General features: G+C 44.4%; 1 protein-coding gene and 1 pseudogene across 3 annotated transcripts; both read right to left on the bottom strand.

The window, feature by feature from the left end:
- Nucleotides 1-37,348: 37,348 nt before the first annotated feature.
- CDK19 (cyclin dependent kinase 19) lies at nt 37,349-227,014 on the bottom strand. Of its 3 annotated transcripts, XM_062186609.1 has the most exons (14): nt 226,808-226,893; nt 191,743-191,804; nt 174,620-174,695; nt 102,170-102,280; nt 98,920-99,060; nt 73,244-73,301; nt 66,132-66,263; nt 59,682-59,825; nt 59,495-59,564; nt 49,871-49,943; nt 49,129-49,226; nt 47,990-48,068; nt 47,068-47,334; nt 37,349-41,603 (listed from the first exon to the last, which is right to left on the bottom strand). In XM_062186609.1, the coding sequence occupies exons 3-14, from the start codon at nt 174,641-174,643 to the stop codon at nt 41,472-41,474; spliced, it is 1,329 nt and encodes a 442-aa protein (XP_062042593.1). In that variant the 5' UTR covers nt 174,644-174,695; nt 191,743-191,804; nt 226,808-226,893; the 3' UTR covers nt 37,349-41,471. The 3 variants fall into 3 exon arrangements, with proteins under 3 accessions (XP_062042593.1, XP_062042592.1, XP_062042594.1); XM_062186608.1 differs by lacking the exon at nt 191,743-191,804 and having other exon boundaries at nt 226,808-227,014; XM_062186610.1 differs by lacking the exons at nt 174,620-174,695; nt 191,743-191,804; nt 226,808-226,893 and adding an exon at nt 142,951-143,047.
- Nucleotides 134,599-141,700, bottom strand: LOC133756356 (large ribosomal subunit protein eL21-like; annotated as a pseudogene).
- Nucleotides 227,015-263,162: the final 36,148 nt, after the last annotated feature.

The raw sequence follows: 263,162 nt of genomic DNA on the forward strand, positions 1-263,162 counted from the left end.
TTAAAGCTGTGCCTTTTGTGCCACGGACAAGCACGAACTGAGCCCAGCTTAGCACATGCTAGCCGATGAGGGAAATTGGCTATTACCTTTCCATGACAGATGATAAGCGCAAGGACTGAGTGCAGCAGCTCCCTGTTGGTTAGAAGGCTATTGAACTGCTGATGTAAATGCCAACTCACAAACACAGAGTGGAGACTCACGCACAGGATCACAGCTTTGTGACAATCGTGCAGATATAAAGCTAAGAAGCATGAAAGAGGGCCGGCACTGTGGTGTAGCAGATAAAGCCGCTGCCTGCAGCACCAGCATCCCATATGGGCGCTGGTTCTAGTCCCAGCTGTTCCTCTTCCGATCCAGCTCTCTGCTATGGCCTGGGAAAGCAGTAGAAGATGGCCCAAGTCCTTGGGGCCCTGCACATGCATGGGAGACCTGGAGGAAGCTCCTGGTTCCTGGCTTTGGATTGGCATAGCTCCAGCCATTGCGGCCCTCTGGGGAGTGAACCAGCAGGTAGAAGACCTCTCTCTGTGTCTCTACCTCTCTTTGTAAATCTGCCTTTCAAATAAATTTTTTAAAAAATCTAAAAAAAGAAATTTTTTTTCAATGGTGACCATATTTGAATCTGAACAGGAGACAGAGCCAGCAGCAATTCCCGTGGGGAAGTCAGCCGTACAGCACGAGCAGGGGATTGGCTAGAAGTGGTGAAGGGAGCTCTAGAGAATGCAGGAATTACGGGGGTGGAGGGCGGCGGGCCCCAGGGCTGAGCAGGACATTCTGAGATGAAGCCACCTCCTTCTCCTTCCTGGGCTGAGAGCAGACCTGGTGGCCGCAGGTGTAGGCAGGGGCTCTCCGGAGAGCTCAGCGAGCGCCCCCTGGTGACACTGCTCTCTCAAGCGCTGAGGAAGCCGTTCATCACTAAGTCATGCCAGGGGTGCCGGGGGAGGTGCCGGCTTTGGGCACGCCTCACCAGAGCTTCCTGCGGGTGTAGCAGGGGCCATTCTTTTTTTTTTTTTTTTTTTGACAGGCAGAGTGGATAGTGAGAGAGAGAGACAGAGAGAAAGGTCTTCCTTTTCCGTTGGTTCACACTCCAATGGCTGCTGTGGCCAGCGCACCGCGCTGATCCAAAGCCAGGAGCCAGGTGCTTCTCCTGGTCTCCCATGCGGGTGCAGGGCCCAAGCACTTGGGCCATCCTCCACTGCACTCCTGGGCCATAGCAGAGGGCTGGCCTGGAAGAGGGGCAACCAGGATAGAATCCGGCACCCCGACTGGGACTAGAACCCGGGGTGCTGGCACCGCAGGCAGAGGATTAGCCTATTGAGCCACGGCGCTGGCCAGCAGGGGTCATTCTTAGGGGCGTGCCAGGGCAGCTGCCTGCAGGAAAGCACCATGTGCTGCTGGCCACCGGACACTGCCCGCAGCTGGACACACTGCAGGAGCCAGCTGAAGCAAAAAGCCCACGGGAACGAGGAAGAGGAGCCCCTTCCCCTGCCAGGGATCCTCCAGGACCCTCTACCAACAAGCCTTAGCCTGCCCCAGCTGGCCAAGGAGAAACTGCTGGAAGGCTCCAGCCCACCATGGCAGAGTGAATCACGACACAGGCAAATCTGGAATTGAGAGGGCACCAACCCGGGGCTGCCACAGTGGCCTGAGCTTGGACATACGCATGTCCACTCTGGGCTGAGTGCCCCGGACTGCCCCACCAGGAAGCTTGAGCTGGTGATCGGCAGGCAAGCGCTTCTCTCCTGCCTTGGGGCCCATGTCTTTCTGGTCCTTGCCAGCACACGCCACGTCAGCCCACGACAGGATGGACCAGAGACAAACACCTCTTTCAGTTAACAAGGCTGCACAAATATAAGTAGCCAAATAAATGCAGTATCCTGATTTCAATGTCTCACGTTAGCAGCGTGGTAATCCAGCAGGAGCACGGACTGCCAGCTGCTCAGGGGCACCAGGGCCAGGCACAGCCACGGGATCGAGCCGTGCACCCCACGGTCATCAAGGCTGGACCAAACAGCCAAGCCCTCCCCCAGCCCTTACCCCCCAGATCCCCCATAACTGATCCCAGCAGCTCGGGGCCTGGCAGTGCCAGGGGACGCCTTGGAAAGAAAACAACCCAACACAACGCACAGGCTGGTCTTTGTCGCGGCTGAGCCAGGCACAGAAACAGCGCGGCTTTATGAGAAAATGCCTTTCTCTCCACGCAGTAATTGAAGCCAGTTGTGGAGCGAGGCTGCACGTTAATGGGGGCTGAGAAAGATCTGCCTCTCGGACACATCCACTCCAGCCAAGCAAACTTTAGTTGCTGCTCAATGGGACAATAAGGCATCCACAGAGCACTCAACCCTGTGCTACCCCCAAGAGCCATGCCCAGAACCCCCCAGGCTCATGACCCCTCGTCCAAGGCAACCCTCTGCATGCTGAATACTGACATGCAGCAGCTAGCATAGGGGCAGGGTTGGGCCAGGCGAATCTGTAGAACCCTCTAGACGGACCTGGGCTCCGTCCTGCCCCAAGCAAGCTCTCTCCCTCCGACTCCGACTAACAGCTTTCTCCTGCACATCTTTTTTTTCTCCCCCTAGAGAGACCTTTTATTTAAGAAGTATAAACTTCATAAGTACAACTTTAGGAATATAGAGATTCTTCCCACCATATCCACCCTCCCACCCCCACTCCCAGCCCACCTCCTCCTCCCTTACCCATTCCCAGTCCTATTCCCCACTAAGATTCATTTCCAATTAACTTTATACACAGAAGAACAACTCCATACTAAGTAAAGATTTCAACAACTTGCACACATACACAAACTGTTTGAGAACAAGTTTTACAGTTAATTCTCATAATACAACCCTTTGAGGACAGAGGTCCTGCATGGGGAGTTAGTGCACAGTGACTCCTGTTGTTAATTTAACAATTAACACTCTTATGTGTGACATCAGTGACCACCCGAGGCTCTTGACATGAGCTGCCTAGGCTGTGGAAGCCTTTTGAATCCACAAAATCCATCCGTATTTAGACAAGGCCATAAGCAAAGTGGAAGTTCTCTCCTCCCTTCAGAGCAAAGTACCTCCTTCTTTGATGGTCACTTCTTTCTGCTGGGGTCTCACTCACAGAGATCCTTCATATAGGACATTTTTTGCCACAGTGCCCTGGCTTTACATCCCTGAAATGCTCCCGTGGGCTTTTCAGCCAGACCAGAATGCCTTAAGGGCTGATTCTGAGGTCTGAGTGCTATTTAAAGGGATTGTCATTCTGAGTCTGCTGTGTGGACTGCTTCCCATGTTGGAACATTCTCTTTCTCTCTGTCTCTCGTTCACTGTCCACTCTGCCTGTCAAAAAAGAAGAAAAAGAAAGAAAGAAAAAAAGAAAAAAAGAAAAAAAAAAATTAGAGCCTGTGCCACGGCTCAATAGGTTAATCCCTCCGCCTGCAGCGCCGGCACTCCAGGTTCTAGTTCCGGTTGGGGCGCTGGATTCTGTCCCAGTTGCTCCTCTTCCAGGCCAGCTCTCTGCTGTGGCCTGGGAGTGCAGTGGAGGGTGGCCCAAGTCCTTGGGCCCTGCACCCGCATGGGAAACCAGGAGAAGCACCTGGCTCCTGGCTTCGGATCAGCTCAGTGCTGGCTGCAGCGGCCACTAGGGGATGAACCAACAGAAGGAAGACCTTTCTCTCTGTCTCTCTCTCACTGTCCACTCTGCCTGTTAAAAAAAAAAAAAAGGAACATTCTCCCCTTTTTAATTCTATCTATCTATTATTATCAGACACTTGATCTTGTTTTTATGACCCTTTTAACACTTATCCTATCTATATGATCACTTTAACACTTATGATGATCACTTTAATACTTAAGATGGCATTTTTACCACCCAGTTTGATGGGATTTGGTGTCCCATGGCAAGTTTTTAACTGTACCCTTAAAAGTAAGTCTGTAGGAATGTATCCTGCACACCTCTTAAGAGGAGAGAGCTTGGCCGTGGCTAGAACAGGGTATCTCAGAGTCAGGTTGGGTTACATCTTGTTTCATGCCACTGGCTGCTTGATGACCGCAGCCTTCACTCCCCATGCAACAAACGAGCCCCTCCTGGGGTGGCTGCCACCCTACACCACCCACTGGGGACCTGCCCTGGAACCCCACGGGGTGCAGTTAGGGGTCTCTGTCACAAGCTCTTCAGGACAGCAGACTCTTAAAAACATTTTAACTACTTTGGGACGCTTGCAGTGATGAAATGCACGTGGGAAGTGAGGTGGGCAGTTTTTTAAGAGTGGTGTTTCTGGGGCCGGCATGATGGGGTAGTATGTTAAGCCTCTGCTTGGGCGCTGGCATCCCATCTGGGCAGCAGTTCATGTCCCAGCTGTTCCTCTTCCAATCTAGCTCTCTGATGATAGCCTGGGAAAGCAGTGGAAGATGGTCCAAGTGCTTGGGCCCCTGCACCCACGTGGGAGACCCGGAAGAAGCTCCTGACTCCTGGTTTCGGATTGGCACAGATCTAACCATCGTGGCCATTTGGGGAGTGAACCAGCAGATGGAAGGCCTCTCCGTCTCTCCCTCTCTCTCTCTCTGACTCTGCCTGTCAAATAAATAAATAAAATCTTAAAAAATAAATAAATAAAAGAGGGACATTTCTTTTAGAGAAATAAAAGCAGAATAGGTCATCAGGCTGTGTGCATAGGACCAGCCCGTGTATGGAAGCTACAAAGGGTGTGCCCATCTCTCCTGCCCCAAGCACTGTGTCACTCTGTCCTCCAGCCTCTCCCTGGGGGAGGCTGTCCCCGACCTGTAGCGGGGCGCTGGGCAGGGAGCAGATGGCACATGCGAACACATGGAATTCAGTGCAGGGCTTGTGTGTGCAAAGGTGTGGGCGTGCTGTAGGGAAGCGGCAGAACTGCCTGTGTGAGGGGCTCGTAGCCCTGGGCACAGTTAGCACCCTAGCCTGAAGGTGAAGGAGATGAACAGTCACCAAATCCAGAGAATAAGGTCCCATGATGCAGCTGGCCCGGGGCCCGGGAATCCATGCCCTGCAGCTGCTGACCGAGATTCCTGCCATCAGGAGCCAGAGGGCAAGGGGCCTGCGGCTGGCACCAGGCAGGTCAGCCCCTCAGGGCCCACGCAGGGCAGAGAGCTATCTGGAAGAGCCGTAGGTGGCGCACACACACACACACACACGAAACCTGGAAGCTTCTAGAAGGCAATAACTAGGTTGTATTCATTTTTATATTCTGAGAACTGGTGTATAAATAGGTACAAAGGTGTCTTTTCTGGAAAGGACAGAGAGAGATGAAGAAAGGAGGGAGGGAGAAAGGGAAGGGAAGAGGAAAAAGGGAGGGGAGGGAAGGGAGCGGAGGGGAGGGGAAGAAGAATGAGTGCATACAGGGTATTTCAAAAAGTGCGTGGAAAATGGAATTAAAAGATAAGTTATTGAGGCTGGCGCTGTGGTGCAGCGGGTTAAAGCCCTGGCCTGAAGCCCTGGCATCCCATGTGGGAGCCAGTTCGAGTCCCAACTGCTCCACTTCCAATCCAGCTCTCTGCTATGGCCTGGGAAAGCAGTAGAAGGTGGGCCCTTGCACCCACGTGGGAGACCCAAAAGAAGCTCCTGGCTCCTGGTTTCGGATCAGCGCAGCTCCGGCCGTTGCAGCCAATTGGGGAGTAACCATCGGATGGGAAGACCTCTCTGTGTCTACTTCTCTTTTTAACTCTGTCTTTCAAAGAAATAAAATAAATTTTTAAAAACAAAAGATAAGTTATTTTATTTTTGGTGCAAAAAGACTGAAATCTATCCATAGTTTTTTTTTTTTTAATTTATTTATTTATTTATTTATTTGACAGGCAGAGTGGATAGTGAGAGAGAGAGACAGAGAGAAAGGTCTTCCTTTTGCCGTTGGTTCACCCTCCAATGGCCGCTGCGGCCAGCACATCGCACTGATCCGAAGCCAGGAGCCAGGTGCTTCTCCTGGTCTCCCATGCGGGTGCAGGGCCCAAGGACTTGGGCCATCCTCCACTGCCCTCCCGGGCCATAGCAGAGAGCTGGCCTGGAAGAGGGGCAACCAGGACAGAATCCGGCGCCCCGATCGGGACTAGAACCCGGTGTGCCGGCGCCGCAAGGCGGAGGATTAGCCTGTTAAGCCACGGCGCCGGCCTATCCATAGTTTTTTTTCATAATACACACAAGGCACGGACCTTTGGAAGACTGCTGGCCAGCAGGCTCACTCGGGTGAATGGTGAGTAGACACCAGTGACAGCACTGTGGCCCAGGAAACCGTCATAGCGAGGACTCTGCGGCCCGGGATAGGTGGAAAGGCTTCATGGAGAGAGCAGGAGGGCTGGGCGCCCAGGGCCTGCGGGGCACTGGCGAGCGGGCAAAGGAGCTGCAGGACAGGACTCTGGAGGCAAGAACCACCAGCCCGACGTGGCAGAGGGAGGTGTGTGCAGAGGTCGGAGGGGCCAGGGGGCCAGGCCACAAAGGACACTGTGGGGTGGCCCAGGCATCCCGGATGCACCTTGAGTGCGATGGACGGCACTGGGACATCAGAGGGACAGCTAGGGACGCCCTGGAAGAGACAACGGAGGGACAGGAAGTGCAGAAGCAGCAGGCACGTGGCGCCTTCTGAGAGGGGGCGGGGCTGGGAAATTACACTCCCCAGGGCCTCCCTGGCCACGGAGGAAGTCGGCAACCCAGCAGGTGGGAGGGGGACCCTGTCGGCCCACCCCTACACCTCCTTCATGCCTCACACAGAGCCCCAGCTCCGGCCTGGGGAGGAGGAGGTGCCGGGGGGGAGGGGCTGCCCACGGAGCAGGCAGTCCAGCAGCATCAGGCTGAAAAAGACCCGGGGGAGCCTCGTCCGAGACGTCCCGGTCAGTCCTGCGTCCCTGGGCGCTGGAAGCGACACCTGCCGGCCTTCAGAGGAAAAGCAGGCCGTCGCCACCCTGGTCTCTGCCTCTGGATTCCACAGCTCCCACGCCCGGGAGCTCCTTCCCCTGGCTTCCCTGAGCCCACCCCCTTGCAACCTGCGGTCCAGCTCTGTCACAGGCCCCCTTGTCACCAGGTCCGTCTGCCAGAGCAGGGAGGTGTAGCGCCCAGGGAAGAGTTCCCCCAGAAATCCCTGAGGCCACCCTGGCTCCCTGGCCACAGCCTCAAAGGTGGAAGAGAGACGGAGGAAGAAGATGTCAGGGCTGAAGTCTATGGATTTTCTGCTATCTAGTTGGAATGAGAAAAGAAAAAGTGTTATCTTTATCCTGTCCTGTTTCTTCAAACCTAAATTTCTTTTTTTTTTTTTCTTTGAGATTATTTGACAAGGCAGAGTTATATAGAGAGAGGGCGAGAGAGTGAGAACGAGAGAGAGAGAGAGAGAGAGAGATCTTCCATCTGCTTGCTCACTCCCTAAATGGCTACAATGACCAGGGCTGGGCCAGGCCAAAGCTAGGACCCTGGAATTCCATGCAGGTCTCCCATGTGGGTGGCAGGGTCCCAAGCACTTGGGCTATCTTCCTCTGTTTTCCTAGGTGCATTAGCAAGGAGCCGGCTCAGAGGTGGAACAGCCAGGGCTTGAACCAGCACCCACATGGGATGTGGTCTAACCTGTGGCGCCACAACACTGGCCCCTGAGCCCAGAGTCTCTACATTCAGTAACCGAGCAGGCCAGCTGCCTGGCATGGGGTGGGTATGGAGGGCTGGGAGGCCTGAGACACTGGGCCTCCGCCAGGCATTCCTTGGTTTGCAGCAGCAGCAGCCCAGTCTCTGCCTTTATCCGTGGACGGCCTCCTCCTCCTCTTCCTCTGTCTTCTGTCTCACATCCCATGCTTCCCCCCTCACCCATCCCCACTCAAAAAAAAATGGGTCTCATCACCTTCTCCAAGGGCCTCTGGCTTTTCTGCTGTGACACGCATAACCAGCTGAGAGTTACGCACCAAAAAGAAGGCCAAATTCCATACCCCAGAGTCACCCACCTCCGAGTTCCTATAACACCCCCCGATGATTCTTATCTGCCGGGGCTATAAGCCCGGCTTTGTCTGCCCAGGGAATTCACCCGCCTGGAGGGGAACCATCCCCCCTGGAAGACTCAAAAAACTCTGTCCAGGTGACTCACCTGCCGGACAAGCATCAACTTTCCCCTCCCCATTGCTGCAACAGAAGAGGCCCCTGTTCACAAGAAGGCAGCAAACGGATCCCTTCCCACTTGAAGTCTTGGGAGGCAGATTGCCAGGAAGTCAGACAGCACGGAAGGTGAGACCCGGAGAGCCACAGGCAGCCCCCGCCCGCAGAGCAAAGGCGAGGCACAGAGCGGCAGGCTCCGCCAGCTTCACTGCGAGTCTGTTTGTTTCTCACGCAGCTCAGCACCCGGGCCGGTGGCCTTGCCAGGAGGTGGCATCAGAAGGGTTTAGAGAAGCCCCAGCCCTCGGCAGCCCAGCCACAGCAGAAGGGAGGAAGCCTGCTGGGACGCACAGGCAAGGCCATCCCGGAAGTCGTCTGAACAGTCCCAAGTACTGGCTGTGTCCGTGCAGCAGCCGCAGCCTCAGACGCTTCTCTCGGGTCCTTGCTCCTTCACCCCAGAGCCATCGAGACGTCCACGAGCAGTCAGAGCTGCAGCTTCCACAGCAGCCGGGCGCCTTGAGCACGAAACGCCCTCAGAAAGTCGACCCAGTGCAAGTGTAGGGGGGTTGAGGTTTTCCTTAGCAGGCGAAGACACTCCGGGCTGTACCGCCCGGCCCTGACCTCCTGGCGGGAGCCACCAGGCCTGCCCCTCCGGGAAAGGTCTGTAACCCCTCTCAGCCTTATCTCTTCACCTGAGAAATAAGGGTGCTCCTTACTTGCAGAATTGCTGTGAGGATTAAAAATAAATAAATAAATAAATAAATAACAGCACACAAAGAGCTTGGCACAGGACCTGGCACTGAAAAGATTCCCAGTTAATAGTAAAAAAAAATTTTTTTTAAGATTTACTTTACTTATTTGAAAGGCAGAGAGAGAGAGAGAGAGAGAGAGAGAGAGAGAAAGGTGTCTTTCATCTGCTGGTTCACTCCCCAAAAGGCTGCAACAGGCGGGGCTGGGCCAGGCCAAAGCCGGGATCAGGAGCTTCATCTGGATCTACCACATGCGTGGCAGGGACCCAAGCACTTGAACCACCTTCCACTGCTTTCCATGGAGCACTAGGGAGAGCCGGGTCAGAAGCAGAGCGGCTGGGACTTGAACCGCGGTTCTGATGTGGGAGGCTGGTGTTGTAGATGACGGCTCAGTCTGCTGCACCACAACACTGACCCCCCACAACACCGTATTTTGTGGGTGAAAAGGAAGACTACATTGTCCTTCATTGAGAATCTTTCTGGGGCCCAGTGCTGTGGCGTAGCGGGTAAAGCCACTGCCTGCAGTGCCAGCATCCCATATGGGTGCCGGTTTGAGACTCACCTGCTCCACTTCCAATCCAGCTCTCTGCTATGGCCCGGGAAAGCAGTAAAGGATGGCCCAAGTCCTTGGGCCCCTGCACCCATGTGGGAGACCTGGAGGAAGCTCCTGGCTCCTGGCTTCGGATCGGCGTAGCTCCGGCTGTTGCGGCCAATTGGGGAGTGAACCAGTGGGTGAAAGACCTCTCTCTCTCTCTCTGCCTCTCCTTCTCTCTGTGCATAACTCTGCCTTTCAAATAAATAAATCTTTAATAATAAAAAAAAAAGTTTCCTGTGTTTATAAGATACATGAGGGATTTTTCTTTAAAGAAGAAAACCAAAACCCTATAGTATTATTTCAGTTGTTCAGTTAATGCATGCTCTCAGATTCATGTCCCAGGGACACACATTTGGAATACATTTTCTGTATTATTCTTTCCGGCCACTCCTTTGGTATATCTGACAACTATGACATTTAAGAGCAAATTAAGGCCGGCACCGCGGCGCACTAGGCTAATCCTCCAACTGCGGCGCCAGCACCCCAGGTTCTAGTCCCGGTTGGGGCGCTGGTTCTGTCCAAGTTGCTCCTCTTCCAGTCCAGCTCTCTGCTGTGGCCCCGGGAGTGCAGTGGAGGATGGCCCAAGTGCTTGGGCCCTGCACCCGCATGGGAGACCAGGAGGAAGCACCTAGCTCCTGGCTTTGGATCGGCACAGCGCTGGCCATAGCAGCCATTTGGGGGGTAAACCAACGGAAGGAAGATCTTTCTCTCTGTCCCTCTCTCACTGTCTAACTCTGCCTGTTAAAAAAAAAAAAGAAAGAAAGAAAAGAGCAAATTCAGTACATAGTGTATCTGTTGTATTCTACCCCACCACAGGCAGTGAGTGTCTCCCTACCCATCTTAGACAAAGGGACCAAGGGTATTCCCACTAGTCCCAGAACAGAGTTCGACTTCCAGCTAAGGATCCACCGACCTCTACTCTCAGTTCCCATGGCTGAGTGAGGCTTTGCCCCTCACTCCACACCTCCAGCAAGTGCCGCAGATAAGGTTGATCAGAGCATCGTATTCTCAGGTCGTGTCATTGGTTTGAAGATAAGCACGTGACTCACACTAATCCAATCAGAGTGTCCCAAGGGAATTGTGGGAGCCACTAGAAAAGACACCCACTCTTTCCCAAGGTACACAAATCTGAGAGGGGCTGAAGCTGGTGCTGCTGCAGCCACATTGTCACCACAGGGTCCCTGCCAGGAGGCTGGCACAAAGTCAGGCAGCCCGGGCAATGGAGGGGGGCTTTAGACCCCAACACCTGAGCACAGGAGGAAAGACATCCAGAGTTACTAGGGCAAAGGGGGAAGCTGATGAAGAAAGTAGAGGGCAAGATGGGGCCAGCGCAGTGGCACAGTGGGTAAAGCTGCTGCCTGTGCTGCCAGCATCCCTTATGGTCTCTGGTTCAACTCCCAGCTGCACCACTTCCAATCCAGCTCCTTGCTAATGCACCTGGGAAAGCAGCAGATGATGGTCAAAGTCCTTGGGTCCCTGCCACCCAAGTGGGAGACCTGGAAGAAGCTCCTGGCTCCTGGCTTTGGATAGGCCTAGCTCCAGCCATTGCAGTCATTTTGGGAATGAACCAGCAGATAGAAATGTTTTCTCTCTCTCTCTCTCTCTCTCTCTCTCTCTGTAACTCTGCCTTTCAAATAAATAAATAAATAAATCATTTTTCCCTAAAAGAATTAGAGAGTAAGAGAGGAGAAAGAGAAGGGAGGAGCCTGAGCAGGAAGGGATGAATTAAGCAGGTAAACCAAAGGAGCCAAAGGAAAAGAAACTTCTGGGGCCGGCGCTGGCATAGCAGGTAAAGCTACTGCCTGCAGTGCCAGCATTCCATATGGGCGCCAGTTCGAGTCCCAGCTGCTCCACTTCCAATCCAGCTCTCTGCTGTGGCCTGAGACAGCGGTGGAAGATGGTTCAAGTGCTTTGGGCCCCTGCATCCACGTGGGAGGCTGGAAGAGGCTCCTGGCTTCAGATGGGCGCAGCTCTGGCCGTTGTGGCCATCTGGGAAGTGAAACAGTAGATAGAAGACCCTCCTCCCTGCCTCTGCCTCTCTATAACTCTGCCTTTCAAATAAATAAATCTTAAAAAAAAAGAAAAGAAAAGAAGCTGCTGGAGCCTTTTGTGAGGCCAGCTCCTTCTCTGGCCCTGCTCCGCCCCCAAGTTCTCCCCCATGACCACCTGCTAGAAATTCAGCTGTGAGACCCACAACCCGGGCATCTTCCCCGGGACAGCTCCTTGGGGGAACTTACTTGACGCTAAGTATAAAGAACATGCACGAAGAATGCCAGAGCGTTCATTGCACCTGACTTATGATAACCCAACGTTGTAAGTGAGATAAATGTCCCATAGAATGTGTATGTGATGTTAACTCATTTTGTTTACGTCTGAAATGGAAATATGCAAACATAAATAGTGGCTGTTTGATGGTAAAATCATTGGATGTATTTATTTGCTTACTTGTATGTTCTAATTTCTTCTACAAAAAAAAAAAAAACAGAGTTTTGTATTACAGGGTTAAAAAAAAAAAGGAAATAAAATGACCAAGGGCCAAGGCCTCAACTGGGCAGAGCTCAGCTGCTGCTGACCATCGCCCCCCACAGGGGTTTCACCCTCTGAGAAGCACCAGAGGACCCCTGTGGAACAGCCAGGACTGCCAGCTAAGGTGTGGCCCCAGACCTGAGGGTGGGTCCTGAAACACTGCCCACTGACAAGGCACACGGCCCCATGGCGGGCTAGGACCTGAGCCCTGAGTGACTGGACTTCTGGTTCTGGGGCACCTGCTGCTCCCACTTTGTGTATTGTGAAATAGGGCAGGGAGGGGGCAGAGGGTCTTCATTAACTGGCCACTGCTGCCCCCTTCTCTGAAGCGGTGGCCAACTTGGGCTGGCTGTGTGGGAGAAAGGCACCCAGAGGCTGGCTTGCACCGGGGGATACATGTCGGTGCTCAGAAGGCCCCTGGGAAACAGGGTTTATGCACGATTGTAACCCCTGCCTGAACGTGGGCGTGGCCACCTCCACCCTCTGACCCTGGAACAGCCGTACAATTACGTCGTGTCCAGCTGCTCCGGACACACAGCGAGAGGTCACAGCATTTTTGTTTTATGGCCGTTTCTATTCTGGTTACACATGCTTCCTGTGATCATCTGTCGGGTATGCAGGCTGCCCTGTTCCCTCTCAACACGTAAGCCCCCCACTGACCCCCAGCTATCTGAACCTGCGTCTCCTAATTGCAACTCCTAAGACTTCAGATAAAGTCCCGCTTTACCCTCGCAGGTTCTGAGTGTGGGTTGATGAGCAGTGCTTTAGGGGACTCTCAGGGTCAGCGCCATCCACGCGCCCCGCCCGCTCCCATCACTGCGTGCATCCTCCAGATCCTTGGAGCTCAAGCTCCTTGAGAAACCCGGGCGAGAACCATCACTGCACGGGGATGGAACAAGCCCAACGACCTGAACTACCAGGAATGCACTTCCCGGCGCTGGCGAAGGGGTGAGTTCAGATGCCCCTGCAACCCGACTTGCTCCAAGCCCCTCCTCCGGTGCTAACGATGTACTAGCAAGCCAGCTGATCCTTTTCCTAATCGGATGTCCAGCTGGGAATGAATGATTCGTTTTTTTTTTTTGCAACCCGCTCACTAAGGAGAAAACTCAGTCACACACACACACACACACACAGACACCCCTGCCCTGCTCCCCAGGGACCCCTCAGCTTGCCTCTCTTGCTCCTTCCCCGGCTGACTGCTGACTTGGGGAGGGAGGGTGGAGACAGGGCCACATGTGTCACCTCCTTGCTCCTCCAGCTCCTGTGGCCGCTGACTCAGCAGTCTGATAGCCAATTCTAGGGCAACAGAAAGCACCCCACACTGGAGCCTGCACACGTATACAGTACCTCCAGTCCTGTTCCAGAGCTCTTCATTCCCTACGGTAGAGCCAGACGTGTGTTCGGCATCATCTTTCTCCTGCCTGAAGGGTTTTCTTTACCATTCCTTACAGGACGGCTCTGCGGGGGACTGATATTTCAGGGTTCCCATGTCTTTTGTAAGCCATTCTTTTGCATTTAGGTTTGACAGATTTTTTTTTTTTTAATCTTAGAGTCACAGATCGACAATCCAGGTCGAGCAGCCCTCATCTGAAAATCCAAACCCCGAGATGGTCCAGAATTGAAAATTGTGGAGCACTGACCTGATGCCACTAAGTGGAGAATTCCACACCTGACCTCTGTGACAGGTCAAGGTCAAAACACAGGTGCGCTGTGCATATTGCATAGCATTACCTTCAGGCTATGTGCATAAGGTACATAGGAAACTAGGGCGTGTCCTCAGGTTATATCATTAGGTATATGCAAACATTCGGAAAAAAAAATCCCAAATCTGTGCTGTTTCTGGGATTCGGAGGAGAGACACTCACCCTGCATTACTCTCCCAGCACTGGAAGGCTTCTCGTGCCTCTGGTTTGTTTCTCACGACATCTCGGCCGCCAGCCTGACCCTTGTGCCTCCACTCGTGACATAACTTGTTTTCCCCTGGGAAAGGACGAGTGCCTCTCTTCACCACTGGTTTCCAACAACAGTTGGATCGAGAGGCACCTTGTTATCACTTCCTGCATGTTTCGCTTTGCATCAGTTTTACTCATATTTTTAAAATCTTCTCAAGTGTTGTTCTGGGACTTGGGTGAGTTACTTGGAAATACTTTGGTCCTTGCAAGTGGTGCTGGTGCCAGGTAGGAAGGGGCCCGAGCAGCTGGAGCCAGAGGCTCATTGGGCTCCAGCACTGAGCCAGACACCCTTCTGAGCTCTCTACTCGGTGCCCTCTGAGTCACACAGCTTCCTGCTCTGCCGGTGGGAACAGGGACTTGCCCTGTCCTGTGTGAGTGCTGGGGACTGCTCCCTCCCATCCCAGGGCGGGGGATGGTGCCTTCCCCAGCCTCAACGTGCCCCCAGCACGTGCGGGCTGCCCAGTGCCCTGCTGAACCCTTGAGGATGACGCTCTGCGCAACACTCGCATCTTCAGTCCTCTGCCCTGTGAACCCTAAGTGCATTGGTCTCGCTGGGACCCCAGCCCCATCTCCTCTGCTGACACGGTGCTGTGCTCCACCGGAACCCACTTCCCTGTGCTGTGGCCTGGAAACTCCACAGGCGTTAAGCTGGGGACCAGCATAAGACTCACGCCACCCATCGCCACCCCCTTGGGAGCCACTGTCCCCTATTGCCTGTGGACGGATATCCGAACACTGTGGGATCCGATATTTTGTCTTCTGATTCCGAAGTCCTGGTCTGAGTGTGGAATCTCGGATACTAGGGAAAGGCTTTAGAGACCCACTGAGTGCAGCCATCCCACCTGCCAGGGAAGACCCGGAGGCAGAAGGGAGTTGGCCTGGCCTTGTGGCAGCCCCTGAAGGGGGCCAGGTCTCCACCCTTTGGACGGAAGCTGCTCTGAAACCAGGGAGCTCCTGGGGGAAAAGGAGGAGCTTGCGGACATCAGCAGGGTCAGCCGTTGCTTCGATCTCACTGTCTGCCTGCTTGACACGGGCTGCCTCTCGTGTCTCCTTCAGGGACGTGGGACCCCCTGCCTCGCTGTGTGTACTGACAGCGTGGGGACTCCATGGCTCCCTCTCCTCTTTGTGGTCTTCTGGGCAGCACTGGGAAGGAGGCCATGGCAGAGCTGTGTTTCGGCTGAAGCTCCAGGTCCTCCCAAGAGAGCCTGGAGTCCAGCAGAGTGCTCCGGTCATGCTACACACCAGGCCCCTGCCGCCCTGGCTGGCTCACTGGCTCCCCCGGCTGGGCTGAGGTCTTGGATTTGCTCGCCGAGGTCCAGCTCTGTTGTCTCTTAAGCAGGCAGCCCTTAGCCACCTGTGTTCTGAACATCCATTCTGCTGAATCCATCAGCTTGCAAGAGCTGTGCCCGTGCAGCGGCGGGGGTGCTCGGGATAGAAGCTGGCCCTGGTCTTGTCCATGTGATCCGAATACTTTCTGCCTCGCTTGTTTATCCACACGAGGGGTGAGAACTCCCACGAGGAGGAGCCTGGGGTCATTGCGAAAGGAAGTTTTCGGGAGAAAGGACAAATGTCAGCAAGGAGGAGGAAGAAGAAGCAAACAATGAAGGCACATTTCTCAAGCCATTGTAAAAGCCCCCGACTGGGGCCGGGCAGCAGATAAGTGTCCATTTCTCTTTGTTTGGGTTATTTTTGCAGGAACTCCCTCTCCCCACTTAACGCTGATACAATGCAGGGCAGGCACAGCTCAGCACGTAAAGAGGCAGGAGGCTGCTGGCGTCCATGTGGACGCCTTGTTGACCGCCCATCACAATAGGGCCTTTCACTGCAGGGCCTCACGGCTCCCTGCAACGTGACCTAAGGGCTGGCCGCCGCTCCAGGACAGCACAAAGGACCGGAACTCGGCTTCGTGCTGAGTGCACAAACCGGTGGACAGTGCTTGGGGTCACTCGGGAACGCACCTCCGTTCAGCGCTCAGACAGGGCTCTGAGCTCTTGCTGGCTCCTTGGTCTGCCTTGCCTGCACTGAGGTAGCCCAAAGGTGGCCAGGGCTGGGCTGGGCTCCCCCGGGCAGAAGGAGAAGGTAGGGGCTGGGGGCAGGCCACCTGGGGAAACACACAACATGTACATAAAAAGCAACTTGTTGTACATACTGTGGTGATTATTTTAACTTCTTTTAGGGACTTGTACACATTCAGAGAGAGTTGAATTAAACAGAGTCTGAAAGGGGAGAGCTTTCACAACAATAAAGGAGTAGAGATGTGAAATTGGGTCATCAGGAAGTCTCCCATAGCTAAATAGACTTTGCACTGAGCTAAAAATCCTGCTTTTGTTTTTTAAAGATTTATTTATTCTGAAGGCTAGCGTTAGAGAGAGGGAGAGACACAGAGAGATCTTCCACCTGCTGGTTCACTTCCCAAATGGCTGCACCAGTCTGGGCTGAGCCAGACGGAAGCCAAGAGCCAGGAGCTTCCTCCAGGTCTCCCATGTGGGAGCATCTTCCGCTGCTTTTCCCGGCACATTAGCAGGGAGCTGGATGGGAAAGAGCAGCCGGGACTCCACCCGTCGCCCCTATGGGATCTGGTGTCCCTTTACCTGCGGCACCACTAAGCCGGCGCCCCAGTCTAATCTTGAAGACAAACCTATTGGGTGTTCTCAGTGCACCTGACACTGACCCTACGGCAGGGAGTGGTGCCTTCAGGGATATTTTTATCTCAAGCCCTAGGAAAAACCTTCAGTTTGGATGAAGAGGGAGCAGGGGGGAGTGGGGCTGGAAGGATCTGTCTTCTGTGGGCAGGGGCGTGGCAAACAGGGCCTCATGAAAGTGGCACCCCCCCCCCCCAGCACTGCAGTCCAAACCATCACTGGTCCGCGGTGTCCCGCACGGTCTGAACACCGACTGCCTGTGCTGAGGGGACTCCGCTGGCCCCAGTACCACAGTGTCTAAGAACACCTATGGGACCGTGAGCATGCTGCTGGCAAGAATTACTGTCAGGGCCCGTGTTTTGGCACAGCACGCTAAGCCACCTGCTTGCCACACTGGGCATCCTGTGTTGGAGCGCCAGTTCGAATCCTGGCTGCTTTGATTCTGATCCAGCTCCCTGCTAATGTCCCTCCAAAGGCAGCAGGTGATGGCCCAAGTGCTTGGGCACCTGCCACCCACAAGAGAAGCCCCGGGTGGAGCTCCAGGCTGCTGGCTTTGGCCTGACCCAGCCCCAGCCATTGTGGCCATTGGAGAGTAGATGGAATATCTTTCTCTCTCATTCTGTATTTCAAATAGATAAAATAAATAAATCTTTTTTTTTTAATTAGTGACTGGCAATGTGGCGTAGTGGGTAAACCTGCTGCTTGTAATGCCAGCATCCCATATAGGTGCTGGTTCAAGTCCCGGCTGCTTCAGTTCTGATCCAGCTCCCTGCTAATGCGCCTGGGGAAGCAGCAGAAGGTGGCCCAAGTGCTTGGGCCCCTGCCTCCCATGTAGGAGACCCAGAAGAAGCTCCTGGTTCCTGGCTTCAGCCTGGCCCAGCACTGGCCTTTTTGGCTATCTGGGGAATGAGCCAATGGGTGGAAGATCTCTCTCTCTCTCTCTCTCTCTTTCTTTCTCTTTCTGTCTCTGCCTCTCTCTCTCTCTCTGTAACTTTGCCTTTCAAATAAATACATGTCCCTAAAGAAAATTAGAAAGAATTAACATTGAATTCTTACCATGTACGAGGCCCTCCACACACAGTCTCTCGTTCAGTGCTCCCAGCAGTCTCGCGAGGACGGGACTCAAATAGCCTCCATCTCACAAGCAAGGAGACAGCCTTGCAGAATTCCCTTCACCAGAGCCAACCCAGAGACCCTAGAGGAAGAAACCCTGCTCCAAACAAAGAAAGAGGAGGCGGGGGTGGTGCTGGCCCAGCGACAGTGACAGGCTGCGAGCCATTTCTGTTCTGTCTTCTTTCTCTGACTCCCCTAGCGACAGTTAAGTGATACCCATGTAATCCCAACCATGTACTCACATGCCCGCCCCGCCAGCCTTGGTGAACAGAAATGCGTGCTAATATCTGTTCTGCCATGCCCAGGGAACATCGCTGGGGTCTGCCCAGCAAAGAAGGACAAAAAGCAAACCAGAAAATGATTCCAGGGGCCAGTGCCGTGGTGCAGTGGGTTAAAGCCCTGGCCTGAAGCGCCAGCATACCATATGGATGCCAGTTTGAGACCCGTTTGCTCCTCTTCCAATCCAGCTCTCTGCTATGGCCTAGGAAAGCAGTGAAAGATGGCCCAAGTCCTTGGGCCCCTGCACCCACGTTGGGGACCCAGAGGAAGCTCCTTGCTCCTGGCGTTGGATCGGCGCACCATTGTGGCCATTTGGGGAGTGAACCAGCAGATGGAAGACCTCTCTCTGTGTGTCACTACATCCCTTTGTAACTCTTTCAAATAAATAAAATAAATCTTTCTTTTAAAAAAATGGTTCCATTTCAAGCTTGTGTGAGAACAAAGAGGAAAAAATAGGTGGCGAGTTCTTTTTGAAACATTAAGCTATGGCCGGCGCCGTGGCTTAACAGGCTAATCCTCCGCCTTGCGGCGCAGGCACACCAGGTTCTAGTCCCGGTCGGGGTGCCGGATTCTATCCCGGTTGCCCCTCTTCCAGGCCAGCTCTCTGCTATGGCCCGGGAAGGCAGTGGAGGATGGCCCAAGTGCTTGGGCCCTGCACCCGCATGGGAGACCAGGAGAAGCACCTGGCTCCTGGCTTCGGATCAGCGCGATGCGCCGGCCGCAGCGGCCATTGGAGGGTGACCCAACAGCAAAAAAGGAAGACCTTTCTCTCTGTCTCTCTCTCTCTCTCACTATCCACTCTGCCTGTCAAAAAAAAAAAAAAAAAAAAAAGCATTAAGCTACTAAGGAAACCCCAGCACTCACCAAGAACAGGCGAGGGCGGAGCTACAGCGCGAAGGCAGGGAGCGTGCAGCTGAGGCTGTCCTGCCACCGCACACTGCTGCCACCACAGTTTCCCGGAGGGTCTCTGAAAATATCTATCCTGAAAATACGTTTGCCTTATTGTCTGAGAGGTGTGTGCCTACAGCCTCTCACTCTGAGCGCACACAGGAGTCATGGACCCTCTCGTACCACGTGCCCATCATTTCTTTTTATTTATTTATTTGAGAAGTAGAGTTACGGACAGTGAGAGGGAGAGCCAGAGAGTGGTGTCTTCCATCTGCTGGTTCACTCTCCAAATAGCCAGGAGCTTCTTCCAGGTCTCCCACGCAGGTGCAGGGGCCCAAGGACTTGGGCCATCCTCCACTGCCTTCTCAGGCCACAGCAGAGAGCTGGACTGGAAGAGGAGCAGCCAGGACTAGAACCAGCGCCCATATGGGATGCGGGCAATGCAGGTGGAGGATTAACCTACTGCACCACAGCGCTGACCCCAGTCTACCATTTCTAACAAGGACGATCTGGAGGGTGAATTCTGCGAGCTGTTGAGCTCATTCTTGATTCTAACTGCAAATCTAGGGCTCCAGCCCGCCCCTACTGTTTCTTACATGCCTCCCCAAGGCAGGGAAGGGTGACCCCCAGCCCGGCTGCCTCAAATCCGCGATCCAGGCTGTGGCAACACACCCGAGGGACACGCCCTCACCGCCCATCATGAAAGCAAGCCAGATGTTTTTGCAAGATGCATGTAGGAGGATGACTCTGGTTTCGGCTTTGCCCTTTTTGTCCAATTATCCTTTCAGTAAATATTTTGAGATCATCCCTCTAAGACAAAGCGTGGACTGAAAGGTGGTGAGCAGTGACGAGCATTTCTTTCTCTGTAGCAAGAATCTTAGAATGGGGGATTGGCCATTCTAAGCCACCACTTGCTGACATCCTGGGCACTGGTTCGAGTCCCGGCTGTTCCACTTCCAATTTGGCTCCCTGCTAATGCGCCTGGGAAGGCAGCGGAAGATGGCCAAGTCTTTGGACCCCTGCATCCCTGTGGGAGACCTGGATGAAGCTCCTGGCTCCTGGCTTCAGCCTGCCCCTTCCCACCGAGACTGCACTCGCAGTAGCCGAACTGCCAATGTTCCTTCTCGGGTCCTTGCTGAGTTCTCTGCTTTTACTGAGAGCACCACGGGGCGTGGGTTGCACCTTCCACTGCACGTCAAGCCTAGTGCCCTGAGTCCTGACAGCAACCTGCTTCCTGCTTTCCACAGCCAGGGCTGCCTGGGCAGAGGCCGGACATACTCAGGCCACAGGCAAGGGGCCAGCTCTAGGCATAAGGGCCACAGACAATGAAAGTCTGAGCAGCCTTTTCTGCCTAAATGCTTCTCAATTTGTGTCCTTTTGGTTGACCTCCAAGGTCTCGGAGTTTATTTTTACAGTTTTGTCCCATTTTATACTGACTGGGGGCAATGAGAACTTCCCAATCTCTTCACCCTACCACAGCCAGGAGTTGCACCCTGTTATGTCTTTCAGAAATGTAATCAGGGAAGGGCATTTGGCCTAGGAGTTAAGACACCAACATCCCATATTGGAGCGTCTGGGTTTGAGTCCCAGCTCTGCCAGCACATGTGCACCCTGGAAGGCAGCAGGTGATGGCTCAAGTTCTTGGGCCCCTGCCACTCATGTGAGAGACCCAGAGTTCCAGGCTTCTTGCTTTGGCCTAGTCTAGACCCACAGTTGCTGGTATTTGAAGAGTGGACCAGCAGATAGGACACCTCTCCCTCTTTGTGTGTGTGTATGTGTATGTGTATGTGTGTGTGTGTGTCCATGCTTCTCAAACAAATAATTTTTGGAGAGTAATCATGTTGCACATCCCATCTTCTACACTGGAAAATCTAAATAGTCTAGACTTGGGGCTGGTGTTGTGGTGCAGTGGGTTAACTCCCTGGCTTGCAGGTCCGGCATCCCATATGGGCACCGGTTCTAGTCTCAGCGGCTCCTCTTCTGATCCAGCTCTCTGCTATGGCCTGGGAAAGCAGTGGAAGATGGCCCAAGTCCTTGGGTCCCTGCACCCACATGGGAGACCTGGAAGAAGCTCCTGGCTCCTGGCTTCGGATTGACATAGCTCTGGCTGTTGCGGCCAATAGGGGAGTGAACCAACAGATGGAGGACCTCTCTCTCTCTCTCTGCCTCTCCTCTCTCTGTGTAGCTCTTTCAAATAAATAAATAAATCTTTAGAAAAAATAAATAATCTAGATTTTATTTGACTTACGCATTTGATAACCTGGCTTCTTTTTTTTTTTTTTTTTTTTTGACAGGCAGAGTGGACAGTGAGAGACAGAGAGAAAGGTCTTCCTTTTTTTTGCCGTTGGTTCACCCTCCAATGGCCGCCGCGGTAGCGCGCTGCGGCTGGCGCACCGCGCTGTTCCCAAGCACTTGGGCCATCCTCCACTGCACTCCCTGGCCACAGCAGAGAGCTGGCCTGGAAGAGGGGCAACCGGGACAGGATCGGTGCCCCGACCGGGACTAGAACCCGGTGTGCCGGCGCCGCAAGGCGGAGGATTAGCCTGTTGAGCCACGGCGCCGGCCTAACCTGGCTTCTTTTAGTTAACTTTCTAAATTGGACTCAGGATTATTATTTCCTGTTCAATAAAATTTATAGGAGGCTATTGATTTGGACTGAGCTCCCACAGTAGGACCCAAGAAACCAAACCAAAACGGAGTCGTTTACACTCAAGTTCCATATCGCCAAGCAGAACTAAGTTGTGTATTTGACCTTCCAAACCATCAAGAGAGAAAGCTAACTGACCAGTTCCAGCAGTGACCAGGGTCGGTTCCTGGGGGTTCTTGTATTCATACAAGAAAGGATGCTGGCATGAGACAGAGTGGCAGTGAGCATGCCAGCAAAGCTTAACAGCGAGGAACAACGAGGAGAGTGCGCCCGGCAGAGAAGGCGGTGTCCCGATAAAGGGCTGAGAGCCCAGTCTGTGTTCAGACCGCAGTTTTCATGGATGTTGGGTGTGGGCCCTCTTTCTCTTCCTCCTACTCCCTTTCCGGAATACTGCTGGGTGGAGGCTTCCTGGGTGTGGAATCCCTCCCAGAACTTCATCCAATCTCCCTGGGTGGAGGGTAGAGGAGATGCGCCCAGGCTGCCCGCACCCAGCCAGGTTACTAAACAGTGGCCAGACCCTTGGTCTGCAAATGCTGCTTTGCTTCCCAGGCTTGCTTCCTGTTCCATCGCACAGAAATCCCCATTTTTCTTCTGCCCCTCGCACACACACACACACACAAGCTTCTGTCTACCCAGCTACCTTAACCCAGGGAACATGGCCTCGCTACTTTAACCCTGACAAGCACAATAACTTTGAGATGACCCATCGGCCCTTCGTCCTTGGCTTTTGCTTTCTGTTCCTTGCTCTCTCCAACCGTTTCCTCTTCATGAATACCCCTGCCCACCTTGCAGAGCTGAGTTTTTGGAACTTCCTGCTTCTCCTGAATCTCTTGGCTCAAGTAAACTCTGCTAAATTTTTGTCTAAAGCGTTCCCTGCTTTGACCCAAAATCCCTTTGAAAGCCTGCAGAAAGCTCCAACGATCCTGCAGTCGGAAGTCTCCTAACAGGGGAGCCGGAAATTCACACGATCAACAGAGGTGAGGCTGCTTAAACCACAAGGTCCTTTTTCTAAGATCGGCCTGGATTACTTCAACTCCATACGACTACTCTGATTGTCTTGTGCCACCAAGAGGGTTTTGTTGGTAGTTATAAATAGCCCTGATTAACAACAGTTGGGAGGGTCAGCCAATTATTACCTAATAAAGCAGTTCACTTAAAACATGGGTGTGGGTCCCAGAGAACAAAGTAACAATCACAGAGAACCTTGCAGATAAAATAGATGGAAACCTCTGATGTGACTCAGACCTCCCTGGGACAGAGGAGAGGAACGTGTAGCTGGTCAGCTGGTCAGGCTACAGAGCATCTCCGGGCAACTCCACGTACCCTTCCATCCCACAAACCACAGAGGACACAGCCACTCGGGGAAACTTTGCCCTCGGCTAATAGAATATGTAGCCCTGCAACATCTAACACGGATTGTGGGATTGTGATTGGAGTAGCAGGTGGCAAAAGAATTCATCATGGAAGTCACAGAGAATGAGCAAGGGAGCAGTGTGGTAGACAGAACAACTAGAAGGTGACCACCACGGCCACAAGCTATGTAATGTGGACTGTGTTCTAAGAGGTATACTTGCAACTGCAGTGCCTTCCCAGTGAGGGTGAGTTTTTCTTCCCATGACCCAACAGGTTTTCCCAGGTAGGTGATTTGCATTTCTGGGCAGAGCTGGGGAGCCTTTACCACCTTTAGCTTTAGGACTTATCCAGTGCTCTGGGGTGACCCTCCACAGGAAACTTCACATCTGTGCTGTCTAAAGTTGCAGCCATTAGCCAAATAGGGCTCTCAAGTCCTTAAAATATGGCGGGTGTGACAAAGGATCTAAATTTAAAGATTTTATTTATTTATTTGAAAGGCAGAGTTACAATTAGAGAGAGAGAGAGAAACAGAGAGAGAGAGAGAGAGAGGGAGAGAGAGAGAGAGAGAAAGAGGTCTTCCATCCACTGGCTCACTCCCTAATTGGCTGCAGTGGCCAGAGCTGTACCGATCTGAAGCCAGGAACCAGGAGCTTCTTCTGGGTCTCCCACATGGGTGTGGGGGCCCAAGCACTTGGGCCATCCTCCACTGCTTTCCCAGGCCATAGCAGAGAGCTGGATCAGAAGTGGAGCAGCCAGGACTTGAACTGCCCATATGGGATGTTGGCGCTGCAGGCGGCGGCTTTACCTGCTACGCCACAGCATCGGCCCCCAAAGGGTCCAGATTTAATTTCAGTATCACGCCTGGTGCTGAGGCTGACTTTGACAGTACTGTTATCACATCCATCTTCTCTCCACTACTGTCACTCCCTCAGCTGTCCAGATAAACACGGGCAGGGGAAGGGGACTCTGCAGTGTCTGTGATGAAAAGCGTATGCTTGGCCTGCTTCAGGCCGAACGAGCGCAACAGATTCTTCAAAAAGGTTGCTTGTGGGGGCTGAGGCGGGGCTTAGGCAGGATTTGGGAGGCTCAGGGCTGGGACCCGGAAGAGGGGAACCCTAAGTGCCTGCACCCAGGAAGACTCAGTGCAAATTTGGTGACTGCCAAGAGGAGAACAGCCTTGGTGCAGATAGGGGGCGCCAGCGTGCAGAGCGCGTGGAGAAGCCAGGGGCTGCCATGCGCTCTCCACCTCGCAGGGCCTTGGGTGGTTAACTGTGGGGCCTGTCACCGCGGCTAAGGGATATGAGTTGAATTTTCTAATTTAGAGACACTAAAAATGGTAATACTAGAGCCATTCATTTCAGTATAGATTGCAGATCCTGGATTTGTAATCAGCCGCTGCCTTTAACAATAAACATCTCCAAGCCGTGCTTTGAACGTGGTGCCCACAGCATTAGGAAGGCTTGGTTAGGCCCCCTGAGCTGGATGTTTTGATTGCTAATATCAGAAAAACCCAAAGGGGATTTTCTGAAAATAATAATAGTTGGTGTTTAAAGGAATTTATAATTTATAGTTCACAGTTTCCCAGAGAAGGAATCTGGGGGTGGGGCAGCTCCAGGGCTGATGAAATCGCTTGCTCCCTGTTGTTCTTCAAGGACTGGGCTCCTCGCACCTTCTCACAGCCTGTCAGCTGCTCCCTGCAGGATCCTACCGCGGCTGCTGCAGTCCCCTGCACAGATCGAGTCCCGAGGTAGACAAGGGAATGTTGGTGTGTTGGTTCTTTTTTTATTTTTATTTATTTATTTGTATTTATTTGAAAGGCAAACACAGGAAGAGACAGGCACGGGCAGAGAGAGAAAGATCTTCCATCTTCTGATTCACTCCCTAAATGCCTGCAGTAGCTCAGGCCCAGTCAGGAGCCAGAACTCAATCTGGGTCTCCGTGTGGGTGGCAGGGACCCAAGGACCTGAGCTGACACCGGCTGCCCCCCAGGGCGCGCATCAGTGGGCAGCTGGAGCTGGAAGCAGAGCTGGGACTTCAACCCTAGCGCTGGAATATGGGATGCAAGAGCCCCGGGCCGTCTTAACCACTGCACCAATGGCCTACCCTTTTGGTTGTCTTCTAAAGCTTGAAACAAATCCTCCTAGAAAAACTGCCAGATTTTTCTGACTTTGTTGGCCAGAGCCACATTGCACACCCAGGCTATTCAGTCAATAGCTTGGTAAGGAGAATGAGACTAATGTATTTGGTTTGGTCCAACCACCATCCATCTCAGGAGCTGAGAAAGACATGGCCCCGTAGGCAGAGGGAACAAAACAAGTGATGGCTGTGGAGGGTGAACAATGGCATCCATTGCAACCAGAAATTTCCAAATTGTGTCCATTGAGCATTCTTTGGAGCTGCAGAAAAAAAGAGGTTTTGGTCAAATAAGCTTAGGCAAGGTGCACTCTGTCAGCTTTCTGGAAATTCACAATGTTGTCAGCATATTAAAGGCTCTGGTGAGTCCTATACTTTGTGTTTAACCCAGAATTTTCCAGATGTATATGACTGTGCAAAGTTGTTTTTTTTTTTTTTTTAAGATGCATTCATCTATTTGAAAGGCAGAGTGATAGAAAGATCTATCAGCTGGTTCACTTCCCAAATGCCTGCGATGGCCAGGGCTGGGCCAGGCCAAAGCCAGGAGCCTACCATCCCATCCAGGTCTTCCACTTGGGTGGCAGGGGCCCAAGTACTTGAACCATCATCTGCTGCTTTCCAGGCACATTAACAGGGAGCTGGATTGGAAGTGGGGCAGCTGGGATTTAAACCAACGCTCATATGAGATGCTGGCATCTCAGGCAGCAGCTTAACTGGCTGCACTATGACACTAGCCCCTGCATAAACATTGGTTTGTGACAATCTATGAACAATTCAGTAGACACAGTGTTTCCTGAAACAGCTGCTGTGAGATACAGGATTGGGCATTGAAGATTTGCTTGGCTTTGCTTAATGGTTTAAAAAGTATTAGTAAATGTTATGTGCAGATACGTGTGTAAGGAGAATTTAGGTAGCTTTAACTTGAAATGTTTTGCTAGTTTTTCAAGCATCCAAAGTGATGCAGAGTTCATGTGCTGTGTCTCTGAATTAGACAGAGTGTGGTAGCCACGGTAGCCACGGTGGCTTTGTGCAAAGATCCAGATTCTAGATGCATCGCCTTTATTCCTTAGCCTTTAAGCAAACAAAAGCTCATTCTGTCGGGCTGCTGAGTTCCAAATAGGATGTGTAGCCTTTCCATTGTTTTGTTTTTCCAGACCACACAGGGGCAGAAACAATCCAGAGACCTACCAAAGCCCCGTGGTGTGTGAGCCACTCCCAGTGCAACCTGATGGTTAGTGGATCTCAACAGTGAGGTAAGGAGGCCTTGCTTAGCTCAGAAACCAGGCAGGAAAATGTCAGTGTAGGAAGTTCTTCCATATGCCATTCTTTCACAGCTCGCTTAACCAATGTAACAGAACATTTACTGTATGCACAAGGCCCTGGGGAGAGCCAAAGGTGAATACAAACAGAAATATGGTCTCTGTTCTACCAAGTGCACTGTTGAGTCAGTGTTAAGACACAAGCCTAAATGTTATTACAACAGCCAACCAATTTCATAAGTCACCAAGTAACATTAAGACTGCATGAGATACACACTGAATTTTTTTTAAAAAATGTTATTTATTTGAAAGGCAAGAGTTTGAGAGAGACAGAATCACACACACACACACACACACTTCTTCCATCTGCCTGGTTCATTCCCCAAATGGCTACAACATCTGGGGCTGGGTCAAGCAAAAGCTAGGAGCTAGGAACTCCACCTGAGGCCCCCACGTGGGTAGCAGGAGCCCAAGTACTTGGGTCATCTTTCACTGCTTTCCCAGGCACTCTAGTAGGGAGCTGTATCAGAAGTAGAGCAGCCGGCCTGAAACTAGTTCACTCCAATACGGGTGCCAGCATTGCGAGCTAACCTGCTACACCACAGCACTGGCCCCTATACTCTGAATTTCTGCTTAAAAATTTATTTTCTCCTGTCTAGTTCTTGCTAGAAACTAAGAACATGTTACAAAAAGTGCAAGAACTTTTTAAAAAAAGATTTATTTATTTATTTATTTGAAAGGCAGAGTTACAGAGGCAGAGAGAGAGTCTTCCATCCACTGGTTCACTCCCCAAATGGCCTCAATGGCAGGAGCTGAGCTGATCTGAAGCTGGGAGTCAGGAGCTTCTTCCAGGACTCCCATGTGGGCACAGGGGCCCAAGCACTTAGGCCATCTTCTTCTTTTTTTTTTTTTTTTTTTAGACAGGCAGAGTGGACAGTGAGAGAGAGAGACAGAGAGAAGAGTCTTCCTTTTGCTGTTGGTTCACCCTCCAATGGCCGCCGCAGTAGGCGCGCTGCGGCCAGCACACCGCGCTGATCCGATGGCAGGAGCCAGGTGCTTCTCCTGGTCTCCCATGGGGTGCAGGGCCCAAGTACTTGGGCCATCCTCCTCTGCACTCCCTGGCCACAGCAGAGAGCTGGCCTGGAAGAGGGGCAACCGGGACAGAATCCGGAGCCCCGACTGGGACTAGAACCCGGTGTGCCGGCGCCGCAAGGCGGAGGATTAGCCTGTTGAGCCACGGCGCCAGCCTTGGGCCATCTTCTACTGCTTTCGCAGAGAGCTAGATTGGAAGTAGAGCAGCCAGGACTCAAACCTGTGCCCATATGGGATGCTGGCACTGCAGGCGGCAGCTTTACCTGCTACCAGTATGAACTTTTCATATTCTTGTCGGAGCCTCCACTTAACCTGTAGTTGTCTTTTGGTTCATTGCCTTCATTTGAAAAGTTCCTACTGAGTCTGACACTGTGGTGCATTGGGTTAACTGTGGCCAGCAATGCCGGCATCAACATGTGCAGGATCGAGTCCTGTCTGCTCCTCTTCTGATCCAGCTCCCTGCTAGTGTGCCTGGGAAACCAGCAGAGGATGGCCTGAGTGATTGAGTTCCTGCACTCTTATGGGAGACCTGGATGCTCCTGGCTCCTGGCCTTAGACTGGCCTAGCTGGCATTGTGGCCATTTGGGAAGTGAACAAGTGGATGAAAGATATCTCTCTCTCTCTCTCTCTCTCTGTCTTTCATATTAAATTTTTTTTTAATTTTTTTTTTAATTGTTGACAGGCAGAGTGGACAGTAGAGGGAGACAGAGAGAAAGATCTTCCTTTGCCTTTGGTTCACTCTCCAATGGCCGCCGCGGTAGGCGCGCTGCAGCCAGCGCACCACGCTGATCCGATGGCAGGAGCCAGGTGCTTCTCCTGGTCTCCCATGGGGTGCAGGGCCCAAGCACTTGGGCCATCCTCCACTGCACTCCCTGGCCACAGCAGAGAGCTGGCCTGGAAGAGGGGCAACCGGGACAGGATCGGTGCCCCGACTGGGACTAGAACCCGGTGTGCTGGAGCCGCAAGGCGGAGGATTAGCCTACTGAACCGTGGCGCCGGCCTTTTTTTTTTTTTTTTTTTTTTGGACAGGCAGAGTGGATAGTGAGAGAGAGATAGAGACAGAGAGAAAGGTCTTCCTTTTTGCCGTTGGTTCACCCTCCAATGGCCACTGCAGCCGGCGCATCGCACTGATCCGAAGCCAGGAGCCAGGTACTTCTGGTCTCCCATGCGGGTGCAGGGCCCAAGCACTTGGGCCATCCTCCACTGCCTTCCCGGGCCATAGCAGAGAGCTGGACTGGAAGAGGGGCAACCGGGATAGAATCCGGCGCCCCAACCGGGACTAGAATCCGGTGTGCCGGCGCCGCAAGGTGGAGGATTAGCCTGTTAAGCCACAGCGCCGGCCTCATATTAAAATTTTTTTAAATGTTCCTATTAAGGAAATAATTATATGTGAAAATCTATACACTCATTATTATAATCGGCACTAAGCTCCTTGCTCAGGCCATGGTGTGGGTGAAGAAGCAAATACAAATCTATCCCTTGTTTAGCTGGAAAAATGCGTAGAATTTTTTAAAAAATTTATTCATTTATTTGAAAGGCAGAGTTATGGGGATGAGGGGATGGAGAGACAGAAAGAAAGGTCTTCCATCTGCTGGTTCCCTCCCCAGATGGCTACAAACGCCAGAGCTGAGCCGATCTGGACCCAGGAGCCAGGAGCTTCTTCTGGGTTTCCCACACAGGTGCAGGGGCCCAAGCACTTGGGCCATCTTCCACTGCTTTCCCTGGCCATAGCAGAGAGAGCCGGATTGGAAGTAGAGCAGGTAAGACTCGAACCCACACCCATATGGGATGTTGGCGCTGCAGGTGGTGGCTTTACCCGCTAAGCCACAGCACCAGCCCCTGTGCAACTGGAATTTTTAGGCCACTGGAAAATTGATAAAATATTTTTTAAAAGATATTCAGATAGGGGCTGGTGCTGTGGCATAGCAGGTAAAGCCGCTGCCTGCAGTGCCAGCATCCCAAGTGGGCACTAGTTCAAGTCCCAGCTGCTCCACTTCCAATGCAGCTCTCTGCTATGGCCTGGGAAAGCAGTAGAAGATGGCCCAAGTCCTTGGGCCCCTGCACCCATGTGGGAGACCTGGAAAAAGCTCCTGGCTCCTGGCTTTGGTTAGGCGCAGCTCCAGGCATTGCAGCCAATTGGAGAGTGAAGCAGCGGATGGAAGATCTCTCTCTTTGCTTCTCCTTCTCTCTCTGCAACTCTTGACTTTCAAATAAATAAATAATTCTAGTTTCTTGTTAATGATCACTCTGGGAGGCAGAAGATAATGGCTCGAGTGCTTGGGTCTCACACAGGAGACCCAGAGGGGATCTGGGCTTCAGCCTGGCCCAGCCCTGGCTGCTGTGGGCATTTCATGAGTGAACCAGAGGATAGACAATCTCTTTATGTCAGCGCTCACTCGTGCGCTCTGTGTCTCTCACTCTACCTTTCAAATCAAATGAAAATGAAAACAAAACATAAATAGTAAAGTGTTCTTAGAAAACTAACTCAAGTGGCCGGCGCCGCGGCTCACTAGGCTAATCCTCCGCCTTGTGGCGCCAGCACACTGGGTTCTAGTCCCGGTCGGGGCGCCGGTTCTGTCCCGGTTGCCCCTCTTCCAGGCCAGCTCTCTGCTGTGGCCAGGGAGTGCAGTGGAGGATGGCCCAAGTGCTTGGGCCCTGCATCCCATGGGAGACCAGGATAGGCACCTGGCTCCTGCCATTGGATCAGCGCGGTGCGCCGGCCGCAGCGCACCTACCGCGGCGGCCATTGGAGGGTGAACCAACGGCAAAGGAAGACCTTTCTCTCTGTCTCTCTCTCACTGTCCACTCTGCCTGTCAAAAAAAAAAAAAAAATCTAAAAAAAAAGGAAGAAATAATACAAACGTTGTAAAGACTCTCCCATATGAGAAAAGGATGTTTCCCAATTCGCGCATAACCCTGACACCAAACATTACAAGGAAACTGAAGACCAACATCCTTCATAAACTAGATACAAAAACCCTTGATAAATTATTCGCCAATGGCCCGGTGTTGTGGCGTAGTGGCTAAGGCTGCAGCCTGTAGTGCCAGCATCCCATATGGGCACCAGTTCAAGTCTTGGCTGCTCTACTTCTGATCCAGCTCTCTGCTATGGCCTGATAAAGCAGTTGAAGATGGCCCAAGTCCTTGGGCCCCTGCACCCACATGGGAGACCCAGAAGAAGCTCCTGGTTCCTGGCTTCAGATCAGCTCAGCTCACTCTCTCTCTCTCTCTGCCTCTGCCTCTGTAACTCTGCCTTTCAAATAAAATAAATCTAAAAATAATTATTAGCCGATCAAATTCAACAAATTAGAAAAATGATATTTTATGACCAAATTTGTGCTAGTTTTCTACGATTGCTATAACAAATTACAACAAACTTGGTAGCCCAAAAACAACAGAAGTTCATTCTCTCACAGTTCTGTGGGCCTGAAGCCTGAAATACAGGTGTTACAGGAGAACACTCCCGCTGGACGCTCTAAGGGAGAAGCTGTCTCTGGCCTCTTCCAACCTCTGGGGGCTGCTGGCATTCCTTGGCTTGCGGCCACATCAATCCCATCCGTGCCTCCATCACACCATTGCCTTCTTTGTGTTTATCCCAGTAATACAAGTTTGTTTTAGCATTCAAAAATCATCAGTATAATCCATTGTGTTATCAGCATAAAGGAGAAGAACCCTATGATCATCTCATATTCAGAAAAGGCATTTAATAAAAATCAGCATCTGTTCATGATGAAAGCTATTGTCAAACTAAGAATGGAAGGAAGCTCCTCAATTTGATAAACAGCATCTAAAAACCTTATCTGGGGGCTGTGCTGTGGCGTGGCAGGTAGTAGCTGCCTGCAACGCCGGCACCATATATGGGTGCCAGTTCAAGTCCCGGCTGCTCCACTTCTGCTCCAGCTCCCCATTAATGCGCCTGGGAAAGCATCGGAAGATGATCCAAGTCCCTGGGCCCCTGCACCCACATGGGAGACCTGGAAGAAGCTCCTGAATCTTGGCTTCAGACTGGCCCAGCTCTGGCCAATGTGGTCATTTGGGGAGTGAACCACTGGAAGGAAGCTCTCTCACTCTCTCTGTCTCTCCCTGTCTCTGTTAACTCTGCTTTTCAAATCCCATGTGGGATCTGTCCTTAATGTGTTGTCTAATGTGAAGTGATGCTATAACTAGTACTGAAACAGTATTTTTATACTTTGTGTTTCTGTGTGGGTACAAACTGATGAGGTCTTTACTAATTATATACTGAATTGATCTTCTGTATATAAAGATAATTGGAAATGAAAAAAAAAAAACAACCTGGTGTTAAATTGGAAATGGCATAGAAAATTAATTAATTTTAAAAAAATATTATGTAGGATCTCTGTCTTTAATGTGCTGTACACTGTTATTTAATGCTATAACTAGTACTCCAATGGTAGTTTTTTCACTTTGTGTTGCTATATGGGGCAAACTGTTGAAATCTTTACCTAATATATACTAAACTTATCTTCTGTATATAAAGAGAATTGAAAATGAATCTTGATGTGAATGGAAGGGGAGAGGGAGCGGGAAAGGGGAGGGTTGCGGGCGGGAGGGAAGTTATGGGAGGGGGAAGCCATTTTAACCCATAAGCTGTACTTTGGAAATTTATATTCATTAAATAAAAGTTTAATAAATGAAAAAAAAAAAAAACCCTTATCTGACACCATGTTTAGAGGTAACTATGGAACACTTTCCCTCTAAGGCTGAGAATATTGCCGGGTACTCACCGCACCTGTTCTATTTGACATTATATTAGAAGTGCTAGCCCATGCATTTAGGCAAGAAAAAAGTGATACAGACTAGAAAGGAAGGAATACACGGTCTTTTTTCACTGATGACATGACTGTGTATATAGAAAACATAAAGGAGGAGCCAGAGTTGTGAAGCAGGTTAAGCTGCGGCCTATGGCATCCAATATGGGTGCTGATTGGAGTCCAGGTTGCTCCTCTTCCAATCCCGCTCCCTGCACAAAAGCAGCAGAGAATGGCCCAAATACTTGGGCCCTGGTACCCATGAGAGGGACTCGAATGAAACTCCTGGCTTCAGATTGGCCTAGCCCTGGCTGTTGCAGCTATTTGGGGAGTGAACCAGAGAGGCCAGAGATGGAAGACCTTTCTCTTTGTAACTCTTTCAAATAAGTAAATAAATAATCTTTTTTTTTTTTTTTTTTTGCTAGGCAGAGTTAGTGAGAGAGACAGAAAGAAAGGTCTTCCTTCCGTTGGTTCACCCCCAAAATGGCTGCTACAGCCGGTGCACTGCACCGATCCGAAGCCAGGAGCCAGGTGCTTCCTCCTGGTCTCCCATGCGGGTGCAGGACCCAAGCGCTTGGGCCATCCTCCACTGCCCTCCCGGGCCACAGCAGAGAGCTGGACTGGAAGAGGAGCAACCGGGACAGAATCCAGCACCCCAACCAGGACTAGAACCCGGGGTGCCAGTGCCACAGGTGGAGGATTAGCCAAGTGAGCCACAGTGCCGGCCAATAAATCTCTCTTAAAAACAACAAAAAAAAAGAAAATATAAAGGAATCCTCCCTCATACGTACACACAACAGCTACTAGAATAGCAAATTTACCAAGGCTGTAAGATATAAAGGCAATATATAAAAATCAATCATATTTCAGCTGGCGCCGCGGCTCAATAGGCTAATCCTCCGCCTTGCGGCGCCGGCACACTGGGTTCTAGTCCCGGTCGGGGCGCCGATCCTGTCCCGGTTGCCCCTCTTCCAGGCCAGCTCTCTGCTGTGGCCAGGGAGTGCAGTGGAGGATGGCCCAAGTGCTTGGGCCCTGCACCCCATGGGAGACCAGGAGAAGCACCTGGCTCCTGCCATTGGATCAGCGCGGTGCGCCGGCAGCAGCGCGCCTACCGTGGCAGCCATTGGAGGGTAAACCAACGGCAAAAAGGAAGACCTTTCTCTCTCTCTCTCTCTCTCTCACTGTTCACTCTGCCTGTCAAAAAAAAAAAAATCAATCATATTTCTCTATATTGGCAACAAATAAGTAGAAATTGATATTTTTAAAGTGTCATATATAGTAATATCAACACTTAGGAATAAATTTAATAAAAGATCTATAGTCTTTTACACTGAAATTTGCAAAACATTACTGAGAAATATTAAAGAAAACCCAAAATGAAAGCTATATTATAGACCAGGAAACTCAATATTACTGAGATAACTCTCTCCAAATTGATTTACAGATTTAAGAAAATTCCAATCAAAATTCAGCAGAAGTTTTTGATATAAATTGACAACTTAATTTTAGAATTTATAAGGGAATGTTCAGAATCTATAGTAGTCAAAATAATCTTGAAATACGCACAAAGTTGTGGGGGCAGTATTAAGCCTAGCAGTTGAGAAGTCCATAGCCCATATCACAGTGTCTGGTTTCTGCTGTACTCTTGCTTCCAGCTCCCTGCTAGTGTAGACCCTGGGAGGCAGCAATGACAGCTCAAGTGTTTGAGTTCCTGCCACCCACCTGGGAGACCTGGATTGAGCCCTGGCTCCTGGTTTCAGCCCTAGCACAGGGCCATTACAGGCATTGGGGACTAAATCATCAGATGGAAACTCTCTCTCTCCCTCTCTATCAAATAAACAGACAAAATTGAAAGTGAACTCTAGGTGCCAGCAGTGGGGTGTAGAGGGTTGAGCAACAGCCTGCGATACTGGTATCTCATATAAGTGCCTGTTCAAGTCCCAGCTGCTCCACATCCCATCCAGCCCCATGCTAATGTGCCTGGGAAGGCAGAAGATGGCCAAGTGTTTGGACCCCTGCTTCCACACAGAAGACCCTTGGTTCTGGCCTGGACCAGCCTGGACATTGTGGCCATTTGGGGAGTGAACCAGCGGGTAGAAGACCTCTCTCTCTCTCTCTGTAAATCTGCCTTTCAAAATAAAAAATAAAATAAAAAACACAAATTTAAAAATAAAAAAAAAATTTAGGGGCTGGCACTGTGGCATAGCAGGTAAAGCTGCCACCTGCAGTGCTGCCATCCCATATGGGCACTGGTTCAAGTCCAGGCACTCCACTTCCAATTCAGCTCTCTGCTATGGCCTGGGAAGACAGTAGAAGATAGCCCTAGTCCTTGGGCCCTTGCACCCACATGGGAGACTGGGAAGAAGCTCCTGGCTCCTGGCTCCTGGCTTTGGATCAGCACAGCTCTGGCCGTTGTAGCCATCTGGAGAGTGAACCAGTGGATGGAGGACCTCTCTCTCTGCCTCTCTGTAACTCTCTGCCATTCAAATAAATAAATATATCCTTTAAAAAAATTTTTTTTAATCCAGGTGAAGTTCACCTAATATTCACCATTTTTTCTTTTTTTTTTCTTTTTTTTTAATATTTATTTGTTTGAAAGACAGTGTGACAGAGAGGTAGAGACAGGGAGAGAAGTCTTCCATCCACTGGTTCACTCCCCAGATGGCCGCAATAGCTGGAGTTATGCCTATCCGAAGCCAGGAGCCAGGAGCTTCTTCTGGGTCTCCCATGTGGCTGCAGGGGCCCAAGGACTTGGGCAATCTTCTACTGCCATCCCAGGGCATAGCAGAACACCACATACAAGGGCCTCATGCATCAGAAATCTGTTTTTGTAAGAGTTCTGGAGGCTGGGAACTCCAAGATCAAGGTCTGGCAATTTGAGCATCTGGTGAGGCCTCTTCCTGGCTTGTAGATGGATGCCTGCCTTCTTGCTGTGTCCTGGCTTGGAGTGGGAGCAGGGAGCAGGCTCTCTGGTACCTGTTCTCCTAAGGGCACCAATCATATGGACCAGGGCCATACCCTCATACCCTCACCCAACCTTCTGTGCTTTTGTAAAGGCCCTATCTCCAGATGCAGCCACCTTGGGATTAGGACTTGCACATCTGAACATTCAGCCAATCGCTCAGCAGCGCCGTTTGGAAGTTTGAGCAGTGAAAAGGGGATGTGCTGAGGAAACACACTCTGATGTTTTAAGTCAACATTTGCTTTCTTTTCCCATTTTATGTCCTCTCATTTAGATAAAAAGAACAAAATTTTGTTTCTGTTACTTGCCCTACTGCCTACTAGATAAACAAGACTCTGCAAGGATTTCAAACGCCTACCAGTAGGTGCTCAGAACAAAGATGCCAGGGCACTGTCGCACAGCGATGAGGCCACTGCCTGTGGCCCCAGCATCCCAAATGGGTGCCTGTTCGAGTCCTTGCTGCTCTGTTTCTGATCGAGCTCCCTGCCAATGCACTTGGAAAAGCAGCAGAAAATGGCTTATGTGTTTGGGCTTCTGCCACCCAGGTGGGGGACCCAGATGAAGTTCTGGGCTCCTCCTGGCTTCAGCTTGACCTAACCCCTGGCTGCTGTGGACATCTGGGGAGTGAACCAGCATACAAAAGATCTCTCTGTGTACCTCCTTCTCTGTAACCACTTTTCAAAATAAATAAAAGGAAAAAATGGCTTTGCCAAGTGCAGCTGATATTAATTCAAATGCCAAGTGGAATTGTTTGTACCTTTGGGGTAATATTGAATTTGCAGTCAAAACATAATAAATGAACCTGGTTTTTAACACTGATGCCTATTCTAGCAGCTTCAGTATTTATGGAACAAAGTTATGTTCATCCTGGTCCATATACAAATGTGGCATACGATCCAGCAACGTCGTGCAAGTGTACTTCCGCGATGCTCACTGCCTGCCATGTTAAGCAATTGCTCTGGGCTGCATGTTATGCCAACTGTTCAGAGCAGAGAGGGAAGAACACCCAGCCTTGTCCACAAAGAGCTTCCAGTCTGCTGGGGGGACGGACACATCTTTCACTTGTTTTCCCAGGAGTGGGTTTGTCCAGTCCACTTTGTCTTACCTGCCAGCTGGTTAGAAAAGCAGCTGTGTCAAAGAACAGTTTTCTGAGAGAAGCACTGAGTAGATAAACCCACACCAGCCAGAGCCACACCCCAGCTGGACACAGTGGTGTCTCCTTTAGAAACAGAAGTTTTTTATTTCTGTCACTTCAGCATTCTCTACTCCCTGAAGCCTTAAGTACTGGGGTAGCCATAGAAGGCACCTTGGGTATAACAGTATGCTCTTATACCAGGAGAAAATCCCAACCCAGTCCTGTACACAAAATGCTACTTCCTTTTTTTAAAAACATCATCCGGATTTTTATTTAAAAATCGTATTTCTCCTAGCGACATTTAAAGAATTTTTACTTTTGAGGTTTGTGCAGGCCTTGCTTGCCCCTGTGGTTTTGTGGCATGATAAGCATCCTGAACAAAATAACATCTTGTGATTCACAGGGAAAGCAGCTCTGCAGGACCAGTAGGATCATAAAGGCTCCAAGGCCTACAGACAAAATGTCAACACTAAAACCGATTACTATAGCTTCTCTACACTTCAAAAAAACACATACAAGGGCAGGTGTTCGGTCGAGTGGTATAGATCCTGCTTGGGATGGTCCCTATCCACATATCCATGCCTGGGGTTTAAGTCCTGACCCCACTCTTGATTCCAGTTTCCTGCTGATGTGTACACTGGGAGGCAGCAGGTGATGGTTCAATGTGGTGGAATGAGAAGGCCATGTCAAGATGGCTGCTGGCAAGCAACCTCAGTTACTCAAGAATGGCTTCGAAACCCACCTGGCAACAGAGCCTGCCTGGCAACAGGCTGTGATTGGATGGCTTTGGATACTGCCTGGCAATAGGCTGTGATTGGTTAGGGCATAAACTGCCCCTTGACCGGATTGGCTGCCTTGGCTATTTAAGCTGCTGTACCAACTGAAATAAAAGAGTCTGTGGGCTACTTGCCTCTGGCCCGCTTTCACCCGGCCCCCAGGGTCTGTGTGGTGACTCTGCACCTCTTTCCCCCACCACGCTCCTCCTCTCAGAATGAATCCACCGCAACAGTTCAAGTCCTTGGGTTTTCCATCACCGACGTGGGAGACTCGGACTAAGTTCTGGCTCCTGGCTTTGGCCTACCCATCTCTGGCTGTTGGCAGGCTTTTGAGGGGTGAACCAGTGTATGGAAGACCTCTGCCTCTCAAATAAATAAAATAAATAAACATCCACAGAGAAACAAAGTCAATTAAATTTTATTTCAACCAAGAATATAAAATAAATGCAATGTAATTTATTTTAGTTTTAACAGTCATTTCAAGAAGGAAGTCAGGACAACTCAAAGGTGGGAAACACTCAGCTCCACGTGGCAGCTTCTCCTGCACCCCACGGAGTGGGCCTCACTGGGGCGCAGTCAGCAAGCACACGGATTGCAGCCAAGTGGGGAGAGCTACGGTCTTCTCTATAATCATGTAAAGAGGGAAGCGTGCAGAAAATGACTGAAGAAAGACAAGGACGAGTACACTTCACAAACAGGAATTATAGAAAATACAAACCAGGCCGTTTAGAAAGGATACACTACGTAACATATATAAAAAGTTCTTTAAACTGTTGTTAAAAAGGACATCTTCGGTCCAGATTTTGTGTAATACTTTTAGTGTCTACACAGACAAATCTTTAAAAAAATTAAATAGTATTAATTTACTAAATATTTAGGAGATAACAGTGCATTAAGGATTTTTTTTTTCATATAATACATAGCACTCCTTCACAGGGATTAGCATAGAAGAGTAAGTATGGCCTTAGGTACGACACTTTTTTTTTTTTTAAAGTCCTAAAACAAGGAAATTTTTTTGAGATACTTATGAGTATTCTTCATGATTAGGGGAACCTAAATTGCTAGGTTTTATATAAAATATTACTTGTAGTTGAATCTTTCAAACCTCAGCTAGTCTGACTACCGTTCCACTGCCTCTCCCGTAACCCAGGAAGACACCACCGGGGCGCTTGGGATTTGCAACTTACATAGAATTCTTCTTTCCTTCATCGTAGTTTCTGCTACATCAGTGTACTCCCAGGCAGGTGGAGCTGCGTGTCCTACATGCCAACTACTTGTCCTTGACCTCTAGCAGAGGAAACGGCTTTGTTCCAGAGGCATGGAGAACGAGGAGCAGCTGCTTCGCCAGGAAGGGGGCAGTGAACGGCTAGGTTAACTGCTGTCCCTTTCCATTAAGTGTAAATCCTGTCTGTAAGAGCAAAGGAGCAGTGCGGAAGGCCGAAATTCTAAGTACTAAAGTCCAAAAACCACAGATATAAAAATATACATGTCCTTGGTTTCTGCATGTCACTACACGATCTACTTCACTACAAGGATTGTTTCTGCCTCACAGGGTCAGCCCTGTCCCCAACTACCTCGTCGTGGGCTCATCTGTCCAGAAACCCTCGATTTCTCCCGAACACATGCCTCACCGGCAAGCCACCTCTAACACGTATTTGTAACGTGCAGAGCGGAAACGCCTTCCCTTGGGTCCACCCCTTCCTTTCAGTAACCTCTCCTGGTTTTGCTGTCCCCACAGGCTAAGTAAGGGATGCCTTCCTGCAACCCTTGGGGACTTCATAGGATCTGACACGTTTTCAAAGAGGGACCCACAAAAATGAATTTTCCCCTCAAAAAGCTTCGCGGGTCCCCTTAGAGGTCCTGCGGTTTTAGGGCCCTTATGTGTGCTAAGGGCTCTGCTTCCCATTACGGAGCAGGGAAATTATGAAACACGATTATTTCAGAGGCTAGTGGGCACCAGTGGGCGTCTCCAACCCTGAGGCAAGAAAAGGAAGAGGGCCAGTGCAGTGCAGTGATAAGACCCCTGTTCGTGTGTGGAATGGGAGCTCTGCCTAGGTCCTGGTACTGACAGCAACTGCTGACGTCTCACCAAGAGTTCGCATCAGTTCTGCCAGTACAGTTCATTACACACGAGGGGAGCAGGGCGGTCCCGTGGCTGCACAAGCATGGGGTAGAAGAGCAAGATATCAAAGTGGCTTATAAAATACTAGCGGGCATGGCGTTTTGGTTTATGTACAGACTTGCATTGGGCTTCCTTTATTAAATGTGTGCTCTCCTTAAGGGCAGGAACAGAGTTTCTGTTCTCGCTATATTTTCCCAGAGCCACTCAGTAGAGCAGTTTCCGCCAGAAAGCCCCCAGACTGTGGCTGCTGTGACCATTATAAATAGACACAGGTGCCTCCTGTGATATTTAACCACTTTCTCGAGACAGACACGGAAACCCTTCTCCCACACTGCTGACTGCAGAACAGAATTTGAAATAATTACTGTCCAAGTGGGTTTAAGGAGTAAACAAAAGGACCCTCACAGTCTATTGATCACTTGGCATAGACATTCCAGGAGAGCTCACGGTGGTGGAATCCACCTTAGGCTCCTCACAGACGGGAATTGGGTCCTGCCCTCTGTGTGGGCACGTGGTGGGGGTGCAGTGAGCACCTGACGGCCGGCTGCTCAGAAGAGTGAGGTCTCCGTGCACGGGGCAGGGCTTCCACAGGGAGTGACACTAGGCAGTGGGCTGTTCACCTCCTATTTTGAAAAGTAGAAGGGGTACAAAGACCCTGGAGATGATCAGAAATTCCTTCCAATGGAGCATGTCACCTGTTTTGCCTTCAGTCTTCATGAGTGCCTTTATAGTCTTTATTATTGGTAATAAGCAATATTATGCTGAGATCAGTAAGGTCCTGGCTGGCTACAGTATCACATCAATAGTGCAAAATGTATACTGGCTTCTGTCTAAAATCTTATGTTACTTGTATATGGACCCAGAGTATCTTAACCAGGTAGATAAGTTCACAAAGAATAGTTTAAAAAAATGCATATAGCTTGCATATACCACAATCAGCTATTTCTTCTAGCTCAAGAGGACACGTACAACAAGGCTGGTGCTGCTAGGAGCATTGAGAGGAACACCAATGTCTTGCCCCTTACATTACAATGGGAGCCCTAAGTCTTCTCATTTCCCCTAAGAAACAACTCAGCCTGTAATTCATAGAGAATGGAAATGCAAATAGTCACCTTATCTAGTATAGTCTTATAGGATAGTCTTATAGTATCTGCCCATAGTTTTTAGGCACAATTATTAGGTTTTCTCCTAGGGGCAAACAAAAGCATTCAGTGCAATGGAAAGATTCTTGATAGAATTAAGTTGCAGTAACAACAGCAAAATGATGCATATATGATACGTCCTTAAACATGGATAAAACCTAAAATTTTAACATGCTTTAAAATATAGTCACTCTGTGTCGAATGCAAGTACGAATGGAGAACGCTGTTCTTTGTTTTAAAAGCAGGTTCATGTGCAGGCCTCTAGCTGAGTAGCCTTGATTATGTGCGAGAGTTACACAGACCCAGATGTGAAGACACCCTCAGTTCTTCAGAGAAGCCGGCTCTGTAGAACACACACTGAAAGACATCCTTCCAGGGGAGGAACGCATCCTCTGATCAACATCACTCCTCAGAGAGAGAAACCCTAGTGCAGCCAAGGTTCTCTCAGGCAGGCTTCCGGTGGGGGTCACCAGCAGACTGGATTTCATCAAAGCTCTTGAAACCCTTTTTAAAGTAGACTTGGCTACATGAAGGTTAAAAATTATAATTCTTCATTGCTGAATATTATTCAAAATAAAGGAAATTCTGGGAACTTAGTTCCAGATGAGTGATTATATAAAAATTACCACATCCTTCAGTTCTTCATAGCACAAAACACAGTCACTGCACAGATCCAGGCTGGTTTGGGTTGCAGGTCCTTCTGTCCCACCACTTGTCTTTCTCAGACCTTCCCTGAAACTAGATAAATAAGAATACCATAGGACAGTACTTTGGGACAGTAACAGCTTCTGCTTAAGACTTCCATGAGCAAAACACTTAAGAGTCTGTGAAAACAACGTGGCACTTTCACAGGTGCTTTCTCACCTGTGTTGCTAAGCCAGTTCACCAAGTACAAAACTATACACTGCTGGACTCTTGTTCCTGAAACATTAAAATCCTATTAAAAGAGCTCTGAAAGACAAATCATAGTGATTGCTATAGCATGAGAAAGGTGCACCAGGAAATCCTTCAAAACAGGGCCGAAGGGTACAGAAGTGCTGGGAGCCCATCAGCCACTTCATCGGAGAAGTCACAATGGATCGCATGCGGGCGAGGGTGCTGGGGAGACTTCACAGCGGTAAAGGGGAGCTGTCAGTCTGGCAACACGCTCAGAATACAAAGTTTTCTTCCCAAGAGTGTGAGTTTCAACTGGCATCGGAGTTGGCATTTGGGGTTCTTTTCGATGCAAATGTAGTATTGCTGGGACCTGTGCTCAGGCTGGTCAGTACCGGTGGGCCTGGTGCGAGGGGTGGTACTGTGCGCTCTGCTGAGACGACGAGGAGTAGCCTAGTGTGCTCTGGGCCTGGGAGGATCCCTGAACGTTGCTTTGGTAATTCAGGCGAGAGCTGGAGTGCTGAGAGAAGGAGACAGAAAAAGGGAATTACTGATGGAAGGAGAGAATGGCTCATGATGCTCAGAGATACAGGCCATTTTCATCATCAGACGCCTACTCAAATCCACAGTAGCTGATGGCCTACTTCCCTTGTTAATACCTTTTTCAGGGCCAGTGCTGTGGCATAGCAGGTGAAACACCACCTACAGCGCTGGCATCCCATATGGGCACAGGTTTGAGTGCTGGCTGCTCTGCTTCCGATCAGCTCTCTGTTAATGTGCCTGGGAAAGCTATAGAAGATAGACCAAGTCCTTGGCCCCTGTGCCCATGTGGGAGACCTGAAAAAAGCTCCTGGCTCCCGGCTTCAGATCAGCCCAGCTCCGGCTATTATGGCCATTTGGAGAGTGAACCAGCAGATGGAAGACCTCTCCCTCCCTCCCTCCCTCCCTCCCTCCCTCCCTCCCTCCCTCCCTCCCTCCCTTCCTCTCTCTCTGCCTCTGCTTCTTTGTAACTCTGACTTTCAAATAAATAAATCTTTAAAAAAAAAACAAAAAAAAACAGCCGGCGCCGCAGCTCAATAGGCTAATCCTCCGCCTTGCGGCACCGGCACACCGGGTTCTAGTCCCGGTAGGGGCGCCGATCCTGTCCCGGTTGCCCCTCTTCCAGGCCAGCTCTCTGCTGTGGCCAGGGAGTGCAATGGAGGATGGCCCAAGTGCTTGGGCCCTGCACCCCATGGGAGACCAGGAGAAGCAACTGGCTCCTGCCATCAGATCAGCGTGGTGCGCCGGCCACAGCGCGCTTACCGCGGCGGGCATTAGAGGGTGAACCAACAGCAAAAAGGAAGACCTTTCTGTCTGTCTCTCTCTCACTGTCCACTCTGCCTGTCAAAACAAACAAACAAACAAAAAACAAAACAAAACAAAAAAAACACCTTTTGCTTATCTGAAACCACCTTATGTATCCACATATTCTGGGGAGGCACAAATTTTGGCTTTTTTTTTTTTTTAAGATTTATTTATTTATTTGAAAGTCAGAGTTACACACAGAGAGAGGAGAAGCAGAGAAAGAGGTCTTTCATCCGATGGTTCACTCCCCCAAATGGCCACAACGGCCGGAGCTGCGCTGATCCAAAGCCAGGAGCTTCTTCCAGGTCTCCCACATGGGTGCAGGGGCCCAGGACTTGGGCCATCTTCTACTGCTTTTCCAGGCCATAGCAGATGGATGTGGAGCAGCTGGGTCTCAAACTGGCGCCTATATGGGATGTCGGCACTTCAGGCCAGGGTGTTAGCCCGCTGTGCCTCAGCGCCAGCCCCTTAGCTGTCTTTCTTTGGGAGACAAATGCCACTGGCAAAGATGGGCAGAGAGAAAACTTATACTGCCCCACTGCTCTCTGTACTGACTGATTCTGGGGTACAGCTGAACTCCGCATAACTGGGATTGGCAAGAATGATCAATTTGGCATATTGAAATCAGTGATTCATCACAGATACTGACATGGTGCTAATTTTCTCTATGCTGTGATTAAGAAACCATTATTTTAGTCCAAAACATTTTCAGAGGTGGAAGCTTGGGCCATCTGCAGCCCCATCATCAAGATGAAGCAAGTAACTGAGTCCCTGCCACCCACCTAGGAAACCTGAATTGAGTTCCAGGCCATGGCTTCGGCCTGCTCAAGCCCTGGCTGTTATGGCTCCTGAGAGAATCAGCAAATGAAATTCTTTGTCTTTGTCTCTGCCTTTCAAATAAAGTGAAGAAATAACATAAATGAAATGTAAGTAACTCTGAAGTGGTACTGGGGGTTTAAGAAAGGACAAACTAGCAAGATCCCCTGTGCTCAGTGTACAAAGGCCGCCGAGCACCATAGCCTGTGGTCCTGATACAGCAACACAGTAAGAAAGCTCAGCTTCGCTCCTTTCTAAGTTGTATAACTGATGGGTTGTGTTAATGAAAGAAGTCTTCAAAAATTCCAAAACATATTTTGAAGTTTATTATGAAAAAATGTCTTTCCACTCACAAGTCACTAGCAGCAATGTCATTAGCTAATGCTCCTAGCAGCTCAAAACCCTTTATCCTGACCCATTTCTTAGCTACTCAAGGCTTAGAAAGAACCTTGGTTTTTTTTGTTTATTTGTTTTAGAGATTTACTTATTTATTTGAAAGTCAGAGTTACAGAGAGAGGGAGAGACAGAGAAAGATAGATCTTCCATCTGTTGCATCACTCCCCATTTGGAGGCAACAACCAGGGCTGGGCCAGGCCAAAGCCAGGAGCCAGGAGCCAGGAACTTCATCTGGGTCTCCCATGTGGGTGGCAGGGACCAAAGCACCTTGGCCATCCTCCACTACTTCCCCAGGCCGTTAGCAGGGAGCTGGATGGGAAGTGGAGGACAAGCTGGTGCCCACAGGGAAGGCCAGCTTCACAGGCAGCGGCTTTACCCGCTATGCCGCAACGCAGGCCCAGCACCACGATTTTCAGTCATTTTTCAATTCTCTTCCGAGAGGAAGTACAATTGCCAGCTACTCTGAACTGGCCCAGACCCTCCAGTGAGAGCCAGGTCTTCATAGATGGGCCAAGAAGTGTCCAAAGGTCACGCTCTGCTTAATTTCAATGCTGAGATCTCAGCCCTAGGAGGAGCTAAAGTGTCGTTACCATAACAAGAAGTGGACTTGACAGCACATTTCCAAAAAGCCTGTGTGAGCTCCTGACAAAACTTCCCCTTTGGAATATTCAATCCCCTCCCCAAATAAGAAAACACTTGCTTTTCCTTGCTCAGGGAGCCACAGCTTTGGAAACGACTCCCTGTAGCCTTCTTATTTGTTGCAAATAAAAATTATTATGTGTGACAACTACTTCTGGATAAAGTTTTGATTTCCACTTTGGGTCGGTAACAGCAACTTGGTAAAATTAGTGTACACCTACAAGTATCTAATCTGCTGCATCATTTTTAAATGGCAAGTTTTTTTTTTCTTTTTAAGATAGGAAAATCCCCCATGTCCATCTTAAAATGCTAATCATACTTACTTGTAAAACATTGATGAAGCAGCCCTAAAACCTTACAGTCCTGATAATATAAGCTAGTGAAAAACAGGTCAAAAGTTCTCCTTAACAGAAAAGTTAAGCCTGGCCTTGAAAAACACTGAGATAAAAGCAACTCAGAGAGAACGGAATATAATACAATAAAATCTCCAATTGGTCATTCTTAGGCATTCTGGGAGACGGCTATTAATTTTTCATTTTAAAAGGTGTTCATGATGAAAGTGAACTCTAAGTACAAAGATGGGTTATTCCTGAGAAGTCCTAGGATGGGAAAGTGTAAGGAAAAGAGGCAGGCAGTCCCCAGGGCAGAGCCGACACGGCTGGGCCAGCTCCGACTACTCTCCAACTAGCAGATGAGACTCAGCACAGTAGCTCCTGGGTACTAAAGAAAGAACAAACATGTTATGTAAGAGTTGCAAATTACAGGCTGTGGGGCTCCCTGGCTCGACCTCATGCTAGTCTCTCCAACTCCACAGCTGAGAGAGCTATTCATTTCATAGATACATGAGGTAAGGCTTATTTTTAAGTAGACAGAACAATATGGACACAGAAGAGCATTCTGAACCATTTCTGGATCTGATAAGCAGGGGACTAAATACGGTCATCTCTCTATACTTAATCAGAATCAGATGACACAGGCTCTCTCCCCTGACCACTACTGCTCCTCCTGGTCCTCAGATTGCCCTTGGTCTTCCCTCTCTGTCCTTGTTCCCTTCCCTTAGAACAAGTTATTTAGCAAACCTCTCCTACCCTTGATATTTTATCCCCCTGGCCTGCCTTCAGCACTACTAGTCTTATCAATTTAGCCAGAAACTCTTTCCCTTTGATGCTTCTTCTTAGTAATTTTCCACCCGCGAACCACATCCTGCTCTTTGGTTAGAAATTTCCACCAGTTCTTGCTGGCACTGTGGTGGGGTCTGGCCTCTCCTGCTCTGGGAGACACTGTCCCAGCGGTCTCTGTATCTATCACGAGCCCCCTACCCCCAGTGCAAACCGGCTTTTTTTTTTTTTTTAAAGATTTATTTATTTGAAAGGCAGAGTGAGTGAGAGAGAGAGAGACAGAGATTTTTCCATCCACTGGTTCACTCCCCAAAAATGGCCACAATGGCCAGAGCTGGGCCAGTCTGAAGTCAAGAGCTTCCTCCGGGTCTCCCACGTGGGTGCAGGGGCCCAAGCACTTGGACCATCTTCTACTGCTTTCCCAGGCTCATTAACAGGGAGCTGGCTCGGAAGTAGAGTAGCCAGGACTCCAGCTATAGGGGATGCTGGCACTGGCTTTACAGGCCATGCCACAATGTCAGCCCCTGCTTTAACACAGGCTAAACGTAATTCAATCAGGGACACAAAGACAAATCAGTGTGCACTAAGATCAACACAAAGACATGCTGATCACTTAGTAGGAATAAAACTACTATGTCTGGGGGAGAACTGAATTCATACCAAAACTCAAATGGGCTCATGACCACTACCCAAATAGCCTGCAGTCTTTAGCAGATGACAGTGAGGCCTTGATGAGTTCAGTTGGAACCAAATGGAAGTATTATATTCTCCTCTGCTTATGGGGAATCTTGGAAAAGAAATCACTTTCAGGAAAGTGGTTTTTGTGAAAACTCATTAGTTCACGGAGATATTCACAATGCAGCAGAGCCAGGGTAGGCAATCTGTTGCCGGTTCTCTTTATTCCAGTTCCTTATCAGTGAGTTTATGGCTCTCATGCCAGTGGCTGTGTTTTCTATCATCTCCGTCTAAATGCTCCTCTGCTGGGAGGCCCCACAAGGGAAACACAGTATTAAACTTTTGTTTTTTTAAACCCTTCAAGTTTTCCTTTTCTACTTGGTCTTTTCTTAACTTGTTACTTGTCATTACTTGAAAATGTCTGTTTGCAAGATTCTCGAAGGTTATTACAGGGGATATTTTTTCTCTCTCCAAACAGACTTTTTGTAGTGAGTGTGTACAGTTATTCAAGAGGTCTCAGACTTAATCCCTTTCTCTTCTGTATCTCTATGACTACTTAACTGGTTATTTTCTTCCAGTGGGAGCCCATCTTTCTGAAGAATCCTAGGAATGCGTCTAACTTTGGGCACAGTTAGCGAACACCCCCTCCCTTTCCAGTGCTCATCTAGGTGTCCTGTTCTGATCCAAGGCTGACACACAGCCGTAAGGGTAAAATAAGAAATGTTTCTTTAAGGGGGTCGGGGCAGGGTATCTGCCTCCTACCTTCCCTCCTCAAGGTAGGTACGTGGGATGAAGAAGTCAAGAGACAAACTCGCTTGCAATGACATGAAATGAGATTTTAGGACAAATTTCACCTTTCTATAGCACTAGACACAGGATGGAACAGTTGACACAGTCATATGGCAAAGTGGAAAACTGCTCGCTCTAAAAGGACCTGTTTTAAATCGATTTCCCATTCCACAAGAGCACTCACAAGGGCAAAACTCAGGGGAGTACCTGATAATCCGCGGGCAGGCCAGGCCCACCGGAGCTGGCGCCCGAAGGCCCCAGCCTGGGCTTCTTGCTCGGAGGCACCTGGCTCAGGCTGGAGTCCTGGCTGTGCTGCAGCCCTGCTCCGGCACCGCCGACCCCGGCTGCAGCCCCTCCTGCAGTCCCATTAGTCTGGGTGCTGTTCTGCTGTGGTGGGGGCGCCTGTGGAGGGGCAGCTGCCTGCTGGGGAGGGGCTGTGGGCTGCTGATGCTGGTTCTGCTGCTGTTGCTGGTTCTTTAAAGGAAGAAAAGCAAGTCTGGTATGAGACCAAATTAACAGATATCTTTCCTTACCGGACAGGCACACATGATTGCTGGCACTAAAGAGATCAATGTGACTGCAGAGGGGAGCAGCCACAGGGTACAGCATTCCCAAAGGCCAGCAACCTGGGGCTCCAAACAGGACGCACCCTCTGGATTGCACAGCCGCCAAATCAGCTCAGGGTTCAGTGAAGGCTGTGAGGTACACAGGAAACAGTCATGCACTCGTTACAACAGCCATAAGAAGTCTCTTCGATTTTGCATAAGTAGGAGAGTGTGCGGTGGTGGAGAATAAATCCCGCTAATGCAAGAAAACAGTGATATCTGCAAAAGCCAACCTGCATGACACCATGTTAACGACAGCGAACAAACAAGCAAGAACTGGGGAATCAGGCAACAGAGCAGGCCCTGGAAAAACCAGCCCGTTCATTTATCTGGAAGACTGTATTTGTACCTTCAGGGTACATGTACAATCTTCACACCTACAAGCTTCTACAGCAAATACCAGAAACCTATCCTTAGTTTAGTAAAAGGCAGTTAAATATACAGGAATTATTAAGTTATACTTCCCTAAATTATCATTTTACCTCATTGCCTCTAGACATGAAAGCAAGCCATACCGTTCCTACCTTGTCACCTTTCTCTTCTGGTTCATCTTCATTAAGGAATTCACGTTTGGGGTATGGAATCTGGCAGCCAGCAAACACACTACAGGGGGAACAAACAAAAGACATATGATATGCCATGATCTAAAATGTACAATCTCATTACTGTGCTCATCTACAATTCCATGTTTTCTTCCTTAACTTACTCCCTACTCTCTGTCTGTTCATGGTGTTTGCAAATGCCTATGCTTCCCACATCACTTGCGGAAACAAGAACATGAGTTGTTCGAAAGTTTGCTCTCTGGGGCCAGCACCGTGGCTCACTAGGTTAATTCTCCGCCTGCGGTGCCAGCATCCCATATGGGCGCCAGGTTCTAGTCCCAGTTGCTCCTCTTCCAGGCCAGCTCTCTGCTGTGGCCTGGGAAGGCAGTGGAGGATGGCCCAAGTGCTTGGGCCCTGCACCCGCATGGGAGACCAGGAGGAAGCACCTGGCTCCTGGCTTCGGATCGGCACAGCACGCCGGCCATAGCGGCCATTTGGGGAGTGAATCAACGGAAGGAAGACCTCTCCCTCCCTCCCTCCCTCCCTCTCTCTCTCTCTCTCTCTCTGTCTAACTCTGCCTGTCAAAAAAAAAAAAGAGTTTGCTCTCACTGCCACTTTCACTTTCAAACCTGCACTGCAGCTAAACAACTATCATGTTATGACATGGAATGACACGGAAGTTCCCCCACGCTACCTTCTTCTCCACCAAAGGAAAAAGCCTGAGTTTATATCTGCTTCAACAAGAAAAAAAATTGCTTTTCTCAACAAAAAACGCACCTCACATAAGCACAAGCACAAAACGCACAGCTGTGCAGAACAAGGCCGCAGGCAGCGGATGTGCTCTGGGACACGAAACCGCGAATGCTCCGTTCCCTGCTCAGCTGCTCTCCGCTGACTCATCAGCCGTGAAACAGATCAATGGTCATCCCTAAAACTTCAGTTTTCATTTACACCTTTCTATAGCTTTGCCTGTTTCAAAATTCCAGAACTTTCTCTTCAGCAGTTTTTCTCTGGGCTCCAATTAATGGAGAGTTGAAGCTTCTGCAGCAAGCGCTTCCCTTGCTCTCAGCCGCCATCTGCCACCCTCAACCCGAGCCAGGGCCGCAGGGGTGGCCACGTACTCTAGTGTTGGCAATGGGTCCTCCTGGAAGTAGGGGTCCTGCAGTGCCTGCTCGGAGGTAATTCTCTTGGTTGGGTCCATGGTAAGCAGTTTCTGAAGCTGCAGGAACACAGAAGACATTGATATAGCACATGAAATGCTTATTCTCAAGGCAGCGATTTGACTTCTGCAGGCAGGCCCTTGAAAATGTTTATGGAAAATGGGATTAAAAAACTGAGCTGACTTCGGTGAAAAAAAAATTTTGAAATTCATATAGTTTTCTCATAAGATGCATTTTTCTACATACTGTGAAAAACATTGTTTTCACCAAAATCAGCTGATGCTTTTAAACTATTTTCCCACAAGTTTTGAAGTATCTTAATATTAATGCCTAAGAGCGCTAACATCAAATACATTTTGATAGCCCACTGCATAATTAGTACACAAATGCAGAAACTTCAAGAAGTTCATGGAAATGGACTAGAAGGTAAGTTAATCTTGGTGCAAAAAATTAAAATTCATGCAGTTTTCCCATAATAGCATTTTCCATGAACTTTAAGGTCTCTGAATTCATTTGAAATTGGTAGAAACTATCAGCACTAAAGCTCTTTTAAGATTTTTTTCTCCTACAATAAGTCATTGGGAAAAAAAATCAGACTAGAAGTCAAGGGTGACATCTCAACAAAAAAATAATTTTGTCCCAGCATCCCCTCAATTCCTCTCATCGGCAGGACCAGGCTTCGGCGCAGGAGAGGAGCACCCACCAACAGGAACACTTTGCTGTCTGGCTTGACCTTGTGTTTCTCCATGTACTTGATGAGGCTGCTGTTGGCGTACCTGTAAGAACACAGACAATCCCATGTCACTGTGAATACTCAACGCAATGTGTATTTGCTAATGAAAAGCTCCAAGGCTGGTTTTCCAATCAGGCATGTGTTTAATCCATTGTTTGCTCTGATTAAAAAGGAATATATTACCAAATACTAGCAAATGTGCAAAGCAACAGGAATTGTTACACATTACATCTGAGGGTTTATATTGTTATAATTACTTTGGATAATAATTGTGTGTTAAACTCCAGTCGAAGAGATGTTTTAGTACATGTATATCAAGATATATGATAAGAAAGTTTTCAGCAACAGTCTTATAATGGTAAAAATTATAAGCAATGCAGATGTCTATCAGCTGAAAAATGAGTAAATCATAATATATTCACAGCATGGAATGTTATGGTTAAGAATGAATACATGTGAGGCTGGTGCTGTGGTACAGCAGGTAAAGCTGCCGCATATGACGCTGGCATTCCATATGGGTGCTGGTACAGTTCTGGGCTTCCTGCTAATGCACCTGGGAAAGCAGCAGATGTAGACCCAGATGAAGCTCCTGCATCCGGGCTTTGGCCTGGCTCAGCACTGGTCATTGTGTCCATCTTAGGAGTGAACCACCAGATGTAAGATCTCTTTCTTTCTCTGTCTCTCCCTCTCTGTTCATAACTGTGACTTCCAAATAAATAAATCTTAAAAAATAAATAAATACATGAAGTTGAGAGGGGAAAAGGCATGTTGCAGAAGAAAACACTTAGACAAAGTACCAATACAAAGAAAACTGAACAATCAGATACTCACATGTGGAATAAAACTATAATGGAAAAGGTGGAAGATACACACGAATGCAGAAAAGCCCGAGCCTACCCTGTGGAACAGCTATAAACAGGGAGGGAGGGCACACAAAGTACTCTGGTAATCTTAGTAAATACACTATTTGTTAGGTTGAAAGGTAAGCTGAGGGGTACTCATTTATTATTCCAAATATACTATATATCATACTTTCATCACTTATATTTGCTCCTATATGTGAATTTCAAATTTAAAAGGTCTAAAATAAATAATTTGGTTATAGTAAAAAATTATAGAATACAGAAAAATCATGAAGAAAATTAAAATCACTCATTAAACTAAACTATTCAGTAATAACCACCCTTTGGCATTTTTCCTACACAGTCACACATATAAACAGCTGGATTCTTTGCTTTTATAAAACTAGAACCCTACAATTACAATCATAACTTTTTTCACTTAATAGTGTTTCATCACCATTTTCCCTTGGAAATGCCCCTAAAGCTTGGTGTTTTGAATGGCTGCATGGCTCCCCTGGCGTGGATACTGCTGCTTCACAACAGTGGTGAGATGTAGGTCCCTGCACGGAAATCTGGAGCACGTGGTAGGCAGAAAGTGCTGTGCTGCAGGTGGGAATCAGAGACCCACTCTGGACTCTGGCCTGGTCATTCACAGCTGTGTGACCTTGGACAAGTTAGTTAACCCCTGTGAAATCCTCTGCTTCCTCATCTACTCCATCGATTTACTGTGAAGATGACAGGAGAAAATGTGGGTAAAGGGCTTAGCAACATCTTGGCATGTAGTATTCAGCCATTTGTGGCAGCTCTGGTTAATGTCCACAGGATAAATTCCTAGGATGATCAAGTCAAAGGTCATGTACATTTCTAAGCCATATTTTTGTGTTCTTGAATTTCAATACACAAACAGGGCCCTCCTAGGTAGCAGCATGAGAATTACCTGAGAACCTGCATCAGAAATGCAGATTCTCAGGCCCCGGTCCTCAGGCCCCACTCTAGCTCCTGACTCAGAAATCACAATTTTAAACTATTTTATTAATTTTAGAATTTACTTAAAAGGTAGAGATAAAAACAAGACACACACACACACACACAGTCTTCTACATGCTGATTTACTCCCTAAATGCCCACAACACCTAGGGCTAAAGCAGACTGAAGCCAGGAGCCAGGAACTCCCCAAGGTCTCCCATCTGGGTGGCAGGAACCCAGGTACTTGGGTGATTACCTGCTGCCTTCCAGAGTACACATTAGCAGGAAGCTGGAATAGGACACAGAGCCAGTACTTGAACCCAGGCACTCTGATATGTGACACAGCATGCTAACTACTGTACCACATGACCACCCCAGAATCCACATTTTTGCTAAGTGTCAGGGTGATATGTAGGTACAGTAAAGTCTGAGGATGAAGCTCCCTTTCTCTCCAGCAGCATACAAGTATGACTGCCCCTTTTAGCACACCCTTGCCAGCTACAGATTTTCATTCAAAAATATATACAATATTTATATTAAATATAATTAAAATATATACATTTTTGTATGTATATACACACACATAATTATTTTAAATCCTTCAATGTCAGAATTTTTTTAAGGGCAAGGTAGCCACTGGGTTTGATAATGGGAAGAAACCTTAAAGTTTATGTAGAAATGGGCTGGTGCCACAGCTCACTTGGCTAATCCTCCGCCTGTGGCGCCAGCACCATGGATTCTAGTCCCGGTTGGGGCACTGGATTCTGTCCCGGTTGCTCCTCTTCCAGTCCAGCTCTCTGCTGTGGCCTGGGAAGGCAGTGGAGGATGGCCCAAGTGCTTGGGCCCTGTACCTGCATGGGAGACCAGCAGGAAGCACCTGGCTCCTGGCTTTGGATCGGCGCAGCTGCTGCGCCGGCCACAGCGGCCATTAGGGGAGTGAACAACAGAAGGAAGACCTTTCTCTCTGTCTCTCTCTCTAACTCTGCTTGTCAAAAAAAAAAAAAAAAAGTTTATGTAGAAATGGAGTCTGTCTACATGTCTTTGGTCTTTATGTTTTTGTTTTTAGATTTATTTATCTGAAAGGCAGAAGAATGACAGAGGGAGAGAGAGAGATCTTCCATCCATTGGGTTCACTTCCCAGATGCAAACAGCCAGGCTGGGCCAGGCCAAAGCTAGGGACCAGGAACTCTATTTGGGTCTCCCACGTGGGTGGCAGGAACTCAAGTACTTGAGCCACCTTCTGCTGCTTCCCAGGCATATTAGCAGGGAGCTGAACTGGAAGCAGAGTAGCTGGGGCTCGAACCAACAATCCAAATGGGGGGTGCAGGCTTCCCAAGTGGTAGCTTAACATGCTGCACCAGCAACACTTACTAACCCTAGGTCTTCATGTCGAATTCACTGTTGACCTGGGTTAATGCCACATGCTGGCTACTTGCTTCTGCCATAAAAGGTCTTGAATTTGCCATGTCCTAGTGCCCAGTTTTCACTATGGTTTCTTTTTCGCTTTCCCAGTATTAAAGTTAAGCTCAATGTTTGTCATTTTCTGAATTATCCTCTTCCAGGTTTGCTACAGTTTAGGAGCTGTACAAATTTCAAATTCATCCTCTTTTTATACTTCATAAATATTTTATCAGTATATGTTTATTTGAACATCCAATTTTATAAAGTCAACTAAATGATTTCTAATTCTATTTTCACCTTTTTTTTTTTTTTTGCCAGGCAGAGTTAGACAGTGAGAGAGAGTGACAGAGAGAAAGGTCTTCCTTCCATTGGTTCACTCCCCAAATGGCCGCTACGGCTGGAGCTACGCTGATCCGAAGCCAGGAGCCAGGTGCTTCCTCCTGGTCTCCCATGTGGGTGCAGGGACCCAAGCACTTGGGCCATCCTCCACTGCACTCCCGGGCCACAGCAGAGAGCTGGACTGGAAGAGGAGCAACCGGGACTAGTACCCAGCGCCCCAACCAGGACTAGAACCCAGGGTGCCAGCACCGCAGGCGGAGGATTAGCCAAGTGAGCTGTGGCGCTGGCCTTCACCTTGCTTTCTAATGAGGTGACACTTAAGAAATATTAAAGAAATTTCTTTTTTCAAAATTTTATTTATTTATTGAGAGGTAGAGTTACAGACAGAGAGAGGGAGAGACAGAAAGAAAGGTCTTACATCTGCTGGTTTACTCAACAAGTGGCTGCAACGGCCGGAGCTGGGCCCATCCGAAGCCAGGTGCCTCTTCCAGGTCTCCCACATGGGTGCAGGGGCCCGAGCACCTGGGCCATCTTTCACTGCTTTCCCAGGCCGTTAGCAGAGAGCCAGATGCGATGAGGAGCAGCTGGTATGAGAACCAGTGCCCATATGGGATGCCGAGCTGCTGCAGGCGGAGGCTTAGCCTACTACAACACAGTGCTGGCCCCCACATTACAGAAACTTCTATTATCATTCTTCCCAATTCAGTTTTCTTTAATATATTTTTTAATTTTTTTTTTTATTTGACAGGTAGAGTTATAGAGAAAAAGACAGAGAAAGGTCTTCCTTCTGTTGGTTCACTCCACAAATGGCTGCCACGGCCGGAACTACGCTGATCTGAAGCCAGGAGCCAGGTGCTTCTCCTGGTCTCCCATGCAGGTGGAGGGTCCAAGCACTTGGGCCATCCTCCACTGCACTCCCGGGCCACAGCAGAGAGCTGGACTGGAAGAGGAACAACTGGGACAAGAACCCGGACCCCCAACCGGGACTAGAACCTGGAGTGCCGGCGCTGCAGGTGGAGGATTAGCTAAGTGAGCCATGGTGCCGGCCCCAAGTTTTGTTTGTTTTAAGATTTATTTATTTATTTGAAAGGTAGAGTTAGAGAGGGAGAGAAAGACAAAGAGATCATCCTTGGGGCTGGTGTTGTGGTACAGCAGGTAAAGCTGCCACCTGTGATGTGGCATCCCATACAGGCACTGGTTTGAGCCCCAGCTGCTCCACTTCTGATCCAGTTCCCTGCTAATGCACCTGGGAAAAGCAGCAGAGGATAGCCCAAGTGAAGAAGCTCCTGGCTTCAGCCTGGCCCAACCCTGGCCACTGCAGTCATCTTGGAATGAACCAGCAGATGGAAGAGCTCTCTCTTTCTCTCTCTGACTTTCAAATAAATCTTTAAAAAAAAAAAAAAGAACAACAACCTTCCATCTACTGGTTCACTTTCAGAATGGCTGTGATAGAAGCCAGGAGCCAAGAACTCCATGGGTCTCCCACATGGGTACAAGGGCCCAAGCACTTTGGTCATCTGCTGCTGCTCTCCCAGGTGCATAGGCAGAAAGCTGGATCAGAAGTGGAGCAGCCAGGACTCGAACTGGCACTCACATAAGATGCCAGCATCACAGGTGGCGGCTTAATCCATTGCGCCACAATGCCCCCTCCTCTCTCCTTTTAAAAGATTTATTTATTTACTTAAAAGGCAGAGTTACATAGAGAGGGACAGATGCAGATGGAAAGAGTTCTCAATTCATTTGGAGAAAAATGTTATTGTTTTTGTTAACCTGATATAATAAAAACTAATTATTTTTCTTTTACTTTTTATCACTTGAAAAACACTCGCTAGAATATTTTTCTTCACATATTTTACTTGAGTGGCCTTTAAGTACTACACTAGATTTAGCTAATTTTTAATGAACCCCTCCTTGTTCTATGTATTAGCAGCCTGCTTCTATGTGGGTAGACTTATGTTTGCTTAGGAAGGATGAGCTCAGGGGCTGGCTCAGATAAAGCTGTGGGTGCCACGGCACCCACATGGGTGCCAGTTCAAGTCCTGGATGCTCCACTTCCAATTCAGTTCTCTGCCAATGTGCCTAGGAAAGCAGCGGTAGATGGCCCAGGTACCCAGGCCCCTGTACCCATGTGGGAGACCTGGAAGAAGCTTTTGGCTCCTGGCTTCAGTCTAGTCCAACCCTGGCCATGTGGCCATTTGAGCTCTCTCTCTCTCTCTCCTCCCCAACTCTGCCTTTCAAATAAATGAATAAATCTTTATTCAAAAAAAAGGATGGGCTTTTATCTCTGGACTTTTCTTACTACTTTCCTAACTAACTTACATTTTATTTTGGTTATTGTAAACACTATTGTTGCATGTAAAATCTCTCATTTGGTCTTTAACTACTAAGTTAAATGCTAAGTACCTTCATTAATTTTTCCACTTTTTATATTATTAGAGTGTCTTCTCTATTATTGAACCGTTTTCCTTCAGTATCTATTTGGTAAGTAATTAATGAACACATACTATGTGCCAGGACCCAAGGACACGTATATTGGTGGGTAAAGATGATCCACCCTATCGAGAGGGAAAGTCAGACAGAATTCAAACTCCAACTGCACTGTGGTGATCAGTACCCGGAGAAGCAGCAGGAGTGCAGGGGGTGCACCTACCTCCAACCTAGAAGGCCAGGGGAAACAAGACCCAGAGGTTACGCAGAAAGGAGTGGGAGGAGGGTGCTGCTGAAGGAACAGCGTGTGTGAAAGTCCAGAGGCCAAAGGAAGCTTAGGGTGTCTGAAGCACTCGCAGAAATGCACAGGATCAGTGTCTGGCACAGTGGCTAGGCCAACGGTTGGGGTGGGATGCCTGCATGCCATACTGTTGAGCCCCCGTTCAGCTTCCAATCCAGCTTCCTGTTAATGTGCACCCTGGGAGGCGGCAGGTGATGGCTCAGGTACAAATGGGAGACCTGAACTGTGTTCCAGGCTCCTGGCTACAGCCTGGCCCAGCCCTAGCAGTTGCAGGCATTTGGGAAGTGAACATAGTAGATGGAAGATTGAGCTCTCTGACACTCTGCCTTTCAAATAAATACATCTTTACAAAATAAATTAAAAGAAGAAATCCACAACACCAAGACTCCAGCAGCTAAAGTAGAGAATTTTTAGGAGACGGACCAATGTTGTAAGTCATAAGAAGAAGCTCAGAGCAACAGCAGATGAAGAGCAACTAGGAGAGTGACACGATCAAATTCGCTTCTGACAATGACTGCTCTGCAGAAAGCTGGAGTGGAGACTGAAGAAAGAAACAGCACCCAGGAGGCCATGGCAGGATTCTGGGGCAGATGACAGTGGTGGTGTGGACTGCAACTGGACAGAAGTAGAAAGATTAGGGGCTGGCACTGTGTCTTAGTGGATAAAGCCACCACCTGCAGTGCCGGCATCCCGTAGGGGCGCCGGTTAGAGTCTTGGCTGCTCCATTTCCGATCCAACTCTGCTATGGCCAGGGAAAACAGTGGAAGATGGCCCAAGTCCTTGGGCCCTTGCACTGGCATGGGAGACCCAGAAGAAGCTCCTGTCCGGACTTCTGACTTCATATCAGCGCAGCTCTGGCTGTTGCAGCCATTTGGGGAGTGAACCAGCAGATGGAAGCTCTCTTTCTCTCTTTGCCTCTCTGTAACTCTGCCCTTCAAATAAATAAATCTTAAGAAAGAAATCTTAAGAGAGAAAACTGAAAGAAAGATTGATTGATTCAAAGGACCTTCAGAAAAGAGTACTGATGAGATTGGCTCATTGTCTGGATGCTGAGGGTACAAGGGAGACACTGAAGAGGAGGACAGCTCAGGCTTTGGCTCCAGCAACAAAGTGAGTCAGAGTCATTTCCCAAGACCGGAAAGCCAGCAGGAAGAGAGGTCTTGGAGGACAGACTCCAGTTCAGTTTTAATTTCAAGCACTTACAGAATATTCAAGTTGGCATTCTATACAGCAATCAGATAAATGGGATATATAAATTGGGAGGTATCCGATTCTGTGGCCATCAAAATCATGGAGTCTGCCTGGAAAAAATATCTAGAGCGAGAAGAGAGCACAGGACAGATCCTGCTATCAGTGCTGAGTTTAAAGATGGACAGAGGCACAGAGGCACAGGTGCTGTGGCTTAGTGGGTAAAGCTGCTGCCTGCAGTGCTGGCATCCCACATGGGTGCTGGTTCAAGTCCCGGCTGCTCCACTTCTGATCCAGCTCTCTGCTATGGCCTGGGAAAGCAGTAGAAGATGACCCAAGTGCTTGGGACTCTGTACCCACGTGGGAGACCTGGAAAAAGCTCCTGGCTCCTGGCTTCAGATCGGCACAGCTCTGGTCATTGTGGCCATTTGGGGAGTGAACCAGTGGATGGAAGACCTCTCTCTCTCTCTCTCTGCCTCTTCTTCTCTCTCTGTGTAACTCTGACTTTCAAATAAATAAATAAATCTTAAAAAAAAATAAATAAATAAAAAGATGAACAGAGGTAAAGGCCCTCACCCTGGACTGGTGGAATGAGGGACCAGAAGGATCAGTGCCAGTCCTGAGGTCTTGGTACCAGGTCTGCTTTTGTTCCCACAAGCCATCCTGTCCTGACATCTTGCTGGCAGGCTAGCCCAGAAAACCTCTTCCAGTTCCCCATCTAGGTGTGCCTGTTTACAATGAGCTCCTCTCATTTCTCTTGGTGCCCATAACTCCTCCAGCATCTCCTCCTCAAACCTCAAGTCATGGGTGCTACCTTCTGCCATCCCTTCTGGTTTCCCAGTTCAGCCTTTCTGTCACCAGTTTACCTTTACTCAAAGATAAACCATAGGTGTGACCTTGAACCCTTATCATGCTAAAACAAAATAGGTATTTAAACAATCTATTTGCTATCAAATTCTTAAAACTTTTAAAATACTACAGCCTAAGCCTGGCATATATGTTAACAGTAGCTGGAATCTTGAAATCCTGGGCATAACTATGATACCACTAGAATCTAACTTCTGGTTTAAATCATAATCTACATCTCCTTTTTAAAAATTTATTGGTTTGAGAGACAGAGACAGAGAGAGATCCCACTTGCTGCTGGTTCATTCAATGTCTACAAAAGTCAGAGCATGACCAGGACAAAGCTCAAACCAGGTCTCCCACATGGGTGGTAGGGATCCAACTACTTGAACCATCACCTGTTGCCTCCCAGCATCCGTATTGGCAGAAAGCTGCAGTTAGGAGCCAGAACCAGCAACTGAACTGAGGTCTGGCGGTGCACATCATAACCAGTGTCTGCAGTGCTAAGTCAATTGCCCACCCCTACATTTGGATTTTAAAAAGATGTAGATATTCCCATGGAGGTTCCTACCTATAATTAACACATGCTGTGGTTTGTTTGTGTCCCTTCCAAAAGCCAAAGTGAAACGTAATATGCAATGCAATACTACTAGAAGACAGAGCTCAGGGAGGTGATCAGGTCACTCAGGAATGGGATTGGCTGGTTTCTCTTTGTTTTAAACAGGAGAGGTAAGCCGGCGCCATGGATTGCTAGGCTAATCCTCCACCTGCGGCGCCGACACCCCAGGTTCTAGTCCCAGTTGGGGCACTGGTTCTGTCCTGGTGGCTCCTCTTCCAGTCCAGCTCTCTGCTTGGGCCCTGCACCCGCATGGGAGACCAGGAGGAAGCACCTGGCTTCTGACTTCAGATTGGCGCAGCGCGTTGGCCATAGCGGCCATTTTGGGGGGTAAACCAATGGAAGGAAGACCTTTCTCGCTCTCTAACTCTGCCTGTCAAAAACAAAACAAAACAAAACAAAAACAAAAAAACCAAGAGAGGCTGTACACAGTGTCTGTTGCTTTTGCCCTTCTGCCTGTACCAGGCAAGTTTAGGAACAAAGAGTCAACTTGGAAGCAGACAGCAGCCCTCACCAGACACTGAAGCTGCTGGAGCTGCTGGAGCCTTGATCCCCCGCTTACCAGCCTCCAGAACTGTGAGAAATGATTTCAGCTGTTTATAAATTACCCAGTCTAATGGTATATTTATGGCAGCCCAAAGAGACTAAGACAATGTGGAATTACTTACGTTGTTCTTCTAAAGTCTTTTTGAAGTGTAGGGTATTCTGGCATCTTCCTAATATCTTCCCAGTCTTTATCTTAGAAAAAAAATTTGAATATTGTTAGAGGAAACTAATTATTTTAGTTTTAAAATATACTTAGGATGTTTTTGAAATATGACTCAAAATGTGATTTTGAAAAGGAAAATAAATTACCTGCAGGAAATCCCATGACACTAAATATCCGATCTAGTTGATCGTGATGAAAGGGATTGCTTGTTTTAATATCTTCCTGGCGACAGTGAAAAATAGGTTCTGAAGTCAACAATTCAGCAAATATGCAACCTATTGCCCATATGTCTATAAAGGAAGAAAAACAGATTTTTGTATACATTTCTGTATTTCCTTGATTATAATTCCAAGGTGTAATCTCTACCTACATAAGAAGATAATTTTCAGTAAAGCAATATACAAAGCACAATAATACATTAAGAAAACACAAACAGTGTATGTGATTTGAAATAGCTGTATCATCATGCAACAGACTGAAAGGCAAATAAAAAACATTTACTTTAAATTCCATCACTGAAGTATTCAATGCTTTGGTCTAATACACAGTGTAACACTCAGCTCAAGTAGACTCAAATAACATTATCTTCAGATATGGTCGTATAATTTCCTTTAGAGCAATCATAGAGCAGAATTTCTAAGTTCTGACCCAGTTAGTGCAGACCACAAAAAAGGATTTGGCAAAAGTCACCTTTTGCCTGAAAGACTACCACATTCAATAGTTCCTTCAACAAACTGCAAGGTCTAGAAGCTGATGAACAACACAATACACACAAGCATGGCGAGAAAGCAGTACACACAATGCTCACCCAAACCATGTCCACTAGCTGCCACCTGTCCCTCACTCCCAAACCCCGCATGAAGTCAGGCACCTTTAAACACTTCATGAATTCTTGAAAATCATCAGTTATAGATTATTCCATTGGATTTTACAAACCAAAAGACAGTAACATAGATGCTGAGAACACAATAGTATACTCACAATGCTTTGCTGAGTATATGAATGAATTAACTTATTTAAGATTTATTTTTTATTTATTTGAAAGGCAGAGTTAGAGTCAGAAAGAGATAAAGAAAGATCTTCCAGGAGCCAGGAGCTTCATCTGAGCCTCCCATGTGGGTGCAGGGACCCAAGCAATGGACCATCCTCCGCTGCTTTTCCCAGGCACATTAGCAGGGAGCTGGATAGGAAGTAGAACAGCCAGGTCTTGAACCAGTGTCCTTATGTGATGTCAGTGTCAGAGGTAGAGGCTTAACCTTGCTATGCCATGACAGTGGACTCACAAATGAATTAACTTTTGTGAGACAGATGAATATATTATGCTTGCCCACCCAAATGTTATTTAGTAAGTAATTTTTAAAAAATATTTCTGGCCGGCGCCGTGGCTCACTAGGCTAATCCTCTGCCTTGCGGCACTGGCACACCGGGTTCTAGTCCCGGTCGGGGCACCGATCCTGTCCCGGTTGCCCCTCTTCCAGGCCAGCTCTCTGCTGTGGCCAGGGAGTGCAGTGGAGGATGGCCCAAGTGCTTGGGTCCTGCACCCCATGGGAGACCAGGAGAAGCACCTGGCTCCTGCCATCGGATCGGCGCGGTGCGCCGGCCGCAGCGCGCCTACCGCGGCAGCCATTGGAGGGTGAACCAACGGCAAAAGGAAGACCTTTCTCTCTGTCTTTTCTCACTGTCCACTCTGTCTGTCAAAAAAATAAAAAAAAAATTAAAAAAAAATATTTCTTTATTGCTCTGAACTACAGGGTGGGGGGAGGTAGAGAGAAAGGTCTTCTATCCCTTGGTTCATTCCCCAAATGGCCACAACAGCCAGGGGTGGCCAAGCTGAAGCCAGGAACCTGGAGTTTCAACTGGGTCTCCTACATAGGTGCAGGGGCCCAAGCACTTGGGCCACCTTCTGCTTCTTTCCCAGGCCATTAGCAGTGAGCTGGATTGGAAGTGGAGCAACCGGGATGCTGGTATTGCAGGCGGCAGCTTTACCATTATGCTACGACATCAAGCCCAAGTATTTTATTTCTTTTTTCTTTTTTTAAGATTTTATTTATTTATTTTAGAGGTAGGGCCATCTTCCACTGCTTTCTTAGGCCATAAGCAGAGAGCTGGATTGGAAGAGGGGCAGCCAGGACTAGAACCAGTGCCCATATGGGATGCTGGTGCCTCAGGTGGAAGCTGAGCCTACTGTGCCAGCCCCCAAGTATTTTCTTAAAAAGAAAAAACAATAATGCAAGGACTATGGTGCAATCTTTATATATATATATATATATATGTATATATATATATATATATATATATATACCTAGTGTTTAATAGCCCATCAAATGAAGTAGATAAACTAAATAGGAAAAAAGTTTATCATATCCATTAGCTAGAATAAGCATCAGTACGCCATTTCATAAAACACATTGCTAAAGAGAAAAAAATCAGACAGTAATGTCTCACTTTTGTGACCCCCATCCAGGAATTGTTTCCTTTCATATAAACTGGCTTCAAGATAATGGGAACATAGGCTTTCAAAAGCCATATTATATTACACTGTGACCTGCCATCATCAGATGCCATGAACTGTAACCTAATCTTCCTTAGTGACACAGCACAGTTGTCATCATCATGACCATTCATCATGACAGAGTAGTCATAACATTCCGTGTCTACTTTTTGACTCTTTTCTTTCTTACACATCAAGTTGACTTTTGCTCTTGCCCCTCACTCACCTAGCTACCTCTCTCATGGTCCCATCTCTCTCACCCTGGATGCCTCCGCAGTACAGTCAACTGAGGCTTCTAATTTATGCTGCCGCTCATGCCAGTTCCTCAAATGTTCTATGTTTCAAAGGACAAGAGCCAGGATCTAGATTTCTCTGTGAATTGCTGAGATAAAGAACCTCAGAGTAGCAGGTAGCTTACATTCTAAGATGTCCTGCCTGATACTAGCCTGTAACTTTCAAGTTTAAACTATTTATTTTTATATGAAAGGCATGGCAACACACACACACAGAGAAAGAGACAGACAGATCTTCCATCTGCTAGTTCAATCCCTCAATGCCTGCAACATCATGGGTTCAGTCAGGTCAGAGCCAGAAGCCCAGAACTTCATCTGGGTCTCCCACATGGGTGGCAGGACCCAGGTACTTGAGCCATCACCTGCAGCCTCACAAGATGCACACTGGCAGGAAGCTGGACTAGAAGTGGAGGCAGGACGCAAACCCAGGCACTCTAATTTGGGATGTGGGCCTATACCCAAATACCCACCCCTAGCCCATGACTTTAAATGATTATCTGGCTCCCATACCACTTGCGTGTACCTTTCAGGTCTCTTTCCTCTACCACAACTTGTACTCCTGACACAGACATCCCAACCCTACAGGTGCCACCACTCCCACTCCCCGCTACTCCCCAAATGTCATAAACCTCCAATGATACCAGATTATCAAACTCTCCATTCTTCTATGCTCTGAATACAAACATCTCCTGGAGCAGGTGCTGTGGCATACACAGCGAGTTAAGCTGCCGCCTGCATCACTGACATCCCATATAGGTGCTGGCTTGAGTCCTGGCTGCTCCACTTCCAATCTGGGTCCCTGTTAATGCTCCTGGGAAAGTAGCAGAAGATGGCCCAAGTGTTTGGGACCCTGCATCTACATGGGAGACCTGGAAGAAGCTTCTGGCTTTGATCTGACCCAGCCTTGGTTGCAGCCATCTGGGGAGTGAACTAGCAGATGGAAGATCTCTCCCCCTCTCTGTGATTCTGCCTTTAAAATAAATAACTGCATTTTAGAAAGAAAAAAAGGAAATACTCATTTCTAACACAGGCCAGGTATGCATGAAGGTGAGGATGAGTTGATATTATTCTTTTTCCTCTCTCTTATCCTTTCTTCTAACTTCCATTCAGAACAGATAATTGGGACTTGTCTAAAATTTAAAATCCATGAGTATGTTTTTATCTTTACATGGTAACTCTCCTTTACTGAGCAAGTAAGTTGCAAGTTGATTAAAATTCAATTGCAGCTCTCCTTCCCCTGAGGAAATAAAAAATATAGTTGGTTTTTAATTCATACCCAATTAGCATTACTTCCCAAACAACTCATCTATTTTCATTCCAACAGCAGAAAAGTTCATCAGAAAATATTCACAGAACTCTTCTCAGATGTGAGGGTCACATACAACAGAATCCTTACAGGTGTACGTTATCATGGACCTGCTGTGGAAGATCCCTGAGGACGTGACAGGCTTTTGTGGGGAGTCATTTCATTCAGCAGAAGGCTTGGGCCAAACCTGCCTTTTCTTTATGGAAATAGCCCTTCTGGATCACAGACTGTACTAGTGGTTGGTGACAGTCCCAGACATATGAATATTTTTAACTTATTTTTTAATTCCATTTTTCACAAATCTTTATTTATTTGAGAAACAGAGAAAAAACATACCCCCCCATCTTCTGGTTCACTCCTCAAATGCCCACGACAGCTAGGGCTTGTCTAAGCCAAAGCTGGGAGCCAGGGACACAATCCAGGTCTCTGACATGGGTGGCAGGAGCACAATCCTTGAGCCATCACTACTGCCTTGCGGGGTCTGCATTAGCAGGAATGCTGGAGTCCGAAGCCAGGGCCAGGAATTGAACCTAGGTTCCTTGATGTGAGAAGTAGCTGTCTTAACCACTACACTAAACATCCACTCCCAGGCATGTGAGTTTCTATTGATAATGCGGCCTCTCCTTCTGCCCATGTGCCCTGAGTTCTCCACCGTCAAACCTGTTCTAAGGCCCCACCTGTGATCTGCCAGATATTCCTTCATCCCCTGGCTTAACTGTCACTCTCTTCCTATCCTCTGGTGCCTTCTGAGATCATCTCAGGGACCAGACTGTTCTCAACTGTGGGTAGGGACACCCAAATAACAGAAAAAGCAAACTTACAATTATAACAGTCTCAAAAATACAGCCCTACTGTGAGTTCACTTGTTGGGATATCAACACAGTTAGGCTCTGATGTTGGCGCCTCATTCTTGGGCTGCTTTTCATTTGTCTGTGGTTCTCCTTTCTACACCCTTCATGGGGAGCTGTCCCCAGTCACTGCCAACAGCATGGCCTTGGCAGCCTCCAAGCTTTGCTATGGGCCCAGCTGCCTGGGTGAGGGTCCGATGTCAGTCTCACGTTTCTCTACCACCCAACGCGTACTGGTTTTCCACACAGTCCTGAGACTGCCAGAGCTTTCCCACTAATTTAACAAAGCCATTCAGCAGTATTTATGAAATATTTACAATGCTGCAGCACTGTGCTAGAATCTCAGTCCCTAGGGAAAGCTACAAATGTTCTGTAGAAATCAGACCTCCTGATAAATGAGGACATTACTATATTTTTGTTTGCTTTTTTTTTTTTTTAATCCAAGAACAGACTATTGTTCCATCTAATCTTTCCAAATGTGAGAACTTCCTTTTCAGTTCTATGAGTACCACCTGGTGTTTCCTAAACTATTTAATTGGGGGGAGGGGGGCATCTTCTAACCACTGGTTCACTATCTAAATGCCTGCAATAGCTATGGGTGAGTCAGGTGGAAGCCAGGAGCACGTGGGTCATCATCTCCCAGGATGCATGAGTAGGAAGCTGGCTCAGAAGCACAGTAGCCAGGACTTCAACCCACACTCTGGATATGAGTGTGGGCATCCCAAACAGCAGCTTAACCTGTTAAGCCATAATGCCAGCTCCATACTTGTCTGTTTTTAGTGATTTTACACTCTTGGTGGTCTTATTAAATAGAATTCAACAAAAACAGTTAAACATAGTAAAAAGTATTATTAACTGAGTAAATAAAGCATTCAACAAAAGGAAAATTTAAAGAAATGTGCTTGGGAAATTCACGTACCTTATAGAACCAGCCTTATTCTAGCAACTACTATTTACTCTCCCTACACTTTCTTTTTATTCCTGTTAGAGAAATCTGAGACTTGAGGAGAGTGCTATCCTGCTGATTCCCTCAATTCACAGTTATGACCAGGCAGTAAAATCTCAGACCTGCTCTATAGCAGACCCGAGATCCCACAGAGAAGGGGTGTATCACATGCTTTCTGACTGAAGAGCATCGCTAACCACCCCAGACTCTGTTTCCTACCTTGATGGATAAACTGCCATTCTAGGAGCCGAAACAGCGAGAGAAAGATTAGTCGTACTGTTTCTTGCTTGGGAAAGGGTGTGACTAACTTTTGCCCAAATAGAAGGAGTCTTCTCTAATACTGCACTATTCTTTTTTTGTTTTCCTGTTTTTCTTTACAAAAATTCTAAATCTCTTTCCAATTCTTCCGATTAATAGCTAGGCAATCAAAAACATGAGATTTGCATGTTATTGTTTCCATAGCAACTCAACAGGATAAGCTAGATGTCTCTTATTCTCCCAAAGAAAATGTTTTTTTCTTTTAAAAGAGTTATATTTTCCTATAGGCTTCTAACTTCAAATCTGCCAGAATGTAAAATACATGAACACAGAAGACGATAGGACCTTTACAAAGACATATAAAGTGGTGTTTACCAAGTAGCTTCATTATTACAGCATTTGGTGTTTATGAAACTTCAAAGCCAAGATAGTAAATCATTTTACACTAACTTACCTATGGCTTTTGTATAATGCCTTGCACCAAGCAAAAGTTCTGGAGCACGATACCAAAATGTCACAACCACAGGATCCAAATCTGCTAGTGGCTTTAGTGGAGAATTGAATAATCTGGCAAAACCCATATCAGCTGAAAAATAAAGTACATGAATAGAAACTCAGTTTGACATGCAATTAGTACCATGCAAGGTTGACAACAGCCACTAACTTTTTAGTCTTTTTCTTACTTTTTAATCAAAGCTCCACACCAAGCACTGGATACAAATTACTTCATTTAACTTTAGTATCATAGATACTACTGTGGTACCTGTTTTCTTTTCTTTTTTTTTTTTTTTTTTTTTTTTTTTTTGACAGGCAGAGTGGACAGTGAGAGAGAGAGACAGAGAGAAAGGTCTTCCTTTTACTGTTGGTTCACCCTCCAATGGTCGCTGCGGCCGGCGCATTGCGCTGATCCGAAGCCAGGAGCCAGGTGCTTCTCCTGGTCTCCCATGGGATGCAGGGCCCAAGCACTTGGGCCATCCTCCACTGCCTTCCCGGGCCATAGCAGAGAGCTGGCCTGGAAGAGGGGCAACCGGGATAGAATCCGGTGCCACAACCGGGACTAGAACCCAGTGTGCCGGCGCCGCAAGGCGGAGGATTAGCCTGTTAAGCCACGGCGCCGGCCGGTACCTGTTTTCTTAACTTTAAAAATTGTTTCTCATTTATATATTTTTATTCACTTGAGAGAGAGAGAGAGAATATCTTCCATCTGCTCCCAAATGCCTGTAACAGCCAGTTCTGGGCCAGGACAAAGCCAGGAGTCAAGATCTCCATCCAGGTCTCCTACATAGGTGACAGGGACCCAAATACTTGCAGCTGTCATCTGCTGCTGCCCAGGGTGTGCATTAGCAGGAAGCTAGAACCATAAGCACAGAGGGCTCTTGAACCTAGACACTCTCATATGGGATGAGAGCGCTGTCTGAACTGCTGAACCAAATGTATGCCCCTATTTTTCCTGTTGTACTGATGAAGAAACTGAGCCTTAAATATATTCTGACTTGTCTAAGATCAAAGAGGTAGTAAGTATAGAGTTAGAATTAGAATTGGCTTCTGACTTCAGATTTCCTGGTTCTCAGACTCTACAGTAGCATTCTTAAATGTTTGTAAAAATCTAACATAGTCCAAAAGTCTTTATCCATTAATTATAACTTCTGTATGCTTATACATTTAAAAACTGACATATTTTATAGCTCATACAAACTATGAAGAGCTATTTTGTACACATCTCTTCCTAACTCTATGTTCAGTGGCAGTAGATTAGTGATTTGACCTTGGCTATGATGGGAGTATTAACATGGAATTAGAACCCCCAAGACAGACAGCTACTGAACAATAACCAGCACATCACATGCATGTTTCTGAGAACACATATAGACATATATAAGGACATATAGAAACCATTTGTTATAACAACTTAATACTTAAGGCCTAAACCAAAACTAACCAATTTAAATATTAAGGGTGTATAAAATTTGTAAAAAAGAGTATTTACCACTATAGTAAAGTCATTGAAACTATTTTCTTATATTTTATAATTACCTTTTATCTATAAAGCTTGTTATAGTTTACACATGACATTCACATATATCATATATCACCTTATTTAATCCTCATCAGAACACTAGTTAGGATTTTGGAAGCGAGCACTGTGGCACAGCAGGTTACGCTGCTACTTGGGTCTCCTGCATCCCACGCAGGAGTGTTGGTTCGACTACTAGCTACTCTGCGTCCTATCCAATTCCCTGCTAATGAGCCTGGAAAGCAGCAGAAGATGGCTCAAGTAGTTGAGTTCCTGCCATCCATATGGGAGACCCAGATGGAATTCCTGGCTCCTGGCTTTAGCCTGGCTCAATCCCAGCTGTTGTGGCCATTTGGGTAGTGAACCAGAGGATGGAAGCTGTGTGTGTGTGTGTGTGTGTCTATCACTCTGCCTTTGAAGTAAATAAATCTCTTTATTAAATAAGTATTTTGCTCCCTATTCTGAGATGAAGAGTCTAATAGAAGTTAAATGATGTTCCATGGTCACAGGTATAGTAAGCGAACATGCCAGTATTCAAACCAAACCATGTTAGAATTTAGGAGTTAGATTCTTAATCACTGATCTGACAGCCAATGAATTAAACATATGATACATACAAGTCACAAAGGCAGAGGCATACGAATTATAAAGCTTGGGGCTGGCACTGTGGCGTAGCAGGTAAAGCTGTCACCTCCAGTGCCAGCATCCCACGTGGGTACTGGCTCAAGTCCTGGCTGCTCCACTTCTGATCCAGCTCTCTGCTACGGCCTGGGAAAGCAGTAGAAGATGGCCCAAGCTCCAGCTGTTGCAGCCAATTGGAGAGTGAACCAGCGGATGGAAGACCTCTCCTTCTCTCTCTCTGTGCAACCCTGACTTTCAAATAAATAAATAAATCTTTTAAACAAGATAGAATTATAAAGCTCTATAATTTGAAATATACAGTATGGGGGCCAGCGCTGAGGGGTAGCAGGTAAAGCTGCCACCTATGGTGCCAGCATCCCATATGAGCACCAGTTCAAGTCTTGGCTGCTCCACTTCTGATCTAGCTTCCTGCTAATGTGCCTAGGAAAGCACAAGAAGATGGCCCAAGTGCTTGGGTTCCTGCACTCATGTAGGAGACCCAGAAGAAGCTCCTGGCTCCTGGCTCCTAGCTCCAACCTAGCCCAGCTCCAGCCATTGGGGGAATGAACCAGTGGATGGAAGATCTATCTCTCTCTCTCTCTCTCTCTCCCCCTAACTCTTTCAACTAAATAAAATAAATCTTGAAAAAATACACACTATGTTTTGATTGTATAAAGGGGCTGCAAAGAACAAAAAATGCAAAAATGCTCAAAAGTTATAATTAAGAAGTCAATCTAAAACTAATATGCTTTTTATATAGCATAGAGTAAAACTCTGATTTACAGTGATTTCATTTCTTTAGAGTTTAAGTAATGTACAATACTTTCTGAAAATGCTTTGGAGTATCTCAGTCTGAAAAAACAAAGCTATCCAAGAAAGCCTGTGCTGATGCCTACTTCTTTTAAACTAAATTTTCCCTTGGCAACCAAAAATATTCAAAATTACTCTGTCAACAGCACACCTACTGTCTTACAACAGTGCACAACATTCAAAGCAATGCTTTGTTTATTTATTAGATGTTGACTGCAAGTATGCCATCAAACAGATACAAATGACCTTGTATGGTTAATCCAATTAAACAATCAGATGTTGACTGTGGAAGGCAAAGTGTGATGGGATGCTGCTGTGTTCACTGAAAACCATTTCACAGGAAAGGCTAATGCCAGTATTTCTCTACTATTCCCTACTTCCTTAGTTTTTTCTAAGCTTCATCTTTTTTTTTTTTTTTTTAAGGTTTACTTATTTATTTGAAAGGCAAAGTTACCGAAAGGCAGAGGCAGAGGCAGAGGCAGAGGCAGAGGCCGAGAGAGAGAGAGAGAGAGAGAGAGAGAACTTCCATCCCTTGGTTCAATCCAAAAGCCAGGAGCCAGGAGCTTCTTCCTGGCCTCCCACACAGGTGCAGGGGTCCAAGCACATGGGCCATCCTCTACAGCTTTCCTAGAGCACAGCAGAGAGCTGGACTGGAAGAAGAGCAGCCGGAACCAGAACCAGCGCCCATATGGGATGCTGGTGCCGCAGGCAGAGGCCCAGCCCACTACACCACGGTGCCGGTCCCCTAAGCCTCATTTTTTTTACTGTCAGATGGAATTAAGGCAGAAGGAAACAATGAATAGTCTTAAAAACAATTCCTGTCTACTGGGGGATTTTTAAAGGAGTTTCTAATAATTATTATTAATTTAGACAAAAGGGAACTAGCCTAAACATTACTGAACACTTTGTTTTCCTAAAATTGAATATGGATGAAATTGCACCGTTTGATGTACAGTAGTAAAATCCTGGCCTGGGTGCTAATTAGGCAGACTCAAGTGACAGAAAGGTGACCACAGCAAGGAGCACACATGGCAAGATACAGAGGAGATGGAAGTAACAAAGGGTAAGCGCTGTGAGAATACAGGAAGCTGCCCCTGGTGTCTACCAGGTGTTAAGGCCCTTGCAGGGAGAGTCTGTGTCTCCTTCTGGTGTTATCTGGAACAATGTTTAATACACACTTGTAGAAATGGACCAATCTGAAAGTTGAACACGAGCTGGAGGCTGAAGGGTGAACCATACTGAATATAAAAGAGGAAGGCCTTAAGCATTTTAGGGAAGACCTGGGAAGTCTACAGGTTCCAGAGGAGGGAAAGGTTCAGATACAGCAAAGTATCCAGGGTGTTTCCCATTCAGCTACACTTTTCTTTCAAATCAAAACAGAATTGTATTAAAGTGTTGAGCACAGACATTGGCATTATTAATTTTAAAAAATAATGTACCACTAAAGTAAAATTTAAAAGCAATTCAATCAACTTGATTGCTTTGCTAGACCTTAATTATTAATCATTACTTACTTTCAGCCTTGGTTTTATCCCTAATCTTGGGTAGAATTACTATTCTAAAACTCCTAACAGCAAGGTAAGTAACTGGCCCAGGCAGTGTACAGAATCCTCCGTGGAGGACTAGTTAGGGGAGGACATCAGACATGGGTGAGTGGAACCAATGTGATGAATGGTGCAAACAGGAAGAGGACAATGAATTAGGCTGGGGGAAAGGGAGTACAGGTTGCAAGCAGGACATCCAAATGGAGAGAAATACTTCGGCTTGGGTGAGAGAATGTCTTTGGAGACTCAGATTTCTGAATCATTTTTACAGAATCCAAGATTCTGAGGCTACAACTTCTCCAAAGAAGTCACTGTAGAGGGAGGTCATGTTCCAGCCCAGTGCTCAGCTTATCCTGAAACAGGTTAACAGGAGTAAGAGGCAGCAGTGACTAAAATGCAGAATAGCAAAGTGGTGGGTGGAAAGCCAACATTCTATGATGTCACACAGACCAAAGGGAAAGACTGCCTCGAGGCCAGACTGATCAGAACAAATGGTTTGTGCGGTTAAGGGGACCAGTGACTAAGACAGGCCCCTTGGTCACAGGTGTCCTTTTAGGGAGCAGTTTTCTTAGACGGGTGGAATTTGAGGCAAGATTACAGAACAAATTAGGATAAGTGGAACCAAAGGGTGAATATCATGGTTTCAAAGGTAAAGGAACAAGAGGGGGAAAAAATAGAACAAATGCTAAAGCCAGATGGATGTAGGGGTTATTTTAAAATTGTAAAGAAGACTATGAATGCTTAAAGGTGTGAAACAGAAACTTGAAAAAAAGGAAGACAGCAATCCTGCAATCTGTGGAACTGAATTATGGTGGAAAGACATCAGAAGCTGGGAAGGGCACTAGCAGTAGGACTTAGGAAGGGAGGAAGGACCCCTCTTCCCGAGGCTGTTTCAGAGGCATAACTGTGCTGACCAAAGAGGAGGCCTGCAGGGGCCACCCCAGAGGGCCCCAGGGTAGGAGTCTCAGGACTCGGAATTCAAGCCCTAGCTTTGAAAGGCTGGGCAAGCTGCAGCCTCTCACCACCCAGCTTTCCTTATGTAGGACATCTACCTTTTGAGGGTAGCTGTATGAAACAAATGAGGTAGGGAATGAAAACACCTATCGCTCTATCATTCACAGTCTCTCCCAGGGAGAGATCATCCTCCCCACCTTTTCACCTGTTTCTGGCAAAAAAATAGGTACTCAATCATGTCTAAAAAAGAGAGAGGGTTAAATAAAAACAGAAACAGTGAGGAGTAGTGGAAAGGGGCCACGGAGGGAAGAGAGGAAAGCAGTTACCAAGATTTAATTAATATCAGTACTCTGTGAGTGAATCTGAATCTCAGTCAACTCAAAGTGGAAGTTTTAAGAAAGGGAAGGTAGTTTAGAGCAGCTTCTTCAGGAACTGGGTTAGGGAAATAATCAGAGAAATAGAAAAGTGAGCAGGGAATGGCGACTCCACCCTTCTGGGCTCCCAGTTTACTGTAAAACAAGCTACAAATCCCACCACCCTTTTGATGGCACTTCTTTTTCTATCATAAGCAAGCCAGACAGGGTAAATAAGATCACAAATCAGGACTTTTGAGATGGGTTTGTCCCCACCTTGTACTGACTGACAGTTTTACCCCCAAAATTGTGCTTAAAAACCCCACTACCACCAGCTCCTTTGGGAATTTCCTCTCTTGGAGGCCCCTCCAGGCCACTCTGGCTGGAGGTCTCTGACATATAAATCTTGCTTCTCGCTCTCTCTCTCGCTCTCTCTCTCTCTCTCTCTCAATAAAAAGAAAAGATAGAAAGAAAGCCAAGCAGCAGGACATCTCAAAGGAGGGTGGCATGAATGCACAGAGGGTTGACTTTGCACAAGTTTGTACCACCTCCAGCAAGGCACACTCCAAAGGCAGAGAAAGCAAGCTGAAGAAACAAGATGCATTAAAACCCTTCTAAAAAGCACTGAGTACCCATTAAATATAATTTCTAGTGAGAGAAACCAGAATAAAGCATTTGTTGGCTCATTTTTGTTCTAGGTATGTCATGGGTATAAATGATGCTGATTTCTTTTGGCACCTTTGGGGTTCCAAAGGCAATCTGAACACACACACAAGACTCCTGCCAGTGCCTCAATCTAGCAGGGCAGGTAAGAGAGGCCGTAAACATCCACACTGATTCAGGGCAGATCTGCCCGTGCCAGGCAAGGACACACAGCGTGGCAGAGTAGGGAGGCCTGCAGAGGATCTGTAAGCAGCAGGCAGGGGTGGGTGTGTGTTCGGGAAGAGAACACTCGGCCAGGCTGACATGAGAGTAAGATTGGGGGATTATGTGTAGGGTGACTGTGCAAGATAGTGCTGCTGATGTATGTGGAAATGACTGCTTTTCTGGGCTTGCTGGTCTGTTCTCAGTGCTGCCACAAGTCGGCTAGGATCTTACTGTGGAAAACACCTTTGCATTTCATAGCCTATCTACGGTTTCAGCATCTTTTCTAAAACTACTATGAGGAAGCAATTTCACACACAAAAAAACCTTAAATATGAATGTTAAAAAGGGAAACCATTTTTGCCATCACTTCAGTTTCTTAATTATTTTCAGAATAATTACCTACCTATTTTGACTCTCCCCCTCTCAGGACCTTCTCCCATTACTAGGATATTTGCTGGTTTCTAGAAATAAAAATAGAGCATTCAAATTACTGTTTTTATTCTTTTGACATGCTCTAAAATGGAACAACTTTTTTATAGTAGGAAATTATCATTTCTGTATTTTCATCAAAATTATAACCAAATAATAAGCACCCTCTACACAGTTAAAGCATTTGACATCCTTTAAGTTAATATTAACTTTATAAAAACATCCTTGCTACTTAAACATACCTTATTTTCAAAATCATACCATACGAATAACTGCAAATTAATCAGAGCTACCATTTCTATTTACCTCATAGAAAAAAAAGTAAAAATTTTAAAACCTGCACAAATGATTAACTGTTTACTGCCCACAACAGTTAATGTGGTTGAAAATTTTTATATAAAATTTCAAACCACAACAAAATTTATTTCACTTAAGTAAATCAAGCAGAATAGTCCTTGCCAAATATTTCTAAACTACCAGAGAAAAACACGATTAACATTCAACAGACTCCATTAAAATTCATAGTCAGCTATAGTATGTGCAAAAGTGAGAAATTCCAAATATAATTTCAAGATGTAGGAAAATTAAAAAAATGAAGGCTAATGCAGAGATATATAAAGAAAAGAGCAGGCTGCAAATGGATCCACCATCTTTTAAGTCATCCTCATCTGTAGACATGGAAACAGAAATTGTGGAGATAGGCTTCGGGGGAGGGAGGGGGAGTAAGCCTCCTTTGTAAACTCTTTGGAGAGAAAATTTACATTTTTATCTTACTAGATTCAAGTACTCAATCAGGGACTTTATTTGTCTTTTAGGGACAGAAAACCATGCTAAGCATCAAGGGGGAAAACAAAGGCACAGGAAACCAGGCTCCTGACCTGCAGGTGCTCACCACTATCCGCAGAAGGAACAACCAGGGGCTCTGTATCAAGGTCTAGGTTAGAGACCCCTTCCAATGTCCTGTCTTTTTTTTTTCTTTTTTTTAAGTTTCAGTGAAAACAATACACAGTTCAAAGGAGGATGTGATTCAGGAGAAATTTCAATGTGAAGGGAAGGGTTCACTGGGGCTTGGGGTCGGGGCAGTGTCCATTAGCCAGATCCTGAAAAACAGACAGGAAATAGCAGGGCAGAGTGGAGGAAGGACAAGCGCACTGCAGGAGACGAAAGGGCCAGAACAGGTAAGCCTGGACACAGTTAAAAGTCTGCCTTGACAGAAATCAGAGTGCCCGTGGCGGGGTTGGGAGAGCGAACACAGCTTCTGGCTAGTCGTGCCAGGTGAAGTAATGTGACCATGATACTGCCAACAGAGAGATAACAGGGCAGGGAGAAGTAACGGAACTGGGTATGAGGTGATGAGGGCTTTGTCAGCTACAATGGAGAGGGTGGTATAGAGCTGAGAAAGCATTTAGAGGAGAAAATTTATAGGGCTCTGTGGCTGGCTGAAGTCAAAAGATGAAGAGTGATAAAGATATCATCAGGTTCGGAGTTCACGTGACTGGAAGAAGGAAGACGCGGCCTGTGGAGACAGAAGTGAGGAGAGGTGCTGGCTTGGGCTGTGGAGCAGCACAGAGCAGATGACAACTTGAGTTTCAGTCACATTAGCCAGGGGAGTGGGGACAGGAAGCTTTGGATTTGAAACTTATTTTCACAAGAGGATGGCGACTGAAAACAGGAGACAAGATTAGTTACCACAGCAAAAGGAGAAAAACAGCATCAGGCGAAAACTAAACTTTCAAAATTCAAGTCTGATGACCACTTATCAAAGACCCATTATGTAAAAAATGTTCTGCTGCAGACATTCTGGAAACAAAGAAAAACAAAACAAGAAGACTTTGACTTTGGGGAGCTTGAATCTAGCAGGAAAAGACAAACAGCCTTTTAGAATACAAGCAGGTTGTGAAAAATACCAAAATGGGGGGAGGAGGGAATGCTGGGAAGGAATGATTCTTTTATAAACATCAGGATAGTCTTAAATAAGACTGACTAGGATTTTGATAGACAGGACTAAACAAAAGAATGAATTTTCAGGCTCATGGAACACTACAGGCACATTCACACAGAAACACCAACCTGCCATGATGAGAACCTATAAGTGTTTTGAGGTGACTACAGCATAAAATGTCCAATGTGTAAATAAAACTGAGAATCAAATGCCCCACATTAAAGAGACCAGAATTTATTCTATAGGCAAAGCCAAGACAGGGCAATGAGATCATCAGATCTGCTTTTGAAAAACACCTGGTAGCAATGTGAAGGATGCACCAGAAAGGATGGAGGACCCCAAAGTAGAGGTGGAGAGACCAGCAGGATGTGGGCACCCTGACCTGTGACAAGGGGCACAGAGGAACATAAGAGCATTTATGAAAGTCTGAGACTTGGCATCACTTCTGTGAACCACCTTCTCCTTGATTCCTTCAACAACTATTGATTGAGCATATGCTAAGACAGGCTGTGGTTTAGATGCTAGAGATACAGCAGAAAACAAAAATGGGAAAAATCCCTATCCTCATGGAACTTACATTCTGGTGGGAAGAGACAGACAAGAAATACAGAAGTATATGCTGCATATCAATAAGTACTGTGGAAAAAACAAAGCAGGAGAATACAAAAGAATAGCACAATTGGGATAATGCTGGCCAGACGGTCTGGGGGACCCTGCCCTCACAGAACAATCCCAGGCTGCAGGAGAAACATTCCTTGAAGCATTGCTGACCTCACAAGGGACAGCAACAGCAATCTTCACTTGTCCTCCACATGATGTGCCCCTGTGGCTGGACAGTGAAGGAAAGGCCACGTGAGCCTGAGGGCAGATGCCAACAATGCACTTCGAGGGGGACGCAGAACCCTGGGCCACCTGCACGATGAGGCTAAGTCTGCCACCCCACAAACACTGAGACCCTAGAAGAGGCTAGATGCTTCCAGTGGAAACAGAAGCAAATCCTTTCCCAACTTGGGCCTGAGGAATAAAAAAAAAACATTTTCCAGCTAAAGGACAGCATTTCCATATTGGATTAAAAACACAACCTATTCATATGTTACTGTCAAGAGGTCTACTTACGTAAACATAAGGACTATAAAAGTGGAAAGTAAAAGGCTGTTCAAAAACGAATAAAGCAAACTGCTGAAAGAAAGCTGAGTTAAACACAGTAACATCAGACAAAAAAGCTTATGGACAAAGCATTATCAAGTGGTCACTATATAATGAGACAATGTTCAATTCAGGAAGAGGCAACAATCCTAAACTTGACTCACACATACACACATCTGACCTAACTTCAGGAAGGAAAGAGACCAATGATAAAATAATTTTTCTAATTGTACTAATTGTAGTCACATCAAGCAGATAACAGATTAGTAAATCATAGACTCCTCAAAAGACACAACAAGGATAATCTAGTGCACACACACATTTTTAACCCCACCATTAGAGGATATAAATATTTCTTAAGCACACAGAGAACACTGACAGATACTAACTGAATACTAATAAATCTCAATAATTTCAAGAAAATGTTACCAAACAGACCCTGTCCTATGACCATGACACAAGTGAGTTAAAAGTCAATGACAGGGGTCAGCCCTGTGTCATACCAGCTAAAGCTGCCGTCTTCAGTGCCAACATCCCATATGGGCGCTGGTTCAAGTCCCTGCTACTCTACTTCAGATCCAGTTCCCTGCTAACGTGCCTGGGAAAGCAGTAGAAGATGGCCCAAGTCTTTGGGCCCTTGCACCCACGTGGGAGACCCAGAAGAAGCTCTGGCTCCTGGCTTCGGATTGGTTCAGCTCTGGCTGTTGCAGCCATCTGTGTAGTGAACCAGTGGATGGAAAATCAATCTCTCTCTCTCTCGCTCTCTCTAATTCTGCCTTTCAAACAAATAAATACATCTTTAAAAAAAGTCAATCACACATATGTATAAACCTCAAGCTTCTTACATTTGGGAATTTAAAAATACTTCTAAAATCACTCAGTGATGAAAGGAAAAACCATAAAGAAATTTAAAATATTCAATGCTACAGTAATGAAATTCCTTATCAAAACCCATGGAATGCAGCTAATGCAGTACTTATAAGGGAAATGTTCAGCCCTGAATATTTAAGGCAGGAAGGAAGAAGGGCTGAAAACAATGCATCATGTGCCCTCATTAAGAAGTTTCGAGAGAGAAAGAAGGGGGGAGGGGGAGATGAAGAGGAAAAAGCTCAACAGAATAAAAACACAGAAAGTAGAAGGAGAAAGATAAAGGTAAGGACAGAAATCAAAGAACCACAGATGATCCCTGAAGCCTCTGGAAAACTGCAGCATTACAAATGACAAAAGGAATATAAACACAAAACCAGCACAGGACAGAAAGATCAAAGAATCCTATGAAGACATTTATTAAGTGAAAATGTCTACAAAAGACAAAGTCAAGAACATGTGGGGCCGGCGCTGTGGTATAGCGGGTAAAGCCACCGCCTGCAGTTCCAGTCCTGGCTGCTCCACTTCTAATCCAGCTCCCTGCTATGGCCTGGGAAAGTAGTGGAAGAAGGCTGAAGTGCTTGGGCCCCTGCACCCGAATGGGTCCAGAAGAAGCTCCACCTGTTGCGGCCAGCTGGGGAGTGAACCAGTGGATGGAAGACTCCTCTCCCCCTCCTCCCCCAACCCCGCCTTTCCTTCTCTCTCTGTGTAACTCTTTCAAAGAAATAAATATTAAAAAAAGAAAAGAAAAGAAAAGAAAATGTAACCTACAAATTGACTCAAAATGAATTAGAAAACATGAAGAAATCAAGGGGTACTAAATAAGCTGAAAGTATAATTTAAAATCTTCCTACGGAGGAAACACCAACTCCAGATGATTTTAGCAGCAAGTTCTCCAAATTTTCAATGAACAGATTGTTTCAATATTATTCAAACATTGAGAAAACAGAAAAAACAAAAAAGGAATGTTCCAAACATTTTCTACAAGGCCAGTATAATCTTGATAGCAAACAAGACAAAGCATGGAAAACAAAATTTTCAGAACCCCCTCATTGATGATGACAGATGCAAAAATATTAAACAAAATGTGGTTGAACCAAACCCAGGAACAGGAATGTTAAAATGGCTTAGCATGAGAAAATTTATACATGTCCATCACCATATCGATAAACTAAAGAGAAAAAATGATTCTATCATCTTGATAGAAGCTGAAAAACTAGTTGATAAAATTTAATACCTAGGGCCGGCACTGTGACGTAGTACATTAGGCCTCTGACTGTGGCACTGGCATCCCATATCAGCTATGGTTCATGTCTGGCTGCTCCTCTTCCAATCCAGCTCTCTGCTAATGCCCTGGGAAGGCAGTAAAGAATGGCCCAAGTGCTTGGGCCCCTGCACCCAAATGGGAGACCGGGAAGAAGATCCTGGCTCTTGGCTTTGGATTGGCCTTGCTCCAGCCGTTGTGGCTATTTGGGGGAGTGAACCAGCAGTTGGAAGACCTCTCTCTGTTTCTCCCTTTATCTATAACTCTGCCTCTCAAATACATAAAATAAATCTTTAACAAAAATTTAACCTATTCACAACAAAAATTCTCAATAGGTTAGAATAGAAAAAACTTTCTTAACTTCATAATGGGTATTTAACAAAAACTAGGAAACATTGGAAGTAGTCCAATTAAAGAAAGCATTTCTTTAAAATCAGAAATAATGTAAGGATGCCCACTATCACCAGTTCTAAAATCAATCTTGTAAATTAAAGTAAATCAATGGTATAAAATAATAATAAAGGCATATAGATTGAAAAGGAAGAAACAAAACCACTGCTATTTGATGTAATCACCTACACAGAAAATATGAAGTATTTACAAATTAATAGTAAAAGTTTTAGCAAGATGTCTGGCTAATTGAATAATATGAAAAAGTCAGTGTACTTCTATATGTGAGCAAGAAAACCTGAGAAAACAAAAAATTTTAAGGGCAACACTTCTATAACAACTAAAACCTTACAGTACCTAGGAACAAATACATCAAAGGATGCATAAGGTATGTATGTAGAGCATGAAACCTTATCACAGATGACATTAAGAAGTCCTAAGTAAATTAGGATCCCAGGTTTAGAGATAAAGATGATACAATATAGTGAAGATATCAATTTTCCTCATACTTACCTGTAAGTTCAACATAAATTAGATCAAAATCTCATCATTTGTGTGTGTGTGTGTGTGTATGGAACTTACAAAAGCTCACTCAAAAATGTATGTGAAAGAACAAATAACTAAGAATCATCAAAATTATCATTAATTAGAATATCTTGGAGGTAAGGAATGTGAATAGAGATATAAAACAAAACAAGATATCAAAACAAGATATTAAGGCTTAGATTTAAAGCGATGGTATTTAAGACAGTGTGGTACTGGTACACCGAGAGACAAACTGATCAAGGGCACAGAACACAGAACCAACATGGATCCATGCTACAAAGAGAAAAAGGGCTTAAGATTAGTAAAGAAGGGAGAAACTATTCAATAAATGGTGTCCGCACACCAAGTAATCCAAACCCGGGAAAACGAAGTAAAATGAATTCTCACCTCACACCACACATACACCAATCTCTTGGATTGAAGCCTTAAACTGTGAAAAGCAAAACTTCAGAATTTTTGGAAAAAAATGTAAGAGAATAGTGTCTTCATCCTGAAGTAGGGAAGAATTTCTTAAGACATAAAAAACACAGATCATAAAAGGAAAGACTAATCAATCCGGCTACATTAAATACATATCCAAATCATCTAAAGAGATTTTTTTTAAAGCACAAACTGGAAGAAATATTTGCAACACATATAAACATCGAATTTAAATTTTGTATTCAGTAAAGAATTCCTGGGGCCAGCACTGTGACATAGGTTAAGCCTCTGCCTGCAGCACCGGGCACCCCAAATAGGTGCCGGTTGGAGTTCCGGCTGTTCCAGTTCCAGTCCAGCTCCCTGCTAATGGTCTGGGAAAGCAGAAGATGGCCCAAGTCCTTGGGCTCCTGTACCCACATGGGAGACCCGGCCCCTGGCCTCGGATTAGCCCAGCTTTGGCCATTTGGAGAGTGAACCAGAGGATGGAAGACCTCTCCCTCTGCCTCTCAAATAAATAAATCTTAAACAAAAAAAAAAAAAAAAAAGAAAAGAAAAAGAAAAAGAAAAGAAAAGAAGAATTCCTATGAGGGGCAAGTGTTGTAGCACAGCAGGTTAAGCCCACCACTTGGGACACAAGCCTTCCCTACCACAGTTTCTACTTAGAGTCCCAGCTACTCTGCCTCTAACCCAACTTCCTCCCAATAAACCCGAAAAAGCAGCAGATGATGGCTAAAGTACTTGTGTCCCTGCCACCTATGTGGAAGACCCCCATGGAGTTCCTGGCTCATGGCTTCAGCTTGCTGTTGTGGGCAGTTGGTAAGTGAACTACTGGAAGACCTTTTTCTCCGTTTCTCCCCCTTTCTTACTCTGCCTTTTAAACAAATAAAATCTTCAAAAAAAAAAAAATTCTCTAAGTCAACACGAAAAACAATCAAGTAGAAAACTGTCCAACTGACATTTAACTAAAGCAGAAACATATTTAACCAAGATGCATATGAAAAGATGTTCAACCTCACAGTGAGCTACCAAATAGCTCTACACCTACTAGATTGGTTAAACTTGTTGGGGCAGGCATTTGGCACAGTGGTTCTGTGATGCTGCCTGGAATACCTGCATCCCATGGGGGAGTGCCTAGGTTCAAGTCCTGGCTCCACTTCCAATGTCAGCTTCCTGCTAATGAGTACCCTGGGATGAAGCAGATGATAGCTCAAGTTGTTGGATCCCTAGCCACTCACATGGGAAATTTGGATGGAGCTCAAGGATCCTAGCTTTGGCTTGGCTCAGCTCTGGTCATTATACCAAACCAGTGGAGTATGGAAGATCTCTCTCTCTCTTTCAAATAAAACAAAATTTTAAAAAAAAAATTGTTGAATAAGAAGTAGGTCAGTGGAAACTCTGATACATTGCTGGTGTGAGAATAAATTAGTATATTTTGTCTGAAAAACAATTTGGCATCATCTTGAAAAACTGAACTGGGGCTAGCATTTTAGATTAAGTTACTGCTTCCAACACCAGTATCCTGTATCAGAGTACCAGTCCAAGTCCTGGTTGCTCCACTTCAGACCCAGCTCCCTGCTAATGTGCCTGACAAATCAGAGGAAGATGGCCCAAGTACCTGGCACTCTGTCACCCAGGTGGAAGAACAGGATAGGGTTCCTGGCTCCTGACTTTGGCCTGGCTCAGCTCTGGCTGTTGAGGCCATTTGGGAATGAACCTGCAGACAAAAGATCTCTGTCTCTGTCTCTCCTTCTCTCTCTGTGACAAGGCCTTTCTTTAAAAAGAAAAATTGAACTGCACACCCTTTGATTCAGTAATTCCATTTTTAGATATACTAGAGAATGTTCATAACAGTACAGCTCATAATTTTTTTAATTAATTTATTTGAAAGTCAGAGCTACACAGAGAGAGGAGAGAGACAAAGTATGAGATTTAAGAGCAAAAATTGCTTCATATAAGAAATGAAAATGAATTATGAGTTGCTGAATGTGAGAAATACAAGAAGCTGCTTTTAGTTAGATCACTTAGCTAACTCTTTTTAAAGTCTTTCTATGTTGAAACAGAAAACATGAGCACCAAAATGGAATATGAGAACAGAGGCTCTAGCTAGTTCTGCAGCTAGCGGAGATACCTCTGGCATAACACACTAGAAGCTCAGGGGTGGGGTCCCCGTGTACAGTCAGGGATGAGTGCAGAGGTGGTGACACGGCTCAGGGGAGCAGTGGCCTATGAGCTCTTCTGTATAGTCTGAGAAGAGAACTGACAGCCTGGGCAGTATCCACAGTGGAAGGCTCCTAAAGCCACGTTCAGACCTAGAATCTCAGACAGGGGTCACTTTTGAAGGTGCAGCGCTCTACTGGGTTTCCTGTCCCTTTTAGAACAAGTAAATAAATGTTAAGGACACAAGATAAGTTGATTTCAAAATAACAACAAAACAAACGATGTCATCAACATTAAAATGTATTTATTTTTCAAAGCATTTTCACATCAATCATTTCATTTTTTGTTGAAAGATTTATTTATTTGTTTGAAAGGCACAGTTACAGAGAGCGAGAGGCAGGGAAAGAGTGAGTGAGTGAGTGAGTGAGTGAGTGAGAGATAGAGAAAGATCTTCATCTGCTGGTTCACTCCCCAGACAGCTGCAAGGGCCAGGCCAAAGCCAGAAGCCAGGAGCCACATTCGGGTCTTCCCAAGTGGGTGCAAAGGCCCAAGCACTTGGGGCATCCTCCACTGTTTTCCCAGCCACATTAGCAGGGAGCTGGATCGGAAGTAGGGCAGCCAGGACTCTAATCGGTGCCCATATGGGATGCTGGTGTTCCCATTACAAGCTGGCCCCTAATTTTTTTTAATGGAAATTTTCAAGGATCTGCACAGGGCTGTGGGTGAGGCTCAAGAACTACATCCAGTCCTCAAGATTCCACAATGAAGCATGTTTTTAGAAGATAGGCTCAATTTCCAAAAGACTACCTCAATGGTGATTAATTTCAGGGAAAGGACAAGCTTGAGAGAAGAAGGGAAACTGCAGTCAGCACACACACACACTTGTGTCCACACAGGAGCCCGAGAGGAGGAAAAAAGGCTCCCAAAATTGTTCTGACCCAGTTACATCCCAATTAACACCGACTACGCTTTACCAAAACTCCTCTTCTTACTGCGAACACAAAATGCCAGCTGTGAACGAAAGTGATACTGCTGGGTTTGCACACTTTGGTTGCCATAGAAACAGCAGAAATGGCAGGAGTTGGATGCCTCACATTGAAGTTATCAGCAATAAAATCAGATACACAAATCAGTGCTTCAGGGTTCACTTTAGTTCAACTGTATTTTAAAGGCAAAGTTGGGGAAATAATGTGATTAATATGATTACTCTGAAGCTCTTCCGGAAGTATCTCTATCTTCGCAGAATTTAGTTAATTCTTGAATTTATATTCATGATGCCTTAATGTACTCCGGATTTGCTGTTTCCTTTTATAGAATCAATTTTTTTTCCACAGGGTTAAATTTGTTTCAGTTAACTTACACATCACAAATAGAACAGCCTGGAGATACACAATCTTTCCACCACATTTGCTTAGCACACTCCACCTCAGGATGTTTAGAACAAAAATATGGAACTCACAATATGCCTCTTATCAGCACCAATAAAGAAGACAGAAAACCCAAACACAATTGTCTACAATCTTGAACAATAGGAACAAAAACAATCAGAGTATCAGTCAGGCTAGTTTCTGAAACAATGAACAGTGCAGGCCTGGTGCTCATGGCTACAACTATCCTTCACTGAAACACAGGGCTGGCACAACTTACCCCACTTTTGATACAAAAGTGGGTTCCTACCAGAAAAGCCTCAGTTCCCACTGCTTTCTTTACACTGTTCTCAGTTCACTCAGAACATGTAAGATGCTGTGTGTTTTAACAAATGGGGCAAAAACGACCTAATAGTAAGACTCACGCATTTTTTTTTTTCTTAAAGCAAACACAAAGGCCATTTGCTAATGACACTACTCTATCATCAAACTGCCTGCCCTTTTAAACACCTCACTGATCAGATAGTAGAGGACTGAAAAGTATAGAGAATCTGACCACTGTGACTACAACTTCCTGTGGGACAGGGAAGATGGTTATGTCACCACTTCATGTATTTGCTGAAGTCCGGGCATGTAATACGTGATAGACAATTATCTGTTTAATGAGTGAACAAATCAACAAATGAACTAAACTGCCAATGGTTAGCGCTCACAATGTATCCAGCAATAATGGGGCAGGGCATGAGCATCCTTTGATAGACAAGTTCACAATTTTAAAATAGATTGCAGGAAAGCAGGGTGAGCACTTATCCTGAAATATGCCAAGCTCATTTCTGAATACAGGTTTTTAAAATTCTGATTCTAGTTTATTCCAGAGTTTCAAAAGTAACCCACATATTAATGATTCCCAAATCTAAACCCTTTCAAGTTCTTTAGCCTTCCAGATAACTTAAGAGATATGTTGGGGATAGCTCTGTGGTGTAGAAGGTTAAGCTGCCACCTGAAGTGCTGGCATCCCATACGGGCACCAGTTCAAGTCCTGGATGCTCTACTTCCAATCCAGCTCCCTGCTAATGCGCCTAGGAAAGTAGTGGAAGATGGCCCAAGTTCTTGTGCCCCTGGACCCATGTGGGAGACCCCCGAAGAAGCTCCTGGCTTCAGCCTGGCCCAGCCCTGGATGTGGGGGGCCATTTGGGGAGTGAACCAGAGGATGGAAGATCTCCATCTCTGGATCTCTCTCTCTCTCTCTCTATATATATATATATATCTGCTTTTCTTTCTTTTTTCTTTTCTTTTTTTTTTTTTTAAGATTTACTTATTTTACTTGAAAGTCAAGAGTTACACAGAGAGAGGAGAGGTAGAGAGAGAGAGAGGTCTTCCATCCACTCATTCACTCCCCAATTGGCCTCAACAGCTGGAGTTGCGCTGATCCAAAGCCAGGAGCCAGGAGCTTCTTCTGGGTCTCCCACACAGGTTCAGGGGCCCAAGGACTTGGGCCATCTTCTACTGCTTTCCCAGGCCATAGCAGAGAGCTTGATTGGAAGTGGAGCAGCCGGCACATGAACCAGCATCCATATGGGATGCTGGCACTGCAGGCGGTGGTCTTACTACACCACAGCGCCGGCTCCTCTCTGCTTTTCAAAACAATAAATAAATCTTTAGAGAGAGAGAGAGAGAGAGAGAGAGAGGTGTCAACTGTATGTTGATCATTTCCACAAACACCACAAACTCAACTTGTCCCAACAGAAGTTTCACCTTTCCCTGCCAAAACTACATCTTTTTTCTGGTATTTTCTCTTCAGTCAGTCAACAAAAGCAGAAGTCTAAGCACTACTCTCTCCTGTATATCTCAAATATAATCATTCCTCAGATCTGAGTACCTTCAGTCCCAAACGTTTCTCTCCTCTCTATTCTGGTCACCTCTGCCCTAGCTCAGGTTTTCATTGTCTCAAATCAGCTGACTACAATAACCTGATAAAATTCCTATCCCTGTATCCTCAGACCAAATCTCCACAGTCTGTCTTCACTGTCCATCTCAGGAAACCAGCCTCCCCACAGTCCACACTTCCCAGCAGGACAGTGAAGATCCACTCTCACCTGGTCACTACCTCTCTCTCTGCCTCTTCTTTTACCTCATCTTGCTGGGGATTCAGCCCCAAGAGAGGCCCTTAGCAAGGGGTTAGGAGTTCTCCTTCTGCATTCTCAATACCTCAGACTTCACTGTTCTTTGAATGTACCCTGTTTCTTTTTTAAACTGTCACTTTAGGATTTTTCCAATCATTGGCTCTTCCCCACCATGTCTACACTGAGGGAAAGGATTGTGATTTATTTATTTATATCTATAATTTAAAAGATTTATTTATTTATCTGAAAGTCGGAATTATGGGGCGGGGGGCGGGGGGGTGGGGAGAAATAGAGAAATCTTCCATCTGCTGGTTCACTTCCCAAATGGCCACAATGGCCAGGGCTGGGCCAGGCAGAAGGCAGGAGCCAGGAGTTTCATTCAGATCTCCTTTGTGAGTGCAAGGGCCCAAGCACTTAGGCCATCTCCCACTGCTTTCCCAGGCACATAAGCAAGGAGCTGGATTAGAAGTGCAGCAGCCGGGATGTGGGATGGCGGCAGCTTTACCAGCTAAGCCAGAGTGCTGGCCTCTGGACTGCATGTTATTAAACCCTACATTCGCAAGGCCACCCAGCAGAGTGTCTGGTACACAGCAAGAAGTCAAAATATCTTTGTAAACCAAATATTCTAAGTCTGTAAACCAGCATTTCTCACCATAAAAAATCCAATTATAAATAAAAACCAATTAGAAACAAGAGTTAGGGTCTATGATCCCATTAGTGTCATACTTTAGTTAAATCGTGGGTTAAACAGACCTTTGTCCACAGAGATCCTAACCACTGTGAAAATGCTGTTTCTCAGTGAAGATGCCTTCCCAGATGGAAATGACATGTTTACAGCTAAATGCAGGCTATCTGTAAATCAAGAGCAGCTTATAATATTGAATGCTGTGATAATTTCATTTCACCTTAAACCAGTCTAGCAGTGTCTGTAATACAACACCTGTGCTAACCAAACTTCGATGTTCATAGTAAACAACGCCAGCTGACCCAGCACTGCCAACAGCTAACAATGCACTTCTTTGTCTGCCTTTTAGAAGCAGTTACAAGCCTGTACGGCAGAGATAAGGCTTTCTTTTCTCTGACAAGAACCAATTAAAAGCAACCATTATAAAAGCTCAATGTAAGACAAATACATGTGTCTGGGAGGCTATGTACCTAACTTACTTAAGGTCACTAAGAGAGGATATATTCCACATTGACATCAATGATACAAAGGTATTCGGATTCTATCCAGTTCATTAAAGAGTACAATCCATCCTCCGCAAAGCAGCACTGGTGGGAAGTCACTTTCTATTTACATTTGTGACATCTGTACTCAAATAATTTGGTTTTGTTCTCATGAGAAATGAGGAGAATCAGAGAAAGAAATGATCAGACTGAGCCCTCTTATTTTGTTGATGAAGAAACACAGTCCCAGAGAGGAGAAAGATCCAGAATATCAACAAGTTCACTTTTCACAGTGTGAGACCTAGGTTAGAACCAGTCTCCCAGAGATACATTCCAGGCCAGGGCTGAGAGCGAAAAAGCAGATGGGAAAACGAATGATAGTTAACCAACCCAAAGCTTTCACCCTCAGAAGGCTCCTACCCACACGTGCACTTAGTTGAGACTATGATTCATGAAATAGCCAGCACATGTGATCTGGTAACTCTGAATGCAAGGTCTCCTCATTCTCAATAAAGGATATATACTGCTATTGAAATGGAAGTCTGCAGCAGCTTGCCAGGACAAACAGCGATCAAAACTCATCACTCTGTATTACAGTGGGTGCATCGTGTGGTGGGTATTTGGTCTAGTGGGTAAGATGCCGATTAACAGCACTCTGCATCAGAGTGCTTGGGTTCGACTCCCACCTCCTGCTCCTGATTCCAGTTTCCTGTGAATGCAGACCCTGGGAGGCGGCAGTGACGACTCAAACAAAGAGTTCCTGCCACCCACATGGGAGACCTGGACTGAGTTCCTGGCTCCCGGCTTCAGCTCCGATCCCCTGGCCATGGCAAGCAACTGGGAATGAAATACTGGATGAGAGCTCACTTGCTCACTCTCTCTCTCTGTCCTCAAAAAAAACTTTTTTGTTTTAAAAATGAATGCATGTTATTATATGTGGGAAAAATGTGCATTATAGTTTAATTCTATTTTTTCATGAACTTTTAAAAAAGATATATTTATTTATTTGAAAGGCAGAGTTACAGAGAGAGGTAGAGACAGAGAGAGATCTTCCATTCTTAAGTGCACTCCCCAAATGGCCACAATGGCTGTGGCTGGGCCAAGCAGAAGCCAGGAGCTTCATTCAGGTCTCCCATGTGGATGGCAGGGCCCAAATATCTGAGCCATCTTCCGCTGCCTTCCCAGGAGCACTAGCAGGGAGCTGGGTTGGAAGTGAAGAAGCTGGGACTCGAACCAGTGCTCATACGGGGCACTCATCACAGGTAGTGGCTTAACCTGCTGCACCACAACACTGGCTCACTCCATGAACTTCTTGATGTATACTCACTTATAAATTCTCAATTAAATTAAATTCTCAAAAGTAATCTCACAAAACAGCATGCCTGAATTGATTCTTCAGTTTTAGCCACAGGTCTCAATATACTGGGCTCCTGAGTGGGTTCCTAACCAGTGCATGCTATTGCTGTCACTGTGGGATATCTTGATTTTTCTCTTTAAGATTATTTATTTATTTGAAAGGCAGAGTTACAGACAGAGAAGGGGAGACACAGAGAGGTCTTCCATCCACTGGTTCACTCCCCAAATGGCTGCAACAGCCAGAGCTGAGCCCATCCAAAGCCAGGAGCCAGGAGCTTCTTCCAGATCTCCCACATGGGTACAGGGGCCCAAGAACTTAGGCCATCCTCCACTGCCTTCCGAGGTCATAGCAGCGATCTGGATCAGAAGAGGAACAGCCAAGACACGAATCAGTGCCTATATGGGATACCGGCACTACAGGCAGAGGTTTAGCCCACTGAACCAGAGCACCAGCCCCCTGTGGGATATATCCTGATTATCAGTCCTCTTGGTGACTGCTGTGGTTTCAATGTGTCCCCCAAAAAGCATGTGTTGGAAACTCCCAGAGCAACAGGGTTAAAAGGTGGGACCCCTCTGGGAGACGATCAGGCCAGGAGGGCTGACATGATGCTGATTATCCATGGGCTTAGGGCTAAGTTTGATCCCTCACTCTTTCTCACCCTCTCTGCCCTCCACTCTGCCCCAGGAAGATGCAGCCTGAGGCCTTCACCAGATGTGACCTCTCAATCTTGGATTTCCCAGGCTCCAGAACTGTGAGCCAAATAAACTTTTATTGTTTATAAATTACCCAATCTGTAGTGTTCTGTTACAGAAGAAAAAAAAAAAAAAAGACTAAGATAGTGACCCTGAAGTTACTTTGGCAAATGGCTTTCCTTCTAAACACATGTGTTTGTCAAATATTAAAGTCAGGAATCATCAAATGAACCCTGTCCCTGAGCTAAACCTAAGAGGCTTCATATGTCACTGTGAGTCAAACCATGTCCCCTATAAAGCTGGCCCTCCTAGAAGTGTGATTCTGAGTGTGTATTCTCTGCCTGTGGAACAGATGGCAGAGCTCTGTGCTCTAACTCAAACTGACAGATGCACAGGACTCTGTGCAAAGCTCCAGTTACTGGGCTCTGGGTGTAGATGATGGAAGAACTGTCAAGCCAAAAAAACCCCCACAGCTTGTGGTCTAGAAAACACCACAATGTCTTCTTATATACAGAAGGTGTGTGCCACAGTGCACAAAGCACTGTAAGAAGCATCTGCTCTGACCTCCGTAGAGGCAGAGGAGCAGGAGTCCCCTGTGTGTGTGAATGGCATCACTGCCAACGAAGGCCAGGTCTCCAGCTGCAGTCATGAACAGCTGAGACACCACTAGGGTCCTGCTCTAAGGAACGAGTTAGCAACCAAAGGTCACTGGCAAGATCTGTCATCTTCAGCAGGACAAGATTTATAACTGTCCAAAAATCACTTGAAATTGCAGGTTCCTAGACACTGAAGCCACACTTTGCTTTTTAATGCTAAGCTCTGAATTTTAAAACAAATCACAATGATTGAACCATATTAAAATAAATGCTTTTTCTGTCACAGCTCTCTTCTGAGCAGACTGGTAAGAAATCAAATTGAAAACACACAAGTAGGAAGTCATTGGACTAGCATGGAACTGTCAGCTCCAAAGACTTGGCTTAGTATTATCTCTTTCAGGGACAGGTGGCGGCACAGCAGTTAAGACACTTGAGCTGCCAGCATTCCATACCCAAGTGCCTGGGTTCCAGTCCCAGCTCAGCTTCTGACTTCAGCTTCCTGCCAATATATCCCCTAAGAGGCAGCAGGTGATGGCTTGAGTGCTTGGATCCCTGCTACCCACATGGGTGCACCAGACTGAGTTCTCAGCTTCTCCTGGCTCCTCCCTTACTGTTAAAAATTCAGTTCAGGAGTGGACATTTGGCCTAGCAGCTAAGTTGCTGGCTAAGATGCTCATATCCCACAGCTTAGTTTCTGATTAAGCATCCAGAATCAGTCCTGATTGCAGCATCCAGCCACAAAGGCCCTGGAAGGCAGCAGGTGATGACAGCTCAAGTACTCGGGCCCTGTGAGTGACACAGATTAAGTTCAGGGTTCCTGGCTCCACCCTGGCCCAGCCCGGGCTGTTGTAGGCATTTGGGGAGTGAATCAGCAGGTGGAAGATCTCTCTGTCTCTGTATCTTTCAAATAATTGAAAATAGGGACCAGCATGGTGGTATAGTGAGTAAAGCTGCCACCTGCGATGCTGGCATCCCATATCAACACCGGTTCAAGTCTTGGCTGATTCATTTTCAATCCAGCTCTCTGCTAATGGCTTGGGAAAAGCAACAGAAGATGGCCTAAGTGTTTGGGCCCCTGCCATCCATGAGGGAAATCCAAACAAAGCTTTTGGCTACTGGCTTTGGTCTGGCCCAGCCCTGGCCACTGCAGTCATCTGGGGAGTAAACCAGTGGGTAGAAAAATCTCTTTGTACCTCCTTCAAATAAATAAATAAATTTTTAATACCTCTTTTTAAAATTTTATTTATTTACTTGATAAGTAGAGTTACAGACAGAGAAAAAGAGGGAAAGATCTTCAATCTGCTAGTTCACTCCCCAAATGGCCGCAATAGCTGGAGCTGGGCCAATGTAAAGCCAGGAGCCAGGAGTTTCTTCTTCTGGGTCTCCCACGTGGGTGCAGGATCCCAACCACTTGGGCCATCTTCTGCTGCTTTTCCAGCCCATAGCAGAGAGCTGGATCAGAAGAAAAGCAGCCAGGACACAAATCAGCACCCATATGGGATGTTGGCACCACAGGCAGAGGCTTAAAACTGCCAGCTCCATAAATAAATCATTTTTAAAGAAGTATTTATTTATTTGAAAGTCAGAGTTACACAGAGAGAGGGAGGGAGGTCTTCCATCCAATGGTTCACTCCCCAATTGGCCACAACGGCCGGAGCTGCACTGATCTGGAGCCAGGAGCCAGGAGCTTCTTCTGGGTCTCCCACATGGATGCAGGGGCAAAAGGATGTGGGCCATCCTTTACTGCTTTCCCAGGCTATAGCAGAGAGTTGGATTGGAAGTGGAGCATCTAGGTCTCGAACCAGCGCCCAAATGGGATGCCAGCGTTTCAGGCCAGGGTGTTAACCCGCTGCGCCACAGCGCCAGCCCCCAATAAATCTTTAAAAACGAAAATAAAAATATTTTTAAAAGCCTATTCAAGAATAAAAGTCATTTAAAGTACTTACTAAATAATAATAATAAATAAAAATAAAAAGGAGGAAAAAAGAGAAAACAAAAATGTCTTAAGATTTCCATTTTTAAATATGAAGGCTTGGCATTATTTAAATATAAACATAATGAAACACAGTTTACTTTTTTTTTTTAACACCAAGAGGCACATTTCACATATCTGTACTAGGTCTCTGCTTTGTAGAGCAGAAAAAAGGCAAGAAAAGCATTCAGCTACAGGAATTCTGGGGACGCAAAAGTCACGCTGAAAGATTGGACATCTTCAGATTTTTGACAGAACCAAGAAAAGATTGTACAAAAGCATCTACAGAAGGAAAGTGAGGAAGAAATACAGGAATCCTGGCACTAGGATGGGGAGTCAACCACCACATATATCGCCAGTCACTAGCCCCATTTTGCAGATGAGTAAACTGAGGTTTGTGCATCAAGATTAGCCATCTCAGAAAGAAAAACTTAGTAAAGTACAGGATCTCAAAGCTATGTAAAAACTAAGAACTAAAGCAAGGCTAAAACTCTAAAACAATAATAAAAGGCATACAAATTGCTGGGATGATGGTTACGAGAGATTTCAGGATTTCTTCGAGGCTAAAATGGCCTCATCGGGCCCTGTTCAACAGAGACAATTAAAGACTTGATGTACCTCCTTGTGAGACGGGTGGGAGGAGAAGCCGAGCTGCACGGTGACCACAGAGAACTCATGTTAACCAGATCTCCACAAATGTGAACAGTGCAGCACCTGTGTTCTAGCTGGCTGAATACAGAAGCAGTCTCTGAAGTTCCTGTATTGGACTTCCATACAATGATGTTTTTTTAAAATGATCTCTTTAGCTAAAGGACTAGAGTATTTCATGATTCTACATGGTGCCTTTCACTGCCTGTCAGCTAGCTGGGACAGCTTGGCAGAATTACTGACCTTGGAAAACAACGTATGTGCCACTGCTTAAATTTTTCCTCTGCATTTTGCCTATGCTCTGCACAAAGGTGAGAACTATAAAAATATCAAAGCACTAACAGGAGTGATAAGCATAGGCCTCAGACGGCACAACAAAGACGGAAATCTCTAGCTATGTTCAAAGCCAAAAATCTTGGATCTCAGTTGAACACACCCTCTGATTTGAAGTAGATTAAACCTATGGTTCAACAGCAAGGAGAGGACTGAGGGGTGGGGGATATTAAAGAACATAAACTGATTCCTAGAAATAAATTGCTGAGCAGTGTTTCTAAAATGGAAGGGATGGTTGGTAAAATTACAGGGTTTTTGTTTTGTTTTGTTAAGTTCTTTAGAACCAGAACTGTGGGGCCAGTACCGTGGCACAATGGGTTGAGCCACCAGTTGCAGCTCCGGCATTCCATATGTGCTCCAGTTCGAGCCCCACTGATCCACTTCTGATCTAGCTCCTTGCCAATGCATCTGGGAAAGTAACAGAGGATGGCCCAAGGGCTTGGGCCCCTGCATCCACATGGGAGAGACACAAGAAGCTCCTGGCTAATGGCTTCAGCCTGGCTCAGCCCTGGTATTTGCAGCTACTTGGGGAGTAGAAACAGTGGATGGAAGATTCTCTGTGTCTCTCCTTCTAACTCTGACTTTCAAATAAATCTTAAAAAGTGTCTGGGGGTAGGGGGTTGGTTGGCATTGTGATGCAGTGGGTTAAGCCACCATATCCCATATGGGTGATGGTTCAAGACCTGACTGCTCCACTTCTGATTCAGTATTCCTGCTGAGGCACCTGGGGAAGCAGCATGGTGGATGGCCCAAGTGTTTGGGCCCATGCACCCACATGGGAGATCTAGAAGAAGTTCCTGGCTTCTGGCTTCAGCCTGGCCTACCCCTGGTTATTGCAGCCATTCGGGGAGCAAAGTAGCAGGTGAAGATCTCTTTCTCTCTCTCTGTAACTCTTTCAAATAAATAAATATTTAAAAAATAAATAAAAGAAAGATATCTACAGTCTTTGCTGTATTTCTACTAAATACAGACAACTTAAAAGACTCTTAGCCCCTGTCATAGGCAGTTTTGAGCATGATTTCCAAACCTCCCCACCTCCTGTTATGCACAGTATTGAGTAAGCTCCTCTGTTTTGTATACAGTGCAAAAGTAACGGGATGTCTCTCCCTCTCTGTCTGTAACTCTGCCTCTCAAACAAGTAAATAAAATCTTTTAAAAATAAATATGGCCAGTTTCTTGGGTTCTTGTTGCTGTTACTCCTAATATGGCAGACCTCTAACAGGATAAATAAGTCTTTAGGTCTACGACAGGAATGACTTTTTGACAATTCGAAAGTGTTAGTAGATATTAATTAACAATAAAATCCCAAATATTCCTGGACATGAAATTACTTCCTCCTTCTATTGGAGCTCACAAAATTTCCTTTTATCATATTTGCAGACCTTATAGTTATTTGTGCCTACAGACATCAAAAAGATTGCAAGTGTTTCCACTAATGTGAAAAATAATTATTATTCAAAGTCTAAGTTGAAATTTGGGATGAGATGTCCACAAATATTTTTGAAAAGACAGAGCTAAGTCATTCATTTATACCCTTCATTCAGTAAAGACATAGTACTCATCATGTGCTGATCCTGGGACATGGAAGTAGAAAAAGAAATTGTCTTATTGATAATTGAGTTCACATCACTGATATAGTAGCAATAGTAAGAAACTAAGGGGGCCCGTGCTGTGGCACAGCAGAGTAAAGCCATGACCTGTAGCACCAGCATCCCATATGGGCAGTGGTTCGAGTCCTGGCTTCTCCATTTCTGATCCAGCTCCCTGCTAATGCACCTGGGAGAGCAGCACAGGATGGTCCAAGTGCTTGGGCCCCTGCACCCATATTGGAGACCCAGATGAAGCTCCTGGCTCCTGGCTTCAGCCTGGCCCAGCCCTGGTTGTTGCAGCCATTTGGGAAGTGAACCAGGGGATGGAAGATGTCTCTCTCCCCTCTCTCTCTAATTCTGCCTTTCAAATAAATAAGTAAACCTTTAAAAAAAAAAAAAAGAAAAAAAGAATGAAAGAAAGAGAGAGAAATACAGAGAGAATGAAACTAAGAAGCCATAAATCCACTTAATACTACTATCATTCACTGGCATTTCTCTCTTTGCTAAAGAATCCTGTGAAATTGCCAGGTGTTTTGCTGAAACTCAATTCAGGTGCCTTACAAGCACAAACAAGAGGCCAACACTAGACTATGAACATTAGTGAGGCGATGAACCTTGCTCTCAAGAAACTCCTCATTTCACAAGAGATAAACTATCTGGCAATCCTCCAGTCTACCAGAATAGTAATCCCATAAAAATGAGTCATCCTATATTTCATCTTCTTACTCTTAGCTATATCCTGTTGTAAAATTAAGATACATCTTTTCTCCCATGGTGTTTACAAGTTTCAAATATTTATAGACTTATGTCTCTACTTCACTGCTCTCAGCCAAGATGAATATATTTAGCTCTCTTTCTCCTTTCCTTTTAAAGCAATTCCTCAACTTCAGTCATCTTTTTGGAGACTTTATTTAAATTCTCTATTTCTGTATTGAATTCTAGGATCTAAATGACAGAATCCAAACACTATTGTAGATATGAAATTAATCATAATGAAAAACATAAATCTTCTTGATGAAATAATGCTTTTGTGTGTGTGTGAAATCTTAAACACTAGCTGTATTTACTTTTTTTTTTTAAAGATTTATTTATTTGAAAGCAGCATTACAGAGAGGCAGAGGTGGGGGGGGAATCTTCCATCCACTGGTTCACCCCCAGTTGGCCACAACGGTCGGAGCTGTGCCAATCCGAAGCCAGGAGCCAGGAGCCTCCTCCAGGTCTCCCATGTGGGTGCAGGGGCCCAAGGACTTGGGCCATCTCCTATTGCTTTCCCAGGCCATAGCAGAGAGCTGGATCGGAAGTGGAGCAGCCAAGACACAAAGCAGTGCCCATATGGGATGCAGGCATTGTATTTATTTTTAATTTTTTTCCTTACATCATTACTCTACAAACTGATATTTACCCTAACACCTTTGATCAAATGGATTATCCAGTTTTCTCCCATCAAACGAAAGACTAACAAACAGCATAAGGGCAAATTTCTTTTTGTTTTTTAATTTAAGATTTTTCTTTTTAAATTTATTTGAATGGCAGAGTAAGAGAGAGAGAGAGGGACAGAGATGCTCCATCCACTGGTTCAGTCCCCAAATGGCGGCAATGGCCAGGACTAGTAGCAGGAGCCCAAGCACTTGGGCCATCTTCCACTGCCTTCCTAGGTGCATTAGCAGGAAGGTAGATTGGAAGTAGAGCAGCCAGGACTGGAATCAGTACTCTGATATGGGATGCACCCATCAACTTAACCCATTGCACCACAAAGCTGGCCCCAGGGCAGATTTCTTATAGCAGTAGGAAATTATCAAAAAAGAAAGCACTCACTAAACAGCAACTCTACCCTTAAACTCACAAACAAAAGGTAATTTTTAAATGTCTCCATGCTCTTTTTAAGGCCATATTCATATTGTATATGATTTATATTTTTCTATGTACTACAAAATACATAGTTTAAATCTTCTACCCCTGAAAATACTTTAGAAAAGCCATGACAACATGGTCCAGATACCAGGAATCATGAACAAGAAAAGGAACTGAAGACCCTGTGACAGACCAGACTCCCATCAATTCAAAGCTTTAAGCCTTGAATTAGAGTTACCTACCTGAGCACCGGCAGTATCCAGTAAATGTGTGAGTACAACAGAGACAAGTGCTGTACTAGGTCAGAGCCGCATTCAGAACACATCCAACACTGTGTTCATGCAGTAGACAAAGTAATAATAATAATCATCAGGGGTGGCTTCTTTAACAGGGAGAAAAATTTTCATTATGTTACTAAAAAACTCTCAGTATTTAAAAAAAACAAACAAATAAACAAACAAAACGACCTCCCTTCCCACCGCCCAAACTCACTGGCCTGAAAGGGCCTGCCTCAAACAGGCTCCAACCAGTATCTTTCTAGTCTTCCTTCACATTGCCTCGGTTCGTCTTATCCATACCATAGTTGAGCCAGGTGGAATGACACACATTTGCAGAAATAACTAAAGTGCTCTCGTACCTTGGAAGTTTTACACCCAACATCCCTTAGAATGCCCCCCTAAATCCTTATTTACATTCTACTCATCATCCAGCTCAAAGGCCGTCCATTCTCTGAAACTCCCCCCCAGACCCAGGTGGCATCGCTTGTGGCCTTGCACAGCACTGAGCCTCTGCCCCTCACACAGCCACAGCCACATTCTCTCTCATCAGTTTCCAGTGTGATCGTCTGTGATCATGTCACGAAGGTCTCTGATGCAGTTTCTTCCTACTTTATACATACAAGAAAGCAATAAACATTCACTAAGAACAGTCTATTCAAAAACAGATCCAAAAATAAATAAACAGAACCACTGCGACAATCAGCATCCTCACTACGGAAATATCTCCTCGGTACCTATGGTGTACAGGGGTAGTGGTGCACAGAAAGACTCACAGACCCTGCTCTCCCAAGAAAGTTGCAGTGTAGGAGATGAGGACGACACTCATGTAAGCTACTATAATCCTAATAAATCAATGCCCCATGAGAAGTAAAGACAAATGCAACAGGAGTCGATAAAAAGGATGGAAAATCTCTAAGTAGAGAAGGATACGAGGGTGAGTTCTAACACAGGTGCTGGGCCCTGTAGAGGCAGGAGTGAAGGGTGTGAGACGGGAAAGGCAGCCCTTGGAGCAGGACATCTTGGGAGGATACGGGGAATAATCAACAGTGTACCTGGAAGACGACAGGGACAGAGAAACCTTTCAAAGGTGGTCAGTGAGACGCTGACAGCCAAACAAGGAACTACAGCTTTAGCCTGTAAGTGATGGGGAACTGTTTCAAAGTTCCTGAGCGGGGGGCTGCGAAACAGTCAAAAGCACTAAAGCAGACTACAGTGGAAAAGACTGTGGACAGGCAGACAAGGGACTGGTACCAGTACACAAGAAACGGGTATTAAAGACCCGAACTGGAGACAGAGCATCAAAGAGGGAATGGCTGAACGGAAGGAATGGTTCAGAAGTGACACTGAAAGGACTTGGCAAGTTCTGGATGTCAAGTGCAAAGAAGTGTCTGCAAAGAGGTCAAAGAGTGTCTGGGCTAGGAGGAGGGTGGTGCCATGACCAAGATGGAGAACACCAAAGCAGCAGCCAGTCCGGATCCAGGGAGGAAACAGTGCTGAATTTCATTGGGGGACATAAAGGTGACAATATCACAAGTAATATACGTTCCACTGCCATGCGGAACAAAACACTCTTCTTTGTGAAATAAGAGAAGAACTCACATTAATTAATTCTCAATGAAAGATTTTGACCAATGATTCAGATATGACAGTTACCTCGAAACCATAACTCACATGGGTTACATCAAGTACACAGCAAATTAAAATCTGAAAGCCCATTTCTAGAAGGGGTCTTGTCATGGTCTGGAACAATCTTATCTAATCTAGAAGCATTTTAAAACATATTGATTAGCAGTAAGCGGATGGGTGGAAGTCTGAAAGAAACTTACTGTTAAAAATATTAAGGGGGCCATCGCCGTGGCTCACTTGGTTAATCCTCCGCCTGGGGCGCCAGCATCCCATATGGGTGCCGGGTTCTAGTCCTGGTTGCTCTTCTTCCAGTTCAGCTCTCTGCTGTGGCCCGGGAGTGCAGTGGAGGATGCCCCGGGTGCTTGGGCCCTGCACCCGCATGGGAGACCAGGAAGAAGCACCTGGCTCCTGGTTTCGGATTGGTGCAGCGCCGGCTATAGCGGCCATTTGGAGGGTGAACCAACAGAAGGAAGACCTTTCTCTCTCTCTCTCTCCCTCTCTCTCTCTCTATCTATATCTCTACCTGTCAAATAAAAAAAAAAAAAATCCTAAGGAGAAACACTTTTGTTAGAAAGGTAAATGAGCCTTTTGAGATCATGATCATGTGGCCCCAGTTCAATTATAACGCCACAAGAGGTGGCTGAGATAGATGATGGGGCCTGACTAAAAGGTACCAAGGGACACTAACTGGATCTTTCTAGGCATTCATTCCCTTTCTATAATAAACACTTCTCAATGAGCAAAGCTAGACTCTCCCTAGACTTATCTCCACCATATCCCTAGAATTCTCAAAAGCCTAGAAATAAATGATCATGAAGTCACTTTCAGAGAAAGGGGCAGAACAACCAAAGATAAGCTCATGAGGGTTATTACTATTCAGAAACCATATCTATTAAAATGAAAAAAATCTCACCAACATAAACTTCAAATGACAATAAGATGAATGTCTAGCACATAATGTAACATTAATGAATGTTCATTATATGGATGCCAAATAAAAAAGTAAAACCAAACATCTGAATTGTGGCTAAATTGCCTAAGAATATTAGATTTATTCATTTATGGATTAGAACAAATAATGACATTCTCACTAGACACAAAATCATTACTTCAATTTAGGTCCAAAGGGAAAAAATGAGAACTAAGTCTTTACTTATTAATGTTTTTACTAATGATGAGCAGCAGCACAAAGAACAAACTGGATTGGTGCATATTTGTTTCACATATGACTATCGCATTAAACATGACACACTGATCAATTACTTGTTTAATTGTACCAAAAAGAAAAGATGCTTTTTTAAAGAAGGAAACATACTTACCAAGTCTCTGTGAAGCACCCAGTTTGCATGGAGGTAATGGATACCATCAAGAATCTGATAAAGTAATGATTTAACCATGGATCTTGGCAACTGCATGGGCTTTTTATTTGCTTTTGATGCACGGTGAAACTTAATAATATGCTAAAAATTAAAAAAAATTACAATAAATACAGTTTTTACAAATACCTATGCCAATAAAATACAACCAAGGCTGTAATAAATACACTTCATTTACATATTTATTTATTTATCTACATTTGGAGAGGCAGAAAGACAGAGCTCCCACCTGCTGGCTCATTCCCCCAGTGCTGGCAATGGCTGGGACTGCGCTGGGAACTCAATCCACGTCTCCCATACGGATGGCAGGAACTCAATTACTTGAGCCATTACTGCTCCTCTTAAGGTAAGTATTGGTAAGATGTTGGAGTCAATAGCTGGGTATGGAACTCAGATACTCCACTGTAGGACAAGAGTATCTTACTCACTACATCAAATGCCTGCTCCAAACTACTCTATTATCTTTAAATCACTTAATAAAGACCAAAAATAATGCAAAAGAAGAATAATCTGAAAAATAACATCAACCAAACTGAATCTATTTTGGTGGTGGATATGACCATATTAATCTGGGGTTATAATGATTAAATTTACTGAAATCAGTAAGTTTTGCACCCAATAGAAGCAAAAGGTAAAAATGGTCGAAACTTAAATAGCTGCCTAAGAATAGTCTTAGTGTTATTCTTTATGAAAAAAATGAAAGATTTTTTTTTTTGACAGGCAGAGTGGACAGTGAGAGAGAGAGAGAGACAGAGAAAGGTGTTCCTTTTTGCCGTTGGTTCACCCTCCAATGGCCGCCGCAGTAGGCGCACTGCGGCCGGCGCACCGCGCTGATCCGATGGCAGGAGCCAGGTGCTTCTCCTGGTCTCCCATGGGGTGCAGGGCCCAAGGACTTGGGCCATCCTCCACTGCCCTCCCTGGCCACAGCAGAGAGCTGGCCTGGAAGAGGGGCAACTGGGACAGGATCGGTGCCCCGACCAGGACTAGAACCCGGTGTGCCGGTGCCGCAAGGCGGAGGATTAGCCTAGTGAGCCGCGGCGCCAGCCTAAATGAAAGATTTTTTAAAAAAGAAAAAAAAAACTGTAAAATTTCCACTGCTCTATAAAAAAAAAAATCAGCACTTAGTGCCTTTTTGTAAGATCACTCTTTTATACTTGAATTACAGGTAATTTCCACCTTGTTTTGGCACAAAATGAACCAGAATATATTCCTGGGAGTTAATGCCAAATAGGAAATCACTAGAAAGGGAGAAAAGAGAGACAAATAGAGAACTATATTCCACTGAAATAAATACAACAGGATCACCATATTTAAATATTTATATCCATATGTTATATTGTGGGTTATTAAAAAAAAAAAAAACCACACTGAAACGAAGAAATCCTACCAGCCTCCTGCTAACTCTCTACCTCCACCTCTTTCCCTATCCCACTCCAACCCACCTTCTCTAAAACATGCCAAAATGATGCTGAGAATCATTTAAAACCCTATTCAGAGGTGAGTATTTGGCCAAGTGGTTGAGATGCCCATATCCTGTATCAGAGTGACTGGGTTTAACACCGGGCTCCAACTCCTCACTTGAACTTCCTCTTAATGCATACCGTTGCGGGTAGCAATGACGGCTCAAGTAGTTGTTTTCCCCTACCTATAAGGAAGACACAGACTGTTTCCAGCTCCTGTTTTTGGTCTCTGCCCAACTCCAGCCTTTGTGGACATTTGGGGAGTGAGCCAACAGACAGGAGCTTTCTCTGTTTCTGTCTCTCTGCCTCTCAAGCAAATATAAATTTTATAAAATGAAAAATAAAACTCTATTCAAAAACCAATGAAGTTGTCAACAGTGCTCCACTAACTTTATAAATGACCAGATGGCGTGTAAAATTATTAAGCTATTTATACATCTTTCTTATTGTCTAAACTGCTCAATAACATTCACTTGGTTTTAAGAAATAGAAAACTAGAATTTAAACCATGGTAGTGATTTGCAATGGAAATACAATGGGAGACTCACTACCACACATAACTTTCAACAGCAACATTTTTAAGAGGAAACAGGTAAAATTAATGTGTGCATCCTATTAGACAGTACAGTTCTACAGGGTCTGATTGGTCCTGTGCCCAGCATCTTCCTTCACATCCCTGACGTGCAAAGGGAAGGACACACATTATCAATGAAGCCTTGCCAGAAACACAGGAGAATATAGAAGACTTGGGCACATACAATTCCTATCAATATCCACGAAAATAGTTGAGAGGTTCTTGTCAATATTGGCTATAATAGCATGAACACTCAAAGCTCCTTCAAGACCTATGAGCTTGTTAAAGCTATTCCTAAATGGACCTATAATTTATATAGAAGATAAACCACATATTTCAAATAAAAACTGTAATCCATAATTTTAACTTCCTGCCAAATTTAAGTACTTTTACTTTTTTCTCAAACAAAATGTTTAAATGCCATGATTTCTAATTTTAAAAGCTTGGAATTCTAACTTTTTCCTTCTTTCATATACTGATAAAACATCCTGAAGATGTGTAAAACCAAGCATTTATTTCTATTTGATACAGCCAATTTTAGGTGGCAAAATGATCTAACAGTTAGAACTGGTCACAAGTAGAAACCTGCTTTGGCCAGCGCCACGGCTCAATAGGCTAATCCGCCGCCTTGCAGTGCCAGCACCCCGGGTTCCAGTCCCGGCTGGGGCACCGGGTTCTGTCCTGGTTGCCCCTCTTCCAGGCCAGCTCTCTGCTGTGGCCCAGGGTGCAGTGGAGGATGGCCCAAGTGCCTGGGCCCTGCACCCCATGGGAGACCAGGATAAGCACCTGGCTCCTGGCTTCGGATCAGCACAGTGCGCCGGCCGCAGCGCGCCAGCCGTGGTGGCCATTGGACTACTGTATCAAAAGAGAAAGTAACTGTCACTATACACACTAGTAGACTTCCATTAATTATTTGCACAAAATTATAATCTCTCACTCTATTACAAGTTTCTGAAATGACATGTCTGATTATTGCAAATACCACCTTCTCCATGATTCATTAGTTTACTGCTCAAATCCCTTACAATCAAAATTCAGGTTTATTGTCTTTTGTACACGGTTAACAGAACTTTCCTTTCTACTCATTAGCAATATGGATCAGATACAAACAGGCTCCGTACCTATAAAAAATTATCCTAAGAACAGTGTGTAGACTTACCCACAAGTCATGCTCTGCATAATCAAAAAGCAGCCACACCTTCCTGTCACTGTGGGAAAGAAACACCTTCTGCAGCGCGATCACATTGGGGTGCTTCAGTTCCCGCAGAAGCTGAATCGCAGGAGAAAGAGAAGGGGAATGATGAATTTCTTACAACTTCAAAATCAAATTTTTGAAAATTCAGAAAAATCCAGATAGGCAAAATGAAAGACACCAATACCACCCAACATACGACTACATAGAAATAAGCTCTCACAACAGCAAGGTGCGTATCTACTGATCATTTTCTCATGTCTATGCTTTCATTTTGTAATATATTTTTTAATTGACACATGGTAAGTGTACCTATTTACGGGGTATTTCAATCCATGTATATAGTGTATACTGATCACATCAAGGTAACTTGCATAACTATCCTCCCAGACATACATCATTTCTTTGTGTTGGGAGTATTCAAAATCCTCTGTTAGCTATTTTACAATATATAATTAACTGCTAACATAGTTATCCTGCTGTGCTAGAGAACACTGGAAGAAGCTATTCTTCCCAACCAGCTGCACCCCGGACTCATTAACACCCTCTCTTTATTCCCCCTCCCCCCCATACCCTGGGCTCCAGTAGCCACTAATCTATTCTCTACTTCTTCGAGATCAACTTTTTAGCTTCTAAATGTAAGTGACAACAAGCAGTTTTGTCTTGCTCTCCTAATTTATTTCATTTAATGTAATTTCTTCAGATCCATCTATGCAGCTACAGTGACAGAACTTTGTTCATTTTTATGGTTGAATAATACTCCACTGTGGATATATTTTTGTGTGTGTGTTTTAAAAATGGGATCATGGGGTGGCCAATGTGGTTGAGACACCGGCATCTGATATCAGAGTGCCAGTTACAGTTCCAGCTACCCTGTTTACAATTCAGCTTTCTACTAATCCAGCACTGATGCCTGGAAGGCAGCAGATGAAGCCCTGAGTACTTAGGTACCTGCCACCCACTTAGGAGACCCAGATGCAGTTCTGGTTCCTGGCTTTGGCCTGGCTCAGCTCTTACTGCTGTGAGCATTTGGGGAACAAACCAGCAGATGGAAGGTCTTTCAAATAAAATGAAAATAAATACTTTTTAAAATGAAGAGGGGATATTTAACAATCCCCCTGCATTTATCCATCTGCTTGAGGCTTTTTAAAGCTGCTGACAACCATTAAGAGTAAAGCAGAGGTCCTCAGAAGAAAAGAATGGGCCTTCACAAAGAACAAGCTTATTGGGCTAGACTCTGACGAGGAGGAGGAAAGACCAGGAGATCAGCAAGTGAAAACTTAGCACTTGGCACAGAACGGACAGCTACTTGATAAAATATTTAGCAACAACGACATTAACTGCTCAAGGAAAAAGCTTTATAAATATGTCTGCCTCAGGCGTCCTTAGTCAGGGTACAGATTTACCAGGTAAAGAGAAGCATACTCAATTTGACAAATATTTTGTGTATTACGCCTTTTAAATGTGAAGATCTATGGAAGATACAAAAACAGAACTTCTGCTGAAAATTTTCTACATGCGAGATGATTATAGACAAATATTTTTCTCCCATTTGACCCTGGTGTCACTCTATGATGTGTGTACACAGACCCTGAGGTTCAGTGTGATAAAGATAACTTGGCCAATGTCAAACAGCCAGAAAGAGAAGTTCTGGGCTTAAACACATTCACCTAATTCCAAAGCCCACACTTCTTCCACTATAGCTGAAGTCCTTGTCGTGGATTCCCACAACATTTAGGAAGACAGACACATAAATGGACCACTGGAGAGAGAAAAGCAAATTGCCTGCACATTCTGTTAACTTTAAACGAGTCAAGTGTACTTTGAGTGCCTGTGCTGGAATCAAGGAACAACCACCTGAACTCCAGCTCTGGATTTTTACAGACCACTTCCCAGTTGTCGATTCTTTAACTATTTTCAGTGACACATTTCCTAGGTGTTTAGTGCTCTTGTTGTGCTCTGAACCTCAGCTCCATCTGTTCACTGACACCTTGATAGCCACGCTGAAGGTCCTCTACCACCTTTAAGTTGGGTGTGATTCTAGGATATGACTACTGGCTCCCGCCCCCAGCCCATATGCCCTGGACCACAGACAGCTAGGAGGTAAGAGCCTGGATGGGCTGGGCTCCTCTCACCCACCTCCCACTCCCCAAAGCCTGCCTCTGGGTCCAACCCATTTTTCCTGTAGAAAAGGAACTGGAAGGGAAATGACCAGGGAAGATAAACAGTTCTACTGGGTGAGGTGTGGGGAGGTGCTCAGCAGGGTCCTCTTCCGGTTCTCCCACATGGGTTCAGGGCCCCAAGGACTTGGGCCATCTTCTACTGCTTTCCCAGGCCATAGCAGAGAGCTGGATGGGAAGTAGAGCAGCCACCAGCGTCCATATGGGTTGCTGGCACTGCAGGCAGCAGCTTAACCCACTATGCCACAGCGCTGGCCCCAGCGCTGCATTGTTTTCAATGACCTCACTGCCACGGGCAGCCCAGAAGCAGCTGCTCAGAGGCTCGGAGGCTTCACCCCCAGACACAGTGACTCGTTTCCCTCTATCTCACTCCTTGGGATTAATGACCTTAAAGAGTTTGCCTTTACTAAGCCTCTACCAGAAATATGTTCTCTTTGCCACCTGATATAACTGAGAGTGAAACTCTGCTTCTGCATCTAAACCCAGCTACTGAAGCACCAAACACTAGGACAGACCCCCGAGACCTGGGCCTCACTTGTCTAGGAGGGGGATGTCACATGGAGCAATCTTTAATCAATACCTTAAAATCATATGCTCTGTGACTACAAATTATTGATCTCTCTACAGTAAATACATTTTAAATCCTATGTTAAAAAATTATTTTGAAAGTGAATATGTTTACATGGTTCAAAAGCCAAAGTATACCCAGGAATACATATTGAGATGTTTCATCACCACTCCTCTTGCCTCCTGGAGGTGACAGCTTTTATTAGCTGCTTATTAATCTTTCCATTCTTTATATAAATATAAGCAATTATGAATATATTTTTGTCCTCCCTTATTTATCTATCCAAAACACAGCATAATATACAGACTGCACTGCAACTTTTTTGTTTTCTTCTCACACTTTATCTTGAAAATTTTGTAATATCAGCATAGTATAATATATAGAAATTTTTCTTGCCTTTTTTTATAGCTACTTGGAATTTCTAGGTCATCCTTTTATTGTGGTAAACCATATATAACAAAAAGCTTACTGCACCTTTATTTTTTTTGCAAGTACTGTCACTATCAAACATACTACAGCTCTGTCCCCCTTACCTAAAATTCTAAAGAGCTCAGAAAATCAAAGCTTTCTAGTAACTCATGTAGGAAAAAGATATACTCTGATAGGGGAAAATGCATTGTCAAAAATACATCCTTTCAGTTATCTTATTCTGATTCTATGGGAGATATATTTCAATACTATACATTATGTAGCTACATATATACATGTGTGTACATATATAAATATATAATTATACACACACACACACAAAGAGACAGAGAGATCCATTGGTTCACTCTCCAAATGCCCAAAACAACTGAAGACTGAGCCAAACTGAAGTCAGGAGCCCAGAACTCAATCCAGGTTTCTCATGGATAGGAGGAACCCAACTGAGCCATCATCGCTGCCTCCCAGGGAGTACATTAGCAGGAAGCTGAAACTGGAACTGTAGCCAGGACTCAAATCCAGCACTCCAATATGGGCTGTTGGTGTCCAGAGCAGTGACTTCTCTGCTATACCATAACCCAACCCAGCACTGTACATTATACATAACTGACAGCAATGCAGAGTAACTCCTGGCTACCGGCACGCAAGTTCTCTGCTGTCCAACAGAGGTTTCCCTATCATACAGTATACTAGTTTTGCCTCAATTCATTTAGATAATCCTGACTTATAAGTGTGTCCATTCTATAGATTCTCTTTTGAGTGGGTTATGCTGTTAGCTTGGTTCCTTTACTTAATTAGAAAATGGTTTATTTTATATATGTATTATAGTCATAATTTTACCTGAAAACTATCATTAATTCTCATTATACATAAATACCCCACTTTAGGATGGCACAGCAGTTAAGACAACCCTTGTACCACCTGCATCCCATATCAGATTGCTTAGGTTCAAGTCCCAGCTGTGCTCCCAATCCTAGCTTCATGCTACTGTGTACCCTGGAAAGCAGCAAGTGATGCCTCAAACAGCTGAGTCACTGCCACCCACGTAGGAGACCTGGATTGTGTTCCCAGTTCCTGACTTTCACCTAGCCCAACCCCAGCTGTTGCAGACATCTAGGGAGTGAATCAGCAGATGAGAGATCGATTTCTTTCTCTCTCTCTCTCTCTCGCTGCCTTTCAAATAAAAAATTTTTTTAAATCTCACTTTAACTAACATGAAGCTGTTTATCTGCTATTTATGGTTTGCCTCTTTCAACATGTAAGCTCCATGAAGGCAAAGTTTTCTTAGTTTTATATCCCTAGTGTTCACAACAGTACCAGTACCTAACACATAATAAACAAGCAACAAAAACTTGTCAAGTGAATTAGATCTACTGAATTTACCTGGTTCTCGCTTACAAAATAAACCTGTAAATGGATAGTAACATTATAAAAATCTGCTACCCTCTCTTAAATTATCCCCTTTAAAAAGGCATTTTGAACGACTTTGCTTTTAACAGAGTAGACTATGTCTGAAACCGTTATTCAAGAATACTAAACCCTTCACAAGCTATGTTAGGTGCTGACTGAGGCCACATTTACTTTTGGGCCTTAGTCAGCACCCACTCTACTAGAAATGTAAGTGTGCTGGCTGAATGTAAGAAGCAGAAGCAGCCCTGAATATTTCAGGGTGGTATTTAGCCTGGTGCGTAACATGAAAAACAAAGGAGTGTGGTGGGAGGGTTTCCTGAAAGAGCTGTGAATGCAATAAAATTTTACAAAATCCTAAAGAAATGATGCATAGGAACCGAGAACAAAGTGGGACACAGCTGATGAATTCAATCTTACAACAAAAGCCTAGGCTACTGACAAATGCTAGGACCTAGGTAAGTATCACACAAGACCATAGTATTCACCATCCCTATTTATGGAAATAAGCAATGTGAACTCTGCTGTCTCTATGCACTAAAAGGAACAAATGAACAACAACAATAAGCAACCTAACTGTTCAGTAAGAAGAAAATGGAAGAGCTTCTGGTCAGCTGAGCAGAGAGATTCCCAGAGGAGGTGTCTGGAGAAGGCATGGACCTCCACATCCTCCTCCCATGCCTCCCTGTAGGCATCTTTTCATCTGTATCCTTTGTAACATCTGTCACAATAAGCCAGCAAACATGCCTCCCTGAGTTCTGTGAGCCGATCAAGCAAATGAACTGAACCCAAGGAGGGGACAGTGAGAACCCCGATGTACAGCTGGTTGCTCAGAAACAAGAGGAAAAACCAAAGCAACAACAACAACAAAAAAAACCCTGGGGCTTGCAACTGACATCTAAAGGCGGGGGGGGGGGGGGGGGGCAGGTGTTGTGGCACTGCAGGTTAGGCTGCTGCCACTTGGGACACCCGCATCCCTTACCGCAGTGCCTTGGAGGTAGCAGTGGAGGCTCCAGTACTTGGGTCCCTGAGACCCAGACGGGATATCTGGGTGGAGTTCCAGGCATTTAGCATGAACTGGTGGATGGAAGGTATCTCTGTCTCTCTGCTTTTCAAATAAAAAATAATAAACTTTAAAAAAAAAATCTCTAAAGAGTTGGGTGGGGTGGAGAAGGCAGTCCTGGGGATCTGACACTACCTCCAGGTGGACAGCAGCAGAACTGAATTGAGGTCACAGAAGCGATGTGTTGTGAGCATATAGTAGGAGAAACCGAGTATCGGTTTGAGTTGGTTTTTCTTTCTGTACCCACAGACTTGGCGTCAGTGAACTGGGATTTGCCAGAACAGCCCTAGCTCACAGACACATGTAATTTGGGAAGAAAGGATAACAGGGTTGGAGATGATCTTATGTGTCCTAGGTGGTCACCCAGGATATGGAACCGAAGCTGTGCTGCGATCAGTTACTGAAGGGAACAGAAGTTACCAGTGCAATGTAGAGATGCAGCCAACCCTCAGCAGCTGGTTCATTGGATACAAAAGAAATGCAAGCTTGTAAGAAAGCTAAAAAGAAGTATACAGTACACTCCTTGGGTTAGAACTATCTGTCACAGCCAAAATGAAAGCAAACGTGAATACTGGGTCAGGTCTTGGGTCTGGACCACGTTCAGATGTCTGTTTAAGCTCAGGCCACCAGCCCCAAAACTGCCCCCTGCTCCTGGAGGGACAGGGCAGTAAAAAGTTTCTCCAAGACTTTTGGTCCCCAAGAAGGCAGGTGATATAAGTGAAGGGCAAAACCAAAAAACTGTTGACACCCAGGGGTATCAAGTGAAGGGAATGCTTCACCTCACATATTAGGATGGTGGGCTCTCTGGCGGGAATAACGAATTTAGGAGCACTATTTTCAGTTTGAATGCTGCAGAGTGAAAGGGTATGTTTGGACTGATGCAGGACCCACAGCTCACCATGCAACAATCACAGATGGCTACAGGTGATGCAGACACACAGAAGGTTATTCCCAAGGGAATGGCCAGACTGGCAGACTGGATGAAAGCCATGATCCAGATCTGTTGACCCTGATTATCCAACTCACCTGTAAAGGCCAAGTGGAATACTTCAGATGAAGCAGCTGATTCACTTACTCATCATAAGTCACGTGGAACTGCTTTTATGGTGACCAGGATATTCACCTGCTAACTGTGCTTGTTACCTAGGTCATGGCAGATGCTGTGGGTGGGGCGGTTCCTTTGCATCGGTACCTCATGTAACCACTGCTGCATATAAGCAGCAGCTGAGTCCTCAACTTCACTTTTCAAACATGGAAGGATTAAAAAATCCTCACTATAATGCTAAATACTGAACATGGAATGCATGTAACAAACATGATAACTTAATGGACATACATGTCCACTGGCTTTTAAATATGCATAACCCTTCCTGGAACTTGCTCCAAATTATTGAGTACATACGACCTGGCTAAAAGTGAACTCTAGAGGCCAGCACTGGGGGGCAGAGGGTAGCCACCACCGCCTGCAATGCGGGCATCCCATATGAGTGTCTATTCGAGTTCCAGCTGCTCCACTTCTGATCCAGCCCCCTGCTAATGTGCCTGGACAGGCAGAAGATGGCCCAGGTGTTTGGACCCTTGCCTCCCAGATGAAGCTCCTGGTTCCTGGCTCCAGCTTGGACCAGTTTGACCACTGTGGCCATTTGGGGAGTGTGGCCATTTGCAGAGTGAATCATCAGATGGCAAAGCTCTCTGACTCTGCCTTTCAAATAAATAAATGAATCTTAAAAAAAAAATTTTAAAAAAAAAGTGAACTCTATACAAACTTAGGGAGCCTGGCACTGGATATTCAGACTACTTCACTCCTGGCTTACACGATTTGTTAAATTCCTTTCTGTTTACAGCTCCAACCACTGGCATACATACTAGACAAGAGCCCTCAGGTATTCTGCCCAATTACACTCTCCAAGGTTGAGTGGGTCACAGGGAACCTCTGCAGGATGGACCCCAACATTTAAAGGTGCCAAAGAAGTTCGCTGTATTTCCTCCAATTTGGAGAATGTCAGAAGTCAGAAGGCAGAGATTACAAAGAGAAATCTGATCTGAAATTGCCTGGGGCAACAGTCAGGCTGATTAATCAAGACAAAGATTCACAAAAGGGCCAGGGACCCCTGTCTCAACCCATTGCCCCACTGCTTAGGACACAAAACCTTTTGCACAACAGAGAGCCAAAAGGTCTGGGGTAGAAAGGAGGAGTTCTTGGGACTAGAAGATAAAAATGAAAGGTTGATAGGATAATGAAGTTGAAGTGTCTACCAGGCTTTGTGTGAAGAAGCTGTGACTGTAAGAATGGACATTGGATCTGACTGGGGAACTTTCCCCTATCTAGTACTGTAAAACAGAAGGCATGCAAATCCAGCCTTCAAGCAATTTTTAATGGACATGCTAAATAGCACCAGTAAGACTCCCAAGCCCACAGAGCACAGGTCTGGACAGATTCTGTGGGACAGCCCTATGCGCATCCTAGGCTGTGGCTAGGAAAAGAGCTTTGTAAGCACCTTCCTCCAGAGACTTTTGGGGCTTTGACTAGAAAAAATTTTTTTCCTTCTTTTTTTTTTTTAACTTTTATTTAATGAATATAAATTTCCAATGTACAGCTTATGGATTACAATGGCTTCCCCCTCCCATAACTTCCCTCCCACCCGCAACCCTCCCCTCTCCCGCTCCCTCTCCCCTTCCATTCACATCAAGATTCATTTTCAATTCTCTTTATATACAGAAGATCAATTTAGTATATATTAAGTAAAGATTTCAACAGTTTACACCCACATAGAAACACAAAGTGAAACACACTGTTTGAGTACTTGTTATAACATTAAATCACAATGTACAGCACATTAAGGACAGAGATCCCACATGAGGAGCAAGTGCACAGTGACTCCTGTTGTTGACCCAACAAATTGACACTCTAGTTTATGGCGCTAGTAACCACCCTAGGCTCTCATCATGAGTTGCCAAGGCTATGGAAGCCTTCCAAGTTTGCCGACTCTGATCATATTTAGACAAGGTCATAAAAAACAGGGTGAGGATAGTAACCAATGATCCTAAGAGTGGCATTAACCAGGTCTGAACAATTATACAGCATTAAGTGGGGAAGAGGACCATCAGTACACACAGGATGGGAGTAGAACCATTGGTGGTAGAGTAGAGGTTATGATTACAAAGGAATGAGGCCCAAGTGTGATAGACAGGGTCTAGAACAAAGGACAGAGTCATTATTAGAGGAGCTAAGAAAGGTGCTGTCTAAGCTACAATTAAGTTTTCTGATTGAGAGGCAAATAGAACCTGACAGAAGGGGCTTGATAATAATCTGGTGGGCTTTAGGCCTTGTAAGTTCAGAGGCCCAGACCTATCTATGTCTTCACATGGGGTATATCCTAAGGGTTGACCAGAAAATTTAAATGGTTCATACAAGAGTACTTCAAAAAGTTCATAGAAAATGGAATTGAATATTTATTTTGCTGTAAAAAGTTTTTGAAACCCAGGTATAGTTTCATTTTAAATTTCATTTGAAAGTGTGTGTGTGTGTGTGTGTGTTTGAGAGAGAGAGAGAGAGAGAGAAATATGAATGAATATGAATCTTCTGTCCACTGGTTCACTTCCCAAATGTCCATAACAGCCAGGGCCGGGCCGGTGGAAGCCAGAAGCCTAGAACTCTCCGATGTGGGTGGCAGGGACCTAAGTACAAGAGTTACCATCTGCTGCCACTCAGGATTCATTATTAGTGGATTCAGAGCAGTGGAGCAGGGCTCCGGCCCTCAGATAAGGGACAGAGGCATCCCAAGTGGTGAGAACTGCTGCACCAAAGGTCCACTCCTTCAGTGGCATTTTATGCCTCAGAGGGCATAAAAGGAACACATCCTGACTCAGCCTGTCTCTGCATTGCTACAGCTCCCCAATATCCACTTGTTGCACTGACCCAGGTGGCCACCTTAGGTGAGCACACAGGTATTTGCTTGTCAACTCCGGTAACCTTCCAAACCTCGACTCAGGGTACTCCTCAAGCTCCCCACTAAGACTATGCCCCACAAAAGCCCAAGTCACCATTGCTCTTCTGCCTGACCCAGTGGTTACCACCCAGGAGTCCTGGCTATTGTGGTTATTCAGGGAGTGAACCAGCAGATGGGGGTGGGGGGGGGAGGGGGCTGCCTTTCAAATAAAATGAAACACAATTTTTTTTAAGATGCTAATGAAGTCTGATTGACAGAGAAGGCCCTGAGCAGAGCAGGCTGGTGCCAAAGCCCTGCAGGGCTGCCACAAATGGGTCTTGACAGGAATAGACCTTGCCTGTGGACTGGGCTGTGCTGACTCTTAGAAGAGGCACATACTCAGTGCTGCTGAAATCCAGAAGAGGTGGTGTGACACGGACTGGGACAGCTGATCACCACTCCTGCAGACTTCTTCAGAGCAGGGACGCTGTGCAGCCCAGAACATCCAACAACAGCCAGAGGGATCCTCCTCAGTCTGACAGACAAGAGGCACAGGTTTTCTATAACTGGGGGGTGGGGTTGGCTCACACACCCCCATTAGTGTGTGCACAAGTGGAGCAATGAGTGTATTTTCAGCTGCAGCCCTGTTCCCATACTTGGGCTGCAGCTCCAAGCGCTGGGACTGCCAAGTGAGAACTGTAACTATGTATTTAAACCCATGTCAGAACTCCCAAAGGCCCACCAGGCAAAATTGGGATTAACAGAGAATGCAGCTCTCTAGCCTGGTGGTAAAGACTCTCATCCTGGGGCCCGCGCTGTGCCATGGCAAGTAAAGCTACCACCTGCAGTGCTGGCATCCCATATGGGCACTGGTTCGAGTCTCAACTGTTCTACTTCTGATACAGTTCCCTGCTAATGCACCTGGGAAAGCAGTAGAAGATGGCCCAAGTGCTTGGGCTCCTGCATCTACGTGGGAGACCTGGAGGAAGCTCCAGGCTCCTGGTTTCAGATCAGCACAGCTCCGGCCATTATGGCCATTTGGGGAATAAACCAGTGGATAGAAGACCTCTCTCTCTCTCTGTCTCTGCCTCTAACTCTCCTTTCAAATAAATAAATAAATCTTAAAACAAAACAAAAACTCTCAGCTCAATCAATAGCAGATGCCTGAAAGGGTGAAGACCACCCCCAACCCACACCCTGCCGTCCTGCTTTTCTTTTCTTAAAAAGATTTTATTTAAACCAGGGTTTCTTTTTTTTTTTTTTTTTTTTGGACAGGCAGAGTTAGTGTGAGAGAGAGAAGTCTTCCTTTTCCATTGGTTCACCCCCTAATGGCTGCGGCCGGCGAACCGCGCTGTTGCAAAGCCAGCAGCCAGGTGCTTCTCTGGGTATCCCACACAGAGACCATGGCGCCGCGGTTCACTAGGCTAATCCTCCGCTTTGCGGCGCCGGCACCCCGGGTTCCAGTCCCGGTTGGGGGCACTGGATTCTGTCCCAGTTGCCCCTCTTCCAGGCCAGCTCTCTGCTGTGGCCAGGGAGTGCACTGGAGGATGGCCCAAGTGCTTGGGCCCTGCACCCCATGGGAGACCAGGAGAAGCACCTGGCTCCTGCCTTCGGATCAGTGCGGTGCGCTGGCTGTGGCAGCCATTGGAGGGTGAACCAATGGCAAAGGAAGACCTTTCTCTCTGTCTCTCTCTCACTGTCTACTCTGCCTGTCAAAAAAAAAAAAAAAAAGTCTTATTTATTTATTTGAAAGGCAGAATCAGAGGGAGGGAGGGAGGGAGGGAAGGAGGGAGGGACAGAACCTGCTGGTTCCCTCCCCAAATGGCCCCAATGTCCAGGACTTGGCAGGCTGAAGCCAAGAGCCAGGAGCTTCTTCCAGGTCTCCCACGTGGCTGCATATTCTGCTGCTTTTCCTGGCCATTAGCAGGCAGCTGGATAGGAAGTGGAGCAGCCAGGACCCAAATGTTCACCCATATGGGGTGCCAGTGTTGCAGGCAGCAGCTTTACCCGCTCCACCACAGTGCGAAACTAGGACAGGAGGTCAAAAGACCCTTCTCGTTTCCCAGGGGACAAACCTCAATACTGGGAGGAAGGAATGCTGCAGAAGAGGCCAGGAAGAAATCAGAACAGATGGGCCTTGCTGGGCTTCCCTGAGGCTATCGGCAATGGCGCCTGTGCAGGAAAGCCTCTGTAAAAACTCAGAAGGGCAGAATTCATGGCCGGCACCGCAGCTCAATAGGCTAATCCTCCGCCTAGCGGCGCCGGCACCCCGGGTTCTAGTCCCGGTTGGGGCACCGGATTCTGTCCCAGTTGCCCCTCTTCCAGGCCAGCTCTCTGCTGTGGCCCGGGAGTGCAGTGGAGGATGGCCCAAGTGCTTGGGCCCTGCACCCGCATGGGAGACCAGGAGAAGCACCTGGCTCCTGCCATCGGATCAGCGCGGTGCGCCAGCTGCAGCGGCCATTGGAGGGTGAACCAACGGCAAAAGGAAGACCTTTCTCTCTGTCTCTCTCTCACTGTCCACTCTGCTTGTCAAAAAAAAAAAAGGGGGGGGGGGCAGAATTCAGAGGGCTTCTGGTGGCTCAACCTGTGGAGGTTCCTGCAGTCCTGGGAGACTCTGCTCCCATACCTCATGCCCCAGGCATCTTTCCTTCTGTACCCTTGTGATGCCCTTTAAGTAAACTGGCAAATGTAAACACGAATGAACACCGGTAAGTAAACTCTGTAGTCTCAAACGCATAAAGTTTTTAATTACATGAGGAAAAACTTACACTATAATGTAAGATAAAAAGACTGTAAAATACAAAATGGTACCTGAACTGCACCAAAACAACTAATAGTAAATTTTCTGGGTGTAAGACTATGTGATTTTTGCTTCTTTCTTTTTATTTTGCTGTTTTACAAATTTTCTACGATGCACATTACTCTTACAGTCACACACTCAGACACACATATCCCAAAAGACAGTTCTTTCTCTCCAGAAATCCACCTGCTAAAATAGGATACTTTCATTCTGTCTCAGCTTCTTCTTATGTGATTGTCTGAGATAGATCACAATGACAAGAGACAGTCATGTTTTTTCTGTCCCTAACTCTTGGAAAAACAGATTTTACTAATGGACTTTAAACTCTTGTTCTCACAAATATTTGTCCAACACGACATCATACAACTACAAATAGGCTGTAATCATGTTTAAATACAGCTAAGCAGGCTACAATTTTCCTGCGACCCACACTATATGATAATTTCTTCTGTGCCAGATACTCACAGACTGGGAACATGATCCCAATGGAACCTAAGAATGTTCACTGGGGGCCAGAGTTGGGGTGCAGCAGGTTAGGCCACCGCTTGCAATGCTGTCATCCTACATCAGAGTGCTGGTTAAAGTCCTGATGGCTCTGCTTCAGACCCAGGACCCTGCTAACACGTCTCAGAAGGCAGCAGAGGACGACCACTTGGACCCCTGTCATCCATGTGGGAGACCAGGGTGGAGTTCCTGGTTCCTGGCTCAAACTAGACAATCCCTGGCTGTTGTGGCCATTTGGAGAGTAAGTCAGCAGATGGAAGTTCTCTGTCTCTCCCTCTCTCTTTCTACCTCTCAGCCTTTTAAATAAGTATTTAAAAAAAATATTCAATGACGTGCCAGCATTTTAAAGGCATTTAAGGAACCATAAAAGGTATTCACTTTTCACTATCCCGAACATAATAATCTGAAGTTAGAATACTAAATGCTTTTCTCTAAAGCCTTATTTAGGATCCTAACTCAATTTGGGGAATCTTGTGCTAGGCTAAAAATTCCAGAATCCATTTGTATTTTTATCCACACATCTATCTTCTCTTTTCATTTTCTACCTCTATTCTCCAAGGCTCTGATGCCCCCATGGGTCCCAGATTTCCTTTAAGACTCTTCTGAATGGAAAGATTCTCTTCAATCACTTCAATAAGTCATTTATCTCAAAGTAAACCCAATCTTCTATTCATTTTTTATCTCTTTAAAGTAACAGTATGATTCATTTGACCATCAATCTTCCCCCTTCGTAAGAACAGTGTCAATGACTTTATTTTAGAAAGCACTGCGTCTATCATTTTTTAAAATGTAGAGTACTTCTACTTCCTCTGCCCTCCCAAAGAACTGGCTAATGAAGCAGTATATTTTATGGCAAATTAGAGGATATACTTAATTCCAAAATTCCCCTACATATTGCCTAAAACTGTAATGTAAGAATCAGCAGTTTGGAAGCGACACTTTCTCACCCATGACTTTTGGAAGCTGGTGTAGCAGATGCACTGTAACCTTCCAGCAGGTGGCACTCACAGTCTGAAGAGGGGTCCATGAAGCCCGTAACCCAGCCCTGGTTCAGAAAGTGCCCTTCCATTTACATTTTTTAGTTTATTGCTTTATTTTCTTTTAGTGACACTGTTCAGGTTAAAGTCAGATGCTCTAAGGATGGTAATGTTCCTCATTGCTACCCTGGAGAGATGATCATGAGCCAACAGATATAATGCAAAAAGGGGGGGGGGGGGCAACTTTTAGAATCATGTATAAGTTTGAGAACTGGCTTACTTACTAGCAGTATGACATAAAGCAAGTTGCTTAACCCTCATGTGCTTACAGATGAACAAAGAAATCTACTCATAAAATGTAAATTCTATAATGAATGAATGAAAATAAGGAGATTAAGCATCATGCTAGAATGCTTCAAACATACTAAACATAAGCATTTAACACATTACAATTATTACTCTTACTATAACCACCATTTGGTACCAGGACTAAATGAAATAATCCATGTAGAATGCTTAACATACAATAAGCTCTGGATAAATAGTAGCTGTTGCTGTTGTTGTAAGTGAAAACAGCTAACTGCTCAGAGACACTGGCAGTCTGAGGGACTTCCCAGTGAGAAATAGGCTGCATGGGAAATAATGGAGCATTCTGCAAAGCGCTTGAAACACTCTTTTACATGGAAGTTATTTTCTCCTTCCATTTTACAATAAGCACTGTGGTTTCTTTCTCTGACTTCAAGTTCTGCATGTACTTAGACTGGGAGCAACATATGAAAGCAACTGAGGTTGATGGTGTGAGCATCTGGTGCAGCAATTAAGTCGCCAATTGGGACAACTGCACCCCATACATGAATGCCTAGGTTCAAACCCCAGCTCCACTCTGATTCACCTTACTGCTAATACGCACCCTGGGAGGCCACAGATGATAGTCCTAGTTGATGAGCCCCTGTCACCTGTGTGGAAGGCCTGGATTGAGTTCCAAGATTGGCTGCAGCTTGGCCGAGCCCTGGCTGACGCAGGCATTTGGAGAGTGAACCAGCAGATGAAAGATCTCGCCCTCGGGGCTGGCACCGTGGCTCACTTGGTTAATCCTCCACCTGTGGTGCTGGGTTCTAGTCCCGGTTACTCCTCTTCTAGTCCAGCTCTCTGCAATGGCCCAGGAAGGCAGTGGAGGATGGCCCAAGTGCTTGGGCACCTACACCCATGTGGGAGACCAGAAAGAAGCACCTGGCTCCTGGCTTCGGATCGGCATAGCTCCAGCCATAGTAGCCATTTGAGGGGTGAACCAACGGAAGGAAGACCTTTCTCTCTGTCTCTCTCTTTCTCTCACTGTCTAACTCTGTCAAATAAAAAAAAAAAATCTCTCTTCTCTCTCTGCATTTTACATTAACTAATTAATTTCTTTTTAAAAAAGAAATTCATATGTTCTTCACTGTAATAGTATATATGCTCTTTTTAAAAATAAGAACATTTAATATTTTATGTACTACATTCCATATGAGAAAACTGAAAACATTTCTTATAAATCAATGGCACTCTGAATATACCAAGTTTAAATATGACAAAATGAAACAGATGCAAATCAAAATAAGGAATTTACCAAGTAAAATCTGGGTCCAGCATTGTAGCAAAGCAGATAAAAACACTGCCTGCAACACCACCATCCCATGTGGGCACAGGTTCAAGACCCAGCTACTCCACTTCTGATCTAGCTCTCTGCTAACATGCCTGGGAAAGCAGCAGAAGATGACCCAAGTGCTTGGCTCTTTCACCCATGTAGGAGATCTGGAAGAAGCTCCTGACTCCTGGCTTTGATCTGGCCAGCCCTAGCAGTTGTGGCCATTTGGAGAGTGAACCAGCAGATGGAAGATCTCTGTCTCTTCCTCTCTCTGTGAAACTCTTTCAAATAAATAAATACTTTTTTTTTTTTTGGACAGGCAGAGTGGATAGTGAGAGAGAGAGAGAGACAGAGAGAAAGGTCTTCCTTTTTGCCGTTGGTTCACCCTCCAATGGCCGCTGTGACCAGCGCATCTCGCTGATCTGAAGCCAGGAGCCAGGTGCTTCTCCTGGTCTCCCATGCTGGTGCAGGGCCCAAACCCTTGGGCCATCCTCCACTGCCTTCCCGGGCCATAGCAGAGAGCTGACCTGGAAGAGGGGCAACTGGGATAGAATCCGGCGCCCCAACCAGGACTAGAACCCGGTGTGCCGGTGCCGCAAGGCGGAGGATTAGCCTGTTAAGCCATGGTGCCGGCCAATAAATACATTTTTAAAATACATATATACATACATAAATGCTAAGTAAAATCTAACTGCTTGGAATTCTCAGGGGTGTTCTAACTCATTTTCTGATCCACTGAGGGGTAATTTAAAAATCTTTTCTTCCAACTCTCTTTGCTGAAAAGCACCCTACCTTCACAATTAATCCCAACCAAATTCATCTTTGACTCTGGGCATTCACGTAATACCTTGGATTTCAACAAATAAACTAAGAAATGCTTATTTCCCTCTCACTCATCCTTTTCTTTCCTTGAAGTAGAATGAGAAAGGGAGAAAAGCTAACTTAAAGTTCCTGATTTGGATCCCAGATTAAAAAGGAAAAAAAGTGCTGTTTTATTCTCCAACATTCTGCCCTGAGTCATTTTTCCTGCTCTATTCTGCAGTTTTTCTTGACATCTTACCCATGCACCTAAACTGTAGTTAACTGCTTCAGTGGAGAATCCCAACCTCCAGCTCTAGCATCACTCCTAAACTGCCATCAACTTCCAACTACGTACATACATAGCCACGTGAAAATCCCATTGTACCTCAAAATCCACAGCTCCTAAACTGAATGCCACTTGACCACCTGCACCTCCTTGGCCTGTTCACTACTCCTGCAATGACACCAGTCTTTCCCGATCATCAAGGCAGGTTCAAAACCTCATATTTAATCACTGTTCAGTCACCAAGAGCTATATATCCTGCCTCTGAAATATTACAAATTGTCACCTGGATAATTAAACCCTTTGCCAGTGTTCACACAAGTGCTCGTCTCGCTGCCTTTAAAGTTCTTCCTTACCCTCTCTGATTAATGCCCACTTGCTTCTTAGAAAGGACTCATTTATCACTTCTAAGAAGCCTTTCCTGAAACCTCTGGTAGGAAGTAGGTATCTCTCTCTTGTGTTGCCATCCATACTGCTTTTCCCTTAACACTGCAGACTAAGTCACAGTATATTTATCTATCTCCTCCTAAGCTATACAGTCCCACAGTGCAGGGATCATGTCCTTCATCTCTACATTGTATTATCTTGTCACAGCTACACACATGGTAGGTGTTCAAAAAATGTCGGCTAAACAAATGATGAGCATGGCCTGTCTCTTCTCATATCCTACGTGTTGACATCAAAATGTCCCCCTAAAATCTTAGTGTTAACTCTCCCACTCTAAAATCTTAAATGGCTTCCAACTTATAAGTCCTAAATAGAACATTCAAAACTATCGACCCCAAAGGTTAAAACTACTTTTACCTACAAATAATTTCTTATTTTAGAGGGTGTGAGACTCGAGATTTTAACCAAAAATAAGGCAAGTGGATAAAATCCAAATTTATAACCAGTGGGCTCTGCTAAAGGTGTATGAATGGTCTTCACCTTCAGGGTACTCCCCATGCAATCACCACAAATGCTCCCACACTCTCCCCAGCACCTCCCACAAATCCTTGCCCTGGAACATGAGGACGGGACAGAAGCTTGATGGAAAATACCCATCAGACAATAATGATTTTTTTTTAGATTTTTATTTATTTGAGAGGTAGAGTTACAGACAGTGAGAGGGAGAAACAGAGAGAAAGGTCTTCCTTCCGTTGGTTCACTCCCCAAATGGCCGCAAGGGCCGGAGCTGCACCAATGCCAATCCGAAGCCAGGAGCCAGGTGCTTCCTCCTGGTCTCCCACATGGGTGCAGGGGCCCAAGCACCTGGGCCATCCTCTACTGCTTTCCCAGGCCACACCAGAGAGCTGAATTGGAAGAGGAGCAGCTGGGACTAGAACTGGCGCTTATATGGGATGCTGGCGCCTCAGGCAGAGCATTAACCTACTGCACCATGGCACCAGCCCCAGTAATAATTTTTTTTAAAGTCTAAATTTGGGGCCAGCATTGCAGTATAATGGGTAAAAGCCACCAGCCCTCTGGGCACCAGTTCAAGCCCCAGCTCCTCCATTCTGATCCAGCTCCCTGCCAATGCCTAGGAAAAGCAGCAAAAATGGCCCGAGGGCTTGGGTCCCTATCACTGACATGGGAGACTGGAATGAAGCTCCTACCTTCAGCCTGGCCTAGCCCTGGCAGTGCAGTCATCTGGAGAGTGAACGAGCAAATGGAAGAGCGCTCTCTCTCTCTCTCTCTCCCTCCCTCCCTCTTTTGAACTCTGACTTGCAAATAAACAAATAAATATTTTAAAATAAATAAAAGGGTAAATTCATTAGTAAACATTTGAGTACCCAGCACATATGAGACACACAGAGCCTCAAAACATTTACAGCTTAATAGGGACTGAAAAGGAGACAGATACTGAACATAGATCTTAAGTAATTGTTAAATTACAGCTATGATGATGCTATCAGGAAGAAACACACAATGTGCATACAGAAAACCTCATATAAACTAGAACGTCAGAGGTGTTCTAATGAAGTGTGCCTTGTTGGAAAGAAGAAGAAACAGAATTACAGAGCATCAACCTGCAAAACCAGATACTAGCGGGTATTCTCATCATGTCGTCCATTCACAGATCCCAAGAACACCTTCACTCTTCGCCTTCTGGGAGCAAACTTGAAAACAAAATGCCTACTTTCCTCAAATTTGTTATCACAGACCTACATCATTGTGTGATAGGGCCCATCTCTTTTCTTTCCAGACAAGTAAATACTCATAAAATGACCTGGTACAAATCATAAACTCAACAAGTTTTGCTGAATGAGTAGATGAAAATGATAGTGCATGAATTGGTTTTCAAATATGTTGGTTAGACTTATTCCACAGTAAGAAAACACTATTTTTAAAACCGTTATTTTCGGCCGGCGCCTTGGCTTAACAGGCTAATCCTCCGCCTTGCGGCACCGGCACACCGGGTTCTAGTCCCGGTTGGGGCGCCGGATTCTATCCCGGTTGCCCCTCTTCCAGGCCAGCTCTCTCCTATGGCCTGGGAAGGCAGTGGAGGATGGCCCAAGGGCTTGGGCCCTGCACCCGCATGGGAGACCAGGAGAAGCACCTGGCTCCTGGCTTCGGATCAGCGAGATACGCCAGCCGCAGTGGCCACTGCGGGGTGAACCAACGGCAAAAAGGAAGACCTTTCTCTCTGTCTCTCTCTCTCTCACTATCTACTCTGCCTGTCAAAAAAACAAACAAACAAACAAACAAACAAAAAAATGTTATTTTCATCTTTCACCTGCAAGAAATTTCCAAACAAAATCAAATAAGATTTCTCAAGGGTCTAAGATCTGCTGGGGGAGAAGGAGCTTCAGCTCGCTATGAGACTTAGCTCATACATGCTGGTTGTTCACTTGTCACACCAGCCCCGGCACACAAGAAAACTGTACTAACACATATAAATCATACTTAAGGGGTTTGATTAACTATTAATTAATGGATAAATTACTAGTACCAAAGAGTCCATGTATTTCAGGTCACTTTGCTTATAAGAAGATAAACACAGTTAAGTCATGACTCAGACAAATTAATTATTTATTATTCCTTAAGGCCTTGCAGGAATTTTAACAGTAGTTATAAGGAAAGCAACTAAACAATTTGACCCAAATACTATCCAGGAGATGTGTACTGGACTGTCTCCATCAAACAAAAATCTGCCTCCTTCTTACTCTGCTAAGAAAGCTTTTGTATGGATTGTGAGAAAACGCAGAGAGGGTTGAGTTTCCAAACTAAAAGAAAAGATTTTGTTCATCCTAAGCATTTGCTAGATTTAATCAAATTCTTGGAAAAAAAAAAAAAAGAAAGATATTTCCACTGTTACTTTAATTTGAAAATGAACCCAGAAATCACTAAATCATAATACTGAAAAATGATTCATTACACTACAGCTTTCAGTACTTTCTTTTTTTAAGATTAATTTTATTTATTTGAAAGACACAGTTACAGAGAGAGGTAGAGAGAGAGAGAGGAGAGAGAGAGAGGTCTTCCATCCACTGGTTCATTCCCCAAATGGCCACAACGGCCAGAGTTGGGGTAGATTCAAAGCCAGGAGCTTCTTTCGGGTCTCTCAAGCAAGTGCAGGGGCCCAAGCACTTAGGCCATCTTCCACTGCTTTCCCAGGCCATAGTAGAGAGCTGGATTGGAAAAGGAGCAGCCGGGACTAGAACTGGTGCCCATATGGGATGCTGGCGCCACAGGCTGGGACTTTAACCCGCTGTGTCCCAGTGCAGGCCCCAGCTTTTGGTACGTTTGCATTTGGCAGTGTATACATGTAAAAATAATATTAAAGTAAGCCTTCTCTGGGTGATTTTTTTAAGCTTTGATATTCAAAGCTGCTTGAAAAAACTACATACACATAAATGTTAAATTTCACTAGACTCTCCTCTTTGAAATGCTTTTCTCCAACATAAGTTCTATTTACAGTTCTTGGTACATTTCTCTCTCTCTCTTTTTTTTTTTAAGATTTATTTTATTTATTTGAAGGGCAGAGTTGGGGGGAAGGGAAGAGGGAAAGAGAGAGAAGCTGGGGAGTGGGAGGGTTGGAATCTTCCATCTGCTGTTTCACTCCTCAAATGGCTGCAATGGCCGAGGGACACGGAGCAGCAGGGACTCAAAACTGCGCCCATATAGGATGCCAGTATTGCAGACAGCAGTTTTATTTTATTTTATTTTATTTGACAGGCAGAGTGGATAATGAGAGAGAGAGACAGAGAGAAAGGTCTTCCTTTTTACCGTTGGTTCACCCTCCAATGGCCGCTGCGGCCGGCTCATCGTGCTGATCTGAAGCCAGGAGCCAGGTGCTTCTCCTGGTCTCCCATGCGGGTGCAGGGCCCAAGCACTTGGGCCATCCTCCACTGCCTTCCCGGGCCATAGGAGAGAGCTGGCCTGGAAGAGAGGCAACCGGGATAGAATCCGGCGCCCCAACTGGGACTAGAACCCGGTGTGCCGGCGCCGCAAGGCGGAGGATTAGCCTGTTAAGCCACGGCACCGGCCAGCAGACAGCAGTTTTACAAGCTACACCACAGCACTAGCCCTCATCAGTACATTTCAAACAAACACACATCGGGTATGGGGAAGCTCCTTTTAAATAAAATACAGGGGCTGGCACTGTGGTGTAGCGGGTAAAAGCCGCCACCTGAAGTGCCAGCATCCCATATGGGCGCTGGTTCAAGTCCTGGCTGCTCCACTTTGGATACAGGTCCCTGCTATGGCCTGGGAAAGCAACAGAAGATAGCCCAAGTCATCGGGCCCCTGCACACACATGAGAGACCCGGAAGAAGCTCCAGGCTCCTTACTTTGGATGGACAAAGATCTGGCCATTGAAGCCATTTGGGGAGTGAACCAGTGGATGGATGACCTCTCTCTCTCTGCCTCTGCCTTTCTATAACTCTGCCTTTCAAATAAATAAAAAAACAATTTTAAATAAAACACACAGGGTAGAAGTTGATAAATTTGAATACAGAAGTATCTTGTACAGAAAATAAATTCCCAAATTCAAAAGGCCAATGACAAACTTGGGAACATGATCTAATCATAAGACAGCCAAGGGCAAGTTTGCTTGATTTATAAAGCTTATAAAAATTAATATGAGCCAGCACCACGACTCACTTGGCTAATCCTCCACCCGCGGCACATGCACCCCAGGTTCTAGTCCCGGTTGAGGCGCCGGATTCTGTCCCGGTTGCTCCTCTTCCAGTCCAGCTCTCTGCTATGGCCCAGGAAGGCAGTGAAGGATGGCCCAAGTGCTTGGGTCCTGCACCTGCATGGGAGACCAGGAGGAAGCACCTGGCTCCTGGCTTTGGATTGGCACAGAGTGCCGGCCTTAGAGGCCATTTGGGAGGTGAACCAATGGAAGGAAGACCTTTCTCTCTGTCTCTCTCTCTCTCTCTCACTGTCTAACTGCCTGTCAAAAAAAAATTAATATGAAAATATTCAATGGTACAATAGGAAGAGAATATGAAAAAGCATTGCATGAAAATAAATATAAAACAGCCAAAAACTATGTGATAATATGACTATTTCATTAAAAATTGCAAATTAAAGCAACAAAAATGTTTTTTCATATTTTTGGGTAAAATTTTGGGAAATTTTTAAAAACTCAGTAGTATCTAAGTAACAACAATAAGGAACAGTTGAGAAAATTAAGGTCCATCCTCATAATGGAATATAATATAACCATTAAAATGAATGCTGTAAGAATAGGATAGACCTGTGGCCAGTGCTGTAGGTATTTTAAGCTGCTGCCTGTAATGCCGGCATCTCATATGGGCACTAGTTCAAGTCCCAGCTACTCCACTTCTGATCCAGCTCCCTGCTAACATGCCTGGGAAAGAAGTGGAAGATGGCCCAAGTGCTTGGGCCCCTGCACCCACAAGAGAGACCCAGATGAAGCTCCTGGCTCCTGAGTTTGGAGCGATTTGGGAAGTGAAACAGTAGATCTCTCTCTGTGTCTCTCCTTTTCTGCCTTTCAAATTAATAAATAAATCTTTTTAAAAAAAAAAAAAAAGAACTGTACTGTTAATATGGAAAGACAAGTAAGAAACAAAATGAAGTGATAAAAAATGGAACAGAATATATAGTACATCTCTGATATTTATTAAAGATACATAGAGGGGCTAGTGCTTGGGGCACTGACATTCCATATGGGCACCAGTTAGAGTCCCAGCTGCTCTACTTCTTTTTTTATTTTTTTATTTTTTTTGACAGGCAGAGTTAGACAGTGAGAGAGAGAGAGGTCTTCCTTTTTCGTTGGTTCACCCCCCAAATGGCCGCTGCGGCTGGCACGCTGTGCCAATCCGAAGCCAGGAGCCAGGTGCTTCCTCCTGGTCTCCCACGTGGGTGCAGGGCCCAAGCAGTTGGGCCATCCTCCACTGCCTTCCTGGGCCATAGCAGAGAGCTAGACTGGAAGAGGGGCAACCAGGACAGAATCCAGCGTCCCAACAGGGACTAGAACCTGGGGTGCCGGCACCGCAGATGGAGAATTAGCCAAGTGAGCCGCAGCACCAGCCCCAGCTGCTCCACTTCTGATCTGGCTCCCTACTGGTAGCCTGGGAAAGCAGTACAAGATGGCCAAATGCTTGGCCCCTGCGAGGGAGGCCAGGGGAAGGTTCCTGGCTCCTGACTTCAGATCGGCCCAGCTCCGGCCATTGAGGCCATTTGGAGAAGCAAAGCAGCAGATGCAAGACCTTTCTCTCTGTCCCTTTCTGTAACTTTGTCTCTCAAATAAGTATTTTTTTTAAATAACTTTTAAAAATGATACATTTATCATGGTACATACATAAAAAAACTTTCCTGAGGCCATAAGAGGCCATTTATATGAGTAGCTATTGTGCAGGAGGGCCCAGATATGGCAATTTTTCAGCTCGCCTCTTTTGGTATTGCTTGAATATAACAATATAGAAACTGTTAAATTATTTTCAGTTCTTATTGTGCATACATTTCTTTTATATTTCTGAAATGTCAACAGGAGCAACCTGGAGGAATAAATCGTGAGTAAATCTGATTTGCAACCTTATACTGTTCTGCATTTTAAAAACAATTCTGTAAAATTCTAAGATTTTGTTTTTCAAACTGCACCTTATGACCCATTAGTGGATTATGAAATCAGTTTATAGGACTTGCAACCAGCATCTTCCCCTCAACTGAAATCACCTCACCTGGACTAGAACAGAAAAATAACTGAAACAGCAGCACACATCAAAGGTCATGAGTGACAACGTCAGAGCAGCGGTGGACAAACAGACGCAAAAGCTTGAAAACCATTGCTCTGAGACAGAATTTTAAATAGGATACTTGGGAAAAACCTTAATAACGTTATAATTTCCACTTCAAAACCAAGAACCACTTTATGTGAAATGGGGTTTTATATGTCAATTCTTTTTTTATAAAAAATTTATTTATTTGAAAGGTAGAGTTACAGAGAGGGAGAGAGATGGAGATATCTTCCATCCACTGGTTCACTTCCCAAATAGTTGCAACGGCCAGGGCTGAGCCAAGCCAAAGTCAGATGCCAAGAGCTTCTTTTGCCTCTCCCATGGGTGGCAGGGGCTCAGGAACTTGGGACATCCTCCACTGCTTTCCCAGGTGTATTAGCAGGGAAATGGATCAGAACGGGAACAGCTGCAACAAAAACTCTTGCCCATATGGGATGCTGGCATAGTAGGTGGTGGCTTAACCCACTGCACCAAGGCACTAACCTCCTGTCAGTTCTTAGTATGAACAACTTGAAAACACACTGTTAACTGACATGGTAATGGAGAAAATACCATTTCTGAAAATTGGGGGGGAGAAACTCTAAAAAGACAGCTATACAACATATATTAAGACTTGAATGAATTCTAAAAGCTGAACCTACACACAGACTTGGAAAACCCTCACACTGTAAATTACACTAGTGCCTTTGGAATTGTTAAGATTGAAATTAAAGAAGTGTAGAAGTATTAATCTATTAAGAGGTCACTGGGTCACTGAGATAATAGATTTTTTAAAATGCGCTATCTGAAAATTTCAGAATATTGACATAAGTCCACATCCTCAAACACACACACAACAGCTAATCCTGGCATATACTTTAAGTTAGGGTTCTGGGGTTTGGGGTTTTAGGAGTATTTTGAGAGGGCAGTATACAAGTACACATTTGTTCTGGTTACAAACAAAGCCTATTGCCCAATCACCTGTTTGATCAGGGAAGATAAATCTAAGACTACCAGCCAGGAATAGGAACATAGTTCAAACAATAAATTAAAATTAAAGGAATACAGGTGAATGAAATAAAAAGAATTAGTTTTTACTAACGTGGCAACCAAACCATATACACACCACACGGTCAGAGCATCCACAGAGAGCTTGTTAGTCTTTTTTTTTTTTTTTTTTTTTTTAACATTTTACTAACTCCATTTTCATGTGTCTTCACTACTTTTCCTCTCTTTTATCCAACTCTCCTCCTTTCCCCTCCACCAGCTCTTGCTGGCTTTTTACTTCTTTTGTTCTTTGCCATATATTAAGGCCTTTACCCTTAAGACCTCTAGCCCTTACCACACCTAACCTGGGAGTGTCATCTTTGACACACCCTCAACCCTGAGGAACCAAACCCAGCTCTCAGTCCACACTTATCTCAAGCCTCTAAGGCTCCACCGAAAGCAGACAGTCCACTTAATATAGAGCCATAGTGTTACAAGAAAAAACACCACAGTGAAGAAACCAAATATCTCCAACATGCCATACAACAAACGCAAAAACCGAGGTAACAAGAACAAGGAAGACATTATGATGCCCCCAAATGAAAAAGACACCCCAATTCAAGATTATGAAGATGATGAGATCGAAGAAATGCAAGAAGCGGATCTCAAAAAATTGATAAGAACATTTAGAAGTTCTCAGAAACAAATTCTTGAACTACAGAAATCCTTAATGGACAAGATAGAAAATCTCTCTCATGAAAATGAAATATTAAGGAGGAATCAAAATGAAATGAAACAACTAGTAGAACATGAAACTGTGATAGTGACAAAAAACCACAATGAAATGAAGAACTCAATAGATCAAATGACAAACACATTAGAGAGCCTTAAAAACAGAATGGGCAAAGCAGAAGAGAGAATATCAGACTTAGAAGACAGAGAACAGGAAAGGAAACAGGCAAACCAAAGAAAAGAAGAAGAAATTAGAAATCTAAAAAATATTGTCGGGAATCTACCGGATACTATTAAAAAACCTAATATTCGGGTTCTAGGAGTTCCTGAAGGCATGGAGAGGAAGAAAGGATTAGAAGGCATTTTCAGTGAGATACTAGCAGAAAATTTCCCAGGTTTGGAGAAGGACAGAGGCATCTTAGTACAGGAAGCTTATAGAACCCCTAATAAACATGACCAAAAGAGATCCTCACCACGACACATTGTAATCAAACTCACCACAGTGAAACATAAAGAAAAGATTCTAAAAGGTGCAAGAGAGAAACGTCAGATTACTCTTAGAGGATCTCCAATTAGACTCACAGCAGACTTCTCATCAGAAACCCTACAAGCTAGAAGGGAATGGCGAGATATAGCCCAGGTACTAAGAGAGAAAAACTGCCAGCCCAGAATATTATATCCTGCAAAGCTCTCATTTGTGAATGAAGGTGACATTAAGACTTTTCATAGCAAACAGAAACTGAAAGAATTTGTTGCCACTCAGCCTGCCCTGCAAAAGATGCTTAAAGATGTGTTACACACAGAAACACAGAAACATGGTCACCAATATGAAAGAAGGTAAAGGAAGGAAACCTTACAGCAAAAGATCACAGGAAGCTCAATTTCTCTTTGACACAGAATTAAACTCTGATGCTCTGTTAAAGCAATGTGTTAAAGTAATCTAAAAACAAAAAGCAATTCAAATCAATTGGCAATCTACAAAAAGAGTTAAAGATTTTAAAAGCTATTATTAAAATTGCTATATTGGTCTATTATGCTATGTTATATGTGTGTACATATTGTATGTCCACATAGGAAATTTTTTTAAGAGTTTTATTTTAAATGACTTATAGATAAGATTGTCCATAAATTTAAGCTGCTAAAATCAATCAAAGATACATTTTAATTTGTGTGACCTGAATCTGTGTATCATATGTTTTAAACTTGTTGGTAAAAAGAAACTAAAAACATTTTATATGGTTGTGCTTAAGTTTACTGGTTAAACAAACTACACCATGTTAGATATTTAAGAGGTGTTTCCAAATACATGATTCTTAAAATTTCTAGAAGGCATTGGACCTTCTGGTAAATGTCTTCTTAAGTTGTTATCTAATGGCTGAAACGGTTTGCTAAGTATTCATGTAATATTGCTATTGTCAGCAAGCGATCTAGGACTTGCTCCCTCATTTCTCTATTCTAAGCCCAACTTATTCTTTCATTTCTCTATTCTCTTCAAGGTAGGAAACTAATTCTATTATGAAGGAATCTGTAGGATGCACAATTTAATCTTTAGACCTTATAAAAGAGATGGCTAACATTTTTCTGTAATAGCATAGCCAAAATAAGAACTTAAATAATAATCTCATAGCTAGATTCACTTCGCCATCAGTGAAGTATACAGTAAGTAGAAAAAAACCTCCCTTTCAGAACAAAGGGAAAGAAAGTTTTAAAGTGAGAATATAATTTTCCTCATGGGCATTGTCTACCTTAGAAAAACTACTACAGAACATGCCTGTGACTATAGACTTGTAGTTCAGGCCACCGAAGATTAGAGATGGGATACGGGCACTCCCTTGACTTGCATCCTCTGGTCTGCTTTAACACAAACCAGGAGGAAAAGAAAGCTCGGCATCAGAAGCAATGGGTGGCAGGCCTATTAATGGCTGATCTGTACAGTGATCTGCCCTCAAGGAGACCCAACAGGCCAGTCCACTGCAGTGGCTTTCAATGTGGTAAGCCTGGGCTTCAGCAGAAGTCAGCTTGTGAAGAGCCCTGGCAGCTCTGCCAAGAGTTGGATCACTGGAAATGGACCTGCCCTGGAGTCGAAGGATGCCCAGGTCAGAGCCACAGATCTTATTGGCTCTAAGCTGAAAAGCCCTTCACTCAGCCCAACTTCCAAAGTGACCACTGCAGCTGAGGGTATGGTCAAGTAGGGTCAGCAACATTGCAGGCAAACTGTAAATTTCTTGTTAGAGATGCCACCTGCCTTTACCTGGCCAGCTCTCCTCCCAGGCCAGCCAAGTAATGAAAGTCAACAGAGTGCCTTCCCCTAGGAGGTTCACACCTCCCTTAGGATATACCCCATGTGAAGAGATAGATAGGTCTGGGCCTCTGAATTTACAAGGCCTAAAGCCCAACAGATTATTATCAAGCCTCTTCTATCAGGTTCTATTTGCCTCTCAATCAGAAAACTTAATTGTAGCTTAGACAGCACCTTTCTTAGCACATCTAATAATGACTCTGTCCTTTGTTCTAGACCCTGTCTAGCGTACTTGGGCCTCATTCCTTTGTAATCATAACCTCTACTCTACCACCAATGGCTCTACTCCCAACCTGTGTGTACTGATGGTCCTCTTCCCCACTTAATGCTGTATAATTGTTCAAACCTGGTAAATGCCACTCTTAGGATCATTGGTTACTATCCTCACTCTGTCTTTTATGACCTTGTCTAAATATGATCAGAGTCGGCAAACTTGGAAGGCTTCCATAGCCTTGGCAACTCATGACGACAGCCTAGGGTGGTTACTGGCGCCATAAACTAGAGTGTCAATTTGTTGGGTCAACAACAAGAGCCACTGTGCACTTGCTCCTCATGTGGGATCTCTGTCCTTAATGAGCTGTACATTTTGATTTAATGCTATAACTAGTACTCAAACAGTATGTTTCACTTTGTGTTTCTATGTGGGTGCAAACTGTTGAAATCTTTATACTAAATTGATCTTCTGTATATAAAGAGAATTGAAAATGAATCTTGATGTGAATGGAAGGAGAGAGGGAGAGGGGAGGGTTGTGGGTGGGAGGGAAGTTATGGGAGGGGGAAGCCATTGTAATCCATAAGCTGTACACTGGAAATTTATATTCATTAAATAAAAGTTTAAAATAAAATAAAATAAAATAAAAAAATGTAAAAGAAAAAAAAAAAAGACCTCTAGCCCTTCCAATTCCTATGGTGACTATTTATACCATTCATCCAGATCTAGTATTGTTTTATACATATCTTATTGTTTTATATATACATTTGCTGTATGGTCATTCCATATCACAAATGTAGTCAGTACCAACAAATCATTTTAATTATCTTTTTGTGCTTCCATATATCACAGAAGTCAAAAGTTGTTCAGCAAGTGGATTCCAACTAAATACATTCAAGTAATCAACATGTGTCTCAGGAACGTGAGACCAGGGGCTAAGGTTAATTATAGAAGAAATAAGGATAATACGTCTAAGAAAGAGAGAGTAAGAGGGAGAGAGAGGGGCCTGCGCTGTGGTACAGTGGGTTAAGCCACAGCTTAGTGTCCCAGCTGTTCCACTTTCAATCCAGTTCCCTGCCAATGTGCCTGGGAAAGCAGCAGAGGATGGCCCAAGTCCTTGGACCCTCGCACCTACATGGAAGACCCAGATAAAGCTCCTGGCTCCTGGCTCTGGCCTGGCCCAGCTCCAGTTGTGGAGGCCATTTGGGGAATGAATCAGTGAATGGAAGATCTCTGTCTTTCCTTCTCTCTCTCTGCAACTCTTTCAAATGAATAAATAAATCTTAAAAGAAAAAGTAAAGATTTATAGGAGGGAGAAAGAGAGTGTTGGATGAGAGGGAGAGAAGACAGTACTGACATGGACATGGCAACAAGGACAGAAGGGAGAGCGCGGATGAAGAGAGGGTAGGCAGAATCAACAGGAGTTTGCAACTGACAAGGTAAGAATGAAAGATTCAGAGCTGAGGCAAAGCAACTGCAGGTTTGCGGTGGGAAGGAATATTGTTTTAGCATCAGATAGGATGAGTTTGAGATGCTCGTGGGGGCACAGAGATGGTGGTCTTGGTCATCTGTATCTGAAGCACAACTGGAGGTATACAAACTTGGGAGTCATCGGCCCATTGGGGCATTTTACATGAGATAAGAAGGGCAATTACCAGAGCTCTTTGGGGAAATATAAACATGGAAGCACCTGAAAAGGAACATTTAAGAGAAATCATATCACACAGATTCAAAATATATGCTCAGTGATGTAGAAGCCCCCTCCTCTCAGGAGAGGAGACTGCCATGAAAACCAGGAAAAGCTTCCTTCCTTTCCCAAGGAAGAACACAGACCACTGAGCCACTGGATTTGCCCTCTCTTTCAAAAAACAAAGTCTTAAAAGAAGAAACTGTAAGTTCCACAAAGACAGATACCATACCTGTCTTCTTCATTGTTATTTATTGCAAGAACGAGGCCAGCACGTGTGGGAACTAAACTAAAAGAGGAAGCAAAGGCAGATTGCAACAAAAGCTGGGCTGCCCTTGATGGTTGATGGTGAACAGAAACTAACTGGCTATGAATGGACTGTATTGTCTTGTTTTGCTTTATTTTAACAACAGAAATCCAACATGTCAAAAATACAGAATCAGAAGAATCCATGGAGAAAAAAGAAAAAGTAAACATCTGCTCAGATTTCACATACAACCCTTCCCAGAATTATTTGCTAATTTTAGCCCAAATGAATATCTAGCTGGTTGAAGATAGGAATTTTTTTTTAAATGACTAAGAAAAAAAAACAAGCAATACAGGACTAGGATACAGAACAGAATGACCTCCTTATAAGCAAGTGAGTATGGTAAAACAGCTACTAAACTACTGTGTCTTTTCCCAGCTTCCTCCTTCCCTTTCATTATAGACTCTCAGATTCTTTAAAGGCGTGCCTATAGCAGTGGCAAAAAGACTCTGTGGAAGTCAGAAGTGGACAAAGGAAGGGAATGTGGGGGAAGCAGCAGCAGCAGTAAAGGGTCTTTCAGAAAGGCATTTCCTAAATCAGAGGCTACAGCATAGTTTCAGTTGTCAGTATGGTGAGATGGTAAGATCCACCTCATTAAAGAAAATAAACAATTGGGCAGGTGTAGTGGTGCACAGGTTAAGCTGCCACTTGGGACACCTATTTATCCCCTGTTGGAGTGCCAGGGTTCGAGTCCTGACACCTCTACTTCTGATCCAGCTTCCTGCTAATGCTCCTGGTAGACAGCAGATGATAGCTCAAGTACTTGGACCCCCACCACCTACACAGGAGACCCAGATGGAGTTCCTTGCTGTTGTGGGCATTTGGGACGTGAGCCAACAGAAGGAAGATCACATCCTCTCTGTCTCTCCCTACACCCTGCACGTTTGTGTGTCACACTCTGCCTTTCAAGCAGATGAAAAAAATAAATAAATAAACATTTTTTAAAATTTTAAAAAGAAACAAACGCCCATCGTCCAGAACACCTCATTTCTGAATCTACAGAATCTTACTAATATGAGCACTTCTTTAAAGTTATGATCAAACAAAATAGAATTGTGTCAGCAGTTTCTCTTATCCTAAAAATACTTCTCAAAGTATCAACACTAAAACTCCTTGACCTGATTCTCCAGCACTCTCCCAGGCCTGGTTCTGGCTTGCACCCAGCTGCGAGGACACCACCCCCTGCCTCATAACCATTGCCGCTTTGCTGCCAGGAAGACCTCTACCTTTACATCTGGTCCTCTGTGAAGCCTTTTGCTGACAGCCCCTGCCCACCACCATGCTCTCTCAAAACACAACTTCAGTGGGACCCACTGTGTGCACTGACTCCTATCACACATTTGCAACGTCCGGTGGTTTCAGTGGTCTGCTTGTCTCCCTGACTCACTGCCCTCTGAGGGCTGGGACCTCTTTTTTTTTTTTTTTTTTAAGATTTATTTATTTCTTTGAAAGACAAAGTTACAGAGAAGGGGTGGGGGCGCCTTCCATCCACTGGTTCATTTCCCAGATGGCTGTGATGACTGGAGCTGACCCAGGCAGAAGCCAAGTCCCAGGAGCTTCTTTTGGGTCTCCCATGCCAGTTCAAGTCCTTCGGTCTTTTGCTTCTTTCTTAAGCCATTAGCAGGGAGCTGGATGGGAAGTGGGGCAGCCAGGACTTGAACTGGTATAGACAGCAGCTTAATCTGCTACATCACAGCACTGGCCCCTGAGACTTTTTTCTCAATCATCTTATGCTCCAGAGCTTAGAAAACAACTCGACACATAACAGGAAAAATGCAAAAGACTGCTGTCACAAATTTTTAGAAATACAAAACTCAAGGGGCCGGCGCTGTGGTGCAGTGGGTTAAAGCCCTGGCTGCAGTGCCAGCATCCCATATGGGCGCTGGTTCTAGTCCTGGCTGCTCCTCTTCCGATCCAGCTCTCTGCTATGGCCTGGGAAAGCAGTGGAGGATGGCCCAATGCCTTGGGCCCCTGCACCCGCGTGGGAGACCCGGAGGAGGCTCCTGGCTTTGGATTTCTCTCTCTCTCTCTCTGCCTCTCCTCTCTCTGTGTAACTCTGACTTTCAAATAAATAAAATAAATCTTTAAAAAAAAAAAAAAAGAAATACAAAACTCAAAACCATTCACCAAAGCAATTATTTTAACTAGGTGCCCAGAGAAGCACCAACAAGAAAATATAAATCACCTATAACCCAACCAAAGAAAATGTTAATATTTTGATATGTATCTCCTAAGCTTCTTTCAACACACATACTTGTATACATAGGAAAATAACAATCATTATGATCACACGCAAAAAATCGGTTATTTATTATGCTTTCATCACTGGGTAATGCAAGCAACCATGCTAAGCAACACTGACATATTATTTCGATATTCAAAACAACCCAATGAAGTACCACTTACTAAAAATACCATCCCAGGCCTTTATTATTTTTACACCAATTATGCCAATAATTCACAGGGCATGGGCTCCAGCAGCTTAGGCTCCTTCCCACCAGTTCTCATAAAGTGGGCTTCTCTCAGTGGGTCAGACTACACTTCAGTTGAACCCAGGGACCTTTCTTTTTGGCTTCCTTCTATTTCTGATCATTTTATTCATGCATTTCAGGAAGTTCTCTTGGCTCTCAAGAGTGCTTAATATGCTCAATGCACATTAATTCTCCTGACAAGAATCTTGCCCTTGACTTGTTTACAACAATGCCAACAGCATGCTGGGCAACTCTCTTCCAGTTTTCCATGGTAACACTTGTGAGGCACTCCTTTTTGAACAGCACCCATTCCTTTGATGTCTGTAATATCACCTTTCTTCTAGATTCATAAGCATTTGACCAAAGGAACAATTCCATGTTTTCTAAAAGGTATAGAGAACATACAGCACGTGTCTCTCCTATTTCCCTCTGTGTTCGTTACTTAGGGAAATTACTGGATGATGGCAGTCCCAGCTGGAGGGACTATTTAAAATTATATATATATATATATATATATATATATATATATATACACATACATATATATATACACATATATATAATTTATATGTAGTATTTATAAAGTATTTATATATAGATACTTTATATATATATATAAATGACAGAGAGCAAATGCTCCCCCCATCCTTTGCTCTCTCTAGAAATGCCTACAACATCCAGGGCTGGGCCAACTGAAGCCAGGAGTCAAGATTACTTAACCCAGCTCTCTCATATGGGTGGTAAGGATCCAATAAAGTAAATCATCACCTGCTGCCTTCCAGGATTTGCATTAGCAGGAAGTTGGAGTCAAGAGCAGAGCTGGGACTTGAACCCAGGTACTCCAATATGAAGACAAAGGCATCCCAAGCAGAGTCTTAACCAGTGGGCCAAACAGTTGCTCCCCAGAAGATATTATTTTTATATCTTTATTTTATAGTGGAAAAACTAAGGAGGCTGAGAGGTTAAGTAACTTACACAAAGTTACATGGCTAAAAAATGGCTGGACAGGGACTAAAAGAAATAACATGATGCCTTAGTTCCAGTTCATATCTATGTTATCTGTATATGCCTATGTGTAGACAACACAAACATAATATTTTACAATACTTTCTCCAAAAACATGGGAACTAACCATATGGGGTTTTGGCTTCTGTTTTTTAGAGATTTAGTCAACCTTTTTGTAACACTTTTTTATATTATTATTAGAGAAGTATAGTTACTGAAAGAGAGGGTGAGACAGGGGGAAAGGTCTTCCATCAGATGGTTCACTCCCCGAATGGCAGCAATGGCCAGGGCTGGGCCAATCTGAAGCCAGGAGCCAGGAGCTTCTTCAGGTTCTTCCACATGGGTGCAGGGGCCCAAGCACCTAGGCCACCCTCCACTGCTTTCCCAGCCATAAGCAAAGAGCTGGATCAGAAGATGAGCAGCTGGGACACGAACCAGTGCCCGTATGGGATGCTGGCGCCACAGGTGGAGGCTTAGCCCACTATGCACAGTGCCGGCCCTCTCAACTTTTTTTAAATGTTTATTTTCATCTACTTGAAAGAGTGACAGAGAGACACAAAGAGAAGGAGAGAGATCTTCTACTCACTGGTCCACTCATGGGCCAGGCCAAAACTGGGAGCCAGGAACCCCAGCTGGGCTTCCCATATTGGTGACAGAAAGGCAAGTACTTGAGCTATCATTTGCTGCCTCCTAGGACACATTAGCCAGAAGCTGGACTGACAGCACAGTAATCAGAACACAAACTAGGCACTCCATTATGGAATGTGGGTATCCCAAGCAGCATCATAAGACCTGTCCCGACCACATGGCTTTATAATGAGACTTTTTTCATTTAACATACTATAAACAACAGTTATGTCTATATAGACGTCTAGCAGTTTTAACAGCTTAGTATTTCACTGCCTGGATATCAAAGAGGCCGCTATAAGTAGCACACGTATGTTACTCCACTATTATATATGTTTTTTTAAATATTATAAACAACACTATGATGAATAGCTTTGTACGTGTGTCTACTTTCCTCAAATAAAAAGTAACCCAAAGAGGAAAGCCTTTTTTTAGGCTTCTTCTACTCAGTTCCTAGTTACATTTCAAGTGCTCAAAAGCCCATGTGACTAGTGGCTGCCACACTGGACAGCAGACATTTCCCTTATTGCAGGGAGCTTCGTGGGACAGTGCTGGTCTAGATGGTTGCACATTATGCAGATTACTGTTGAGTTCCATAGGACAGTGCTGGTCTAGACGGCTGTAGATCAGGCAAATCACTGTTGAGTTCCTGATAGGTACAGCATCCCCTTTAGCCAAAGTAACTTGGGCTAAGAAGCCCCTCCCCAACTACCTCCTGCTGACTGCCATCCTCCACAGTGACTTCTGCTAGCCCTAGGATGTCACTGGAGTTGACTCCTCCTCCACTAGCTCTACCCAGGCCAGGAGCTATTCCATTTACTGACACTACTGCTCTTACTCTCATCTCCAGTTCCAGCTCCCAGACTGAGCAGTTTCCTAGGCTTCGAAGAAGGAGCAGGCTCTCTGACCAACCTTCTAAGCAACTTTTTCTTAAAAGTGCTGGCTGGCCATTGCAGACTGATGGACAGCCTTTTCCTCCTCTTAGCTGTTTCCTACCAAAGCCAAACCTGATGGCAAACTTGAGACCTTTTGTTTAATTCTGCAAGGGTGATACAAATTTTTCACATTCTACTCTTTGGGTTGTTTCAGCAAAAATACTGATAAGAAGGTAAAAGTTGAATCATCACCTTGAATTTAGAAGCTTTAAACGTTTATAAAGCGTTTAAAGTTTACAGATGTTTTAAATGGTCGTGAACTGTCTGGCTCTCTTTACCTTTCCATTTGAAATCTACTTAAGAAATAAGTACCCCCCAGAGTGTCTGCCTTAGTTAAGAGTAAGTGTAATATGCAGGGCTAGTGTTGTGTTACAGCAGGTTAAGCTGTAACCGGTGACACTGGCATCCCATATGAGTTCTGGTTCAAGTCCTGGCTGCTCTACTTCTGATCCAGCCTCCTATTAATGCTGTTGGGAAAGCAGCAGAAGATGGCCCAGGTGCTTGGGCCCCTGTCATCCACATGAGAGACTCAGATGGAGTTCTTGGCTTCTGGCTTAGATTTGGCCCAGTCCTGGCCATTGCAGCCATTTGGGGAGTGAATCAGCAGATGCAAGATTCTCTCTCTGTGCCTCCCTCCCTCTGTGACTCTGCCTTTCAAACAAATCTTTTAAAAAAAAAAAAAAAAGGCCGGTGCTGCTGCTCACTAGGCTAATCCTCCGCCTGCGGCGCCGGCACACCAGGTTCTAGTTCCAGTCGGGGCGCCGGATTCTGTCCCGGTCGCTCCTCTTCCTGTCCAGCTCTTTGCTGTGGCCCAGGAGGGCAGTGGAGGATGGCCCAAGTCCTTGGGCCTTGTACCCGCATGGGAGACCAGGAGAAGCACCTGGCTCCTGGCTTCAGATCAGTGCGGTGCGCAGGCTGCAGCACGCCGGCTGCAGCGGCCATTGAGGGGTCTCTCTCACTGTCCACTCTGCCTGTCCAAAAAATTAAAAAATAAAAATAAAAAAAAGAATGTAATATGCAAGTTAAGATACCCATGTCCCATGTCCAAGTATCTGGGTTCAACACCTAGCTCTAGCTCCTGATTCCAGCTTCCTGGTAACACAGACCTTGGGAGACAGCAGCAATGACTCATGTAATTGGGTCCCTGCTGCCTACAAGGGAAACCTGGATTGAGTTCCTGACGCCTGACTTTGGCCTGGCCTAGCCCCAGCCACTGTAGCATCTGGGAAGTGAAGCAAAGAATGTTCACTCTCTTGCTTGCTCTTTCATATAAACAAACATTTTTAACTAAAAATAAAAAATATAGCAGACTCTTAAAAATGTATTATGTAAAGAGCAAGTTGATTTAACATAGGACCCTTATTCATTAAAATACAATTCCTTGGAGGTAAAAAGAAATATTTTTCAATGATCTACACATGAAAATAAACAACAGTCCACTTGTAATTACAGAATCAAGAGGTAAACGCTAAGGAACAGGAATTCCAATCTAATTTAATTCACAATTATACTAGAAAACTTATTTTAAAAGGCTGCAGTATTCTCAACAGTTTAACATACCATCAAAATATATACAAAAGGGTATAATTTGAGCAAAAACAGTATGAAAGATAAAACTTCAGCACATAAATTAATTGCTATTAGTATATAATCAAATATTATGTGCTATTTTGCAAGCAGATAAACAGGACTTTATCATCATCACAAAAAAGATTACAGTATCAATTCTAATTTCATACTCAAACTCTTTTAATTCAGTCAACAGAACACTAGCTGAAAATACTACAATATTCAACCAGTGGACCGCACATAATGACGCAAAGTATTAGCCACCACTTGAGAAGAAAGAATGATTGTCAGTAGAAAAAGCAAAAACAGTAAGTTCTAAACTAACAAGCAAAAATCAGTCTTGAAGCCAACTCCACCAAGCTGTTTTGTTACATGAGCCTCCACTTCAGTGCCAAGTGCCAAGACTGTCTTGTGAGAGATCTGTTCTGGCTCTACAGTAACTCACAGGGGAGTCACTTTTGTCCCATCTGGGAGGAGCTCTGATCTGAAAGCACTGTTCCATCACTGCCAGACCCGGCTCACCAGTCCACAGCGTCAGGAGCCAAGCACGCAGAAACAACTCTGGACAAAACCCCAGGTCATCAGTCAAAAGACAGAACAAGTCAAAATTGAAATATAATACACCCCTTAAATCAGTTCATGCCAGCTGAGTAATAAATTACCATAAATCAGCTAACTTATCAACAAAACTAGGGTCGGTGCTGTGGTGTAGAAGGTTAAGCCTCTGTCTGCAGTGCCAGCATCCCATAAGGGCACCGATTTGAGGCCCACTGTTCCTCTTCTGATCCAGCTCCCTACTAATGCGCCTGGGAAGGCAGCTGAAGATGACCAAAGTACTTAGGCCCCTGTACCTACATGGGAGACCCGGAAAAAGCTCCTTGCTTCAGCCAGGCCCAACGACAGCTGTTGTGGCCATTTGGGGAGTGAACCATAGGATGGAAGACCTCTCTCTATGTCTCTGCCTTTCAAATAATAAATAAGTAAATCTTTAAACAAAAAAAAAAAAAAAAGAGGAACTTATTTCTCACAGTTTTGGAGGCTGTGAAGTCAACACCAAGGTTCTGGCAGATCCAGGGTCTACCATTGAGCCACTCTCTCACAACCTCACATGGCAGGAAGATGGGGGATCTCTCTGGGGTTTCTTCTACAAGGACACTAACCCATTCATGAAGGCCCTCCGACTGTCCATCACCTTGAAGGTTGGGAATTCACCTTATGAATTTGGAGAAGATACATTCAAACCACAGCACCCATAAAATACCAAAGAGAAACACTGTCTGCAATGCTACAGACTTGGTTTCCCCATCAGATTCAAGCAGCAACAGCAACATGAGATGCCCATGTCCTATACTGGATTGCCTGGGTTTGAGTTCAAGCTCCACTTCTGATTCCAGCTTCCTGATAATGCATATTCTGTACAGCAGGAGGTGATGACGGCTCAAGTACTTAGGTTCCTCATATCTGGGAGACTAGGTCTGAGTTCCCAGTTCCTGGCTTTGGCCTGACTCGGTCCCAAATATTGCAGGCATTTGGGAACTGACTGTAAGATGGGAGAGCGATCTCTCTCTCTCTGCCTTTCAAAAATTTTTTTAAAAAGTTAAACTTACCAGGGATGGCACTGTGGGAAAGCAGGTTAAGTTGCCACCTGCAACACTGGCATCACATATGAGCACTGGTCCCGGCTGTTCCGCTTCCAATCCAGCTCCCTGCTAATGTGCCTGGGAAGGCAGCGGATGACAGCCCGAGTTCCTGGCTCCTGGCTTTGGCCTGGCCCAGCCTCAGTCATTACAGCTATTGGGGAGTGAATCAGCAGTTGGAAGACTTCTCACTCACTCACTCACTCTCTCTCTTTCTGTAACTCTACCTTTCAAATAAATAATAAATACATCTTTAAAAGGATAAAATAAGATGTATTTTTTAAAGAAAGACAGGTCTTTAAAAAATAAAAAGAGCTTTTATAGAAATATAAGAAAAAAAATCCTATAAAAATTAAGCCTAATGGAAAGAGAAATGACATCTACGACAGGGTCCTTAGAAATATATTGTGAGGGCCAGCACTATGGCATAGATTAAGCCTCCGCCTGCAGAGCTAGCATCCCATATGGGCGCTTGTTCAAGTCCCAGCTGCTCCACTTGTTTTTTTTTAGAAATTCTTTTTTTTTTTTTTTTTTTGACAGGCAGAGTGGACAGTGAGAGAGAGAGACAGAGAGAAAGGTCTTCCTTTTCCGTTGGTTCACCCCCCAAGTGGCTGCTGCGGCTAGCGCACTGATCTGAAGCCAGGAGCGAGGTGCTTCTCCTGGTCTCCCATGCGGGTGCAGGGCCCAAGGACTTGGGCCATCCTCCACTGCACTCCTGGGCCACAGCAGAGAGCTGGCCTGGAAGAGGAGCAACAGAGACTAGAACCCGGTGTGCCAGTGCTGCAGGCAGAGAATTATCCTATTGAGCCGCGGTGCCGCTTCTGATCCAGCTCCCTGCTAATGCACCTAGGACAGCAGCAACAGATGGCCCAAATACTTGTGCCCCTGCATCCACATGGAGTACCCAAAGGAAGCTCCTGGCTCCTGGCTTTGGAATGGCCCAGCTCCAGCCATTGTGGCCATTTGAGTAGTGAACCAGCAGAGGGAAGATCAATCGATCCCTCCCTCCCTCCCTTAACTCTGCCTTTCAAATAAATAAATATTTTTTAAAAATCTATTGTGATATACAATATTAGTGTCTACATATTTATATGTTAATAATGGATAAAAATTGAATAAAGTATTTTAAGAATTAACAAAGAAATGAATGTTTATTAATTACACTTTCACCATTCAAGGCTAATTTATAGTCATGTGCTACATACTGACGTTTTAGTCAACACTGGACTGCATGTACAAAGGTGGTCCCACATAACTGTAATGGAGCTGAAAAATTCCTATCACCTAGTGAAGTCACAGCCATCCCGACCCTGTAGCACAAGGCATTAGCCAGATGGTGTGAACAAACCTACTGCCTGCCAGTCATATACAAGTTTAGGGCATACAATTACAAAGAGTATATAATACCTGATAATAAAAGACTTAGGTATTTATTGTATTCTACTTTGTATCACTAGTTTGGAATGTACTCCTTCTACTTTAAAAGGTTTAAAAGGTCTCATGTTCTTTGGTTTTGGGTTTTTTTTTTTTTTTTTTTTTTTTTTTTTTCCAGCATGGCCCCAGGAGCGATAGGCTACGACGTCATGTATCTTTACTACACAGCCTAGGTATACAACCTGTGTCTGTAAGGACACTCCATAACGTGTGAAGGACTAACAAGCCTAACAACATGTTTCTCAAAACCTATTTCCATCATAAAGTGACACAAGGCTATGCTTTTCCAAGGAAGAGCTTGCCTTGACAAAAATTTATAGTACATGAAAAATGTGATCTGGATGTCAAGGGGGTATTTGAATTACATGTCTTACTTCTATGTATTATAGCTCTAAAAGAATAAATTTACTTATCAATTCTAACTAGAAATATCCCACTGCTTTCTTCATTCCCTCAAAAATATTTTTATATAACAAAAAAAATCACTGAAATACAATCTGACATTTGTAAGTAAAAGAAAAATGAGTTCTACCTTGATTTCTAGGCTAACAATATATTATATATGTGTATATATATAAAAAATAGATCACATATGATCAGGTAGCTTTGGAGACCAGTTAATAAATAGTTTCCTTTTCTCACTGAAGTTGCACACCCTATACAATGCTCTAGGACAGTGTCTCCCCAACTGATATTACATAGGTTATTAATAGTTATGTTGCCCCTCCCCAGTAGCAAAAACTCTAGGCTCAAATAAGTTGGGATGCACTGACAGACTTCTTGACTTAGTATATCTCACAGCCTTTAACAGCCTAAGGCACATTATGGGCACCAAAAGGGAGTAAGCAATTTTTCCTAAATATATTCTCCCCTCTTTGTCCAAAGCAGAGCTTCTACTAACATTTCCTAATACTAGATTTTGTGGAACATAGTTTGGGAAAGAAACACTATTTTTAAAATAGCCACACGGGACAGGTGCATGGCACAGCAACTTAGGTCACCACTTAGAACATCTACATCCCATGCGGGAGTGCCTGGCTTGAGTGCCAGGAGCTCCATTTCTGAATCAGATTCCTACTAATGCATATCTTGGGAGGCAGCAGATGATGACTCAAGTACCTGGGTCCCTGCCATTCGGAGTCTCACATGTAGTTCTCAGCTCCCGGCTTCAGCCTGGCCAGCCTGTGCCTGTTGTAGGGTATCTGGGCAGCAAATCAGCAGAAGGGAGATCTCCCTCTGTTTCTCTGCCTTTCAAATCAAATGAAAGTAAATAAATTTTAAAAAATTTTTAAAAGCCCACATGACTGTATTGAACAGAAACATAGATTTACTAGAAAAAGCTATAAAATAAAATAAAAAAAAACATTAAATAATGCTTGACCTTTAGAAATAGCAGACTTATGTGGATTATAATACTAACTTCTGTGAACAACTTCTCTAACAGATTTCACAAAGGAGGACAAGGCGAGTGCCATAGCAGTTGGCATTCCCCCAGTCTCTGACCCTTTGTTCCTGGCTTTGGGGTCCTTGCTGTCCAGATTTCCTTGGTAAGGCAAAGGAAACATAGACGGTTAACACTTGAAAGATCTAGGTAACAGAACAGGAGTATTCAGAAGCAGCAGAAGCAGTGGCTGCAAACTGGCATGAAAGGAGTAGCTCAGTTAAAGGGAATCAAAGAGTAATGTTAATAGAGCAGAATAGAGTTTCAAGTCAGAAAGGCATGTGTGAAGCTAACAATAGTAAGAAGTGAAACAGATGCAGAAAAGTTGGCAAGGAATGTGTAAAAGATTGAGAAACACTGGGCATGACTGAAAAGAGCGCCAGCTGGTTGAAAAGCAACACACTAGGCACAATGAGCGGTGTGAGACTGCCTTGTAGTGACGAATTCCAAGATGGTTTTGCTACTTGTAAGACTCCTTTCAATGATGCCCTAAACAGACGTCTTTTGTTGAAATCTGCTCTAAAGAAAGTTTGTTTGACCTCTCTCTATGTATTTTCACCAGTATTTTATATTTTTCTATGCCCAAAGTTACAATATGGTTTCCTTTGATATTAAAATTTTTACATTGGTAACTGGGTTCCTGCCATGCCACGTGAGACTTGCACTCCCACAGCTCCTGGCCCTGAAACTGGCCCAGCCCCAGCAACACAGGCATCTGGAAAGATAATCAGTAGGTGAGAGTTGTGCTTCTCTTCTCTCTTTTCTCTCCTTCTCTCCCTCTCCCTCTCTCTTTCTGCCTCTGAAATAAACAAAAACTTTAAAAAATGTATTTTTTACTTTGATAACATTCTACCAGGAACAACAATCTTAATCTTTTAATGGAGGTAAAATTCACCTAACACAAACTTCACCATTTTAAAGTATACAATTCAGTGACCTCCAGTACATTCCCAATGCTGTGTAACCTTCATCACTAAGTATTCCAGAACATTCTTAACACCCCAAGAAGAAACTCCCTACCCATTACGGAGCTGCTCATACCAACCCCTGGCAGTCTGTTGGTTTGTCTATCCCGGACACTGAATATAAATGGAAGCATATAATACGTGGTTTTTTGTTTTGTTTTGTTTAGTTTTTGACAGGCAGAGTGGATAGTGAGAGACAGAGACAGAGAGAGAGAGAGAGAGAGAGAAAGGTCTTCCTTTACCGTTGGTTCACCCTCCAATGGCTGCTGCGCCGATCCGAAGCCGGGAGCCAGGTGCCCCTCCTGGTCTCCCATGTGGGTGCAGGGCCCAAGCACTAGGGCCATCCTCCACTGCACTCCCAGGCCACAGTAGAGAGCTGGCCTGGAAGAGGGGCAACCGGGACAGAACCCGGCGCCCTGACAGGGACCAGAACCCGGTGTGCCAGCACCACAAGGCGGAGGATTAGCCTATTGAGCTGTGGCGCCAGCCAATATGTGGTTTTTTGTACCTGGCTTCTTTTACTTCATAGAATGTTATCAAGGTTCATCTATGTTGTAGTAAGTATCAGTATTTCAATCCTTTTTATGGCTAAATAATAGTCTATCATGTGGATATACATATTTTGTTTATCCAGTTATCGGCTGAAAGACATGAATTGTTTTCACTTTTTGGCTACTAAGAATAGTGCTGCCATGAACACTTATATACAAGTTTTTGTTTGAACACCTGTTTTAGCTCTCTTAGGTACACAACTAGGAGTAGAACTGCTCAATCAAGGGATAATTCTGTTTAACTGTAAGAAACCACCAAAATGTTCTCCAAGGCGCTATACTATTTTACATTCCCACCAGCAACATATGAAGGTTCCAATTTCCAATTTCTCCACATCCTTGACAACAGTTGTTATTTTCATTATTGTTGTTATTCTAATTATTACCATTTTGGTGGGTGTGAAGCGGTATCTTGTGGTTTTCATTTGCTCTGCCCTAACAACTACCGATACTGATCATTTCATGCTGTTTAATGGCCATCTACAATTGTTCTTTAGATAAATGTCTACTTACATCCTTTGCCCATTTGTTAATTAGGTTATCTCTTTTGTGACTGTTTATTTTTAAATCCATTAGGCAACCATCTTTGCTCCAATTCTTCAAGTTTATAGACCTGTTTTATCAAAATTTTGGTAGGATGTTTCCTACTTAAATATTTTTCCTGCTCCTCTTACATTGTACAATTACTTCTGGGAGACTAATGGCCAGCTCATGGTACCTAACATTTAACAGCAGTTTAATCACTAGGTGAAATGGCTGCTTCATGCTAATAGATTAACAAGGTCAAAAATAACATGGTCACTTCAACTATTTTCTGAACACTCCTAATACATGGTGCTATGTAGGGTTTTGTTTAAGTACTTAAAAATCTGATGGAAAATGAGTCTTTAATGTCTTTACAATAATACTAACTACTCTAATATTCATTTTGTTTGTTCAATTCTTTGACAAAACCTTTATTTAAATGATCATCAAAGTCTCTGAACCCTGAAATGTCATGCAGCTTGCTTTTCACAGCATTTTTGTGTGATTAAGAGAACAATGAAACATCTTTTTAAAAAAATATTTATTTAAGGCCAGCGCCGCGGCTCAGCTCACTAGGCTAATCCTCGATCTGCAGCGCCAGCACCCCAGGTTCTAGTCCTGGTTGGGGTGCCAGATTCTGTCCCAGTTGCTCCTCTTCCAGTCCAGCTCTCTGCTGTGGCCCAAGAGTGCAGTGGATAATGGCCCAGGTCCTTGGGCCCTCCAACCGCATGGGAGACCAGGAGGAAGCACCTGGCTCCTAGCTTCGGATGGGCGCAGCACGCCGACCGCAACACGCTGACTGTAGCGGCTACTTGGAGGGTGAACCAATGGAAAAAGAAAGACCTTTCTCTCTCTCTCTCTAACTCTGCCTGTCCAAAAAAAAAAATTATTTATTTATTTATTTATTTCAAAGGCAGAGTTACAGAGAGAAAGAGAAGAAGAGAGATCTTCCATCCACTGGTTCACTCCCCATATAGCCAGGAGCCAGAAGCCTAGAGCTTGGGCCCCAGCACCTACAAAGGAGACCCGGATGAAGCTTCTGACTTTCTTTCTTTCTTTCCTTCGTTCTCTTTCATTCTCTCTTTTTCACTCTCTGGGTGTGGGTGTGGGTGTGGGTGGGTATGTCTCCCTCTCTGTAACTCTGAAAATAAATAAACAGATCTTAAAAAAAAAAAGTTTGGCACTATTTACTGATGCTCTTCATCAATAAAAGAACACTATTTATTTAGCATACATTTTTCTTTGAGGAAGGAAGTGTAACAATACCAATCATATTTTAAATTCATGAGGTTCATTAAAAGAAATCAAATGAATCCCACAATTTCTTCCCTGAGCTTTGGGTAAGCAGATTATTTTTAAGAAGTTATTAATTTGGGGCTAGCATTGTGGCTCAGCAGGTTAAGCTGCTGGCTGTGGCAGTGGCATCCCATGAGTACTGGTTCTAGTCCCGGCTGCTCCACTTCAGATTCAGCTTCCTGCTAATGCACCTGGAAGAGCTGAAGATGACCGCAGAGAATGAGCCCCTGCCACACACGTGGGAGACCCAGATGGAGCTCCAGACTCCTGGCTTCATCACGGCCCAGCCTCAGCCATTGCAGCTATTTGGAGAGTGAACCAGCTGATAGAAAATTCTCTCTCTCTCTCTCTCTCTCTCTCTCTCTCTCCCCCTGCACTCTGCCTTTCAAATAAATCATTTTTTAAAAAAAGTAATTAAAGGGGTCGGCGCTGTGGTGTAGCGGCTAAAGCTGCTGCCTGCAGTGCCGGCATCCCATATGGGCATGGGTTCGAGTCCCGGCTGCTCCACTTCCTATGCAGTTCTCTGCTATGGCCTAGGAAAGCAGTGGAAGATAGCCCAGATCCTTGGGCCCCTGCACCCACTTGGGAGACCCGGAGGAGGCTCCTGACTTCGGATCAGCCCAGCTCCTGCCATTGCGGCCATCTGGGGAGTGAACCAGTGGATGGAAGAACAAATTCTCTCTCTCTCTCTTTCTCTCTCTCTCTCTCTCTCTGCCTCTCTGTAAGTCTGCCTTTCAAATAAATTAATCACTCTTTTAAAAAAATTAAAGATGTAAAACATCTCCTTAGTTCTACATGTAACATATAATTGAAGAACACTCTCTTAAAAATAAAAGATGCTCTTATACCCCATAAACATGTATAATTGTGTGTCAAAAGATGCACAAATATAAGCAAATCAGAAGTATGCAAACACAACTATCATTTCTGTCAGAGGACTTACTAAGATGCTGTGCTGCAGGATGAGCATTCCTGTACATAAAGATAATGCCAACCACAAAACTCATGCCTCCTGTTTATAAAAAGCATCAGTCACTGGGCCACCTGTGAGTTCAGACACTTTGAGATTTCAATTTAAACCTCATGACAAAGAAGAACATCTAAAGAATGACCCGGAGCAGCATGCGCTGGATGATCCCAGGTACTGCTGCTGTAGAAGACTCAGGAGCCACATCTTTGAAAAGCACAGCCTTTGATCACAACAAAAAAAAGTCTTTCTACAGAGAGATCAGTTTAAAGAAATATTAAATAACCTTTCTCAAACAGCTAGTCAAACGTTATCTGGACAGGCCTAGGATGGCGTCAGGCTTTGACAGATTCCTCAAGCTGAACATGACACATGGTCAAAGTGAATCACTCCACAAGGTCTAGGAACATATCAGAAGAGAACTCTAGGGGGCGGGCATGCAGCCTGGTGGTTAAGATGCCTGCAATCCCACACTGGAGTTCTTGGGATGGATTCCTGATTCTGGCTCCTGACTCCAGCTTCTGCTAATGCAATCCCTGGGAGGTAGCAGGTGACACTTAAGTAATTGGGTTCCTGCCACACCATGGAAGACCTGGACTGAGTTCCAGGCTCCCAGCTTTGGCCTGGCCAGCCCCAGGGATTGCAGGTATTTGGAGAGTGAATCAGAAAATGGATGCAATCATGCTTGTGCATGTTTGCTCTCTCTCAAGTAAATAAAAAAATAAAATACAGAAAGGTAACAGGAGATAGAGAACTAGAGTAAACAGTTCTACAGTCCTTATACTACTAATTTAAGTCAAATACACATGTAGAAATGTAAGAACAATTATTAAATTAAAAAGAACGAAAGTTGGGGCCGGCTCCTTGGCACGGTAGGTTAATCCTCCACCTGCGGTACCAGCATCCCATATGGGCAATGGTTTTAGTCCCAGCTGCTCCTCTTCCAATCTAGCTCTCTGCTATGGCCTGGGAAACAAGTAGAAGACGGCCCAACTCCTTGGGCCCCTGCACCCACATGGGAGACCAGGAAGAAGTTCCTGGCTCCTGGCTTCAGATTGGCATACCTCCAGCCATTGCAGCCATTTGGGGAGTGAACCAGCAGACGGAAGACCTTTCTCTCTGTCTCTCCCTCTCACTGTCTGTGACTCTACCTCTCAAATAAATAAATAAAATCTTTTTTTAAAAAAAGTATTAAAAAAAAAGAACAGAAGTTATGTTCAAATCAGAAGGTATGGGGGAAGGAAATAAGGAAAATTCAATCAATATTACAGGAAGTCAGAAATGAAAGGGGGGAACAAGGCATGAGATGGAGAAAACAACAGAAAATAGCAGATATAAATCTAAATACAAGTATAAACACATTATACCTATATAAACACATCTGTATACACAGATTAATCTCTCACAGCTTAAGAAAACTATTTAGGGTAAGGCATTTAGCCTAGTGGTTAAGATGTTGGTTAGGATGTCCACATCCCATACTGGACTACCTGGGTTTGATGCCTAGTTCTAAATCCCGACTCCAGCTTCCTGCTAACAAAGACCCTGGGAGAGAGCAGGTCAGGCTCAAACATCTGTTCCTGCCACCCAAATGGGAGACCTGCATTAAGTTCCCAGCTCCCAGTTTCAGCCCCAGCCCAGCCCTGGCTACTAGAGAGTGAACCAGTGAATAGGAACTCTCTCTCTCTCTGCCTCACAAATAAAAAAATTTTTTTAAAAAGTTACAGATGCTTAGACTTAGAAAAGATAATAAATTTAAAAGAAAATAAAAAATAAATTCCACAAAAATTGTGTCCGTTAGAAAGCTGCTACTGTTTTTCTTGAATGAAGAACTAGAAGAGTAAGCTATGATTTTTAACATGACAATGATTTTAACAACCCAAAAGCCTGCCACCAGTGTTCTAGAACTCCCAGTTCATATTATGTGGCAGCCGATGAAATCCAAATTCCCAGTGCTCTGGGACTTGTTCTTAGTAGAATCAGTGAATGTCTCTGCAACAGAAAATAACCCCATATTTCACTAAGCTCTCGACAAGGCAGTGATTCAAGGCCTTGACGAGGATAAAGTGTAACTTTCAAGACCCTGGACAAGACTTCTTTCACGACGTCTGGCACAGTCTTTGATGCCAGTATAAAAGCAATGATTCAGTGACCCACAGAGCTTCTTCCTTCACCAAAGCAGCAAAACCAGATGTGTGAACAGGCACTCAGGCCGTTCGGCTGGCAAGCCACTTTTCACTGTTTTGTATCTCAGTGGTCCTTCCAGTGTCCAAAATGGGTTCCCAAAACAAGTATTCTTTGAAAGCACCAGTGTGCTCTTCAATGACAAAAAAAGAAAAGCTGGCTTCATTAAGCAACATCAGAGTTGACCTACCTGCCAATTCCTTCAAAATCTTGATTCTAACAGACTGCTGGGGCAGGGCGGGGCGGGGCGTGGGTTGAGGGAGGATCAGCTCCAGAGGAATAATGCCTGCACTGTTCTCCCATACGCAGGCGCAAACCATCAGATAGAGCTTTAGCAAGGCCTCCCCAGCATATCACTTCTTCAGCATGCAATAGAAAATAACCTCATATTTTGCAACAGAAAATTGCAATAGAAATGGCTTGCAATAGAAAATAACCTTTTATGTTGCAGTAAATTCAAATGTAAAGTTCTCAGCTGTTATGGCTTGGATAATAGTTTGGGTGTCCTCCAAAGACCTATATACTGGTGACTTGGTTCCAGAGTTTGATGTTAATGGTTAATGTATTATGGGTGTAGATTTGATGTAAATGTGGCATCTGGAGGTTGGCCCCATGGGAGGTCGCTAGGTCACTGGGAGCTTGCCCTCGGAAGGTGGTTCTCTTGCTCTCCTTCCTGGCTCATCATGGGATTGTCCCTCCACCATTCTGCAGCCTCATCAGATACCTAAACTGATGAGGTTACCCTCTCTTGGGCTGCAAACGTACATATCTGCAAGCCACTTTTTCCTTCCTAAGAAGTTCCTCTCAAGTATTTTAAAGGAATGAAAAGCTAATAAACCAGCCTTTTAAAATGAAGCCATTTCTTACCAAAAAAAAAAATATCTACACTAGCCAATATGTTTTCTGGCTGGACACACATGAGGGCACTTCAAAAATATCACAGAAAAATGGAAATCAAAAAGTGTATTTTGGTGCAAAAACTGAAAGCATATGAGTATAAAGGGTTTCTTTTTTTTTTTTTTTTTTTTAAGACTTAGTTATTTGAAAGCTAGAACAATGGCGGGGGCAAGGGAGAGGGTAGGGACTGAGAGAGAAAAGAGAGAGATTGTCCATCTGCTGGTTCACCCCAAATGGCCACAATGAACAGTGCTGCGCCAGGCTGAAGCCAGGAACTGGGAGCTTCATCCAGGTCTCCCACATGGGTACAGGGGCCCATCCTCTGCTGCCTTCCCAGGCAGGAGGCTAGATTGGAAGCAGAGCAGCCAGGACTTGAACTGACATATAAAGGATTTCTTAAGCTCTGTTGGCTTCCTGCTTCCATTGACAAAAACCTTGACAGACAAGGGGAAAAAAATGTGACTTTTGTGTCTCCCTGCATTCAATCTTTTTTTAAAAAGACTTATTTATTTATTTGAAAGACAGGTAACAGAGAGCAACAGATAGAGATCTTCCATCTGCTGGTTCACTCACCAGGTTGTTGCAACGGCCAGCACTGGGCCAGGCCAAAGCTAGGAGCTTCTTCCAAGTCTCCCTTGAGGGCAGCAGGGGTCCAAGCACTTGGACCATCTTCTGTTACTTTTCCCAGGCCATTGGCAGGGAGCTGGATCAGAAGTGGAGCAGCTGGGACTTGAACCAGTACCCATATAGGATACCAGCATTGCAGACGGTGGCTTTACCCACTAAACCACAACAGCCCCCAAAATCTTTTATACCAATTTTCAAAATATAAAGATATCCAAAACATATTTTTAAAAATGTTTTCAACTTTCATTTCACAGACCCTTACTAAAGTACTGACCTCTATTCACAGCCAAGTAAAGAATTTCTGATCCTTTTTTTTTTGGACAGGCAGAGTTAGTGAGAGAGAGAAAGAGAGACAGGTCTTCCTTTACCGTTGGTTCACCCCTCAAATGGCCGCTACGGCCGGTGCATTGCAAGCCAGGAGCCAGGTGCTTCCTCCTGGTCTCCCATGTGGGTGCAGGGCCCAAGGGCCTGGGCCATCCTCCACTGCACTCCCGGGCCACAGCAGAGAGCTGGACTGAAGAGGAGCAACCAGGACAGAATCCAGTGCCCCAACCAGGACTAGAACCTGGGGTGCTGGTGCCGCAGGCGGAGGGTTAGCCTAGTGAGTTGCTATGCTGGCCTTAATCCTTTATCTCTAACATAAAAAACAGATTCAAGGGGCCGGCGCTGTGGCTCAGCGGGTTAATGCCCTGGCCTGAAGCGCCGGCATCCCATACGGGCACTGGTTCGAGACCTGGCTACTCTACTTCCGATCCAGCTCTCTGCTGTGGCCTGGGAAAGCAGCAGAAGATGGTCCAAGTCCTTGGGCTACTACACCCGTGTGGGAGACTGTGAAGAAGCTCCTGGCTCCTAGCTTTGGATCGACACAGCTCTGGCTGTTGCATCCAATTGGGGAGTGAAATAGTGGATGGAAGACCTCTCTCTCTCTCTCTCTTCTCTGTGTGTGTGTGTAACTCTGACTCTCAAATAAATAAATAAATCTTTAAAATTAAAAAAAGAGTCAAAACAAATAGCAGTAACAAGTATTAGACTTCACTACTATGAGATAATATATTTTCTAAAGATAGTAACAACTGTCCCACATAGTAGCTCTGTCTCACACACTCTTTTATTTATCTATCTATTTATTTATTTATTTATTTAGACAGGCAGAGTGGAGAGAGAGAGAGAGAGAGAGAGAGGTCTTCCTTTGCCATTGGTTTACCCCCCAGTGGCCACTGCGGCCGGCACACCGCGCTGATGCCAGGAGCCTCTCCTAGTCTCCCATGTGGGTGCAGGGCCCAAGCACTAGGTCCATCCTCCACTGCCTTCCCGGGCCACAACAGAGAGCTGGCCTGGAAGAGGGGCAACCGGGACAGAATCCAGCACCCCAACTGGGACTAGAACCCAGGGTGCCAGCACCGCAGGCGGAGGATTAGCGTATTGAGCCACGGCGCTGGCCTCACACACTTTTATAACCCTGCCAAGAGGTGAAGTCTATTTCCCCCACCCATCTGGTACGCAGGTGACTGACTTGTAACCAACAGAACTAGTCAAAGTGCTGATGCATAGCTTAAGAGGCTTTGTCTAAAAAGAAAAAAACAATCATGCCATTCTTTTCTCTCCTTGCTCACTGTAACACATGAACTTGTTTTCACTACCATAAAGCCACCGTATTGTGCAAGATTAAGATGACATGCAAGGGCCGGCTCTGTGGTGTTGCAGGTAAAGCCACCGCCTGCAGTGCCAGCATCCCATATGCACGCCGATTGAGTCCCAGCTGCTCCACTTCCAGCCCAGCTCTCTGCTACAGCCTGGGAAATCAGCAGAAGATGGCCCAAGTCTTAGGGCCCCTGCACCCACATGGGAGACCCAGAGGAGGCCCTTGGATCCTGGCTTCGGATCGACACAGCTCCAGCCGTTGTGGCCAATTGGGGAGTGAACCAGCAGATGGAAGACCTCTCTCTCTCTCTGTGTAACTCTGATTTTCAAATACATAAATCTTAAAAAAAAAAAAAAAAAGACCACATGCAGGCACTCTGGCCAACAGTTCTCCTAGGTCGCGTAGAAGACATCCTGGTGTACAAACCATCCAGTTATTACAACCTCCAGCAGTTAAGTGAGTTGATCTCAACCTTCAGGTCTTTTATGGGAGATTCTAGTCATCATAGAGCTGAGAGAAGTCATCCCTTCTATGCCCTAAGTTTGCATCTTGCAGAATCTACTTGCATAAGAAGAGTGTTTCATATCAAAAACCTTTGAAAAGGTTTTTAAGCAGCAATTCTAATTGGAATAACAATATTGGGAAGAGGGGAGGCTATATTACTGATTAAGACTCTTGTTTGAACTGGTAAAGCCACTATGAAAGACAGTTTGGAAATACCTAAGGAATCTGAATATAGCCCTACCACACGACCCAACCATCACACTCGATCAGAATTTACCCAAGGGAAATTAAATTGCAAATAACAGTTATCTGCACCTCAATGTTTATTGCAGCTCAATTCACAATAGCTAAGAAATGAAATCAACCTAAATGCCCATCAACAGAAGACTGGATAAAGAAATTATGGGATATGTACTCTATAGAATACTATACAGCAGTAAAAAAAACAAAAAAATGAAATCCAGTCATTTGCAACAAAATGGAGGAATCTGGAAAGCATCATGCTGAGTGAAATAAGCCAGTCCCAAAGGGCCAAATACCATATGTTCTCCCTAGTCTGTGATAAGTAACAGCACCTAAAAGAAATCCTATAGAAGTGAAACTGACACTATGAGAAGCAATGACTTGATCAGCTCTTGTCCTGACGGTTGAGGAACAGCTATTTTATTCTTTCTAGTATTTTTTTTTCTACTTAATACCATTGGTTGAACTCTTTACTTAACACAGAATTATTCTTAGGGGTTTTTTTTGTTTGTTTTGTTTTTTGGTTTTTTTTTTTTTTTTTTGACAGGCAGAGTGGACAGTGAGAGAGAGAGAGAGAGACAGAGAGAAAGGTCTTCCTTTACCGTTGGTTCACCCTCCAATAGTCACTGTGGACAGCCGGTGCACCACACTGATCCAAAGCCAGGAGCCAAGTGCTTCTCCTGGTCTCCCATGTGGGTGCAGGGCAAGGACTTGGGCCATCCTCCACTGCACTCCCGGGCCATAGCAGAGAGCTAGACTGGAAGAGGAGCAACCAGGACAGAATCCAGTGCCCCGACCAGGACTAGAACCTGGGGTGCCGACACCGCAGGAGGAAGATTAGCCTATTGAGACGCGGCGCACGGCCCTCTTAGGTGTTTAAATCCAACTGAAAATTGATCTCTGTTAAAAATAAGAGTGCGGGGGGCCAGCACTATGGCTCACTTAGTTAATCCTCCGCCTATGGCACCAGCATCCCATATGGGCGCCAGGTTCTAGTTCCGGTTGCTCCTCTTCCAGTCCAGCTCTCTGCTGTGGCCCTGGAAGGCAGTGGAGGATGGCCCAAGTACTTGGGCCCCTGCACCTGCATGGGAGACCAGGAAGAAGCACCTGGCTCCTGGCTTCGGATTGGCATAGCACCAGTCATAACGGCCATTTAGGGAGTGAAATAACAGAAGGAAGACCTTTCCCTCTGTCTCTCTCTCTCTCACTGTCTATAACTCTACCTGTCAAATTTTAAAAAATTAAAAAAAAAATAAAAATTGTTTAAAATTAAGAAAAAAATAAGAATGGGAGGAGATGTACAGTTCAGCACATGTTCCTCAGACTTACCCCTAAGGGTAAAGCTAAAAACTTGCTATGGGACTCCAAATCCCATTAAGTTGGCAGGTACCAATGCCATCTTACTAGTTAAAATGATCAGTTTCGGTTCATAACTGATCATAAAGAGGATTAAGTGTCAAAGGGATCACAAAAATAAGATCAAGTGTCTGCTAATAATAATTGATAGAATTAAAAAGGAGAGAACAATCCAACATGGGAAACAGGCCACACAGCAGACTCATAGAATGAAAATGCCCTAAACAGCATTCTGGCCTCAGAATCAGCCCTTAAGGCATTCATATCTGACTAAAGAGCCCATGAGAGCATTTCAGGCATGGAGAGCCAAGAAACTGTGGCAAAAAACGACCTACATGAAAGATCTCTATGAATGAGATCCCAGTGGAAAGAAGGGGTCATCAAAATAGGAGGTACCTTTCTCTGAAGGGAGGAGAAAACTTTCACTTTGATTATGGCCTTGTCTAAATGATGTCAGAGTTTGTGGACTCAAGACGCTTCCATAGCCTTTGCAGATCATGGCAAGAGCCTTGGGTGATCACTGATGTCATAAATAAGAGTGTCAATTGTTAAATAAACAACAGGAGTCACTGTGCACTTGCTCCCCATGTAGGACCTCTGTCTTTAATGTGTTGTACTATGAGAATTAACGGTAAAACTAGTCTTCAGGGGCCAGCACTGTGGCGTAGCAGGTAAAGCTACTGCCTGCAGTACTGGCATCCCATATGGGCACTGGTTCAAGTCCCAGGTGCTCCACTTCTGATCCAGCTCTATGCTATGGCCTGGGAGATCAGCAGAGGATAGCCCAAGTTCTTGGGCCCCTGCACCCTCATGGTTGACCCGGAAGACGCTCCTGGCTTCGGATAGGCTCAGCTCCAGCCATTGCAGCCAATTGGGGAGTGAAGTGAACCAGCGGATGGAAGATAGCTCTCCCCCAGCCCCCCGCCTCTCCTCTCTATGTATAACTCTGACCTTCAAATAAATGAATAAATAAATCTTAAAAAAAAAAAAAAACTAGTCTTCAAACAGTACTTTAGACTTTGTGTGTGTGTGTGTGGGTGCAGACTGTTGAAATCTTTTTTTTTTTTTATTAAACTTTTATTTAATGCATATAAATTTCCAAAGTATAGCTTATGGGTTACAATGGCTTCCCCCCTCCCATAACTTCCCTCCCGCCCGCAACCCTCCCCTTTCCCGCTCCCTTTCCCCTTCCATTCATGTAAAGATTCATTTTCAATTCTCTTTGTATACAGAAGATCAGTTTAGTGTATATTAGGTAAAGATTTCAACATTTTGCCCATATAGCAACATCAAGTGAAAAAACTACCATTGGATTACTAATTATAGCATTAAATAGCAATGTACAGCACATTAAAGGCAGAGATCCTACATAATTTTTTTTCAAATTAATTAATTTTCTATGCCATTTCCATTTTAACACCAGGTTGTTTTTTTTTTTTTTCATTTCCAATTCTCTTTCTATACAAAAGATCACTTCAGTATATAATTAGCAAAGACCTCATCTTTACTTAATATAGAGCTGATTGGCCAGCACCGTGGCTCAACAGGCTAATCTTCCACCTAGCGGCGCCGGCACACCACGTTCTAGTCCCGGTTGGGGCACCGGATTCTATCCCGGTTGCCCCTCTTCCAGGCCAGCTCTCTGCTATGGCCCGGGAAGGCAGTGGAGGATGGCCCAAGTCCTTGGGCCCTGCACCCGCATGGGAGACCAGGAGAGGTACCTGGCTCCTGGCTTCGGATCAACACGATGCGCCGTCCGCAGCAGCAATTGGAGGGTGAACCAACGGCAAAAAGGAAGACCTTTCTCTCTGTCTCTCGCTCACTATCCACTCTGCCTGTCAAAAAAAAAAAAAATATATGGCCGGCGCCGCGGCTCACTAGGCTAATCCTCCGCCTTGCGGTGCCGGCACACCGGGTTCTAGTCCCGGTCGGGGCACCGATCCTGTCCCGGTTGCCCCTCTTCCAGGCCAGCTCTCTGCTGTGGCCCAGGAGTGCAGTGGAGGATGGCCCAAGTGCTTGGGTCCTGCACCCCATGGGAGACCAGGAGAAGCACCTGGCTCCTGCCATCGGATCAGTGCGGTGCGCCGGTAGCAGCGCGCCTACCGCGGCGGCCATTGGAGGGTGAACCAACGGCAAAAAGGAAGACCTTTCTCTCTATCTCTCTCTCTCACTGTCCACTCTGCCTGTCAAAAAAAAAAAAAAAATATATATATATATATAGAGAGAGAGAGAGAGAGAAAGAGCTGATCTTCTGTATATAAAGATAATTAAAATGAATCTTTTTTTTTTTTTTTTGGACAGGCAGAGTGGACAGTGAGAGAGACAAAGAGAAAGGTCTTCCTTTGCCGTTGGTTCACCCTCCAATGGCCACCGCGGCCAGCGCACCGCGCTGATCCGAAGGCAGGAGCCAGGTGCCTCTCCTGGTCTCCCATGCAGGTGCAGGGCCCAAGCACTTGGGCCATCCTCCACTGCCTTCCCGGGCCACAGCAGAGAACTGGCCTGGAAGAGGGGCAGCTGGGACAGAATCCGGCACCCCAACCGGTACTAGAACGCGGTGTGCCGGTGCCGCTAGGCGGAGAATTAGCCTGTTGAGCCACAGCGCCGGCCAAAAATGAATCTTAATGAAGAATGGGATGGGAGAGGGAGTAGGAGGTAGGATGGTTTGGGGGTGGGAGGGTGGGTATGGAGAGAAGAACCACTATAATCCAAAAGTTGTACTTATGAAATTTATATTTATGAAATAAAAGCTTTCTATAAAAAAAAAAAAAAGACTCTTGCTAAGAATACCCGCATCCTACATCTGAGTCCCTGAGATCCAGCCCACTTCCTATTTCCAAACTAGCTTCCTGCTAATGCACACACCGGGAGGCAGAAGATAATGGCTCAAGTACTTGGGACCCTGCTACCCACCTGGGAGTGGCCAGGTACAACCTACTATACTGTACTGCAGCAGGCATTTGGGGAGTATACCAATGGACTGGACATCTGTCTGTCTCTCTACCTTTAAAATAAAGAAGTAAAATACATTTTAAAATTTTAAAAACCAGGGAAAAATTAATCTCAGTTCTAATATTAGATATTTTTTAAGTTTAAACAATGCTAAACTCCTGACCTATAGAACAATGACAAGGGCTAGCACTCTGGTATGATGGATAAAGCCACCACCTGCAGTGCCCACATCCCATATGGACACCGGTTCGAGTTCAGACTGCTCCACTTCTGATCCAGCTCCCTGACAGTATACCTGGGAAAGCAGTGGAAGATGGCCTAGGTTTTGGGGTCCCAGCACCCACATGGGAGACCTGGAGGAAGCTCCAGGCTCCTGGCTTCAGATTGGCCCAGCTCCAGCCATTGTGGCCACTTGGGGAATGAACCAGCAGGTGGAAGATCTCTCTCTCCCTCTCTGCCTCTGCCTCTCTGTAACTCTGCCTTTCAAATAAGTAAATAAATCTTAAAGAAAAAAGAAAAAAAAAAAAAAAAGAAAGGTTAAACTTATGTATAAACTTCTTGTGTCTACCAGCAAACGTTCTAAATAAATAAAACTTATACTAACTGCTCCTGATTTTCATAATCATTAAAGGCCATTTTATACTTCAACTCTTAAATCTCATAGAAATTATGTGAACAAAGCCATAGCCACAGGCTCAAATACTAGTTGGCTAAATTGCTTATATAAATTGTGATGCTTTTTGCCCTGCTGGGCATTAGAGTATTTTCTATTATTTAGAAAGAATGGTTAACAAAGTCCAATAACACTCAATACATCTTAAATATGCAGTCTACAATTGATAGCAGTCAGTTATTGAACAAGTTAAGAGACTGTAAAACATACATTCTAAGAAAACTAGTTTAGGCCGGCGCCGTGGCTCAATAGGCTAATCCTCCACCTAGCGGCGCCGGCACACCAGGTTCTAGTCCCGGTCGGGGCGCCGGATTCTGTCCCGGTTGTCCCTCTTCCAGGCCAGCTCTCTGCTGTGGCCCGGGAGTGCAGTGGAGGATGGCCCAAGTCCTTGGGCCCTGCACCCCATGGGAGACCAGGAGAAGCACCTGGCTCCTGCCTTCGGATCAGCACGGTGCGCCGGCCGCAGCGGCCATTGGAGGGTGAACCAACGGCAAAAGGAAGACCTTTCTCTCTGTCTCTCTCTCACTATCCACTTTGCCTGTCCAAAAAAAAAAAAAAAAAAAGAAAAGAAAACTAGTTTAAAAGGGAATCATCAAAACTTAGCCATTATAAATGCAACAAAGTATAGGAAACCTTCCTAAACTGTAATCACTAACTCAAGGAAACAGAAATTGGTGCTGAAATGACCTCTCTACCGCTACTGTTCAGACACAGTCCTTTTATCTATTCCAATATCTGGAAAGAAAAAGACAAAGAAAAATGCCCTCCCAACAAAACAAGTATGAAATGGGGCAAGGGGTATGAAAGCTTGACTGACCATACTGCCCAGCTGATCCTTATGACCCACCATGGTAGGCTGCAAACTTCCCCTCAAATCTTCCTTGATGGTCCCGGGTCTACCTGGCAAGGTCCTAGAGCAGAAGACTGACACAATTGTGTCACTATCTAGTTTGGGAAGATAAATCCAGTGGCTATATTTAGGGTAGCTTGGCAGGCAGGAGAGAACAGAACACCACTGTTAAAGCTTAGGCATGAAGAGATAATAAGGGCTCCGGAAAAAGGCAGTGAAAGTGAAAATGGAAAAATTTAAGTTGAAAAGTTTTTTATAAGAAAAACCAAGACTTAGTAATCAAATAGGGAAAATCTGGAACTATTACATAAAAGATACTGCCTATAATGTTTAAAAGAGGTATTAGCTAGGTAAGATTTGCATCTAAACTAAGTGCAGTATCAGGGAGCACTCTCATATAAAGACCTAACGGGAGGCTGGCGCCGCGGCTCACTAGGCTAATCCTCCACCTTGCAGCGCCAGCACACCGGGTTCTAGTCCCGGTCGCCCCTCTTCCAGGCCAGCTCTCTGCTGTGGCCAGGGAGTGCAGTAGAGGATGGCCCAAGTGCTTGGGCCCTGCACCCCTTGGGAGACCAGGAGAAGCACCTGGCTCCTGCCTTCAGATAAGCATGGTGCAGCGGCCATTATTGGGTGAACCAACGGCAAAAAGGAAGACCTTTCTCTCTGTCTCTTCACTCTGCCTGTCAAAAAAAAAAAAAAAAAAAAAAAAGACCTAATGGGAAATGAAGTATACAAAGTCATCCAGAACACTTAAATGATACAGCCATGGGAAGGGCACCAGGGAGCCTTCCAAAACAGCTCTGTAAATACAGAGATGAGCAGAACCAAGGAAACATAATCAAAGGGTCTCCAACTGATATCCACTCTGTAAGCTCCAGTAGGACAGAATTATATAATTCTGTGTTTTCCACTGTTATATCTCCAGCACGTGGAATTAGCTGAATGGGCCAATAATTAAAGTGCATCAAACAATCTCTGTAAAACATATGTGTTAGTTTCTGCTGCTTTCAAAAATCACAGCAACAAAGGAAAGAATAATAGCCAATCTATAACATATAGCATTTGTCCATGTGTTTGGAATTTTGAAAAAAAAATCTCAAAAATCTGAGTTAATACAGATTAAACCAAATTTAGAGAGAACTAAATTAAACAGGAGAGGAAAAAATCACACGAATAATTTTAGTTATAAATATAATGTCTTCCTAATACCTCTTAGAAAAGTAACATATCAGAGATGAAACTGAATATTATTAAGGAAAAATAGATAGTAAGGAAGAATAAAATAGATAAAAAAATAGGTAAGAATTTATACGATTTAAGTGTAAAAAGCTCTAAAATACCTTAATATTGATTTTATAAAATTGGTAGGTTAAAAAAAGAAGAAAAAAAAAAAAACCTCAGAGAAATGAATCCTGAACAAAATCCATCATTCAACCTGGAGGGCTGAAGAATCATTACAAGAGTATCATCATGGCTGACGTTGTGGCGTAGCAGGCTAAGCTTCTGTCCGCAATGCCAGAATCCCATATGGGTGCTGGTTCTAGTCCTAGCTGCTCCTCTTCTGATTCAGCTCTTTGCTATGTCCTGGGAAAGCAGCTGAAGATGGCTCAAGTGCTTGGGCCCCTGCACCCACGAAGGACACCAAGAATAAGCTCCTGGCTTCAGATCGGCTCAGTTCCAGCTGTTGCAGACATCTGAGGAGTAAACCAGCAGATCGAAGACCTTTCTCTCTGTCTCTCCCTCTCTAACTCTACCTCTCAAATAAGTACATTAAATTTTTAAACAAACAAACAAAAAAGTATCATCAGATTTTCCTAACAGTTTCATGAGCAACTCTGGGCACAAGTATAATCACCTTTAAACAGAAACTTTAAATTATTTAACTGATGTTCAACAAGACTTACATCTGTTATTTAAGCCATTCAAATCTAATTATGAGGGGGAAAATGCTGGTTTGTTTGGTTGTTTGACCAGGGTAGATAAAATTTATGTATGCACAAATGTATTTGCCCTCAACAGCCAGGGCTTGGCCAGGCCAAAGCCTGGAGCTGGGAACTCCAGATCTCCCACATGGGCAGCAGGATCTCCACTGCCTCCCAGGCACATCAGCAAGCAGCCGGATTTGAAGTGAACTGGAACTACCATTCCAAAAAGGGATGCCAAGTCGCCAGCAGTGGTTGGCTCTGCTGTACCACAATGCCCACGCTGAGACTGCAGGCTCAACACTAATTCAAAGCTAATTTTTACATAAGCAAGAAGCACTAAGAAGGCTCACTTCATATTGATATGTAAAACTCTTTGCTACATTATGCTTAGCAATGCACTTTAAAAAAATAAACAGTTGTGTTCTGTTGGCTCAATTTTATAAATAAACTCTTTCAGAAAGCTTTTCTTTTTTGCAATCCAACTCATAAAAGATGCAATGTCTGCCATAAGAAACTAGTAGGGTGTTGCTATGGGAACAACATTTTAATATCATTTTAAAACATCAGTAGCTTCAAAGAACAATGAGGTAACCTACTCCCATCTGATTAGGAAAAAATAGATAATCTCAGTATTTCAGATGCTACTGTTATAATCACACAATACCATCTTTCACATACTTTTTTTTTCTGTATTTGGGAGGGAAAGTATTAGGAAATAGTTTAGGAGATAATAAGAGAGGATTAGCAGAGGCAAATTAACAGCAGTTGTTTTGATTAAGAATAAACAGATACTATCAGGGCCTTCTCCCAAGAGATTGAAAAAAAAAGCAAAGGACTGAAGCAATGTCCCCTTCAGAGCCCTGGAAAGCCCTTGGAGTCCGGGTGCACCCGCAGGTGCTTGTTCAGCTCACACCTGGAGAAACCGAGCAAGGGCAAAGAGTGAGAACTGCCAACAGGTAAGCCTGGAAACGGTCCATGTCTAATTATAAACACCTACGAGGCTTGGGGGTGTCTTAAATATTAATTGGATAATTTTGAATTACTGGGTTTAAGTTTACTTTATCTGTGTTGGGAAGAATTGTATTTCTGTTTATAGCAACAAGCCCATAATTGAGTAGGAAACAAAGATCACCAAATCAAAGAAATCATGCCTAGAGAGAAACAGGCTGTTCAGAATCCAGAGTCAGACAGACACTTGGGAGGAAAACAGTCCACTGATGGCAGTCATTTTTCTACAGAGCAAAGAACATTCACTTCCAGATCTGAAGAGGAACATGGAATACACGGAAGAGTTAGCAACAGTATTTTGCATTTTCATAATAACCCTGTAAGTCTAAAAATACTTCCACATACCTTAAACTGCATATGCCTTCCCTCCACCCCTGGCTAAGATACCAAGCTGGGAAGGATAACTATCATTTGGTGGCATGTCAGTAACACTGCCAGAAAACAATATCAATAAACATATTATAGGTCAATAATGGGTTTAAATGATAAAAACTTTTCAATAAGAAGGAAAGGTAGAAACAGGTTCGAATTATTTTATGTGGGGCCTGCGCTGTGGCACAGTATGTTAAGCCTCTGTTTGCAGTGCCGGCATCCCATATAGGTACCGGTTCGAGTCCTGGCTACTCCACTTCCAATCCAGCTCTCTGCTTTGGCCTGGGGAAGGTGGTCCAAGTGCTTGGGTCCCTGCACCTGCGTGGGAGACGTGAAAGAAGTTCCTGGCTTCAGATTAGTCCAGCTCTGGCAGTTGCAATCATTTGAGGAGTGAACCAGTGGATGGAAGACCTTTCTCTCTGTCTCTCCCTCTCTGTGTGTGTAACTCTACCTCTCAAATAAATAAATAAATCTTTAAAAAAAAATTATGCAAGAATTTCTCATGGGGGGGTATCACAACCTTATAACAGGCAACTTAATAAGTACAAAAGATTCTTGGTTGAGGCGTGATGAATACTAAATTATTCAATAACTAGTCACTGACCAGCCAGGCCACCCTCTTTCATTATTTTTTCACTTTATTATTAGAATGTTTCTCCCTCCTTCCTGCACTACTCATCCTTTACAGCCCAATTTAAATAACTCCTTATCTAGGAAACTTTGAGATCACCAAGTCCAAAGTGGCCTCACTCCACTTAGAATTCTACTCTCTCAGAATGTGCTCACCCATAGCCTTATAATATTAATTATACTCAAGAATGTGTCTCAGGGTGGGCATTTGATATAGAGGTTAATATGCTGCTAGAGCTGTTGGCATCATGCATTGTCGTGCCTGGGTTCAAGTCCCAGCTCCACTTCCAATTCCAGCTTCCTGGGAATGCACAATCTGGGAGGCAACAATGAGACAGGCTAGAAACAGAACTCAAAATTCAAGTTTCTACTCCAAACCCATCGAGAGCAAAGAGCATCTACACCCTAACCACAGAAGATACACTACTGCCCTGTTAGAGATGTACCTGACTGGCATACACGCACAGAATAACCCAACGTGACTGATATACGGCTTTCTGGGGTGGCAGAACTGAGCAATGTCGCCATTTTGAGCATGCTGTATGCAAATGAAAGAACTATGCTTGCGCTGAACACCAGGCCGGGTGCAAACCAAAGTGTGGTTGCTGAGGGAGACAAGAAAAACTCCAGGCCAAGTGTAGATCAAAGTGCCCTGTGCTACAGAGGAACCACTATGTCTCCAAATCCAATGAAATCCCCTGCCCAACTCCATTGAGCCAATCAGTGGAACCTCTTTCCACTGTGCATAAGCCCCCAATAAATCTGTGTTGCACTGTCCCAGCAATTTCTATCTGCAAGTGAGCCAAAGAACCTGCAGTTGGTAATAGTAGGTGGTGTTTCAAGTGGGCTTCTGCTACCCCCACTGGAGACCCAGATTGAGTTCCTGGCTCCTGGCTTTCACCTAGCTGCATCTGTTGTGAACATTTGAGGGGTGAAACAACTAATGGAAGACCTTTCTCTCTATCTCTCTGTCTCTCCCTCTCTCTTTGTATCACTCTCTCTCTCTTCTTCTCTGCCTTTCATATTTTAACTTTTTCTGAACTCTCTCTCTGCTTCTCTGCCTTTCATATCATAACTTTTTCTGAAACGTGCCTGATCTTCCCAACCAGCATTTAAGCTTCATGAGAGAAACAACCAAGTCATATATTGCTCTTGAGTAATTACCATCACCCAGATCATTATTGTCTCCTCCCCCTATTAAATGTCTCAATGGAATCCAAAACTCAACAAGTCTTAAATAAAACACAAAACAAACTTCTCTCCTCCCTCCAAACTATTTCCCATCTCAGGTTCTTCTCTCAGAAAGAGCCAATGTTGTGTATTCAATTAACTGACAAGAAATACCTAGAAATTTTTGCCTCTTCTTTCTTCTTGCTACCCTACTCCAATTCAACAGTTTGTAACAGAATGACTTTAGAAATCTCTAAAGTTTTTCTACTTCTATTTTTCCTAGCCTGGAGTTTTGTAATGGTTTTCTAATGATTCTCCCAATATCTTCTCCTCCATCTCAATCCTCATCTATTGACACCACAATCAGAGTGGTAATTTAAAAACGGTATTACATCAGACCATTCCCCTTACAAAATCCCAAGATCAGCAGCACCAATGGGCCCTGCTGCGGGCTCTGTCTCTCTCCAGCTACTCCCATCCTCACTCATCACTCGCAGCACCCCTGCAACCTCTGTGCCCTCAGATGTGCCCTGCAGGCTACCTCATGCTTCCATACAGTGTTCCTGCTATTCTTTTCCTAGTTAGCTCCTGTTCGACCTTCCCTCTGCGCCAGTGTTACTCCTCTGGGAAAATCTTACTTGATGCCTTAAGGCTAGGTGATCTCCCTTGTGACCACACCATAGTAGCATGCTGCTTCTTCCTCTCTCCCTCTCCCTCCCTCTCTCTCTGCTTTTCAAATAAATAAATCTTTAAAAAAAAAAAAAAAAAAAAAAAGATTTATCATACCCAAACTAAGTGGGGAGGGAGGGGAGAAATCTTAATGATTTTTCTGCACTTAGTTAAACTAGGCTATTTTTTTAATGTTTGTTTTCATCTACTTGAAAGAGACAGACAGACAGGCAGGCAGAGATCTTCCATCCGCTGGTCCACTCCCCAAATGCCCACAGTAGTCAGGGCTAAACCAGGCTGAGCCAGGAGCCCAGACCTTCATCAGAGACCCAAGCACTGTTGCCATCTTCTGCTGCCTCCAAGGATGCAGGAGGCTGGACTCGAAGTGGACTCAAACCAAGGGGTGGCTCAACCTGCTGGGCTACAATGCCTGTCCCCTAGGAGAGCTTCTGTCAAAAATAATTCAAGCTTAATATCAGAAGACGTTTAAACAACAAAAAGGCATCCTTGTAGAACAAGTTCTAATTCAGCTTTTTTAATCATTTGATTTCACTAACCTAATTATGGGTATTCAGAAGCCCTGAATAAGTTGTCCTATAAAATGTAGACTGTCAAGATGTAAAGCAGAAATGATCACTTGGAAGGTAATTAACAAAGACACACTACTAAGTAAACTTAATAAATTGTAATATTCAATCATTTGTTTATGTTTATAGTTAAGTTTCTTCAGATTCTGAGATGCCTTTGAACCTCAATACTCAAAGTGTCAGCTTGGTACCAGCAGCACTTGAAAGCCTGTTAGAAGTTCAGAGTATCAGGCCCTTTGCCAGATGTGCTGAATGAGAACCTATACTTCACAAGATTCCCAGCCCCATAGAATCTGAGCTCCTGGATGACACAAAGATTCACAGCGAAATGACCTTCACAGACTGGCAGTAGGGTCGTTAGCTGTGATAACATGGGAAACATGCTAACATAAAGAGAACACAGGCAAATCCATGGAGAGGGAAAGTGGATTAGTGGTTGCCAGAGGATAGGTAAGGGGGAATGGAAACAATTACTATTGGGTATTATTGGGCACAAGGTTTCTTTGTGGGATGCTGAAAATGTTCTGAAACTAGGTAGTGGCAATAGTTACAAAACTATGTGAATAAACTAAAAATCAAGGAAGTATATTCCTTAAAAGGATTAACTGGGAGCAGGCATTTAGCCTAGTGGCTAATGCGCCTGGTAAAGCAGCAGAAGATGGACCAAGTGCTTGGACCCCTGCCACCCATGTGGAAGACCCAGTTGGAGTTTCAGGCTCCTGGCTTCAGAATGGCCCACATCTGGCCATTGTGGCCACTTGGGAAGTGAAGCAGCAGATAGAAGATCTCTTTCACTATGCCTGTCAAATAAATAAAATAAATCTTTAAAAGTAGTAATAACCATATTCTGCCTCAGAATACCTGTGTTCAATTCTTGACTCCAGCTCCTGCTTCCAGCAAAAGAGGCCCTTGGGAGACAATGGCCATAGCTCATTTAATTGGTTCCTGTCACCCATCTGGAAGAGCTGGATTGCATTCTCAGCTCCTGACTTTGGCCCTGGCTTAACACTGACCATTTGGGGCATTTGAGGAGTCAACCAGCAGATGGGAACGCGCTCTCTCTGCCTCTCAAATAAAGAAGTCAAAAATTTTAAAGGATTAACTTTATGACTGGTGAATTACATCTCAATCTTTAGAAAAGAATATAATAGCACCAGGCCCTTTGCAGTTCTTCCCTGGAAGGAGTCTAACATGTGGTAAGCTATTCAAATTGAACATGGAAAGTTATACTGAAGGCCATTCTCTTCAGGAAAGCCACAGATGTTTTCTTTCCTTTTTTTTGGACAGGCAGAGTGGATAGTGAGAGAGAGAGAGAAAGGTCTTCCTTTTTGCCGTTGGTTCACCCTCCAATGGCCGCTGCAGCCGGCGCATTGTGCTGATCCGAAGGCAGGAGCCAGGTGCTTCTCCTGGTCTCCCATGGGGTGCAGGGCCCAAGGACTTGGGCCATCCTCCACTGCACTCCCGGGCCACAGCAGAGAGCTGGACTAGAAGAGGAACAACCGGGACAGAATCCGGCGCCCCAATAGGGACTAGAACCCGGTGTGCCGGCGCCGCAGGCGGAGGATTAGCCTATTGAGCCGTGGTGCCGGCCTCTAGTTTAGATTCTTATCATTTATATGTTTCATATATATATGTATGTATGTATGTATATATATGTTACTTTAAAAACAAAATAACGTAGCAAGAAATTATTATCAAATAATCCTGATCTGGGGCTGGCTCAGTAGGTTAATCCTCCACCTGTGGCACCAGCATCCCGTATGGGTGCTGGTTCTAGTTCCAGTTGCTCCATCTCTGATCCAGCTCTCTGCTACAGCCTGGGAAAGCATTAGAAAATGGCCCAAGCGCTAGGGCCTCTGCACCCGCGTGAGAGACCCAGAATATAAGCTCCTGGCTTCGGATCGGTCCAGCTCCTGCCACTGTGGCCATTTGGGGAGTGAACCAGCGGATGGAAGACCTTCCTCTCTGTCTCTCCCTCTCACTGTCTGTAATACTACCTCTCAATTAAATTAATAAAATCTTTAAAAAAAAAATCCTGCTCCATCCTTCTCCTTCCCCATATGCAACTATCTTTAACTTTTTGTATTTAGTACTCCTGATTATTTCTTATCTCTAAGGATTTATGCCACTCTCCTTGCCTTATCAACTTTTAGGCATTACTGCTTTTCTGATATAACAGATGAAATCACAGCTCACTTCCCATCTCTGTCTCTCTTCTCCTCCTTCTGATCATCTTTAGTTCACCTACTGCTTAAGTTTAAGTCATTCTTAATACAAATTTGTTCCATCAACTTTAAAGGTATCTCCAGTTGCCATATACCAGTGAGTGTAACCCAACTTGTGGCAGCAAATAATCCCCACAACTTCCACTGCTTCACACAATTTAAAAAAAAAAAAAAAAATTGCGTACTTCTGTTAATAATAACTACCTCATTTGGTAGGCCTGAAGGGAATGAAAGCAGTACACTGACTGCATAGTTATCCTAAAACTGAGAGAACAGTGTGCTGTCACTCACCTTCTGGGCCTGCTTCCATGCTGTTTCCTCTGCCAAATTTCACACTCTCCCTTCTTCACCCAGGGAGAACCTATTTGTCTTTCTGATTCAGGTGGCCAGAGAAACCCCAGAGGGTCTTCCCAGATGGCCATGCACAGAAGAGACACTGCTGCAGCACTGTGCTTCATTGCCATAGTGTTGACAACATCGTTTTGAAAACGGTTTGCTTATCTGTCTCCACCAAAGCTATAAACTTTTTCAGGGAAAAGGAAAAATTTTGTTCACCACCACATCCTCAGCATTTAGCATAATGTCTGGATTACAGCAGATACTCAAATATTCAATGCAAAATTAAATTCTTTGTATAGCTATTCAAAAGATGACTTTCTACCATGCATTAATTAAATCATACATGGTTATGAGAATCAAAATAGATAAAAACTTTTATATCATGAAAGCAAATACTCCATAAATTTCAATTTTATATTTCAAATAAGAACGTTCCTAAGTAGAAAGTTTAAAATCCTCTAGTACTCAAAAAACTTTATCAGAACATTATAGCCTAATGTTATTAAGATAACAATTTCAAATAAACTGTTGCAGTAATTCAACAATTTATTAAGAGCTCACTTTTTTCTAGGCAGAACCCAAGGATTCAAGAGTGAATATATTAGATCCAATCTCTCAACTAAATGTTATGAAGGCAGAGTGAATGCACACCACAAACACTCTTAAAACATTCTAATCTGGAATTCTTGCCCCTCCCCCCAAAAAAAACCGACATCAATGGGAATCTCAATTCTATAAGCCTACTCTGGATTATTAATTTTTGCCTTAAAGGAAAACTAAAGCCTTCAAAATTACTGTTACAGACAGGAGCATGTATCCATGCACAAGGGGGCTTCAAAAAGTTCATGAAAATGCACATTCTGAAGAAACTAGGCATGGATTTAAAAAAATATCTGCACCAAAATAAATTTATTTTTTTAATTCCATTTTTCCATGAAACTTTTGAAGTACCCTTGAATATTTGTATATTTATACATATACACAAATATGTAATAAATGATTTCCCTATACCTTTTGGAGAAATTCTGAAATTCCTTGTGCATGTGTGCATGCTTGTGTATGTATCTGATTAGAGTTTAAACAGGAAAAAGTTATCAATAATACTAACCACCACTTACTGCACATTTTTGTTCACGTTCAGAGCCAAACTCTTCACACTAATACATATCAGATTTTTTTTTAGTACTTTACTTTACCTTTATCTCTGGCACAATTTTGCTTCAGTATTATTCAAAAGAAAAATAACACTAAAAATAGGGAATTAAATCTAACTGCTTGCAGCAAGAATATGAAGTTGGTAATTTTTACGTTTTTAAGAGAAACAGACTAACTCAAATTATAAACTTTAGTAGGGAGGGATAGTGACCTAGAGTAAAGCAAATTCTTCCATCACAAGCCACCAGCTCTTCACAGAAGGAAGGGCTAGTGCTGTAGTATACTAAGTTAAGCCTCTTCCTGCAGCATCAGTATACCATATGGGCACCGGTTTGAGTCCCAGCTACTCCACTTCCAATCCAGCTCTCTGCTAATGGGGATGGGAAAGCAGCAGACGATGGCCCAAATCCTTGGGCCCCTGCACCCACGTGGCAGACCTGGAAGAAGCTCCTGGCTCCTGGCTGTGGGTCAGCCCAGCTCCAGCCATTGTAGCAATCTGGGGAGTGAACCAGCAGATGGAAGATCTCTATCTCTCTGTCTATAACTCTAGCTCTCAAATAAATGAATAAATAAATCTCTAAGAATAAAAGAAGAAGGAAGAAGGAAAAGAAGCAGCAGCTCCTAGGAGCGGCCCATAGTCTATGCCCATGCAGGGTGGAAATTGGCAAGCTTGGACTATACTTGCCATCAGGTTATCACACCATCCCCTCTTCCCACACAGCTCACACACACACACACACACACTCACACAAGAAACTGGTAAGCACAACCAATATCTCTGTTCAAACTGTTCCTCCTTACTGGTCACCTCATACAAAATTTCAGAAAGCCACATGCTCCACATCTTTTCTACTATAAGCAACAACAGGTGTTACATCAAAGACTCATCACTTAGTGATGAGTAGGTTGAAATACACTCCAAAAGGTATACACGCACACATGTACATGTACACATACACACACACACATTCATCACCCTCAGAGACACATGACCTAACATACAGTGCAAGACAGTCAGGGCTACCCTATGAACCAGAGTTCTGTTGGAATCCTCATACCTTTTCAGCTTTTACAAGGAAAGGAAAATGCCAAAGTGTGGTTCCTCCCTATGCACTAACTCTGTGTCAACTTCCCAGAACTCCACCCCCAAAATCTCTCAAGACTTTAGTTGTAGTTATAAGGGTTACCAGGGATATTATTTATTTTTCCAATGACACTAAATATATACTTGAAAAAATTTAGCTGTCACTATATAGTAAAGGGGGAAAAACAATATAAGAACTATTCTCCTAAAAAGCATATGGAACTTTTTATGAAAATAATAATTATGAAAATAATAGAAGTCTACTGAAAAAAAGAAAAACTTTAGTTATTTTTAGTATTTTTCACAAAAATCTCACTATATCTGATTTTTTCACTTTCAATGAAAAGGTAAAAAAAAAAAAACTAACTGAATGACACATTTTTTTCTACAAATCTGTACTTTCATAAAGTTGAACACAATTTTAAGAAACTTGCTTTGAGAGAAAACTGGAGAAGAACTGGGATGACACAATTTAATAACCTTAATGAGGCTAAACAGATGTGTTTCAACTTTCAACACAAAATTCAACAAAATAGTGGTAAGGCTGACAGAAACAGTGAATGAGAATTAGAGCCTTGCTCATAGACATTTTAAATATTTCTCAGCAAACGTACATTCTATCCATCACATTCCATAAGTTTAAAAGGCAAAAGCTTTTCCTTTATGCAAAAAGGGAAGCTCCAAGCATTCCACTGAAGTTTCCATAGCAGCCTGCTCTACCACTGCGGAGGCAACAGAGGAAAAGAACCACAGACAAGTTCTTCACCTACCACGCCACTCTACGCTGCCTGCTGCATGCTATGTGGAAGAACTACAGGTGACAGGCCGTTAAGCTGATCCTGCCTCTCAGCACAGGAGCTCCAGCGTTGGGATGCTGGTAGATACATACATACACTTAGAAAGAACCAGCCCTCTGGGTGGGCATTTGGCACAGTGGTTAAGATGCAGCTTGGAACTCCTAAACTCCATGTTGGAGTACCTGGGTTTGAGTCCTAGCTACGCTATCAATTCCAGCTTCCTGCTAATACACACCCTCGGAAACAGTGATGATGGATGGCTCCAGTAGTTGGGTATCTGCCATACACGTGGAAGATCTGAACTGAGTTCTGAGCTCCTGATTTCAGCATGACCCCTCCCCAGTCATTACAGGCATTTCAGGAGTAAACTGTGGGTGTGGATTCCTCTCTACCTCTCTGCCTTCCAAATAAATAAATGATACTTTAAAAAGCTGAGCAAAGATGAATGATGGAGTAGAGCTTCTCAGCAATGCAAGACAGAACTGAAAGAAGCAACAGTCTAACAAGAAGTCAGGCTTGATCTATTTCTCTTCTCTCCAGCAATGAGCTGAATGTTTATGACCCTCTCCCCAGATACATACGTTGAAATCCCACCCCTTAGGGCCAGTGATGAGGGTACAAGTGGGTTACACAACCACTTATGGCACTGGTATGCCATATGGAGCAACAATTAGAGTACCAAATGCTCCACTTAAGATCCAGCTCCCATGAGGCCAGCGTTGTGGCACAGCAGCTATAGCTGCTGCCTACAGTGCCAGCATCCCATGTGGGTACAGGTTCGAATCCCAGTTGCTCCACTATGGCCTGGGAAAGCCATGGAAGATGGCACAAGTGCTTGGACCCCTGCACTCATGTGGAAGACCCAGAGGAAGCTCCTTCTGGCTCCTGGCTTTGGATCAGCACAGCTCCTGCATTGTACCCATCGGGGAGTGAACCAGCTGATGGAAGACTCTCTCTCTCTCTCTCTCTCTCTCTGCCTCTGATTCTCTGTAATTCTGCCTTTCAAATAAATAAATAAATCTTTAAAAGAAAAAAAAAGATCCAGCTCCCTGCTAATGCTCCTGGGAAGGCAGGTTAGCATAGTCATAAAATACTATTTAATCGGGCCCAGCCCAGCGCTGTGGCCTAGTGGGTAAAGCTGCCACCTGCTGTGCTGGCATCCCATATGGGCAACGGTTCGAAACCCAGCTGCTCCACTTCTGATCTAGCTCTGCTATGCCTTGGGAAAGCAGCAGAAGATGGCCCAAGTCCTTGGGCCCCTGCACCTAAGTGAGAAACCTGGAACAATCTCCTGGCTCCTGGCTTCAGATCAGCCCAGCTCCAGCTGTTGCAGCCATTTGGGGAGTGAACCAACGAAAGGAAGATGTTTCTCTCTCTCTCTTTCACTGTCTAACTCTATCTGTCAAAAAAAATACTATTTAATCCAGAAAATCTGCAAACTTTCTAAAGTTTTATTAGGCAAATTATCAATAAAAATATGAAGTCTCAGAGCAATTTTTTTCTACATCATATTCCAAATTTACATAAAGACACTAGCACTTGTAGATTCCTCTGCACACAGAAGTTCCTATTTCAAAAAGACATCTACAATTGGGCTTCCTTTTCTTATTAATAAACACCTTAAAATTCTGTAAATTTACCCAATTAACTTATAGAAGGGAAGGCTGAAAAGTTCTAATCTAAACTGTGATACTCAAACACAGCAAAATAACACATCTATAATATTCATAATGGTTGATATAATGTGAAAGAAATTGAAGGTGCCACAAATCACTTATAAAATGCTTATTCAGGAAGGCCACTACAAACACCACTTAATAATTAGTGGGAAAAACACCACATTGAAATTTTTCAAACACTGAACCTATATTTCAAAGCAAGCTCAGACTCATGAACCACTAATGGAATGTTTTTCGTTCTGTTCAACTATGCATCTATTCAAGAAACATCGATGGGGCACCTGCTAGGTACTGTGCACTATGCTTGGAACTAGGGATGAGAAAACAAAGTCTCTGCTCCTTGAGGCACACACAGTACAGAGAGAGGCTCCATTCTAAAACCAAAAAAATATATCATTGGAAGGGACCTCACGGTTCCTAATTTCACAGATCAGGAAATTTAGACTCAGCACTAACTTAGCCACAAGGCAGATAGATTTCTATGTCTATGGATTTCCTTGCACCACATTTTTTTCCTATGCATGGAAGTGACAAAGGAATACTTCCATGGGAGTGAAGCAAAAACACAGAACTGTGGGGTTATCCATATAATAGTTTTTAAATTAGAGCAGAAAACTTTAGTGAACAACATAAACAATTATTTAAGAATTTTAAAATTACACTTAAATATTTAGTAACAGACAGAAACCCCTAACAGATATAATATCATGATAAAGCCCTAATTAGCAACCTTTATTAAAGAAGGTAATAATATAATAGTAAGCTTTCCAAGCCATAATTATGGTTTTCCTTGTTTTCTGATGTATAAAATGGGCATGTAAGTATTTGTTTCACAAGATTATTGTGAAAATTAAATGAACACATAAATACTTAGTAATTCTGCTACCTAGTAAACCCTGAGTAAATGTTAGGTATTCTTATAGACAATCATTTATTAGATGTACCAGTGTGCCATATAAAGAGGGTTGGGAGAAGAATCTATCTTTAAGGGATTATCCAATAATTATGATCTTACTTTTCTGGTGACTAGTAAAATTTATCACTAAATTATATACTTCAGAAAAGGTGTTTAAAATGTGTAAGACCAGGGGTGGTGATGTAATGCTGCAGATTAAGCCACTACTTGTAATGCCAGCCTCCCATAAGGGAGTGCCAGTTCAGGTCCTGGCCATTCTGTTTCCCATCCAGCTCCCTGCTAACACACCTGGAGAAGCCAGCAGAGAACCACCCTTGTACCCATGTGAAGACCAGCATGGAGTTCCTGGCTTTTGGCTTCAGCCTGGCTCAGATCTGGCTGTTATAGTCACTTGGGGAATGAACCCCAAGTAATTAAGTTTATACAAATTTTCTCATCCTAAAGTATCCATACACTAATTGACATCTGTGAAATACCATGCATTGTATATGTCAATGAAACTTTTTCATATCAAACCATCACCAATATCAACAATAAAATAGATGATTGTATTTGTACTTACTGCAATCTCTCTACAAGCCGACATGGATATTCCTGTGCCTTCAATCTGCTTCAGTGCATACTCCTTTTCATCTTTTCTGCACATGAACAACAAAAATTTTTTTTTTACTTTTCCATATATTACCTTCAGATTCAAAATTATAACTGCCAAAACAACTAGAATGCACTTATTCTTTCAGTGATATATAAATACCCTATGCCATGCACTTTTTATTATTTTTTATAATATCTCAATTATGGAAATAAGAAATGCCAAAAGAAATTCATGACACAATGAAAACACCAGACAGAGCCAAAACACAAAATTCAAAATTGAAACAGGATACTAAACACAGCATTGGTTTCAAAGAGTAAACAAGCATAAATATAAACTCAAACATATTGCAAGATAATTCCACTCCTGTCTTAATTATCTGGAGTATATGAAAGCATTCTGCTATAAACACTCGCTACAAAAATAACTGACAGAAATAAACCCCTGGATCCATTTAAAGTGATTTCATCGTATGAGAAGCATTTGTAGGAGAAATAAGCCATTGGAATACACAGGCTCTCATCTAGCATACAGGACATTCAAAAGCCCTAACACTTCAATCAAAGCCTTCAAAACCTTTCAGAACCCCTCAAAAAAATTGTTGTTCTCAGCAACCCTAGAAGAAATCCAGCAGTTACCATAAATTTTCCAAACACTAGAAGATAGGCTTAGAAATTCTGGAGAACGTCAGTGTTTTCCTGAGTGATTAACCATGGAAGACAGCAGCTCAACAGTGGAGATACGTGGCATAAAAATACAATCAGATGAGTAGCGAGTACATCACAGTAAGCATCCTCAGGATCGTGACCCAGGACCAACCAAACACCCCAGATAAACACTCTAATGGGGTTCGCAGTGAAGGATCTGGAAACACCGTCATGATCCATGGCCTCCCAGTCTACCTCAGCGAGGTATCTCCATGTCATGGTTTTGTCCAGTGCACCAGAGGCAGTGGCTTTATCTCCGTGCCACACCAGCCCCCATAACGTACATACTAAAACATCACTTTATGTGTCTTTTGAAGATTTTCACAATCATCTATGGTTTGAACAAATAATTATGGTTACCTTTTCCCATAATTGTTTAAAAATTATATCCACTTCTCTTCTAATAAACGGCATTCACGAAATAATCAGGCAACATTTTGATAAACAGAAAACACACCAAATATGTTAACAAGATAGAGTGTGCTATAATTATTAAGAAGATGGCCATGGTGGTCATTAGAAATATGGAAAATGTTTAACACTGAGAAAATATGCAAATTATACTACATAAAAAACACACATATAGCCATATATCTGTTGAAACTAACACACACAAAAAACCATAAATAGCTGTGTTGAGATGCAGGAAGTTACATTAATTAACTTTAATGCCAGTATTATACTGCCTTTTAAATTAGGATTAGGAGGGAAAAGGGAAAAAACAATGAAGTAATTTGAACTCTAGAACTATCTACTTACTGAAAGAATCTTTAGTATTCTCACAGTGGCAGCTGAAACATATTTTAAAGAGCGAAGTCAGAAATTAGGGAAGCTTGTGATCATTTTCCCCCTCTTTTTCCATCTGTTTCCTCCCAAACATGAAACTAGACATTTTTCAGACTACTCAGGAGCCACTGAGAAGCTGGAACATGTTGAAGCACAGGCCCTCACTCTGCCTTCCAGGCAGGTTTGGGAAAGCGTGCAAGAGGACTCATGCCTAAGGGGCTCCGCCACAATGCTTACAGGGCATATTTTATACACTTAACAGTTAACCACCAGCTATCAATTACTCAACAGTTAGGCCTAGTAAATTTTTGAAACAAAATTACAAAAGCTTTCTGACAAACTTTTCACATGCAACAATTCTTTTTCAACACAAGTATTTCAACCACCAATTCCCCTAAATGAAGTGCTCCAGAATCTCATATAATTGCATAGTTTTATTTTTAATACTATATAGAATATTACACAATCTGGATGGATTCTCGTTGCTATGGAAACTTAAGTTTTTTATTTTTTGCAGTAAGTCAAAAAGTGCAAAATTAACACATCACATTAATGGCTTTTGAATTTCACATCCAGGCTGTGAAAGGAATTTGAAAGCTTGAGCAGAATTGAACACAAGCCTCTTACTCTGAATTACATGAACAGGAACATGGAACAAACCCAGTAATTATTTCACTTAATAGATTTAAATATAACTTCCATCTGTTGCATTAATAAAATACTCAGAAATCTTCAATTTTAAGATTTCTTGCAGCTTTTAAGTTGAAAATTAAAGAGAATACATATGTCATTTCCATTTCTCTTCTGTATACTACCTGTCAGGGGGCGAGTGACGATGTGGCACCGGGGAGAGTCACCACATGAAGAAGGGGCAAGGTCCCAGAGGGCGTCAGTGTCAGTGTCAGCCCTTGAGTGGATGCCAACACTTCTATATGAAGGCTGATGACATGCTCTTTACCACAACGTCCAGAGAGACTTCAATGACTGGGTACACGGGGCAGGAAAGCCCTGTTCTTCTCACTCCAGGTACATGCCCCTTCTAGGAGCCCTCAATTCTACAAAATATTTCAGCAACTCAATCTCTTACCCTCACCAAAATATATTCTTTAAGGTCAGAGCTCCCTTGCAATACATAAATCTGATAACAGCTTAGTTTGTGGTTTTGCTTTCATTTATTTAGTCAACCTCCTTTTTTTTTTACAAATTGATTCACTAATATATCTACTTCTCAAAAAAAAAAAAAAAAATTTCAAGGCCAGAGTTGTGGTATAGCAGATAAAGCTGCTGCCTGCAATGCTGGCATCCCATATGGTTGCTGGTTAAAGTCTCAGCTGTTCCACTTCTGATCCAGCTCCTTGCTAATGACCTAGGAGAAGCAGCTGAAAATGGCTGAAGTGCTTCAGCCCCTGTCACCCACACAGGAAGACCAGAAGCTCCTGGCTCCTGGCTTTGGCCTTACCTAGCCCCAGGGGTTGCAGCCATTTGGAGAGTGAACCAGCAGATGGAAGATTCTCTCTCTCTCTCTCTCTCTCTCTCTCTCTCTCTCTCTCTCTGTAACTCTTACTTTCAAATAAATAAATAAATCTTTAAAAAATAAATCTTAATATTACATTATTATCTTTATTCAGAATTCCAATTCAGATAAACATTTACTATTTTAAAGCCTTTAAAATTATAAAAAATTCACTGAATTCACTTATAAACAAAGTTCATCAGTGTTTCTCTAACACTTCAAGTCTTATTAATATATTGATATTTCCTCAAACTTTCTAGTCAATAACTGTTTTAAATTTTATTTATTTTTATTTATTTGAAGGGCACAAAGAGTTATTTTTCATCTGCAGGTTTACTTCCCAAAAGCCTGCAAACAGCCAGAGCTGAGTCATGCTGAAGCTAACTCCATCTGGGTCTCCAATGGGGACAGCAGGAACGTAAGCACGTCAGCCATCACTTGCTACCTCTCAGGGAGTGTGTTAGTGGGAAGTTGGATCAGAAATGAAGGTGAGGGGCCAGCACCATGGCGCAGTAGGTTAATCCTCCACCTGTGGCACCAGCATCCCATATGGGCGCTGGTTCTGGTCCCGGCTGCTCCTCTCCCAGTCCAGCTCTCTGCTATGGCCTGGGAAATCAGTGGAAGATGGCCCAAGTCCTTAGGCCCCTGCACCCGGTGGAAGACCAGGAGGAAGCACCTGGCTCCTGGCTTCTGATCGGCACAGCCCCAGCCGTTGCAGCCATTTGGGGAGTGAAGCAACGGACAGAAGACCTTTCTCTCTGTCTCTCCCTCTGTCTGTACCTCTGCCTCTCAAATAAATAAATAAAATCTTAAAAAAAAAGAAAAGAAAGAAATGAAGGTGAGGGGCCAGCATCGTGGCACAGCAGGTTAAGCCACCATCTGCAACACTGGCATCCCATATTAAAGTAACAGTTTGAGTCCCGGCTGCTCTGCTTCCAATCCAGCTCCCTACTAATGCACCTGGGAAAGCAATGGATGATGGTCCAAGCACTTGGGTCCCTGTTACCATGTGGGTGACCCAGATGGTGCTTCTGGCTCCAGGCTGATCCAGCCTTATCCCATGGCAGCAATCTGGGAAGTGACCCAGCAGTTAGAAGATATCTATCTCGATATCTCTCTCACTGACTTTTAAATAAATAAATCTTTAAAAAAGAAAAAAAGAAGTAGAGGTGAGACACAAACCCAGACACACCAATATGCATTTGAAACTAAAAACATTTTATATGGATTTGGAATGTCTTAAATGGTGGCTTAACTACAGTGACAAAACATCTACTCCAGTCAACAACTATTTTCACTGTAAATGTACTTCAAAAATTTCAAATTCAATGTAGCACTGGTAAATATATTATCAAAAGTTAGCAATATTTAATGTTTGTTTCTAAAACTGGCAAATTCTTTTTTTGACAGGCAGAGTGGACAGTGAGAGAGAGAGACAGAGAGAAAGGTCTTCCTTTGCCGTTGGTTCACCCTCCAATGGCCGCCGCTGCCCACACACTGCGGCCGGCGCACCGCGCTGATCCGAAGCCAGGAGCCAGGTGCTTATCCTGGTCTCCCATGGGGTGCAGGGCCCAGGCACTTGGGCCATCCTCCACTGCACTCCCTGGCCACAGCAGAGAGCTGGCCTGGAAGAGGGACAACCAGGACAGAATCCGATGCCTCGACCGGGACTAGAACCCGGTGTGCCGGCGCCACAAGGCGGAGGATTAGCCTATTGAGCCGCGGCGCCAGCCCTGGCAAATTCTTATTATCCATGAATGAATTAAAATAAATTTATCTGCAGTAAAAACTTAAGAGTTCAGACATAAAATGTGCTAAGCTTGGGGCCAGCATTGTTGGCCACCACCTGCAGTGCAAGAATCCCATATGCCGGGTCCTGCCCCGACTGCTCCACTTCCAATCCATCTCCTTGCTAATGGCCTGTGAAAAACAGCAGATTTCTCAAGTGTTTGGGACCCTGCCACCCACGTGAGAGACCCAGAAGAAGCTCCTGGCTCCTGTCTGGATCAGCACTACTTGCAATTGTGGCCATCTGGAGAGTGAACCAGCGGATGGAAGATGTGTGTGTGCGTGCACATGTGTGTGTGTGTGTCCCTCTCTCTTTCAAAATAAATCTTTTTAAAAAAGAGCTAAGCTTAAAACAAATAAGTAAGGGAGTTGTATAAAATGCACTCCTTAGTGAATATTTAGTGTAAATCAAGTTTTTTGATATATGAATGTCAATTCAAATTTACTTGCTACAGAACGTAACATAGGGAACAGGTATTTAGTCTAGAGGTAAGATGCCCACATTCCATCTCAGAGTCCCTGGGTTCAATTCCTGGCTCTAGCGCCTGACTCCAGCCTCCTGACAACGAATCCTGTGCGGCTGTAATGGTGATTCAAGTAAATGGGTTCCCGCCTCTGACATGAGATCTAGATTTTGGTCTTGGCCCCAGACTCTGGTCCCAGCCATTACAGTCAATGGGGAGTGAGGCAGGACTTGGGAATGTGTTCTGTCTCCCCCAGCACCCAATATTTCTAAAATACACACTAAAAATAATTTTTAAATGGAACTAATACAGTAAGTGATACCAGACATTTATTTCAGAAATATTTTACTAAGGCCGGCGCCGTGGCTTAACAGGCTAATCCTCCACCTTGCGGCGCCGGCACACCGGCTTCTAGTCCCAGTTGGGGCGCCAGATTCTATCCCGGTTGCCTCTCTTCCAGGCCAGCTCTCTGCTATGGCCCGGGAAGGCAGTGGAGGATGGCCCAAGTGCTTGGGCCCTGCACCAGCATGGGAGACCAGGAGAAGCACCTGGCTCCTGGCTTCGGATCAGCGAGATACGCCGGCCGCAGCGGCCATTGGAGGGTGAACCAACGGCAAAAGGAAGACCTTTCTCTCTGTATCTCTCTCTCACTATCCACTCTGCCTGTCAAAAAAAAAATAAATAAAATAAAAAAAATAAAAAAGAAATATTTTACTAAGTATGCTTTGTGCCAAGCACTGTGAACAGTGGAACAGAAGAAAGAGCGAGACAATCCTTTCCCCTGTTAATCTTTACAGACAGACACACAAGCTAGGAAGGATATCTTATGGTAAGTGCTTTAACAAATGTACCTGCAAGGAGCCGGCACTATGGCATATGGAGTAAAGCCACCACCAGCAGTGCCGCCTGCAGTCCCCTATGGGCACCAGTTTGAGTCCCGGTTCTCCGCTTCCGATGCAGCTCTCTGCTATGGCCTGGAAAAGCAGTAGAAGATGGCCGAAGTCCTTGGGCCCCTGCACCCACTTGGGAGATCCGGAAGAAGCTCCTGGCTCCTGACTTCGGATCAGCGCAGCTCCGGCCATTAAGGCCATCTGGAGAGTGGGCCAGCAGATGGAAGACCTCTCTTTCTCTCTCTGCCTCTACCTCTCTGTAACTCTTTCAAATAAATAAATAAATCTTTAAAATAATAATAAAAACAAATGCACCTACAAAGTGTTAACAGACAAAGAATGGGAAGAAGGCTTGGTTCTGGTGGAACAGGGAGTTAGGGAGCCTATCAGTAATTAACATTCAAAGGCAACATCCAGAAAGCCTCAAGAGATGAGTGATGGCAGGGCCTTACAGACACCGGAAGTGTATGGACAAAGTCTGAACACTAAAATCCATGTTATCATCAATAAACAGGCAGAAGACAAGTATGGTGAGAATACAACAGAGGAAGTAATACATAAAGAAAGCAAAGAAGATAGGATGGGCACAGTTTTGAATACTATACTGGAAAGTGCATTTTTTCTGGGTAAAATGGGAAGCCAGCAGAGTTTTTCCAGTAAGAGGAATAAACAGGTATTCTAGTTAAACAGAAGCTACATTTCAAAGATCAGAGACTTTACAGAGACCACTGCAGATGTCTGGGGAGTGTTGATGTAGATCAAAGTTACAGTAGACACAATAGGAATGCAAAGGATGGATTAAGAGATATTCCAGAGAGGGAATTATTTATTGTGGCCAAATATATTCAGACACATTGTAGGCATTCAAGAAATGTTTGATGAATAAATGTGTACACATATATATTATATACTCCTGTAGCAGACAGCCAAAGTCCTGAAGACGACTGAGATTTCTAGCCGTGATGTTGTCTCAGTGAAATTGCAGCCATTTACCAGAAAGAGAGAGAGAGAGAAAGAGAAGTAAAGGGAGGAGTGGAGAGGGAGAAAATATACTAACAATGAGCTAGTTTGTAAGCACAGAAAAAATTCATTTTGGACATACTATTTCCCAACTAGACTATGAAGCAGGTGTTGGCTTACACACTTGAGTCCCTGCTACCCATTTGGGAAACTCAAATTGAGTTCCTAGATCCTAATTTCTCCTCTCACTTAAATATTAAATTCACCAAAAACATGGCACCACCTAGAAGCCTTTGTGACACCGTATTTTTCAGCATGTTAATAAGTAACTGTGGGGTACTTAGCCAAGTGAGATATGGGGAAGTAATTAATAAAATATACTTGATCTTAGAAAGATGTTTTTCTCAGGGTGCTAGGACCTCCCATTTTCCCCCATAGGCTCTGTTTCTGCTGCACTGACTGTGCAAACCCAGTGCACAGAGACTGGGGATTGGTAACATGGGAGTTATACAATGGTCCTATGATCTACTCTCCCACGCTCAATATGACATACGCAAGTTAAGGAGAAATTATCTGGATTAAGAGAAAAATGGAGGAGAGGGGTCCTTATTTAAAAATAAATAAGATGGGGGCTGGCACTGTGGCATAGTGGATAAAGTCACTGCCTGCAGCACCGGCATCCCATAAGGGATGCTGGTTGGAGTCCCAGCTACTCCATTTCCGGTTCAGCCCCATGTTAAGGCTCCTGAGAAAGTAATGCAAGACGGGCCAAGTGTATGAGCCCCTGCATCTACGTGGGAGAAACAGATAAAGCTTCTGACTCCTGGCTTCAGCCTGGTCCAACCCTAGCCATTGCAGCCATTTGGAGAGTGAACTAGCAGACAAAAGATATCTACCTCAAAACAAAACAAAACCGGAAGATTTCTTTTTTCTTTTCTTTCCCTCTCTCTCCCCCTCTCCTTCTCCTTCTCCCTCTCCTCCCTCCCTCCCTCCCCCTCCCTCTCGCTCTCTTCTCCCCTCCCCCCCTCCAGCCATCTAGGGACTGAACCAGCAGATGGAAGACCTTTCTTCCTATCCCTCTCTCTGTAACTCTACATCTCAAATAAATAAATATATTTTTAAAAAATAAGCTTTCTCTCCCTTTGCTTCTCGGTAACTCTGCCTTTCAAATAAGTAAATCCTTTCAAGTAAGTAAATCTAAAACAACAACCAAAAAAAAAAAGACAAAATCTGGGGGTCAGTGTTATGGTATTGGAGGTGAAGCCACTGCCTGCAACACCACCAATGTGGGTGCCGGTTTGGGTCCCAGTTGTTCCACTTCCAATTCAGCTCCCTGCTGGTGGTTTGGGAAAAGCAGTGGAGGATGACCTTAGACTTAGGATGACCTAAGTGGGCCCCTGCCACAAACATGGGAGACCCAGAAAGAGCTCCTCATACCCAGCTTCAGCCCGGTCCAGCACTGCAGTTGTAGCCATCTGGGGGGTGAGCCAGAAGATGGAAGATCTTTCTCTCTCTGTCTCTCCCTCTCTCTCTGCCTTTCCAAAAAAATAAATAAATCTTTAAAAAAAAAAAGAAAAGAAAAAAGAAAAACTTGTTATAGTGCATTTCACTACTACAGTATAAGTTTTTTTAGTACCAATCAGAAAATACAGTTTTGGGTCCTCAGTCTTCTCTATACTGACTAAGCTTTATTCTTGCTATCCATCACACAAGGCCACAGTTCCCAGAAATTATTTGTGAAGACATTAGCCTGAGTACAAAGCTTTCTTCTCAGAAGTCACCAAGTGCATCTCTGCTCTCTACACATGGCACTCATCATGCACCACTTTGTATGGTATCTTCGCTATAGTGTGGGAGATAAGGGCTTCAGCTATGAAACCATATACTTTACCTACTATATTAAGTCAATAGCCAATAAATTACTTATACCCTCATACAAACAGTTTTTGCATGTTGAGAATAATAACACTTACCTTGTAAAACTCATCTGAAGATAAATGAAATCACACATGTAAAGCACCAAGCACACTACCTAGCACCTTCTACTATAGGCTCAATAAATGTCAGTTCTGGGACCAGCACTGTGACACAGTGGGTTAAGCTTGCATACCATACTGCAGTGCCAGTTGGAGATCCAGCTACTCTGCTTCTGACCCAGCTCCCCACTAATGTGCCTGTGAAGGCAGCAGAGGATGGCCCAAATCCCTGCCATCCAAGTAGGAGACTCACATTGAGCTCCTGGCTCCTGTCTTCAGCCTGGCCCAGCCTAGGCCACTGTGGCCATTTGAGGAATGAACCAGTGGAAGGAAGATTTCTCTCTCTCTGCCTTTCAAATAAATAAATCTTTTTTAAAAACGCACTAACATATATGATTCTCACCACAGCCTTTCAAAAAAGTCAGTTCCTGCATCAAAACTGTAAACTTTTGTGTACAGAGTATAAAAGAAGTCCACAAATACACATTTCAATTAGAATGCTCAGGAAGAGACACATTAATATAAGTTTTTGACAAATATATATCAGCAAAAATGGGATACAGTGTTTGAAATTAACATTGCGACAGAGAATCCATTTCCCGAAAGAAGGTATCACTATATGTCTTTGTAGCCCACACAATTCTTTGCAGCTAAAAACCAATTACCTAATGAACTAGTTAATGGATTAGACAACCAACATGACTGGCTCTCTGCCTCTTGTAACAAGACGGAGATTTACAGGAAGAGTCTAGAATTAAGGTTTCCGTTCCATGACAGTTATGTGTACTGAAGTGCATACTAGATACTAAAAGGTTTGTAAAAATGTTTTAAAGTATAATCATTGGCCTGTATGATATCACAAAAGAGTAGAGAAACAGTAATGTGCACAGTTATTACATATAAGGTACTATACGAAAAACTGCCTGAATCCCATCATGTGAAATACTTTTATAATCATCCATTTAATCCTGTCTTTCCCAGAGTAGTTGAGGCAAAGGGAAGGAAGGGTTGGAGTCCTGTGACCTGCTCCAAGCAGTGTATTCCATTGTTTACACTACTGAATCAGATACTCTGGAGATTATCACACTCCACAGAGAGAAACTAAGCAGTTTCCTGCTAAAATCAGCACCAAGGCAAGGCTGTGCAGACTCACCACTGCTAATGAACATCAGACTGAAAGTCCCCACTTATGCATGAGAAAAGGAAATAAAAGGTATAGATTAGGGAAAAAGAAATACAACTATGCAGATGACATGGTCAGCTCCATGGAGAAAACGCTGAAGAATCACTGAACTCCTGGAACTGATGTGGGATAAGTAGGCAGGAAGTTACTTTATGCAAGCTGAAAGCCCTAGAAAACAATGCTGTCTCTAACTGTAGATTTAATATACCCACCTTCCTACAATGCATTTGTTGCCTCTGGGGCTAAGGCACAGGCTAAGACCCCCTCCCATTTGCATACCCAATTGGGGTACCACCCTCTTCCTTATAAAAAGAGGTAGAAGGTGGGAAAGAGGTCTCTTTCCACCATGGCTTCGCTTAGAGGTACTGCTCCCGTTTTCGCTTTCTACCTCGGGCCACTCTAGGACCTTCTCAGTAATAGATAACATTTTCATTTTCCTTTCTCTCTAGCTTATGGGCAATCCTTCGGACCACTCATGTTGGGTATTTCTCTGTGTGGGGTGCCCCACACTCACACATGAATGTATGTTTATCCTCTCATTGCCAAATAAACTGTTCCTATTTGCATATGATACCAGTCTCTGCTTAGTATTTCTATCTCTGTGGGAAGCAACAATCTGTAATAAAAATGAATATGCTCACTGTCCACATTAGAACTAATAAACAATTATAGCAAGGTAGCAGAATATAAGGTTAACATAAAGCCAATTAAAAAATTGAATTGTGAATCAAAAGCACAATACCATTTATAATAACACCAAACAAAAATCACTGAAGATTCAATATAATTCCAATTAAAATGTGTGCCCTCACAGAATGACAAATGCCCTAAACAGCACTCTGGCTTCAGATTCAGCCCTTAAGGCATTCGGATCTGGCTAAAAAGCCCATGAGAGCATTTCAGGCATGGAGAGCCAAGAAACTATGGCAAAAAAGGCCTACATGAAAGATCTCTGTGACTGAGATCCCAGTGGAAAGGCAGGACCATCAAAGGAGGTATCTTTCTCTGAAGAGAAGAGACAGGGCCGCTTTGATTATGGCCCTGTCTAAATAATGTCAGAGTTTGTGGACTCAAGACGCTTCCATAGCCTTGGCAGCCCATGACAAGAGCCTGATGTCATAAATAAGAGTGTCAATTGTTAAATAAACAACAGGAGTCACTGTGCACTTGCTCCCCATGTAGGACCTCTGTCCTTAATGTGTTGTACTATGAGAATTAACAGTAAAACTAGTCTTCAAGCTGTACTTTATACTTTGTGTGTCTGTGTGGGTGCAAACAATTGAACTCTTTACTTAGTATAGAGTTGAGCTTCATAGACAGATAGATAGATAATTAAAAATGAATCTTAATGAAGCATGAGATGGGAGAGGGAGTAGGAGGTGGGATGAGAGTAGGGGTCAGAGGGCAGGTATTGGGGGAAGAATTGCTATATTCCAAAAGGTTGCACCTGTGAAATTTATATTTATTAAATAAAAGTTTTCAAAAATAATAATACTGCCAATATATCTGATAGAATAAATACAAATTAAAATTCAAGAAAAAAAAAGTCTGCCACAGGGGTGGGCACTGTGGCACAGCTGGTTAAGCCAATGCTAGGGATGTCTGAATCCCCTATGAGATTTCCAATTTGAGTTCTGGCTCCTCCACTTCCAATCTAGCTCTCTGTTAATGTGTCTGAAAAGGCAAAAAATGATGGCTGAAGTACGTGGGCTCCTGCCACCACGTAGGAGACCCAGATGGAGGTCCTAGCCCCAGCATGGCCCAGCCCTGGCTATTGCAGGCATCTGGGAAGTGAACTGGCAGATGAAAGATCTCTCTCTTGCCCTCTCTCTGTGTCATTCTTTTAAATCAATCTTTATTTTAAAAAAAAAAAAAAAATCCCTGGGGCCAGTGCTGTGGCTCAGTGGGTTAAAGCCCCAGTCTGCAGCACCAGCATCCCATATGGGCACCAGTTCCGAGTCCCAGCTGCTCCACTTCTGATCCAGCTCCCTGCTAATGCATCTGGGAAAGAAGTAGAGGATGGCCCCAGAAGAGAGAGACCCAGAAGAAGCTCCTGGCTCCTGGCCTTGGATCGGCTCAGCTCTGGCTATTGAGGTCATTTGGGAAGTGAACCAACAGATAGAAGACCTCTTTGTCTCTGTCTCTACCTCTCTCTGTAACCTTTTCAAATAAGTCTTTTTAAAAAATCCCTGCCAGTTATTTTGTGGATTCTGGCAGACTGATTCTAAAGCTCCTACAGAGAGGCAAAAGACCAGAATATTCAACATAATACTGAAGAAAAGAACAAAGTTGACTGACACTTCTCTACTTCAAAATGTATTACAAAGCTTCAATAATCAAAATGGTGTGATATTGGTGAAAGAAAAAACAGGATCAATGAAACAAAACAAGAGAGCTCAGAAATAGAGCCAAATATATTCTCCTGATCCTTGACAAAGGAACAGAGGATATTCTTAGAACAAGGTCAGTCGTCTTCTCTTCTTCCTGTTTTTAGATTTATTTGAAAGGCAGACTGACAGAGACAGAGGAAGACAGAGAAAGAAGGAAATCGTCCATCTGCTGGTTCACTCCCCAAATGGCTAGAACGGCCAGGTGAAGGCCAGGCTGAAGCCAGGAGCCAAGAACTTCATCTCAGTTTCCCCTGTGGCTGGTAGGAGCCAAGAATTACATTTGGGTCTCCTACGTGGCTGGCAGGGGCCCAACTACGTGGGCTATCCTCTAGTGCTTTCCCAGGTACATGAGCTGAGAACTAGATCAGAAGCAAAACAGTCAGGCCTCAAATCAGCATTCTGATATGAGATGTCGGCATTACAAGTACAACTTAACCCAAGGTGCAACAGTGCTGGCACCAGCATCAGTCTTTTCAACAAATGGTGCCAAACACTTGGACACACAAAAGCAAAAAATGATGCTACACACAGAGCTTATACTTTAACAAATATTAACTAAAGATGGATCACTGATGCACAAATATAAAATCCTCAGAAGATAACAAAGGAGAAAACCTAGATAACCTTGGGTTTGGCAATGACTTTTGAATACAATACTAAAACACAATTCATTGGTTTTTTAATCGGGAAAGTTAGACTTGGATAAAACTAAAAATTTCCGCTCTATGAAAGTCACAGAAAATAAGAAATTAAGAAAATAAAGACAAAGCATACATTGGGAGAAAATATTTGCAAAACAAACATCTGATAAACACTGGTATCAAAAACTCTTAAAATTCCACAACAAGAAAACAGACAACCCAATCTAAAAATTAGCCAAAGGCCTGAACAGACACTTCTTCAAAGACAGGCAGATGGGAAATAAGCATATGAAAAGATGCTCAACATCATATGTCATCAGAGGGTTGCAAATTAAGATATCAATGAGACATCACTATACACTTATTACAATGGCTAAAATCCAAAATACTGGCAACACCAAATGTAGACAAGGAAGCAAGAATCCTCACTCAGTGCTTAGTGGGAATGCAAGATGATATAACTACTTTGAAGGACAATTTGGTGTTTTTGTTTTTTCTTTTCACAACTAAGTATGCTCTTGCCATATGATCCACAATTGGTATATGCTGGAAAAGGATGAAAACTCATGTCCACACAAAAACCTACAGAGCAGTGTTGACAGCAACTTTATTCATGACTGCTAAAAATCTGAAGCAAACAAGATATCCTTCAGGAGTTGAATGGATAAATTTCCTTAGCCAGACAATGGAATATTATTCAGCACTAAAAAGAAATGAACTATCAAGCCATGGAAAGACACAGAGGAATAACAAATGCTTATCACTAAGTGAGAAAAGCCAATCAGTTTATAGAAAAGGCTATACACTATATGAGTTCAACTCTATGACATTCTAGAAAGGCAAAACTATAAAAACAGAAAAAAAAATTTGTGGTTGTCAGGGCCCTAGAAGAGGAAACCTTAGATGTGAACACAGCTGCTGTTTAGAGCAACAGCATACAACTTCTGTATGATACAGTAATGATATACTTGTCATTTTGCATTTGTCAAAACCCATATAATATATAAAAAAGAATAATGCAAACTACACACATAGTTAAAAATAATATATCAATATTGGCTCAGCAATTACAGCAAACTATCACAATAAAGCAAGATGTTAATACTAGAAGAGCGGAGTTAGGGAGAGGTGTTATGGAAACTATTCTTTCTATTCAATTTTTCTGCAAACTTAAAGCTGTTCTAAAAAAAATAATTACTTTTTTAAAAAATATTTTTTGGGGAGAACATTTGGCACAGCAGTTACAACTCTGTTTGGAATGCCAGCATCCCATACTGAAGTATCTGGGTTTAAGCCCCAACTCCACTCTCTTAGTGTGTACCGTATGAGGCAACAGATGATGGCTCAAAGACTTGGGTCCCTACCACTCACAGGGAGGATCTGGATGGAGTACGAGGTTCCTGCTTAAGCCTGGCCCAGTCAAAGCTGTTGCAGCCATTTGGGGACAGAACTGTGGACAGGAGATCTCTCTCTCACCCAATTAAAAATTTTAAATAAATAAATTTTTATAGGGACAGACATTAAGGCAATGGTTAAAACACCCACATCCCGGGCCGGTGCCGTGGCTCAACAGGCTAATCCTCAACCTAGCGGCGCCAGCACACCAGGTTCTAGTCCCGGTCGGGGCGCTGGATTCTGTCCCGGTTGCCCCTCTTCCAGGCCAGCTCTCTGCTATGGCCCGGGAGTGCAGTGGAGGATGGCCCAAGTGCTTGGGCCCTGCACCCCTTGGGAGACCAGGAGAAGCACCTGGCTCCTGCCTTCGGATCAGCGCGTTGCGCCGGCCACAGCGGCCATTGGAGGGTGAACCAACGGCAAAGGAAGACCTTTCTCTCTGTCTCTCTCTCTCACTGTCCACTCTGCCTGTCAAAAAAAAAAAAAAAAACCACCCACATCCCATATGAGAGTACTTGGATTTGATACCCAGTTCCAGCTTTCTGTTAATGCAGACCTTGGGAGGCAACAGGTTATGGCTCAAATAGTTGGGTCCCTGTCATTCATATGGAAGACCTGGACTGAGTTCCTGCTTCCTAGCTCCAGTCCCAGGCTGAGTCGCTCCATCTCTCAAATAAATTAGCAAAATGTTTTAATAATCATCCATAACATCCCATCTTTCTCATAGAAACTAAGGGGAGAGACTGTATGGGGAGTCTATTGAAATTCTAAAGAGATAACAAAATAAACCACAGTCATATTATCTAAAGCAATGTTAAGAGTTCGTAATCTGGTTTAAGTCCCAGCTGCTCTTCTTCCAATCCAGCTCCCTGCTTGCAGCTTGGGAAAGCAGTGAAAGATGGCCAAAGGGTTTAGACCCTCACACCCACATGGGAGACCCAGAGGAAGCTGCTGGCTTCGGATCAGCCAGTGGCAATCTTTTGGGAAGTAAACCAGCAGATGGAAGACCTCCCTCTGGTCTCCCCCTCTGTCTGTGACTCTGCCTCTCAAATAAATAAAATAAATCTTTAAAAAAAGAAAAAAAATCTTTTTAAAAGAGTGTGTCATTCTACTGTGATGAAAAAAGCCAACTGGCCCGAAAGCTTGCAATCTGTCACTAGTAAACAGAAAACATGGCTCAAAAAGGCTGATGAAAAGAGTAAAAGAAAGGCAAAAGGGCTTAGGAGGTAAAATTGTAGCTTACCTCAAGAAACAGCCTGAAGCTTACCTCTCTTCAGCTTCTCTGAAGAGGAGGAAGTGAAAAAAAAAAAAAAACAGTGAAACTTGGCTGACTAAAATAGAATGATCCTGTGCTGGACACATGGTCAGAGATTTAATGAATAGCTGCTACCCAACCTCAAATAAGATACACATCCTGGATGTATTGTGTATCTACTTCCTAGTTAAACAAATGTAATTGCCAGAAGACATAAGAAAATCACTCCTCTAGCTCTCAGTCAGAATATATCTAAACACTAGATACATTATTAAATTTACATCTAAGAGTACAGTACTGTTTAGCTGCCTTAGATCTTAAAAAAAAATCTCTACTCAAATACTATCTGAAGAAAGTTCATGGTTGCTTGCAAAAATTCACAGAAAGCAGTATCTTCCATATCTGAAACATAAATGGCAAAATATTTCCATTTTTAAAAAAAATCAAAGAATTACCCAATGAAAGTATATCCAAATTCCTGATCTCTAATCACATTATTTTCTTTAAAAGTAACTCATAAGAAGGTCTCTATAAAAATATATTTTATAAGTACGTGGGTTGTATTTGTTTCTCTATTGAAGCAAGAACTAACTTGAGAGTAAAGCATATTAATGAGTTCTGAAGAGAAAGGTAATTAGCATACTGGAAGCCAACATTTCTAGCCCATGGAGCCTGCAGCAGGAATGCCTACCCTCCAGCCGTGAGTCGTGGATCCACAGCCTCTCTATTGTGAAGCAATCTCTCAGTAAAAGCAGCAGTAGGGAAGGATACACATATGAATAATGACTTGGACAAGTTCCCAGGAAGAGATCGTAGTGAAGCTAGGTCTGAGAAAATTGCACAGTACACACTATACATTACAGCAATGCTCTCTTTTCTTCATCACTCCTACTCTTTATTAAATGGCAGAGAAAGTGAAATTTATAGTCTTTAATCCTACCTAAAGCTTCCTATTTTTATGCAGTTTAGTAATACTGAAAAGAACTGTACAGGTTTTTAACTAGGTTTTAAGTTTTGTGAAAGTGACTCATTTAGTCCATCATCATAAATTATATTGCGATGACACCTATACAAAAGTCTCACCTATCATATACCCATCCCAGCACACACACACAATGACACCAGAAGGCAACACTCTGCTTTACCTTCTGCTGAAAAGTCTGCTACCTCCAACGCTTGAGGTCCATACACGAAGCCCTCCTGGAATCTATGAACACAGCAGAGGCAAAAGGCAGAGAAGTTTATGTAGATTTACAGTTGCACTGCCCAAAACATAAAATGCCAAATGCCTATTACAAGTCTACATATCTGCCAAGGAAGTCAAGTTTTAGATTTGACAATGAGGAAATCAATAATATATTGGTAATATTCATAGTTCATTATATCTTATGCAGCCAATTTTATGAAAAGATTCAAGGCTGAACCTTAACTAATTTATATGCTTACCAAAAGAGTGAATTACACTACAGGAAAAAGTTAAAACAACAACAAAGTACGAATATACTGAAAGTAGCAATTCTGTTTTTAAAAATATGTGAGAACACCAACGAATACAAAAAGAATATAAAATAAATTAAAGAAAAATAAACTTCACAAAATGGAGTGTAGTGGGCCTTACAGCTCAAGATAGATAATTTTCTTAGAACCAGCAATTGTTGGGAATAGAGAAAATAAACAATTAAAAAACAGCCTCAGAAGAGGACAAAGGCAGAGGAAGAAAGGGAAAAGGAGCACTGTAAAGCTATCCCAATGGGGAAGACATAATCCAATTCTGACAGTAATGTTGAAATGAGCAAGGTACTCTATATACACTAGGCAGCATGGAGAAAGTTTACCTTGCTCCAATATTAGAAAATAAAAATAAGCATGAAACATGAAAGGCTTTCCGGAAAACATGCACATAAAAAATTAAGAACGTACTCAAGTAAAATATTTAGGCCTCAGATTTTGTTTCAGTCTTTTCTGGTGGTAGGGATAAAATACTACAAGATATAGAGGGTTATGAGAAAAAGGAATAAGGTAAATTTTATTAGCTACTAAATGTAAAAAGGATGACATGTTATCTTTAGGCAATATTTATAAATCTTTAAAAGTATCATCAAATAATTAAAAAGAAGGAACAAAGCATTGTCTTATAACACAACAGTATGTGAAGGAATAAACAGTATAAAACGTTGGTCCCAAAGTCAGGTGACTTGAGTTCAAGATCAAGTGAGAAAACTTAATTGTCTTGTGATACAGACACTTACTCTTTTACTACAATCAGTTATTCAATAAAGACACCTTCATCCTCCCTCAGATTTATACTAAATATCAAACAAAATAAGATAGCAAAAATGCTTTAAATATCAGAACTATGTGTTCTGCAAAAATCTAAGCCAGTGCACTTGACTTAAATTAGTAACTTATCAAAAGTTATTAAATAGAGGGAGTGCTCAGTGAAGGAAGTTGGGGGTGGCGGCAGGGGTGGGAAACCAACCGTGTGAGAAAATCCAACAAAGCAAAGCGAAAAGGCTGAGCTGGCCAAAGGAGCCTGGGATAGTTGTCAAGGCTAAATGAGAGGCAGAAGGCCACAGTCCCTCAGTGCTGACTGTACCACAGAATGCACTGGGCAATTTGCCCAGCACAACCTGCCTCAGAGAGACCTCCTCTTAATTCCCAAAACACTTCTGGACAACCCCCTCCTCTACACTAGTGCTTGTGACATACTATGTTTGAGACATGGCAACTACTTGCATATTGCATGGAATTCAAAAAACCAAAAGGAAAAATCTCATCCAATAAAATAAAAATAGGTGTATTATTTCTCATGTGCCATTCACAAGTCTAAGAGGGGCTCTACAGGCATAACTCGCTTGCCTCACAACCAGGAGACAGGTGCTATTACTACCCTTCCAGAAGTGGCAATTCACACCCACACCACTTCCAGAGCCATGTTCTTAGTCGCTGCATCATTCAGTCTGTGGCATTAAAATCACACCAACCAGACGTCTATCTACATGTAAGAAGCCAACATTTTAAATGTTCTCAAGTATCTGTACATGCAGGGGTTCGGAACATCCAGCCCACAGGACATATAAGACCCACAAAATCATTTGGTCTGGTCTTGCCAGGCAGCTGCAGGTGGGACTCCAAATTCAATACATCTATGCAGGCTACTCTTTAAGTTAATCATTTTGCATGGCCTGAGAATGATGTTATAAACATCCAAATGGCTCTTAACAGAAGAGGCTCCTCATTCCTGCTGTCATCACTTGTAATGTTTTCTTGGAAAATTAAAAGCAAGGTGACTGTTGAACAAAATATCTAACGAAATGGGGAATGTTTACAGTACAAAACTAAAAGAAATATTTTAATTTTATAAACAAAATAAGGTCCTGAAAATTAAAAAACATACATCCAAATAACAGTCCAGTAACACTGGCGAGTGGGAGTGGCAGGCATCTGGCTAGTGGTTAAGACGTGGCTAAGGGGCCAATGTTGTTTCAGAGTAGATTAAGCCATGGTCTGCTACACTGGCATCTCATGTGGGTTCCAGTTCGAGTCCCAGCTGCCCACTGCTGATCCAGCCTTCTGCTAATGAGCCTGGGAAAGCAGTGGAAAATGGCCCACCTACGTGGGAGACCTTGAAGAAGCTCCTGGCTCTGGCCTGGCCCAGCCCTAGTCATTGTGGCCATTTGGGGAGTGAACCAGTGGAGAGAAGATCTGTCTCTCCCTCCCTCCCTCCCTCTCTCTCTCTCTCTGTAACTCTTTCAAATAAATAATAAAAATAAATCTTTAAAGACTTGGCTAGGGACATTATAAGTATTGGGATAATATAAAAGTGGAATGTATACTGTCACATCATTAAAAACATCATTCTATATAATTTTTTTAGAAAGTGAATCCTGGGGCCAGCACTGTGGCACAGGGGGTTAACGCCCTGGCATGAAGCACTGGCATCCCATATGGGCGTGGTTGTAGTCCTGGCTGCTCCACTTCCAATCCAGCTCCCTCCTAACGGCCTGGGATAGCAGTAGAAGATGGCCAAAGTCCTTGGGGCCCTGCACCCGCATGGGAGACCCGGAAGAAGCTCCTGGCTCCTGGCTTCGGATTGGCGCAGCTCAAGCCCTTGCGGCCATCTGGGGATTGAATCAGCGAAGGGAAGACCTCTCTGTCTCTATCTCTCTCTAACTCTTTCAAATAAAATAAAATAAATCTTTAAAAAACAAAGTGAATCCTTTGGGGCCTGCGCTGGGCAGAATGGGTTAAACCGCCACCTGCAATGCCAGCATCCTAAATGGGTGCCAATTTGTATCCTGGCTGCTCCATTTCCCATTCCAGCTCCCTGCTATGTGCCTGGGAAAGCAGCAGAAGATGGCCCAAGTGCTCAGGCCCCTGTACCCATGTGGGAGACCCAGAAGATGCTCCTAGCTTGTCGTTCTGGATCAGCTCAGCTCCAGCAGTTGCAGCCATTTGGGGAGTGAACCAGCAGATGGAAGAGCTCTCACTCTCTGTCTCTCCTTCACTTTCTCCCTAACTCTGCCACTCAAATAACACACACACAAATTAATTAATTAATTAATTAATTAAAGATAACTTTATTTTAAAAAGTGAATCCTATCAATGCCTTTCTTACAAATGTCAAGTCTTTGGTACTGAACCACTTAATTTTACTAACAGCATCCTGGGAAGCTTTTGTAAACTCAAAGGTTAAAAGAATTGAAGCGTAATTTTGGCTTCACAAGCTTAAACAGCTATGGTGTCAAAATAACAGCTCCAGTCCTCTACTTTCCCAGCAGAATAGCTCCGATGTTACACTCTTGCATCTCAACCAAATCTGTTTGGCATAAGAAATTATATGTATTACTACTCAGGTGATGTACTAAATTGGTCTCCCTACTTCCTTTCCCCTCTTTCTACCAGACACTACCAGCTACCCAGTCTATATTCTTTCTCCCTTAGGAACGGACCTCAGTTGTATCCTGCAGGACATGCATCTGGGGAAAAGTGCACTTTCCAACCTTCCTTGCTACTAGAATTGGTCCCAAGCTGGAAACGGAAGTCACTGAATGGGACTTCCAGTAAAGCTACTTAACAGGGGTTGGAGATAGCTGGGAGTGTGCCTATAACCTGGACAACGCAGATGATACTCCAGCTGTCATTCTGAATCATAAAGTAATGGAAGCGATGTACAGAACAGTAGAGCAAGTAGAAGAGACTAAGTAACAACATCTTTGATTTTCCCAGTCGTCATCATGTCAAATTGTACTGGAGTGTAACAAATAACTAAACTTCCATTTTTGCTGAGACCAAGTCTGTAGAAAAGATGAACCTAAATCTAACACTAGCATACTTCAAAACGTCCATGGAAAATGGAATTATAAGATAAGTTCATTGGGGCCAGCGCTGTGGCATAATAGGTTAAGCCTCTGTCTGTGATGCCGGCATCCCATATGGGCTCCAGTTCAAGTCCTGGCTGCTGCACTTTGAATCCAGCTCTCTGCTAATGTGCCTAGGAAAGCACCGGAAGATGGCCCAAGTGCTTGGATCCCTGTACCCACATGGGAGATCCAGAGGAGGCTCCTGGCTCTTGGCTTCAGATTGGCCAGCTGTTGCAGCCATGTGGGGAGTAAACCCTCTCTCTCTCTGTAACCTGTCACTCAAATAAATAAAAAGAAAAGAAAAAAAAAAAAACCTCACCAGTAAGCAGAGCTTCCATGTGCTTCATCACTATTTACATAATTTTGGCTGGTCCAAGAAAGCTGCCTTTTAAACAGTGAGGAATGGGGCAGATGTCGTGATGCAGCAGTTTAAGCCACCACTTGGGACACCAACATGCCATATGGAAGTGCCTAGGGTTGAGGTCTGGTTCTGTTTGCAATCTTACCTCCTGCTAATATGCCTGGGAGGCAGCAGGAGATGGCCCAAGTACTTGGGTTCATGCCCCGGAGCAGACGTGGATGGAGTTCCTGGCTCCTGGCTTTGGCCTGGCCAAGCCCTAGATGTTGTAGGCGTCAGGGAATGAATCAGCGGAGGGAAGATCTTTTTCACTATCACTCTGTCTTTAAAATAAATCTTTCAAAAAATAAAAACTCAAAAATTAACAAGAAGGGGGGAAAACTTGACTTTAAAGACTAGAAACTGATGGAATGGAAACTCAAGTTTTCTGAAATAAAATGTTAAAGAATAAATAAAAACCAGCAGTAAAATGTTCCTCATGATCTTTTCTTTAATTCTCTCCAGTAGAATCAGGAGAAGAGGGAGGACATTTGGCCTAGTACCTAGGATGCCCGTATCCCATACTGGCACACCAGGCTTACACTACTGCCTCTGGCATCTGACTTCTGTTTCCTTCTGGGTGGCGGCAGTCATGGCTTAAGTAAACGGGTTCCTGCTCCACATGGAAAACCTGGACTGAGTTCCTGGTTCCTAGCTCCAGCCCAATCCAGTATCAGCCATTGCCATAATCTGGGTAGGGAGCCAGAAAACAGCAGCTCTCTCTGCCTCTCGAATTAAAAAATAATAGTAAGGACGGCGCCATGGATACATAGGCTAATCCTCTGCCTGTGGCACCAGCACACTGGGTTCTGGTCCCGGTCAGGGCACCAGATTCTGTCCCGGTTGCTCCTCTTCCAGTCCAGCTCTCTCCTGTGGCCCGGGAGTGCAGTAGAGGATGGCCCAAGTGCTTGGGCCCTGCACCTGCATGGGAGACCAGGAGAAGCACCTGGCTCCTGGCTTCAGATCAGCGCAGTGCGCTGGCCACAGCGAGCCAGCCGCAGCGGCCATTGAGGGGTGAACCAACGGAAAAGGAAGACCTTTCTGTCTCTCTCACTGTCCACTCTGCCTATCAAAAAAATAAAGATAAAAATAATAATAATAAAAAGTATACAGCTTTGCAGGGGCCACTCTCCTTAAATTCTGTGTTATCTGTTTATATAATTCTAATTCCAATTAGTGAGCCTAGGAAAAGCCGATTTGTCACTACGTAATATTTAAAATAACACCTCAGATAAGTAGTAATGTCCATTAAAAGGCAAGGCAGGTAAAAATAGTAACAATGAAGAAGCTAAAAAGACTGTGACCTAAGGAAAAAAGCTATTTTTTGGGGAAAAAAAAAGCTTATTTAATGTAACTCTAAGAGGTTCATGAAAGGACATAACTTAAAAGTGGGGAAAAAAAAAAAGACCTGAAATAGAAACACGAGGCATTTCAATTAGATAGAATTAAAAAAAAAGAGTCCAACTGTAAGGATTGTGCAATGCAAAGATAAACAACCAAAACAGTGGGAAATTCCCTTCTGTGGGAATGTTTTTAAATTCAGAAATTTTTATATGTTTGAAAGTTTATGTTAGGCCAGCGCTGCGGCTCACTAGGCTAATCCTCCGCCTTGCAGCGCCAGCACACCGGGTTCTATTCCCGGTCGAGGCACCGGATTCTGTCCCGGTTGCCCCTCTTCCAAGCCAGCTCTCTGCTGTGGCCAGGGAGTGCAGTGGAGGATGTCCCAAGTGCTTAGGCACCCCATGCGAGACCAGGAGAAGCACCTGGCTCCTGCCATCAGATCAGCGCAGTGCGCTGGCCGCAGCGCGCCAGCTGCAGCGGCCATTGGAGGGTAAACCAACGGCAAAAGGAAGACCTTTCTCTCTCTCTCTCTCTCTCTCTCACTGTCCACTCTGCCTGTCAAAAAAAAAAAAAAAAAAAAGTTTATGTTTAAGCCTATCTTAAAGCAAGAAGCTGGGGCCAGTGCTGTGGCATAGTGGGTAAAGCCACTGCATGTAGTGCCAGCATCCCATCAGGTCACCAGTTTGAGTCCCGGCCGCTCCACTTCCAATCCAGCTCTCTGCTATAGCCTGGGAAAGAAGTAGAAGACAGCCCAAGTCCTTGGGCCTCTGCACCCACGTGGGAGACCCGCAAAAAGCTCCAGGCTCCTGGCTTCAGATCAGTGCAGCTCCAGCCATTGTGCCCATCTGGGGACTGAACCAGGAGATGGAAGACCTCTCTCTCTCTCTCTGCCTTTCAAATAAATGAATAAATCTTAAAATAAATGAATAAATAAAGCAAGAGGCTGACATTAGTGACCTAAGCCTTTCTCACCCGGGAATGAATGCCTTAGTCCTGTAATCCCCAACCAATACAATTACCCAGCCATCACCTTTCAGTTAGCTGATACTAAGGACCCTTACTGTCCCAGACTGAGTATATGCCAAGACTGCATGACAAAGAAGACAACACAGCAAGCACTTTATGAAGTAAATTCTACAGCCCTGTTCCCATTGGAGAGATATACAGAAGAACCAGGTGAAAGCCAAAATTCTACTTGAAGATTTCGTCAACTCTAAATGCAGTCAAAACATCTCTGCCAGGCCAGCATTTGGCACAACAGCTAAGACGCCACCCAGTACACCTCACATCCCATATCTGAGTGGTTGGTCTGAGTTCCAGGTCTGCTTCCAACTCCAACTTCCTTCTAAAACGCACCATAAAATTTAGCAGGTGATAGCTCAGGTACTTAGGTCCCTACCACCCATTTGAGAGACCTGGATTGAGTTCCATGCTCCAGGCTCCATACTGACCCAGCTCTGACTACTGCAGGTATTCAGGGAATGAACCAGCAGATGGAAGCTCTCTGTCTCTGTGCCTTGCAAATAAATTAAAAATTAAAGATCTTCTGTCAATAACTTACCCAAGTGGCTCCCTCCCTCCACCGGATGCCAAGTACTGACAATAAAAGTTTACAGATTCCAACATGAACTTTGTGAAGTGTAAAAGCTAATGGAACCATTTACACACCAAAGCAAAAGGAATTGCTATCCATAACTAATACAAGGGAGAAACATAGTTAGTGAGAGAAAAATGCTTGATATAATGGCTCTTACTTGTCAAAACAGAACTGAATGCTTACTTTCATCTTCCCTTCTAAATAAGCCTGGAAACACAGGGGGAAAGTAGAAGAAAAGCAGAGATTTCCACCCTGGGATCATGCTGTTGGTTCCCCTTTATGTGTTCACAAATGTTGCCACAAATTTTCCCCAGGTGCTGGGAAATCCACTTAACTACTGATCTGGCCATTTGTCTATCCTACATCTCATGTAGCCGTCTGACCAGTGATGCCTACCTCCTATGAATTCCCTGAACTTTTCCTCAGCCCTGCCCCCCTTCCTTACTCCACAGCTGCCACGAAAGACCTCTGCAGCAGCCTCCTGCCCACCATCGCACCCCTTCATCCTCTCTGCCACCCATGCTGCTGCAAAACTGACCATGAAATTCCGCTATATGAATCTATACAGTAAACTGGTTTAAAAGAAAAAATATTCATTTATTTATTTGAAAGGTAGAGTTACAGAGAGAGAGAGAGACATAGAAGAAATCCCATATGGGATGCCGGCATTGCAGGCGGTGGCTTAACCCGCTACACCACAATGCCAGCCCCAAAGATTTTTTAATTTTATTTGTAAGGCAAAGTTACAGAAGGGGAGACAGAGAATATAGACAATAAACTGTAAAGCAGTGGTTCTCTCTGAGTGGGATTATAAGGGATTTTCCATTACATTTTTTAATTATTGGTTTTCATTTTACAATAACCAGAGATTCCTTTTATAACCAGAAAAATAAATAAATTCACTATTTCATTTTGCTAACTACTAGAATCTATTCCATTTGGAATCTATTACTTCTTTTCTCCGCCAGGTTAAAGGCCAAATTCCTTAGCCTGGCACACATGGTCACGCTCTGCCGTTCCCTTCCAAACCACTTCCAGCCTCCACCTTCAGCACTGACTCGAGCCATCCGCCAGGACTTGCTGTTGTTTCTTTCCTGCATAATATTAGACCTTTTGCTTCCACTGTGTATGCTACAAAGACGTAACAATAATTTGAGTCTGTTCCTAATAAGCAATCTACCTCCCATCGACATATGCAGTGATTCATCACTCTAAGAAGAATCGGCTCTTCTTTTTCTCATCCCACAACACACTATTCCTAACTGTAGCCTATGCTTCACTATTACACCAACACACTGAGCTCTTCCTTCTAATCAGGGCAACTGATATTTCATAAAGGATAAAGTAAAAAGACACTGTGCAGCCATAGCCTAAGAGATGGTAGGGGAGGAGGGGACAGAATACAGACTGCTAAATTTCTGGGCAGGAGGAGTGGGAGAGGGGAGAGCAGGAAGAATACAGAAAGAATACTGAAGAATACACAAAAACAGGGTCCAGACTCTTGCCTTAAATTTGAAGCACAACTTTTTCACAGTGGAATATCTTGAAGTGCTGCAAAATTTTGAGTCAAGTAAAAGCACAATAATTGAATTTGAAAACAGCAGAGATATCTTTAGTACTTCTCAGACTCTCTCAATTTTTTTAAGTTTATTTTACTAACTTGAAAGGCAGAGAGAAATCTATCTGCTGGTTCACTCCCCAAATGCCCACAAGAGCCGGAACTGGCCCAGGCAAAAGCCTGGAACCCAGAACTCAATCTGGGTATCCCATATGGGTGATGGAGTCCAAAGTACTTGAGCCATCACCTGCTGCCACACAGGGTGCACATTAGCACAAAGTTGATCCAAAAGCAGAGCCAGATTTTGAACTCAGAAATTCCAATATGGGATATGGGCATCTCATATGGTAACTTAACCACTATGCTGAATACCCACCACCCTTTGCCTTAACAAAGTTGGCCATTTTTCAGGGATGGGCATTTGGCCTAACAGCTAAGATGCCCAGGTCCCCTGTTGGAGTACCTGGGTTGGATACCCACTTTCAGCTCCTGACTCCTCATCCTGCCATGGACACTAGGAGGCAGCAGTGATGCCACCCACATGGGAGACCTGGATTGAGTTCGGGGCTCCTAGTTTCAGCCCCACAGTGCTCTGCTCATCCACTATGGGCACTTGGAGAGTGAACCAGCAGATGGGAATTCTGTGTCTTTCTTTTGACTCTCAAATAAATAAATAAATTTTTAAAACAAAGCTGGTCATTTAACAGGGAGCCAACACTGTGGCATAGCATGTTATCACTGCCTGCAACACCACATCCGGAATCACAGCCTTTGTTAACAGTCTCGGCTGCTCTGCTTCCAATCCAGCTCCTTGTTAAAGTGCCTGGAAATGCAGCAGAAGATGGCCAAGTACTATCACCAACATAGGGGAACTGGATGAAGTTCTTAGCTCCTGCTTTGGCTTGGCCCAGCACCAGTCATTGCAGCCATTTGGGGAGGAACTGGTTTTATCCAACTTCAATTTTTTTGTTTTTTTTTTTTTTTAAGATTTTTATTTATTTGAGAGGTAAAGTTACAGACAGTGAGAAGGAGAAACATAGAGAAAGGTCTTCCGTCCAATGGTTCACTCCCCAATGGCCACAACGGTTGAACTGCACTGATCTGAAGCCAGGAGTCAGGTGCTTCTTCCCGGTCCCCTATACAGGTGCAGGGACCCAAGGACTTGGGCCATCTTCCACTGCTTTCCCAGGCCACAGCAGAGAGCTGGATTGGAAGAGGAGCAGCCATGACTAGAACTGGCACCCATAATGGATGCCGGCACTGCAGGCGGAGGATTAACCTACTGCACCACAGCGCCGGCCCCTCTAACTTCAGTTTTTTCAACTACTTAACAATCAAATACAATCAAGTAGAAACTACAGACACTGTATATAACTTATGAGTTATTGTCTTTTGACTATAAATTACTTTGTAGGGCCAGTGCTGTGGCATAGTAGGTTAAGGCTCTGCCTGCAGTGCCAGCATTCCATATGGGTGCCAGTTCAAGTCCCAGCTGCTCCTCTTCCAATTCAGCTCCCTGCTGATGGCCTAGGAAAACAGGGAAACATGGCCCAAGTTCTTGGGGCCCTACACCTGGGTGAGAGACCCAGATGAAGCTCCTGGTTTTGAATCTGCCCAGCTCTGGCCACTGTAGCCATCTGGGAAGTGAACCAGCAGATGGAAGATCTCTGTGTCTGTCTATAACTCTATATCTCAAATAAACAAATAAATCTTTAAAAAATGTCTTCTCTTTTGAAATCACAAAACACAGAAACAAAATCCAAGTTTTTAAAAATACAAATGAAACACATAAAAAATGAAGATATTACTTCCATGTGATCATGAAAATGGGTCAAATGAAATTGGCAATTGAATTTATCCAATGCAGATTTCTACCTACAGAAACAAATCAGGAAACGGAAACAAGACAGACAGGAATAGAAACAATTCAATAGGTTAATAGTTAAGAAGCATAGCCAAGGATTTTTTTTTTTTTGGTATTATATAATCTTGGTCTATTAAAAAGAACAAAATTATAATGTTCTTAGCTGTAATAATAGAATCATGGTTCTGCAGGAGAATGTGTTTATTTTTAGGAGATACATGCTGAGATACTGAAGGGTATAGTGCCATGATAATTACAACTTATTTTCCAGTGGTTCAGAAAAATGTATTACGTACATACAAACACATTTACAGAGAAAGTAAATATAGCAGCCTGCTGTTTCATCTGGATCAAGAGATAGCAGGATACAGCCCAGGCTAAACGCAGTGTCTGTTCCTGTAAATATGCCGCCATTCCTACTCATTAACCTACTGCCTAGGGCTGCTTTTTCACAGTTGCAGATTCAGTAGCTGTGACAGAGACTATATGGCTTCCAAAGCCAAAAATGCTCACTGACCGTTACTAGACATACAGAAAATATCTGACTGATCATGGGGGGAAAAAAAACAAAACTTGTCTAGATCATTGGATCTACACACCAGAAACAAGAGGATTATAGATCTAGGTCTCTAAACATGTCTGGATGTTTGAAATAATCAAAAGGCAGTGATAGGGGCCAGCGCTGTGGTGTAGCAGGTAAGGTCACTGCCTATTGTACCAGCATCCCATATGGGTGCTGGTTCGAGTCCCAACTGCTCCATTTCCAGCCCAACTCTCTGCTATGGTCTGAGAAAGTAGTAGAGGATGGCCCAAGTCCTTGGGCCCCTACACCCACATGGGAGACCCAGAAGAAGCTCCTGGCTCCTGGATTCAGATAGGCACAGCTCCAGCTATTGCGGCCATCTAGGGAGTGAACCAACAGATGGAAGATCTCTCTGTGTCTCTCTCTGCCTCTGCCTCTCTGTAACTCTGCTTTTCAAATAAATAAATAAATCTTTAAAAAAAAAAAAAGGCAGTGATAAAGAACACAGCAGGTTAAGTAGCCATCAGTTCAATTTCCAGCGGCTCTACATCTGATCCAGGTCCTTGCTAACGCGCCTGGGAAAGCAGCAGAGAACGGCCCAAGTACTTGGGCTCCTACACCTACATGGGAGACTCGGAAGAAGCTCCTGGCTCCTGGCTTTGGTCTGGTGCAGCTCCAGACATTGTGGCCATATGGGAAGTGAACCAGCAGATGGAAGATCTCTGTCTCTCTGCCTATCCCTCTAACTCTGCCTTTCAAAAAAAAAAAGCAGTGATAAATAAAATTTTATAAAGGAATCTCTTGATTTCTGAATAATACAGAAACAATTAAAAGAGAGCTTGGACATAATTATGGCCCTATGAAGATTCTAAACAGAGTTATTATGTAGCTTTTATTATCAAAGGAACAACATTTTTAGACAACAATTTAGTGATATCTATTTTTAAACACTCCTGCTTTTATGAGAATTTATCCTATAGGAATATACAAGTGTGAAAAGATTAGTAACACTAGCAGTGCACATTATCTTTCAGACACTGTTCCAACCACATCATATTTGTTATCTCAGGTTATCCTCACAAAAACTCCACAGAAGGGGTGGGCACTTCACAGCAGGTTGTCACTATGTGGCATGCTCACATCTCATTTTGCAGAGCCTGACTCAAGTTCTGGCACCCCCAGTGCCTTTTTTTTATTTTTTATTTTACAGTTTATTTATTATTTAGTTGAAAGGCATAATTACAGAGAAAGGGAGAGAAAGAGAGAAAGTATCTTCCATTTACTCCCCAGCTGGCCTAAACGGCCAAGGCTGGGCCATGTTGAAGCCAGGAGTCTAGAACTTCTTCCAGGTCTCCCACATGGGTGCAAGGGCCCAAGCACTTCCCAAATGGCATTTCAGGCTCTTGGCTTGTGCCTGGCCCAGCATTGGCTGCTGCAGGCATGTGGGGAATGAACTGTCAGATGGAAGATCTCTCTCTGTCTCTGGCTTTCAAATAAAAATGAGAAAACAATTTTAAATGAGAAATCTCAACAATTTCTTTTTTTCTGTTTTTAAGATTTTATTTATTTATTTGAGAGGTAGAGTTACAGACAGTGAGAGGGCGAGACAAAGAGAAAGTCTTCCTTTCGTTGGTTCACTCCCTAGATGGCTGCAATGGCCGGAGCTGTGCCAATCTGAAGCCAGGAGCCAGGAGCTTCTTTCTGGTCTCCCATGTGTGCAGGGGCCCAAGGACTTGGGCCATCTTCTACTGCATTCCCAGGCCACAGCAGAGAGGGACAGCCAGGACTAGAACTGGCATCCATATGGGATGCTGGCACCACAGGCAGAAGATTAATCTACTGTGCACAGAGCCAGTCTCTCAAAAATTTCTAATTCACAGGGTAGATACTACTATTATCCCATTTTACAGATAAGGAAACTAAGGCATGGAGTTAGCTTGCTCGAGTCACATAACTAAGTGTGATAGCTGGGATTATAAATCTAGATAATACAATCTCAAAGCACAGCTTTAACCACCATAGAACACTGTCTGTCGGAAAAAAAAAAAAAAGTAAATGAGTGAAAAATAGCCGAACAGCAAATACTCAAATGAAGACATTCAACCTTCCTGAAGGCTGACAAAAGTAGAAAAAAGGCAGTTGTCGGCAAGGGTGAGGAAAAAAGACATTAGTGTCATTTTAAGAAAAATTTGCTCAACTTTCTCGGTCAAAGAATGCGGTGACATGACCCTAAATTAAATATGGAGAAACCACATGATTCAACCATTTCACCTCAAAAACATTTATTCTAAAGAAATAATCGAGTAATAGGCAAAGCATTACTTACTAAAAGAATAAAAACTATAAACAACTAAACAGTTGTAATATAGTAAAATGCAGCAAGACAACAATACCACAAAGCAGCTTATAATTACACAGATCTGGGAGTAGGTAAGATGCCTGCATTTCACGTGGGAATACCTGGGTTCAATTCCTGGCTCCAGCTCCTGATTATAGCTCCTGGCCAACACAGACCTTGGGAGGCAATGATGACACATCAAGTAATTGGGAGACCTGCATTACATTCATGGGCTCCCAGCCCCAGCCCCAGCCCCAGCCCCAGCCATAACAATAATGAGAATTTGGTGAACCAACAAACACCTGGCACGCAAGCACCCACTGTCTCTCTCTCTCCCCATCCCACTCCCTTCTGTTTCTGTCTCACACATAATTTTTAAAAATTTACTTTAAAGGGGTGAGTGCTGCGGAGCAGTGGGTTAGCGCCCTGGCCTGAAGCATCGGCATCCCATATGGGCGATGGTTCGAGACCCGGCTGCTCCACTTCTAATCCAGTTCTCTGCTATGACCTGGGAAAGCAGTAGAAGATGGCCCAAGGCCTTGGACCCCTGCACCCGCATGGGAGACCCGAAGAAGCCCTGGCTCCTGGCTTCAGATAGGCCCAGCTCCAGATCAGCCGTTGTGGCCAATTGGGGAGTGAACCAACAGATGGAAGACCTCTCTCTCTCTCCCTCTCCCTCTCTTTCTCTCCCTCTCTCTCTGTCTCTCCTTCTCTCTCTGTGTAACTCTGACATTCAAATAAATAAACCTGTAAAAAAATTTACTATAAAGATCTATGTTAACACAGAAAGATAACCACAATACAGTACTTAATTTTAAAAAGAATAGGTCTGGGGAAGGTGTTTGGCAAAGCAGTTAAGATGCTGCTTGGATGTGCATATCCCATATGAGAGCCTTCATTCAAGTCTCACTTTGCTTCCAATTCCAACTTCCTGCTAATGCACACCCGAATGCAGTAGGTCACGGGGTCACTGTCACCACATGGGACACTTGGACTGAGTTCTTGGTTCCTGGCTTCAGCCTGCCATGAGCATTTGTAGAGTACAACGGCAAATGCAATTTCTATGTTATGTGTGCCTTTCAAATAAATAAAGTTGCTGATGGGGCCAGCATTGTGGCACAGCAGATTAAGCCGCCACCTGCAACACCAGCATCCCATACAGGCACCAGTTTGAGCTGGCTCCATTTCTGATCCAGCTCTCTGCGCCTGGGAAAGCAGCAGCAGATGGCCCAAGTTCTTGGGAACCTGCACCCAAGTGGGAGACCTGGATGAAGCTCCAGGCTCCTGGCTTTGGATTGGCCCAGCTCTGGCCGCTCGCTTGCGCTCGCTGGCTCTTACTCCCTCCCTCCCTCCTTCCCTCTTTCCCTTGCTCCCTCCCTTTTCCTACTCTGCCACTCAATTAAAATTTGTTTATGATTTTAAAAGACAAATACTACCTACTATTGGCAAATATGCTCTTTGCAGATGGGACTATAAAATGGTACAGCCTCTTTGGAAAACAGTCTGAGAGTTCCTCAAAGGTTAAACACCGTAAGAGCTAACATATGATCACTCCTAAGTATATACCCAAGAGAACTGAAAACATATGGCCAAACAAAAACTTCTATACAAATGTTCATAGGCACTATTATTCATAAGAGCCAAAAAGTGGAAACAACCCAAATACCCATCAACTGATAAATGGATAAACAAAATGTGTTATAACCATGCAGCCATTTAGAATAATATATTCATACCTGCCACAAATATGAACCTTGAAAATATTATGCTAAGAAGCCAGACTACAACACCACATATAGTATGGTTCCATGAATATGAAACATCCAGCATAGACAAAAACAAAGAAAGGAGATCAGTCAATGGTAGGAGCTAGGGGAAAGGAAATGCACAATGACTGCCACAGCACGCATTGCTGTTTTAGGGGTGATAAAATGTTCTAATATGAGATAATGGCAGTGTAATTACTAAAAACCACTGAATTGTCAATAAAAAAAAAGCAAGCCCTACCTAGAAGTACCTAAATATCTGACTACTGGAAAATCTACTAACTTATCAATGAATCAAATCTGAGAAGTTTATAGAAAAGTACATCCTCACAACTGATGATAATTAACTTGCCTTTATCAGTCTCTCTTCATTACTGAGGCCAGCGCTGTAGCACAGCAGGTTAAGCCCCAACTTGCAATGCTGGCATCCCATATTGGAGCAATGGTTTGAATCCCAGCTGCTCTGCTTCTGATCCAGCTCCCTGCTAATGCGCCTGGGAAACATGGATGATGGCTCAAGTCCTTGGGCCTGAAGCCACATGAGAGACCCAGAAGAAGCTCCTGGTTCTCAGTTTCAGATCAGCCCAATTCCAGCCATTGCGGCCATTTGGGAAGTAAACTAATGGATGGAAGATACCTCTCTCTCTCTCTCTCTCTCTCTCTCTCTCTCTCTCTCTCTCTGCCTCTCTGTAACTCTGCCTTTCAAATAAATAAATCTTTTTTTAAAAAGTAAATTAAGGTTACTCTATAATTTTCACTCAAAACTATTTTTATTTGCTAACAATGTTCAAGGAACTTAAAGTCATGAAAACCTCCCTCGATAATATTTGGAGAATACGTAAGGCAATACTTTACTGGGGAATTTCATACATTATGATGTAATTATTCCTCACTGCAATCATGAGATTGTAATTTATCATCATATAAATTCTACAGATGGGGAAGCTGAGGCACAGAGATTACTTCACTACCAAAACCCCATAGCTACAGAGCATTTGTTAGCCCAGATTTGAAATGAGGGTTTCCAATGCTTCCTTACACCACAGTTTGCTTTTCATTTGTATGCATTTACAGGCTCAGAAACAAAAACCCTTCTCTGGGAAAGGAAAATACAAGTAGTTCTTTAATGAGGAATAAATTTAAGTCATTTAGACCCAAAAGTACTTTGTTGATTCAAATGCTGGGATAGACAATGTCTTTGTAACAAGAAAACAAAGAACCTTAGTGATTCGGTCCAGAACAAAGGTCATACATAAAATTCAACCAAGTTTTGTTCCCTATCATAAATACCAAAATTTCTAGGCTGTGTTTTTTGATCATTTGTGCAAAAGGGTAAGGACTCTGTTAGTGTCATAAGGTGTTGCTTAATCCATGTGAAATTTGAACATTTATATGGCCGTGTCAGTCAACAATGTTAGGAGCTGGTGACAGTTCACAGCTTTCTTTCTCCTTTCCCACTTCAGCTGAAGCCTTTTGTCGCACACAGCAGCAGGCAGAGTTTTATGCACTGGCTTCTCAACGCCATTTGCGATCTGCCTCTCCCTTGCCTACCATTTGGTTGGCACAGCCCTTTTTTCCTTTCAGCCTTTGTCTCCTCCCATTCTGAAGTAATACATGGAGATATAACAATTATCTGGGACTGCCTGTATTAAAAATGCCAGGACAGGGGGAAAGATATAGATATTTAATATCCTTGAATAGCCTCAACAGACCAGCACACTCCATCTCTGAATTTTCTGTTAAGAAAAGAAGGGGCCACAGTACTGTGGTGCAGCAGGTTAAATAATAATAATAATTTAGGGTGTGTTCTTTTCAGGTTTCAAAGGAGAGCTAGGGGCAGACATTTGGCTTGGCAGTTAAGAAACCCACACCCCATATCACAGTACTTGGTTTCAAGTCCCAGTTCTCTCAATTCTGGCTTCTTGCTAATGCAGACCCTGGGAGGCATTAGGTGATGGGTCAAATAGTTGAGTACCTGCCACCCATGGGGAGACTATGATTGAGTTCCTGGCTCCCATATTGGGCCATATCAAGCCCCAGCCATTGGGGAAGTTTTGGGGAGGAAACCAATAGACAGGACCTCTTTATCTCTGCCTCTCAAATTTTACAAAAATAAAAATAAAAATGGGAGGGGCATCTGGTCCAACAGTTGAGTTGATAACTGGGACACGCACATCCTATTTCAGTTTGCCTGGGTTCCATGTCCACCTCCAGCTCCTGGCTCCAGCTTCCTGCGAATACAAACCCTGGAAGGCAGTGGGAACCTATTCTGGGACCAGTTAGCAGAAATAGTTGCAGAATGCTATGAATGTACCAAAACTTACTAAGTGGTACACTTTAATATGGTGAGTTTTATGTGATGCAAATGTTAACCTAATAAAAATTTATGAATAATCCACTTTAAAAAAAAAAAAAAAAGGAGAAAAACACACCAAAATCAGATCAATAATCAATGCTCATCTCTGAGTGGTCTTGTTCCAACTGGTTTATATTTTCTTCTTGATGTTTCCATAATTCCTGCTTTCCTTAATGAATAAATATTGGGTTTTCCTTATATATTGATTTATAAGATGAAAGTAAAAAACTTCTATTTTTAAACAGACTTGCCTTTTTCCAGTAATGTTATATACAGTTAACTTTTTAAATATCTTCTTTTTCTTAAAGTAGTAATATACATGCAGTAAAATATATTTTGCCAAATAATACTCTAGAGTACCCAGTTTTTTAAAAGTCGGTTCCCTTCCTATAGACAATCACTGTTGGGAGTGTGCTGGGAACACTTCCAGTTTTACTTTTTGCAGAAATTATACCTCATATGCACTTGTACAGTCATTACTTATGATACAATAAATGGCTTACAGAAAGAGATCAAATAATAAATGGGAGAGTACAGATTAAATGAATGGACATCTAGAGGAACTGGAGAGAGGGCAAAGAAAATGTTGTATCATAGAAGATAGGCATGGCCGGCGCCGCGGCTCACTAGGCTAATCCTCTGCCTTGCGGCGCCGGCACACCGGGTTCTAGTCCCGGTCAGGGCACCGATCCTGTCCCGGTTGCCCCTCTTCCAGGCCAGCTCTCTGCTGTGGCCAGGGAGTGCAGTGGAGGATTGCCCAAGTCCTTGGGCCCTGCACCCCTGGCTCCTGCCATCGGATCAGCGCGGTGCGCCGGCCGCAGCGCGCCTACCGCGGCGGCCATTGGAGGGTGAACCAACGGCAAAAGGAAGACCTTTCTCTCTGTCTCTCTCTCACTGTCCACTCTGCCTGTCAAAAAAAAAAAAAAAGAAGAAGAAGATAGGCAGAGAGAGGATAAACAGATTGACAGATGAAAATTTAGACAGAGGAACAGATGAACAAACAGAAGAGTATGTGGATCAACAGACATTAATGAAAAATGACTGTTAGGTGACTTAAAGTTGCTTGTGTTTGCTAACTGATATTTCTAACAGTCCATTTCAGCTATCGTGCTAACGCCAAGCATAAGCAAACTCGGTTGTCCCCTTCTTGGTAATCATTTGGGTAAGAAAAATAAAGCAAATATAATTAGACAGAAATATACCACTTTTTACTTAGACAAACCAGAGATTATATCTTAATTCTTTTAACTAGATATAAATACAGAGGTCTCAAATTAACAGCTAGCACAGTGCTGGACAAAAGCAGAATAAACTGCAATACTGATGATAAAACCCATGTATTGATAAGTTAAACAAATGTACTGTCTTCATAAGTACAAAATACAAAACCATTTCAATTGTCTTGATCTAGCACACAGATTATAAGAAAAATATTAAGGAAAAGCAAAATAAATCACATGATAAATACCAAAAAATTTACATAAGAATTTTATAATAGTGAAACACTATAAACAACCAAAATATTAATAGGGGAGTTATTTATTTTATAAACTCAGATTCCTGAATTCAGATCATGTGGAATAAAAAATGGCAGCCCCCACTGAACATCAAATTAGTAACCTATAAGATTAAATAAGGAAAATCTTCCACAATGGAGAGGAGAAAGAGTTGAAAATACTGAGAATGAATTTAAGAGAAATGGAAGATAGCATCTAAAAGGTTAACATTTGTAAACAAGCACACTTGAAAAACAGAACATTAAGGCAACAGAGGAAATAATCAAATAAATTTTTTAAAAAATTAAAACACAATGCAGTTGTAGTGCAGCAGTTTAAGCCACAGCTTGTGCTGCCTGATATGGCCCGGGAAAGCAGTAAAGGATGGCCAAGTCCTTGGGCCCCTGCACCCGCGTGGAAAGACCCAGAGAAAGCACCTGGCTCCTGGCTTCAGATCAGCGCAGCTCCAGCCAAGGTGGCCAATGGGAAAATGAAGCAGCGGATGGAAGCCCTCTCTCTCTCTATGTCTCTCTCTCTCTCTCTATTTCTAACTCGTTCAAATAATAAATATTTTTTTAAAAAATATTCAGCAAACCAAAAAATAAATAAATAAATAAGAACCAGAGAAAACAGAGCTGGATCAGAAGAGGAATAGCAGGGACATGAACTGGTGCCATACGGGATGCTGGTGCCCCAGGCGAAGGCTTAGCCTACTACGCCACAGTGCCAGCCCATGAATAATTTCTTAATCATAATATTTAATACTATTGAATGGTTTCCAAGACTCACTTTTTTTTTTTTTTTTTTTTTGACAGGCAGGGTGGATAGTGAGAGAGAGAGACAGAGAGAAAGGTCTTCCTGGCCGGCGCCGTGGCTCAATAGGCTAATCCTCTGCCTTGCGGCGCCGGCACACTGGGTTCTAGTCCCGGTCGGGGCACCGGATTCTGTCCCGGCTGCCCCTCTTCCAGGCCAGCTCTCTGCTATGGCCCGGGAAGGCAGTGGAGGATGGCCCAAGTGCTTGGGCCCTGCACCCCATGGGAGACCAGGAGAAGCACCTGGCTCCTGCCATCGGATCAGCGTGGTGCGCCGGCCGCAGCACGCCAACCGCGGCGGCCATTGGAGGGTGAACCAACGGCAAAAGGAAGACCTTTCTCTCTGTCTCTCTCTCTCACTGTCCACTCTGCCTGTCAAAAAAATAAAAATAAATTAAAAAAAAAAAAAAAAGGAGCAAGGTCTTCCTTTTTGCCTTTGGTTCATCCTCCAATGGCCGCTGCGGCCGGATCATCGTGCTGATCCAAAGCCAGGAGCCAGGTGCTTCTCCTGGTCTCCCATGCGGGTGCAGGGCCCAAGCACTTGGGCCATCCTCCACTGCCTTCCTGGGCCATAGCAGAGAGCTGGACTGGAAGAGGGGCAACCGGGATAGAATCTGGCGCCCCGACCAGGACTAGAACCCAGTATGCCGGCGCCGGAGGATTAGCCTGTTAAGCCACGGCGCCGGCCCACTTTCTAGACAATTCTAAACCCCTGGGCAAAAATGCATTAAATACAAGATATTATAAAAATCATACTTTAAAAACTGGGGGAATGGAGAAAAATAGTTGGAAGGCTATATTTTTTTTCTTTTTTCTTTTTTCTTTTTTTTTTTTTTTTGACAGGCAGAGTGGACAGTGAGAGAGAGAGACAGAGAGAAAGGTCTTCCTTTTTGCCATTGGTTCACCCTCCAATAGCTGCTGCGGCCGGCGCATCGCGCTGATCCAAAACCAGGAGCCAGGTGCTTATCCTGGTCTCCCATGCGGGTGCAGGGCCCAAGGATTTGGGCCATCCTCCACTGCACTCCCAGGCCATAGCAGAGAGCTGGCCTGGAAGAGGGGCAACCAGGATAGAATCCGGCGCCCTGACCGGGACTAGAACCCGGTGTGCCGGCGCCGCAAGGCGGAGGATTAGCCTGTTAAGCCACGGCGCCGGCCGGAAAACTATATTACTTTAAACATTCATATCAGAAAGAACAAAGATAATATCTAGATTGATAAATGAAGGAAATTTAAGTTTGTAATTTTTTTTTTTTTTTGACAGGCAGAGTGGACAGTGACAGAGAAAGAGAGAAAGGTCTTCCTTTGCCGTTGGTTCACCCTCCAATGGCCGCTGCGGCCGGCGCACCGCGCTGATCCAAAGGCAGGAGCCAGGTGCTTCTCCTGGTCTCCCATGGGGTGCAGGGCCCAAGCACTTGGGCCATGCTCCACTGCACTCCCTGGCCACAGCAGAGAGCTGGCCTGGAAGTAAGTTTGTAATTTAAAGTCATAACAATATTTGCCACAAAAACAATTTAAAACAGGGGCAGGTATTGTGGCCCAGTAGGCTAAGCTGCCAGAATCCTATATTGGCACATAAATTGAGTCCCAACTACACTGCTTCAAATCTAGCTTCCTGCTAATGTGCCTGGGAAGCAGCAGATGGTAACTCAGGTACTTTGGTCCCTGTCACCCACATAGGAGGTAGAGATGGAGTTCATGGCTCCTGGCTTCAGCCTGGTCCTACCCAGGCTGTAATGGCCACTTAGGAAGTGAAACAGCAGGCAGACAATCAATCACACTGTTTCTATCACACTGCCTTTCAAATAAATAAATTTTTTAAACTTTTAAATGACAAATATAACAGTTTGAAGGTTAAGATGGAGAAAAGAAAAACAGGAAGAGACTTCACCAAACTGCTCAGATTTTCTAATGGAAAGTCAAAAGAAACTGCCGAAAGTTGATAAATCAAGACATAGAATTATAAAGATATTATTTAGGGTGTAATGGTATAACTGCTATCTCTGAAAAGTAAAGGGGTCTTGGAAATGGGCAGCAAGAAGGCAGGCTTTTACTTTTTTACTTTTCATTTTATGTGTGACTGTTCATAAGTTTGTTTGACCACCCACAACTAAATCATAGTCAACAATGGATTATCTATATGAAGGTGGTCTCGTAAAATGGTAATGGAGCCGAAAATGCCTATTGCCTGGGTGATGTCACAGCAATGTGGAAACGCTGGTATATTTTTTACTGTGCTTACTTACTGCCCTACCAGTTATATAAAAGTACAGCAAGACAATCATGTTCAGTACACAATATCTGATAACAATAATAAAATGACTATAAGGCCCAGCGCACCTCCTACAGTGAGTTAAGCCACTGCCTACAGCACTAGCATACCCTAAGGGCACTGGCTCAAGTCCCAGCTGCTCCACTTCCAATCAGGGTCCCTGCTAATGTGACTGGAAAAGCAGCGGAGGATGCCCCAAGTGTACCTATATGGGAGACCTGAATGAAGCTCCTGGCTTCAGAATGGCCCAGCTCTAGCCCTTGTGGCAATCCGGGGAGTGAACCAGCACATGGGAGATCTCAATCTCAATCTCTCTCTCTCTCTCTCTCTCTCTCTCTCTCTGTAACTCTGTCTTTTAAATAAAAAGAAAATGTTCAGTTACTGGTTTATGTATTTACTATATTTTTTGCTCTTTGTTAGAGTACACTCCTTCTAAGTTAACAGTACGCCTGGATATACCAGCAGCAGCCTCATGTGTCTGTTTACTCTGTCTCCCAATTGCATCAAGAGGCCACATCAAGTGACTGACCTTCAGCAATCTGGGTTGTGTAAGTGTACTCTATGACGCTCTCACAAGGAGGTAATTGCCTATTGATGCATTTCCCCATCGTTAAGTAACATATAACTACTTGGGACATTTCAAAAGACAATTTTCTTCAATTTGTACCTAATTCTAAAATAATACGATTTACTCGGGGTCTAAGTCACTCTTAAAATATAGCTATAAGAATTACATTGCAAAAGGAGAACAAGACTAACAAAAACTAACAAGACTAACAAGACTAACAAGACTAACAAGAACTAACAAGACTAACAAGACTAACAAGACTAACAAGAACTAACTTTCAGGAAAAGCTACACCTTGTGCCTCAAATTGCTTGGCCCCTTTAACAATTTTAACAAAAATACCTTTCCTAAGGAAAAACATAACTCATGTACCTGGAAGACCCTTAGTTTTCCAGCAACCATGGATTTACCTTTCTGTCTAAATGTAAATATCTACAAATATCTGCAAAACATTGGGTTTCAGTATGTGGTCAACCACCCTACACAGTAATTAAATCCAATCCCTATTCACATTCAGCTTAGTAACTGAGATCATCCACCACAAAGCCTATTGAAATAATGTTTTTAAAATAGAATATACCCAGCAGGCTTAAAGCCTCCAAAAGGAGGGTGTCTTTTTTTCTTTAGCAAGACACTGTATTTGAAATTAAAAATATTTTCTAAGGGCATTAATTAGTTAAAGACTTTATAGATTTTTATTTCTCTTTGATCCATCATTTACTTCTGGACAAGAATGCAAACCCTCAATAAAAAACTACTGCTGCACACTTGTATCCTAAATTACATCCTGTCGTCTCTCTTGAGACTCTCTTTTATCCTGCACAGTGCACACTCAGAACAGCTATTACAGGAAGTGTTGGACTATCAGCTATTTATAAATGGACAAAAATCTTTAAATAGCTTTGTTGGCTATCTCTTTATGGTTCTGGACCTAAAACACTGTCTGCTCTTAAAGAAACGGCCATGTTAGCTATTAAAATGTGTGCAAAAAAGCAATTTGCTATGCCTTTATTTTGAAATCCAAAAGTAGTACTGACATTACATAGTCACAGCACTACACAGTAATAAACAAGTTGATCTTTAGAAACTATGTTCCAACTACCCTTACTCTAATAGTTTACCATCAAGAAAATTTCAAACTACAGTATATTGCTTTAAAATCCTCTAATGCCCAACCCTCACTGCTGCACATGGGCATTTTTCAAAACAAATTACAATTTACTACACATATTAACTTACTTGTCTAGCACACTAGTTCCAAAACAGAGTATTCAAAAGTAAAAAGTAAAAATACTTAACTCATTGTTTTAGAAATCTTTTCAGGTACTTTCTTTTTCCCCAAAACTCACATGCTTGCCCCATGCTGCTAAAACAGCATGGTTAAGTAACTTGTACTTCCTACAGCAAACACATGACTTATAACTCATTTTTATGTACTAATCATTATTTTTAAGCCTTAACAATTTAATTCTTAGCTATCCCCTCATCTCTCATTTTTAAATATTTTTATCTTCCACATCACCTCATTAGCAATTCATTTCAAGTCGTTACTTCCAAAGGTAAAAGCATCTAGAAACTTATAAGTGTATTAACAAAATATCATACTTCCTAGGAAATCTATCGCAGTGTTAGTACTAACAAGACTGAAAAGATACTCAACATTCATAATGCAGGATGGTTAAATCAATCTAAGTCAATACTACATAACACGTTAAGCCATTGCCTGAGGTGCCAGTTTAAGTCCTGGTTGCTTCACTTTCAATCCAGTTCCTTGCTAGCGTGCCTGGGAAAGCAGTGGAAGATGACCCAAGTACCTGGGTCCTGCCCACCCACATGGGAGGCACAGATGAAATTCCTGGCTCCTGACTTCTACCTGGCCCAGCCCCAATCATTGCAGCCATCTGAGAAGTGAACCAACGGAGAGAATATCTCACTCTCTTTCTCTCCCTCTCTCTGTAACTCTTTCAAATACAAAAAATTTTTTAAAAAACCTTTAAAAACATACATATATAAAAAACACTCAAACTAACAAAAGGAGCAAGACATCTCTATACATTAAACACAAAATAATCTTCAAATTATATTTAAGGTTAAAAACAGAAGTGTTCAGTATATTAGCCATTTATCATAATTACTGTCACATTTAAAACACACCCAGAAGAAAATCTTTTAAAAGACAACCAAAAATGGTTGCCTCAAGAGAGGAAGAAGGATGCTGTCCATCTTTTCATGCACATGCTCTTACTACTTAACACACTTTTAACAAATTTTTTTTTTTTTAAGTTATCAGGAGACCAACGCTGTGGAACACAGAGAGTGAAGCTGCACAGCATCCCTTATGAGCACCAGTCTTGAGTCTGGCTGCACCACTTCTGATCCAGGCTCCCTGCTTAATATGCCTGGGAAAACAAAGATGGCCCAAGCTATCCACATGGGAGACCTGAATTCTACCTGTGGTCATCTGGGGAGTGAACCAGTATGTAGAAGATCAGTATCTCTATATCCCTCTCTAAATCCTTTCAAATAGTTAATAAAGAAAAAGTCATCAAGTACCCTTGATTTCTTCACAGACTGATAGTTGAACTGAAGAGTTCAGGAACTGGCTTGCTTTATCAAGCTATTTCAGGGTCAGGTGTCAAGGTGCAACAGGTTAGGCCAAAGGTTGGGAGAATGACATCCTACACAGGAGTACCTGGGATCAAGTTTTGCCTCTGCTTCCCATGCAGCTTCCTGCTAATAATCCCTGGGAGGCAACAGGTGATGGGTCAAGTGATTGGGTGCCTGCCACCAACACCAACATGAGACACCAGATGGAGTTCAGGGCTCCTGACAGACCTGGCTCAGTCCTGACTATTGCGGGCATTTGGGGAGTGAATCAGTAGATGGAAACCTCCGAATATCTCTGCCTTCCAAGTAAATAAAGAAAATAAAGTTATTCCAGCCTCAAAAGTTCTCCTGTAATTTGAAAGAGACAAGACTTTCCATATTTCATGTGTCTACATATTCATTTATCCATTTTTATCAAAAGGTCACTTCACAGATCAGAGAATTCTGAAAGTGGTTCTAAGTCACTCATTTCAAAACCTCTAAACGTAACACACTCCAATGCGACAGCTACTAACTAGCTTCTCAGTCACACTAGCCACATTTCAGGTGATCAATGGCCTTCTGCAGCTTTGGGTTGCCATACTAGACAGTACAGATGTTGAATAGTTTCTGCATAAAGTTCTATTGGACATCACTGCTCTCCGCAACACAGTGAGTGAAGTTGCCACCTGTGATACTCATAGCCCATATGGCTGCGGCCCTGCCTGTTGCAATCATCTGGGGAGTGAACCAGTGGCTGAAGATGTGTCTCTCCCCTCTCTTTCAAATAACATAATCTCTAAGGGGGGGGGGGGGGGGGGACACAGATGAGGGGAGGACATTTGGCCTAGCAGGTAAGATGCTTGCATCACAGATGAGTCCTGGATTCCACACCCACCTCTGCTCCTGATTCCAGCTTCCAGCTAGCACAGGTGGCTGAAGAGACTGGGTTCCTGCCACCCACGTGGGACACCTGGATTGCGCTCCCAGCTCCTGACATCAGCCTCAGATCAGTCCTGGCCACTGTGGGCATTTGGGAAGTGAACCAGTGTATGGGAGCATTTTCAGTTTCATTCAATCCCACCACCACCACCACCCCCATCAAATAAATAACATTTTTAAAGATTTATTTATTGGGACTGGCATTGTGGCATAGTGGGTAAAGCAGCTGCCTGCAATCCTGGCATCCTATATCAGAGCTGGTTCGAGTCCCAGCTGCTCCATTTCTGATCCAGCTCCCTACTAATGTGCCTGGGAGGCCGGCGCCGTAGCTTAACAGGCTAATCCTCCACCTTGCGGCGCCGGCACACCGGGTTCTAGTCCCGGTTGGGGCGCCGGATTATATCCCAGTTGCCCCTCTTCCAGGCCAGCTCTCTGCTGGCCCAGGAAGGCAGTGGAGGATGGCCCAAGTCCTTGGGCCCTGCACCCGCATGGGAGACCAGAAGCACCTGGCTCCTGGTTTCGGATCAGCGAGATGCGCTGGCCACAGTGGCCATTGGAGGGTGAACCAACGGCAAAGGAAGACCTTCCTCTCTGTCTCTCTCTCTCACTATCCACTCTGCCTGTCAAAAAAAAAAAAAAAAAATGTGCCTGGAAAAGCAGTGGAAGATGGCCTAAGTGCTTGGACCCCTGCCAACCATCTGGGAGTCCCGGAAGAAACTTCTGGCTCCTGGCTTCAGTTTGGCCTAGCCCTGGTTGTTGAGGCCATTTGGGGAATGAACCAACAGATAGAAGATATCCCTCTCCCTCTCTCTCTCTCTCCTCCCTCCCCCTCCCTCCCTCCTTCTCTGTAACACTTTCAAACAAATAAAAATAAATCTTTTTTAAAGTATTTATTTATTATTTATTTGAAAGGCAGAGGCAGAGCAATCGATAGACAAAGAGAGAGATCTATTCCATTCACTAGTTCACTCCCCCACATGGCTACAATGGCCAGGGGCCAGACCAGGAGTACTCAAATTCCATCCATTTAGATCTCCTTTGTGGGTGGCAAGAACCCAAGTACTTGGGCCATCTTCTGCTGCTTTACCAGGCCCATTAGCAGGAAGGTGGATCAGACATGGAGCAGCCAGGATTCCAACTAGTGTCCACATGGGATGCCAGAGGCGCTGCAAGTAGCAGCTTAACCCGCTGTGCCACATAAATATTTTAGAACTTTCAATAAAACAAAAAGCACAGAAAACATATTACTACAACCTAGCAACTATAAAAGAGCTGGCCTAAAATATGCTTAATATTTCCAAAAAATTACCTATTTTTCTTATCTATTAAAAACTGTCATCAACTATCTTAAAAACCAGCACAATTCCTAAGAAAAAATACACCAGACCTAGTTAGCCCTATATCAATACTTATATCTAACCACTGATGTCATGTTCACAGGCTTTTAAAACAAATACTAAACACAGGGATTTTCAAGAAAAGAAATTTATTTTTAAAAAGGATTTTTTTTTTTTTAAGATTTATTTGAAAGGCAGAGTTAGAGAGCTCTTCCATCAGCTGGTTCACTCCCCAAATGGCCTCAACAGCCAAGGTTGGGCCAGATCGAAACCAGGAGCTTCTTCCTGGTCTCCCACATGGGTGGCAGGAGCCCAAACATTTGGACCATCCTCTGCTGCTTTCCCCAGCACATTAGCAGGAAGCTGGATCAGAAGTGGAGCAGCTGGTACTTGAATCGGTGCCCATGTGGGATGCCGGTGTCACAGGCAGAGGCTTAACCAGCTACACCACAATGCCGGCTTTCTAAAAAAGTGTTGTGATATAAGATCAATGAAATATGTTTGCCAATCTGGAGCATATTTTAAAATTCAATATGGTTTCTAACTGTGTATTATAATGTCTAACCCTGTACAAGACACTGAAAATATAATGCTGACCCTTTTGCAGGTAATAGTTTGTGACATGTTACTCTTACCTACAGTGCTACCTACATACAGAACAAACAAGACCAGAAGCACCAGGAATACGCTGAGAAAGGGAAGGCTTCCAGGAGAAAAGCTATTGGGTACTGAAACGGGAACAGGAATGTACCAGGTTTGGCAGGGTATGGGAAGGGGAAGGGAGGACTAGTAAGGCAACACCATTCTAGTTTGAAGGTAGAACAAAGAAAATTAGACAAGAAAGGACTTGATTAAGTCCTAGAAATTACGAGCAGTTCAACATTATAGAAGTATACAGTTGGGTCAGCATGGTGGCACAGTGGGCTAAGCCAACATGTGCAACACCAGCATCCCATATGAGTACCAGTTCAAGTCCTGGCTGCTCCACTTCCAATCCAGCTCCTTGCTAACGTGCCGAGGAAAGCAGCAGCAGATGACCCAAGTGCCTGGGCCTCTGTACCCACATGCAAGATCCAGATGGAGTTCCGGGCTCCTGGCTTTGGCCTGACCCAGTCTTGGCAGCTGCAGCCACTTGGAGAGTAAACCAGCAAATGGAGGATACTTGTCTCTCTCTCTAGCTCTCTCTCGCTGTTAACTCTGCCTTCCAGATGAACAAATAAATCTTTAAACAAATAAAACATGGGGTTTGAATGCATCAGAAAAGAGGGAGCAGTTGTAAAGGCTGTTGTTTACAGGATATGAATGTCAATGTCCTTACTTGCCAAACTAGGGAATTAAGATTGGATCTGAGTGTATAGGGATTGTACAGTTTTCCCAAAAGATCTCTGACATGATTAACTTTATTATGTAGGAAAATGACACTGGCAGCAACTTTGATCTTGGACGCAGTAAGGAAAAGACTAATAGTTTGTCTACTACACAAAGCAGAGATAACAGCCAAGTAGTGACCCTGAAGATAAAGAGAAACCAGGTGAAGAGAAGCAATTAAACGTGGTACAAACTACAGATCTGCACTCCTTTTTAAAATATGCCTTACGAGTGCCAGAATTGTGACCCAACAGGTTAAGTTGCCACCTGTAATGCCAGAATGCCAGCAGATGAAAGATGTCACTTTCAAATAATTTCTTCAATTTATTTGAAAGGCAGAGTGAGAGAGAGAGACAATCTTCTATTCACTGGTTCACTCTTCAGATGACCACAATATCCAGGGGTTGGCCCGACTGAAACCAAGAGCTGGGACTCCATCTGGATCTCCCATGTGTACAACAGGGGCCCAATTACTTGGGCCATCATCTGTTGCCTTCCCAGGTGCATTGGCAGGGAGCTGGAATGGAAGCAGAGCAGCCAAGACTCAAACCGGTGCTCCAATATCAGATGTGGGTTCCCAAGCAGCAGCTTAAACCCACTGCACCACAATGCCAGCCCCAAAAAAAATTTTTTTAAATGTCCCTTACATACTGGCATTTTCCTTTTTCTATATTCTTTGGTACACAGCTCTTTCTCTTGGAAAAAGTTTATGCAGTAAAATTACCAAGACTGGATGTAACATTACCTTTTTTGTTTTTCCTCGAGATAATAGGAACACAAAACATACTAGAAAATGAAAGAACCAGGGTTAGACCTAGATTACAGGCTTCATCTTTGCTGTGAAACTCTGAGCCAAAATTAACCTCTCAGACCTCTGGGTTTCTTCTTTTTCAGAGCAAGTTCAAATAGAAGTTCTCAAACTCTTGAAAATTCTGGGGACCGGTGCTGTGGTATAGTGGGTAAAGCCATCGCCTGCAGTGCCAGTATCTTATATGGGCACCAGTTCAAGTCCCAGCTGCTCCACTTCTGATCCCACTTTCTGCTATGGTCTGGGAAGGCAGTGAAAAATGGTCCAGGTCCTTGGGCCCCTGTACCTGCATGGAAGACCTGGAAGAAGCTCCTGGCTCTGGATCGGTGCAGCTCCAGCTGTTGCAACCAATTGGGGAATGAACCAATGGATGGAAGACCTCTCTCTCGCTCGCTCTCTCTCTTTCTGCCTCTGTCTCTCTGTAACTCTGTCCTTCAAATAGATAAGTCTAAAAAAAAAGAGAAAGTTCTGGCATTTGGCCTAGTGGTTAAGATACCTGCATACCACATTTCTATGCTCCAGATCCTAGCTTCCCACCAATGCAGATGGCAGGAAGCGGTATGACAAATTAAGTAACTGGGTTCCTCATACCCATGTTAGACCTGGATTGAGTTTCTGGCTCCTGGCTTTGGCCAGCCACTCTAGGCATTTCAGGAGTGAACCAGCGTATAGAAGTTCTTACTGTTTCCCTACTTCTCAGTTTAATTAAAAAAAAAAAAAAAGTAACTTTTAAAAAACTTTTTAATCATTTGGTAGTTTCCAATAAAAAGCAAATGTAAAATATTTCAAAAACTTCATGAAAAAATGGAATTAATGAAAATTTCCATGATCTTTTTGAACTGTCCTTATATGATAATGTATTTTAACTATAAAGTCAAAACAGGCAAATACTGTATACCTGCATTTACTTAGCCAAATCTACTATTATAAATATACTATTTGTGAACAATTTCATGACACACACTAAGATATGTCCTCATCAACCACTCATCTGACACCCTGACAAATTGAAACTTTTAAGATGTCTCTTAGTCATTTCACTCAGTTACTAGTATTTCTCAAACACACCCAAAATAGCAGCATTCTTTAATTGAAGTGATTCAAGAGGATAAATGAATAGTTTACAAAGCTGAATAGTATTTCTGAGAACGGCAGTGTTCAGATATACTTGTACTACACAACGAATCACATTTGTCTCAAACTCTTATTGACAAAAAAACATTCTAACAACATTCCTCTAACAATCCAAATTAAGCTATTTCCAACTATAGAAATACGGTCTAAAGATTTTTAATCATAAATTACATATTTCTTCACTAATGAAGAAATACTATTTTTACAAATTCTTGCTCACATTAAGATTTTGAAAATATTCTGACCTTGTTTCTCCTCAAGAATAACATTTAAGCCTAGCTTTAAAAAAAAAAAACACTTTGGTCAAACAACTTCTTTCAAAGCAAAAAGGTAAGGAACATTTGTATCACAAGTGAAAAACTCAGATTTACATCTTGCTTTTCCAGCCTATTAAAGTTAAGTAACATAGACTAAATTGAATATTTCAATGGAAGTAACATTTTAAGTTTTTGCAAACTGTAGCATTTATCTATGAGCAGAGGCTTTTTTTTTTTTTTTTTAATTTGACAGAGTTAGTGAGAGAGAGAGACAGAGAAAAGGTCTTCCATCCGTTGGTTCACTCCCCAAATGTCCCTTACGGCCAGAGCTACGCAGATCCAAAGCCAAGAACCAGGTGCTTCCTCCTAGTCTCCCATGCGGGTGCAGAGCTCAAGCACTTGGGCCATCCTCCACTGCCCTCCTGGGCCACAGCAGAGAGCTAGATTGGAAGAGGAGGAACCGGGACTAGAACCCAGTGCCCATATGGGATGCCAGTGCTGCAGGTGAAGGATTAACCAAGTGAGCCACGGCGCCGGCCCCAAGCAGAGGCTTTTCTAATTACATTGTATATTAATTTTCCCAATGTATACACTAAAGACCTCAACAATTTTGGGGTTATACACTACAAGATAAACCAGAAATTATTTTCCTATTTATCTGTAAGGCAAAGAGACAGATCTCCAACCTACTGGTCCACTCCCCAAATGCCTGCAGCAGCTGGGGCTGGGTCTGCCCAAAACCAGGAGTTTTGAACTCAATCAAGGTCCCAGACATGAGAGGGGTCCAGCTTCTCAAGCTATCACCTGTTGCCTGTCAGGGTGCACACCAGCAGGAAGCTGGAATGGAGAGTGGAAACAGACCTCCAAACCAGGCACTCTGATAGAGGGCATGGATGTCCTAAGTCATATCTTTTTTATTTTTATTTATTTTTTTATTTGACAGGCAGAATTGGACAGTGAGAGAGAGAGAGAGAGAGAGAGAGAAAGGTCTTCCTTCTGTTGGTTCACCCCACAAATGGCTGCTACAGCTGGCGAGCTGCGCTGATGGGAAGCCAGGAGCCAGGTGCTTCCTCCCGGTCTCCCACGCGTGTGCAGGGGCCAGAGCACCTGGGCCATCCTCCCTCCACTGCCTTCCCGGGCCTCAGCAGAGAGCTGGACTGGAAGAGGAGCAGCCAGGACTAGAACCCGGCGCCCATACGGGATGCCAGCGCCACAGACGGAGGATTAACCAAATGAGCCATGGTGCTGGCCCCCCAAGTCATATCTTAACCACTACACCAAACACTCATCCCCAGAATAATTTCTCTTTAATGCACCCATGTAATCTATCTCTTGCTCCCTAAAATATCTTTAAAAATTTTTCTAAACAGAGCTAATGTATTTACTATGATCATAATATAAAAATCCTTTACAATGCAAATCTGCATGAGAGTTTAGGGACTATCAGCAAAAACTTGTATTCTGTCAAATCACTGATATGAACCTAACTGACCCCATTACCGACACAGAAGACACGTGGGTGTTTATCAGAAAGTTGCAAATCTCAACTAAAACTTCAGTCCAAGAAAAAAAAACTTTCATTATGATTTTTTCATATATGTAAAATAGTTACTTAATGCTTTCAGATCCTACAAACTAAATATATATACTGAAAATGCACAAACTGACGTTACTCTAGTAATGAAAGTTTATGAATTCTAATTAATAAATTTCACTCGAGAAGGGAGTGTATTCCAATCAAGAACTTTATTAAAGGGACAAATATTCAAAAAGAACAAAGAGCAGGAATTAAATTACTTCTTGTTGCAAGCCTGTCCGGTTCAAATACAATTCAGAAGCACATTTGTTTAACTTCTCAAAAGTTGTCTGCTAAAAGAATGCTATTTTATCAAAAAAAAAAATCTTAAAAATTCTAAAGTATATTACAAAGTCTGCGTGAGGAGTATGGAAAAAACGCACCTCATATTTATTTTACATCAATGTCCAATCCGGAAAACTTCCTGTGCATTCCCCAAATATATCCACAGAAGCACAAGTAAAACAGGTCGAGTGGACATTCCGAAAACAAGATACAGCTTAATTACAGCGCCTCACATTCCATGATGTGCATGCAAGGATACCTGGTAATTAACTGAAAGAACTGAGAAACTGAGTACTAAAGAGCCTGTTCAGTTATTAAAGAGAAAAAAGCTACCTGCAGTAACAATCCTGTAAACTTGGGATAGGACTCTGAACAATTCCACGATGCTTTGTGATAAAATACTTTATAAAGCTGTGCTTTGTTGTTCCTCTTACGAAATTAGCACACACAATCTACCTACTTGGTTCTAGAATTCATAAACCAACCACATCAGATTACAAGAGCGCGCAGCACTTGGAGTGTGCACGTCGTGTGGCTGCTCAACAGTTCACCCAGAACACTCCGTTACAATTCTGAAAACTCTGTTCCGGCGACTCGGACCGTCTGTGGGGTCTAGGCAGGGCAGGCAGACTTTCCGTGGCGCCCTGACACCGGGGGAGGGGAGTTCCGGGGCGAGGGGGATGGGACGAGAGGTGACGACCGGCTCCAAGCCACCGCTCCAAGGCAGGGAGCTGGTTCCACCTGTCCTGCTGTGCGAGCTCCGCTGCCCACTATCCGGCTTCCCAAGGGGTTCCTACGGTTCTCCCTCAACTCCCAGGACAACAGAGGTTCGGGCCCTGCCCCGTCACTCCGTATTCCGCTCGGAGTAACCTGGATGCTCCGAGAGCCCCAGCGCGCAGTCCACTGGCGGCGCCCGGGGTGCAGGGGCGCAGGAATGCCCGAGACCCCCGGCGGGGAGTGCTACACGGAACTGAGAGAACTCTGAAGTTACCCGCCGGCAAAACGCGGTTCCTGTCGAGGAAGCGGTGGTCCCACCTTCCAAGGAGAAGGTGTGCGATTCAGAAAGTGAGAACCCGAAACCGGGGGCGGGGGCGCGGGAGGAAGGGTCGACTGGGACCGGAGCGACAGCGCTCAGGGGCCACCGGGCTGACGGGCCCGCGAGGCAGACAGAGGTCGCGGCTGAGAGTGGCGGCGCCCAGCCGGCCCGCCCGCCCGCCAGGTTTCAAACCGCCGCCCCCGAGAGGCGCTCAGCCGATTGGAAGTTCCTCAGCGACCGTCAGCAGCCCAGGGCCGGAGCGCCAACTCCGCGACGGGGCTCTCCCAAGCCCTCCGCGTCTCCCCCCCAAGAGACAGACCCCAACCAACTCCACCTCCAGCCCAGCTCCCAGCTGGAGTCCCGCCGCCGGCTCCCGGCACGCGGAGGGCGCCCACCGGCACGGGACCGGCCCCCCGACGGGGCTGCGCCGCGGGAGTTCGAGGGGCGCGAAGGGGCCGCCCGGGGGAGCGGTCAGAGCGGGCGTCCCTCAAGAGTCCGCCCCGGGACGCGGCCCCGCGCCCACCTCCGCCTCGCCCCTGGGGCACGGCGCGCCCGAGCTCCGACCCACCCATCCCGCGGGGTCGCGGGCAGGGCGACGATCGGCGCGAGCTCACTCCCCCGCCCCTGCTCTTACCCATCTTTCCGCCTCGCCTTGTAGACGTGCCCGTAGGTGCCGCGTCCCACTTTGCACCCTTCGTACTCAAACAAATCCTCCACCCGCTCCCGCTCCGCCGCCAGCTTCGCCTTGAAATCATAATCCATTGTCTGCTTCCCCCATAGAGGCACCGGGACGCGGGGGCCGCCGCCGCTCAGTCCCTCCTCCTCCTCCGCCTCCTCCCCCCGCGACCGCCGCTCCACTTCTCCAACAGCCGCCTCTCGGGCGCGCGCGCGCCGCCCGCCGCCCCGCGGTCCGCCTTCAGCAAGGGACTCCTCGGCGGCCGCGGCAGCCACCCCCTCCGCCTCCTCCTCCTCCTCCTACTCCTCCTCCGCGGCGGCGGCGGCGGCAGCTCCCGCAGGCACCCCCGGTCCCGCCTCCCCCCTTCATTTCCTTGTTTTGGAACCTGGTGGGCCGCGCCGCGGCTTCCTCGAGCTCATTAACCAGCCAGCCCGCCCGCCCCAAGGCTGCGAAGGCTCCTGGGAAATGTAGTTCCTCAGGCCCCAGGGGCCGTGGACGTTCGGCCTGCGCGAGAAATACAGCTCCCAGACTACCTCGGGCCTCCACAGCCTCGCCCCCGCACAGCACGCACGCGTGCGCACTGGGGGCCGCCCCTCCCCCTCAGGTAGCGCTGGGCTCCCAGTTCCTGTGAAGGTAGAAGGCGCAAAGTTGGAGGGTGCTTCGTGAGCGACTGTGGGCGTGGGTGTGACGACATCCCTCGCTCTGCTAGGATGAGGTACTCCGGGCCAGGAGGGGCGTGGGAATTGTGTCACACGCAGGGCGCCTCGCGCAGCAGCGCGCTCCGAGGGCTCGAGCGGGAGGACGGGTCAGGACAGTTGTAACGCAGGTTGTTGTTTGTTTTCCGCGGCGAGCGGCCCGCCCCCGTCCCGTCGCTCATTGGCGGAGGCTGGAGAGTGACGTCCGCCGTGGTGCGTGGTGTCCCCGGGCTCTGGCTGCTTTCCCGCTCTGGATTGGTAATTGCATAGGCTTGGTTCTTCCTGATAGGTTAATCGTTTTTCTTTACGATGCAGAAACCGTATTTCAAAACCTGTAGAGTCAGCGGTTTCCTAGTTCTTGCCTTACGATAAGGAGGACGAGTAACTTCTGAGCCCCAGCAGCCAATCAGCCTCCTCTTGGCGCTCTGCTCGGTTCCCTCCGAGCATGTGCGGCGCCCGCAGCCGAGCTTGGGCCATCTGTCTGAGGACAATTAAAGTGCCCGCAATCGTTTGGCTTGCCTTTTTAAGGCTTTTTTTTTTTTTTAATTTTTTTTCCGGTGGGGCGCTCCTAGGAAAGGATGTGTGCCTTTAATCCGGCTGAAGGTTGAGTCATTATTTCATTGAAGTGTTGGGGCTCAGGCGGCGCCACCCTCCTGACTGTGCCCACCCCGAAACCTGCCTTTCTGGCATACTGATTCCTCTGAGATAAGAAGAGAAATTCAGAACCGGTCAATTCAAGAAAAGCCCTTCTCCCCTCCCTACACACACACCGAAAATAAAGTATAAAATTCTGCTTTTTGTAAAAAGGAATTTACGTCGATTAAGGAAATTTTGATTAGTCCAGGCTTCAGTATGAGGAAAAGAACTATTCCTGGATAACTTTTATCTGCATAAAAAGCCAGCCGTTATTCACCTTATAGTTCCTCCTCTCACCCGCCCTCAGTTTGTCTCCACCACCCCACCTGATGCTCCAGAGCCCAGTCCCTTATTGTCAATCAGGAAGCTTCAACCACCTGGTCCTTCGTTGAGGCCTGTATCTTTGGGACTCCTGTTATTAACAATGTTATTAACATTGTTTTTCTCCTGTTAATCTGGTTTATGTCCATTTCATTCATCGACCAGCCAAAGAAAAGGAGAGGGAAGCCATTTCCCCTAACCTACAATGGCTGCCTACTGTCCCAAGGAATACAAACTGACTGATTCCAGCTAGGATAAGACTTAAATTGCACCTTTAGAAGGAGCACCAAGGAGGGAATGGTCGATACTATCTTAAGAAATAGGGACAATTAATAGTAAACTGCTGGGTTTTGAAAGAGGCTTGGAAAATTAGAAGGAAAGGGGAGGATTGTTTATTTACTGAGCACCCTCCCCCTCGTCCTGGGAAACTTCCTTAGGTCTTGACGGTATCTTCAGTCAAGACTAATACGAGTTGCCCTTGCTGCCAGGCACTATGATGAGTGCCGGAAATACCAGAATAAAATTGGTCTTTTTCCGTTTAGGGAACTGAACTTACTGAATAAACAAACATGCAAGCAAATTAAAAATAAACTGTGTGGGTACAAAGAGCAATGGTTGAATAGACAGAGTTCTGGATGAGTTAGGATAGGCTTCATGACTGGGGTAGATTTAAGCCAAATTCTAAAGAATGAGAAAAAGAACCAGCGTATAGCCTAGCAGAGTACACGGGTTCAATTCCCGGGTCCCCACTCCTGGCTCCAACCTCCTGCTCTTACAGAGCCTGGAAGGGAGTATGTTCCAGGCCTTGAGGGGCACTGGGGAGTAAACCAGCAAATTGTTCAAATGCACGCTCTCTTGCTCATTGTGTTTAACTCTCAAAAACATATGGAGAGAGAGAGAGAAAATTAGTAGGTTCTTACTTGAAGGGCGAATGGAAGTAGCCAGGCAGGCCAGCATATACCCATATCATGAGAACATGATTTATTTTGAGAACTGCAACTAGATTAGATGGGACAGATTAAGGCAAGGAAAAGGAATAGATAAGAGACTAAACAGATAAGCAGAGGTCATATTATTATAAAGAGCTGTGTATGTCAAGCAGAAGGTAACGCAAGACTGCATTATTATTTAGGCAAAAGAAAGCCATTAAAGATTTCTGAGAAATATACTTAAGGAGAAATAAAATCAGTCTTGAGCAAAGGTACTTCACATTTGTGGAAAATGGAATTAAGAGAGAAGTGTATGGGAATGGGCACTGTGGCTCAGCAGCTTAAGCTGCCATCTGGGATACCTACATCCCACATTAGAGTGCCAGTTTGAGTTCCAGCTGCTCAGCTTCCAGTACAACTACCTGCTTAACGCACCTAGGAAAGCAGCAATTAATGGCCCACGTACTTGAGTCACTGTCACTCACATGGGCTACCCAGATGGAGTTCCTGTCCCCTGGGCTTCAGCCTAGCCCAACGCTGGCCATTGTGACCATTTGGAGAGTGAACCAGCAGATAGAAGATCTCTGTCTCTCTTTATATTTCTCTGTTACTGTGACTTTCAAATGAAATAAATCTTTTAAAAATATATGTTTATTTCAGCATGAAATATTTTCTAAATAACATGTAAGGGATCTTCAAAAAGTTCATGGAAATTGTGTTTTAGGAAAAAACTATACATAGGGGCCAGCACTGTGACACAACCAGTTAAGCTACCTCCTGCAGTGCCGGCATCCCATATGGGCACCAGTGCGTATCCTGGCTGCTCCACTTCCTATCCAGCTGCCTGCCAATGGCCTGGGAAAAACAGAGAAAGACGGCCCTTGCACCCATGTGGGAGACCTGGAAGAAGATCCTGGCTCCTGGCTTCAGCACCATTTCATGAGTGGATGGAAGATCTCTCTCTCTCTCTCTCTCTCTCTCTCTCTGCCTGTCCCTCTCTCTGTAACTCTTTCAAGTAAATAAATAAATTTTTTAAAAAAGGAAGGAAGAAAAAGCTATACATAGATTTCATCAAAGTAAATTTATATTTTAATTCAATTTTTCAGGGTTTTTTTTTTTTTTTTTTTTTTTTTTTTTTCAGTTTGAAAGAGACAGAACTTTCATGCACTGGTTCACTCCCCAAATACTCAGAACAGCTGGGACTGGACCCAAACAAAGCCTTGAGCCAGGAACTCAGTTCAGGTCTGTTGTGTGCATGGCAGGGACCCCACTACTTAAGCCATTACCTGCTGCCTTCCAGGGTCCACATTAGAAAGAAGCTGGGATTGGGAGCCAGAGCCAGGTATCAAACCCAGGCTTTCTGTTTTGAAATATCCTAACAGATTATTTTATTTATTTGAAAGACAGAGTTACAGAGAGAGGTAGAGGCAGAGAGAGAGAGATCTTCCACCCACTGGTTCAATCCCCAGTTGGCCACAACAGCCAGAGCTGTGCCAATCCGAAGCCAGGAGCCAGGAGCTTCTTCCGGATCTACCGCGTGGGTGCAGGGGCCCAAGGACTTGGGCCATCCTCCACTGCTTTCCCAACCCACAGCAGAGAGCTGGATCAGAAGAGGAGCAGCTGGCACTAGAACCGGCGCCCATATGGGATGCCGGAGCTTTAGGCCAGGGCATTAACCCGCTACACCACAGCGCCGGCCACCATTCCAGGCATTTGAGTAGTAAACTAGAAAGATAGGAGCCTTCTCTCTGTACCCCTCAAAAATGTATATATAAAGTATAAAAGCTTAGTAAAAATATTTAAAAGTTTGACGTTTTACCAAATGTATGGGGAAGCAGATTCTCCTACATTCCCAGTGAAAGTATTTATTCACAAAATATCTGGCAATATATACATTATATGTTTATTTTGGTAACATCTTTTAAAATTTCAAATGTAGTGGCTGGTGATGTGGCACAGCAGGTGGGACTGCTTCCTGGCCCAACCCCAGCTGTTGTGGCCATTTAGGGAATGAACCAGCATATGGAAGACTCTCTCTCTCTCTCTCTCTCTCTCTCTCTGGCACTCTGACTTTCAAATAAATAAAATAAATCTTTGAAAAAAGAAAAGAGAATTGACCAGCTGGGAGATTTTTAACTTGTAAAATTTAAAGTAAGTTATTTCGTATGTAATGGGAAGCCTGATCAAATGAAGATAGAGCAGAGGTAAGAGCAAGAAGCTTGAAGAAAGAGTGATGGTGTTGGTATATTTCTTGGAAAGGAAGTAGAGTGGGGATGAGCGCTAACATTCATTGAATCCTGGTCATAATCTATCTAATGTGAACCTCATAGGGCACCCTGTGAGGAAGGTGAGTACTATCTTTATTTTACCAATGACGAAACTGGGCCTCCAGGAACATGATTTATGTAGTGTTGCAGTTAGTCAGTGTTAGGATTTAACTCCAGGTCTCTCAGACTACAATGCCCAGTAGTGGCTTTGCCATTAACAAGATCAAGTGATGATCCCTCTGAAATACTCCATCCTCTTTGTCTTATATCTTACATTATATATGTTAAAATGACTACTTCTGCTTTGTTTTCCTTCATATTTGATTTATCAGTCATTATTTTTCTCTTCTTGGCATTTACAAGAGTCACAGCATCTATGAACTACAGAGAAGTGTTGCCATTGCCAGGGAGATATTCATTGTCTCAGGAAGGATATGAGGTCTCAATTGCCTTTGTTCTTTCTGCTCTACTAGCAACAGCTCTCTAGCCAATCAGAGTTCTGAACATTAGTTGCATGTAAATACTTGATACTCACGGTGCCACCACTATCTACCATGCCAGCATCAAATATGGGCACCAGTTCGAGTCCTGGATGCTCCACTTCCAATACAGCTCCTTGCTTATGTGCCTGGGAAAGCATCAGAAGATGGCCCAAATCCTTGGGCCCCTGCATCTGCATGGGAGACCCAGAGGAAGCTCCTGGCTCCTGGCTTCAGCCTGGTCCACCTCTGGCCATTACAGCCATTTGGGGAGTGAACCAGATGATGGAAGATTCTCTTCTCTTCTCTCTCTCTCTGTCTCTGTCTCTCTGCCCTCCGCCTCTGCCTCTTTGTAACTCTGGCTTTCAAATACATAAATAGATCTTAAAGCATGTATATCTCTGTATCTCCCTCTCTCTCTGGCTCTGCACTTCAAATAAAATAGATCCTAAAAAAAAAAAAATAGTACTGGCTGCTCACTGGTAGGCATGTTCATGCTGCTAAACATTGATTAAAAATCTAAGAGTAGGAATAGGCATTTGGCCTAATGGTTAGGACACCTACATCCCATGTCAGAGTGCCTGGATAAAATGCCTGGCTCTGGTTCTGACTCCAGCTTCCTGCTAATGCAGACCCTCTAGTCCTTGGGTCCCTGACACTCACATGGAAGATGTGGATTGAGTTCCTGGTTCCCCACTTCAGCCCAACTGAGTCCCAGTCCCAGTCGCAGTCATCAAAGGCATTTGGAGAATGAACTAGCAGATGGGACCTCACTCTCTCTAAAATACATAAATTTTTTAATGCTTGAGGGGAAAAGTCTGAGAAAAATGCTTTTAATAAGGAGAGTCTGAGCTTGAAGGCTATTGAAGAAACAGATTCTGGTGTCTTTAATACAGAGTTGACATCAGGGGCCATTGAGAAGAAGGAATACTGGGCAATGGGATTAAAATAAGACTTGTCATCATGTTCATAACAGAAAATAACTGCAGAACTTTTCCAAATTGAGGGAAACTAAGAAGACACAGTAGGGGACCAGCACTGTGGCACAGGGGATTAATGCTGTGGCCTGAAGCGCCAGCATCTCATATGGGCACCGGTTCTAGTTCCGGCTGCTCCACTTCCAATCCAACTGTGCCCTGCAAAAGCAGTGGAAGATGGCCCAGGTTCGTGGGCCCCTGAACCCACGTGGGAGACCCGGAAGAGGCTCCTGGCTCCTGGCTTTGGATCATCGCAGCTCCAGCCGCTGCAGCCAATTGGGGAGTAAACCAGTGGATGGAAGACCTCTCTCTATCTGCCTCTCCTCTCTCTGTGTAACTCTGACTTTCAAATAAATGAATAAATCTTTAAGAAAAAGAAGAAGAAGAAGACATGATAATTAAATGCATATAACACTATCCTGGACTGGACCCTAGAGAAAAAAAAAGACATTATGGAGACAACTGGAGCATCTTTAATAAGGTATATAGGTGAATTAATAGCTTTATATCCATGTTTGTTTCCGGGCTTTGTTAATAGTACTATGTTTATATAATATATTAACTTTGGGGAGGCTGGATAAAGGGAATATGAGGGGAAAAAAAAGAATAAAACTTCTTGGGGCCGGAGTTGTGGCATAGTGGATAAAGCCACCACCTGTGACACCAGCATCCTGTATGGTTGCTGGATTGAATCCTGGCTACTCTACTTTTGATTCAGCTTCTTGCTAATGTGCTTGGGAAAGCAGCAGATGACCCGAGTGTTTGGGCCCCTGCCTTCTATTTGGGAGACACAGGAGAAGTTCCTGGCTTCAGCCTGCCCCAGCCCTAGCGGTTGCAGCCATTTGGGGAGTGATGGAAGATCTTTATCTCTCTGTCTCTTCTTCTCTAACTCTGCCTTTCAAATAAATTAAATATTTTTTTAAAAATTTAAAATTTTTTAAAAGATCAATTTGCAAGAAGATAAGTAGAGGTTTTTTGTTGTTGTTTTTTTTTTAAGATTTATTTAATTTATTTGAAAGGCAGAGTTACTGAGAGAGGTAGAGACAGAAAGAAAGAGAGGTCTTCAATCCACTGGTTCACTCCCCAAATGGCCACAATGGCCAGAAGTGAGCCAATCCGGAGCCAGGAGCTTCTTCCAAGTCTTCCACATGGGTTCAGGGGCCCAAGGACTTGAACCATCTTCAGCTGCTTTCCCAGGCACATTAGCAGAGAGCTGGATTGGAAATGGAGCATCCAGGAATCAGACCAGTGCCCATATGGGATGCCAGTGCTGCAGGCCGGGCTTTAACTGCTATGCCACAGCACCGAACCCAAAATAAATCTTTTTTAAAAAATAAGAATAAGACCTCTTTCTGTTACATAAGTATGTAAGCTTGTTCTATCACTGTAACTAAATACCTGAAACAAGCTTCTTTTTTTTTTTTTTTTTTTTTTTTGACAGAGTGGACAGTGAGAGAGAGAGACAGAGAGAAAGGTCTTCCTTTGCCATTGGTTCACCCTCCAATGGTGGCCACGGACAGCGTGCTGTGGCTGGCGCACCACGCTGATCCGAAGCCAGGAGCCAGGTGCTTCTCCTGGTCTCCCATGGGGTGCAGGGCCCAAGCACTTGGGCCATCCTCTACTGCCTTCCTGGGCCACAGCAGAGAGCTGGCCTGGAAGAGGAGCAACCAGGACAGAATCCAGCGCCCTGACCAGGACTGGAACCCAGTGTGCTGGCGCCGCAGGCGGAGGATTAGCCTATTGAGAGCCGCGGCGCCAGCCGATGAAACAAGTTTCTTAGGAAGCAAAGAAGTTTATGTTGGCTCCTGGTTTTGGAGGGTCAAGTCCACGATCAGGTGTGTCCCATTGGTTCAGCTGTCTGGTGAGGGTGGCCAATGGAAGTGGCAAAGCTTGTATGAAGGAAAGATCCTTTGGCAAGCCAGGGAACAGGGAGAGTGTAGCCAGGCCTAACTGAGATTTTATAATCAACCCTCTCAATAAAATTACCTTCTGAGAGTGCTGCCTCAATGAACTGAGGGCTCCCACAGGGCCACCTCCTAAACACCACAGCTGGAATAAATTTCCTCCCTCTTGGTACCATTAATGTGACTTTGGGGTTGAATCATCTGCATGAATTCAGGAGCCAACTCTCATTTGAACCATAGACAAGAGCAAATGAGGGAGGGTTGCTTGCTTGCTGCTGGTAAGGCACAGGAAGAACTTGACCAATACTGTGACAAATTTTCACAAACTAAGTCTCTTAAACAATCAGAATTTATTATCCCACAATTGTGGTGTCAAGTTATGTGAAATCCATGCTGTCCCAGAAGCCCTAGGGGAGAATCCCTCCTTGCGTTTTCCTTTCTTCTGTTGGTTGCCTACAATCCTTGACATTCCCTCCTTTATAGCAGCTCCAATCTCTGCCCCTGTTGTCACAAAGCTGGCTTCCCTCTGTGTCCACATCCAAATTTCCCTCTTCTCACAAGCATACCAGTCATATTGCATTTAGGGCCCACCCTCATTCCATATAATCTCACTTTAACTTGACTACTTTTGCAGAGATCCTGTTTCCAAATAAGGTCACCTTCACAGGTTTAAGGTAAATAAATACACCTTTTGAGCAGACATTCAACCCAGCATCATGCCCAAGCTTTTTTTTTTTTTTTTAAGTTTCATTTATTTTGCTTTGAAAATCAGAGTTACACAGAGAGAGAAAGAAAGGAAGAGAGAGAAAGGTCTTCCATCTGTTGGTTCACTCCCCAGTTGGCCACAACGACCAGAGCTGTGCTGATCCAGAGCCAGGAGCCAGGAGCCTCCTCCAGGACTCCCATGCAGGTGCAGAGGCCCAAGGGCTTGGGTCATCTTCTACTGCTTTACCAGGCCATAAGAGAGAGCTGGATCAGAAATGGAGCAGCCGGGTCTCAAACCAGTGCCCATATGGGATGCTTGGCACTACAGGCGGTGGCTTTACCCGCTACAACACAGCACTGGCCCCTGCCCAAGCTTTGCTGTCAGTGAGAGTAGAAGGGAATCCTTAGCACCCCTAAACTTGACTTTCTTGTTCATTTTTTCTTTCTGTAAGGGAGAATCTAAGTTTAAGAATGAGCCCTGGCCTGAAGCACCAGCATCCCATATGGGAACCGGTTCTAGTCCTGGCTGCCCCTCTTCTTTTTTTTTTTTTTTTTTTTTCTCTTTTCTCTTTTTTTTCCCTCTTTTTTTAAATTTTTATTTTTTTGATAGGCAGAGTTAGAGAGAGAGAGTGAGAGAGAGAGAAAGGTCTTCCTTTTTCCATTGGTTCACCCCGCAAGTGGCCACTATGGCCGGTGTGTTGTGGCCGGAGTGCTGCGCTGATCCAAAGCCAGGAGCCAGGTGCTTCCTCCTGGTCTCCCATGCGGGTGCAGGGCCCAAGCACTTGGGCCATCCTCCACTGCACTCCTGGGCCACAGCAGAGAGCTGGCCTGGAAGAGGAGCAACCGGGACAGAATCCGGTGCCCTGACCAGGACTAGAACCTGGAGTGCTGGCACCACAGGCAGAGGATTAGCCTAGTGAGCCGCGGTGCCAGCCTAGCTGCCCCTCTTCCAATCCAGCTCTCTGTTATGGCCTGGGAAAGCAGTAGAAGATGGCCCAAGTCCTTGGGCCCCTGCACCCACGTGGGAGACCCGGAAGAAGCTCCTGGCTCTTGGCTTCGGATCAGCACGGCTCTGGCCATTGCGGCCATCTGGGTAGTGAACCATCGGACAGAAGACCTCTCTCTCTCTCTGCCTCTCCTCTCTCTGTGTAACTCTGACTTTCAAATAAATTTTTTTTAAAGAATGTTATTAAAACATGCCCTCCAGTTATAATCAAAACAGCATGGTACTGGTACAGAAACAGATGGATAAACCAATGGAACAGAATAGAAACACCAGAAATCAATCCAAACATCTACAGCCAACTTATATTTATCAAGGCTCTAAAAAGAATTCCTGGAGCAAGGACAGTCTACTCAACAAATGGTGCTGGGAAAGCTGGATTTCCACATGCAGAAGCATGAAGCAAGACCCCTACCTTACACCTTACACAAAAATCCACTGAACATGGATTAAAGATCTAAATCTATGACCCGACACTATCAAATTATTAGAGAACATTGGAGAAACCCTACAAGATATAGGCACAGGCAAAGACTTCTTGGAAAAGACCCAGGAGGCACAGGCAGTCAAAGCCAAAATGAACAATTGGGATTATTCAAATTGAGTAGTTTCTGTACTGCAAAAGACAGGAAAGTGAAGAGACAACCAACAGAATGGGAAAAAATATTTGCAAACTATGCAACCGATAAAGGATTAATAACCAGAATCTACAAAGAGATCAAGAAACTCCACAACATCAAAACAAACAACCCACTTAAGAGATGTACCAAGGACCTCAAGAGACATTTTTCAAAAGAGGAAATCCAAATGGCCAACAGACACATGAAAAAATGTTCAGGATCACTAGCAATCAGGGAAATGCAAATCAAAACCACAATGAGGTTTCACCTCACCCCGGTTAGAATGGCTCACATTCAGAAATCTACCAACAACAGATGCTGGCGAGGATGTGGGGAAAAAGGGACACTAACCCACTGTTGGTGGGAATGCAAACTGGTAAAGCCACTATGGAAGTCAGTCTGGAGATTCCTCAGAAACCTGAATATAGCCCTACCATACAACCCAGCCATCCCACTCCTTGGAATTTACCCAAAGGAAATTAAATTGGCAAATAAAAGAGCTGTCTGCACCTTAATGTTTATTGCAGCTCAATTCACAATAGCTAAGACCTGGAATCAACCTAAATGCCTATCAACAGTAGACTGGATAAAGAAATTATGGGACATGTACTCTATAGAATACTATACAACAGTTTAAAAAAATCTGGAAACAAAGGAATTTGGAAAGCATCATGCTGAGTGAAATAAGCCAGTCCCAAAGGGACAACTAACCGAGCACCTAAAAGGAAACCTGTTGAAGAGAAATGGACACTATGAGAAATGGTGACTTAATCAGCCCTTGCCTGACTGTTGATGAACAACTTAATACTTTGTCCCTTTTAGTATTTTTTATGTGCTATTTAATACTATTGGTTGAACTCTGTAATTAGCACACAATTACTCTTAGGTGTTTAAATTTAACTGAAAAGTGATTCCTGTTAAATATAAGAGTGGGAATAAGAGAGGGAGGAGATGTACAGTTTGGGACATGCTCAATCGGACTTGCCCCAAACGGTAGAGTTAGAAACGTGCCAGGGCCGGCGCCGTGGCTCAACAGGCTAATCCTCCACCTGTGGCGCCGGCACACCGGGTTCTAGTCCCTGTTGGGTGCCGGATTCTATCCCGGTTGCCCCTCTTCCAGGCCAGCTCTCTGCTGTGGCCCAGGAAGGCAGTGGAGGATGGCCCAGGTGCTTGGGCCCTGCACCCGCATGGGAGACCAGGAGAAGCACCTGGCTCCTGGCTTCGGATCAGCACGATGCGCCGGCCGCAGCGGCCATTGGAGGGTGAACCAACGGCAAAGGAAGACCTTTCTCTCTGTCTCTCTCTATCTCATTATCCACTCTGCCTGTCAAAAAAAAAAAGAAACGTGCCAGGGGATTCCAATTCAATCCCATCAAGGTGGCATGTATCAATGCCATCTCACTAGTCAAAGTGATCAGTTTCAGTTCATAATTGATCATAATGATAGGATTAAGAGTCAAAGGGATCACATAAACAAGACTAGTGTCTGCTAATACTAACTGATAGATTTAAAAAGGAGAGAACGATCCAACATGGGAAGCAGGATACACAGCAGACTCATAGAATGGCAGATGTCCTAAACAGCAGTCTGGCCTCAGAATCAGCCCTTAAGGCATTCAAATCTGGCTGAAGAGCCCATGAGAGTATTTCAGGCATGGAAAGCCAAGACACTCTGGCCAAAAAAAAAAAAAAAAGACCTAAATGAAAGATCTCTGTGAGTAAGATCCCAGTGGAAAGAACGGGCCATCAAAGAAGGAGGTACCTTTCTCTGAGGGAGGAGAGAACTTCCACTTTGACTATGACCCTGTTGGAATAAGATCAGAATCGGCAAACTCAAAAGGCTTCCATAGCCTTGGCAACTCATGACAAGAGCCTAGGGAAATTACTGACACCATAAATGAGTGTCAATTGTTAAATCAACAACAGGAGTCACTGTGCACTTACTCCTCATGTAGGATCTCTATCCTTAATGTGTTGTTCAATGTGAATTAATGCTATAACTAGTACTCAAACAGTACTTTACACTTTGTGTTTCTGTATGGGTGCAAACTGTTGAAATCTTTACTTAATATGTACTAAATTGATCTTCTGTATATAAAGATAATTGAAAATGAATCTTGATGTGAATGGGATGGGAGAGGGAGCAGGAGATGGGAGGGTTGCAGGTGAAAGGGAAGTTATGGGGGAGGAAAAAGCCACTGTAATCCAAAAGCGGTACTTTGGAAATTTATATTTATTAAATGAAAGTTAAAAAAAAAAATAAAAACATGCCCTCATCCTCTTTTAGTGGTATTACTCTAATTTTATGACAAAAAAAAAAAAAAAAAAACACAGCCGGCGCCGCAGCTCACTAGGCTAATCCTCCGCCTTGTGGCGCCGGCACACCGGGTTCTAGTCCCGGTCGGGGCACCGATCCTGTCCTGGTTGCCCCTCTTCCAGGACAGCTCTCTGCTGTGGCCAGGGAGTGCAGTGGAGGATGGCCCAAGTCCTTGGGCCCTGCACCCCATGGGAGATCAGGATAAGCACCTGGCTCCTGCCATCGGATCAGCGCGGTGTGCCGGCTGCAGCGCGCTACCACGGCGGCCATTGGAGGGTGAACCAACGGCAAAAGGAAGACCTTTCTCTCTGTCTCTCTCTCACTGTCCACTCTGCCTGTCAAAAATAAAAAAATAAAAAAAAAACACCTAGTATTTGGAAAATCTAATTCTCAAAAAAGTTAGCCTAGTACTTTATGTACAGATAAGACCTTTTCATTTTTTTTATTGTCATTTTTTAAAAGATTTTTTTAATTTACTCATTTGAGGGGTGGGAGACAGGAGCTTCTTCTGGGTCTCCCATGTCGGTTCAGGGGCTCAAGCACTTGGGCCATCTTCCACTGTTTTCCCAGGCCATAGGCAGAGAGCTGGATCAGAAGAGGAGCAGCCAGGACACAAAGTGGCACCAGTATGGGGTGCCAGCACCACAGGCAAAGGCTTAGCCTACTAAGCCATAGACCCCAGCCCCTGTTGTCATGTTTTAGTAGATTATGTATGGGAAAGCATAGAAGGTTTTCAAATGTATAATATAGTGTGCTATTAGACAGCAATAAAAGGTTAGCATTTGGCTAAGCATTTAAGGTGCTGCTTGGAACACCCATGTCCGATATCAGAGTTCCTGGTTCAAGCCTCAGCTCCTCTGCTTCCAATCCAGCTTCTGCTGCTGAGCACCTTGGTATGAGGCAAGTCATGATTCAAGTGCTTGAATCATGATTCAAGTGTCCCCCATGTGGGAGACCCAGACTGAATCCTGGGTTTTTGCCTCCTGCCTGACCAGCCCTGGCTGTTGTGGACATTTGGGGAATGAGCCAGTGAATGAAAGATCTCTCTGTCTCTGTCTCTCTGCCTTTCAGATAAAATGAAACAACAATAAAGTAAGTTGATCAGTCCTACTATCAGGCTGATGCTTATTTCAGAAAGCTGTGAGACTTTTTTTTTTTTTAATCATTTGGAAAAGAAAGCTTGAACTAGCAGCAAGACTACATAGGAGATTTGTCTTTTCAATTTAATATGTTTTCAGGAAACCAAGAAAAGAGCCCACAAATACCATATTGCCAGTCATCCTTACATTCTAAACATTTTAATCCCAATTCTAAAATTTTTAGCTCAAATACAGCAAGAACTGTTCCCTGACACTGAAATGCAGCCTTCCTTGTACTTTAAAAAATCAAGCAAACAAAACAAAATAACTAAATGATAGCCCCGCAAGTAACTAATAAAGCATAATCACATGCTAGCAAGGAATTTGAGAAGATTGGTCTAAACATGAAAAAGTTGAGTTCACTTGGCACAGGTAGGGAACTTGTAATGAAAGAAAAAAGTGATGGTTTCAACCGTGGATTAGTCATGAGAAGAATGGAGCTGTAAATCTTGCAGGTCAGGTTCCCTCCTTATGCGATGGACGTGGTAAGCAAAATTAGAGCTATTTTTTAATGCTCAAGCCCTTAGTCATGAGCAGTTTATGAGCTATGTGGAAGTCAGATTTTGAATATGGAGATAGAATTTCTCTTGCCACAGTCTAATCTAGGTCAGGGAAAATTATTACCAAGATTACCTAATTGTTTGCTTATCGTTTAAGGCTCAGCTCAGAATCACCTCCTCAGGAAATCTCGTGCCTCCTCAGCTTTCTGTGCTGTTAACACCCATGCAGACCCCTTTGTACTTTGTTTATCTTCTGCCCATCATGTTTGTATGTTTTTCCTCAGTCAGGCTTTGAACTCTAGGGAGCAAAGATTAAATTGATTGTTTTCCAAGTTTCTACACTTGAGTTTAATTTTAATTTTTTTGGGGGTGTGAGTAGGTGCTGGAAATATAATTCCAACTTAAAAATGAGTTTTCCTCAGAACACTGAAGATATTATTCCACTGTTTCATAAATTCAGCAATTCAGATATAAATCTGTTTTATATTTTTTTTAACTTTTTAAATTACGTATTTTCATTTTTCTGAATGGCAGACAGACAGACAGTCAAGCAGAAGTCTTCCGTCCTCTGGTTCACTCCTCACATGCCTGCGACAGGGCTGAGCCAGGCTGAACTCAGGAGCCTGAAACTCAATCCAGATTTCCCACATGGGTAGCAGGGATCCAACTACTTGAGACATCACCTGCTGTCTTCCATTGGTATGCATTAGCAGAAAGCTGGAAATGACCAGGGACCCTAACCCAGGCAATCTGGTAGGGGATACAGGCACTCCAAGCAGGGTTTTAACCACTGCCAAATTCCTGCCTCTGTCTCATACCTTTTTAAGTGTCCTGCTTGTTCCATAGAAATGTTTAGGATCGTGTGTCTAATCTTGGAGATTTAATCTACTACAAGAATATGTATATGGGTACTTTAAATCTGCTTTGTTCTGTTATTTTCTCTGGTATGTTCTCCTCTCTGCTATCATCTCTTCACTCCATTTTGTAACTCTTTGGAGGACTTGGATTAGGCAGATGGGGACCTCCTAGATTGATCCTCAATGCCTCTTCTCGGCTCTCTTTTATTTTTTCTCTAGTTTCAGTCCTCTGAGAGGCGAACACTTACATTAGGGGCCTTAGCATTTCTAGTCCCAGAGAGCAACCCTCCTGGCGTTATCTTGATCTCAATGTCTGATATTTTGACAGCACTTTGCCAGAGGGGCAGTGGAGTGGATAAGGGAAGATCAAGTGTTTTCCTTTGCATTTCTTCAAACACCATCCCAGTTCTGAAGTCACATTCCCTCGCGTGCCAACTCTGCAGCCCCAGAACTTCTCAGGAGCTTGTAGCAGGACACCTGCACGTCTGCAGCTCCACAGATGAGACCTGCAGCTGCTTCTCCTCTATTACATCTGTCAGCACCGTCTTAGAGAAATGTTTTAAAAGCTCATTCCCAAATCTCTTCCCTGAAATTTATCCCTCTTTGTACTTCTGAATCTTTATTTCCACTGTGTCTTAGGAGGAGCAGAACACATGTGTTCAGTCCACTTTCATTTGACGAAAACCAAAAATCAACCATTCAAGGGCAAAGGATGTGTCTATTTTATTTACCAATAAATACGCAGTGACTATCAAGGTACAGAACTTCAAAGGCACTTGATAACTTGAGAATTAAGGGAATGGAATCTGCAGAGGTGGGCACTGTGGCACAGCAGATTAAGATGACACTTGAGACCCCTGCATCCCATATGTGAGTGCCTGAGTTTGAGAGTCTGCCTCCGCTTGCCATCTAGCATGCTGCTAATGTACATGCTGGTGTCAGCAGATGATGGCTTAAGTGTTTGGGTCCCAGCCACTCACATGGGATACTCAGAGTTCCTGACTCATGACTTTGGCCTGGCCCAACCCTGGCTGTTTGCTGGCATTTGGGGAGTGAACCAGCAGATGGACTATCTCGTGCATGTGTGTGTATGTTCTCGCTTTCTCTGTTGCTCTGCTTTTCAAATAAAATTTTTGATTACAAATATAATCTACACTAGCCAAGAGAATGTGGCAGTGGAATTGGAATATACCACTATCTCTGACAAGGCAAATATGTCTAGAGAAATTATTTTATATTCTGGGGACAGGGGAGAAACTCAGGGTAGCCTAATTTCAATTAGGGGTTGGTGCTGTGGCATAGTAGTTAAAGCCACTGCCTGCTGGTTTGAGTCCCAGATGCTCCACTTCCCATCCAGCTCTCTGCTATGGCCTGAGAAAGCAGTAGAAGATATCCCAAGGCGTTGGACCCCTGCATCCATGTGGGAGACCCGGAAGAAGCTCCTGGCTCCTAGCTTCGGATTGACAAAGCTCCAGCCATTGAGTCCATTTGAGGAGTGAACCAGCGGATGGAAGATCTCTCTCTCTCTCTCTCTCTCTCTCTCTGCCTCTGCCTCTGCCTCTGCCTCTGCCTCTCTCTAACTCTGCCTTTCAAATAAATAAATAAATATTTTAAAACAAACAAACAATCTGGAATTGAAAATGGGAGCCACTGTCAGGTCAATCTGGAGAAAAAATGGCAACATGACAGTTTAATAGGAATAGCTTAATTTAATAATCCTCATACTGACTTTATCATTGTGGGTCAATAAGTAGTTCTTAGTCCATATACCTTTGTACTTTTATAAAGATTAATTTGATTAATTAAGGGTTTTTTATTTGTATTTATTTGAAAGACAGAAAGTATACTCCCATCTGCTGGTTCACCCCCTCAAATCCCTCATTGCTCCCCTCCCCAAGCCAAGATTGAAGCTGGGAGCTTCTCAGTCCTGGTCTCCCACATGGGTAGCAAGGACCCAACTACTTGAGCCATCATTGCTACCTCTCAGGGTCTGAATTAGCAGGAAACTGGAGTCAAGAGCCAGAGCTGGGACTTGAATCCAGGCACTTCAATGCGGGATGTGGGCACCTTAACAGTAGATGAACTGTTCTCAAACTCTTTGGATTTTGCACTTTTCTGCTCCTAAAAATTGAGGACCCTAAAAACCTTTTTTTATGTGGGTTATATTTAGTGTATTCAAAATAGCAGTTGATAATTTAAATACTTGTTAATTATTCAAAAATAACAATAACAAATATACTAGCATGTCTATGTGAAAATAACTATGCCTTCCAGATCAGAAATAAAATTAGTGAAAGAGTGTCATTGTTTTACATGTTTATAAGTTTCTATAATATCTGGATTAATACAATATAGGTAGATCACCGTGTCTTTCTTCATTTATTCCATTGGCATATTTTCATTCATTCTATTGAAATATATTGGTTTGGTTAAGTCATGCAAAAATTAGGTGGTTAGAAAAGGGAGGAGTATTTTAATAGCCTTTTGGTGCATATTATTTTATGATGCTACATCAAAACTCAATGAGTAGTAACTCTATAAAGTTAGTTACAATGTGGGATCTGAAATCATAGCAGTGAAGTTTTCATATTCTGTAACCTTAAAATTCATTGCCCTATCTCATATTTGAATGGATCTTTTTCTCACACATTAATTTGTAGCATCATACATGAGTCATTTGGAAAATATTGCCTCACTGTGTTAGGAAGTTCTTCCAGATGCTGACATATTCTATCAAAAAATCCCCCATATATATTAATATCACCACTGATCTCATCAGGAAAATCTTTAACCATTGAGAAGACATGAAAAGCATGATGTCAGATAAAAGCTTTTTTTCAGAATACTAAATTTTTTTTTGAAAGCTCAATTATCATTGTCAACAAATACCCTTAAGTCACACTGGCACTTCATTCCTGTCTATGAAAACATCAGATACCCAAATCTGAACAATCATGATTTTTCAGTCTTTTAATTAAAAGTGATTGCCTATGAAAAACTGACTAGTTTAGCTCACAATTCCAAAGTATCATAGAGTGCTTTTCCTTGAAACAACCGTTGTATGCAGCAGAAGTGGGTTATGCTTACTTCTCATTTTATCACACAAAATATTAAAGATCTATATACTCCAGGGTCAGGATTTAATAAAGTCAATACTTTTTGGCTTTGTCGAGGCCATTCTGTGTGACACTGGCACTTTATTGTGTGTGTGGCAGTGAAGAATACAGTTACTTACACAGTTGGGTGCACTGTTACAGTGCCTGTTGCGATGTCAGCAGTTTTATACACCATGAATCGCTTTTGCACCATTAGTGCAAATGTCACTGCAGTTAAAAAAGGCAAATAATATTACTATGAAAAATAAGCTCTAATCCTATAGACCATGAGGGAAGTTGCTACAAGTACTCAGGAGTCCATGGACCATATTTTGAGAACTGTTGTAGTAGCTGCTGGTGCCCCATTGTATTCATTTCCTAGGGCTGCTGTAACATCATATCACGTCCTTGTTGGTTTTAAACAATAGAAATTTATTGAATGATAGTTCCAGAGCAGAGATGCCTAAAGTCAAGGAGTCCATAAAGTCATGCTCCCGCAGAAGGCCCTAGAGAAGAATCCTGTTTTACCTCTATGTCAAGAATCAGAGACAGAAATTGAACACAGACACTCTGATGTGGGACGCAGGCATCTTAGCTGGCATCTGAACCACTAGGCTAAATACTAGCCTCAACATGGGCTTCTGGGGGGCCAGTGTTGTGGCATACCTGGTTAAGCCACTGCCTGCAATGCTGGTATCCTATATGGGCACCAGTTCGTGTCCCATCTGTTCAATTTCCAAACCAGCTCCCTGCTATTATGCCTGGGAAAGCAGCGGAGGATGGCTCAAGTGCTTGGAACCCTGCACCCTCATGGAAGACCTGGAAGAAGCTCCTGGCTCCTGACTTTGGCCTGGCCCCGCCCCAGCCATTGTGGCCATTTGGAAAGTGAACCAGCAGATGGAACCTAGTGCAGTCTCCCGCGTGCTCTCTGTAATTCCGACTTTCAAATAAATAAATAAATCTTAAAAAAAAAAAATAAAGGGGGTGTGCTTTTGGGGCTGGCGTTGTGGCATGGAGGGTTAAGATGCTGCGTACAATGCTGGCATTCCATATGATCACTGGTTGGAGTCCCAGCTGCTCCACTTCCCATCCAGTTCCCTGCTAATGCACCTAGGAAAGCAGTGGAAGATAGCTCATCTACTTGGGCCCCTATCACATACATGGGAGACCTGGAAGGAGTTCCAGGCTCCTGGCTTTGCTGTGGCCCTGGCTTTCGTCTGGCCCAGCCCTGGCTGTTGCAGTCATTTGGGGAGTAAATCAGTAGATGGAAGATGTCTCTCTCTGTCTCCCTTGCTCTGTAGCTCTGCCAGCCAGCCTTCAACCAAGACCACAGCTAGACTTACTTATCTACCTCTACCTGTGCTGCTTCCCTCACTCCCTTACTTTTGGGAGCACAACCTAAAATAGTAACTGAATCATTGCTCGCTCCTCTGATTGGCAAATATTTAAATGATTGGTCCTTGGTTTTCACTAAAGATTAGGAAATTGGGACAGTGTTGTACATTTTCAGTGGGAAAGTAAATTAATATAATCTTTCTTGAAGGCAGTCTGACAATACGAATAAAAAGTTGTTAAGTATATCATCTTGGAACTACCAGTTCCACTTCTGAGAACTATTAAGAAAGTAATCAAGGGCAGGCATTCTGCCTAGTGATCAGGATGCCTGTTAAGATGTCTGCACTCACACAGCCCAGTGTCTGGGTTCAATTCCCAGTTCCGACTCCTGACTCCAGCTGTGGTGCTGCACACAGAAAGGCAGCAGTGATGACTCATGTAATTGGGTTTATGCCCCCCAACCTGTGTTGAGTTCCCAGCTCCTGGATTCAGCCTCAACTCAGTCCCAGTCATTTTGGACATTTTGAGGAAAGATTCACAGATGGGCTCACTTTCACTCGCGCACTCGTTCTCCCTCCCTCCTTCTCAAATACATTCATTTTTAAAAAGAAAAAAAATACATGTAAAAGGATAGACATGACTTTTTATAATTTAAAAATCTAGGCAGGTTTTCAGCATAGCTATTAAGACCCCACTTGGCATGCCTGCATCCCATCTGAAAGTCCCAGCTCTGCTTCTGATCCAGCTTCCTGCTAATGTGCATCCTGGGAGACAGCAGGCGACAGCTCAAGTCCTTGGTTTCCTGCCACTCATGAGGGAGACCTGGATGGAATCCCAGGCTTCTCACTTCATCCTGGCCCAACCCTGGCTATTATGGGCATTGTGGGGAGTGAGCCAGTGGATGGAAAATCTTTCCTCCCCCCTTCAAATACAATGAAAATAAATTTTAAAAATTTAATTACAATTTAAATATTTTAAGTGAATAACTTTCAGTACACTACATTGAACTCATTTAAAAGAGTGTTGTAGATCTAGTTTATATTGACAGGGATATGTATAAATTTATGTTGTGGGGTTTAAAAAATATAATACTACCCTCTCAAGCTCAGAGTGTAAATCAGGCAGACATTTGACACAGTGCCAGCATCCCATATGGGCACCAGTTTGAGACCCAACTGCTCCACTTCCAATCCAGCTCTCTGCTGTGGCCTGGGAGAGCAGTAGATGACCCAAGCCCTTGGGACCCTGCACCCGCATGGAAGACCCAGAAGAAGCTCCTGGCTCCTAGTTTCGGATGGGCAGAGCTGTGGCCATTGCGGCCAACTGGGGAGTGAACCAGCAGATGGAAGACCTCTCTCTCTCTCTCTTTCTCTCCTCTCTCTGTGTAACTCAGACTTTCACATAAATAAATAAATCTTTTTTAAAAAAAAACATGTATTTTTACAATTTAACACTCATGCTCTCTTTAATTTGTGTCCATTGGATCATATTATATTTTATTTATTTTTGTAAGCCACTTAATTTGGAACATATTTGTAAAATATTTATTCAGTGAGATAAACTGAAATTATTTAAGAAATACTACACATTAGTATATAGACTATTACTATAGAGATAATATTTATAGCATGTAAACTAATAGAAAACTACAGATTAACAGTATCGTTATGGCCAGTGCCGTGGCTCACTAGGCTAATTCTCTGCCTGCGGCGGTGGCACACCGGGTTCTAATCCTGGTCGGGGCACCAGATTCTGTCCCGGTTGCAGTGGAGGATGGCCCAGGTCCTTGGGCCCTGCACCCACATGGGAGACCAGGAGGAAGCACCTGGCTCCTGGCTTCGGATCGGCGCAGCGCTAGCCGTAGCGGCCACTTGGGAGTTACCAACGGGAAAAGGAAGACCTTTCTCTCTGTCTCTCTCTCTCTCACTGTCTAACTTTGCCTGTCAAAAAAAAAAAAAAACCAATATTGTTAAATACTAGAATATGCATACTTTTTTCTTTTTTTTTTTTCAATATTTACTTCTTTAAAAAGCAAAATGACTTAAATAGAGGGAGAAACAGAGAAATCTTCTATCACTTCCCACGTGGCTGCCACAGTTGGGTCTGGGCCAGGCCAAAGTTAAGAACCAGAAACTCCATCCAGGTCTCCTACATGGGTGGCAGGGATCCAGCATTTGGGCCATCTCTGTTGCCTTCCCAGGTGTATTAGCAGGAAGCTGGGTCCAAAGCAAAGCAACCAGTAATCAAACCAGCACTATGATATAAGATGCCAGTGTTGCAAGTGGTACCTTAACCCATTGTGCCACACTGGTTTGTGTACCAAGCAATCTTGGAAGATAAAGGTGGTGTCACTCTCCAGACAGGAAGGCAGGTTTGCTTACGACCTTGGAAGACAGTGATAATGACTACCTTTATCCATTATAAAAAAAAAAAAAATCCATGTCCCCTAAAGCTTGGATGCCTTTCTTATAATGAAGCCCACTGTGTGCAGAGATAGCACATGATTGTCTTATTTTTTTAAAGTTTTTATTTAATGAATGCATTTTATCATAGATACAACTTTCAGAATACAGTGGTTCTTTCTCCCCATTCCCACCCCACCCCCCAAACTCCGATCCCACCTCCCTCTCCCTCTCCCATCTCCTTCTTCATTATGGTTCATTTTTAGTTTGACTATATACAGAGGACCAACGGTTTGCACCCATATACACACACAACATAGAGTACAGTTTGGGAACAAAATTTGCAGTCAATCCTCATAGTACAACTCATTAGGGGTGGAGGTCCTATATGGGGAGTAAATGCACAGTGATTTCTGTTGTTCCTTTAACAATTGACACTCTTATTTATGATGTCAGTAATCACGCGAGGCTCTTGCCATGGGCTGCCAAGGCTATGGAAGCCTTCTGTGACCATAGACTCCATTCACACGGTTGTCTTTTGGCATTGCCCTTGTGAACTGAGAGTTGGAAACCAGCAAGAATGCTGAAAGTCTGACCACTGCTATTGCTTTGAGTAATCAACTGTCTTTAGTCTCTGATACAAGAGTACCATGCCACTGTAGTGGACTAACTATGGTAGGGTTAAAAAAAAAAAAAAAGTCAGACCCTTCAGATTTCTTAATGTCTGTGTGGTCCCAGACACCTAATGTTGAAAATTTATTTTAAGTCAGTCCTGTGTGGTAGTGCCCCCTAGAGAGTATAAGGAAATGAAAATCCCCTCTGGAAGTGCACCCTTTAACCCAGACCTCTACCAAAGAACCATGAACTTCTAGTTGAAATCATAAAATACATAAGAAAATAAGGTGCCATGAGTTACAGCAGTGTCACAAAAATGCTAGACACTAATTATTAGATATAGAATAGAAATCTCTTTGATATTTTTATAGAAATAAAAGATAAAATTTGAGGAAGGAATAAGAACCTATTAAAAAATGACCAGTCAGGAGTAGGTGTTTAGCCTATCAGTTAAGATGTCTGCATCCCATATCAGAGTTCATAGGTTCAATTCCTGGCTCTGGCTCCTAACTGTAGCTTCCTGCTAATGCAAACCCGAGGAAGCATCAGTAATGGCTCAAGAGATTACATTCCTGCTGCCCATGAGGAGACTTAGGTTGAGTTCCCAGTTCCCTGCTTGTGGGCATCTGGGGAGTGAACCAGCAGGTTGGTACTCTCTGTTTCTGTCTGTCTGTCTTTGTCCCTCCCTCTGAAACTCTGCTTCTCAAATAATTTTTATTTTATTTATTTATTTAAATTACCAGTCAGCTTTGCAAAGGTACCCTATAAAAACCTCTGGAAGGGGCAGGTTTTTGGTCTAGTGATCAAGATAGTGATTGGGACACCCATATCCTATATCTGAGTGCCCATGTTTGAGTTGCAGTTCCTCTCCTTATTCTGGCTTCAGGTGGTACATGCCATGGAGGCAGTGGGTGATGGCTTCAGTGGCTGGGTTCCTGCTTCGCACATGGGAGACCTAAATTGTGTTCCCAGTTCCCAACTACCACCTTCAACCTGGCCCAGCCCTGGCCATTTTTAGCATTTGAGGAGTGAACCAGCAGATAGGAGATTCTCTCTCTCTCTCTTTCCCTCTCTCTTTCCCTTTCTCTCTCTCTCTCTCTCTCAAATAAATGAAGAATTTTATAAAGTCAGAAGATAGAAGCATATTACCTTCATTTTGCTGAAAAGAAAATAAGATCAAATCCACACTTATTTACCCACAAATTGTGTTTTAAGAACAAGGGATAGCAGGCGCCGTGGCTTAACAGGCTAATCCTCCGCCTTGCGGCACCGGCACACCGGTTCTAGTCCCAGTTGGGGCGCCGGATTCTATCCCGGTTGCCCCTCTTTCCAGCCCAGCTCTCTGCTATGGCCCAGGAAGGCAGTGGAGGATGGCCCAGGTGCTTGGGCCCTGCACCCACATGGGAGACCAGGAGAAGCACCTGGCTCCTGGCTTCAGATCAGCGAGATGCGCTGGCCACAGCAGCCATTGGAGGGTGAACCAACGGCAAAAAGGAAGACCTTTCTCTCTGTCTTTCTCTCTCTCACTATCCACTCTGCCTGTAAAAAAAAAAAAGAAGAAGAAGAAGAAGAAGAAGAAGAAGAAGAAGAACAAGGGATAAATAATTTTCCAGTTGAATATAAATTCAGAGAATTTACCACCCAAAGATTCCCAGAATATTCAGAATATTCTAAAGTGCAAACATTAGACTAAAAGAAAATACAAATTGGGGGAGAGGAGACATTGTGGCACAGTGGCTGCATCCTATATTGGCGTGCCAATTTGAGTCCTGGCTACTCCACTTCTGATCCAGCTTCATGTTAATACACCTTAGAAGGCAGCAGATGATATCCCAACTCCTTGGGTCCCTGCCACCCATGAGGGAGACCCAGGTGGAGTTCCTTGCTCTTGGCTTCAGCTTGGCCTACCCCTGGCTATAGCAGGCAGGCATCTGGAGACAGATCTCTCTTTCTTTCTGACTTTCAAATAAATAAGACTTTTAAAAATAGAGGAAATACAAATAGATGTGAGATGCAAAAAGGAAAGGTCAACAAAGAAAATGCAGAAGATGCATTAGCCAGGCTTTTAATACAATAAGTGCATAATAAATCATGCTGAAAACTCAGAGGCTTGCAACAGCACTTAGTCACATGCTTTTTGGTCTGCAGGCCCACTGTGGGTCAGTTTCTCTTGCTCCAGACTCCAACTGAAGCTAGCTTTAAGCTGCAGGTTGGGCTCAGGTTTGCTCTTCTTGTCTCATTCTGGGTGGAAGAGCTGAAGAGGCAGTATGTGTGTCTCCCACTGGTTCACAATTGCTTTGAGGAATAGGGAGGAGCATACATTATTCACTACTGAATTCCTGGTAGCCAGTACTTTGCCTGGTACTTAATGGGAATGTAAGAAAATTTTGCTAGGGAAACAGAAATCAACTATAATGTACATTCATAATTGCCAAGGAGACCAGCGAGTGTCAGGCACTTAGTAAGAATTCTTTTTTTTTTTTTTTTTTTGGACAGGTAGAGTTACAGATAGTGAGAGAGACAGAGAGAAAGGTCTTCCTTCCATTGGATCACTCCCCAATGGCCACAACGGCCAGAGCTACGCCAATCCAAAGCCAGGAGCCAGGTGCCTCCCCCCACCCCCACCCCCAGTCCCCTATGCGGGTGCAGGGGCCCAAGCACTTAGGCCATCCTCCACTGCCCTCTTGGGCCACAGCAGAGAGCTGGAGAATTCACTTTTTTTTTTTTTTTTTTTTTTGGACAGGCAGAGTGGATAGTGAGAGAGAGACAGAGAGAAAGGTCTTCCTTTTTGCCGTTGGTTCACTCTCCAATGGCCGCTGAATTCACTATTTTTAACCACGGTAAGGGAGACAGGGAGGGAGGTGGGAAGGAGGAGAAAAGGGAGGGAGAGAGTGAGTAAAGCTTGATGGATTATTAAAGTAGATGTAACTAAAATGAACTGTACCTATTAAGCCTTTCCATTCACTTGGCATTTGAATAGCAGAAGAATTGTCTATTATTGTCATGGTCTTGTGACTATAGCTCTCCAAAACACAAAGAAGCCTTTTTGAATCCATGTTATTCATTTGTTTTGCTATCAAAACTGAAAATGTTTCTAAAAGTTTTATGAGAAACCTTGACATTGTGTTTCATAAGTTTACTTTTAAATGAAATGTGACTGTTTATGTCTGAGAGTTCTTTTAAAAAAAAGAGAGAATGGTTTATTTTATTTATTTGAAAGGCAGGGTTGCAGAGAGAGAGAGAGTCAGAGGGAGAGATCTTCCATTTTCTGGTTCACTTTCCAAATAACCACAATGGTTGGGACTGGGCCAGCTTGAAGCCAGGAGCCTGCAGCTCCATCCAGGTCTCCCACATAAGTGACAGGGGCCTAGTACGTGGGCCATCATTCTCTGCTTTCCAAGGCACATTAGTAGGAAGTTGGATCAGAAGTGGAGCAGCTGGGACTGAAGCAGCGGCTCAGATGAGACACCTGCTTCAAAGGTGGCAGCTTAACTCACTGTGCCTTGACATGGGCCCCCTCAAAGTTCTTTTGAAATAAAAATAAATTAGAAATCTTAGTTTGATTTTCTTTATTTTTCAAAATAAGTTTAATGTTTTTATAGCATCTAGACTCAAACTACCTCATTTCTTAGGGAATCACAGACTCCGAAGGCTTTCCTATTAGCGCCTACTCCCCTGTCTTTGTGTTTCAAGGACACTGTCTGCAAGAAATCCACAGGACACTTAACTCCTTGACAGCTGCTTCCTGGAAGATGCAATATTCACAGACATTGACCTTCTGTCCTTATATGGTAAACAGATTCTCAAAAGGGAGTTGTGGAGGTAGGCTGTTTCCATAGCATGGCATCAACATGCTGTGTACTAGTAATCTGGCCAGGTCTGCTTTCGTGGGCCTGCAGGATTACACTCACTCCTGGAAGGGTCTCAGACTTAGTTTTAATGCTCTGCTGTTGCAGCTTGAAATTTGTGACAATTTCATCGTTGAACTTATGTTTTGTAAGTGAAGTCTGATAGGACAACAAAGTGTGAGATACGTCAGAAGGAGGCCCCATGTGTGGTCACTAGTTCAGTCTCTTGGGCATCACAGGTCACAGGGGGCTGAGCAATTGGCTTGGCATCCCAGCATATATACCCAGCCCCAGGCCAGGGTTGGGGTCCAGATTGGTATTTGTGAAGGGAGGAGCACGAGTAGAAGGTGCGGAGGCTCTGCTTTGGAGCGACACTGGATCTGTGGTGGGAAACCAGCCTTGCTCATCCATCCGCAGAACCCATCCCAGCGGCATCTGTGCAAATACTAAGTCTCTGGCTTGAGCACCTGGACAGGAACTGCCAGCACTCTGCCAGTAAACACTCACCAGCTCACTAGAAAGTAGAAGCATGTGCATGGACATTGTCATAAAGCATATCAGAGAGTTCGTAAACATTCTACACTAGCTTTAGGTTGACAGTTCTGAAAACTGCTATAGAACCGAAGGCAAATATTTCACAGGGTTACAAAGCAAAATTGAATTTAAAGATTGTCGCATCTAACAGAAAAGAATACCATGTTCACATGAAATTTCAGGTGAATTATTGAGAAAGATGATTCTATAATTATTTCTTTTTAATCAAATACAGAAATAAATGTGTAAAAATATGTTTTAAATTATATGCAAATAATGAGGCCACTTTTGTTTTCCTGAGTGACTTTAACAAGTGACAAGAAATGTTCCAGGAAACATTAAATGCCATTGTATAAATTTACATTTACAATTTAGACTTACATGAAACTGATGTAAATGTAGAGTTAAATCTTTTTAGAAAAATCATCCCATTAATTAAAATATATATATTTCAAAAATAACATCAGAAATTTATTTATGTTTCATAGTTCCAGGAACAATCACATCAGCAGAAATATCCTTAATCTAATTAAAAATCATCAAAAATTATTTGTACTCTTGCATTTGCCAGGAATTGAAGTTGTTTTCAATCACATTGATTGAAAATAAAATTGGGCCAGCACTGTGGCTCACTTGGTTAATCCTTCGCCTGCGGCACCGGCATCCCATATGAGCACTGGGTTCTAGTCCCGGTTGCTCCTTTTCCAGGCCAGCTCTCTGCTGTGGCCCGGGAGTGCAGTGGAGGATGGCTCAAGTTCCCTGCATCTGCATGGGAGACCAGGAGAAGCACCTGGCTCCTGGCTTTGGATCGGCATAGCTCCGGCCGTAGCAGCCATTTGGGGAGTGAACCAATGGAAGGAAGATCTTTCTCTCTGTCTCTCTCTCTCACTGTCTATGACTCTACCTGTCAAAAAAAAAAAAAAAAAACTTTATAAAAAAATAAATAAAATAAAATTGTTGAAAGTATAGATTTTGAAGACCTAATGAATGAATTTGCAGAAAAGGAAGCCAGAAAAATCTTATGATAATCAAGGCATCACATAAATAAAGTATTATTTGTTGTACTATATAAAATTATGTTACCAAAAATATCTGTGCAATGAGTAAGTTTATATTGTCCTCACTTATCACTATTACACATACTATGTTTAATAAATACTAAAAATATTTGTAAAAGAAAAAGCTGGGGCAGTCATTTGGCCTAACTGTTAACCTACCACTACCACCGGGGAATCCCACATGCCATATTGGAGTGCCTGGCTTCAAGTCCCTGCTGTGGCTACTGAGTCAAGCTTCCTGCTCATGTATATATGTGATGGCTCAAATATCTATCTTTAAAAGAAAATGTTTATTTGAGAGGTAGAGAGAGAGAGACAGAGAGACAGACCTGCCACTGCTAATTTACTTTTCTTTTCCTTTTTTTAAGATTTATTTATTTATTGTTTGAGAGGCACAGAGAGAGAGAGAGGTCTTCCATCTGCTGGTTCACTCCCCAAGTGGCCTCAACGGAGGGAGCTGAGCTGATCTGAAGCCAGAAGCCAGGAGCTTCTTCCTGGTCTCCCACGCGGTGCAGGGGCCCAAGGACTTGGGCCACCTTCTACTGCTTTTCCAGGCCATAATAGAGAGCTGGATTGGAAATGGAGCACCCAGGACTCAAAACAGTGCCCATTTGGGATGCCAGCACCACAGGCAGCAGCTACTACAACACTACACCACAACACCAGCCCCAATTTACTTTTTGAAAGTCTTCAACAGTCAGGGTTGGGTTGGGCCAAAGCCAGAAGCCAGGATGGTAATCCAGGTCTGGGATTCAGGTATCTCAATTACTAAGCTAACTATCCACTCCTTTTCTTGCTTTTTAAACAAGGTTCCCACATTTTCATTTTGCACTGGCAATGCAAATTATGCAGCTAGCTCTGAATCCAAGGCATCTTTATCAGTCAGGGTTCTTGCCAAGGAAACAGACCAGTAAGCTTTACTGTCTCTCTGGTGTGAGTGTAAGATGGTCCCTTCCTTTCTCTCTATTTCTCTCTCACTATCCATTCTGCCTGTCAAAAAAAAAAAAAAAATGGTCCCTAACTTATGACAGTTTGATGTATGATTTTTTTTCTTTCATAGTGGTACAAAAGCAATATGTACTCAGCAGCAGCTTTGTATCTAACTAAAGTTTTCCTGGGCAGGGTACTCTGTCTTGATGCCGGGCAACAGCACTGTGGCACAGCATCCGGTGAGCCACACTACCATGAGGATAAACAACCGACTTTCTACAGAATACGATGTTGCTAAGCTACAGTGCTCAGTCAGTTAGGTGGACAATATTAAATGTGCTTCCAACTTAAGATGGCTTTACTGGGAGGGAACCCCATTGTAAACCAAGGACATCCATTTATATATGAGACATGAAATACATACATACATATATATATATATATATTCTTGCAAAATATAAATATTGAGGCATTGCTACCTTACACTGCTGTGGGAACTGACTGGGCAAGTCTGAAATCCAAGGGCAGGCCCCCAGACTGGAAACTCCCGTCCATGGGTGGAATTTCTTCCTCAGGGAAACTTACATTTTGCTATTAAGGCCATTCAACTAAAGGATGGGTCATCAATGGATGCCCTCTTCTTTACTTTAAAATCAACTGGTTGGGGGCCAGCACTGTGGTATAGTGGGCCAACATCCCATATGGGCACCAGTTCTAGTCCCAGATGCTCCTCTTCCCATCCAGCTCTCTTCTATGGCCTGGGAAAGCAGTGAAAGATGGTACAAGTGCTTGGGCCCTTGCACCCACGTGGGAGACCAGGAAGAAGCTCCTGGCTACTGGCTCCTGGCTTCCAGCTTTGGACCAGCTCACCTCTGGTCATTGCCATTGCTGCTATTTGAGGGGTGAACCAATGGATGGAAGACCTCTCTCTCGTTAACTCTGCCTCTCAAATAAATAAGCCTTTAAAAAAAGTCAGGGGCCGGCGCTGTGGCCTAAAGCACCGGCATTCCATATGGGTGCTGGTTCTAGTCCTGGCTGCCCCTCTTCCAATCCAGCTCTCTGCTATGGCCTGGGAAAGCAGTAGAGGATGGCCCAAGTCTTTGGGCCCCTGCGCCCACATGGGAGACCAGGAGGAAGCTCCTGGCAGCTCCGGCTGTTGCGGCCACTTGGGGAGTGAACCATCAGGTGGAAGAACACACTCTCTCTCTCTCTCTCTCTGCCTCTCCTCTGTGTAACTCTGACTTTCAAATAAATAATAATAAATAAATAAATCTTCTAAAAAAAATCAGAAGGCAGAAATTACAAGAAATCTGATCTGAAATTGCCCAGGGCAACAGTCAGGATGATTAATCAAGACAAAGATTCACAAAAGGGCCAGGGTCCCCTGCCTCAACCCACTGCCCCATGCTTGGGACACGAAACCTTTTGCACAACAGAGTACCAAAAGGTCTGGGGTAGAAAGGAGGAGTTCTTGGGACTAGAAAATAAAAATGAAAGGTTGATAGGATTATGAAAGTTGGAGTGTCTACCAGGCTTTGTGTGAAGAAGCTGTGAGGGGGAGAGCGAGAGGGAGAAGAAGAAGGAGAGGGAGAGGGAGAAGGAGAGAGGTTCATTCTCCAATTGGCCGCAGATGCCAGAGCTGAGCCAATCCAAAGCCAGGAGCCAGGAGTTTCCTCCAGGTCTCCCACGTGGGTGCAGGGGCCCAAGGACTTGAGTCATCTTCCACTGCTTTCCCAGGCCATAGCAGACAGAGCTGGATCAGAAGCGGAGCAGCTGGGACTCAAACCAGCGCCCATATGAGATGCCAGCACTGCAGGTGGCAGCCCTACCTGGTAGGCCACAGTATCGACCCCTAGTTCTTTTTTTTTTTTTTTTAGTCTCTCTCTCTCTTTTTTTTTTTTTTTTTTTTTTTTTTGACAGGCAGAGTGGACAGTGAGAGAGAGACAGAGAGAAAGGTCTTCCTTTGCCATTGGTTCACCCTCCAATGGCCGCCGCAGCCATCACCATGCTGATCCAAAGGCAGGAGCCAGGTACTTCTCCTGGTCTCCCATGGGGTGCAGGGCCCAAGCACTTGGGCCATCCTCCACTGCACTCCCGGGACACAGCAGAGAGCTGGCCTGGAAGAGGAGCAACCGGGACAGAATCCAGCACCCCAACTGGGACTAGAACCTGGTGTGCCGGCGCCGCTAGGCGTAGCATTAGCCTGTTGAGCCACGGTGCCGGCCGACCCCTAGTTCTATACTCAGCTCCTAACTCCAGCTTCCTGCTAGTGCAGACCCTGGGATGCAGCAGTGATGAGTCAAGTAATTGTGTTTCTGCCACTCATCATGCATACCTAGACTGAGTTCCTAGCTCCTGACTTTGGTCCTGGTCAGAGCCAGTTGTGGGCATTTGGGGATTGAACCATTAGATGGAAACTCTCTCTGCGTCTGTCTCTGCCTTTCAAATAAATCAGCAATTTTTTAAAGAAGGCAGGCACATCCCATGTCTTGTCATAGACTGGAAAACCTAGAAGGGACAGGCCCTTCTCTAAGAAGGCAGGGCTCAGACACTCCTCGAGGCGGCCAGTTCTCAGGAGCAGAGAAGTGAGTGGGGTGCACAAACCCTCTCCTGACCCCCACACTCATTAATCCGATTCCTTGCCTTTGCTGGGAGGCACAGCAGAGGGGAGTTGGGATCCATAAGAGAGCTAACTTTCCTCCACAGAAAAGGGAACCTTTTCCTTTTCACAAGAGACACATAAATTTACTTTCAATGTATTGTGTGAGAAGAAAAGCATAGTTTGTTGATTTAAAAAAAAAAATTCAGCATGTTTTTACTTTTAGGATAAGATGTGTAGATAATTGAATTGACACATTCAAGCCATAGCATTATGCCCCAGGCCCTGAAAGTTCTCACTAGCAAAATACATTCACTGCATCCCAAACATTCAAAGCATTAACTGTCTCCAGTACCAAGTCCAAAGTCCAGAGTTCCAGCTCAGTCAGAGACAGGTGACATTGAAGGCTTGTTCATCCCAAGGCAAAGTCCCCTCCAGCTGTGAGCCCTTGAAGTCAAACAAGTTATCTACTTCCAAATCCCAGTGCTGGGACAGGCATAGGATGGACATTCTCATTCCCAAAAGGAGAAACAGAAAAGAAGAAAGAAGTAATAGGTTCCAAGTATGTCCAAAACCCAAAAGGGAGAACAACACTGAGAACTGAGGTTTAAAAATAATAATCTTTCCTCTAAGTATTTTTATTTAAAGATTTATTTATTTTTATTTGAAAGTCAGAGTTACACAAAGAGAGCAGAATCAGAGATAGAGAGAGAGGTCTTCCATCCGATGGTTCACTCCCCAATTGGCCGCAACGGCCAGAGCTGCGCCGATCCGAAGCCAGGAGCCAAGTGCTTCTTCCAGGTCTCCCATGCAGGTGCAGGGGCCCAAGGACTTGGGCCATCTTCTACTGCTTTTCCAGGCCATAACAGAGAGCTGGATCGGAAGTAGAGCAGCCACGTCTTGAACCAGCGCTCATATGGGATACTGGCACTTCAGGCTAGGGCGTTAACCCACTGCACCACAGCGCTGGCCCCTCTAATTTTTTTAAAAAAGTGTTTATTTGAAAAGCAGTGTGATAGGCCGGCGCCGCGGCTCACTAGGCTAATCCTCCGCCTTGCGGCGCCGGCACACCCGGTTCTAGTCCCGGTCAGGGCACCGATCCTGTCCCGGTTGCCCCTCTTCCAAGCCAGCTCTCTGCTGTGGCCAGGGAGTGCAGTGGAGGATGGCCCAAAGTGCTTGGGCCCTGCACCCCATGGGAGACCAGGAGAAGCACCTGGCTCCTGCCATCGGATCAGCGCGGTGCGCCGGTCACAGCGCGCCAACCGCGGCGGCCATTGGAGGGTGAACCAATGGCAAAGGAAGACCTTTCTCTCTGTCTCTCTCTCTCACTGTCCACTCTGCCTGTCAAAAATTTAAAAAAAAAAAAAAAGAAAAGAAAAGAAAAGCAGTGTGATAGAGACAGAGAGAAAGAGCTCTTCCCTTCTTTGGTTCATGTCTGTTAGCACTTCTTTTCCTAACAACTCTTTTCCTAACAATGTTCCCAAATGCCTTCAACAAGCAGGGCTGGACAAGGTAGGAGCCAGGAGCCTGGAACTCATTCCAAGTCTCCAATGTGGGTGTCAGAGACCCAATGACTTGAGCCATTACTTGATGCCTCCCAGAATGCAGGATGCTGGAATGGAAGGAGAGTAGTAAGGAGTCCAGTCAGGAACTCCAGTATGGGCTGTGGAATTCCCAAGTGATGTCTTAACTACTGAGCCAAATGACCATTCCATTCCCACCCATTTTACTACGTGCAGTTAAAAGAAACCATCCAGCTCCTCCAATGTTTTGCTTAGAAGCTCTTCCACCAGATATCCTAGATCATTGAATCTTAAACTATAGTTTCCATAAACCCTTCTGGCAAGGACATAATCAGCCAAGGTCCTTGCCTTCTTATAACAAAGATGGCCCTTATTCTAGTTATTTCTGTGGTTTCTCATTTCTATCTAAGACTTCATTAGAATTGCCTTTACTGACCATATTTATGTAACATTCTTTTTAAAAATTAATTAATTTATTTGAAAGGCAGAGTTACAGAGAGGCAGAGGCAGAGAGACAGAGAGACAGAGAGAGAGAGACAGAGAGCTCTTCCATCTGCTGGTTCACTCCCTAGATGGCCACAATGGCCAGAGCTGGGCCAATCCGAAGCCAGGAGCTTCTTCTCGGTCTCTCACGTTGGTGCAGGGGCCCAAGGAGTTGGCCATCTTCTACTGCTTTCCCAGGCCATAGCAGAGAGCTGGATCAGAAGTGGAACAGCTGGGACTCAAACCGGTGCCCATATGAAATGCCGGCACTGCAGGTGGCAGCTTTACCTGCTACGCACAGCACCAGCCCCAATATTTCTGTAGCAGCTGCTTAAGTGGTATCTGAGAAGTTTCAGACTTTCGCTTTAGATCTTTTCTTCTGAGCCCTCACCGGAATCACCTTTAGTATAGTCTAGGCTTTCCCTGAGCTGCTTCTCCAAACTCCAGCCTCTTACTCACAAGGGTGTTGTGATGTGTGCTTGACTATGTCATAATTCGTGTGAATCCAAGTAAACTGATATTTGAATTATGAGTAATATGACTCGGCTTTCACAGCACTGACTCCATTTTGTGCTTTTTCTTCTAACACAAGCTATAACTGAGCCGACTGTTGTTGATAGCAAGGGAGCTTGTTACTTCACCCTGTCTGATAGCCACACCCACAACTGTGAGCCCATGTGCAAATGAGATGGTTTGAGTCCAGGACTTTTCTCTGCAACATTAGACATCTGGGAGCTAAGATAATACACCTTCTGGGACAATAAATGCTAGTGCCTTAAAATCACCCATTTAGATACATCTTACTGTGACTCCATTTCCCTGCACGAATTCAGTCTAAAAGGATTTCTGCCAATAGCCATAAAAACTCCAGTTTGAATGCCGACTGGACCCTTGGTTCTTTGCTGAGCTACCTGTCTGGCCAGCGAGGGGTCTTCTCTTCATTAAACTTCACTAGCTTATTTACTAAAAAAATAAATAAATAAAACTGAAAACATTGGAAAATGTTGCAACATAGCAAGTTAAGCTGCTGCCTGTGACACGGGCATCCTATATAAGTGGCAGTCCAAGTCTGGCTGCTCCACTTTGAATCCAGCTTTCTGCTGCTGTGCCTGGGAAGGCAGCAGAAGATGGCTCAGGCACCTGGACTCCTGCCAGCCATGTGGGAGACCTGGATGGAGTTCCAGGCTCTCGGCTTCAGCCTGGCCCAACCCTGGCAATTGTAGTCATTTGGGGTATGACCCAGCAGATCTCTCTCTCCCTCTCTTTCTCTCTCTCCCTCTTTCTCTATCTTCGTGTTTCTCTCTCTCTCTCTCTCTCTCTCTCTCTCTCTCTCTCTCTCTCTGCCTTTCAAATAAATAAAATAGTTTTTTTTAAAAAAACAGGTTGGGGGGCACTAGCACTGTGGGGCAGCAGGTTAACGCCCTGGCCTGAAGCACCGGCATCCCACATGGGCATCGGTTAGACTCAGCTGCTCCAATTCCGATCCTGCTCTCTGTTATGGCCTGGGAAAGCAGTAGAAGATGGCCCAAGTCTTTGGGCCCCTGCACCCACGTGGGAGACCCGGAAGAAGCTCCTGGCTCCTGGCTTCGGATTGGCGTAGCTCCAGCCGTTGCAGCCAATTGAGGAGTGAACCATCGAATGGAAGACCCCCTCTCTCTCTTTGTCTCTCCTCTCTCTGTGTAACTGACTTGCAAATCAATCAATCAATCTTTTTTTTTTTTTAAAGGGGATCAGCCAGCAGGGGCTTTGCTGGAGTGAAAAGCTCTTTCCTTTGGGGCTGACAGTTTGACAGCATGCAGAATTGTCCAGCGACACCTTGAATCTGTGTGTCTTCCTGGACCATTCAGAACATTTTCTCCATGGCTGCACAATGTTTGGTCTGCTACTTGTACTCTAAGTTCAAGTAATTTCATTTATTTTCTCCTGAACTTTCCATATATTTTGTTTATTCTGCTTTTGTGTATGCTTTGCAATAACCTGATTAATTATCTTTGCCTCATTTGGTTTGTCAGTGAATTAAATGCCAAAAGGATCTGCCCCTCCAGAAAAAATTATGATCCTTGAGGTTGAAATTTTCACCAGATATTGGAAAACCAAGCTATTCCGGCTGACAGCATGACAGGGGATACAATCAGTAAGTCTCTGTCTTAGGGCCAGCATGGTGATGAAGCAGTTCAAGTCCCAGCTGCTTCATTTTAGATCCAGCTCCCTGCTTGTGTGCCTGGGAAAGCAGTGGAGAATGGCCCAAGTTCTTGAGCCCCTGCACCCAAGTGGAAGACTCAGATGAAGTACCTGGCTCCTGGCTGCAACCTGGCCCTGCAACAGCCATTTTGGCTGTTTAGGGAGTGAAACAGTAGATGGAAGATCAATCTCTGTCAATGTCTCCCTCTTTGTCGCCTTGCCTTTCAAACAAATAAATCTTTTTTTTTTTTAAAAAAAGTCTTATCTTTAAGCACCAAAATAAACTTATCTTTTTATTCCATTTTCCATGGATGTTTTGAAATTCCTTCATATTACCCAATTCCAAGCTGCTTCCATATTT

The sequence above is a fragment of the Lepus europaeus genome, chromosome 3 (genome assembly GCF_033115175.1).
Source record: "Lepus europaeus isolate LE1 chromosome 3, mLepTim1.pri, whole genome shotgun sequence".
Classification (NCBI taxonomy): Eukaryota; Metazoa; Chordata; class Mammalia; order Lagomorpha; family Leporidae; genus Lepus; species Lepus europaeus.

Coding starts and splice junctions, on each gene's coding strand:
- CDK19 (XM_062186608.1), bottom strand. CDS start 226,935: ATGGATTATGATTTCAAGGCGAAGCTGGCGGCGGAGCGGGAGCGGGTG. Junction 59,565..59,681: donor TGTCATGGGATTTCCTGCAG/GTAATTTATTTT, acceptor TTTTTTTCTAAG/ATAAAGACTGGGAAGATATT. Junction 49,944..59,494: donor AAAGACTTTAGAAGAACAAC/GTAAGTAATTCC, acceptor GTGTTCTTACAG/GTACGCCAACAGCAGCCTCA.